Below are 268,681 nucleotides of genomic sequence, written 5' to 3'. Positions count from 1 at the left end.
CAGATTGGCAGAAAGCCTAGACTTAGTGACTGAAGATAGCGCACACACCAGATCTCCTTTTCAGCTGAACATGGTGTGACGACCAAGAACAGGCATGGCAGGATTCTACGATGACGGACAGACAACAGAGCCAATGCCGGATGACTACACCCCAGCCTGATCCAATCCGAAGATCCGATCTCCTAGATATCAACCTACTTTCTGTTCTGTATATGAAGCTTGTACCCATTGTTAGCTAGTGCCTTTTTGCTAGTCTCTGATGAGCTAACAGAGGGGCCCATATATACGCCGTACCAGATATCTTCACTCATAATAAACCTGTCGCTTGTCGTACAATCTACCACCTTGTCTGCATCGATCCTTGACCGACTCACCCTCTATCATATCCCATTATTAACAGAAATGGTAGCAGAGGATGGTTTAATAACGATCCATCAAAGTGAGTTGATTTGGGTGTGAGAGGGAGAGAGGGTGAAAGGACGATTCACGGAGGACAGAGGTGAAGGAATTCGGGGGCGGACAACAATTCTGCTCAACTCGGTAAACTGATCACAAGGCGCACCACAAACAAGGTAAGCAAAACCTGTTAAATCAAACTTTGCATATTTTCGTATAGTCTTGTCTAAATTTGGATCAGTATTACCGAGTGAGTATGAATTCTTGTGTAAATTTATAATTTGCTGACAAGTTTAAAGTACAGTGAAGTGAATATATGTGGTGACAAACCGGTGACGACCGGGTGATTTAAATCATTGATGAGATATCAGTAGGGGGTCAGCACAGTCTGATAGCTTTCAATTGATGAGAGATCACTTTAAGGCCTAGGATAGTCTCGATAGGGATCAGGAATAGAGATCAGTAGGGGATAGTTAACTACTATTCATTAAACCTGGCGCCGAGGGGGACAAATTGTAATTTTGTCCTGTGGCCCGGTCTAGGCCAGTCTGATAAGAGATTCTCTGATAAGGATCGGACATGTGTAATAAACTCTGATAGGGGTCAGCTCGATATGGATCAGGAATAGAGATCAGTAGGGGATAGTTAACTACTATTCATTAAACCTGGCGCCGAGGGGGACAAATTGTAATTTTGTCCTGTGGCCCGGTCTAGGCCAGTCTGATAAGAGATTCTCTGATAAGGATCGGCTTTCAGGGGTCAGAGATATAACGTGTTGTTTTGTCTTGTTTTGTCTATTTGTAACTGTTTATATTAAAATGCAATGTGCTTGTAATTGTTTCCATTAAGATTGTTGGTGGTTAGATAGAGAGAGAGAATTCAATAAGGGTTATTTGATAAATCCGAAACTTCTATGTTGTATGTACCTATGACTTCTGTGTTAAATGTATAATCAGGAACAAAATGACTGATGTATAATTGAAATAAGATCTGAGCACAATATTCAATATCGAGACTAAATAGTCGAATTGATCTCTATACAAACCCATGCGTTTTTTCTCAAACTGAATATACGAGGGAGCAGCTCTGAGATAAGGCAGAGTACGTGGCTCCAGGAATTCATCACGGGTATTTACCAGTGACGGGCTAAGTATACTCAGATAGTCTGAATATATATTTCAATTGGTCAAAATATACATATATATTTACTAAAATATACAATACATGACAAATGGTGACCCCGACGTGGTCTGGTAAAAGGACATCGCTGGACATTGGTGTGCCAGCCGATTGGCCAGTACTGTCGTCGGACGGTGTGTCCCACAAATCCTGACCGGTCAAATAAAAAGGGTAAGCAGACACCTGTTGTGAAAAACTAAAGTTCTGCACATTGGAGTTATCCAAATGTAGTTTTGTGAGATACCTGTTTGATGTAAGTTACTAAATTTAAACTACAATGATGTGTGAGATTGGAAAATAGTTGAGAAAGTAATATCTCCATTGGCAACTGCAATTTTATTATTGATCAACCATACTTAATGGTGCATTGTGTATGGGATGTACTAGTATGCCTGGCTGGTAGGTGGTAACAGAGAACACTTACTACATGTATGAATGATGGGTAACGGGTGGCCACCAAAGCTTGAATGGATAGTCTGGGACTACATGTATGAGTGGTGGGTAACGAGTGATCACCAACTAATTGGGGGCCGATTTAGCCGTAGGGAAAGGGTATCACTTGGGTTTCAGTAAAGGCATGGGTTGTTGGCAGTATTGTAGTGCACATGGAATGTCGTTGGAAATGGAAAAGGTGTTGAGAGCGCTGAAGTCCACTCTAGGATTAAATAAAGGCAGAGGGCAAGGAGTGGAGGAGACGGGGTGAGAAGCTGTACAGAGAATGGACAGAAGGTGGGGCTATTGCATCTCCTACTGGTCTGCTTGCTGGGGAGAATGAAGATTTGTATGTGTCTGGTGTAAATTGAAGTTTACGGGCGTAAATGAAGATTTGTGGAGCTGGTAACGGTGAGAATGTTGAAAAAGTCGCAGGCTTGCTGATGAGAGTTATATCATAGAATATTGGGGGGTGTGCATGACTGTTGGAAAAGGTGTTCAACTCTATTAACGTAAAATTCTGTGTGTAGAGTTATATTATGAGGTTTGAACTATACTAATATTGTAGAATTACATAATCAACATCTGAACATACTTACGATAAACATTAATTGAGACCCTGAGTAATAGATAAGATATACACTAGGTACGGGGCGACGGGTGTGGTCGATGTAAGACGGGAGTGGTGTTCTAACCAAGTGCTGAGAAATAAGGTAGATTTATTTTGTTCTTTTAATTAATTTACACAAGTACTTCCCGGTTATTGATTTTGGTTTGATTGTTCAGATAACACCACTGAAATTAAACAGGAGGTTAAGGTATACTAACATTAGAATCTGTTTTCATTATGGGGAACAATGGAAGGCCCGCAGAGGGGATTGCAGGCTGGGGTTTTTATGTTAAAGGGACAGTGCACGTTTATCACAGTTGTTTGTGTGTCTAATGGCTGGGTATCTAAGAAGTATTTTTGGGGAGACAATTTGGAGAAACACGAATAAAACATGAAACACCGAGACAAATTATTTGAGTTTGAGGGGATTATCATAATTATTAGGTTTTGTTTTTGTAGTAAACGTTTGGGTTAAGGGGATTTTCACGTTCCCAGAGACATGGTATTTTACAGATAGGGGAAAAGGCAGACGGAGGGGCCCTCCGCCCGCACTGCAGAGACCTTGAAAGTTGGAGAGAGCAGAGGAGAGGTTTTGGAAAGGGGGGGCAGGACAGGCAAAGATAACAGTTGCTGAGTGGAGACAGGGGAGAGAGTTGGACATGTGGAAAATGATGGGGCGCTCCTTCATGATGATGTCAGACATAAGGATAATATACTAATCTTACCTAAGTCATGATTTAGAGTAGGTAAGGTTGTTACCTGGGCAGAGCCAGGTATCAAAAGGGGGATGGGTAAATGTGGACTAGGATAGGATGGGGCCGATTGGATAAGAAACTAATAATTAAATATGTAAGCTAACAATTGGGCATAGAAGTTAAAGATATAATCAGATAAAACATATGAGAAATTGTTTGTTAACCAAGCCTGTATGTCCAGGATTTTATGCATTACAGGTGAACTACAGGTGAAGTCACTCAATCCAGTCCCAGAGGCTTGGGGACCATAGATGACCCCTGGTGACAGCTAGCTGAAAGAGCTACCCAGATTCATATCGCACGGCGGAAGGGTAAGACACTTTTTCACTGTCGGACATTAAAACAGTGTTCGAGAGAAGAACTTGAATTAACAGAATTCCGGGGGCCAACTCTCGAATATAGTAACCCTACCTGTCCTATCACCCCTGTTTTTGTTCATAGAAGTGAGGATGTGTCTGGCTCTGGCTGTGATGTGTATTTTGTTCCAAAATAAGCATAAGAGATCCCTAGATCTGGGTATTTGTAAGTCGCTCTGGATAAGAGCGTCTGCTAAATGACTTAAATGTAAATGTAAATATAGACAAGAAGTTAGAGTAGAGATTACATGATAACCGACTTCGGACAGTTCTAGATTGGAGAAGAGGGTATCCTTATAGCATGGGGGATCCCACAAGGGTGGATAGGTTTTCCATGATATGGGGAAACCTGGGAGCAATGTTGAACTTTGTAAAGTGATGAAATCCTACTAACCATCAAAACTATTAAGCTCTCTGATGCAGGCACTCACACCCTCGGACTACAAAGGACGAGGACAGACATGATGGGTGTGTTTTCTATTAAGGTACTGCCAAGACCAGAGGTAACCGGACACACTCCTCTACCACCACTGTTAAAAATACCATTCAGGTAATTAATGTTAGAGACTATTCGGCTATTGATCAATTAGGAACTGAGACTGGTTTTGATAGTAGGGACAATTTGTGGCTGTCTTATATGAGGTACACAGCTAAAACCCTGAGAGGAAAGGACTGCATTATTTGTAGTCATGCTAGACCTGTTCTGGCTACACACCCATTTGCTGTAGGAGAAGGAGAGGGGTGGTTGTGTGTTCTGAGAAGTTTTTACCAGGTTAAGCCCAATTCAGCCCTCTGTTCCTCTTTGAGCCTTGTGTTTCCTGCAGTACCTCCTCATCGGGCCATTTGGGGTGTTGAGGCATGGGGGGGGAAATTGCAGTTGCATCACGGGTACAGGTAATGGCATTGATTATGGGAGATTGCCTGAAGCTGATTGCAGTAGTAACATAACCATTAATTCCACTTGGCCAGTTACAGGCTGATGTGAGGTGGATGAGTGGAGCCAAGAGTGCTGAGACCCATTCTTAGAGGAGAATGGCAAGGTATGTGTGCTCTGACCAGTTTGATAATTCCACTGACCATTGTTGATGTTACTGCTGAACAGCTGTTGGGTTCTGTATCCAAGGGACCTGAAAACATTCCATCCCATGGGAGACATAGATGTAGTACTCCATGGACAGAGAATGTAGTTGACATAAACACTAACCTGTTGGGTGTGCCAGTGGGGGTTCCTCATGAGTTTCAGGCCTTGGGTAGGAATGATGGACTCTGGCACTTACTACCTACTATGGGTCCAGCCATGGTGGATGCTAGACAGACTGCATTGATTAATTATGTCTACTATAATCAACTCCCGTGATGCACTCACTGGTATGTCTGAACAGCTTGAGGCCACATTTGGGGTTTCCAGACAGAATAGACTTGCCTTGGATATGCTTCTTGCCAGTCAGGGGGACGTTTGCAAGATGTTCGGTAAACAATGTTGCACGTATATTCCTAATAATACCAGTCCAGATGATATCTAGGGCGGGCTTGATGCACTATCTGATAAGATGAGGTCCACGGGGGGGGGTGGAGGAGTCTGTTCTCTTGGCCTGGTTTGGTAAGTACACTGATATGATGGTTACTGGATTTCTGACCCTAATTCTTGTATTATTTGTTATTGATGTGATGTGCTGCTTGCATCATACCGTGTTCTAAGAAATATGTTACAGATATGGTGAAGGCTTCAGGCATGTTGCCTTTGCTTGATGCTCCAGTTGGAGATGCCGATACGGAAGCATGCTTTCAGGAGAGGATGGGACTGACTGAGGATGACCCATGGTATGCTGTGGGTGAGGTAGTAGAATAATTTTACACCACCACAGTTCCTTGTTATAAATTTTTATGATAGGTTTTCTTTCCAGTATGTTTGTTCTCCCTGTTGTAAAGGTTTAGAGTCCCTGGGTGGCAAGGAGCCCACCTGGTACAGGATAGGAGTAGCTGAGAGGAACAGATGGTTTCTAATAATTCTTTCCTCTGTTTTCCATGACCAAAGTTTTATCCTACATCTTACATGTCAATAACAATAAAGTTTTATCCTGTTTTTGATAAGTGACACCCTTGTGGGTGTCAAAAGGGGGAAACGCATATAACAATAGACATATATCACTTGTTATTAATAATAAACTTTTTATTATTTTCATGAAATGCTATGACTGCTGAAATAAAGGATAATGAGTGTCAAAAGGGGGACTTAAATTTCACACCCTTGGGGTTATTTTACATTATAGCCATTACCATATATATGATTGAATATTATCTGCTGTTGCCTTGGGTGGATGTGTGTATGTGTTATGTTCTCTAGCTGATTTGAAACATTGTTAAAAGTATCAGGGCCATGGAACTTTCTCATGCTGGGAAAATACAGAAGGGAGGGCACATTCAGAGCGTGGGGTTGCGAGAACAAGCGGTCTTTTGTTAGATAACAGGAGCCAGGTGCGAGATAACGGTATGGAGCATGAGACCCATCTTTTAGTTTTTGCAGCCATTTTAGTGTTGTGCGGCTGCGGTTGCATTCCATGTATCCGGTCCCTTACTGCTAGAGTTATCTCCAGAGCTATTGACCCTTCTTCCCTTCCCAGATGTATCCTCTGCTTGCTAATGACCTGCCAGAGTTTGAGGATGAGGTGGAGAATACCCATTAGAGTGTGTCACATCTCTTTGGAGATGTGAAGAGAGGGTATCACAACTTTTTCCTGCTGGAAAAGGTTGGCTTATGTGGACAAACATTTTACTTATAGCTTAGAGCTGTTGTTCTCCGCAATTGTTAAATGAGGGTTGTAAGTTCCTAGGTGGCTGGTAGCCAACTTAGTACATAGTGGGATTGAGTGGAGAACTTGGTGGTAATACATATACATCCATTTCTTTTTAATGTTGTGCCTTTTTCATAGCCCCTTTGGGAAAAGTTTTCTTTTGTATCAGAATCTAGTTAGGTTGTGTCACGTCTCTGGGGAGACGTGAAGAGAGGGATTTGTAGAGGACTGCTAATTCCTATGTAGGTGACATTACATTACTGCTAATTCCTATGTAGGTGACATTACACTACTATAGCTGAGACACATAGTAAAACAGGTCGGGCCCCATACAGGATATTTCTCACACACACACTCACTGTAATCATCCAGAACACTGTCACAACAGGATACTCCTAGCCACAGGTGCTAGCCGGCAGTTCGGCCACAACTCCCCTGAAGATAGGGACGCACACACTTTACACACTGACCCCAGAAGACAGGGACGACGCACATACAGTACACACATAGCTGCCGAGGACACCCAGATAAGACACCCACAGATTGGCAGAAAGCCTAGACTTAGTGACTGAAGATATCAAATCAAATCAAATCAAATCAAATCAAATTTATTTATATAGCCCTTCGTACATCAGCTGATATCTCAAAGTGCTGTACAGAAACCCAGCCTAAAACCCCAAACAGCAAACAATGCAGGTGTAAAAGCACGGTGGCTAGGAAAAACTCCCTAGAAAGGCCAAAACCTAGGAAGAAACCTAGAGAGGAACCAGGCTATGTGGGGTGGCCAGTCCTCTTCTGGCTGTGCCGGGTAGAGATTATAACAGAACATGACCAAGATGTTCAAATGTTCATAAATGACCAGCATGGTCGAATAATAATAAGGCAGAACAGTTGAAACTGGAGCAGCAGCACAGTCAGGTGGACTGGGGACAGCAAGGAGTCATCATGTCAGGTAGTCCTGGGGCACGGTCCTAGGGCTCAGGTCCTCCGAGAGAGAGAAAAGAAAGAGAGAATTAGAGAGAGCATATGTGGGGTGGCCAGTCCTCTTCTGGCTGTGCCGGGTGGAGATTATAACAGAACGTGGCCAAGATGTTCAAATGTTCATAAATGACCAGCATGGTTGAATAATAGTAAGGCAGAACAGTTGAAACTGGAGCAGCAGCATGGCCAGGTGGACTGGGGACAGCAAGGAGTCATCATGTCAGGTAGTCCTGGGACATGGTCCTAGGGCCCAGGCCAGTTGAAACTGGAGCAGCAGCATGGCCAGGTGGACTGGGGACAGCAAGGAGTCATCATGTCAGGTAGTCCTGGGGCATGGTCCTAGGGCTCAGGTCCTCCGAGAGAGAGAAAGAAAGAGAGAAGGAGAGAATTAGAGAACGCACACTTAGATTCACACAGGACACCGAATAGGACAGGAGAAGTACTCCAGATATAACAAACTGACCCTAGCCCCCGACACATAAACTAATGCAGCATAAATACTGGAGGCTGAGACAGGAGGGGTCAGGAGACACTGTGGCCCCATCCGAGGACACCCCCGGACAGGGCCAAACAGGAAGGATATAACCCCACCCACTTTGCCAAAGCACAGCCCCCACACCACTAGAGGGATATCTTCAACCACCAACTTACCATCCTGAGACAAGGCCGAGTATAGCCCACAAAGATCTCCGCCACGGCACAACCCAAGGGGGGGGCGCCAACCCAGACAGGCCGACCACAACAGTGAATCAACCCACCCAGGTGACGCCCCCCCCCAGGGACGGCATGAGAGAGCCCCAGTAAGCCAGTGACTCAGCCCCCGTAACAGGGTAGAGGCAGAGAATCCCAGTGGAAAGAGGGGAATCGGCCAGGCAGAGACAGCAAAGATAGCGCACACACCAGATCTCCTTTTCAGCTGAACATGGTGTGACGACCAAGAACAGGCATGGCAGGATTCTACGATGACGGACAGACAACAGAGCCAATGCCGGATGACTACACCCCAGCCTGATCCAATCCGAAGATCCGATCTCCTAGATATCAACCTACTTTCTGTTCTGTATATGAAGCTTGTACCCATTGTTAGCTAGTGCCTTTTTGCTAGTCTCTGATGAGCTAACAGAGGGGCCCATATATACGCCGTACCAGATATCTTCACTCATAATAAACCTGTCGCTTGTCGTACAATCTACCACCTTGTCTGCATCGATCCTTGACCGACTCACCCTCTATCATATCCCATTATTAACACTCTTGGCTATTTCATCAGCAAAACGTGTAAATTAACTCCACGTGCTCTCTATGAGCCCTATCTGCATACGATGGAAGACAGGCGACCTTGGCGTGACTTTATGGCCCAACCAGCCTTTTTGCCTAAGGTTTTATCACTCCTTGACATCAATCAAGCCATCAAACTGGCAGCCTACTGCCCCCCTCCTTTCCAGAATGTGGTGGAGCGAACAAATCTTCTGCCATTTTTCCAGTGGCACTGGTGCATTAATCAGAGATTAGTGGTGCTATTCCTCGTGACCTTGTTGGTACTGTATGATTCATCCAAAGATTAAACCGCAGTGAAAGTGTGAAGTAACTATGGGTCTACAAAGACCGTCAGTACTTTCCTGTCACTCGGAATCTTTAGGGCAAGAAGCAGTGTTGCCAACTCCTCAGTAAGGAAAGTAGCTATTGGCTGTCCTAAAAGTCGCTAAATGATGTCATCACCTAATTTGCATAACTGGGCATGTAATTGTGATGGATGCTGTAGGAGAGTGTAATAACGTCGTGGGAGAGACAAACAAAAAGTGAGTAAAAAACACCCTAAATATGTTTAGAACTACAAATGAACTTTCTTCTGTCGATTCTTTAAAAAAAAAAAATTATGTCACAATTCCAACCCTCCTCCTTTATCCAGGCTTGGGACCGGCAAGCGTGACCCAAAAGAGACACTCTGGAGGAGTTACATAGTTTAATATTTTCTTAATTTGGTTTGGTTTTTAACCTTATGGCCCACTTAGGAGCCTACAACAAGTCACAGTAAAACATGAACAAACATAAAAAATAAAAAAAATGGTATACAATCGAAATGGACCAAAAAGAGAAAATAGAAAAAACTGTCAATGGCAATGTGAGAAAATTATGGTAACTAGTCTGGCCCTAATTCAGGTTAATAGTTTTTTTCTTCCAGACCCCCCTCCACACACGCACAGGCTGTGCTGGCTCACAGAAAGAGTGGGTGTTCGTCATTTTGGTAAAGGCTCTCTATGGCAGGTTCAGCAACTGGGGGAGCTGACTTAAATGAGTAAGCAGCTGATGTGCCAAAAAGCTGCAAAACATTATCAGGCAGCTGGTGCTCATAGCAAGCCTCACCAGACAGCTTCAGTCCATATCGAATGTACAGGATGGAGTTAAGGGTCTGCAAGGACATCCAATTTCTACCAGCCATGGCAAGTTCTTGAAACGGGTTGATATCAGCTGCATCCCTGAACTTCCAAATCTCACTCCAGATTCCCAGTGTGTTTTTTGTCTCATTCCATTTACTAAGATGGATGGCACGCCATTGCTGGACAGTCTTGTCTATCTCTGCAGGGGAGTAGCCAAGGAGCTTGGCTATTTTTTTCTATTCCTCCAGGGCTCTTATTGTGCTTTAGAGTTTCCTCCACATTGAAAACTGACATGTACTGCAATGCTTCGATGTTGTCTGGCAGTCTCACCCTCAACTCATTAGTGAGGGAGATAGTGAAGGCTACACACCGCTTTCGGACATTGTTTTCATCCTCAGGCGCAAGGTGGAGCTCAGCTGCCCTTGACTCAAAGAGGTAACCAAGGTACGGTTTGGGACTGATGTATCCATCTATTGGCCCTTTGAGTACATCAATATTTGCCAGTGGATTCAGCACCCTGCTGCTCACAGACTTGATCAGACTAACCAAGCTGTCAAGTAGCTTAAGAGGATCTACTTGCTCTCCCTCAAAAGCCTTGATGACCAACTGTACCTCACCCAGCACTGACTTCAAAAAAATGCAGCCTAAGCTCTTCCCACTGGTCCAAAATGGTTCAATGGAGAGCCAGCGTGTGGCACACACCTTGGCATTCTGTAAAGGTTTCTCCCCACAGTTGATGGTCTCATATATGGCCTTGTAGGCCTCCCTGCGCTTTGGAGACACTGAAAACCAGTTTTAGTCTCTCGTACCCTGGTACTCCACACTACGGGGGATGGTGTCATTGGAAGCATGACTTACAGAAAGCTGCAGAAAGTGGCACACACAGCGAATAAGAACCAGATATTTGAGGCCATTACTCCTCCTTCAGCACTTTATGGACCCCATTGTTAATCCCCGTCATAACAGAGGCATTGTCAGTCCCTATCCCCAGGAGTTTCTCCTTTTTAAGACAACACTTTGAGGAAAGCCACAACAGCACGGGCTATAGATTTGACATCTCCTCCCTCCAACTCAACAAGCCCCAGAAATGTTGATACAATTGTCTGCTTGGTGTCACTAAAGTACCTTATCACAACCCCCAGGTACTTAGAAACACTTACATCCGTGGACCCATCGAGGAGGAGGCTGAAACGCTGGTCACCCACATCTGCGACCAACTTTTTCAGAAAGTATGGTGCTAGAACACCATTAATAATTTCTGTGCACTTTGTCCTGTGCATTTTGAAGTGGGTAGGAGCAGTGGAGTCTGAGAAAGCAGCTCTACATGCTTCTCCAATGTGATCACATGCCAGCATGGAAGTGTTCAGCGATAGCTAATGCCATGGTGGCCTCAGCCTTTTTTGCAGAGTCAATGTTTTTAACCATAAATGGCAGCTTGTTTTGAGTGGAACTGTTATAAGGCTTTGCCTTTTGAGTATGTTTTTGAGTTTTTGAGTCATGTTTGTTTACATCACTAAGTTTGGCGTAGAAATCAGCCTTACAATACAGGCAGGATGCCCATGTATCATCTGCAAAAAACATCTTCAACCAGCCTTTGAATTCAGGGTTTGATTCCTACTCCTTTCTGTATTTTTGAGTGTACAGTTTAGACTGAGACATGATGAGCTAGCCAGCTAGATGTTTTGCTTATGTCACAGAGAGGCACACACAGAGTGGACAAGGTGAGAGTAAGTGACTGAGGCTGTGTGAGTCAAATGCAGTGATTTATTTTAGACAAAGAACATTTTACATTTACATCCCTGAATGTAAGCCAGGGCGGGATCAGCCAGCGGCGGCTTCCCGCATGCGCGATTCATTTGTGGTCTGGACGTGGAGGGGTGAACATCCTGCTCTGATGCAGCTGGGAGAGACTGCTGCGTGAGGACTGAGTGCTTTGGGACGGGGGTGGGGCCCACGGCAGCACCCGCTGCTCGTTGAGAAGAGTAAGAATGATACCTGCTTTCATGTCAGAGTCTCAAAATCTCCAATAACACCAGAGAAAGTCGCTAGATTTGACGCTAGTCAACCTTCTTTTTTTTAAATGTGTCACTAGAATAGAATAGTGACTAAGTTGGCAACACTGACAAGAAGGTTCTCTGAGACAGTGCGTGGTCTGACGTACGGTTTTATATGAACCGCGGGCACATCCTCGCATGCTGTCACGTCACCTGCGTTCCTTTGTTGTTATTATTACTCGAACTGCGTGGATCGAGGGATATAATCTGCACTTTCAACCGTACTGACGGTCTTCCAGGAATTCGTAGAACCATAGTTGCAGTCCATTCGGAAAGTATTCAGACCCCTTGACTTTTTCCACGTTTTGTTACATTACAGCCTTATTCTAAAATGAATTAAATTATTTTGTTCCCTTATCTACACACAATACTCCATAATGACAAAGAGAAAACAGGTTTCTAGACATTTCTGCTGATTTATTAAACTAAAAAAAGAAATAACTTATTTACCTAAGTATTCAGACCATTTGCTGTGAGACTCGAAATTGAGCTCAGGTGCATCCTGCTTCCATTGATCATCCTTGAGATGTTTATAAAACTTGATTGGAGTCCACCTGTGGTAAATTCAATTGATTGGACATGATTTTGAAAGGCACACAAAATAACTTGGCACAGTTTGACAGTACATGTCAGAGCAAAAACCGAGCCATGAGATCGAAGGAATTGTCCGTAGAGCTCCGAGACAGGATTGTGTCGAGGCACAGATCTGGGGAAGAGTACCAAGAAATTTCTGCAGCATTGAAGGTCCTCAAGAATACAGTGGCCTCCATTCTTAAATGGAAGATTTGAACAACCAAAAGTCTTCCTAGAGCTGGCCACCCGGCCAAACTGACCAATTGGGGGAGAAGGGCCTTGGTCACTCAGACAGAGCTCCAGAGTTCCTCTGTGGAGATGGGAGAACCTTCCAGAAGGACAACCATCTCGACAGCACTCCACCAATCAGGCCTTTAGGCTAGAGTGTCCAGACAGAAGGCACTCCTCAGTAAAAGGCACATGACAGTTTGCCAAAAGGCACCTAAAAGACTCTCAGACCATGAGAAACAAGATTCTCTGGTCGGATGAAACCAAGATTGAACTCTTTGACCTGAATGCCAAGCTTCATGTCTGGAGGAAACCTGGGATTATCCCTACATTCAAGTATTGTGGTTGCAGCATTATGCTGTGGGGGTGTTTTTCAGCGGGGACTGGGAGACAGTGTTGGTGTTTCATACTGGAGAGGGAATGCAAAACAACGACGCTGGACAGAGTGGAATCAGGTGTATCAAAAAGGCAATTTATTGGTCAAAGATATCTTGTCCTGCCGTTTATCGTGCACGGACCTAAGCAATGCGACTCTGTGAAGAGTCAGAATAATTAGGCTGCTCAGCCAGAGTTTACAGCAGAATGTATACACAGAATAATGTAGGTGGAGTTTCGTCGTGTTGGTCTTCTGACTGGTCCTGAAGAGTTGGAGGCGGGCCTTGCTCTAGCCAGAGCGGGCCCCATTGGTGCACAGCAAAGTCCTTTGCTCTTGGCACCCGACCAGTAGGGGGGGGGGGGGGGGGTAGAGTGTGAGTGTACAGTGCTTCATGAGATGTATGTGTGTCAAGGAAGCGTGGATATTGGTAATGTCTGCTTTAGGCTCAGGTGTTTCCTGTCTTTGCAGGAGTGCATGCAAGGGTCAATGTCAGTGAGATAGCTTGGCACTTCTAAGCTCGTTCGTGTTGCAGGCTGCTCTTTGTAGTTTACAGGGGAGTATATTTGCGTGATGGCAGCTGTGTGTCCTTCGGATAATCATGTTATTGCACACAGGCTCTAGACTTGACTGAGGACACTGGGCCCAGAGTTATCTGAGGGCATCCGGTTTAACCAGAGCTTTGGTCTGCTAGTAACGCTTTATATTAGATTATTTATATAACAAATCCCCCTCTTCACATCTTATTAGACGTGAACAATAGAAATAAAATATGAAGCAACCAAACAATTTGGTAGGAACCAAATTTTTGAGTCCCCCTCTTCACGTCTTTTAAGACGTGAAAACTATAGCATAATGGTGGCGGTTGCATTCGTGGGTATACATAAGGTAGTGCTCCTAACCTTGTCTGGTGTGCATGGTGGGTCTGTAGGTGTAGTGCTGCGTTTTGGGACGGGAGTGATTGGAGTGAGTGACATCAGGAACGGAGTTAGGGACATGGGTAGGGGTAAGTGTACGTGATGTGGCAGGGTGAGATAGTTGTTCAATTAACCATGTGAGAGTCCTAGGGTTACTCCAAATATCAGTAGGAATATCACAAATAAGGGACCAGATATCCCCAGCCTCACCCAGAGAGGGAGAAATGTCCCTCTAACTGGGCGAGGTTCCTTTTTCAGGGGAGGCGGAGTTTGATTCCGCATCAAACATTCATTTGGAATCGAATTTAGGCTGCTCAAATCAGCTCTGATTTCAGTCAGTGTTCTAGAAGGAATTGGGGCTGGGGTGCAATGTGTAAGGTGGTGCCAAGGTGCGCCTGATTTACCTTTGACCTGGACTGAGTGTGAAGTAACCTCCTTCACTTCGTACGGTCCAGTCCACCTGGGTTCCAGCCACTTTCTCTTGTGGACTTTAACCCTCACCCAGTCACCAACCTTTACCTTCAGTGGTGGCGTGTCCCCCGGCAGCTCCCCCTCCTGGACCTTGTGAACCTGGGTAGAGAGTGCTGCAGAGAGAACCGTCAGTTTTTTCACATAATTAGACATTACAATTTGTTGTACATCAAGAGCGGGCATATGACCTCCCTCCCTTGGTGGACCAGGCATGACTCTTACCAGTCACTTGCTATCTTAGCTTTCAAAATCTGATTTAGCGTTCCACCAGACCTTGGGACCGGGGGGTGGTACACAGAACCGGATCTGTGTGTTATGCCAAATCTTTCTTCCACCTGTCTCAGGTGTTTGTTATTGAAATGTGAGCCATTTGTCAAATTTGATTTTTCTTTGGATGCCATACCTGGGTATTAGTTTGGTTTGTTAGCCACTTAACGACTGACCTAGCATCCCCCCTTCGCTGTTGGTATTGCTTCTACCCATTTGGAGAACCTATCTATCATAACTAGGAGATAGCGTTTATCTTTAGAATACATTGTCGGGGCCCATGTCGGTGTAATCTATACTAATATCCTGAAAACATGCATTAGGTAATGGGTATGAGCCCATTGGTGTTTGATATGGTTTCTTTGGGTTGTGGCTGCCACATATGTTGCATTCGTTACAAAATAAATCATTGTCATAAAATAAGTCAGTCATATTTTTTATGTGAGGGTGCCACCAGATGTGCGAGGCCTTTTGGAGGGTCTTTAGTTTGCCTTCGTGTGTGGGGCCATGTGCTTCTCGTAAAAGTTCTGGGTCCATCGGTGTGGACTGCTTCATGGGCATAGGCTGAGTCTGTATAGATATTCACAGTCTTTCCTTTTCCTCTGATGAGGGCCTGCGTCAATCCGATGATTTCAGCTAATTGGGCAGGTGCTGGTTGAGGGATGATGGCTGATTCAAGGGTAACGTGTGAGCCGTCTGGGAGTTGCTGCACCATCGCATAGGCTGCTATGTTTCCTCCTTTTCCTTTGTAGCAGCAGCCATCAGTGTACAGCCATTGGTCGGGATTGGTCAGTGGTTCATTCTTCAGGTCTGGTCTCAGTTTGACCTTGTAGCCCTTGGTGGCTAGGAAGTCTGGCAGTGTTTTTGTTATTTGTAGGCAGAGGTCAGATGTAGGAGCGCCTAGTAGTAGATCGTCAACGTATATGGAAACAGATGACAGCATTTGGGGGAACTTGATAGCAGATTAGGTGCATCCTGTGTCTACCAGGAACTGATGGGGGACACCCTCAACTTCGCACATCATTGTTGGTTCAGTGTGCTGTTGAAAGTGTTGTCTCTCTTCTCCTGCCGTGGGTGGTGGGCATTTTTATGGCCAGGGCATGGTGTTCCCTGCCATACTTTGGAACTGTGGCTGGTTGTAATCTTGCTGTTGCTGCTGCATGTGATTAGGAAAGGGTCCTCCTCTTCCTCTGCCACTTCCTGGTGCTCCTCCTCCTCTTTCACTCCATTGCTGTTGCTGCGGGGAGAGTGGTTTCCTGCAATCTCTGGCAAAGTGACCTGGAATTCCGCAGTTATAACACTGGTAGTTTCCCCCTCTGTATGGTCCAGTGTAGGGGCCTCGTTGAGCCCGTTGCTGTTGCAGGATATACCGCTGTGGGGGAGGGTATTGGGGTGGTGGGGCTGCCTGCTGTTGGATCATCTGAGAGACAGTCTGTGCTACGATCTGAGTGTTATCTGGCTGCTCCCCTTGTTCTTGAGTTTCTACTGCAATCATTTGTTTGGGCGTGGTGGCTGCAGACATTTTATCTAAGTCGTCTGATAATGTGTATAATGCGTTTATCTAAGTTTTAGTCAGTCCTTTGTGTGGTGTTTATTTCTATCTTTGTATACCCAGCCCGTACTGTGGTGTTAGCTCAGACTCCTCGCATGCGCCCCCACCCTCGCACACAAAAGATTTATCAGTGTGTGGTGACAGCTACGTGTGTGTTTCTCCGGTAGTAATTTGAAATTGTTCAGCGATTTATTTAGGTATTTTCTAGAAATGATTGAGCAATCCCCTCTTGGGACAATATGTTAGCAAATTCAAGCGGTTCTATAACATTTGTCAGAATAATTCTATCTCTTTAGGAAATATCGAAAAATAGAAGAACCTAAAAAAATTGTTCTGCGAATTATTTAAATACTTTCTGTAAATAATTCAGTAACTTCCTTTATGAACTTATATCAGTAAATTCGAGCGATTCTATAGCAATTGTCAGAATAATTCTATCTCTTTAGGAAATATGGATCAGTGTATAGCTCGGCGGCTTGTCAATCAAAGGCAGTGCTTAGCTCGGCGGCTTATTTAAGTACTTTCTAGAAATAATTCAGTAATTTCCTTTTGGAACAATATATCAGTAAATTCGAGCGGTTCTATAACAATTGTCAGATTAATTTTATCTCCTGGGGAATACCAACAGCGAAAGAGGGAAAAAAGAAACCATCAATATTTTAGCACGGCGGCTGGGTTAATTTAGCACGGCGGCTGGGTTAATGGCTGGGTTAATCCGACCATTTCGAATCTCACCATACCTTCTCTGCTATGCAATCTGGTTTCAGAGCTGGTCATGGGTGCACCTCAGCCACGCTCAAGGTCCTAAACGATATCTTAACCGCCATCGATAAGAAACATTACTGTGCAGCCGTATTCATTGATCTGGCCAAGGCTTTCGACTCTGTCAACCACCACATCCTCATCGGCAGACTTGACAGCCTTGGTTTCTCAAATGATTGCCTCGCCTGGTTCACCAACTACTTCTCTGATAGAGTTCAGTGTGTCAAATCGGAGGGTCTGCTGTCCGGACCTCTGGCAGTCTCTATGGGGGTGCCACAGGGTTCAATTCTTGGACCGACTCTCTTCTCTGTATACATCAATGAGGTCGCTCTTGCTGCTGGTGAGTCTCTGATCCACCTCTACGCAGACGACACCATTCTGTACACTTCCGGCCCTTCTTTGGACACTGTGTTAACAACCCTCCAGGCAAGCTTCAATGCCATACAACTCTCCTTTCGTGGCCTCCAATTGCTCTTAAATACAAGTAAAACTAAATGCATGCTCTTCAACCGATCGCTACCTGCACCTACCCGCCTGTCCAACATCACTACTCTGGACGGCTCTGACTTAGAATACGTGGACAACTACAAATACTTAGGTGTCTGGTTAGACTGTAAACTCTCCTTCCAGACCCATATCAAACATCTCCAATCCAAAGTTAAATCTAGAATTGGCTTCCTATTTCGCAACAAAGCATCCTTCACTCATGCTGCCAAACATACCCTTGTAAAATTGACCATCCTACCAATCCTCGACTTTGGCGATGTCATTTACAAAATAGCCTCCAATACCCTACTCAACAAATTGGATGCAGTCTATCACAGTGCTATCCGTTTTGTCACCAAAGCCCCATATACTACCCACCATTGCGACCTGTACGCTCTCGTTGGCTGGCCCTCGCTTCATACTCGTCGCCAAACCCACTGGCTCCATGTCATCTACAAGACCCTGCTAGGTAAAGTCCCCCTTATCTCAGCTCGCTGGTCACCATAGCATCTCCCACCTGTAGCACACGCTCCAGCAGGTATATCTCTCTAGTCACCCCCAAAACCAATTCTTTCTTTGGCCGCCTCTCCTTCCAGTTCTCTGCTGCCAATGACTGGAACGAACTACAAAAATCTCTTAAATTGGAAACACTTATCTCCCTCACTAGCTTTAAGCACCAACTGTCAGAGCATCTTACAGATTACTGCACCTGTACATAGCCCACCTATAATTTAGCCCAAACAACTACCTCTTTCCCAACTGTATTTAATTTATTTATTTATTTTGCTCCTTTGCACCCCATTATTTTTATTTCTACTTTGCACATTCTTCCATTGCAATACTACCATTCCAGTGTTTTACTTGCTATATTGTATTTACTTTGCCACCATGGCCTTTTTTGCCTTTACCTCCCTTCTCACCTAATTTGCTCACATTGTATATAGACTTGTTTTTTTTTTATTTTATTTTTTTACTGTATTATTGACTGTATGTTTGTTTTACTCCATGTGTAACTCTGTGTCGTTGTATGTGTCGAACTGCTTTGCTTTATCTTGGCCAGGTCGCAATTGTAAATGAGAACTTGTTCTCAACTTGCTTACCTGGTTAAATAAAGGTGAAATAAAAAAATAAAAAAATAAAAAATTCACCGCTCGGCGACTGATCAGTATTTTGGCTCACCGACCGTCAATATTACACCGTTTATGTATTCAGAGTATGGCAATCATTCCCCAACAAAAGTTTTCTCTGAATTGGGCACAACAAAATCGCGGAACGTCAAAACTGGTTATATTATGTTATAGTGTGATGTGCAATGGGCACATCATTCCCGATCTCTGTCTTGTGGAACGCTAAACTTACATATACTATGTCTATTCAACTACACCTCTAACATAACCAATTAAACAGTCTACAACTTATTTAATAGGATCTTTTACATGCATTAACTACACCTCTAAACACAACCAATTAAACAGTATAGCGCTTATTTAATAGGATATTTTACATGCATTAACTACACCTCTAAACACAACCAATTAAACAGTATAGCACTTATTTAATAGGATCTTTTACATGCATTAACTACACCTCTAAACACAACCAATTAAACAGTGTGACAAGAGATGAAAAGAATCTGCCCACTCCATCAAGCAATGGGGACCACAACACAGGACATTCACGGGACCTCATGGAACCACGAACCGCACCTGCAGAAACTGGACAACGGGGGGAAGCAGAGGAGATACCTATCATAGACTTCTCCCAGCTGACGCTTGACATACCTCTTACGCCACCTCCAGTGGTAGAAACAACCAGCTGGTATGATTGAGTAGAATCAGCCAACAGTAACACGGAAGCAGCAATGTGAGTGTCAGTAGTGCATGACCTTAAAGGGTAATAATAGGAAGCTTCCGTTTAACACACAGGCCTAAGATTACGTAGGTCTACAGCCCCAGTGGGAACTTCCCTTTTAAATATATATATAAAGAGAACAGAGATCATAAGACAGTATGATCCTCGTTAACATATGAGACAGACTTCATATGGAGAATCATTACAGGTAAATTTACTATTGCACTATACTCTTTTTGTTAGACTATAACAATATTAGAAAATTGGATTATTTTGTCTATGTACTTATTGGATCACTATCTGAATATACTTGGTTGAATTTGGTGACCCCGAGACTGAGTCTACGAAAAACAGAGGTCTAAACAAATACAGATGTCTGTCTGAATACAGACAAAGTGGCGGTCACTCAGTGAGACATCAGGTACAGATGTGATTGGCAATACAAGGAAACAGCAAAATACCAGTTACAATATATTGAGTCCATACACAGAGTTGTAAGTGTATTAAGATATTAGAATTCGGAATCTAGCGCCGTAGCTGTGAGAATACCGATTACGGGAAAGAGACCAAAGGGCTGAGCATTTAAGGTAATTGAACTATTTTTGCTACTTAGTCAATATTGTTAGAAGTGTTAAAAGCATTTAAAGTTTTGCAATATTATCTGGCATAGCTTAAAGCATTAAGGATTGATTGAGCATTATTGTTGTATTTAGAAACTGTATAACCATTGAATTGTAATGATGTGTATAAGACAAAAAACAGAGTGACTTAATAAAAGCTTGAAACTTTGACAACTAGGCCAGATTAACGATCTGGAGAGCAAACGCCTTTGACACTCTCACTGAACAGAAAGTGACCCTGGTTATAGGTTAAAGTAATTGCACTAAAGAATATTTCATTGTGTGGACAATAATATATTTTTAAGAAAGTCAAAACATATACCAATACTAGTTTCCGAGTGACTACTAGCTGACGAGCATAATAACTACTAGGAGTTGTTATTAGGTATTGATATATACATAGGTAAAGATAACTTGAGGGTAAGGAAATATAGGAGGAATCCATAACGCTTAAGAATATTTAAATAGGAGTATATCTATCCAAGGCCTCATACTAGACCGGAAAATAAGGGAGTGACAACGTGAACGAAGGAACAAACCCAACTCACGCGAAGGGCCATTACGAAGAAATAGAAGGGTTGGTAGGGCCGCACGGCAAGGCCCTTGTTACACCGAAGTAACTAAAGTCCCAAAGTACTCTGCCCAGCCAGAGGACGGGGTAGAGGCTTTTGCTGCAGGCATTGGGCAAAAGTCAGCACCGTGACAACAGTATAGCACTTATTTAATAGGATATTTTACATGCAGATTCAGTCGATCTCACAATTAACTACACCTCTAACACAACCAATTAAACAGTCTACTACTATTTAATAGGATCTTTTACATGCAGATTCAGTCGATCTCATAATTGACTACACCTCTAACACAACCAATTAAACAGTCTACTACTATTTAATAGGATATTTTACATGCAGATTCAATCGATCTCACAATAGGCCAACTAATAAAAAATAAAAATATATATATATTTTTTAAACGAGCAAAACAAGTTCTCCTCGACCAATGCCTTAGGTTCCATGTAAAAAAATGTTTGGCAACGATTCATACTCACGTCAGTACTTTCTGATCAAAATTTGGTTTAGACTATAATACAATATGCATATTTCGATTTAACAGGCTCTGCTCACCTTTTAAGTAGAGCGCTCCGATCAGATTTCCTGAGGCAAGACGAATGGTCACACTTCCGTCTGATTTTGAGCCGTCATCAGTTTCGTCCTCTCACACCAATTTATCATAGATCGAATTCAGGAAGAACCATCCTCATGCTACCATTTTGTTGGTGTTTCATACTGGAGAGGGAATGCAAAACAACGACGCTGGACAGAGTGGAATCAGGTGTATCAAAAAGGCAATTTATTGGTCAAAGATATCTTGTCCTGCGGTTTATTGTGCACGGACCTAAGCAATGCGACTCTGTGAAGAGTCAGAATAATTAGGCTGCTCAGCCAGAGTTTACAGCAGAATGTATACACAGAATAATGTAGGTGGAGTCTCGTCGTGTTGGTCTTCTGACTGGTCCTGAAGAGTTGGAGGCGGGCCTTGCTCTAGCCAGAGCGGGCCCCATTGGTGCACAGCAAAGACCTTTGCTCTTGGCACCCGACCAGTAGGGGGGGGTAGAGTGTGAGTGTACAGTGCTTCATGAGATGTATGTGTGTCAAGGAAGCGTGGATATTGGTAATGTCTGCTTTAGGCTCAGGTGTTTCCTGTCTTTGCAGGAGTGCATGCAAGGGTCAATGTCAGTGAGATAGCTTGCACTTCTAAGCTCGTTAGTGTTGCAGGCTGCTCTTTGTAGTTTACAGGGGAGTATATTTGCGTGATGGCAGCTGTGTGTCCTTCGGATAATCATGTTATTGCACACAGGCTCTAGACTTGACTGAGGACACTGGGCCCAGAGTTATCTGAGGGCATCCGGTTTAACCAGAGCTTTGGTCTGCTAGTAACGCTTTATATTAGATTATTTATATAACACTAGTCAGGATCGAGGGAAAGAAGAACGGAGCAAAGCACAGAGATGCCTGATGAAAATCTGCTCCAGAGCGCTCAGGTTCTCAGACTGGGCCGAAGGTTCACCTTCCAACAGGACAATGACCCTGAGCTTCAGGACAACTCTGAATGTCCTTGAGTGGTCCAGCCAGAGCACGGACTTCAATCCAATCTAACATTTCTGGAGAGACCTGAAAATAGCTGTGCAACCTGACAGAACTTGAGTGGCTCTGCAGAGAAGAATGGGAGAAACTCTGCAAATACAGGTTTGCCAAGCTTGTAGCGTCATACCCAGGAAGACTCGAGGCTGTAATTGCTACCAAAGGTTCTTCAACAAAGTACTGAGTAAAGGGTCTGAATACTTACAGTTGAAGTCGGAAGTTTACATACACCTTAGCCAAATTAATTTAAAACCTTTTTTCACAATTCCTGACATTTAATCCTAGTAAAATTCCCTGTCAGTTAGGATCACCACTTTATTTTAAGAATGTAAAATGTCAGAATAATAGTAGAGTGATTTATTTCAGCTTTTATTTCGTTCCTCGCATTCTCAGTGGGTCAGAAGTTTACATACACTCAATTAGTATTTGGTAGCATTGCCTTTAAATTGTTTAACTTGGGTCAAACGTTTTGGGTAGCCTTCCACAAGCTTCCCACAATAAGTTGGGTGAATTTTGGCCCATTCCTCCTGACAGAGCTGGTGTAACTGAGTCAGGTTTGTAGGCCTCCTTGCTCACACACGCTTTTTCAGTTCTGCCCACAAATTTTCTATAGGGTTGAGGTCAGGGCTTTGTGATGGCCACTCCAATACCTTGACTTTATTGTCCTTAAGCCATTTTGCCACAACTTCGGAAGTATGCTTGGGGTCATTGTCCATTTGGAAGACCCATTTGCGACCAAGCTTTAACTTCCTGACTGATGCCTTGAGATGTTGATTCAATATATCCACCTAAATTTTCCTGCCTCATGATGCCATTTATTTTGTGAAGTGCACCAGTCCATCCTGCAGCAATACACTCGCTGTACATGATGCAGCCACCCCCATGCTTCACGGTTGGGATGGTGTTCTTCGGCTTGTAAGAATCCCCCCTTTTCCTCAAAACATAACGATGGTCATTATGGCCAAACAGCTATATTTTTTTATTCATCAGACGAGGACATTTCTCCAAAAAATACAATCTTTGTCCCCATGTGCAGTTGCAAACCGTAGTCAGGCTTTTTTATGGTGGTTTTGGACCAGTGACTTCTTCCTTGCAGAGCGGCCTTCCAGGTTATTTCGATATAGGACTCGTATTACTGTGGATATAGATACTTTTGTACCGGTTTCCTCCAGCACCTTCACATCTTCACTTTGCTGTTGTTCTGGGATTGATTTGCACTTTTCGCGCCAAAGTACGTTCAACACTAGGAGACAGAATGCGTCTCCTTTTTGAGCGGTATGATGGCTGCATGGTCCCATGGAGATTATACTTGTTCATCTATACAAACAATAGTACACGTGGTACCTTCAGGCTTTTGAAATTGCTTCCAAGGATGAACCAGACTTGTGGAGGTCTACAATTTTTTTTCTGAGGTCTTGGCTGATTTCTTTTGATTTTCCGATGATGTCAAGCATAGAGGCACTGAGTTTGAAGGTAGGCCTTGAAATACATCCACAGGCACACCTCCAATTTATCAAATGATGTCAGTTTGCCTATCAGAAGCTTCTAAAGCCATGACACAATTTTCTGGAACTTCTGGAAGCTGTTTAAAGTAGAGGTCGACTGATTTTATGATTTTTCAACGCCAATACCGATACCGATTATTGGAGGACCAAAAAAAGCTGATACCGATTTATTTATAAATGTATTTATTTGTAATAATGACAATTACAACAATACTGAATGAACACTTATTTTAACTTAATATAATACATCAATAAAATCAATTTAGCCTCAAATAATGAAACATGTTCAATTTGGTTTAAATAATGCAAAAACAAAGTGTTGGAGAAGAAAGTAAAAGTGCAATATGTGCCATGTAAAAAAAGCTAACGTTTAGTTCCTTGCTCAGAACATGAGAACATGTGAAAGCTGGTGGTTCCTTTTAACATGAGTCTTCAATATTCCCAGGTAAGAAGTTTTAGGTTGAGGTTATTATAGGAATTATAGGACCAGTTCTCTCTCTACCATTTGTATTTCATATACCGTTGACTATTGGATGTTCTGATAGGCACTTTAGTATTGCCAGTGTAACAGTATAGCTTCCGTCCCTCTCCTCGCCCCGAACCAGGAACACATCGACAACAGCCACCCTCGAAGCAGTGTTACCCATGCAGAGCAAGGGGAACAACTACTCCAAGTCTCAGAGCGGGTGACGTTTGAAATGCTATTAGCACGAACCCCGCTAACTAGTTAGCCATTTCACATCGGTTACACCAGCCTAATCTCGGGAGTTGATAGGCTTTAAGTCATAAACAGAGCAATGCTTAAAGCATTGCGAAGAGCTGCTGGCAAACGCACAAAAGTGCTGTTTGAATGAATGCTTACGAGATTGCTGCTGCCTACCATCCCTCAGTAAGACTGCTCTATCAAATATCAAATCATAGACTTAATTGCAATAAATGTAAGAGATGTGACAATTTCCTTCGTTTGATATTGCCTGCTAACATGAATTTCTTTTAACTAAATATGCAGGTTTAAAATTATATACTTCTGTGTATTAATTTTAAGAAAGGCATTGATGTTTATGGTTAGGTACATTCGTGCAACAATTATGCTTTTTTCGCAAATACACTTTTGTTAAATCATCCCCCGTTTGGTAAAGTTGGCTGTCTTTGTTAGGAAGAAATAGTCTTCACAGTTCGCAACGAGCCAGGCGGCCCAAACTGCTGCATATACCCCGACTCTTGCACAGAACGCAAGAGAAGTGACACAATTTCCCTAGTTAAAAGAAATTCAGGCAATATTAACTAAATATGCAGGTTTAAAAATATATACTTGTGTATTGATTTTAAGAAAGGCATTGATGTTTATGGTTAGGTACACATTGGTGCAACGACAGTGCTTTTTTTCTCGAATGCGCTTGTTAAATCACCCGTTTGGTGAAGTAGGCTGTTATTCAATGATAAATTAACCGGCACTGCATCGATTATATGCAACGCAGGACAAGCTAGATAAACTAGTAATATCATCAACCATGTGTAGTTAACTAGTGATTATGTTAAGATTAATAGTTTTTTATGAGATATGTTTAATGCTAGCTAGCACCTTACCTTGGCTCCTTGCTGCACTCGCATAACAGGTAGTCAGCCTGCCACGCAGTCTCCTCGTGAAGTGCAATGTGATCGGTGTCAAAATGCAGATTACCGATTGTTATGAAAACTTAAAATCGGCCCTAATTAAATCGCATTTTTCTGAGTTCCCAGTTATTTTGAACGCGGCATTAGCTAGCCAACCTCGCCATGCCATTGGCTACAAGTGTGATCGGGGATTTCTATTGGAGAAGCAGTTTCTGCCTCTATCTACTGTACATACTGTACTGTCCTTCCAGAAAGTAAACAGCAGAATGGGTAAATTTCCACAACAACTAAGAACGTTGATGTGCGAAACTCAACTTCTCTGCTGTTTCAGTTCCGTGGCTACCACGCTCTAACAGCGTGAAGCAAACACGTGCACATGTGCAGATACTGTGTGTGACTGTGTGAAAAAGAAGTCTTGCATCTTGAAATTTCGCTGAGTCCACCTTTAACCTCTCTGGGATATGTGGGAAGGTAGCGTCCCACCTCACCAACAGCCAGTGAAATTGCATGGCGCCAAATTCAAAACAGAAATCCCATAATTAAAATTCCTCAAACATACAAGTATTTTACACCATTTTAAAGAAACTTCTTATAAATCCAGCCAGTGTCCGATTTCAAATAGGCTTTACGGCGAAAGCACACCAAACGATTATGTTAGGTCAGCACCTAGTCACAGAAAACCATATAGCCATTTTTTACAGCCATTTTCCAGCCAAGGAGAGGGCTCACAGAAATAGCGATTAAATTAATCACTAACCTTTGATCTTCATCAGATGGCACTCACAGGACTTCATGTTACACAATAAATGTGTGTTTTGTTCGATAAAGTTAATCTTTGTCCAAAAACCTCATTTGAAATTGGTGTGTTTTGATCAGAAATGCATCGTCTCAAACAAACATCTGGTGAAAGTGCAGAGAGCCACATCAAATTACAGAAATACTCATAATAAACATTGATAAAAGATACAAGTGTTATGCATTGAAATATAGAAACTTCTCCTTAATGCAACCGCTGTGTCAGATTTCAAAAACGCTTTATGGTGAAGGCACACCTTGCGATTATGTTAGGTCAGCGCCAAGTCAAAGAAAAACATACAGCCATTTTCCAAAGAAGGAGAGGTGTCAGAAAAGTCAGAAATAGAGTAATAAATATTCACTTACCTTTGATGATCTTGATCGGAATGCACTCCCAGGAATCCCAGTTCCACAATAAATGTTTGTTTTGTTCGATAAAGTCCATCCTTTATGTCCAAATACGTCCTTTTTGTTTGCGCATTTAGCCCAGTAATCCAAATGCATAATGCGCAATCACTTGTTCAGACGAAATGTCAAGAAAGTTCTATTACAGTTCGTAGAAACATGTCAAACGATGTATAGAATCAATCTTTAGGATGTTTTTATCATAAATCTGCAATAATGTTCCAACCGGAGAATTCCTATGTCTTTAGAAATGCAATGGAACGCAGCTACCTCTCACGGGCACACGCGCGATCAGCTCATGGCACTCTGCCAGACCTGTGACTCATTCAGCTCCCATTCCCCCCTCCTTCACAGTAGAAGCATCAAACAAGGTTCTAAAGACTGTTGACATCAGTGGAAGCCTTAGGAAGTGCAATATGACCCCATAGACACTTTATATTCGTTAGGCAATGACTTGAAAAACTACAAACCTCAGTTTTCCCACTTCCTGGTTGGATTTTTTCTCAGGTTTTTGCCTGCCATATGAGTTCTGTTATACTCACAGACATAATTCAAACCGTTTTAGAAACTTCAGAGTGTTTTCTATCCAAATCTACAAATGATATGCATATTCTAGCTTTTGGGGCCGGGTAGCAGGCAGTTTACTCTGGGCACCTTATTATCCAAGCTACTCAATACTGCCCCCTAGTCCCAAAGACGTTAACCCAATTGCAGCCAACAGTATTTTCCAGCGACAACACGTTTGTGGCATCACTCTTCCGTTTACGCACAGCTGTTCGGAGACGCTGACACGGAACCCAAACCGGCTGCTTACGTGTGCCATCGTGCATAAATGTATTTTGTTCCCTCACACCAAACGCGATCACGACACGCAGGTTAAAATATCAAGACAAACTCTGAACCAATTACATTCATTTGGGGACAGGTCGAAAAGCATTAAACATTTATGGAAATTAAGCTAGCTAGCTTGCACTTGCTAGCTAATTTGTCATATTTAGCTAGCTTGCTTTTGCTAGCTAATTTGTCCTGGAATATAAACATTGAGTTATTTTACCTGAAATGCACAAGGTCCTCTACTCCGCCAATTAATCCACACATAAAACGGTCAACCGACTCATTTCTAGTCATCACTCCTCCTTCCAGGCTTTTTCCTTCTCTTGACTTTATATTGCGATTGGCAACTTTCATAAATTAGGTGCATTACCGCCACTGACCTCGTTCGTCTTTCAGTCACCCACATGGATATAACCAATGAGGAGATGGCATGTGGGTACCTGCTTCTATAAACCAATGAGGAGATGGCAGGACTTGCAGCGCAATCTGCTTCACAAATAGAACTGACTTCTATTTTAGCCCTTGGAAATGCAGATGCTCATTGGCCCACGCAAGCAGTGTGGGGGCAATGATTGAATAATATAGATTTCTACATTTATTTTGCGACGCGAGTGGTGTAGTCAGCCTGTGAGAGATAGCCAGGGATGTAGTGCTGCAGTAGTGCAGTGCTCCCTAACTTTTTTCAATTTGAGAATACACAAAGCTGGTAGAAATATTTCAAATCAATTATATTTATTTACCACAAAAATTCTGTGAAAACAATAGAATGGCAATCTAAATAAATATGTAGGCTATAGCAGCCTATGGGTAGATAAATGGGGGTTTCTTCCCAGTCTTCTGTTTCCCTGGCGGTGGTGCGAATTATTAATAACTGTTGGTGTGTGTGCAGAGGCCTGTTAGTCGGAGGCTTGACCACTTTGAGAGATCCAAATCCGACGTAACAAGAACAGCCACAGAAAGAAAACTCTACCAGGGTTTGCTAAAACGGCTGTCCTCAAAACCGATTGTATTGGACTTGGGGCTCATGTAGGCCTACAACGCACTTGAACTCATCCTACTGTCTGACTGCTGAGATCCTTAGAAGGAGTCAATTCAGATAGCCAACCTTGCTTTACCCTCATGTTGGTGCTAGCAAGCAGGCTAGTTAGTGCCAAGTATCAATATCCAATCCCAGTAGGGTCTGTAAACCAGTGAACTTCAATTGGTCAATAGCAACACGATATCTCAAAGTATTTTTTATTTAATTATTTTAATTAGGGGGTAGATCAGCTTTAATATTGCAGAATGTGACTATTATCCATGTCTGAGGCAAAAAAAATGACCTTGTCTGAGAGATTTACACGGTTATCAAAACATAACGCCAGGGTAAGCTTACACAAAACACTACCATTTAAAAAAAAAAAGTGTTTCTAAAATCCCCTATTGGAAAAATGAATGGTAGAAAAACTATTGGAACCATTTCCCTGTTTGACCACTAGGTTTTATGGGTATTATGACTCATACTGTGGTACTCTATCAGTGCTATCTGGAATCCTTGGGACATCTCTAACCTAAGCCCTAAACTTTAACCATTTTCAATTTCAACTTCAATGGGGTAGTGACATCCCAAGGATAGTGGACAGAACGGACCGATTCTGTCTTCTGTCTGTTTTCCATAAACAAGCACTGTAACATGAAAATATGGCTGTGTGGGAACCCTACAAAGATGTATAGCTAGTCATTTTACCTTTTTTAAAATTAATATTATTTCTCGCTAATAAATATGTAAGATACATTCCTTATGTTTCCAAAACTGTACCGCAAGCGATGCGTGTTAACATTTAGAGCAAGCGTCAGGGCTCTTAATAAAAATCCCCCAGCCAAAAGATACTATCATCAATAGGCGCTAAAGGTAGTTAGTGTCTATGAATGGGGTAGCAGCCAGCTAGTCACCCTAACAGAATGGCACTGCGTTCCCTTTTCCCATTATATTTGTTAGTTAGCTAGCTATGTAACTCAAACCCCATGTTACCTGGCTGAGTAGTTAGTTGATTCATATTAGCACAGAGATAAGTCAATGGTAATGGTACTCACTGTCAGTGAGTTGCTAGTCATCAAAGAATAACCGCGTGCAACAGTGCTTTGTGAGCCAATTCATCTCACTGTTCTTGCTTTCTCAGACCACCATGGGTTCCGATGACATTGCCCTGGTGGCCGATGCATTGTCCAAGACCCATGTAGGAGATGAAGAGTTGAGCTACGAGGGCCGGGGACTGAAGATGGACAACGCAGAGTCTGGTGAGAGCACTGACTGCAAACACACATTCATCTTTAAATCACTTTCAAACTGTTCAACAATAGGAGACTTCAATATGGCATTGTTCTCTATCAATGCCAACACAGTTAACGGCTTTGCTAATAATTTGTCTTGAGTTGGTGAATCTGGTTCTCTCTGCAGTGAAGGAGTTGGTGCAGGAAATAGAGGAGTACCAGGGACTACGGGCCCTGTGGTTGGAGGGAAACACAGTGGGAGTGGAAGCAGCGCAGGCTATCGCCAAAGCCTGGGAGAGCAAAGACCAGCTTCAGGTACTAGGAAGAGAGAGCCTTGAGATCAAGTGCCTGTCAGTCTGAGCAAAGAAAACTGACTTGCGCTAACTGCTGAAAATAGTGAAGTCACAAATTCACACCACAACATGATCCTTTGGAGGGTATTAGCATTTTACTCTTGCATGTATTTCTTCAAATCTAGCATTCACTGTATATTTTTCAGAGTTGCAATTGGAGTGATATGTTCACGGGTCACCTGCATCTGAAATCCCAACTGCCCTTGGTGAGTAATCACTAACAACCTCCCCTTGCACGTGATAAATTATCATTGGGCTTATACATATACTGATATATGTTTTAAAGTCGTTAGCTCTTCATGTGTCTCTCTTCATCCTCAGAGATCCCTGGGCAGAGCATTGATGATAGCAGGGACCAACCAGACAGAGAGCTTGACCTGAGTGATAACGCCTTTGGACCAAAGGGCATTGAAACTCTACTGAAGAGCTCTGCGTGTCACTCTCTACAGGAGCTGAGACTCAACAACTGTGGCATGAGCATCGGAGGGGGCAAGGTGAGAGTTTGGAAACACTAACTGTGTGACTAAGGTCTTTCATAAGGACTTACTTAGGCCCATCACTCCTTCGGGAGCATAGGCCATTAACAACTTTTCTCCATCATTTTCTGGTCTACTGTTAGGATGTACCAAAGTAACTGTCTGTTAAATCCTGGCGACAGCGTTGACTGAGTGTCAGAAACAGTCCAGTGCTCTGGGTGTCCCCCTGAAATTGAAAGTGTTCATCGCAGTCAGAAACCGCTTGGAGAACGAAGGAGCCACAACCCTTGCCCTGGCATTTCAGGTACAGACAAACTGACACAAATTGCCACTTTGTCATTCAATGTAAAACAGACATTTCCCTTAATCACTCACCAAGCTTGGTCTAATATCTTTCCCTCTTTCTCCTCAGATCTCTTTTGTGCTCTCTCCCTCCCCCCATTTCTCTCATACTCTCTCCCAACCCCCCTCTCTTTATCAGTTAATAGAAACCTAGAGGTGCACATGCCCCAGAATGGGATCAACTATACTGGGATGATCAAATCAAATATATTTATAAAGCCCTTTGTACATCAGCAGGTTACAAAGCAAAGTGCTTATACAGAAACAAAGACTAAAACCCAAAACAGCAAGCAATGCAGATGTAGAAGCACGGTGGCTAGGAAAAACTTCCTAGAATGGCAGGAACGTAGGAAGAAACTAGGCTCTGATGGGTGGTCAGTCCTCTTCTGGCTGTGCCAGGTACATGGCCATTAACCCTTTGACACGTACGAACACACGGTTGTGATCGTTCTACAGTGGTCCCTGCAGATGTGATTAGAACACTTATTTAGAACGTCCAGTTTCGATTGACGCAACAGTCGGCATTTGAGCTGGCTTCTGTGTTTGTGCAAAAAAATTCTGTGAAAAAACAGTCTTTGCAACGTTATGTGAGCATTTTATTTTTGGATGCAATGTTCAGACATTCACAGAAGTAGCGACAATATAACACATTTCTCATCCAAACCAGAAAATGTAGGCCACATTAGTCGTAGCGCTAACTGAGGAAAGAGTGACCTAATACTAGCGGCCATATTTAGCTGACTCTCGGCTGACAGAAATCATCATATGAATTAGCTAATAGCAATTACAATTCATCACATCACGGATGACCTCACCAGTGATCAAAATAATTGAGTAAAACACTTTCTAAAAATGCACTCTGCCATGTTTGTTTTTTTGCGACAACCAAAGATAAGAGGTTACAAGATGAGTTGAGTCCGTTTGTAGTATGCATATTGAAAGGGGTATGTCGTCTACCATCATTTACTTCCGGAGGTTTACTTGAAAGACGAGTGAACCATCCCTTCACCTCGTTTTGTTATAACATCTTTTGTCTGACAGACGTTTACGTGACAACCAGAATGCATTGTATGATGTCAACAAACATGGCACAACACATTGCTGGCAATTAGCTTAGCATTATGTCATCATAATCAGTACAACCTTCAAAAAAAGTATTTTACAAACATCATGTGTGTCCATGAGGAGGTGGAACACACCTCCTTTTAGAAAATAAATCCTGTTCGAAAATCATTTGAAATTGAAACATTGCCTTCTAATTATCTATAGGCTGTGTGCCTTGGTTTGAGGTCAGCGTGGGTTAACTGTCTTGGTGCGTAACAATCACATTTTGGAACAGTAAGTGCGTTCTGACATCAAACTCAAAAAAACTCAGCTGGGGTGACATAAGAGATATTTGGAACTCACATGTGAAAATTTTACATTAGGCATGCCTGTTATTGGTGAAGTACACAGCCAACACTTCCTATTCTTTACAAAGTAGGAGTTCACTCTTCTTACTTCATTCTATTAATCTATGATCTATTAATGAATATATTAATAGCTGCCCATACCGTGCCAAGAAAGTAGTATTTCTCTATTTCTGCATACCATTTAGTGTATTGACTTAATTAACTGCTGTTACTGTAAATGGTTAGCTGACTGATATATCCATTTCAACATCATCAAATCACCTATACTTAGTCTAATACAGTGGCAACTAAAAAAATACAAAAAACATGGCAATGGTACTGATTTCTGTGTGTGTGTGTAAAAGTATTTTTTTAAAAACATGTTGACTCACCCTACTTGTCCTTCTGTATTTTATGTTTCCGAAACGGTCTTTGACTCTGTTATACAGTAAACACTTGTAGTTTGTTGTCCTAGCCGACTTGGCTTGCTCGTTAGTCTTACTTCCTTTCATAGGCAACGATGAGCCAGCTAGTTAATGTTAGCCTACTACATCTAGCTACATATTGAACTTCCATACTCTCAGGCAATGTATGCATTTATGGTTGGATCAGAATCAACGTTATAATCATTGGCCAGTATGGATAATTAAGTAAATCCACGAGTCCAAATCCTGTTCTCCATCCATGGCTAATTTAGGAAAGGGCTAGCTAGCCACCGGAGGACATTTACATCATTTACATTTAAGTCATTTAGCAGACGCTCTTATCCAGAGCGACTTACAAATTGGTGCGTTCACCTTAAGACATCCAGTGGAACAGCCACTTTACAATAGTGCATCTAAATCTTTTAAGGGGGGGGGGGGGGTGAGAAGGATTACTTTATCCTATCCTAGGTATTCCTGAAAGAGGAATACAAGGACAACACCAAACGTTTTTTCTGTCAATGACGTTTGGTTTTTGAAGTGATGGGATTGGTGTGAAGCCAAATAAACTTTTTTTGGTGCGTCAGGACCATTCACAGTTGAGCTCGCTCAGTTTCTCAATGCTGATTGGCTATTAATATTATAATATCAAGGGAGGCCAAATGCTCACGGGCTTTCCTTGCATTCAATGCTACGGGCGCCAACAATATCATACTATTTTTGACGAGACAGGATCAGATAGTGATTTCAGAAAGTATTTATACCCCTTGACTTATTTCACATTTTGTTGTGTTACAGCCTGAATTCAAAATGGATTAAATAAATAAAAAAATCTCAGCAATCTACACACAATACCCCATAATGACAAAGTGAAAACATGTGTTTCGAAGTTCTGGCAAATCTATTTAAAAAGAAATACAGAAATAGCTAATGTACCAAGGTATTCACACCCCTGAGTCAATACTTGTAAGAAGCATCTTTGGCAGCAATTACAGCTATGAGTCTTACGGGCGATGACTAAAATGTAAAAGATTCAACCAAAGGCCTGGGGGTTTTCCAATGCCTCTCAAAAAAGTGCAACTATGTGTAAAAAGAAAAGAAAAGTCACCGAATATCCCTTTCAGCATGGTGAAGTTATTAATGACATTTTGGACAGTGTATCAATACACCCAGTCACGACAAAGATACAGGCGTCCTTCCTAACTCAGTTGCCGGTGAGGAAGGAAACTGCTCAGGGATTTCACCATGAGGCCAATGGTGACTTTAAAACAGTTACAATGGCTGTGATAGGACAAAACTGAGGATGGATCAACAACATTGTAGTTACTCCACAATGCTAACCGAATTGACAAAGTAAAAAATAATACAAATAATCCAAAACATGCATCCTGGTTGCCATAAGGCACTAAAGTAAAACTGCAAAAAATGTGGCAAAGAAATTAACTTTACTGCACATCCTGAATAGGAAGCACTATGTTTGGTGCAAATTCAACACAACACATCACCGAGTACCACCTTCATATTTTCAAGAATGGTGGTGGCTGCATCATGTTATGGGCATGCTTGTGATCCGCAAGGAATAGGGAGTTTTTTAGGATACAAATAAACTGAAGAGAGCTAAGCAAAGGCAAAATCCAAAAACCTGGTTCAGTCTGCTTTCCAACAGGCACTGGGAGACAAATTAACCTTTCAGCAGGACAATAACTTAAAACACAATGCCAAATATACACTGGACTTGCTTACCAAGACGACATTGAATGTTCCTGAGTGGGCTAGTTACAGTTGTGACTTAAATTGTCTTAAATCTATGGCAAGACTTAAATGGCTGTCTAGCCATGATCAACAACCAACTTGACAGAGCTTGAAGATTTTGTTTTCATGTGCAAACGTTGTACAATCCAGGTGTGCACAGCTCTTAAGAGACATACCCAGAAAGACTCACAGCTGGAACCACTGACAAAGGTGATTCTAACATGTACCGACTCAACTGTATGAATACTTTTGAAAATGAGATGGATGGACATTCCTTGCATGAGTTACTTTACACTGGACAGAAGACAGGGACAAAAACCAATCTACACTCCATACATACCTGTGTGTTTTAGATGCATGAAACTCCCCCAATGAAGAATACTATTTATTTAGACAGGATTTCCTCCTCTGATTTAAATCGTTTTACTGGTTCTTGCTACTACTATTTTTATACAAAGGGACATTTTCATTAAGTATTTAAAGGCATAAAAGGACAAAGTTATTTGAACATGAAGAAATACTGAAGTAAATTTGATGGATGCACAAACAAGTTATAGATGTACCCTACATATATGTTTCTACTGAGAACCTAGTTGGCCACATTTGTACTGCTGAAACATAATATTATCAGACCATAATATTCCCGAGTTCAACCAGGTCGGATCCATTACTATGCATCAGATTCGAGGTTGCGGTAGAATGAAACGTCAACTTTGTGCGCATGTCGGGAATGAGAGCTTTCGATATGTACAATATACATAAAATACTGCCTGACCTTTTTCTAACTTCTGGGAAGATGGGACAGCAGGGCTTAGCCAGAATTGTTTTGTTTGTTGATAGGCCTAGACAAATTTGGATAGGAATTTTTTCTACTTGTTTATTACATTTATTTTGCGATGTGCACCGTATAATATTTAATAATACAATCGTTTTATACTAGTGCATAGTACATAGAGCAACCTCGTCATATATACAAATAATTACCTATCCCAGCATATTAAAATATTACTTTACACCAGTTGCCAATAACATAAAACCCATCTTTAGGCGCACTTTAATCTCGATGGGCAAACAAGCCTATATTTGATGTTACAATTTATACCACGGCGGGAAGTAGTACTATAAAAAGGTACCTTACCTCACTCTTGATGCTGGATGTTTTCCCTAATGAAATTGTGACTACAGTGTCTGCCACTTTTACAGGCAGTTTTCACTGCCGTGATACGCTCACATCCCAATTACTAATATCATGCTTAAGCATCATCTCTTCATTTAGCTTGAGAACTTTATCAACGTCTCCCCATGAGTTCTCTGAACGTAGAAAAGTTTCTTTTGAGGATTTCAATTAAACTAACACAGTCCGTCACAGATAATGTAGAGCTTTGTAAATCCTTCGAAGCAAAATCTATAAATCGAACATGTCTGTGGGATCCACTCAAATGTGTGTAGCTGGTTTACGGTGTCCCCCAAAAATACTGACATTTCCCAATACTTTTGCCGCGGTGCACAGAAGTAGTAGTAACTACGCCGCTGTGGGACAGTGTCATATTTTCTGTCAGCAAACACAGACGTGGGTCATGTTTCGTGGATTAGCCAGATAACGGTAGGAAACCACTACAGGGAACTGTGTTCCAGCATTCCTCCTGGTTTATTTACTGGAGACAATCGGCAGCCATGAGTCCGGCAATGGTGCCCAGGCGTGAATACACTTTGTGCGCAGCCGGCGTTCCTGCTAAACTGCAGTCTGAACGATTGATCCCCGGGGGGACATTGACACACACAGGCTTTGCCCTAGGAAATTATGCGGTCTCTTATTTCTCCCCCTAGCTTACAAATCTCTCTTTCTCTAACTCAAAATTCACAACGTCTGTGATCATTGTAGATGGACACATCTTTGGAAAAATGTGTTAAAACATCGTTTTTCAATTGCTAAATAGGAACAAGTAGGCTATTGGTAAACAAAGATGACATAGTTTTGGTTTGGTTGGATTTATCTGGAAACTTTCCTCGGTTCAGGCAGAGCAAGTCATTTCCCAAACCCCATTGACCTATTTCCATAAGCAGTGGTGTATTGTTTTGGTTCAGGTAGACTGCACCTTCAGACTACACGGTGATAACCGTTTCACAAGTGTGATGAAATAGCGTACATACACACTTTTTAAGCTCTCTTTGAAATACCATGGCAGATATGGAACTGTCTTTTCCTTTTTATAAAACAAGTAATTTATTGAAATGTGGATAAACGCCTTCAAGTAGTTGTAGTCTACAATCAGTTAGGCTACTTCAGCATATAGGTAGGCCTACATAACTCTCTTATGTAGACTATTGAAAACATATGTATCGTTACTACGCATGTATTAACGGAATTAACCGAATGCGTAATTTAAGTTGTTGGGATCACATTTAAAAACATGCCTGTGGATAATTTTGACGCTGGGAGGTGTGAAACGGCGACTCACCGAGATGATCATTAAGTCGTGGAATGTAGCCTGATCGAAATCCGACGCATACCAGCAAAGATTTGAGAAAGCAAATAGTTCAAATGACTCTTCGAAAAACAGACGGGATGAGAAAGTATATTAATTCGATTCAAGGCCAGGACATTTGAGACTCTAAGACCTGTAGGCTATAGAATAGGCCCCCAACAGGTGGAATGGCTGTAAACTTTGTTTATGTTCTAGTAGAATTTCTGCTCAGCCAAATGAATCGCCTTTGATTTTCCAGATGTATTCCATGGTCTGTCACGTAGCCTTATGGACTCTGCTGGTATTGCTCTTGGCCATCTCTGGGTGCACCTTGGCAAGTGCCTAAAAGAGTGTGTGTGAACAAATCTCACTCATTGTTACCTGCATCAACAAAAACCTGACAGTCTCACAATGAGGTAAGCAACTGAATTACATTTCAAGGAGAAACCTGTTTGAATACAAGACGAAAATAAAATATGTATCAAACAAATCTCAAACCTTATCAATCCATTCCCCATCAGATCACAGTGAAGCTGGATCTGATAGGCAACAACATCCAGGAGCTGCCATCAGGTGCATTCAAACACATGCCATACCTGATGCACCTGTCCATGCAGCGCAGCAACATCCACACCATAAAGGAGGGGGCGTTCCGTGCTCTGGGCCGCCTCGTCTTCCTCAACCTGGCCAACAACAACATTGAGATCCACTATCAGGTGAGATAGATCGAGACAGTGTTATATGTGACTGTTTCTTTGCTGCGGTTTGACTATGTTGCTGGGAGAAGTTGGTATTGCAAATTAAAAGCTCCACACTCTCTTCCTCTACGTCTGCAGGAGGCGGCCTCTCCTCTTCGACGGCCTCTCCTTGCTGAAGCAGCTACTGATTGACCATAACCCGGTGGAGGAGATCCAGCCAGAGATCTTCTCTCAGCTGGGCTCCCTCAACTTGCTTTCCCTTGCCCACAACCAGCTCACCTACACCCTCAACATGGCTGATGGGGGCCTGCGGGGGACCGGCCCACTTCTCTGAGGAGATCCTGGAGACCATCCACTTCCGGGACTTGCGCTGCCAGAGCCAGGAGGCCATGCTAAAGGCTGAGTTTGAGGAGCAGACAAGGGGGATTCCAACCCCCACCAACAATGTCAAGTGTCCTGCCAACTGTGCCTGCAAGGTGAGAGATGGAGATGCTGAGAGTTTGATATGGTCTTGCCAGCTTTAAAATGGATTTACCTCACCAAACCCTCTCTCTTCTATGTTATCCTCCTCTCCCACATCCCTCATCCACTTTTTCCCCATAGGTTGAGACACCACTCCTCCTCTGAGAACTGCGGCCACACCAAAGTCCCCTACGGCTTCTCCCCCAACACGTGCCTCCTCGACCTGCGAGGCCTCCGGTTCAAGCTGCTACCTGGCCTGCTGGCCCTTCACATGGAGAACAATTCCATCACCAAGCTGTAGCCAGGGATTCTGACTGGGGCTGAGAAGTTGAACGGGCTCTATCCGAGGTGGTGCCCAGTGATGCGTTCGCAAAGACGGGCAACCTGGGATCATTACAGCTGTCGGGGAATCCCATTAGCTGGAGTTGGCCGCATGTTTTCCAGCTATTGGCTAGGGCACTGAAGGATCTGTTTCTGGATGGCAGGGGATTGGAGGTTTTCCTGTCACTCCTCTACTTTCTATTCTCATATCTCCCTTACTTTCCTCTTTTTACCCTCTTGCAATCTCTTATGCTCCTCTTTCTCTTTTCTCCTCTCCTATTCCCCCTCTGTGTTGTGGTTCTCCTGTAGATGTCTAAGGACTCTCTGGCAGGGCTGGGTGCTGGTCAGTCTCTACCTGGAGAGGATCCAGCTGGAGGAGGTGCCTGACTTCAACCCTCTGATCGGCCTGGATGTCATCAGCCTGGCAGAGAACCCTCTTCTGCCCCTTGCTGCCGCTACGCATGTACAACATACACACGTTATGCTCTCTTTCTTTCTTTCTTTCTTTCTTACATACACTCACTCTCAGACAGACACTGATACATGCTTGCAAACTCCCCGTCTCTCATGTATACACTCAGATACACGCTCTAACCAACTCATGTTCACACTTTCATACAAACATGTATTAATTGGCTACAGTACCAGTCTATAGTTTGGAAACACCTACTAATTCCAGTCAAAAAAATTATATTTTTTAGACATTGTAGAATATTGAAGGCTATGAAAAAAATTGAAATAACACATATGGAATCATGTAGTAACCAAAAAAAAGTGTCAAACAAATCAAAGTATATTTTAGATTCTTTAAAGTAGCCACCCTTTGCCATGATGACAGCTTTGCACAGTCTTGACATTCTCTCAACCAGCTTCATCCAGGCTGCACCACATCCGGCTGTGATTGGGAGTCCCATAGGGCGACGCACAATTGGCCCAGCATCTTCCGGGTTTGGCCGTCATTGTAAATAATAATTTGTTCTTAACTGACTAGCCTAGTTAAATAATGAATTAGGTAGTCACCTGGAATGCATTTCAATTAACAGGTGTCCCTTGTTAAAAGTTCATTTGTGGAATTTCTTTTCTCCTTAATGCTTTTGAGCCAATCCGTTGTGTTGTGACAAGATAGGGGTGGTATACAGAAGATAGCCCTATTTGGTAAAAGACCAAGTCCATATTATGGCAAGAACAGCTCAAATAAGCAAAGAGAAATGACAGTCCATCATTACTTGAAGACATGAAGGTCAGTCAATATGGAAAATTAAGAACTTTGAAAGTTTCTTCAAGTGCAGTCACAAAAACCATCAAGCACTATGATGAAACTGGCTCTCATTAGGACCGCCACAGGAAAGAAAGACCCCGAGTTACCTCTGATGCAGAGGATAAGTTCATTAGAGTTACCAGCCTCAGAAATTGCAGCCCAAATAAATGCTTCAGAGTTCAAGTAACATACACATCTCAACATCACCTCTTCAGAGGAGACTGTGTGAATCAGGCCTTCATGGTCAAATTCATGCAAAGAAACCACTACTAAAGGACACCAATAAGAAGAAGCCACTTGCTTTTGCCAAGAAACATGAGCAATGTACATTAGACTGCTGGAAATCTGTCCTTTGGTCTGATGATACCAAATGAGAGATTTTTGGTTCCAACTGCCGGGTCTTTGTGAGACGCAGAGTAGGTGAACAGATGATCTCCGCACGTGTGGTTCCCACCGTGAAGCATGGAGGAGGTGGTGTGGGGGTGCTTTGCTGGTGACACCGTCCGTGATTCATTTAGAATCCAAGGCACACTTAACCAGCATGGTTACCACAGCATTCTGCAGCGATACGCCATCCCATCTGGTTTGCGCTTAGTGGGACCATCATTAGTATTTTCAACAGGACAATGACCCAAAACAGACCTCCAGGCTTTGTAAGGGCTATTTGACCAAGGAGAGTGATGGAGTGCTGCATCAGATGACCTGGCCTCCACAATCACCCGACATCAACCCAATTGAGATGGTTTGGGATGTGTTGGACCGCAGAGTGAAGGAAAATCGGCCAACATGTGCTCAAGACTGTTGGAAAAGCATTCCTCATGAAACTGGTTGAGAAAGCTGTCATCAAGGCAAAGGGTGGATACTTTGAAGAATCTCAAATACACACTTTTTTTGGTTACTACATTATTTCATGTGTGTTATTTTATAGTTAAAGTCTTCACTATTATTCTACAATGTAGATAATAGAAAAAAAATAAAGAAACCCTTGAATGAGTAGGTGTGTCCACACTTTTGACTGGTACTGTACAACAAAGAAAGGAATATGGATATAAAACAAAGAACATAAAAATATCTACTGGGGGTTCTTTTACAATCAGTGGATGAACAAATGTCCTTAACTCGTGTCACAGCAACTGGCCTTTCTGTTAAACTGTCACACACAGAGACACTGGAGAACAGCTCAACATTTAAGAGATGCTGAAATCCATAAATCCAAGTATGGGTTAGGTAAAACCATCTGATCTTCAGGTTGAGGTGATCAGTAGTGTAGTGATCTCAGGCTGTGATGGTGGGTTAGGGTCGCCATCTCCACCTCACTGCTATGACGACAGAGAGAGAGACAGAGAGAGAGAGAGAGAGAGAGAGAACACAAACACTGAGAGCAATTAATAAAAGTGACAGGCATTCAATAATAATCTGTATCTCCCCAATCTTCCAAGTTATCAACTTCATCTTGTATGGACTGTAACTGAAAGGGTATGCGTCTACTCACTCTCCTGCTTCTCAGGCTCAGCCTTAATCTACTGTATTAGAGTTGTGGGGTCTGACTGTTCTGGTGTTCCGGCCTCTGGTTCAGACAGTTTGCTCGGCTGGCTGGGGGGGGGGGTTCTTGGAGATAAGGTTTGCCAGTTTCTTCTTAACCATCCCTTTCTCTGGAACGGGAAAAGAGAGGGTTATGACAGAGGAATAAGTATTGAGTTGCATGGTTGAATCTAAAAGCGGGTTATCTGGTTTAGATAGTATCTGTGGTGCGGAATGGTTTTGGAAGAACTTACTATTTTTCCCCATGGGCTTGTGTTTCTTGCGACAGGATCTACGAAAAGGAGAACACAAACAACACATGCCAATCAAACGACACTCAAAGCTTGCATCAATATAACAGCAAATAGTGGGGGCCTGTGTGTGCTCGTGCATGTGCACATGTGCTCGTGTGCGTCTCTCCACACATCCCTCCGAGTCCTCAGTTCTTACCTGGTCCAATGGGTGGCTGGAGCTGGTATCCTGTGACCTCACACCAGCCCACAGGGTTGATATCTGGTAGTCCACCCACTTGTCAAAGTCTGGCTCCCAGCCATCAAGGTCAAGGTGCAGCAGCAGCCGGCCCACACAGCGCCTCACGGTGGCCACGCACACCAGCCGAGGCTCCATCAGGTCCACTGCCTTCAACTTAATGTTCTGAGCGAAGCCGTTACTCAAGCCGTCCTGTAAGACACACACACGCATACACACCATAGATGCAGAATTCCCAAACCTCGTACGAATAGCATCTCATAAGCCCATATACTGTAAGCTGGTCACCTGTATGATACTTGGTAGATAAAAGCGTGTTGAAGAGCCATACTGGTGCAGCTATGGTTCCCTTCTCCTCCAGGTATTTGGCCCAGTTGAAGGTTTTCCAGTCATAGCCTGATGGAAAAGATGAATATCCCACTTGTGTAAGGGATATGACATAGCATAGGGAACCACTGACTTCATTCTTATCATAGATTCACTGAGCAGGTGGCGTTTGCCCAGAAAAGTAAACCAGAGCAACAAGAAATAGGAAGAGCGAGAAAGTAGGGGAGAGAGTAGGGAGGAGAGAATAGGATATTACCAGGGGGTGGTGTGAGCTGTATGTTGTGCTTTTGGCAGTATCCCTTGGGTAGGATCGCATGGAAGATAGTGTGGTAGCAGAACCAGTCAGATCAGTCACCTGTGCCATCAATGTCCACCATGAGGTAGCCATCCAACAGCACCAGAGACAGAAAGATACCTTTTTCATCAGGTTGAATCACTAGTCTGCTAGCTAGAAGTAGCCATTATAGCAAACTCCTGTTCATCTTCTGTTACCTTGTGTATAGTGGCCACACAGATGTTGCCCAGGTTTAGAGGGTTGATGGCCTCTATTTTTATCCCCACCTCAAAGAAGCCTCCATGTACACTGTCCTGGGCTATGGGTGGGGGGGTCATAGTTAAGCATAGCGGTGCTATAAAAGGTTCAGTCATGAAACAAGCAGTTGTGGCATGCAGAGACACTGCGCTCTATTTGTGCTTCTTTAGCCGCTGACTCTGGTATAAAAGTGTGTTGCTATGCCAAAGTGCCATCTATAGATAGATATTGATTCATCTGATCAGTCTATACACTGACCTTCTTAAACAGCATGGGGACGCTGTCACAGTACACCTTACGGAATGTTGGGTGGTCAATGTTTGGGGGAAAAAAAGTTAAATATCATCAACGTTCAACTTTATCAAAAAAAAGAGGGGAAAAAAAGAAGTGTACCGTTTGATATAATCACGTAGCAGGTGGTTTGATGACATGGCCCACTTTGCTGGACCAGACCACTTGGTGCAGTAGGGGATTCCACATATTGCACCAGAAGTCAGAGAGGGGCTCCCCATGGGCCTCCTGCTCCCCGTCATCATAGACAAGTCTGAGGTGGCCCCCGGTTAGTGTCCACCACCGCCAGTCGCGTCCAGGCTCACCAGAGTCCTGTCCACCACATGCATCCCAGTACGTAACAGACCCTTCATACACCCTGCCAGCTGTATGTCTGAGAGAAGGAAGGGTCATTAGAGGAAAAAAGGGATCCAGATTTTGCAGCTCTTTCAGATCAGCTATCTGATGGGTGAAGGAGAAATGGTGGGGGCTTGGGCGGGTTGCTGTGGAGGGTGCCGGGCAGTTGACCGAGGTAGGGGTAGCTAGGTGGAAAGCATGGCCAGCCGTAGAAAAATGCTTATTGAAATGATCAATTATAGTGGATTTGTCGGTTGTAACAGTGTTTCCTAGCCTCAGAGCAGGTGCTCTTATTCTCCATGGACTTTAGTGTCCCAGAACTTTTTTGAGTTTGTACTGCAGGATGCAAATTTCTGTTTAAAAAAAGCTAGCCACAGCTTTCCTAACTGCCTGTGTATATTGGTTCCTAACTTCCCTGAAAAGTTGCATATCACGGGGGCTATTCGATGCTAATGCAGAACGCCACAGGATGTTTTTGAGCTGGTCAAGGGCAGACAGGTCTGGAGTGAACCAAGGGCTATATCTATTCCTGGTTCTACATTTTTTGAATGGGGCATGCCTATTTAAGATGGTGAGGAAGGCACTTTTAAAGAATAACCAGGCATCCTCTACTGTCGGGATGAGGTCAATGTCATTCCAGGATACCCCGGCCAGGTCGATTAGAAAGGCCTGCTCGCAGAAGTGTTTTAGGGAGCGTTTGACAGTGATTAGGGGTGGTCGTTTGCTTGCAGACCCATTACGGATGCAGGCAATGAGGCAGTGATTGCTGAGATCTTGGTTGAAAACAGCAGAGGTGTATTTGGAGGGTGAGTTAGTTAGGATGATATCTATGAGGGTGCCCGTGTTTACGGATTTGGGGTTATATCTGGTAGGTTCATTGTTAAATTGTGTGAGATTCAGGGCATCAAGCTTAGATTGTAGGATGGCCGGGGTGTTAAGCATGTCCCAGTTTAGGTCACCTAGCAGCACGAGCTCCGAAGATAGATGGGGGGGGCAATCAAATCACATATGGTGTCCAGGGCACAGCAGAGGGTGGTCTATAGCAAGCGGCAACGGTGAGAGACTTGTTTCTGGAAAGGTTCATTTTTAGAAGTAAAATGAAACTATTTGCAAAATGATGTAATGTGAACTTTTAAAATGAGAAAATCTTCCCTGTGAAGTTTAACTAAGTCAGTAGCCACACCCAAGTGAATAGGCATTGGTTGGAAATTATGAACCAACCCCTAATCTACATTTCTATAAAAGCCCCCGTGACCCAAAGTCACCTAAGTTCCAAATAACGGGAGGACTTGTCCGTTTTTAAAAGGGCTAATTCTAATGTCAACCTACAGGCCAGGAAACTATTGATCACTCAAGAAGAACAGAGTCCTAGATGACAGCCTAACAGACTGTAGCTGGAAAGGTAGCAAATCTAGTACGAGAACACTGACCGACGTGGACCAATCTCCAGAGTAAGATAAACCTCTCAGACCACACAACAACCCGGAAGATTCCACCAAGGACAGGGAAAACCAGAGCCTCACGTCACCAGCTTCACGTAAATACAATACATTGCTTTTCCAAATGAGCGATCATTAGTGGCATATGTATTTGTGAGAATAGCTTCCCAGGTCCGATAAAGACCAAAGTCCCTTAGTCTTCCTTCAAAAACCCCCTTCTTTTCTCTCTGAATCTATTGTGTTATAACCCAATTGTTTCGGTTTAGTCCACTAGGGACGATATGTTATTATGTATTGTATATTCTGTAATTGGTTAGTAAATAAATAATTGAGCCAATTGGTGTATGGATGATTCATAGTTTAGGCTGGGTTTGTGCAGAACCAAGTATTCTACGATGCTTGAAATGAGACTGGCGTAAGGGTAAAGAATAATTAATTGATAGACTAATTGATCAAATATTAAAATATCTATGCAAAATTATAACTTTGTAATCTGAAGATTTTCCGTGGTTCCCCGACTTCCCAGTTGTACATGATTAGTTCATCAGTAATAATAATTACAGAGAAAGAATTTGATAAAATAACAGTCACCATTAAATGACACGACCAATATTGATAAATTAAGAGCAATTCAATTTCCCTCATGTTCTTCTAATTACAGTGGGGCAAAAAATTATTTAGTCAGCCACCAATTGTGCAAGTTCTCCCACTTAAAAAGATGAGAGGCCTGTAATTTTCATCATAGGTACACTTCAACTATGACAGACAATGAGAAAAAAAAATCTAAATCACATTGTAGAATTTTTATGAATTTATTTGCAAATTATGGTGGAAAATAAGTATTTGGTCACCTACAAACAAGCAAGATTTCTGGCTCTCACGGACCTGTAACTTCTTCTTTAAGAGGTTCCTCTGTCCTCCACTCGTTACCTGTATTAATGGCACCTTTTTGAACTTGTTATCAGTATAAAAGACACCTGTCCACAACCTCAAACAGTCACACTCCAAACTCCACTATGGCCAAGACCAAAGAGCTGTCAAAGGACACCAGAAACAAAATTGTAGACCTGCACCAGGCTGGGAAGACTGAATCTGCAATAGGTAAGCAGCTTGGTTTGAAGAAATCAACTGTGGGAGAAGAAGATTGGGAGAATGTCATATGGTCAGATGAAACCAAAATATAACTTTTTGGTAAAAACTCAACTCGTCGTGTTTGGAGGACAAAGAATGCTGAGTTGCATCCAAAGAACACCATACCTACTGTGAAGCATGGGGGTGGAAACATCATGCTTTGGGGCTGTTTTTCTGCAAAGGGACCAGGACGACTGATCCGTGTAAAGGAAAGAATGAATGTGGCCAGGTATCGTGAGATTTTGAGTGAAAACCTCCTTCCATCAGCAAGGGCATTGAAGATGAAACATGGCTGAAGTTGGTGGCTGACTAAATACTTTTTTGCCCCACTGTATAACGCCCCTTCAGATACTGCTTAAAAAAAGCTTGCTCTTCCCCACATTTTTATTTGTAGAGTACTATATAATACACTGCTCAAAAAAATAAAGGGAACACTAAAATAACACATCCTAGATCTGAATGAATGAAATATTCTTACTAAATACTTTTTTCTTTACATAGTTGAATGTCCTGACAACATAAGCACACAAAAATGATACATGGAAATCAAATGTATCAACCCATGGAGGTCTGGATTTGGAGTAACACTCAAAATTAAAGTGGAAAACCACACTACAGGCTGATCCAACTTTGATGTAATGTCCTTAAAACAAGTCAAAATGAGGCTCAGTAGTGTGTGTGGCCTCCACCTGCCTGTATGACCTCCCTACAACGCCTGGGCATGCTCCTGAGGTGGCGGCGGATGGTCTCCTGAGGGATCTCCTCCCAGACCTGGACTAAAGCATCCGCCAACTCCTGGACAGTCTGTGGTGCAACATGGCGTTGGTGGATGGAGCAAGACATGATGTCCCAGATGTGCTCAATTGGATTCAGGTCTGGGGGACGGGCGGGCCAGTCCATAGCATCAATTCCTTCCTCTTGCAGGAACTGCTGACACACTCCAGCCACATGAGGTCTAGCATTGTCTTGCATTAGGAGGAACCCAGGGCCAACCGCACCAGCATATGGTCTCACAAGGGGTCTGAGGATCTCATCTCGGTACCTAATGGCAGTCAGGCTACCTCTGGCGAGCACATGGAGGGCTGTGCGGCCCCCCAAAGACATGCCACCCCACACCATGACTGACCCACCGCCAAACCGGTCATGCTGGAGGATGTTGCAGGCAGCAGAACGTTCTCCATGGCGTCTCCAGACTGTAACGTCTGTCACATGTGCTCAGTGTGAACCTGCTTTCATCTGTGAAGAGCACAGGGCGCCAGTGGCGAAAATGCCAAACATCCTGCACGGTGTTGGGCTGTAAGCACAACCCCCACCTGTGGACGTTGGGCCCTCATACCATCCTCTTGGAGTCTGTTTCTGACCGTTTGAGCAGACGCATGCACATTTGTGGCCTGCTGGAAGTCATTTTGCAGGGCTCTGGCAGTGCTCCTCCTTGCACAAAGGCGGAGGTAGCGGTCCTGCTGCTGGGTTGTTGCCCTCCAACGGCCTCCTCCACGTCTCCTGATGTACTGGCCTGTCTCCTGGTAGCGCCACTTGTGTGGGTTGTAGACTCCGTCTCATGCTACCACTAGAGTGAAAGCACCGCCAGCATTCAAAAGTGACCAAAACATCAGCCAGGAAGCATAGGAACTGAGAAGTGGTCTGTGGTCCCCACCTCCAGAACCACTCCTTTATTGGGGTTGTCTTGCTAATTGCCTATAATTTCCACCTGTTGTCTATTCCATTTGCACAACAGCATGTGAAATTTATTGTCAGTGTTGCTTCCTAAGTGGACAGTTTGATTTCACAGAAGTGTGATTGACTTGGATTTCCATTGTGTTGTTTAAGTGTTCCCTTTATTTTTTTGAGCAGTGTATAGCTATATCTCAGCAAAAAAGAAACATCCCTTTTTCAGGACCCTGTCTTTCAAAGATCATTCGTAAAAACGTCATGGTCTGGAGCGGTGTCACCGCATCATCGGACTGAGCTTGTTGTCATTGCAGGCAATCTCAATGCTGTGCGTTACAGGGAAGACATCCTCCCTCATGTGGTACCCTTCCTGCAGGCTCATCCTGACATGACCCTCCAGCATGACAATGCCACCAACCGTACTGCTCGTTCTGTGTGTGATTTCCTGCAAGACAGGAATGTCAGTGTTCTGCCAGAGAAGAGCCCGGATCTCAATCCCATTGAACACGTCTGCGACATGTTGGATCGGAGGTTGAGGGCTGGGGCCATTCCCCTCATAAATGTCCGGGAACTTGCAGGTGCCTTGGTGGAAGAGTGGGCTAACATAGCACAGCAAGAACTGGCAAATCTGGTGCAGTCCATGAGGAGGAGATGCACTGCAGTACATAATGCAGCTGGTGGCCACACCAGATACTGACTAACTTTTGATTTTGAACCTCCCCTTTTTTTCAGGGACACATTTTTCAATTTCTGTTAGTCACACGTCTGTGGAACTTGTTCAGTTTATGTCTCCGTTATTGAATCTTGCTATTTGAAAATTAATGCAGTTGACAGCGAGAGGATATTTCTTTTTTTGCTGAGATAAATACACATAGTTGAAGTCAGAAGTTTAGTCATTAAAACTCGTTTTTCAACCACTCCACAAATTTCTTGTTAACCAACTATAGTTTTGGCAAGTTGGTTAGGACATCTACTTTGTGCATGACAAGTAATTTCTCCAACAATTGTTTACAGACAGATTACTTCACTTATAATTCACGGTATCACAATTCCAGTGGGTCAGATGTTTACATACACTAAGATGACTGTGCCTTTTAACAGCTTGGAAAATTCCAGAAAATGATGTCATGGCGTTAGAAGCGTCTGATAAATCATGTCAGTTAGCCAATTTAAGGTGTGCCTGTGGATGTATTTCAAGGCATACCTTCAAACTCAGTGCCTCTTTGTTTGACATCATGGGAAAATCAAAAGAAATCAGCAAAGACCTCAGAAAACAAATTGTAGACCTCCACAAGTCTAGTTCATCCTTGGGAGCAATTTCAAAAGCCTGAAGGTACCACATTCATCTATATAAACAATAGTACGCAAGTATAAACTCCATGGGACCACTCAGCCATCATTCCGCTCGGGAAGGAGACGCGTTCTGTCTCCTAGAGATTAATGTACTTTGGTGCGAAAAGTGCAAATCAATCTCAGAACAGCAGCAAAAGGACCTTGTGAAGATGCTGGAGGAACAGGTACCAAAGTATCTATATCCACAGTAAAACGAGTCCTATATCAAAATAACCTGAAAGGCCGTTCTGCAAGGAAGAAGCCACTGCCCCAAATAACCCATAAAAAAACAGACGACGGTTTGCAACTGCACATGGGGACAAAGATCGTACTTTTTGGAGAAATGTTCTCTGGTCTGATGAAACAAAAATAGAACCGTTTGGCCATGATGACCGTTGTTATGTTTGGAGGGAAAAGGGGGAGGCTTGCAAGCCGAAGAACACCATCCCAACCTTGAAGCACGGGGGTGGCAGCATCATGTTGTGGGGGTGCTTTGCTGCAGGAGAGACTGTTGCACTTCACAAAATAGATGGCATCATGAGGGAGGAAAATTATGTGGATATATTGAAGCAACATCTCAAGACATCAGTCAGAAAGTTAAAGCTTGGTCACAAATGGGTCTTCCAAATGGGCAATGACCCAAGCATACTTCCAAAGTTGTGGCAAAATAGCTTAAGGACAACAAAGTCAAGGTATTGGAGTGGCCATCACAAAGCCCTGACCTCAATCTTACAGAAAATCTGTGGGCAGAACTGAAAAAGCGTGTGTGAGCAAGGAGGCCTTCAAACCTGACTCCGTTACACCAGCTCTGTCAGGAGGAACGGGCCAAAATTCACCCAACTTATTGTGGGAAGTCTGTGGAAGGCTACCCAAAACATTTGACCAAAGATTCAATTATTTAAGGCAATACACTGAATTAGTATTTGGTTGCATGTAAAGAAATAAAAGCTGAAATAAAATCAATCATTCTGACGTTTGATATGACAGGACATTTTTACAAAGATTAAATGTCAGGAATTGTGAAAAACTGAGTTTAAATGTATTTGGCTAAGGTGTATTTAAACTTCCGACTTCAAATGTGTGTGTGTGTGTGTGTGTGAGATATATACACACCCACGTTTGTTTTTAACTGACATTTCACCTAAAATGTTAATACCTATAATACTCTTTATTGTGGCGGTCACACACCCTGTGGTGGCACCTGCAGCTTGCCGGTCATGGCACACCATCCGATGGGGTACATGTCTCCAGAGCCCAGGCTGCTGTCCTCCTCAAAGCCCTCATACCTCAACCGAGCTTTGTAGCCTGGAAAACAGAGGGAGGAAGAGCTAGACCACAGAGAGGTAAACTAACATACAGTACTTGACAAGAAACATCAAGTGTGAGGACTCAGTATGATTCATAAGTGGAACATTGCTCCCTGTGTAATGCACTCAAAAGTTGTACACTTCTAGGGAAAGGGTGCCATTTCAGATCAGTCAGTTTCAGTGTATTTGGCTGATGCAGTAAACCTTATTAGGCAGGGTGGCACTGGTATTCAGGACCTCCACCTTTAACCTCACTGTGATGTCATCCCATTGGGCACATAGTTGCGCCTGCAGGGTTGGGATCAGGGTGGGAAATTTACTTACTTTTTGGTCCACCAGCCACCGTGACAGGTAGATTATATATATATATATATATATATATATATATATATATTTATTTTTAACTAGCCTAAATGTTTCCACCATAATTGCAAAAAAAAGTTTTTAAATGGATGAGCATGCTTTGTAATGTTTCTAAAAACAATAAATGTATTACTAGTATGAAGTATTGTGGTATATTGCTGAATTTCATTTAATTTTTGTGACCTGCATCTTTTAAACAATGCATGTTCAAATCAATAATTTAGATGCATGATGCAATAGTAAAAACAGATCAACAGTTCTACAACTAGATCAATAATCAGCAAAGTGCCTGCCCTGTCACAAAATGCTGAGTGATACGGCTTATTTATTATTATAGTTCAGGCAGGGCCGTAACCAGGGTCTTAGTGTGGTCTGGAGATAATTTAATACGTATAAAGAGGGATCTGTTAGCAGAAAAAAATATTTATAAACAAAGTAGACAAATTAGTTTGCTTTACAGAACACATTTTGCAATTTTACAGCTAATTTCCTGCAATTTTACACTTTTGCCATGGAGTTGGGAGACATTTATGCAGTTTTAAAGCAACGGCATAAGTCATTTTGATTTATGCAATGTTAATATGATATGTGTGACTACTAAAATAATTGACCTATCTACATTTGTTTTACTGACATGAGCAAATTGAGTGACTGTTAGTGACATATAACAAGAGGAAAACTACTGATGCACAACTAAGTTTAAAAATTTGACCTTTTGTATTCTACTATTCTAACTCTCACCAGTAAGGTGAGACCCCGACGGAGTTCCAAAATTATACATAGAAAAAATGACGGAGGTCCGGACCTCGTTGTCCTCATACGTAGTTCAAGTCATGGATCCCCCCGGTACTGTTGCACATTCGGTTCACCAGCTCAGGAGGTCTACGTCACCGGCCTTCTAGGCGTCACTGAAATGGATTCATTACCACCAACCCCGGACTGTCTTGTCTCATTACGCACACCTGGTTCCCATTCCCCCTGATTAGTATGTGTCTATATGTGCCCTCTGTTCCTCATTGTCCTTGTTACCATGTCCGTTGGTCATGTGAGTACCTGTGCTATTGTATCGGCTTCCATGCTACGTGTTATTGTGCCCTTGTTTTACGGGTCTTGTCCCGTGCATTATTTAGAGATTTACACCTCGCTCTTCTGTTTGGGTAGAGAAAATAAAAAACCCTATTACGTATTTTTGCGCCTGTCTCCAATAATTATACAACATGACAGTTCAGGGCTCTACGCTGACATTTTATTTTTTATTTTTACATGAGTACATGATGTGCTCCGAAGTAGAAATACACAAATCTAGGAGCACAATTAAAGCAGGCAAGGTGATCCCATTTCACCTCTGCTATTTTTTGTCTATGGAGCCCCTGGCAATTCGACAATCGAAAGAAATTACACCAACATCTCTCAATTCTACGGATTATGTCACCTCATTATTACGCCAGTAATATCTTACATTGTCCAGATAAAGTATCTCAATCCCTCAAACGCTTTTAAGATCAAATTCAGCGCCATCTCAAGTTCTAAAATAAATCTAACCAAATCTGGCTCAAGACCCCGATAAGATCTACATCCCTATTTATGGTATCCCAAACATTTCCGATACACACATACATGCATACATACATATATATTCACACATACACACACACAGTTGAAGTCAGAGGTGTAAAAATGTCCGTCTTAGGTCAGTTTATCACCACTTTATTTTAAGAATGTGAAATGTCAGAACAGTGATTTCAGCTTTTATTTATTTCATCACATTCCCAGTGGGTCAGAAGTTTACATACACTCAATTAGTATTTGGTAGCATTGCCTTTAAATTGTTTAATTTGGGTCAAATGTTTCAGGTATCCTTCCACAACCTTCCCGCAATAAGTTGGGTGAATTTTGGCCCATTTTTCCTGACAGAGCGGTTGTAACTGAGTCAGGTTTGTAGGCCTCCTTGCTCACACACACTTTTTCAGTTCTGCCCACAAATTTTCTATGGGATTGAGGTCAGGGCTTTATGATGGCCACTTCAATACCTAGACTTTATTGTCCTTAAGCCATTTTTCCACAACTTTGGAAGTATGCTTGGGGTCATTGTCCATTTGGAAGACCCATTTGCGACCAAGCTTTAACTTCCTGACTGATGTCTTGAGATTTTGCCTCAATATATCCACATCATTTTCCTACCTCATGATGTCATCTCTTTTGTGAAGTGCACCAGTCCCTCCTGCAGCAAAGCACCCCTATCTTCACGGTTGGGATGGTGTTCGTCAGCTTTCAAACATCCCCCTTTTTTCTCCAAACATAACGATGGTCATTATGGCCAAACAGTTCTATTTTTGTTTCATCAGACCAGAGGACATTTCTCCAAAAAGTATATTTGTCCCCATGCGCAGTTGCAAACCGTAGTCTGGCTTTTTTTAATGGTGGTTTTAGAGCAGTGGCTTCTTCCTTGCTAAGTGGCCTTCCAGGTTATTTCGATATAGGACTCGTTTTACTGTGGATATAGCTACTTTTGTACCGGTTTCCTCCAGCATCTTCACAAGGTCCTTTGCTGTTGTTCTAGGATTGATTTGCACTTTTCGCACCAAAGTACATTCATCTCTGGGAGACAGAACGTGTCTCCTTCCTGAGCGGTATGACGGCTGAGTGGTCCCATGGTGTTTATACTTGCGTACTATTGTTTGTAAAGATGGATGTGGTAACTTCAGGCGTTTGGAAATTGCTCCCAAGAATGAACCAGACTTGTGGAGGTCTACAAAAATTTTTTTTATGTCTTGGCTGATTTTTCCAATGATGTCACGCAAAGAAGCACTGAGTTTGAAGGTAGGCCTTGAAATACATCCACAGGTACACCTCCAATTGACTCAAATGATTTCAATTAGCCTATCAGAAGCTTCTATAGCCATAAAATAATTTTCTGGAATTTTCCATGTTGTTTAAAGGCACAGTCTGACCCACTGGAATTGTGATACAGTGAATTAGAAGTGAATTAATCTGTCTGTAAACAATTGTTGGAAAAATGACTTGTCATGCACAAAGATGTTCTAACCGACTTGCCAAAACTATAGTTTATTAGCAAGAAATGTGTGGAGCCGTTGAAAAACGAGTTTAAAATTCTCCAACCTAAGTCTATGTACACACACACACAGTCAGTTTTAGTACACCTAATCATTCAAGGGTTCTTTAAAAAAGAAATCTCTACATTGTAGAAAAATAGTGAAGACATTAACATCATGAAATAACACATGAAATCTTGTAGTAACCCATTTTTAAAAAATTGCCACCCTTTGCCTTGATGACAGCTTCACACTCTTGGCATTCTCTCAACCAGCTTCATATATTTGGATTTGTTTCACACTTTTTTGGTTACTACATTATTCCACGTGTTAATCCATAGTTTTGGCGTCTTCAGTATTATTCTACAATGTAGAAAATAGTCAAAAGCAAGAAAAACATTTGAATGAGTAGGTGTTCTAAAACTTTTGACTGTTAGTCTATACATTTCCTTCCTTAGATAAACCCATTTCCAGAAACTTTAACACAGCGCTCAAATCAATTCAATCCGACCTCAATAGATAACATCTAGATTTGGCCGGTATCCAGATTTTCAATATCTTCATTCCTTCCTTCTCTCATAACGGGATTTAGGGTATTACCGGCATAGCACACAAGGGGCGCCATAAAAGCAAGAAAAGACCATTGGGTCTCGATTACCAGAATGCTAGCAAAATTAGCACAAACTAATATCGAATTCACAGACGCTGTTAGCTAAATGATTTACAAGCGGAAAAATAGCAAATTGCTAATACTGTCAATTCCAGCTCATAAAGTTATACAAGCATTGTTAATAGCTAACGAATGTAATTTTCGGTGAGTATGGAAGCCCTTATAAGATATCTGATTTCAGTAAAAAATGTTTGCATTGCATATACCTCATGTGCGCCACACAACAGGGACTTGCTGATAGATAAAGAATGCTATGGACTCACCTGCTGCTTTCTCGCGTTGTGCTATTTACAAACGAACACTTGACACTGACTCAACTGTTCTGGGAAACTATGGTAATCTTCATAAGGTTAAATAATGTGACAGGTGAAATGAAGAACGCAATCTGCGTTATCTCCTAAAGCGGGGGTTCCAAAACCTTTTCCCTTCCAGCATTTGGGAACGTCCCGCGCGTCTATTTATATGGGCAAATTGTTCACAGCTCTCGTTGGTAGAGAGAATCTTGCATGTTTAAAGCACATTTTCTGCATTTCTACACATTTTGTCATGGAGTGCAAAGAAAATGTTGCCGTTCTAAAGCAAAAATTGACTACAAAATTACAACAATATCTATGGGCTAAGAAACCTAAATAAAAAAAATGTTAGCTAACATTGGCTAGTTGATCTGGACATTCCTGACAAGTTATAAATAGCTTTCTAAGGTATGCAATGACTGACATGACAAGAGGAACTGCTGATGCACTAAACAATTTAGAAATTCTAATATCACAACTTTCAAGAGTAAGTTTAAAGCTGGCTGAGTTCCTCAATAAAAAACTGTGCACCCCACAGTCTGGGAACCACTGTGCAAAAGAATTGCACAAGTTGACTGCAGGTAATTCAAATGGATTTAAAAACGTCAAAGAAATAGTTGACTGTATTGAAAACCCATCCCGTGGCTTTTTCCAAATACACCGATATACAAGTTAAACCGCCCAAGCCTACTAACATCCCAGTTGTTTTAACCGGCAGCAGATCTATTGTCAAAATTAATATATTGCCACGGTTGAATTTATGTAGTTAAATCCTTCCCTTGTCGCCCCCTTCTTACTATTGAGAAAAAAATCCATATTGTGGTTTCAAAATGTATATTGCAAGGTAAGCGATCCCGGGTAAAATGACAAAATGGGAAAGACGTAGGGGGACTATCCGTACCAAACTTTAAAATTGTAATTCCAGGCACTAGAATTTTGTCCGATCCTAAATTGGTTTAGACATGATTCTTCCACCAACTGGGTGAGTATAGAGAGAAATACAGTGTCTCCTATTGCCCTGGAAGAGGTGGTCTTCACTGATATATCTGTTAAACAATGTAAACTATGCTTTGGTCCCATTTCTGCTCACACAATCTCTATTTGCTGCAAAAACTTCAAACAATGTAAAGGAATCAAAATGGCATGCCCATACTCCAATATTTCACAATAATGCCTTGTGATCTGAAGGGCAGCCTTTTTCATACCCTCAATGGCACAAATGCGGAATCCATATCCTTGCCGATATCTTGGACAGTAATGGCTTGAGAACCTTCCGAGATTTGAAAGACACACACATTACCATGCAACTCCTTTTTTTATATTTACAACTTAGGTCAGCTATGCTGGCCTATGGAGTCCCTTGCCAAACGCAAGTCACGAACCACCCAATGATGGGATTTATAAATCAATTATCTGGGCTCCCAAAAAGATTGATTTCAATAATACAGTGCAATTGGAAAGTATTCAGACCCATTCCCTTTTTCCACATTTTGTTAAGTGGCAGCCTTATTCTAAAATGACTAATAAAAACTGTTCCTCATCAATCTACACACAATACTCCATAATGAGAAAGCGAACAGTTATTGAATAAAAAATATCAGAAATACCGTGTTTACATAAGTGTTTATTATTTACAGACCCTTTAATATGAGACTCAATATTGAGAGCAGATGCATTATGTTTCCATTGATCATCCTTGAAATGTTCCTACAACTTGATTGGAGTCCACCTGTGGTAAATTCAAATGATTGGACATGTTTTGGAAAGGCACACACCTGTCTATCTAAGGTCCCACAGTTGACAGTGCATGTCAGAGCAAAAACCAAGCCACGAGGTCAAAGGAATTGTCCGTAGAGCTCCGAGACAGGATTGTGTCGGGGCACATATCTGGAGAAGGGTACCAAAAAAACTTCTGCAGCATTTAAGGTCCCCAAGAACGCAGTGGCCTCCATCATTCTTAGATGGAAGACGTTTGGAACCACCAAGACTCTTCCTAGAGCTGGCTGCCCGGCCAAGCTGAGCAATCGGGGGAGAAGGGCCTTGGTCAGGGAAGTGAACAGGAACCCGATGGTCATTCTGACAGAGCTCCAGAGTTTCTCTGTGGATATTGGAGGACCTTGCAGAAGGACAACCATCTCTGCAGCACTCCACCAATCAGGCCTTTATGGTAGTGGCCAGACGGAAGCCACTCCTCAGAAAAAGGCACATGACAGCCCGCTTGGAGTTTCATTTTTATAACTGGTACCGGGCAACTGACTCTTTGCAAACTGGAATCCATTTATCCGGAGGCTGCATTCATTGTAGCTGGGGATTTTAACAAGGCTAATCTGAAAACAAGACTCCCTAAATTTTATCAGCATATCGATTGCGCAACCAGGGGTGGAAAAACCTTGGATCATTGTTACTCTAACTTCCGCAACGCATATAAGGCCCTGCCCCGCCCTCCTTTCGGAAAAGCTGACCACGACTCCATTTTGTTGATCCCTGCCTACAGACAGAAACTAAAACAAGAAGCTCCCACGCTGAGGTCTGTCCAACGCTGGTCCGACCAAGCTGACTCCACACTCCAAGACTGCTTCCATCACGTGGACTGGGATATGTTTCGTATTGCGTCAGATAACAACATTGACGAATACGCTGATTCGGTGTGCGAGTTCATTAGAATGTGCGTGGAAGATGTCGTTCCCATAGCAACGATTAAAACATTCCCAAACCAGAAACCGTGGATTGATGGCAGCATTCGCATGAAACTGAAAGCGCGAACCACTGCTTTTAATCAGGGCAAGGTGACTGGTAACATGACCGAATACAAACAGTGCAGCTATTCCCTCCGCAAGGCTATCAAACAAGCTAAGCGTCAGTATAGAGACAAAGTAGAATCTCAATTCAACGGCTCAGACACAAGAGGTATGTGGCAGGGTCTACAGTCAATCGCGGACTACAAGAAGAAAACCAGCCCAGTCACGGACCAGGATGTCTTGCTCCCAGGCAGACTAAATAACTTTTTTGCCCGCTTTGAGGACAATACAGTGCCACTGACACGGCCTGCAACGAAAACATGCGGACTCTCCTTCACTGCAGCCGAGGTGAGTAAAACATTTAAACGTGTTAACCCTCGCAAGGCTGCAGGCCCAGACGGCATCCCCAGCCGCGCCCTCAGAGCATGCGCAGACCAGCTGGCCGATGTGTTTACGGACATATTCAATCAATCCCTATACCAGTCTGCTGTTCCCACATGCTTCAAGAGGGCCACCATTGTTCCTGTTCCCAAGAAAGCAAAGGTAACTGAGCTAAACGACTACCGCCCCGTAGCCCTCACTTCCGTCATCATGAAGTGCTTTGAGAGACTAGTCAAGGACCATATCACCTCCACCCTACCTGACACCCTAGACCCACTCCAATTTGCTTACCGCCCAAATAGGTCCACAGACGATGCAATCTCAACCACACTGCACACTGCCCTAACCCATCTGGACAAGAGGAATACCTATGTGAGAATGCTGTTCATCGACTACAGCTCGGCATTCAACACCATAGTACCCTCCAAGCTCGTCATCAAGCTCGAGACCCTGGGTCTCGACCCCGCCCTGTGCAACTGGGTACTGGACTTCCTGACGGGCCGCCCCCAGGTGGTGAGGGTAGGCAACCACATCTCCACCCCGCTGATCCTCAACACTGGGGCCCCACAAGGGTGCGTTCTGAGCCCTCTCCTGTACTCCCTGTTCACCCACGACTGCGTGGCCACGCACGCCTCCAACTCAATCATCAAGTTTGCGGACGACACAACAGTGGTAGGCTTGATTACCAACAACGACGAGACGGCCTACAGGGAGGAGGTGAGGGCCCTCGGAGTGTGGTGTCAGGAAAATAACCTCACACTCAACGTCAACAAAACTAAGGAGATGATTGTGGACTTCAGGAAACAGCGGAGGGAACACCCCCCTATCCACATCGATGGAACAGTAGTGGAGAGGGTAGTAAGTTTTAAGTTCCTCGGCATACACATCACAGACAAACTGAATTGGTCCACTCACACAGACAGCATCGCGAAGAAGGCGCAGCAGCGCCTCTTCAACCTCAGGAGGCTGAAGAAATTTGGCTTGTCACCAAAAGCACTCACAAACTTCTACAGATGCACAATCGAGAGCATCCTGGCGGGCTGTATCACCGCCTGGTACGGCAACTGCTCCGCTCTCAACCGTAAGGCTCTCCAGAGGGTAGTGAGGTCTGCACAACGTATCACCGGGGGCAAACTACCTGCCCTCCAGGACACCTACACCACCCGATGTTACAGGAAGGCCATAAAGATCATCAAGGACATCAACCACCCGAGCCACTGCCTGTTCACCCCGCTATCATCCAGAAGGCGAGGTCAGTACAGGTGCATCAAAGCTGGGACCGAGAGACTGAAAAACAGCTTCTATCTCAAGGCCATCAGACTGTTAAACAGCCACCACTAACATTGAGTGGCTGCTGCCAACACACTGACACTGACACTGACTCAACTCCAGCCACTTTAAATAATGGGAATTGATGGGAAATGATGTAAATATATCACTAGCCACTTTAAACAATGCTACCTTATATAATGTTACTTACCCTACATTATTCATCTCATATGCATACGTATATACTGTACTCTACATCATCGACTGCATCTTTATGTAATACATGTATCACTAGCCACTTTAACTATGCCACTTTGTTTACATACTCATCTCATATGTATATACTGTACTCGATACCATCTACTGTATCTTGCCTATGCTGCTCTGTACCATCACTCATTCATATATCCTTATGTACATATTCTTTATCCCCTTACACTGTGTATAAGACAGTAGTTTTGCAATTGTTAGTTAGATTACTTGTTGGTTATTACTGCATTATCGGAACTAGAAGCACAAGCATTTCGCTACACTCGCATTAACATCTGCTAACCATGTGTATGTGACAAATAAAATTTTATTTGAAAATCATGGGCATTAATATGGAGTTGGTTACCCGATTGCTGCTATAACAGCCTCCACTCTTCTGGGAATGCTTTCCACTAGATATTGGAACATTTCTGCGGGGACTTGCTTGCGTTCAGCCACAAGAGCATTAATGAGTTCGGGCACTGATGTTGAGCGATTAGGCTTGGCTCACCGTCAGAGATCCAATTCAACCCAAAGGTGTTTGATGAGGTGGAAGTCAGCGCTCTGTGCAGGCCAGTCAAGTTCTTCCACACCAATCTCAACAAACCATTTCTGTATGGATCTCACTTTGTGCACAGGGGCATTGTCTTGCTGAAACAGGAAAAAGGCCTTCCCCAAACTGTTGCCACAAAGTTGGAAGCACAGAATCGGCTATAATGTCATTGTATGCTGTAGTGTTAAGATTTCCCTTCATTGGTACTAAATGATATAGTCCAAACCGTGATAAACGGCCCCAGACCATTATTCCTCCTCCACCAACCTTTAAGGCTGGCACTATGCATTGTGGCAGGTAGCGTTCTCCTGGCATCCGCCAAACTCAGATTTGACAGATGGTGAAGCATGGTGATCTTAAGTTTATCTGCAGCTGCTCGGTCATGGAAGCCCATTTCATGAAGCTCCAGACGAACAGTGCTTGTGCTGATGTTGCTTCCAGAGGCAGTTTGGAACTTGGTAGTAAGTGCTGCAACCTAGGACAGACGATTTTTACGTGCTACAGCACTCTGTGGTCCCGTTCTGTAAGCTTGTGTGGCCTACAACGGCTGAACCGTTGTTGCTCCTAGACATTTCCACTTCCCACTACCAGCAGTTACAGTTGCCCGGGGCAGTTCTAGCAGGGCAGATATTTGACCGAACTGACTTGTTGGAAAAGTGGCATCCTATGACTGTGCTACATTGACATTCACTGGGCTGAAATTGCCAACTCCACTAATTTGAATGGGTGTCCACCTACTTTCGTATATATAGTGTAAGTTGTATGGTGCAAACAGAGATCCTATTAAAGTATTCTAATTCCTAATTATATGGTTGCAACATGGTATTTCAGATTTGGTAGCATATCCATCGTTTACCACCATGCATGCAGTTGCAATTCTGATTTAACCAGATACATTGTCATATTTGTGTTGCATTGCAACATATAGGCTATTGAAATACAATATTCATCAATTGCATTTTACCAGACCCTGTCGATAATAGGCTATTATATTCCCCAAAAATTGCAGCTGCGCTGGTATATTTTTTCGCATCACCTCTTCGCCCGCGACCACAACACGAACAACAAGGGTTTGCTACCCGACATTTATGTTCACCTTATGGTAAGGGTGGCAGAAATGACGGTCGCGTATAATCATGGAAGATAAACATTGGGACAATTTTCTCGCATCAAATGAGGCTAACGTTATATGAGTTTAGAGGAGAGCCGCTACGTGTGTCTCAAATACCGACCCCCTCCTCCTCCGCTGGCAATTTATAAAGAACAAAAAATCAGACTAGGGAGGGGGTTGATACTCCGAAGCTGAAATCGAGAGGCGAACCCAGTTAAGGAGTATTTTTTTACACGGGACTTCCCCAAAAGGAGGGGGAAAAGTCACAATTGTGGAATCTAAAAGAAAATTAAGGTTCAAAATACGTGAGAACGTCTCCCGTTGTGGATTCCGTATATATTTTTAATTCGAAAAAATATGGCCGAGAACGTTCTGGACTCTGGCCCGCCTTCAGCCAAGAGGCCTAAACTATCCTCTCCGGCACTTTCTGCCTCCGCCAGCGATGGAAACGGTAAATATTGTTACATCTTTTTTTGTTAGGGGTATTATTTTTTTTGTTTATTTTGTAGTATTTTCAATTATTGTGGTATGATTCGGAAGGAAAAGGGTCCGTGTAATTGCCCACTGTTTTTTGTCGCGCTAGCTAGCGAATGTGTGTCGGAGTTGCATAGCAGTAGGCTAGTAGTAATTTCAGCACTACGATGAACGCTGGCTAGCGAGTTACGAATACGGGGCTTGCTGCATGGGTAGTTCGCTACATTATTTGTACTTAGCATTTAGTTAAAAAATACTGTCAAATGAAGATGTTATGCCAACACGGCAAACATTAATTTAAATTATTATCCCCGAGATTGACATGGACGCTTTCCTTTAAGCGACACAGAACTCGCTAGCTAACGTTAGCTAGCTACTGTAGTGATCGGTGTGGCAAATGGTTTTAAAAACATGTTTTATACTAAATGAGGTAGCTAATTCAGCTGAGAGGCAATCCATGAAACACAAATCGTTCAACTCGTTTACAAGTTAATTCGCCCAGCCAATTAGCTTACTTTGCTAACTAGTTATTTTTCAGGTTGCTAGTGAGCTCTCTAGTCAGTTCGCTAGCCAACTTTCAAAGGGAGTTGTGACAAAGCTCTCATCGCCATTCGGTGCTAACGTGCTAGCTAGCCCGCAAGCACACCAACTAAGGTTAACAGTTCACTGCAACACTTGACGTTTTTACCCTTTCAAATATAGTATTTAATTAAGTTAGGTAATTAACTTTAACTATAAGCAATTCGTACAAACGATAACGTTAGCTAGCAAACTAATTGGTGAAGTTTCGTTCACCTGGATACTTGGTAACGTTACATGTTTCCAACTAACTTAGCTAGCTAGTCATCGTTTATAAAACTAACGATGTCAATTACATAGCTAGCTACTACTGCAGCAGGCCCATGTAGCTAGCTTGCTGGGTGAGTGATTATGTTCAAATTGCCATTAACTAGTTTTTCTGAAGATGTGTGGCAGAGACTGGAGGACTAAGGCTAACAACCTATACAAAAACGTCAAATTGCAGTGGTAAAACATAGAATTGGGCCACAGTATTTACCACTGTGATATGTTTAGATGGCCTTCTGCAGATGCTAAATAGCTAGCGAGTAGTAAGTAGTTTGAAATTGGACTTGGAACTGTTAGTTAATTTTGTCATTGCATAGCTAGCTAGCTACTGCCTCCCATTGCCCATATATTAGCAAACAGTACATGCTAAAGTCAGCCACTTGACACAAAATACTTTGACGGCCCAAGGTACTTAATAACAGAAAAATTCCGTGCCTGTACTGCACTTTTGATATATTTTTCTCTCGTAGTGCTAAGAGAATGCTGTGGCTGTCCAATTTCTCCAGGGAAGGTGCTGTAGGTCTATAGCAATTCGTAAATTCTTTAGTTATTTTTTATTATTTTTAATTGTTGCAACTCGCTTTAGTTATTTTTTTTTATTGTTGCAAAAGGCAATTCTGTATGTTACCCCAATATTCAGTGCATATCAAAACTAGGCCTGAATTTGCAAATTGAATGGACACTACAGAAACTTCAGTGACTTATGTCTTCAGGTGAGACACAATGTACTGCTTTCTGTTTGAGAGCATCTCAAGGATTCAGCAGTTGACAATGTGTCAGTGTGGGGGGGGTCCTTTTTTTTGTTAGAAGGAATGGAATCCCTGAATATAGCACAACAAAGAAGAAAAGCTATTTCTTGACAATTGGTATAATTTTGTGACGCTCTGTCTTACCCCTGGGTTGTGTTCAATACTCTGGCACAGCTTTGCAAAATGTTTTGAAATGGAGAACTACCCGTTGCCCCCCTGTTTTTCTCAGTTTCAAGAGGGTTTTCTCCCATTTGTTACCTACTGAACATGACACTGGAGGTGGACCTGTGTCCAGAGGGTCTCTATGAACCTGGCTCTCTGTGTGGTGTTAACTCAGTGTTGAGACCCATCTGTCACTGTGTGTAAAGCTCTGTCTGCGCCGTGTTAAATCACACTCGCGGTCCGGCACAGATCGTCCGAGGCCAGCCACTGTGTGTGTGGGAGAGCGTCTGTTTGAACGGCCACCTTAATTTCAAAGCATTGGTTCTCCTCATTATACAAATGTAGTTCTCAGGCTATGCCAATTGGCCACCACATTTGATGCAACCATGTATGACTGTTTGAATACAGTGCACTGGAATTGGTTTTGTTAGTCATTTATTGTTATGCCAGAAAGGTACCCTGGCACACCTCTATTTCTCTCCCTTTCACTTCTTTCTCTTTCCTCTTGTTCACAATCCCCCTCTTGCTCTCTTTCTACGTACTCATGTTTTCTCCCTCCCTGCACAGATTTCGGCTCATTGTTCGACCTGGAGCATGACCTCCCTGACGAGCTCATCAATTCCTCGGAGTTGGGCCTGGTCAACGGAGGGGACCTCAGCCAGTTGCACACCAGTCTGGGGGGAGGCGGTGGAATGGGCCTGGGCCTGGGAGGGGGGGGTGGCCAGGATGCAGTGGCCAAGCACAAGCAGCTTTCAGAGCTCCTTCGATCAGGCGCTCCACATGCCTCCACACAGCAGGGCCAGGGTGTGGTGGGCAGCCCAGGCGGGGCCAGCATGGGCCACCTGGGGAACATGAAGGTATCCCCTGGGCCCCAGGGCATGGGCCAGCAGCAACACCTCTCACCCCAGCAGCAGGCCAGCATGATGCAGCAGCAGGTGGGGATGGTGGGTGCCATGAACAGGGGCATGATTGGGGCCCAGAAGGGCAACGGACAGCAGCAGCAAGCCATGATGGGGGGGCCGGTGATGAACGGATCCCCAGGATGAGCTTCTCGAACCAGGGGATGGTGGGGAACAGTAACATGTTGGCTGAGACTCTGCAGCAGCAGGGCGCCGGGGGACAGGCTGGACTCAGAGTACAGCAACCTGGAGCACTGAATAAGGTTTGTATGAACCCTTCAGACGAGAGGAGAGATGTTTTTAATTTACGTATTCTTTAGTTTTAGGACATTGAGATGGGCATCTTTAAGCCACCCTGACCAAGAAAGATGCTTGTGTGTATTTTTGCCCACACAATGTTAAAATTCAACAGTTGATTCACAAAAACAGGTTAAAAGAGCAGTTGTCATTATTCAAATATTAAGGATGTTTTAATCAAGGTTTAAAAGTGTACAATTCAAATGATTGGAGTTTAAGAGATCTAACGCTGTGTAATTAAAGGCTCTGTCAGGGAGGAGGAAGACTAGTAGAGGGCATGGCTGGCATGTGGAGGGAGGGAGGGAGGGAGGGAGGCGGGCGGGAGGAAGGTGGGGAGGGAGAATGTATGCAAAATGATGAAAGCATTCGATTAGCCCCTAGCGAGCAACCAGACATTACTACAAATTGGGAGCCACGTGGAAGCCCTTGATTAATTAAGCACATCAGTGGTCGTCTTATTCCAACATGTCAACATGAAATGTGGGGCAACCGTGGCATGGCGGATTGATAATTGGTCTGCCTGTTCTGAGCCATCATTAATGATTTAATTGAACCCACCAACGTTACCTGCTGCTAATTGATTAGAAAATAAGTACGTCGTTGCTCTTTAGAAGTAGTTGATTTTAATTGGTGTGCAAACGGCGTGGCAGAGAAGTTGATTTGTGGTGCAAGGGAGATGGTTGTTCTTTTAGCTTTAATGGTCTTCACTGGGGCTGCGAATTTCCAGAGACTTGGCGATACGATATTATCATGATACTTTGGTGCCGATATGTCTTTTGAATCTCACGATTCTATATGTATTGCGATTCAATGTTCCAACCACTGCTGCAGAGTGTCAAGCGAGAGTCATGAGAACAAGTTTTGATCAGTCATGGAAATAAGTGCCCAAAAACAAATTGGCTCCCTATTTAAAAGACAGAACAAACTATGAAGGAAAAATACTGGGTTTTTGGTGCAGGTATAGCAAACTGGCACAAATAATATTGCGTTGTCAGAACAATACGATATACCATAAAATAATATCTCCTTATGTAACTCTAGATTTACGTTTTTCTCCCATTACTATTTTTCACACGGTTAGTGATTAATATCCCCAGGGTTGTGCTCATTTAACAGGACTACTCTCGGTCTGAAGAAATACCATTCAAGTGATTTAAACGCTTACATTTTCTAACACATTGCATATAAAAACTGTAAAAATGTATGTCAATTTATTTCACTATTTTTCTCAATCCAGTATGCTTTGTTAAAACCACAAGTGGCATACTCATTCCACGGAGGGCCAAGTGTCTGCATGTTTTCGATCCTCCATTGTACTTGATTAAGGTAATTCGTTAGTAAGGAACTATCCACACCTGGTTTTCTAGGGCATAAAAAACAAAAACCTGTGGACACTCGGCCCTCCATGGAATGATTTTGACACCCCTGATTTAAACCATGCCATCTCTAACCCTCCCTCCGGTCTTCCATTTCTGTCTCTCCTTATCTTCTATACATTTCCCTGCCCATCCTCTTCTCAGATGGGTATGGTGGGTAACCCAGGCCCCTATGGAGTCCCCTATGGTGAGCAGCAGGCAGGCCAGGGCCTGGGGGGAGCAGGGCTGGGCCCTCCGCTCCAGAACAAAGGCTCCATGCCCAACAGCCTGGCCCAGTTCAGCATGGACAAGAAGAGCCAGCCCATGCAGGGCATGGCTGCCATGGTAAGGAAGTTAGCTAGCTAGTCTCATACCTATCATTTCAAACTTCTGTCATGGATGCTACCTTTTTGTGTACCAGTCAACCACACTGACCAACCCTGAACAAACTATCACAGTTGCAGTAACTTGTATATTTTCAATTATTTTATTTCCTCTTCCTCCCCTCTATCCTCAGGCCACACAGCAGTCTGCCACAGGTGTGGGCGGTGGAGCCGGAGGCACTGCAGGGTTGGTCCCCAACGCCCAGGGAGGCCTGGGGCCCGCCGTGTCTGCAGCAGCTGGGGCGCCCCCTACAGCCGACCCTGAGAAGCGCAAGCTGATCCAGCAGCAGCTGGTACTCCTGCTCCATGCACACAAGTGCCAGCGGCGGGAACAAGCCAACGGGGAGGTGCGCCAGTGCAACTTGCCACACTGCCGCACCATGAAGAACGTCCTCAACCACATGACCCACTGCCAGGCCGGCAAGTCCTGCCAGGGTGAGCTGATAAGACCCAGAATAGATAGACCTGCAAGATGGTTCCATGTCACACCTTTACCTAAGATGTGTATGATATTCATCAAGAGCTCTCTGAAGTAATCACCACAATCTTTTTCTCACCCTTTTTCTTTTGCTTGTCTCTGCCCCTTTGTTCTCTCCTACCTTAGTGGCTCACTGTGCGTCATCCAGACAGATCATCTCTCACTGGAAGAACTGTACGCGGCACGACTGTCCTGTCTGCCTGCCGCTCAAGAATGCCGGGGACAAGAGGAACCAGCAGTGTGAGTGTATCTGCCTATCAAACAATACTTTTTTCACTACCCCGCTCTCCCTCAGTCTGTTAGCTGGCTCGTGTAATAGTAGTACGCGTCTAGTCTTAGGTTTAGAGAGCCGTCAAGTCTCAACTCATTAAAGTAATGTCTATGGATGTACAGTGTGTTCAGACCCCTTGACTATTTCCACATGTTATGTTACCACCTTATTCTAAAATGGATGAAATAAAACATTTTCCTCTTTAATCTACACACAATACCCCATAATGACAAAGCAAAATGTTTTTGCAAATGTATGAAAAAAATAAACAAACCGATACAATATTTACATAAGTATTCAGACCCTTTGCTATGAGACTTGAAATTGTCCACCTGTGGTAAATTCAATTGATTGGACATGATTTGCAAAGGCACATACCTGTCTATATAGGTTTGCACAGTTTACAGTGCATGTTAGAGCAAAAACCAAGCCATGAGGTCGAAGGAATTGTCCGTAGAGCTCCGAGACAGGATTGTGTCGGCACCAATCTGGGGAAGGGTACCAGAAGAAGTTTGTAACCACCAAGACTTTTCTTAGAGCTGGCTGCATGGCCAAACTGGGCAATCTGGGGAGAAGGGCCTTGGTCAGGGAGGTGACCAACATCCCGATGGTCTCTGACAGCTCCAGAGTTCCTCTGTGGAGATGGGAGAACCTTCCTGAAGGACAACCATCTCTGCAGCACTCCACCAATCAGGCCTTTATTGTAGAGTGGCCAAACGGAAGACACTTCTCAGCGGCAGGGACTGGGAGACTAGTCAGGATCGAGGGAAAGATGAATGGAGCAAAGTACAGAGATCCTTGATGAAAATCTTAGGAGTGCTCAAGACCTCTGACGGGGGCGAATGTTCACCTTCCAACAGGACAACAACCCTAAGCACACAGCCAAGACAACGCAGGAGTGGCATCGGGACAAGTCTCTGAATGTCCTTGAGAGGCCCAGCCAGAGCCCGGACTTGCACCCGATCGAACATCTCCGGAGAGACCTGAAAATAGCTGTGCAGCAACGATCCCCATCCATCTTGACTGAGCTTGTGAGGATCTGCAGAGAAGAATGGGAGAAACTCTCCAAATACAGGTGTGCCAAGCCTGTAGCGTCATACCGAAGACGACTCGAGGCTGTAATCGCTGTCATAGGTGCTTCAACAAAGTACTAATAAAGGGTCTGAACACTTATTATTAATAATCCTGTCTCTACAGCTCTGCTAGGAGGTGCTGGTGTAGGTCTGGGTAGTTCCCTGGGCTCGGTGCCCGGAGGCCAGCCCAGCTCCGCCAATCTCAACCCCCCCAGCCAGATCGACCCCAGCTCAATTGAAAGGGCCTACGCCGCCCTGGGCCTCACTTACCAGGGCACCCAGATCCAGAGCCAGCCCAACCAGGCTTCTCTGCCCTCACAGGGTCTGCAGGGACAGCCGGGCATGAGGCCGCTCAACCCTATGGGTAAGCTGTTAGTTGTCTAAAAGATAATCAGGTCTACTGTGTTTTTTACCCCCATTTCAAAGTCTGTGCCTTTAAACATCTGGCCTTTTTAATTATGTTGAATATTATTTGTGGAAAACCCGTGTGTGTGAATGTTTATTTCACCATGTTAGGGGGTAACCCAATGGGGGTGAATGGAGGAATGGGTGTTTCACCCCAGAACCAGCAGGCCAGCCTGCTGCAGGATACCATGCTCCACCTCAACATGAACTCCCAGGGGTGAGTAGCAGACCTGCCTTAAAATATAATTATTTACTCTCTTAAATACATTTAAGTCATTTAGCAGACGCTCTTATACTTCTACCTGCACTTGATTGAGCATGCCTGGTGCAATATAATTGTCCCAGAACTGGTAATCTCATCCACCCATCTGACACTTCAGTCAGGCAAACTTTGTTCTCTCTGTGTGTTCTAGTCTGATGAATGATGCGGGTGGGACGGGTAACATGGGCTCCATGCCCATGGCGACCCCACCCTCTGCAGCGGGTATGAGGAAGAGTTGGCATGAGGACATCACCCAGGACCTGAGGAACCACCTGGTGCACAAACTGTAAGTGGCCGGGAGGGACAATACAGCCTCTGGATGGGACCTAAAAACACCTTGTCTCCGGGGACCCATGCGCCTGTCATCGATGGGGGGGGAAATGGTTCTGCATTTAATACATTTTGACAACAACCTTCAATAAAGTATTTCATAAACCTTTTTAATTTCCAAATGTAGTAGGAAGCTAAGTGTTTGTTTCTTGGGCTTCAGGAATGTGACTGATTTGAAAGTTTAAGGCATATCCGTGAACAAATGCCGTGGTCAAGGCTACTAGTGGAGTTTACCCGGGTTTTCAAAAGCGCATAGCAGACCGAGAGCCTAATGCTTCTTAGGTAAATCAAATGTTATAGGTCACATACATATATTTAGCGGGTGTTGCGAACTGCTTGTGTTCCTTGCTCCAACAGTGCAGTAGTATCCAACCATTCACAATGCACACAAATCTAAAATAATGGAATTAAGAGCTATACTATAACGAGCAATGTCGGAGTGGCATTGACTAAAATACAGTAGAAAAGAATACAGTATATACAGTTGAAATCTGAAGTTTACATACACCATAGCCAAATACATTTAAACTCAGTTTTTCATAATTCCTGACATTTAATCCTAGTAAAAAATGCCTCGTTTTAGGTCAGTTAGGATCACCACTTCATTTTAAGAATGTGAAATGTCAGAAAAATAGTAGAGAATGATTTATTTCAGCTTTATTTCTTTCATCACATTCCCAGTGGGTCAGAAGTTTACATAATTAGTATTTGGTAGCATTGCCTTTAAATTGCTTAACTTAGGTCAAATGTTTTGGGTAGCCTTCCACAAGCTTCCCACAATAAGTTGGGTGAATTCTGGTCCATTCCTCCTGACAGCTGGTGTAACTGAGTCAGGTTTGTAGGCCTCCTTGCTCACACACGCTTTTTCAGTTCTACCCACACATTTTCTATAAGATTGAGGTCAGGGCTTTGTGATGGCCACTTCAATACCTTTACTTTATTGTCCTTAAGCCATTTGGCCACAACTTTGGAAGTATGCTTGGGTCATTGTCCATTTGGAAGACCCATTTGCGACCAAGATTTAACTTCCTGACTGATGTCTTGAGATGTTGCTTCAATATATCCACATCATTTTTTCCCCCCTCATGATGCCATCTCTTTGAAGTGCACCTGTCCCTCCTGCAACAAAGCACCCCCACAACATGATGCTGCCACCCCCTTGATTCATGTTTGGGATGGTGTTCTTCGGCTTGCAAGCCTCCCTTTTTCCTCCAAACATAACGATGGTCATCATGACCAGAGGACATTTCTCCAAAAAGTACAATATTTTTCCCCCATGTGCAGTTGCAAACCGTAGTCTGGCTTTTTTTATGGTGGTTTTGGAGCAATGGCTTCTTCCTTGCTGAACGGCCTTTCAGGTCATATTGATATAGGACTCGTTTTACTGTGGCTATATACTTTTGTACCTGTTTCCTCCAGCAGCTTCCAAAGGTCCTTTGCTGTTGTTCTGGGATTGATTTGCACTTTTCGCAGTAAAGTACTTTCATCTCTAGGAGACAGAATGCGACTCCTTCCTGAGCGGTATGACGGCTGCGTGGTCCCATGGTGTTAATACTTGCGTACTATTGTTTGTACAGATGAACATGGTACCTTTTCAGGCATTTGGTAATTGCTCCCAAGGATGAACCAGACTTGTGGAGGTATACAAACATTTTTTTTCTGAGGTCTTGGCTGATTTCTTCTGATTTTCCCATGATGTCAAGCAAAGAGGCACTGCTTTTGAAAGGTAGGCCTTGAAATACATCCACAGTTGCACCTTAAATTGACTCCGGCTAACTGACATCATTTATCAGAAGCTTCTAAAGCCATGACATAATTTTCTGGAATTTTCCAAGCTGTTAAAAGGCACAGTCATCTTAGTGTATGTAAACTTCTGACCCACTGGAATTGTGATACCGTGAAGTAATCTGTCTAAACAATTGTTGGAGAAATTACTTGTCATGCACAAGTAGATGTCCTAACCGACTTGCCAAAACTATCATTTGTTAACAAGAAATTTGTGGAATGGTTGAAAAACGAGCTTTAATGACTCCAACCTATTTAAACTTCCGACTTCAAATGTACATATGAAATGCGTAAAGCTTTATGTAAACATTATTAAAGGGTGATTCTATGTATGTAGGGCAGCAGCCTCTAATGTGCAGAGTTGAGTAACAGGGTGGTAGCCAGCTAGGGATGGCTAATTAACAGTCTGATGGCCAGTTGAGAGAGAAACTGTTTTTCAGTCTCTCGGTCCAAGCTTTGATGCACCTGTACTGATCTCGCCTTCTGAATGATGACATGTCGAACAGGCCGTGGCTCGGGTGGTTAATGTACTTTTTGGCCTTCCTGTGGCATCAGGTGTTGTAGATGTCCTGGAGGGCAGGTAGTTTGCCCCTGGTGATACGTTGTGCAGACTGTACCACGCACTGGAGAGCCTTGCGGTTACGGGCGGTGCAGTTGCCGTACCAGGCGGTGATACAGGATGCTTTCTATTGTGCATCTGTGAAAGTTTCTGAGGGTCTTTGGGGCCAAGCCAAATTTCTTCAGCCTCTTGGGGTTGCAGAGGGGCTGTTGCACCGCCTTCATTCTCTGTGGGTGGACCATTTCAGAATGTCAGTGACGTGTTATCCGAGGAACTTGAAGCTTTTCAACTTCTCCACCGCGGTCCGGTCGATATGAATAGTGGCGTGCTCCCTCTGTTTCCTGAAGTCCACCATCTGCTCCTTTTGTTGACGTTGAGTGAGGGGTTATTTTCGTCGTCATTGTTGGTCATCAGGCCTACTACTGTTGTCTGCAAAGTTGATGATTGAGGTGGAGGTGTGCATGGTCATGGGTGAACAGGGAGTACAGGAGGGGGCTGAGCACGCATCCTTGTGGGGCCCCGGTGTTGAGGATCAGCAAAATGGTGTTTCATACCTTCACCAGCTAGGGGTGACCCATCAGGAAGTCCAGGACGCAGTTGCACAGGGCGGGGTTCAGAACCAAGGCCCAAGCTTAATGATGAGCTATAGTCAATGAACAGCTTTCCTACATGGGTATTCCTCTTGTCCAGATGGGATAGGGCGGTGCGATGGCGATTGCATCGTCTGTGGATCTATTGGGGTGGTATGCAAATTGTAGTTGGTCTAGGGTGAAGGTGATATAATCCTTAACTAGCCTCTCAAAGCACTTCATGATGACAGAAGTGAGTGCTACAGGGCGATAATAATTTAGTTCAGTTACCTTTTTGCTTTCTTTTGTAGAGGACATCTTGAAGCAAATGAGGACAGCAGACTGGGATAGGGATGCAGCCTTGCAAGGTTTAACATGCTTAAATGTCTTACTCATGTCGGCCACGGAGAACTAGAGCCCACAGTCCTTGGGAGCGTGCCGCGTCGGTGACTCTGTTATCCTCAAAGCGGACGAAGGTGTTTAGCTTATCCGGGAGCAAGATGTCGGTGTCCGACGATGCTGACTTTCCCTTTTTCTAATCATTGATTGTTTGTAGACCCTGCCACATCTCTAGGGATGCAACGGTGCACCATATGTTATCGAACTGTTCGGTACACCTCCTAAGGTTCAATGCGCACACATGAACTGCGGAATTACGGTATACCTGTCATTTTCCTATAATGTCCAAAACTTGCTTATTGCGGAGCAGACTACACGCACGTCATACATTCTGATCCACAGAACCAGATGCGCGGCTTGTGGATGTTAGGGGGCTCCTGAGGGCTGACAAACTTTACTCCACAGCGACGTCTCAATTTAGTGACCGCAAACCGCCCCTCTTAAACAACTAATGGATGATTTGCAATGACATTTCAGTAGGAAACATCCCTGAAGGGGCCCCATGAAGAATGGGGAAACTAAAAACAAATACTCTCTCAGCTCCATGACAATTGCTAACGAGAGAGGGAAGCCAATTTGAAGAGGCACCAACATCTTTTAAATCCTCTGTGTTGGAACATTTTAGATTCAGCGTTCAATACGATGACGAGAATAAGAAGACTTAACAAAGTACAGTCTGCAAGCATTGCTTTGCCACTGTTGGCTACTCAAGTGTAAACACTTCTAACGTGTCGCCGCCATCACCTGGCCGTATCCCTTGCAGGTGGAGCTGGAGCAAGCAGAGTCCACTCGTTAGCGAAAACAACACAATCTCACAACACAACAATGTATTCCATCAACAATTTGTGACAAATTCAGAAAAACAAAGAAATTATGAAAACAGTGGGGGTATTCGTAGCCAAAGACTTGCAGTTCTAGTCGGTGGTTACTGACTTGGGATTTCATCACCTGATCTTTAAAAATGTAACCGCGTTACGATGTCCCCTCCCGCACACATTTCAGCAGCATAGTAATTCCCAAACTCTGAAACATCACAGAGAAATTGAAAAAGGATGTCTGTCAATTCAATCTATCTCTCTCCACTGATAGTTGGACCTCCAGAGCAACTCAAAGCTACTTCGCTGTGACGGATCACTATGCTCTGGATTGGGAGATGACGAGCTACAGGTTGTCAAAGCTTAGAATAGTTGTTAGTTTTTCTATGCTTGATTTCATACAGTAGAGACAGAAACCAGGCCTAGTCAGTCATGCTGCCATTTTTCTGAATGGAAAGTAATTTTTTTTGTCTGAGTTTATTATAAAGATACCGAAACGTACCATTACCGTGGCCCACAAACTGATACATACCGAAGCGTATGTCCACTTTACCATTGCATCCCTTTGTCTGAGCTGTTGAATTGCGACTCCACTGACTCTGTATTGAGGTTTGCTGTCAATCCACGTTTTTTGTTTTGAGTATGTTTTAATAGGCAGTGGGAGCAACATCGCCTATTCACTTCCTGATGAACGGAGTCACTGTCCGTGTATACGTCAATGTTATTCTGAGGCATCCCGGAACATATCCCAGTCCGTGTAATCAAAACTATCTTTAACTTCTTATGGCTGCCATCCCGTTAAAAGATAATTGTCATCAACAACCGCTGAATTGCATAGCGCCACATTCAAATAATATTACTAAAAATATTTATATTCATGAAATCACAAGTGCAATATAGCGAAACAGCGTAGACTTTTGTTAATCCACCTGTCGTGTCAGATTTTTGAAAATATGCCTTACAGCGAAAGCAATCCAAGCGTTTAAATTTACCGATCGCTCGACAAAACATTATGTACACCTAGCATCAAGTAGCTTGGTCACAAATCAGAAAAGCAATCAAATTAATAGTTTACCTTTTGATCTTCGGATGTTTTCACTCACGAGACTCCCAGTTACACAATAAATGTCTTTTTGTTCCATAAAGATTATTTTTATATCCAAAATACCTCAGTTTGTTTGGAGCGTTATGTTCAGAAATCCACAGGAAAGAGCGGTCACGACAACGCAGACAAATTCCAAATGGTATCCGTAATGTCCACAGAAACATTTTTAAAATGTATATAATTGGTGATACATCAACCCCAACTGTCTTTTTCTGTCGGAGAAGGGAAAGGCAATGGCTGCCCAAACTTTGTTACGCATACAAATGCTGCTGGCGCCCGGCCATACAATGACGCGATGTTATCTTTCTCGCTCATTTTTTCAAAATAAAAGCCTGAAACTATGTCTAAAGACTGACACCTTGAGGAAGCGATAGGAAAAGGCATCTGGTTGATATCCCTTTTAAATGGAGCAAAGGCCAGCTATGGAACATGGAGTTTTCAAAATAGAAGCCACTTCCTGGTTTGATTTTCCTCAGGGTTTCGCCTGCAATATCAGTTCTGTTCTACTCACAGACAATATTTTGACAGTTTTGGAAACTTTAGAGTTTTCTATCCAATACTACTAATAATATGCATATATTAGCAACTGAGACTGAAGAGCAGGCCATTTAGTTTGGGCAATAGACTTCCTGTTTGAGTTTCTGCCTATAGGAAGGGAGGAGCAAAATGGAGTTGCGATCTGATTTGCCGAACGGAGGACGGGGATGGCCTTATAGCCATTCCGGAAGTGGGAGTAACAGTGGTCAAGCATTTTTTCAGCACGAGTACTACAGGCAATGTGTTGTTTTGGTAGCCTTTTCCAGCTACAATAATATAACAATTTTCCTGTCTGCGCAATGTACTGAGAACCCAGCTAGCTGTTTGGAAGTGGACAGTATATCCCAGAGAGCCATGATTCAGTTAAACCGAGTATGTTACATTTCCTAATGTCTCTTTGGAAGAGGTCCTCGCCATGAGCTTGTCTACTTTATTATCCAGAGTCTGAACATTAGCAAGTAATATACTCGGAAGTGGTGGATGGTGTAAACCTCTTCTCCGCCAGAAGCATCTTGGAGCAGCCTCGGGAATAATTTCAATTGGGGGGGTATGAACATAGGCTCCAACTCGGGAAAGTCGTAATGCTGGTGAGTTACTGCCGCTCTGATATCCAAAAGTTATTTCCGGCTGTATGTATTAACCCCAAAAATGTTCTGTGCTAATAATGTAAGAAATAGCCAAACCCCCCAAAATAATACTGCAGTTGTTTAGAAGCAGAGCTGCCATGACACGTTCTTTGAGTTTTAATTTACAAATGATCTATACACCGACTCGTCCGTTACCAGGATGGTAAAACGGTTTGATCGCCGTAGCAACATCAGGGGAACTGGGCTGAAGGGTTTGGTGCTTCAAATACAGCAGTTCTGCAACATCTTTAATTGAGCCTCTCATTCTCCTTAATTGCCGGCCTCAACACGTTACAGATAGATGAACTGTATAGGAAACTCTGGGGACATGTTGTCTGGATGCATGCAGATATCATATTTAGCTGACAACTGCTCTTGAGGGGTTGAACAAAACAAGCAGTTTGCGATTTCGTTCATACTGGTGAATCTGCATTTGAGGTGTGGTTGCAATATCAACAGTCCCTTATCTCTGGTATACAGTGCATTCGGAAAGTATTCAGTCCCCTAGACTCTTTACATATTTTGTTACGTTACAGCCTTAATCAAATTGATTAAATAAAAATGTTCCTCATCAATCTACACACAATCCCCAGAATGACAAAGCAAAAACAGTTTTTTAGAATTGTATGCAAATTTATACCTAAAATAACTTTTTTATTCAGACCCGAAGTGATGAGACTCGAAATTGAGCTCCGGTGCAATCGGGGGAGAAGGGCCTTGGCCAGGGAGGTGACCAAGGACCCGATGATAACTCTGACAGAGCTCCAGAGTTCCTCAGAGATGGGAGAACCTTCCAGAAGGACAACCATCTCTGCAGCACTCCACCAATCAGGCCTTTATGGTAGAGTGGCCAGACGAAGCCACTCTTCAGTAAAAGGCACATGACAGACTGCTTGGAGTTTGCCCAAAGAACTCTGACCATGAGAAACAAGATTCTTTGGTCTGATGAAACCAAGATTGAACTCTTTAGGCTGAATGCAAAGTGCCACGACTGGAGGAAACCTGGCACCATCCCTACAGTGAAGAATGGTGGTGGCAGCATCATGCTGTGGGAATGTTTTTCAGCAGCAGGGACTGGGAGACTAGTCAGGATTCAGGGAAAGATGAACGGCGCAAAGTACAGGTTTCCTTGATGAAAACCTGCTGCGGAGCACTCAGGACCTCAGACTGGGGCGACGGTTCACCTTCCAGCAGGACAACGAAATCCAAGACAACGCAGGAGTGTCTTCGGGACAAGTCTCTGAATATCCTTGAGGGGTCCAGCCAAAGCCCGGAGTTGAACCCCATCGGACATCTTTGGAGAGACTTTAAAATAGCTGTGCTGCATTCAACCTGACAGAGCTTGAGAGGATCTGCTGAAAATAATGTATTTGGGGAGATAATACCAGAGTCTGTAAATGCTGTATAAGGTGCTTCAACCAAGTAGTGAGTGAAATTTGAATATTTGTGTAAATGCGATTTAGATTTTTTTTATATATATAAATTTGCAAACATTTCTAAAACCCTGTGTTGCTTTGTCATTATGGGCTATTGGGTTGTAGATTAATAAGTTTAAAAAAAAATCTGTTTCAGGATAAGGCTGTAACGAAACGATGTGGAAAAGGTCAAGGGGTCATAGTTTCCGAATTCACTGTATCTTGGCATGCATCATTCAAGACAGTTAGTGTGCGTTGTGTCAATTGCGCTACACACAATCTCAGGAAAGACTGTCTGGGTTGCCAATAAGCAGTATAGAAAACAGTTTGGCAGTGGACCTGGACCTACAGGCTGTGGTGAAAACAGTTCAAAAAAGGACTTCATGAGATCATGGTAGTCTCAAGTTGAATTTAATATACTTTAAATATTGCAGCCCTTTTGTGTGGGCTATTAGCCAGGCAACCTGTTGAGTTCAATGTAGATTGTGCCTGAGACTAATTTTTCCTAATTGATAGGCTATTTGATTTGTATTTTTTTTTACAAGGTTTATAAATGGTAGCTAAATATATTATATACAGTTGAAGTTGGAAGTGTACATACTGGAGTCATTAACTTGTTTTTCAACCATTCCGCAAACTTCTTGTGAACAAACTATAGTTTTGGCAAGTCGGTTAGGACATCTACTTTGCGCATGACACAAGTAATTTTTCCAACAATTGTTTACAGACAGATTATTTCACTTATAATTCACCGTGTCACAGTTCCAGTGGGTCAGAAGTTTACATACACTAAGATGACTGCCTTTAAACAGCTTGGAAAATTACAGAAAATCATGTCATGGCTTTTGATAAGCTAATTGACATAATTGGAGGTGTGGATGTATTTCAAGGCCTACCTTGAAACTTGGTGCCTCTTTTGCTTGACATCCATGGGAAATTCAAATCAGCCAAGACCCCAGAAAAAAAATTGCAGACCTCCAGAAGTCTGGTTCATCCTTGGAAGCAATTTCCAAATGCCGGAAGGTACCATGTTCATCTGTACAAACAATAGTACACAAGTATAAACACCATGGGACCACTCAGCCGTCATACCGCTCAGGAAGGAGCCGCGTTCTGTCTCCTTGAGACGAACGCACTTTGGTGCAAAAAGTGCAAATCAATCCCAGAAGCACGGGGGAAAAGGGGAGTTTGCAAGCCAAAGAACACCATCTCAACCGTGAAGCACGGGTTGGCAGCATCATGTGTGGGTGCTTTGCTGCAGGAGGGACTGGTACACTTCACAAAATAGATGGCATCTTGAAGGAAATTAATGGATATATTGAAGCAACATCTCAAGACATCAGTCAGGAATTTAAAGCTTGGTCGCAAATGGGTCTTCCAAATGGACAATGACCCCAAGCATACTTCCAAACTTGTGGACAAATGGCTTAAGGACAACGAAGTCCAGGTATTGGCGTTGCCATCACAAAGTCCTGACCTCAATCCTATAGAACATTTGTGGGCAGAACTGAAAAGCGTGTGCGTGCAAGGAGGCCTACAAACCTGACTCTGTTACACCAGCTCTGTCAGGAGGAATGGGCCAAAATTCATCCAACTTATTGTGGGAAGCTTGTGGAAGGCCACCCAAAACATTTGACCCAAGTAAAACAATTTTAAAGGCAATGCTACCAAATACTAATTGAGTGTATGGAAACTTCTGACCCACTGGGAATGTGATGAAAGAAATAAAAGCTGAAATAAATCATTCTCTCTCTTATTCTGACATTTCACATTCTTAAAATAAAGCGGTGATCCTAAGACGGACATTTTTACAAGGATTAAATGTCAGGAATTGTGAAACTGAGTTTAAATGCATTTGGCTAAGGTGTATGTAGACTTCAACTGTAGCAATAGATTGTACACTCACTGCAGAATGAAACAGCCCCTAGTATTGTAGTGTTTTGAGGGTGGACTGTCTGTATTTGCCATTTAATAGACGCCACCAAGCTGGGAGAGAGCTTGCCTGGAAACCTGACTTTGAATTGCATTGTATTCTACACCGGCAGACCACTACAAGCCAAAATGTTGAATAAAATTATATTTTAACATACTTCACTGGTTGTCTGTGCGGTTGGTCCTTTTGGCGCTAGGAATGTGCGCTGGTAGTGCTTTTTGTTTTCTATCACCTGACGCCTGCTCAGAACCATGGAACATGTGCACGAGCTCGGCAAGGATGTCTTGAGTCTTGTGCAGGTGTTAACTTGTGCACATGCTTCAGGTGATAGAAATCTGAATTCACTACCAGCACTTTGGAAAGTTTGTAATTGTACTTTCCTGTGGAAATATTGTCATATTCCTACTGCCAAAAGGACCAACCACACGGACAAACCTGTAAGGTACTGGGGGTTACAGGGAAACTGCGTTACGCCAGTGGTCAAATTTTTTAAATAAATTAAATATAATACTTTTTAGAACGGTAACCTTATCGGTGTCCTTTAAATAAATAAAAAAAAGACTTAAACCAGATATAAAGTATGTAGAAAAGATAAAGGAGATGTTTGTTATCTTAGAACTAACAATCACCTAAATAAAAACTAGACTCGGGGAGAACCTAAAACAAAATGTCATGGCATGGGGACCCCATTGATTTTTATAATATTTGAGTCACTCAGATGGCTCATGCCATGTATAAGGACATGGCGAAATGTGAAGAATTGCAGGAAAAAAAAGCTTTAAACTGCAACAGTGTCTCTGCGGCCAAGAGGGCCTATATTTTTTGGGGTCAGAAATTCGTGCCATTGGCCATGCCCAATGCTTTGCCACCACTGTAAGAATATTGGAAAATTTAGTTGCTAGACAAATAGTCAATACACTGAACAAAAATTTCAACGCAACATGTTATGCCTTGGTTCCATCTGGACAAGTAGAATACCTATGTAAGAATTATGTTTATTGACTATAAGGGTGCATGGCTCAGCCCCCTCCTGTACTCCCTGTTCACCCATGACTGCGTGGCCATGTACGCCTCCAACTTGATCATCAAGTTTGCAGACTACGCAACAGTAGTAGGCTTGATTAACAACGATGACGAGACCGGCTACAGAGAGATTGGGTGACGGCTCTGGGAGTGTGGTGCTGGGAAAATGACCTCTCACTCAACTTCAACAAAACAAGGGAGATGATCATGGACTTCAGGAAACAGCAGAGGGAACTGCTAATTATCCGAATGTGACCAATAAAATTGTATTTGTTTCATGAGCTGAAATTGAAGATCCCACACTCACAAAGCATATTCCTCAACTTTTGTGCTAAAATTAGTTTACATCTCTGTTAGTGAGAATTTCTCCTTTGCCGAGATTATCTAGCCACTTGACAGGTGTGGCATATCAAGAAGCTGATTTAAACAGCACAATCATTACACAGGTGCACCTAGTGCTGGGGACCAAAGGTCACTATAAAATGTGCCGTTTTGTCTCAACACAATTCCACAGATGTCTCAAGTTTTGAGGGAGTGGCAATTGGCATGAACAGGCCACAGTTTCACAGTAAACTCACATCCTCTGATCCATGCAGCGTACAACTATAGAAAAGAGACTGACAAACACTCATCACGTTCACCACTGTCAACCAGCTCAGACACAGCAAGCTGTGATTCAGTCCGCTTACAACACACTTCGCTGCTCTATCTCCTCTAACTTTCCTCTAGAAGGATTATCTCAGTGGAACAAAATAAAAGTTAAAAAGGGTTTGTTTTACTGAAATTTGCTTTACATCGTACTCTCGTTCACATATCCACCCCCAGTTTCCATAATGTCTGTTTCTCTGTGTAGGGTGCAAGCCATCTTCCCGACCCCGGACCCCGCTGCTCTAAAAGACCGGCGGATGGAGAACCTGGTGGCGTACGCTAGGAAGGTGGAGGGGGACATGTATGAGTCAGCCAACAGCAGGGTAAGCTGCTACACTGAGTAAAGATGCTCTTTTACTGAATTTCTGAGTGTGGGACCAACTTCAGACCATACTGCCTGGAATAAAAAATAAACTACTCTATTGTTTTGTATTTTCCTATGTTCTAATTTTCCCCCTCTCCTTTACACAATTTCCCTTTCTCAAAATGATCCCTCTTCTCATTCTCTCTCTAACCTTCATTTACCTCACTGTCTCCTTCACGCTTTCTTAATTTCTGATTCCTTTTCCCAGGCGGAGTACTACCACCTGTTGGCTGAGAAGATCTATAAGATCCAAAAGGAATTGGAGGAGAAGAGGCGAACGCGGCTCCAAAAGCAGGGTATGTTGATGTCTACATCAGGGCACACATGTAATTTTACAGAACAGTTTTGGGACATAAAAATACTAAATCGCCAAGAATTCAGCAAAATTAGATTAATTCAGGAAATATGTTTGAAGTATTTCTACAAATAAAGAGGTGATCGTGTCTCAATGTAATCAAGGTATGATGTTATTTTCAAATACGTTTTAGTTTGGGACTTGTGGTCATTTTGCTGGGTACAAATTTGTATAATTATGTTCTGGCCACCTGACCATCTGCTCGGACATAACTCGTCCCATTGCTGAGTCTAGTTGCCTTTATAGTGCGATAACAGCAAGACATCCTCTCTTCCTTATCTCCATCTTCTCACCTCTGCACTCCTACAGATGGTCCCCTCCCTGACCCCTCTCTGGTGCGGCCCGGTGGACCCAACCAGATGGTGACTAGGATGCAGAATCCGGCAGGTGAGTCCATGGGGCCAGGAGAGGGGTGTTGCCACACAGAGACATAAAATTACTGGGCTGGTTTGTGTTTTAAGCTGGCACTGTATGGTTGCTGTCTTGCGAGCTCCGAAACAACTGCTATTTTGTGATTCCTTTTGGTGTTTATCTTCTTTACGGAATGTATCCCCTATCAGTTCTTATAATCGACAAGAACTTTTGGACATCAGATCGTCAGTTTCTGACTTCAATTCTGACATCGACTCATCTGCTTTGGGTTCTTTGTGTACCTCCAACCCAGTCTTCAGGCTACCCAAGAGGAAATGTGGGTTAAAAAGAGGCAGAAGAGCAGCGTCCTGGTGAGACTAATGCTAAGGAAAAACCAGCCACCACTTCCCTCCATTCTGTTGAAGTCTGTTTTCTGAAACATGGGTTTCGGACAAGATTCCCCCGTGGCTTTCCAACTTGATGGATTATCCATTCCCCGAGTGAACAGGACATTGGATTAAAGGAAATCCAGAGGAGGAGGGGTATGTCTCTTCATCAACAACAAATGGTGTGCAGAATCTAGCGCAGTGCAAGTCTCAACCTATTGTTCACCCGTCTTGGAATACCTCATGGTCAAATGTTGACCCTTCTACCATCCGAGAGTTTTCATCTGTTATCGTGATTGCTGTATATGGGTATTTCTATAAATAAAGGGGCCAATGTGTGACATCGGTGTCTAAATTTCAAAATGGTTTGATGTACAGTACCAGTCAAGTTTGGACACCTACTCATTCAGGAGTTTTTATTTTTTACTACATTGTAGAATAATAGTGAAGACATCAAAACTATGAAATAACACAATCATGTAACCAAAAATGGGTTAGACAAAAATATATTTGAGATTCTTCAAAGTAGCCACTCTTTGCCTTGACAGCTTTGCACACTCTTGGTGTTCTCTCAACTGGCTTCATGAAGTAGTCACCTGGAATGCATTTCAATTAACAGGTGTACCTTAACTTCTTACGGCTAGGGTTTCCGTTTTCAGCGACAACATTCCACTGAAAAGGCAGAGCGCGAAATTCAAAAGTATTTTTTACAAATGTAACTTCCATACATTCACAAGTGCAATACACCAAATTAAAGCTTTACTTCTTGTTAATCTACCCATCATGACCGATTTCAAAAAGGCTTTACAGCTAAAGCACACCATATGATTATGTTAGGTCAGAGCCTAGTCACAAACACATCCAGCCAAAGAGAGGAGTCACAAAAAGCAGACATAGAGAGAATGAATCACTAACCTTTGATTATCATCAGATGACACTCATAGGACTTCATGTTAACCAATACATGTTTGTTTTGTTCGATAAAGTTCATATTTATATCCAAAAATCTGTTTTATATTGGTGCTTTATGGTCAGTAATGTTGTGCCTCGAAAACATCCGGCAAATTTTCAGAGCTACATGAATTTACAGAAATAGCAATAAACATTGCTAAAAGATACAAGTATTATGCACAGAATTATAGATATACTTCTCAATGCAACCGCTGTGTCAGATTTGAAAAAAGGAACGGAAAAAAACGGAAACCATGCAATAATCTGAGTTCGGCACTAAGACACAAACAAGCCATGTTGTGGAGTCAACAAAAGTCAGAAATAGCGTTATAAATATTCACTTACCTTTGATGATCTTCATCGGAATGCACTCCCAGGAATCCCAGTTCCACAATAAAAGTTTGTTTTGTTCGATTAAGTCCATTTATGTCCAAATACCTTTTTTTGTTAGCGCGTTTAGTAAACAAGTCCAAGCGAAAGTTCAGATGAAAAGTTCAAAAAGTTATATTACAGTTCATAGAAACATGTCAAAAGATGTATAGAATCAATTTTTAGGGTATTTTTATTATAAATCTTCAATGTTCCAACCGGAGAATTCCTTTGTCTTTAGAATTGCAATGGAACGCAGGTCGCTCTCACGTGTACGCGCGTGATCAGCTCCTGCCACTCTGGCAGACCTCTGGTTGAATCAGCTCTCATTCGCCCCCACTTCACTGTAGAAGCCTCAAACAGGGTTCTAAAGACTGTTGCCATCTAGTGGAAGCATTAGGAAGTGCAATATGACCCCATAGACACTGTATATTCGATAGGCAATGAGTTGAAAACCTACAAACCTCAGATTTCCCACTTCCTGGTTGGATTTTTTTCTCAGGTTTTCACCTGCCATACGAGTTCTGTTATACTCAGACATCATTCAAACAGTTTTTTTCCTATCCAATACTACTAATAATATGCATATATTAGCTTCTGGGCCTGAGTTGCAGGAAGTTTACTCTGGGCACGCTTTTCATCCAAATGTGAAAATGCTGCCCCCTATTCCAAACAGATTAAAAGTTCATTTGTGGAATTTCTTTCCTCAACTTCTTATGGTATAGGAGACAGTTGCGTCCCACCTGGGGGAAAAAAAATGGGAAAATGCAGCGTGGCAAATTCCAAAAATGATATAAAAATCAAACTTTCATTAAATCACACATATAAGATACTCAATTAAAGCTACACTCGTTGTGAATCCAGCCAACATGTCAGATTTTAAAAAGGCTTTTCGGCGAAATCATAAGAAGCTATTATCTGATGACAGCACAATGTCAACAAAGAGTAGCATATTTCAACCCTGCAGGCGCTACACAAAACGCTGAAATAAAATATAAAAAAATGCATTACCTTTGACGGGCTTCTTTTGTTGGCACTCCAATATGTCGCATAAACATCACAATTGGTCCTTTTGTTTGATTAATTCCATCCATATATATCCAAATGTCCATTTATTTGACGTGTTTGAACCAGAAAAAAACAGCTTCCAAAAAACGCAAAATATTTCAAAAGTTGCCTATAAACTTTGCCAAAATATTTCAAGCTACTTTTGTAATACAACTTTAGGTATTTTTAAACGTTAATAATCGATCAAATTGTAGATGGCGCAATCTGTTTTCAATACAGGAAGTAAACAAACCATGCTCCTTTTTACGTCTTGCGCAACTCTCAATAGTGTAACGTTGTTCATGGATGTGCTTCTTCTTCATTGCACAAATTAATAACCTCAACCAAATTCCAAAGACTGGTGACATCCAATGGAAGCGGTGGGAACTGAAAACAGGTTTCTAAGAAATATCCCATGGCAATGACAACTCAGGGAACAGTCGGAGGCAAAAAAAAAAAGATCTGAACAGTTAGTCCTCGGGGTTTTGCCTGCTACATAAGTTCTGTTACTCACAGACATGATTCAAACAGTTTTAGAAACGTCAGTGTTTTCTATCCAAATCTATGAATAATATGCATATCTTATATTCCTGGCATGAGTAGCAGGAAATTGAAATTGGGCACGCTATTTATCCAAAACTGAAAATGCTGCCCCCTATACCTTAACCTCTTGCCTCTACTTGGGACGCTTGCGTCCCAACTAGAGCTCTGGAAATGCAAATGCGCTACGCTAAATGCTAATAGTATTAGTTAAAACTCAAAAGTTCATTAAAATACACATGCAGGGTATCAAATTAAAGCTACACTCGTTGTGAATCCAGGCAACAAGTCCGATTTTTAAAATGCTTTTCGGCGACAGCATGAGAAGCTATTATCTGATAGCATGCATCAATACACTACAACAGAAAAGCACAGCAGGGGGACGTAAACAAAATAATTAGCATTTCGGCGTTACACAAACCGCACAATAAAATAGAAAACAGTCATTACCTTTCACCATCTTCTTTGTTGGCACTCCTAGATGTCCCATAAACACTATTGGGTCTTTATTTCGATTAAATCGGGCCATATAAAGCCAAGATATCGTTATATGTAGACTGTGTGATAAACGAAAAAAACAGCGATTTCACAACGTAACGTCATTTTTAAAATTCAAAAAGTAGACGATAAACTTTCACAAAACACTTCAAATACGTTTGTAATGCTACTTTAGGTATTAGTAAACGTTAATAAGCGATAAAAATCATCCGTAGGCGATGTAAATATCATTAGCTGTCGTCTTGGAAAAAATTTCAGGAGAGAGCTCTTCCGGAATGATCTGGGCGGAGACCGGAGGTAAGCGGTGCCCCTGTTTCGGTTCAACCAAGAATCAAAGATGATTCAATTCACAAGACTCTAGACAACATGGGGATGCTGTGGGAGTTGAATGCTCGGTCTTATCTAATTCGGCTCACTGTTAACAATTGCTGGAAGTGGCGCAAGGATATTTATTTCCATTTTCTGTGATCAGGTTTTCCTGCGCTTTCCGATGTAACGCACGTTATGTAATAGCCACAGTCGTGATTTAACCAGTTTTAAAAACGTCCGAGGGTTTCCTATCCACACATTCTAACCATATGAACGTACTATATTCCTGGCATGAGTAGCAGGGCGCTGAAATGTTGCGCGATTTTTAACAAAATGTTCAAAAAAGTAGAGGGTCGACTGAAGAGGTTAACAGGTTAATGCATTTGAGCCAATCGGATGTGTAGTGACAAGGTAGGGGTGGTATACAGAAGATCGCCCTGTTTGGTAAAAGACCAAGTCCATATTATGGCAAGAACAGCTCAAATGAGAAATTTCAAGAACTTTTAAAAAGTATAAGTGCAGTGTCAAATAAGGACCGCCACAGAAAAGATGACCCAGGGTTCCCGAGTGGCGCAGTGGTCTAAGGCACTGCATCTCAGTGCAAGAGGTGTCACTACAGTCCCTGTTTAGAATCCAGGCTGTATCCCTTCCGGCCGTGATTGGGAGTTCCATAGGGCGGCGCACAATTGTCCCAGCGTCGTCTGGGGTAGGATGTCATTGTCAATAAGAATTTGATTTTAACTGACTTGCTTAGTTAAAGGTTAAGTAAAAAAGTTCTGTTGCAGAGGATTAGTTCATTAGTTACCAGCATCAGAAAATGCAGCCCAAAATAAATGCTTCAGAGTTCAAGTAACAGACACATCTCAATATCAACTGTTCAGAGGAGACTGCGTGAATCAGGCCTTCATGGTCGAATTGCTGCAAAGATACCGCTAACCTGACCAACATCCAGTGAAAGTGCAGGGCGCCAAATTCAAACAAATCTCATAATTCAAATTCCTCAAACATGCATGTATTATACACCATTTTAAAGAAACTTGTTAATCCCACCACATTGTCCGATTTTCAAAAAGGCTTTACGACAAAAGCATACCATGCGATTATGTTAGGTCAGTACATAGTCACAAAAAAACACAGCCATTTTTCCAGCCAAAGAGAGGAGTCACTAAAAGCAGAAATGGAGAGAATGAATCACTAACCTTTGATCTTCATCAGATGGCACTCATAGGACTTCATGTTACACAATACATAATTGTTTGTTCGATAAAGTGAATATTTATATCCAAAAATCTCAGTTTACTTCGGCGTGTTATGTTTTGCCTCCAAAACATCCGGTGAAAGTGCAGAGAGCCACGTCAATTTACAGAAATACTCATCATAAATGTTGATGAAAATACAACTTATGCATGGAATTAAAGATATACTTCTCCGTAATGCAACCGCTGTGTCAGATTTACAGAAAAAGCACACCATGGAATAATCTGAGTACAGCGCTCAGAGACCAAAACAAGCAATACAGATACCCGCCATGTTATGGAGTCAACAAAAGTCAGAAATATAATTTGTAATTATTCACTTACCTTTGATAATCTTCATCAGAATGCACTCCCAGGAATCCCAGTTCCACAATAAATGATAGTTTTGTTTGATTAAATTCCTAAATTTAGGTCCAAATATCTCCTTTTTGTTCGCATTTAGTACAGTAGTCCAAATGCGCAGGCACTAGGTCAAAAAAGTTATATTTCAGTTCGTAGAAACATGTCAAACGATGTACATAATCAATCTTCAGGATGTTTTTATCATAAATCTTCAATAATGTTTCAACTGGAGAATTCCTTTGTCTTTAGGAACAGAGCTAACGCTCACGGACTGAGCACATGGCCTTCTGGCAGACCCATGACTCAATCAGCTCTCATTCTCCCCCACTTCACAGTAGAAGCCTGAAACAAGGTTCTAAAGACTGTTGACATCTAGTGGAAGCCGTAGGAAGTGCAATATGACCCCACAGACACTATATATTGGATAGGCTAAGACTCAAACCTACAAACCTCAGATTTCCCACTTCCTGGTTGGATTTTTTTCTCAGGTTTTCACCTGCCATATGAGTTCTGTTTTACTCAGACCTCATTCAAACATTTTTAGAAACTTCAGTGTTTTCTATCCAATACTACTAATAATATGCATATATTAGCTTCTGGGCCTGAGTAGCAGGAAGTTTACTCTGGGCATGCTTTTCATCCGAATGTGAAAATCCTACCCCAAAGAAGTTAAAGGACACCAATAAGATGATGAGACTTGCTTGGGCCAAGAAACACGAGCAATGGACATGGTGGAAATCTGTCCTTTGGTCAGATGAGTCCAAATTAGAGATTTTTGGTTCTAACCTGCGTGTCTGATACGCAGAGTAGGTGAACAGATCTCCTCATGTGTGGTTCCCACCGTGAAGCATGGAGGAGGTGGTTTGATGGTGTGGGGGTGCTTTTCTGGTGACACTGTCTGTGATTTATTTAGAATTCAATGCACACTTAACCAGCATGGCTACCACAGCATTCTGCAGTGATACGCCATCCCATCTGGTTTGCGCTTAGTGGGACTATCATTTTTTGTTTTTCAACAGGACAATAACCCAACATACCTCCAGGGTGTGAAGGGCTATTTGACCAAGAAGGAGAGTGATGGAGTACTGCATCAGATGACCTGGCCTCCACAATCACCCGACCTCAACCCAATTGAGATGGTTTGGGATGAGTTGGACCGCAGAGTGAAGGAAAAGCAGCCAACAAGTGCGTAGCATATGTGGTAACTCCTTCAAGACTGTTGGAAAATCATTCCAGGTGAAGCTGGTTGAGAGAATGCCAAGAGTGTGCAAAGCTGTCATCAAGTCAAAGGGTGGCTACTTTGAAGAATCTCAAATATAAAATCTATTTGAATGTTTACTTTTTTTGGTTACTACATGATTCTATGTTTCATAGTTTTTATGTCTTCACTATTATTCCACAATGTCAAAAATAGTAAATATAAATAAAAACCCTTGAATGAGTAGGTGTCAACCTTTTACTGGTGCTGTATGTTTAAATGTGATTTTCTTGCAGTTTCACATGTATAGTTACAGGAATAAGAGTTTAGATGGGCACAATGAGACCATAATGCCTAGCAACAACAACAACATATACGTGTAATTTCTTTGTTATGCCTAGTAGTTGGGTCTGTTTGCTTTAGTCAACTTCTCTATCATTTATAGCCATGCTAAACCTTCCAGAAGAATGAAAAAGATCATCAGCAGCTTTTTAAAAATAGTTCATAAAATAATTTCTTACAATATTATAATACATTGGGTTCCGTCAAAGCATTAACAATAATGAAATCACTCATCAGTCAATATGCTTTGAGCGGGAGGTGAGGAATGGATGAAACGAGGAGAATCTCTATTGCGTTTCCTTCATTTCTCATGTCCTCTCGCCGCCTCAATTAAAAGGGGGGGACCTCTGACCTTCTCATGCAATGGGTTTTGAGAAGGAGACGAGGATGCAACAAATTGTATTTTACCTTTATTTATCTAGGTAAGTCGGTTAAGAACAAATTCTTATTTTCAATCAAAGAAATGCAATCCCAAGGACATAGGAAGCAAGTATTTGACAGCAAATTTCTGACACGGGATGGGCATTTGACTGAAGGCGGCACTGGGAGAAAAACTGCATTTCTTTATGGCAACTGTGTAACAATGCCTAATTTATCAACCATTACAGATAACCTATCCTAATTGCTAAATTGCCTCAATAATCAATTTAACTAGGCAAGTCAGTTAAGAACAAATTCTTATTTACAATGATGTCCTAGGAACAGTGGGTTCAGGGGCAGAACGACAGATTTGTACCTTGTCAGCTCGGGGATTCGATCCGCAACCTGCTGCCCCCAGTATATATTCAGTCAAATGTATTGAAACTTATTAGCTGGCTTATATTATATAAGCTTTAAAAAAGTAGTAATCTCAGCAGTGTGGGGCTTGCTTGCCTGTGGTTGTGCAATGGCATAGCCTTGTTTTGTTAATTTAGCAGACAATTATTTCCTGACCCATATCACAGTCCAGACACCCTTTTTTATAGTAAAAGAAAACAACAACCCCAGGATATAATAAATGAAATAGGACATAATAGTGCGAAGTGATTTGCATCTCTCATCTGGAACAGTTATTCTTAGTGATTATTTGAAACGTGGCTCAATTTGGCAAGTTGAAAAACACTTTTCAGGGTTACAAACCCAAATCTGTCTTTTTCATATACAGACTTAATTGAAGGAACCTGAGTAATAAACTTTCTGTATGGATTAGCAATTCTGCATTGAACACTGCATGGGGATATCTGTTTGGCGAGTCGGCCTAAGCTTAATGATTCTGATAAATACTTTGTTTTACAAAGACATGTTATTGTATATTTTCAGTGGAACCTGTATGTTTCGGGGGGTAATAGCCTAGGCTAACCAATTCTAAATACCACTAGCAGTTTGTAAAGTTGTCACTAACGTTAGTTGCCACAGAGTCATAAACCCTGTCTGATTTAAAACCTAACCCTAACCACACTGTTAACCTTAAGACCAAAATGCAATACATGTATGAATATTTATGATCTAGCCAATTTTGACTGGCTGTGGTAAGTAGTGATTACTGCGAAGTAGAGTAAGCGGATAATGACGCAATTATTCCAAAACTACAGCTCATTGTTGCAACACCCACAGTTCCCTACTTCAGTCAACCAGTCCATTTAGAATTTGTGATTAAACTGTTGTCATTTGGCAAGGACTATAGCTTGTGTATCCCATCTGTTCTATATGTTTTTATAGGCATTTATTTATTTAGGCGCACACTGTGTGGAGGGAGCAGTCGTAACTCAATTGCATGAGACAGGGAAAAGGGAATTTGGGGAGCAGAAGTGTGATGCTTGGTACATTCATGTATATATATATTTTTTTTTGTGTCCCTCAAATGCCAAAATGGAATACTAGTGTCAAAGCAAGTTAATGTAGACTTAAGGCAATTTCTTACAAATAGTTTTACAGTATTTGAAAAAGATGTTAAACATCGACCGTTCAAGTACTCGATTTCTCAATCCCATTCCTATGACCGACTGAGCTACCATAATTCCCATGGCCTGTCAAGAAGCAGCCCCTAGTCCCTACTACCCAGAGTATAGACACTTGTTGAGATCTGAGAGGGATTGATGGGTGGTAACATAGTGAGAGCTACCCTCTGATAGGCTTGGTGGAATTTTTGTGATATTGGTTACACCTGTCCAATTCTCTCAGATCTCCACAAGTGTCTATGGGTTGTTTCTGGACCCTACAACCCTTCGGAGTGTGGTGGACCTACACCTCCACACTTAAGGCATTCGTTGGATGTTTAATTCTATTGCTATACACACAGATTTGCACCGGTGTAAGCTGGACACACCCACTACACCCTATCAGACTGATGTGACGGTTCTGAGTAGCTGGAGACCTGTTGTAAATAGATCTTTTGTTTTTATTTTATTTTAATTATACATATTTGCTTTACACACCTTGCTTCGTTCCAGCTAGTTATATGTGCAACCACTGACTAGGGCAAGTCTCTAGTCTAGCAATGGATGCTGGTTTTGGCTGTATAGCATTTTGTTTAAAAAATATATATTTTATTTAACTATCCAAGTCATTTAAGAACATTCTTATTTACAATGACGGCCTAGGAACAGTGGGTTAACTGCCTTGTTCAGGGGCAGAACGATAGATTTTTACCTTGTCAGTTCGGGGATTCGATCTAGCAACCTTTCGGTTACTGGCCCAATGCTCGAACCACTAAGCTACCTGCCACCCCAAATTTAATAAGATTAACAGTGGATGGATAGGATATCAGTCAGTTAACCATTTAGAGTACTAACAGTTCATTAATAAGTCAATACACACTATCTTATGCAGAAAACATACCTTATCAATGCACGGTAAGGCAGTTATTAATTAACAGATCTATAGAAGGGAGCTAGAAGAATGCCCTTCTACTTTGAAAGGACGGGAAGTGTTGGCTATGCGCTTGACCAGGCAATTAACCCCACCCACATTTGAACATTGAAATATCACGTTTTTTGGGTTTATATAAAAAAATGAAAAACAAGCCATTTAAAACATTTTGATTCCTGTTAAACAAAACAAGTTCACATTCTCAATTGCTCTGTATAACCTCGGATAACAAACGAGCAAAATGTACACTAATCTTACTTCAGGAATTTTGATTTGTCGTCCACGAAGTAGGCTAATTATCTTGACCGCCGTAACAACATAGACGTCGATCCTCGAGATCACCATTAATTGCTGCACCTGGCTGTTAAATCGTATGCAGTATCACACAAGCTCTTTATGACTTGACTGTCATTCAGAAAATCTTGATGTTGTGTGATAGTGTCCCCGTGTAACTAAACAGCTAGACATCAAATGCACATCAAATCACTATTATGCTTAATTATTGAAGAACCCTGTTAATGGTGGTAGGGATTTTTAAACTTTAAAAAAATGTAATCATAAAATGTACCCTTTTCTGTTTGAAGCATTTTTGCATTCACATACATTGTTTTGGATATGTGTGCCAATAAACTGTTTTCACACCGTAACATAGGGAGATATGAAATGTTAAGAGGTATCCATACAAAAAGAGTGACAGAAATATCTAGGCATTTCACAGGATCAAGGTCGAAGTGTAATTCAATTGTTAAATGCTTAGTAAATGATATTACAAACAGCAGTATAGGAAAGTGTTTTGTCACATGATTTATGCCAAATCTGTGAAGACTCCAAGCATGAGAAAGGGTTTAAACAGAGGTTTTGATTCCACTCATGAATTATATTGAATGTATCTATGTTCCCAGTTTCTTATTGTATTCACATGGGGGAAAATTCATTTATTATTAACTTGGAAACCGCTCCAAACAGTTATCCACTACAAGAAATGCTCATTGGTACTGTATGAGGCTATAAACGAGCAAAGAAACCATGCACCCGGAGGCTGCTTTTCTTGTTGCCAGTGATTTTGATTCCGTGTCACTAAAGCCTTGTTCACATTGACCGTTTTGAAATGACTCATATGTCCAATTTTAGAAACATGGAATCTGATTGTGGTAGGTGGTTTAAAGTCGATACAAGTCTGTTTCCTAGCCATGTGACTTGTCTGAAGGGTCAAATGATTTATTTGCCATCAAGTGTTTTTTTTAGACTTATTTGGCATTTCTTGTTGCTTGCTATCTACTCTGACAGTTTAACAAGAACATGTGGTAGCCAACTAGCTTGTTAATTGTTTACAAACAATTTAGTGAATGTGCTAAATGGCTACCTAGCTAGCTAGTTGACTGATGTGGCTAGCCAAAAATGACTAAGCAACTGGAAAATGTCCATGGCAGGTGTTGTCACCTTGGCTTGCTGCATAACTTCTGAGTGATTGGAAACACGAGCACCACCACCAATCGGCCTACGCCACTGAGCAAACACCCGTCGTTACTATGACAAATATTGTAGCCATGTTAGCAAATGACTGCTGTCTGAACACACATCCGATTTGGTCACTTGTAATTTTCTCTTTTGGACTCTCAGTATTTCAAAACGGATTTGAAAAACAAAACAAAACATTAGGGCCTGCAGTGTGAACAAGGCTTTAGACGTGATGCCCAACTTCTATCAACACGTCTCCTTCGCCACTAGGGGTGATGACGCCCTAGACCACTATTACTCAACCCACAAGCTAGCATACAAGGCCCTCCCTTGTCCCCTCTTGGGCAAATCAGTTCATGGTTCTATACTCCTGCTTCCTGTTTACAAACCGATGCTTTAACAGGAAGTACCCATGATGCGCTCTGTAGAGAAATGCTCCATCGAAGTGGAGGCTATGCTGCAGGACTGCTTTGTTAGCGCTGACTGGAATATGTTCTGCGACTCTGCCGATGGCATCGACGAGCTAATCCCCTCCTTTGCCGGCTTCATCAGGAAATGCATCGTCGACGTTGTCCCCACAGTGAAGGTTTGCTGCTTCCCCAATCAAAAGTACATACACCATTTAGACCGACTGCATTCAGCCACGGCCCAATTTCTTGAGAGGATGGTCGGGGGGCCGGAACATAATAGCAAGTCATTTGTGGACTGCAAGAAGCCTAAACAGATATATTATTTGACTGAAACATAATAATTTCAAACCTTGCATACATTTGTATACGATCACGTCTCCATGTGTGGGAATACTGGGGAACAGATTTCCAACATTAAAATAACTTGGAGCTGATTTCCTGTTTTTTACAATCTTATGTCCAACAATAAAAACAAAACTAATTGCTCAACTTGGGAGCCCAAATGAAACCATTGGGCTTGCCAGTTGGGGAACCCTGATTCACACAGAAGTCAGTGTAGACCGATCCAGCTTTGAGGACCAGCTCATGAGCTAAATCATTAGCAGATTTTAATTTGGAATGAAAAATTAATGTGTTTATGCAACATGCGAGTGCATTGACTCGTTCTCTAATCAAACCGAATCGCACCGACTCGTTTCAAACTAAAACGTATCATATCCCATGTATCCTCAAAGGGAAATATGCATATCCCTAATTGCTACACTAGCGGTGTTCTCTGTATGCTCCTCACGGCTGTTTTTCTTCAGGTATGAACCAGTTCAACCAGATGGGGATGCAGTCTATGGGCCAGAGGTCCACCCCTCCTCTCCCCCTCACACCCATCAACCAGGTCAGTGTGCTCATCAGGCTTTACATGCACTTATTGGGCATAATCTTTTCATTTGAAAATAAACCATTATACCCAAATATAAAAGTCTTCAATATATCTTATAGACCTATTCCATTGCAAGAGGAACCATATGTCATAGCACTAATGTATACATTGATGCCACATACAGCGTAATCCCCAGTATCCAAAGTGTCAAAGGACTAATATAAGTTCTATTCTAAACCATGTCTGTTGTCTCCTGCAGATGGGCATGGGGAACCCCAGGATGGGCCAGCCCAACGTGGGCCAGAACCAGTACCTTCCCCAGGGACAGTTCCCAGGCTCCAGCCCAGGACCAGGCCTCGGCACGGGGCAGCCCGGCATGGCACAGCCTGGTATGAACCAGCAAGGCAACCAGGGAGGCATGGCACAGGTGAGAGAGGTGGAAGTATGTGGTTTATGTCGATGGACAGATTGGGTACGCAAAAAGTATTGGTGCTTGACCATACGAGGGCTTCAATGCTGTTTGTTTTAATTAGGGTTATTAACTACCCAAAGTTTACTAAAGTTGCTTGAGTTTTGTCATTTTTGTAATTGCCCAGTCCAATGGGATTTAACAGTAAAAAAATATATATATATATATATATATTTCCACACTCCGTTTGGAATAATACTGTGCCATTGTGAAAATTATAATGCACTTTTAGTGTAAGAGCTCTACAAGAGCTAGTTTTCAGTTTACCTATCCCAGACACTCCTAGCTAAATTCTTGCTTGAGAAATTGCTCTTTGCTAAGCTATTTTAATTTATTTGACCATTGTTTTCAATTAAAAATCACATTAAGGTATTTAATTGTTACCCAGAAATTATTTATTCATGAAAGGCTGTTATCAACAATGACATACTTTCCAATGAACTCTGCAACTCTTCCAACTATTAACTTTTTTTCACAACTGCCACCAATTTGGTTTCAAAACATTTACAACACATATTGTTGACAGGGTCAAATGTGTGTAAACAATATAAAGGATATTTCATGCTGAAATCCTCATTTCGTAACACCAACTGTATTTGATGGGTTCTATATAGGATGTTTTACAGCTTTGTCATTTTATTTATATTACAATCGTCTTAATTTATGATTTTATATATTTTACGTTATGAAAATACTTATGGAAAGTTTCAAATTCCTGTAGTTTACTGGTGAACTTCGGAAGTTGCAACCATAGTTTTTAATTGAATCATATTAACTAAACCAACTAAATGTAATCACTAATACGTTCCCACACATCTGTATATGCACCAGTCAAACCCTCCTGCCTGCACTAGTGTGTCCTCATGTAGAGGTTTATTGGAGGATGTCCCTGTTGAACATGGTTTATGTTAACCTCTGAATAATGTATGAATGCTAAATGCCTCATCTGTTTTCTCCGTTTCCCTCTCTCTCCCTACAGACTCCAATGCCCATTCCTTCCCCTCTCCCCGCCAACAGCCCTCTAGCCGGGCCCGGTTCGGTCGGAGGGGGTAGCGGTGTCCCCTCGGTGGGGCCCATGGGTCCCCAGAGTGTGGGTGGAGGCCCCTCGTCCAACAACCCCCAGCAGCCCAACTCAATAACCCACCTCTCGGCCATGCGCCAGAGCTCGCCCTCCCCCGCCCGCAGCATCACCCCCACACCCCACCAAACACCACCCAGGCTAGCAGGCTCACAGACCCCCCAGCCCCACACCCCTAACCCGCCCCAGCTGCCCCCCCCAGGCCCCCAGCAGCAACTAGGGCCCGGCAGCCAGGGGCCAGGCTCCAATAAGCCCATGCAGCAGGGAATGGGAGCAGGGGCCACCACGCCATCTCACCCTGGTCACCCCTCCACAACACCCAACCCCCATGGGGCCCAGCTCCCTCGCACGCCTCGCACTCCGGTGAGATTAATTTACTTGATTTATTTGATCATTTAGAAAAAAAACATACTGCTATAATCGTCCATTTTCAACACATGGTATAAATAGGACATTGGTTTACAGAAGTGATCACAACATTGACTCCACCATGATACATACAGCTGCAAAATGGAGCAGTTAATGGTCAATGTAGTAAACAATTATTTAGGAATTTCCTCTGACCTCTCGCCTGACTCTCTCCTTCACTGTAACACCCATGGGGGTTGTTGTTGCATTCTCTTGTAGTATCAATCTTTTTCTAACTTTTAGCTTTTGCTCTCTCTCGATCCCTCCTCACAGATGTCCCAGAAGGGTGGCTTCCAGTCGCAGGACTGTCAGGCTCTGACCCCAGCGTCAGTCAGCAGTGTGGACACGGCCTCCCAGCAGGCTTCCCAGTCGGACGCCTCGGCCTCCGTGGACCCAAAGGCGGAGGTCAAGCAGCAGCAGGACGAGGAGGACGACTGGGAGGAAGGCTGCTCCAAGGGGGGGAAGCTATCCAACATCAAGACGGAGAACAAACCCATCAAAATGGAGGGGGTGAAGAAAGAGGAGTGTGGAGGCCAAGGGGGCAAAGGTGTTCCCATGGAAACGTTGTCATCGTCGGGGGTTAAGAGTGAGGAAAGGGTGAAGATGGAAGACCGGAAACTGGAGGTGAAGAAGGAGCCGAAAGAGGAGGAGAAGGGATCAGATTCCCCTGGTATTCCGTCTGGTGCCCAGAGCAAGAAGAAGAGTAAGGACTGCTTTATTCTGTTGATGATTCTGTGACGGCATATATACTATGTGCAAGTTGTACGTCTCTATACACTATCTGTGGTTATGTTCTTGCGGAGTTATAGTCTGTTTCTGAATCCAACTTCAACCCTAACCTCTCTACCCCTTCCCCTCTTCTCCTCCCACCTATCTCAGTCTTCAAGCCAGAGGAGCTGCGCCAGGCGTTGATGCCTACCCTGGAGTCTCTGTATCGCCAGGACCCAGAGTCTCTGCCCTTCAGACAGCCTGTGGACCCTCATCTACTGGGCATACCTGTATGTACTGTATATTCACACTGTTTTAGTCTGGTTTTAATGTTCTATTAAAAAGATATGTACTTTTTACACAAATTTTCCACTTGTCAAATAATAAAGGAAACTTGACTTGACCATACCCCTCTCCAGGACTACTTTGACATAGTGAAGACCCCCATGGACCTGTCCACTATAAAGCGTAAGCTGGACACTGGTCAGTACCAGGAACCCTGGCAGTACGTGGACGACATCTGGGTCATGTTGAACAACGCCTGGCTGTACAACCGCAAGACGTCCCGCGTCTACAAGTACTGCTCCAAGCTGGCCGAGGTGTTTGAGGCTGAGATAGACCCCGTCATGGTCAGCCTGGGCTACTGCTGTGGCAGGAAGGTGAGATGGGTGTGTGTGTGTGTGTGTGTGTGTGTGTGTCTGGTTGGTATTCAGCTGTGTGTGTGTGACATATAGTTCCCAGCTAGATGTGGTTATTGCATTGCTAGTTTCACATCCAAAACGAGGGGTGGTTAATTTCAGCGTTGGCATAACATCGCCATATTACATTTCAACACTTAATATTGAACATAAACTTGCAGCTATTTATTACTTTGCTAAGTGGTCCACAGGGATGACCAGAGTGACTCCTTTTTATGAAAATGAGAGAAGTGGTGTGGATGTCAGGGTTAAGCCCCTCAGAAGGACCATAAGGCCGGACAGCTGTTGTCATGTACTATGAGCCTGAAGGGCCATGTGACCCAGGGCTGGCACATTCCTTTGGCCTAGCCAAATTGCCTCCATGAAAACGGATTGTTTTTGGCTGGTGAAGAAGCTCTAGATACTGATACAGTGATCGTCTTTGTCCTTTTGTGTCTATTGGTGTGTCATAATCATGAATTGGGCCCAGAGTTTTCCCTGGTTGGATGGTCCGGAAACAACTCCTGGCACTACTGAACATAAAGATGCTTTATTGTATGATTTTTAATTCGTAATCTTTGTTCATTGTCCTTCCCCCTGTCTTTGTTTGTACCGTTGTTATTTTATGTGAATCACTTTGTTACCTGTATTGAAAAGCGCTATACAAATAACTTGGGGATTTGGGGAGTAAAGAAGTGTTGATTTATCATCTAATTTTCTCTCTTTCCTGCATTTTTTTCCCCTCCCTTCAGTTGGAGTTCTCTCCCCAGACGTTGTGCTGCTATGGGAAGCAGCTGTGCACTATTCCCCGGGACGCTGCCTACTTCAGCTACCAGAACAGGTAGAGAGGGAGCCGAGTGTGTGTGTCTCTCTCACACACACACATACACACACACACCCATACACACGGTGATAAATGTCATAATGACAGTATGTTGAATTTTGTGTTTCTCTGGGAGTAAATGGTTTGCCACGTTTTTCCCCATTTTAATATCCATGTGCTTAACGCAATTACATTTTAAGTCGGTCCTTTTTTACTGCCTTTCTGGACATTTCTTCAAACTTCAATTTCTAACAAAAGCTGTAGGCTGTGATCGGGTACGAATATGTACATTCACAAATATTATTTGTGACAGCACTGATACCTGACTGAAGAAAGGACCCACTTTAAAATGAGCTCTATAATAGAACAATTGTCTGTGTCGCTGTTCATCTGTTCAGTATCTGCATTGACCCAGGCTTCCCCTCCAGTTGATTCTGTCACTGCTGTATATGTAGCTGTGATGGTTTTGCTCATCTTCTCCTGCCCAAAACGCTAATCTGTGCTTTGCCTTGGCCTTCTGCTCTGTTGTCCTGGATGTTGTCTTGTTCTCTCCTCACCATTCAAATCATTCCTCCATCCAACCCTTTCTGCCCTTTCCCTGTGTCATCAATGCTTGTGACATCTGCATTGGCTTGCTTTTGTCTGGTCCAATCATGCGCCTCCAAACCCCATCTATCCCCCCCTTTCCCTTCCATCCTGAATCATGATTGGCTGTTCTGACGACGACACCTGCCCTGCCTGCTCTGCGCTCCTCCTGTCTCCTGTGTGCCTGCGTGCTTGCTCCCACCCTGTCATGCCTTGATTGGTGGCTGCCTCTCCGTGCCTTCTCTGTGATTGGCTGTGCTGTTGGGGAACGGTGTAGTTCACCAAAATTTGGGCTTCTTGCTGGCAGGTACCACTTCTGTGAGAAGTGCTTCAACGAAATCCAGGGGGACAACGTGTCCCTGGGAGACGACCCCTCCCAGCCTCCGACGTGAGTAGAACGTTACCATCCACTAGCCTTCCCTCAACTTTTCTTTTGGTTTAATGTAAACTTTATTCTATACTTTTATCTATAGGCTTTTATTTGACTCCTCATATGCTAAGCTTCTCCCTCATATCAGCTTTAAAGTACCTCCATTTGCTGTTATTGTGAATGTCTTCCTTACATGTCTGTGGTATTCTCTCTCCTACAGTAGTTGATTTGGTTTTATTGTACATCTCTACTGTCGCAGTTATTGTTTGTCTCACCTCTCGTAGACTGTTGTTTTCCTCTATTGGCCTACATCTGTTCTGCAGCACCTCTTCAGTAAATCAAAATTGGGATGAAAACACTGCATATTTGAAAATCAGGCCAAATAAGTCTTAAACTTTATATGAAATGTTGGATGAGAGCCCTGCCAGAGAATCCAATGCTTTCACCTTGATTGTCATTTGGAGTTTATGAAGCTGTATTTTATTGGTTGGTTAGACTGTGGTTCATTTAAGAAGCTGTATTTTATTGGTTGGTTAGACTGTGGTTCATCCACCTTACCCTTTCAATGTATTTTTTTTTCATGAGGCATTTTAACTGGGGGTGGCCTGGTTGCTATTGTTGCGGTATGTGTGTTACATTTCTTCTTTCTAATTTCAGTTCCATCGGTAAAGATCAGTTTGAGAAGAAGAAGAATGACACACTGGATCCTGAATTGTAAGTCCACCGTCTTGTTGAGTAATTATATTTAGTTGTGGCGACGTAAGCAGTCTGATTTATTTCTCTCCTCTCATTCCTCTCTGCAGACTTGTGGAATGTATGGACTGCGGACGTAAGATGCACCAGATCTGTGTCCTGCACAACGACACTATCTGGCCGTTAGGGTAAGTCTGTCTGCATGCCTTGTTCCCTGTAACCAGAAGAGAGGAAGCAGTTAGTCTTATTAGAAGGTTCTGGCATCTTTACTGACGCTAATGAACTCTTTCGCCCACCAGTTTTAATTGTGATGGCTGCTTAAAGAAGTTGAATAAGACGCGGAGAGAGAACAAGTATGCTGCCAAAAGTAAGTACCGATGTCTTTTTTTATTTTTTAACCCCTTTTTAACCCTAAATATTACTTACCCGTCTCCATTTGAGGTAGTTCCTCCCTCCTTTACCTAGCTTATTTGTAATGAAGCTTATCTCCCTCTCTCCAGGGTTGCCCCACACTAAGCTGGGCTGTTATTTGGAGACTAGAGTGAATGACTACCTGAAGCGTCAGAGCCACCCTGAGTCGGGTGACGTCACCATCCGAGTGGTCCACGTCTCAGACAAGGTGGTGGAGGTCAAACCAGGCATGAAGTCCAGGTAAGGGACAGGCACCACTGGGGGAATAGTGAGCGTGTTTCCCTGAAGTAGAACAGGAGAAAGGGATAAGAGGCAGAACGAGTGGGGTTAATGTAGTAATTTGTTGAATCCCAAATCAACCCCTAGCCGCTACCCCTAGGCACTGTAAATCTGAGAGGATTGGATCACCTTTTTTTAATCTCAGAATTTGAGAGTTTTTTTTTTTCGTTTCAGAATTGCAAGGTAGAAAGCGTTTGAGACCAGAGCATAGTAGATGGAGAAGCAGTAACTCTGAATGATGAAAGATGGTGAATATATAAATATATTGGTATGCAGGGTTTGGGAGTAACTGATTACATGTAATCTGATTACCAAAACTAACTGTAGTTAGTTACGTTACCAATCAAAAACTTTGGATACTTTTGGAAAAACTAGATTTCTACTTCTTGGATTACTTTTAAATTCAGAAAGGATGTTTGTGGAAAAAAATACGTTATGTCACCTTTGAGAAAACAATGACATTCAATTTAGCATTGGAAAAAAGGTGCAAATTTAAATGTCCAGTGCAGTCAAAAATGTGATTTTCTTGTGTTTTTTAATATTTCCACACTATGAGATTTGAATAATACGGTAAAATTATTAATAGCCTTTTTGTATAAGAGTTGTTTTGAAAAGAGCCTGAAATGTCAGCCTTTTGTGGTGGGATGGCGTTTTGGCCTGCCTGGTGACATTACCAGGTGGTAAATTGGTTAATAGAGCAATAAGAAAGAGTTGCAAACCTCTGCCAATATCTAGTTTTCAGTTTTCCCCTCCCAACTCGGACCACTCCGACAGTCCTAGCTAAATTCTTGCTTGAGTAATTGCTCTTTCCAAGAAGTACATTTGGGTACTTAATTGTTACCTAGAAATGATTTAATATTGAGAACAGTTGCATTGGACTTAAGTTTGTTTCACCTGAGCAAGTCTGACCACAAGTCAGAGACCACTATGATGACACACCAAATGCGTTTGATGGATCCTTTTTGTCTTCTAATGCCTCTTAAGGGGAAAGTAATTGAAAAGTAAGTGAAAGTAATCAATTACATTACTGAGTTTGGGTAACCCAAAAGTTATGTGACTGATAATTATGCATAGGTACTGTAACTAGAAACTAACGGATTACATTTAGAAAGTAACCTACCAAACCTGTCATTCTAGCATCAGACGTCTCTTGTCTCTCTCCAGGTTTGTGGACACTGGGGAGATGTGTGAGTCATTCCCATACAGAACGAAAGCCCTGTTTGCGTTTGAGGACATCGATGGAGCTGATGTCTGCTTCTTCGGCATGCATGTACAGGAGTACGGCTCGGACTGCCCTCCTCCCAATCAGAGGTGATAGTTATTGGAAGGGTACATTTTCTCAACTCCGTGGGGAGCAGTTTTATGTTAATGTTAAGGACTGGACCTCATCCTTGCTCTCTCCTGCCCTCTCTCCTCTCTTCATCTCTCCCCAGACGCGTGTACATCTCGTACCTGGACAGTGTTCACTTCTTCCAGCCTCGTTCTCTGAGGACAGGCGTCTACCATGAGATTCTCATTGGCTATCTGGAGTATGTCAAGAAGCTGGGGTACACGACGGGTCACATCTGGGCGTGCCCACCTAGTGAAGGGGACGACTACATCTTCCACTGCCACCCTATGGACCAGAAGATCCCCAAGCCCAAGAGGCTTCAGGAGTGGTATAGGAAGATGCTGGACAAGGCTGTGGCAGAGCGTATTGTGCATGACTTCAAGGTAAAGAGGCTTGAGGGGTCCTTGCGGGGTCAAAGTTAGAATTTTATTAAATTGTCTTCTTCGGCAAGTGGAGGGTTGAGCATACAAGGACAGTCATGAATTGGCCTCTGAGAAGCACCATTTTATCACCGTTCATGTTGTGACAACTTGAAGAGGTGTTACTCATTTGTTACATAAAGCAGGACGAGTGGAGTGTTAAATCTTTAATCTTTAATATATTTCTGTCCCTCGCTCAGGACATCTTCAAGCAGGCCACGGAGGACCGTCTGACAAGTGCCAAGGAGCTGCCGTACTTTGAGGGGGACTTCTGGCCCAACGTGCTGGAGGAGAGCATCAAGGAGCTGGAGCAGGAGGAGGAGGAGAGGAAGAGAGAGGAAAACAGCACTTCCAACGAGAGCATAGATGTAAGTGGGATGGACATTTACCACAAGGTACATTGCAGTGTGTTCATATGGATCTTTGGGTTTGTTTTGATGTGATTTCATTTGATCTCTTTCAATCAGTGTGATAATTTGATTCTGTTTTTATGTTTCACTTAATACAAAATGTTGAATAGATTTTTGTATGAATTGCATTTCTACATTGGTTGTAAATTTTAAAAAATGGTTACTACTGTGGTGTGTGTAATTCACCTCCAGGCCACGAAGGGCGACAGCAAGAACGCCAAGAAGAAGAACACCAAGAAGACTTCTAAGAATAAGAGCAGCATGAGCCGAGCCAATAAGAAGAAGCCAGGCTTGCCCAACGTGTCCAATGACCTCTCTCAGAAACTCTACGCCAGCATGGAGAAGCACAAAGAGGTAGGAGGGAGTGACTGTTGCATGTTTTTATTGTATTTCTGAACATAAGTTGCGAACATTATGTAGTAAATCAGCCTCGCTTGGAGTAAATTGGTGAGAATCCGGTTTAAGATCTGAACGAGTCACTTTCACAACCTAAACACTTTCCACTAAGACCGATGTAGTGGCGATTTCCTATAAAAAGCTAATGGCACAGGAGAGAGCCGAAATTGTTTTCCAAACATGAACTCTTTTCGGGTGAAGTTCCCATTTATTGAGCATACAAATGATAAATGGTTTAGTTCCAATACAAATATTTGCATAGAAAAGGCGTAGAGGTGAAATCTATGAGCATGTTCTGTGATATGGTAAGAACTGTATGCCCTCTCTCACCTGTGCTAACCTTTCATGTGCTATCTATATACAGTTGAAGTCTGAAGTTTACATACACTTAGGTTGGAGTCATTAAAACTCATTTTCAACCACTCCACAAATTTCTTGTTAACAAACTATAGTTTTGGCAAGTCGATTAGGACATCTACTTTGTGCATGACACAAGTAATTTTTTGTTTACAGACAGATTATTTCACTTATAATTCACTGTATCACAATTCCAGTGGGTCAGAAGTTTACATACGCTAAGTTGACTGCCTTTAAACAGCTTGGAAAATTCTAGAAAATTGTCATTGCTTTAGAAGCTTCTGATAGGCTAATTGACATCATTTGAGTTGGACTACCTTCAAACTCAGTGCCTCTTTGCTTGACATCATGGGAAAATCTGAAGAAATCAGCCAAGACCTCAGAAAAAAAAATTGTAGACCTCCACAAGTCTGGTTCATCCTTGGGAGCAATTTCCAAACGCCATGTTCATCTGTACAAACAATAGTATGCAAGTATAAACACTATGGGACCACGCAGCCGTCATACCGCTCAGGAAAGAGACGTGTTCCGTCTCCTAGAGATTAATGTACTTTGTAGCGAGAAGTGCAAATCAATCCCAGAACCTCAGCAAAGGACCTTGTGAAGATGCTGGAAGAAACAGGTACAAAAGTATCTATATCCACAGTAAAACAAGTCCTATATCGACATAACCTGAAAGGCCGTTTAGCAAGGAAGAAGCCACTGCTCTAAAACTGCCATAAAGCCAGACTATGGTTTGCAACTGCACATGGGGACAAAGATCGTATTTTTTGGAGAAATGTCCTCTGGTCTGATTAAACAAAAATAGAACTGTTTGGCCATAATGACCATCATTATGTTTGGAGGAAAAAGGGGGAGGCTTGCAAGCCGAAGAACAACATCCCAACCGTGAAGCACGGGTTTGGCAGCATGATGTGGTAGGGGTGCTTTGCTGCAGGAGGGACTGGTGCACTTCACAAAATAAATGGCGTCATGAGCCAGGAAAATTGTTGCTTCAAAATATCCACATCTCAAGACATCAGTCAGGAAGTTGAAGCTTGGTCGCAAATGGGTCTTCCAAATGGACAATGACCCCAAGCATACTTCCAAAGTTGTGGCAAAATGGCCAAAGGACAACAAAGTCCAGGTATTGGAGTGGCCATCACAAAGCCCTCACCTCAGTCCTATAGAAAATGTGTGGGCAGAACTGAAAAAGCGTGTGCGAGCAAGGAGGCCTACAAACCTGACTCCGTTACACCAGCTCTGTCAGGAGGAACGGGCCAAAATTCACCCAACTTATTGTGGGAAGCCTGTAAACTTCTGACCCAATGGTAATCTGATGAAATAAATAAAAGATTAAATCTACCATTCTCTCTACTATTATTCAGACCCTTACTGACCTAAGACGAGGCAATTTTACTAGGATTAAATGTCAGGAATTATGAAAAACTGAGTTTAAATGTATTTGGCTAAGGTGTATGTAAACTTCCGACTTCAACTGTACATGTGACCCATGACCCCAACATATAGTGCCCTCTATTGTACAATCAAGTTAAAATGACCCTTGACAAACAACATAAAAATAAAACCGGTCTAAATGTCTTCTCCATTAACTCTGTTCTGTTCTCTCCTCGCCAGGTATTCTTTGTGATCCGTCTGATAGCGGCGCCTATGTCCAACACGCTGGGCCCCATCACGGACCCCGACGGCCTAATGGCCTGCGACCTGATGGATGGGCGCGACGCCTTTCTCACCCTGGCCCGCGACAAACACCTGGAGTTCAGCTCGCTGCGCAGGTCCAAGTGGAGCTCCATGTGCATGCTGGTGGAGCTCCACAACCAGAGCCAGGACCGCTTCGTTTACACCTGCAATGAGTGCAAGGGCCACGTGGAGACACGCTACCACTGCACCGTCTGCGAGGTGAGGGTTAGGGTTCAGGTTAGAGGGGTGGAGGAAGAGGAGAGGAAGGGTAGAGCTGGGACGATAAACAGAAAATTAAACGCCAACATTGCCTTCCTCTTACGACACAATTTTGTTTGTCTGTGGCGCGAGGCTAATATGGTTTTGAGACGATGCACCTGTGGAGCGTAGCATGCCATTCACATTGAATACATCAAGTAGCCTAGGCATACAGATGGAAAGTTTTTTTTTTTTTTGTAGGACATGAAAGTAATCGAGCTAATGTATTTTGAGTTCCCACCTCCTCAGGTGGTGTAGTATGTAGCTTACAGGGAAAGCTAACTGGCCTCACTGTGTGCGGGAGAGTTGCATAGTAACGAGTACGTTATTCAATTATTGCATCCAAACTGCTCGCTTTCGTCAACGAGCAAATGTGTTGCCGAACGCTAAAATAGGACTATTTGAGACATTAGACACACTGCTAGTCCTGCCTCTCCCATCTACTCATTGCAGGGCTGCCCGCTGGCCCTGGGAGGTTTTGTTATCCCCTCTGGGCCATTCATTCATCCACGTCAGTGAAAACCATCCACTGGGCCCGTGAAAACAATGTTGTAATAATGCTATTTTCAATCTAGGCTATGTAATTGATGGGGGGAAAAAGATGAATTCCCAAAGCTGTCAGTTCGTTATGTAGATAAATTATTACACTCGCCATACACAGCTTAGTTTGAGCAAAATATCAACTGTCAGGCAGCAAGAGCGCGCAGCTCACAACTGGTTGTAGCGTGGAGCAGCTCACAGAAGAGACTGCGTTAGGTAGGAAAGACGTTTACACTTATGATACAGTACCTGTTTATAAAAAGAAGATATTGTTATTGAGCAAAATGGATAAATGTTTCATCTAGCTCTGGGGAAGGGGATTGGATGGGGTTGGATGGGTATAGAGTGGGCTAGGAGGGAAAAGAAGAGGAACTGCCTGAAAAGTCAAACTAAGATTTGTTTTAGGGTAATTCTAATAAGGGGATGATAAGTAAAGTGTGGTGTAACCAACACCTATATGCTACTTTCTCCTCTCTCTGTCCCAGGACTATGACCTGTGCATCACCTGCTACAACTCTAAGGGGCACATTCACAAGATGGAGAAGCTGGGTCTGGGCCTGGATGACGAGAGCAACAACTCGGCCGCTTCGTCCATCGCCAACCCTGGAGACTCGCGCCGCCTCAGCATCCAGCGCTGCATCCAGTCTCTGGTCCACGCCTGCCAGTGTCGCAACGCCAACTGCAGCCTGCCGTCCTGCCAGAAGATGAAGCGTGTGGTGCAGCACACCAAAGGTTGCAAGCGCAAGACCAACGGCGGCTGCCCCATCTGCAAGCAGCTCATCGCCCTGTGCTGCTACCACGCCAAGCACTGCCAGGAGAACAAGTGTCCTGTACCGTTCTGTCTGAACATCAAGCACAAGCTGAGGCAGCAGCAGCTCCAGCACCGTCTCCAGCAGGCCCAGATGCTGCGGAGGAGGATGGCCAGCATGCAGAGGGTGGGTCAGCCACCTCCGGGACCGGGGGGCAACGGTGGGCTACCGTCCCCGGGAAACAACGGCACTACAGGGCCCAGTACCCCCATGTCCGTGGGCACGCAGCCCCCACGCCTCAGACCCCCACTCAGGGGAACATGCCCCTCGGACCCCAGCAGGGGATGGGTCAGGGCCCCCCAGGGCAACAGCAGCAGTTACAGCAGCAGGGCGGCATTCCCCAGCAGCACCACATGCACCACCAGTTCCAGCAGCAGATGCAGCATAGTGGAGGGGTAATGATGAACTCTCCTCAGCAGCAACAGATGGTCCAACAACAGCTCCAACAGCAGCAGCAGCAGGGCCAGTCTCCAAATGTCCAGCAGATGAAGCACCCAGGAGGTCTTCCCCCTTACACCCCCAGACCTCCAGGTGCCTCGCCCCTCCACCAGTCCCTGGGTAAACCCGGTCTGGGCCCAGCCACACCTCCACAGCAGCAGGCAAACCCTGGCCAGGGCTCCATGCCCCAGGGGCAGCAGCAGGGGCCTCCTCCGGCAGCGGTGGAGATAGCGTTGAAGATTCAGCGTGTGGCAGAGACACAGCGTCAGATGGCCCAGGCTCAAGCACAGATCCTCCAAAGGCAGCAGGCGGCCCAGGGTGGAGGCATGATGCCCCCTCACCCCCACCACCAGAACCCCCAGACCCAGATGCAAGGCATGGCCCACTCAGGAGCAGGCATTGCAGGGCCCCAGGGGATGGCTCCCCAGGGCCAGGGTGTGGCAGGGAGGACTCATATGGAGCAGCAGGGGATGGTGGTGGTGGGGCAAGGAGGCATGCAGCAGCAAGGCGGCCCCCAGTCGCAGCTCTCTCCCCAGGTTCAGCTCCAGCAGCAGGCCCAACTCCAGAATCCTAACCAACAGCAGTGGAGCGGCCCAGGTGGGATGGCACCCCAGCAGAGGCAAGGCATGATGGGACAGATGGGTCACCTGACACCGCAGCAACAACAACAGCTTGTCCAGCAACAGCAGCAACGGCAGCTCGTCCAGCAACAACAACAGCAAGGTCAGCAGCAACAGCAGGTAGGGCAAGGGGGGTTAATGGGGCTGATGGGGGGTCCAGGGGGCGTGGCCGGGGCGGCAGCAGCGATGGTGGGAACAGGGAACCTCCCCCAGGCAGCTCTACAGGACCTCCTGCGTACCCTCCGTTCCCCCAGCTCCCCCGGCCAGCATCAACAGGTCCTCAATATCCTCCGCTCCAACCCCCTCCTCATGGCTGCCTTCATCAAGCAGCGAGCTGCCCGATACCAGGGAGGTCCAGGGGTGCCGGGGGCCCCGGCAGGAGGGGGGCCCGGAGGCGTGCGGTTCCAGGGGGCCCCTGGTGGGGCAGGAATGGGCCCTGGGGGTAACCAGGTGGTCATGGATGGTCAGCAGGTGAACGTAAACCCCGGAGTAGCCCAGCCAGGGATGAACATGGGCCAGGCAGGCGGAGGAGTAAATATGTCCACTATGGCTCAGCTACAGCAGTTACAGCAGCAGCAACAGCAACAACAGCAACAGCAGCAACAGCAACAACAACAGCAGCAACAGCAACAACAACAGCAGCAACAGCAACAGCAGCAGCAGCAACAACAACAACAGCAGCAGCAACAACAGCAGCAACAACAACAGCAGCAGCAGCAACAACAGCAGCAGCAGCAACAGCAGCAGCAACAACAGCAGCAACAACAGCAGCAACAACAGCAACAACAGCAGCAACAACAACAGCAGCAGCAGCAACAACAACAGCAGCAGCAACAGCAGCAGCGCCCCCTCCTGCCTGGGAGTCTGCAGCAACAGCAGCAAATGGCAGCACTACAACAACAACAAGGCGGTATGCCAGGCCAAGGCACCCCCATGTCCAACATGACTCCCCAGTTCAGAGAAATTCTGATGAGAAGGCACCTCCAACAGCAGCAGCAGCAGCAACAGATGAGTAACAATGGTCAGTTCCAGCAGCCCCAGCCCCCCCAACAACAGCAGCAGGGTCAGGGCCAGCAGGGCTTCATACATCAGGGCCAGCCTGGTCAACCTGGCCAGACCCAGCCTGGTGGCGGGGGAGGGCCGCAGCAGGGTGGGGGAGGTCCCCAGGGGCCCCAGCCGGGTCCAGGGCAGGGCCAACAAGGACAGGGCTACCCTGGAACGATGTCCCAGCAGGTAGCCACAGCCCTGCAACAGAGGCTACAGCACCAGATGCAACAGCAGCAGCAGCAACAACAGCAACAGCAGGATGGGGGTGGGGGGCCTGGGCAGCTCCAACAGGGGCAGCAGGGTCCCCAGCAAGGCCAAGGTGGTCAGCCCCAGTCTTCCCATGCCATGCTCCAGCAGGCCCTCCACCAGAGACTACTCCAGCAGCAGCACCTAGGAGGGGGCTCGCCTGCCCAGCACGGCAGTCCTATGAGCCCCCAGCAGCAGATGGCCCAGTCCCCACACCCCCACCTCCAGGGCCAGGCTCTGGGCGGTCAGTCCCTCAGTAACCAGGTGCGTTCCCCTCAGCCCTCCCCTCGGCCACAGTCCCAGCCGCCTCACTCCAGCCCCTCGCCACGCATGCAGCCCCAGCCCTCCCCTCACCGCATCTCCCCCCAGACACAGACAGGCTCTCCGCACCCGGGTCATCTCTCCCAGCACCACCCTGGCATGGTGGCCCCCCAAAACCCACAACAATTGTCACAGCAACAACAGCAGCAGGCTAACTCTGGGGACCCGGGTACGTTTGGTTCAGACCCGAGTGCTATGATGTCCCAGATAAGTGGGATGGGAGGCTTGCATGGCCCAGGGCAGTCAGACATGTTGGGTAATAACCACCAGGACCTGGGGACAAACAACCACAACAGTTTAGACATTATGTAGCCTACTACTACATCTGTCTCAGTGCTCTGAAGAACTGTCCTCATGGGGTCTGGCTGGAAGGGGGATGGCAGTTTTTGAAGTTATTTTTATTTAATATTTTTCTGATGTATAAATGAAAAGAACTCAACTTCCTATGGGAGATGCAACGTTAAATCTACAAGTCAATAAATGAATAAATTGAACGAATGGTAAGTTATTGCTGTTAATATATATCTATATATTTTTGCCAATTGTGTACAAAATGTGTAAGGGGTTTCTGGACAGTAGAGATTTCTTCCTTAGTATATGACACAAGTAATATTTTTGGGGACTGAGAATTTTGCCTTTTTTACAAATATTTTTAAGATTTTAAATGTGGTGGACAATTGAGGTGAGTTAATACAATGGACCTTTCTATCGTTCGGTTTTCCTCCATAAAACCAGTCATGATTGTATCTGTTTTGCAGAGAAGTGTTTTTTTATTATAATTATCAATATTATTTTTGCTGGATCTACAAACAAATGTCATATCTTTTTTTTGGGGGGGGCAGATGTACTGCTACAATTCAAATAGAAGAATATATTTTTGTTAATGACTGTCCAAAAACCGAGAGGGTTGAAAGAAGGGCAAGTGTATTTTTTTTCTGATTTTGTTAGGGATCCAAGTGAAACCGAAACATTATTGCTGGGGAGATGAGCAGGGGGTGGCTGATCTCCCTCTAGGATTGTCTGAGCATCTCGGGTCGTTGGACGCCCAGATCTTCTACGCCAGGGTTTCCCCCCTCCCGGGTGCATGTTTTGGTTTTTGCCCTAGCACTAAACGGCTGATTCAAATAACCAACTCATCATCAAGCTTTGATTATTTGAAGCAACTGACGTGCTAGGGCAAAAGCCAAAATGTGCACCCGGTGGGGGCCCAGGACAGAGTTTGGGTAACCCTGTCCTACACTCCCCTTTAACCCTACACTTACAAACAGGACGATGGATGAGAAACTTACTACTGATGTTGCCAGCTGATTTGGAGGATTGATGGATGGCTCCATGTAGTGTGTATATACCCTCATGAACTGAAACTTGAAGGGGATATGGGGAAGGTGTGGCGGGCTTTCCTAGGAACTTTTGTCAACGATGCTACCCTTCCCCTCTCATCCTAGTCAAAAGCCCCTCTTCTTCCCCTCTCATCCTAGTCACACGCCCCTCTTCTTTTGCCCTGAACGTTGGGTTTAATTTAATGTTATTACTGTACAAAAACTGGACTTAATGAAATACTGTTTGTAATAAAATGAAAATCATACATTTGCGCTGTACAAACTTTCAGACCTATGATGAGCAGAGACTCTTTTTCTACTGCTGATTTTCTCGATTTGGTTTCCTAGCAACCTGGACTCCCAAACAATGTAAAAGTATTGATTTCTGAAAGGTACAGTATATGGGGTGTAGGTCATGAGCACCAATGAGCCTTTGTGTATATATATTTTTTTTTAAACTGGGGATATTGCAACATAACATCTTGATTGCTGTGAACACCAACACATTCACATGAACACATGCACAAAACGTGAGAAGGCTTATTACTGTGGTCAGAAAATGAATTCATTTTGCCTCATATTAAAGAATTACACAAGATTTCACAAGTTCACTTATTTTTCTCTAAAGGTTGAGATTTGGGGGAGGGGGAAAACAAGTGGCAATATATCTTGAGACTTATTTTATAAAAAAAAACAAGGAAAGCTTGTATTTTATATATAGATATTATTTAATTTTATTTTTTGAAAATAAAACTTGAAGCTACAGGAATTAATAGATTAAACTTTTTTTGTATTGAAGATGTAATGGTGATGTAAAATGACACTGCGGTCATTCATAGCCCTCTTTGGGGCTGTTTGAGTATATCATGCCATTTTGATGAAATGTACACTTGTATACATACTGAATCACTGTACAAACCATGGCAACTGAACAACTTTTGTTTTGCTTTTTTTTCTGCCTAAAGAAACTGGAATTAAGACTGTGTTTAGTGTTCAAATGGAATCTTTGACCACTTTTCTGTTAAAATACTTTGGTGCTTGCTGAGAGGAAGCAAAAAATAAACAACTGTTGCTCCATTTTCATTAATTTCTTATTTAAGTTATTTTGGTCTTTTTTTTGCCAATTTAATTGTACAATAAAGTATGTTTGTACCATTGGAAAAATAGCTGTATGTTGAAATGGCTTTTATTTCACTAGCTACATTTCCATCACATGGTGGAAATGGTTGGACAGATAACATCTATCTCGCCCATGATAGCCAATAATACACTGAACAAAAATATAAATGCAACATATAAAGCGCTGGTCCCATGAGCTGAAATAAGATCACAAATTGTCCATATGCAGAAATTTGTTTACTTCCTTGTGAGCATTTTCCCCTTTGTCAAGATAATCCATCCACCTATCACCTAACAGGTGTGGCATACCAAGATGCTGATTAAACAGCATAATCATGACACCTTGTGCTGCGGACAATAATAGGCCACTAAAATGTGCAGTTGTCCCAATACAATGCCACAGATGTCTCAAATTTTGAGGGAGCGTGCAATTGGCACGCTGGAATGCCCAGCAGAGGTGTTGCCAGATAATTGAATGTTCATTTCCCTACCATAAACCACCTTCTTTGTTTTAGAGAATTTTGCAGTACGTCCAACCGCAGACCATGTGTAACCACGCCAGCCCAGGACCTCCACATCCAGCTTCTTCACCTGCTGGGGAGTATTTCTTTCTGTAGTAAAGCCATTTTGTGGGGAAAAACTCATTTTGATTTGCCAGGCCTGGCTCCCCATTGTGTGGCCCTATTAGGGCGTGTAAAATTCATAGGTTAGGGACTGAGTTTATTTAAATGTATGATTTCCTTACAGTTCATAACTCGGCTAAATCTTTGAAATGGTTTATACATTTGTTCAGTATAATACAAAATCAATCACACATTAACAATTAAAAGAGACATTTATTTTGAGTACAATACAAATAATCTCAGACATTGACGGAGAATATAGATGATGGTTTTTGTAGATTTATTACATCACTTTTCTGATTAGACGAGCCATAATAAAGTGCAACAGTTCCTTTTGCTCAGCAGTGAATATTTAAGCAGCAGCAGAAGCAACAAACCACATTTGGCAATAATATAAAGTAAGAGCCTTGTCATGGCTACAGCGTGAGCACATAGTTTAGTCATCAGAACTACAGAGTATAAAAACATTTCAGTTCCCCTGTATTTACTAATGCACAAGGTTTCTCATTTAAAGAATAAATACATTGAATTACATTGTCAGATTGATATATAAAAATAACGACTAGTAATACACAATACCCTTCTGTCTGTCTCTCCTCTCCCTGGAATTAAGGTGTAAGAAGCATTCTCACTTCAAGCCCAAATGATAAGATGAATAAACATCCAAAAACGGGGCTGCTAGTGTTGCGTTGTGAAGGTGGGTGCGTGCTTGTACAAGCCGTAAAAGCTCTACAGAAACAATATCAGGCACTTCCATAATTCCTCGCTGCATTGTGGTCGCAGACGGAGATCATTTTACTGAGTCACGAGCAATTATCACTCTAAACTGCGTGCTCAACTGGGACTGCTGCACAGAAGAAATATCAACCTGCACAGAGAAGCACGAGATTGAATTTCACTCAACTTTCTAGTTTTCCCCTTTGGTTAACACTATCAACGGTTCCTTCTACTGTGTGAATTGTGATCAAATCAACGCAATATTAGCCCCTTTCAACGAAACATACCGAAACAAAACTAACTGTGTAAAATAGTTGATTGTAGGCAGCGCGCATTGGAGTAGGTTTATATTGCATTGACAGGCACGACTCAGGCCCATACTCTAATCTACACAGACCAGTGCGTCATAACAAATCAGAGCTGCAGTATCCCTATATGCAAATAGACCATTGCCATATGATCTGTGCCAAGGACTGTGTTTACAGCATGAGTGGTCCGGAGTAGATGCTTTGATCTCAAAACAAGCGCAAGAGCTGCATGTGGCCACGTGTGTACATTTGTTCATGTTCTTTGCTAGTAAGTGAGTTATTAGCCTAGTTAGAGCTAATTTCTCATCAGCAATGGTGGAGTGGTTGCTTCCTACAACGCGTGCGTGTCTAGACAATTTCTTTCTTAATTATTATAATATATATATTTTACCTTTATTTAACTAGGCAAGTCAGTTAAGAACTCATTCTTATGACGGCCTACACCGGTCAAACCCGGACGACGCTGGGCCAATTGTGCACTGCTCTATGGGACGCTCAATCACCCCCGGTTGTGATACAGCCTGGATTCAAACCAGAGTGTCTGTAGTGACGCCTCAAGCCCTGAGATGCAGTGCATTCGAACGCTGTACCACTCGGGTGGCAGTGTTATATATTGAGAAAGGCTTGAATAAGCTAAGTAGCCAATAGGCAGAGGGTAGCATAATTGTCCTTATTCTCTGTAATAATGGTATGGGAATAATAATGAATGTTATTTTCTAAAGCGGTTTCTTGCATCAAACAACAACATTTTCATTCACCTTGTCTGAAGGATAAACAGGTTCATTTCAATCCCTACATGCTTTTTTCAAAAGTGGAATGTAGGCCAACATTGAACACCACACATTGGCTGCTACTGTAGGCTGAATGATAGAACAGCTATTTGTTCAAATGTTATGGGATGCATTTTCCTTCATGGTAGGAAACTCTGGTAAGCCTACATTACGATCAAATAGCCACAGTTACCTACTTGGCCACTATTATAACTAACTTAAAGCGGCTACAGCCTCAGTGCGCGCCAGAAGTTGCACAGAATTTTCACAATGTTCAAGTTTGTGCTCAGCAGACCTGACATTTGCTCAGTGCCGAACTTTTTTTTTTAGGGAACATCGGTAACAAGACCCATCAGTCTAGGCTTGGGAGTGGGATAAACAGGCACTGACCAATGGGAGGCGACAAGGAAGATTCCACAAAGATGACACATCAACATCATGACGTAAATACAGTGCAATTCAGAAAAGAACAGACTGTTCCTAAGTCTGTTTTTTTTATATAGGTTTTTGGTTCCACTTTTAAGGTTAGTTTACACTGGATGTGTTGCGCAGGGCTTTAGTGGGTCACCAAAATGTCTTGAGTATCAGTATGTACCCAGAGAGAGGACAGGAGAAAGGCATGCAGGCTGATAAAGCCATCTTGCAGAGGATTTCTAAATCACCACAAGACTCTACTAAGCCACATGTTTATCTAATAACAGTCCAGAAAAATAACTGTTTTGTATAGAAGGGTATGGTATACAGTATACTGTGTATAGCTCAACGTAGGAGTGTATGCCCATCTCAATGTAGTCAGTATATACTGTACACTACAGTATGCCTATTGAATGAAATAGGAAGTTAGTGTGGAGAGGTCAATCACACAACCAGAAAGGGAAGAAGGGTAAAGGGATGAGGAGAACAAGCGGTCACACAGTCCAAACAGAGTGTAAAGATAACTCAAGAGCCACACTTTCCATCTCTCTCATTCTGTTCCCAGACCAGGTTTCGTCTGTTTGTGCAGCTGTGTGTTTCAGAACTCTAAGCCCCAGCCTCTGAAGAAGCCTTTGGCTGCCAGGGCTTCTTTGAAAGTCACTGTGAGAGAGTTTATGGTGACATCAGTCACGGTCACCTCCCCTGGGCCAATCACTGGGCTCCAAACAGCAGACCGCTCTGACGCGGTCACTTCGTCTGAGCCAATCACAGAACTCCAGTCCTCTGCCCTATCCTGCCCTGAGGGAGAAAGGGGTGGGGGAGGAGAGAAAGGGGTGGGGGAGGAGAGAAAGGGGGTGGGGTGGGGGAGGAGAGGAGAGAAAGGGGTGGGGTGGGGGAGGAGAGGAGAGAAAGGGGGTGGGGTGGGGGAGGAGAGGAGAGGGGGTGAGAGGAAAGGGAGGAGAGGAGAGGGGGTGAGAGGAAAGGGAAGAGAGGGAAAGAGAAAGGAAGAGGGTAAGATTGCATCAAGTCTGAAGTAACTGACCGAGATTGATAAGAGCACTGTACATAGTCTAGAATACAGTATATACAGGCAATCTATTGCATTTTTGCCTATGCCACACTGACATTGCTCATCCATATATTTATATATTCTTATTCCATTCCTTACTTAGATTTGTGTGTATAAGGTATTTGTTGTGGAATGGTTAGATATGACTTGTTAGATATTGCTGCACTGTCGGAACTAGAAGCACAAGCATTTCGCTACACTCGCAATAACATCTGCTCATGTGTATGTGACCAATAACATTTGATTTGAGTACATTGCCTGTAGACTATGCATAGACTATCTGTGTTGTACCAGAAAGTTTGGCATGTATTGTTCTGCGCCATACATTAAACCCCATTAAGTCAACCCTCTCCCTTGCCACTACTTGTCTGTTTGCTGTGCCAGTTGCCAGCCCTGGATGGGATGGCAGAACTTATGTTCCTGGTTGTCTGCCCAGGGGGCCTCCTGTACTGTACAGACTAACAAGTTGACACACACACAGTAATGTCCTGGTTTAAAATTAGGCCCATTTGGTGAATAGGCCGACTAACAAGTTGACACACACACAGTAATGTCCTGGTTTAAAATTAGGCCCATTTGATGAATAGGCTGACTAACAAGTTGACACACACAGTAATGTCCTGGTTTAAAATTAGGCCCATTTGATGAATAGGCTGACTAACACGCTTACCATTCAGAATGCCACTGCATATCTCTGTCTCTCGCTCCGACTGCTCCTGTCGAGTTTCCTCCTCTTCCTCCATGTCATCTTCCTCTTCTCTCCTTCCCCAATCATCATGTGTGGGGACCTTTGTGGGGTTAGGGGGGCCAGGGGGAGAGGCCAGGCACATGAACTGTGATCTTCTGGGTTTGTTCTTGCGATGGACCAGGCGGGGGTGCAGGCTCCGTCTACAGGCCCCATAGGTTGGGTCCTCTGCCTCAGACTCCAGTGAGCGAGTCAGGGAAAGACGTAGGCGAGCTGGAGGTTTCTCTAGGGCCTTATGGGCGCTCCGGAGATCCATGTTGTAAATAGTATTCTACAGAGGAGGGAATAATAAAGATTTCTTATACAGCAGTTGTGTTTCTCCAAGATCATTTCCCCTTTACTTAGTATGCCAACCTATTACGCTGTCTCATCTAGGATTGCAAAGTTAACGGAATCTTCAGTAATTTTGGTAATTAACAGAAAATCTATGGCAATCTACATAACTTTGGTCATTTATACTAGAATAACTCTACAAAAATGTATTCATATACAGTATGATTTTTTATTTTTTATTGTCCATTCATTTCTAGTAGATAGACAATATGGTTCAAGAAAAAATAGCCCAATTAATGAAATCAACAATGGCATTATTTTAAATGAACTATGCAACTCTTCCAACTATTTACTTTTTTCAGAACTATTTTTTAGATAAAAATCATCTTATTCAATGATTCATATATTTTACATGTGATAGTCACAGGTGTTTGTAATCATCTCTGGCCCTATCTGAAGTTCCCAAACAGGCCACTAGATGTATTATTTTTGATATCTTTCAAGGATTTGATGTAATCTAAAACTTCTAAAGTTTCCAGTAATATACCCTTCCTTTGCAACCCTAGTCTAATCAGACAGAGAAGTTATATAAAACATGAACCCATCCCACCTGTAGTAGAAGCCTTTTAGCTTTGGGTCCTCTCTTCCGGTACCCCAGGGCTCTGTCCTTCTGCTCTCTGGTGGAATGGTAAGATCAGTCAGTACAAACAGGTATAGTTTACTATGATAGTACTGTGTACTACTACAGTGCAGTTATCAGTACTATGATATTCGTTAGCTAGGTAAGGCCTCTACATAATGCGCTCTATAGAATGCAGGGTCTCTTGAACTTACTTCTCATCATAGGTCTGCACCAGACGCTGGTCCAAGATGTGCTCCTCTGGTTCCCATGTACTGTATCTGTACAGATAGACATCGCCGTGGTTACTCATCCATCCGATAATACTCTGCATGACTCATTGTCTTAAATTACTGGATATGATGATGATATCATAGTGATACTACTCACTTGGGTGGCCATCCCTTCCACTTCAACAGATATTCCACGTTTCCCTGTGACACAAAGTTGGAGACAAGCACCAGTATGGGAGAGAGTAGACAGTGTGTGGGGGAGGATGTTGATTGTGATGTTGCTATGCTTACAGTCTCCCCTCCAAGAACAGAGATAGGTATCCTATAATAACCTTTGAAAATCCAGGAAATGTATGTCTTCTCATCTAAACTATGTCATCATGTCAATACCGGGAACTCATTCCAGATGACGTTATCATATAGCTTCTCGACTTTGACAGCTCCTAGATATCATGACGTTACCGCACATGAGCGCACTAGTGAATGGAGAGAATTGGGATCCTCACAAGAACCCCCCCCCCCCTACACACACAAAGAATATTACATAAAATGATGTGCGGGTAGGACAGATTATTCAAATACAACAATATTAGACAGCATGCAACGTTTTCCCCTATGTAACGGGACTGCATGGCTATAATAACGGTTGATGCGCGCCTGCACCGACAATGACTCATGCACTTACGGTATCGAGTTCACTTTTAATGCAGTGCGAAATACGATATTAAAAGACCCAACACTTACAAGGACTTAGTAGCATACATTCATTCACGTCTATGGAAGCGCGTCAAAATGGGGCCGCGTTTTGCGCCCTAATAACCCACAAACCTGTATTTTTAATTTCCTCCGCGAAACTGCGTAGCTCTTCACAAATCCACAATAGCCTACTAGCGTAACTGTATAACCCGCGGGCTATTATTCTGGCAACGTACAGGATTGAAGGCAAGGTTTCGGTTCCGATATGATTATTCTGTTTCACATTATCTTAGGATAGACAGCTGGCACCCTGACTATACTGTAACGCAATGGCAACACGCTCAACTTTATGTTAAAGAGATACACTCCCCCCCACTCACGCCCCCTTATACGTTTATATTCAGTGGATACTGGATATAAATAGGCTACTGGTAAGTGCTTTTCAATATAGTAGGCTGTGTTCCTTGTTGTATCTAGGCTACCCTAGAATGGATATTCTCCCAATTGCGTACTTGTCATTATGCAATTATGTTACATGCGTTTTATTTCCAATATGAATACCTTACCTTTCTAACTCTTTTCTTGATTATTGATTCCACAGCAAACACTTGTTCACCAATCGCTGACAGCTCCATTGGTCCAGCACAGAACGTTCTGCCTGCTCTTTGAAATAGATTGATCCAGTACAAACGAGAATAAGTGATGTTAGTTTAGCTCTCCGCTATAAAGTGACTGTATACAGGCAATGACAAGTCTCTACGCGTCGCGTTTCTCCTCCCCCAACCCGCCCTCTACAAACTGAGCATTGTTTTCGTTTAAGTTGGAGCGGAATTTCTCCCTTCCACTTCCTTGTACCAGATATTTCCGTATGTACAGTGACTTCTCAAATCTGCGACACATCTGCACTGCTTGGCGCGTCCCCGTGCTTCCAAAAGCTCGTCCTAGGCGCGCTCTTCGTTCCACAGCGCCAAAGCAACGCTGTCAGCTCGAGCCTGGAGCTAACGCTGGAACATGGGTCCGCGCACGCAGATGACACACAAGCAGTAGCAGGAAAATAAAGTAGTCAACCCTTGGCCCATTTCTTATACATGTGCTCGATTCTCCATCCAAATTCCAACAGCAATTTCACTCAAGAAATTAAGCCACATCCTCTACTAAGGAGTGTACATAAAGTGCCATTACAAGCATTTTATTTTTGTGAAAAACAAGAGAAAAATAACACAACCAGGACCCTTCAATAGAGGGGAGAAGGTGGGTGGGATTGTCATGGCAAAAACAAAATCCTCTGTCACCACTGTTTTTTCACACAAATACCCTGGTTTAAAGTAGTGAGGGGATTTTCTACCTGTGAGTTTGGTTGCCCAACCTGCATTCCCCTAGGGGAAGCCTCAGTCCAACAACCTCATTGATTTGTCTCATGATTAGTGATAGTCGCAAATTATTAAATTATCAGTTTAATGAACCAGTGATTGGATGCTCAGATGAATAGGAAAAGTGTTGGGATTGAGCCAATGAGGAGCAAAATTCAACAACCCCTCTTTAGGTAGAGAATAATGCCTGCTTCCTCTGTAAACACATTAAAGCTCTGATCAAGACTTCAATAATACACAATATGTTGTTGTGATGATAAAGACCCATCAACCAACACAAATTCCTCAAATGGCTGATTTCAAAACTAACATGGTCTGGCTGGACTCATGCCGTTCTTTCACTTTTTCCTTCTACACATGGATCACTTTCTCTTTCTTCGCTCAACTGGCAACCTTTTCCCCTCTTACTCCACTTCTCACAACTCACTCAGCATTCTGGACATTTCAGCCATGGCATCTACAGATAGATTTTGATCTAACAGTGCATTTTCAGTGAACAATTCTAAACCTTGGGTATAATAACAATTTCTACTGATTCCACAATTCTGTATATTTGGCAGGTGGATTTTTGCAAATAACTATTTAGCCATGGTCAATTGCTCAGGAGTTTTTCTTTACTACAAAACAGAAAATAACTCCCCCTGGGCTGTGACTTGCAGATAACACAGGTTGGTGGATTTTCCTGGTCAGATCACATTGAAACCCTCCTGGCTCTACCTTGTTACAGTATCCAGCCATTTGTCAATACCTGGGCCTAACACAACCTTAGCTTAGAATTCTAGTTTGAAGACAGGAACTAGCAAGGATTTCTACTAACAGACAGATGGTCTCAGCAGTAACTGAGAGGATAAAACAGCTGCATACACTGGGGGGGATTTAATGTTGGCCGAGTGAAAAACTAATTGTGAGTGGTGACAGAGGAAGACACTGAGGTAAAGAAGAGATGTACAGTCGTAGTAGAGCAGAGAAGGACAAATAGAGATACACAAAGAAAAAGAGAGAAACATAAAGACACATCAGTGAATATACAGTACAGGGGTAAACAGGAGGGGGGGAGGGAGAGAGCGAGAGATTACACAGTCACACGCCTCCCATACTTGGAAACAGTAATATACAACAAAAAATAAACATTGAAAAATAATCAATATATAAACACAGAATCCCAAACAGTATGTTCATAAATCTAAGTGTTGTGTAGTGTGAATTCTTCGTGACCTCCCTGTATGCGTCCATTTCCTTCATCACTTCAGGTTTCAGCCAGAGTCCAGCAATGGGTGAGGAAGCAAAAAAAGTACATCCGGCCAGTGCGCATCTGTGTGATTGGCTGAGCACAACCCCACCTGCTTTTCAATCTATACCCTGCTTGGACCACGCCTGTTATCCTGAGCAGCAACTGGGAAAAGTCTAATCCGGTAGAGAAAAGGTTGGCAGGCACATTCAATCAACAGCCATCTGACCTCCATGTTTGGTGGACCTCCACCTCCTCAGACACCACCAATAAGAGCTCACAGTTTTTCCCTCTCAGCTGGTGACGCAGGAACTTCCTGTTGTGTGGATGGAATTAAAAGAACAGAAGAATAAAGATATCAGCTTGTTATTCATTATGCGTTAGACAAAGATCGATCACCATTGTGGATGGTGGCCGTGGAATGATCTATTATTTAGCAAAGGGAATGAGACTCAATGAACCTCTTATGTATTACTATGAGGCATCATCTAGTGGATACATGACTATAACTTGTTACTTTGGATGCTCCACAATACACAGTGCATTCGGAAAATATTCAGACCCCTTGACTATTTTGTTACAACCTTATTCTAAAATCGATTAAATGTTTTTCTCCCCTCAATATAAACACAATATCCCATAATAACAAAGCAAAAACAGGTTTAGATTATTTTGCAACTGTATTAAAAATAAATATCAAATTTCCATAAGTATTCAGACCCTTTATTCAGTACTTTTTTGAAGCACCATTGGCAGCGATTACAGACTCGAGTCTTCTTGGGTATGACGCTACAAGCCTGGCACACCTGTATTTTGAAGTTTCTACCATTCTTCTCTGCAGATCCTCTCAAGCTCTGTCAGGTTAGATCGGGAGCGTCACTGCGATGTTTGAGCGGGTTCAAGTCCGGGCTCTGGCTGGGCCACTTCAGGACATTCAGACACTTGTCCCAAAGACAATCCTGCGTTGTCTTGGCTGTGTGCTTAGGGTTGTTGTCCTGTTGGAAGGTGAACCTTTGCCCCAGACTGAGGTCCTGGGCGCTCTGGAGCAGGTTTTCATCAAGGATCTCTGTATTTTGCTCCGTTCATCGTTCCCTTGATCCTGACTAGTCTCCCAGTCCCTGCCGCAGAAAAACATCCCCACAGCATGATGCTGCCACCATGCTTCACCGTAGAGATGGTGCCAGGCTTCTTCCAGACGTGACACTTGGCATTCATGCCAAAGAGTTTAATCTTGGTTTCATCAGACCAGAGAACATTGTTCTCATGGTCAGAGTCCTTTAGCTGCCTTTTGGCAGACTCCAAGCGGGCGGTCATGTGCCTTTTACTTAGGAGTGGCTTCTGTCTGGCCACTCTACCATAAAGGCCTGATTGGTGGAGTGCTGCAGAGATGGTTGTCCGACCGGAAGTTTCTCCCATATGCACAGAGGAACTCTAGAGCTCTGTCAGAGTGACCATCGGGTTCTTGATCACCTCCCTAACCAAGGCCCTTCTCCCACAATTTCTCAGTTTGGACGAGCGGCCAGCTTTAGGAAGTCTTGGTGGATCCACACTTCTTCCAGTTAAGAATGATTGAGGCCGGGCCTCCCAAGTGGCGCAGTGGTCTAAGGCACTACATTGGAGTGCTAGCTGTGCCACTAGAGATCCTGATTTGAGTCAAGGCTCTGTCACAGCCGGCCGCGACCGGGAGACCCATGGGGCGGCGCACAATAGGTCCAGCTTTGTCGGAGTTAGGTGAGGGTTTGGCCGGCAGGGTTGTTCTTGTCCAACAGCACACTAGTGACTCCTGTGGCGGGCCGGGCGCGGTGCACACTGACAGGGTCGCCAGGTGTACGGTGTTTCCTCCGACACCTTGGTGCGGTTGGCCTCCATGTTAAGCGGGCATTGTGTCAAGAAGCAGTGCGGCTTGGATGGGTTGTGTTTCGGCTCTCGACCTTCGCCGAAGGGACAAGACTGTAAACTATCACGAAATTGGGGAGAAAGAGGCATTGAAAATATATATACACACACACACTTGAAGTCAGAAGTTACATACACCTTAGCCAAATACATTTAAACTCAGTTTTTCACAATTCCGGACATTTAATCATAGTAAAAATTCCCTGTCTTAGGTCAGTTAGGATCACCACTATTTTAATAATGTGAAATGTCAGAATAATAGTAATGAGAATGGTTCCAGCTTTTATTTCATCACATTCCTAGTGGGTCAGAAGTTCACATACACTCAATTAGTATTTGGTAGCATTGCCTTTAAATTGTTTAACTTGGGTCAAACGTTTTGGGTAGCCTTTCAAAAGCTTCCCACAATAAGTTGGGTGAATTTTGGTCCATTCCTCCTGACAAAGCTGGTGTAACTGAGTCAGGTTTGTAGGCCTCCTTGCTCGCACACGCTTTTTCAGTTCTGCCCACAAATTGTCTATAGGATTGAGGTCAGGGCTTTGTGATGCCCACTCAAATACCTTGACTTTGTTGTCCCTTAGCCATTTTGCCACACCTTTGGAAGTATGCTTGGGGTCATTGTCCATTTGGAAGACCCATTTGCGACCAAGCTTTAACTTCCTGACTGATGTCTTGAGATGTTGCTTCAATATATCCACAATTTTCTTTCCTCATGATGCCATCTATTTGGTTTAGTGCACCAGTCGCTCCTACAGCAAAGCACCCCCACAACATGATGCTGCTTCCCCCGTGCTTCACGTTTGGGATGGTGTTCTTCGGCTTGCAAGGCTCCCCCCTTTTCTCCAAACATAACGATGGTCATTATGACCCAACAGCTCTATTTTTGTTTCATCAGACCAGAGGACATTTCTCCAACAAGTACGATCTTTGTCCCCATGTGCAGTTGCAAACCGTAGTCTGGCTTTAATGTTTTTTTTTGGAGCAGTGGCTTCTTCTTTGCTGAGCGGCCTTTCAGGTTATGTCGATATAGGACTCATTTTACTGTGGATATAGATACTTTTGTACCCGTGTCATCCAGCATCTTCACAAGGTCCTTTGCTGTTGTTCTGGGATTGATTTGCACCGAAGTACTTTCATCTCTAGGAGACAGAATGCGTCTCCTCCCTGAGCGGAATGACGACTGTGTGGTCCCATGGTGTTTATACTTGCATACTATTGTTTGTACAGATCAACGTGGTACCTTCAGGCGTTTGGAAATTGCTCCCAAGGATGAACCAGACTTGGGGAGGACCATCATTTTTTTTTCTAGATGTCTTGGCTGATTTCCTTTGATTTTCCCATGATGTCAAGCAAAGAGGCACTGAGTTTGAAGGTAGGCTTTGAAATACATCCACAGGTACACCTCCAATTGACTCAAATGATGTCAATTAGACTATCAAAAGCTTCTAAAGGCATGACATGTTCTGGAATTTTCCAAACTGTTTAAAGGCACTTAGTGTATGTAAACTTCTGACCCACTGGAATTGTGATACGGTGAATTATAAGTGAAACAATCTGCCTGTAAACAATTGTTGTAAAAATTACTTGTGTCATGCAAAGTAGATGTTCTAACCGACTTGCCAAAACTATAGTTTAACAAGAAATTTGTGGAGTGGTTGAAACTAATTTTAATGACTCCAACCTAAGTGTATGTAAACTTCCGACTTCAACTGTATATATATAAATTTCAATGCAATGCTGCAGACATTTTTTGGAACTCTTCTCCAGATCTGTGCCTCGACACAATCTTGTCTCGGACCTCTACGGACAATTCCGTCAATCTTATGGCTTGTTTTTTTCTCTGACATGCACCGTCAACTGTGGGACCTTATATAGACAGGTGTGTGGCTTTCCAAATCAAGTCCAATCAATTGAATTTACCACAGGTGGACTCCAATCAAGCTCAATTTTGAGTCTCATAGCAAAGGGTCTGAATACTTATTCAAATTAGGTATCAGTTTTAAAATTTTCATACATTTCTAAACCTGTTTTCGCTTCGTCATGATGGGGTATTGTGTGTAGAGTGATACACATATACACACATATTTTAGAATGAGGCTGTAATGTAACAAAATGTGGGAAAAGGGAAGGGGTTTGAATGCACTATGTAAAATGAGCAATGCAAATTATGATGGGCTTAATTCAATGGTCAGGACAACATAATTGGGATGACACACCCACACACGCTGTACCTGAGCTCATCCGGGTTTCCGATGGTGTGTGGACTGCGTAGTTTGGAATCGAGGTTGTAATAGACTCCGTCCACCTCCCGCACCCCTATCCAGTGCTGCCGTTTGAGTGGCAGGCGCAGTGGACCCCATCGCAGATTGGACGGGACGTTCAGGATGAAGCCTGTTACGTTGGACAGAGCTATACTGCCCACATCCCTGCAGGAATACAATACACAAGTCAATCACGCAGTCCATTGGTCTTGCAGGAGTGGATTTTCAGTAGCTACTTGAATGTTGTAAAATCCATGATGATGTCTGTAGGTCAGAGTGGGGTAAGTTGAGCCAAGGGGTTAGTTGATCCACCCCTTGTTTCTACGAAACCATACACAAAATGAATCATTTGACCAAATATTTAGGAAGAGAGAAAAAGGTCCCAAAAAGTTAGGTCCCCCCAAAAACAGGATTTTAACAAAGTCAAATACATTTGTGTTATAGGTTTCATGATGTTTGTATATAACCGAAAGTATAAATCAAAGTAGATCATTTTACACATTAGGGTCTCTATAAGCTACAATATGAGGTCCTAAACCTGGCATGAAAGTGCATCCTTGTAGCTGTGTGGGCTAATATAGTCAAAAAGTTTGACTAGGTGTAAATTGAGTCAATGGCCACCATACCCCATACAAATGATCATTACATTGTCAGTTTTATGCACCGTATATGTGCATGAACTCATACCCTGAGTGTATACATCATGCCTTGTGTATACAAAACATAAAACAAGCAGGGGTCTAGCCCCCCCTTGAGGTTCTTGAGAGAGCAGCCATGGAAGTGAGACGAGGGAAGATTCGAGCAGCAGCAATGAATGAAAAAATAGAATGACACTGAAGGAAATTACCAAAGTTACGATAGATTGGTAATTAACAGAACATTTATGGCAAAATGACTGAAGATTTCGGTAACTTATATAATGATATGGAGTCTGAGCTTGCTAAACGTATCAAGTCTCAGTTTCATTGGCTAGTAGCCTCAAAACGCAGAGAACTTGACAACGAATTTGAGCCCACTTACCCTGTCCCTATGCTCAACCTACCCCATTCCTGGTGTAAGTTGTGCCAAGAGACCCCTTATTTTCTGACAAGCTGTGTTTTCAAAAATGTTAAGAATTCTGTTTACTTCCATGGATACACAACATCCTGAAATATATGTAGATATCATTGTTAGAAAGAAAACAAATATTTCCCGTGACGGCGTGATGCTGAATGTAAAAAAATAGCTCAACTTGTTTTGATTTTCAGAATCTGTTTGGGTAATCATGAGTAGCCTGCCTATTCCTTGTTTTACTACCTTGTGCTCAACAGGGATTCACAATGAAGAGGATATGGAAATAAGCCTTCATCTTTCCTCTATTGCTGGTGTACAGCCAGTGATTGAAGTTACCTAAATTGAGCAGGGCTGAGCTGACTGAAATAGTTGCTGACAACAGCACATGCACCAAACCGGAGAGCAGTAAACAAGATGGAGAGTATGAACAAGCATAGCACTGTGGCTCAGTGGGTTGAATGTGGCTCACTGTGGCTCAGTGGGTTGAATGGTGTTTGCAACACCAGTGTTGTGGCTTTTGATTTTCCTGCATGGGCCAAATGCATTACTTTGGATAAAAATGCATGAAAACTCTTTGCGTTTTTCAATTTAAAATTACCACCAACAGAATGTTATATATAAAGGGGCATACAACCATCTCTGAAGATTTGCTGCGAAGAGAGAATTACTAATGTATTCTGGTATTAACCCTACAAATAGCATTGTTGGGAGATATGGAAATCTATAGTCAACAATATAATAAGACTATCATATTATCATTAAGTTTATTTTCTCATGTCCAATCAATGGAAAAATGTACTCCGAGAAAGGCTTCAATTGAAGATTTGCTGATAATACACTGCTCAAAAAAATAAAGGGAACACTTAAACAACACAATGTAACTCCAAGTCAATCACACTTCTGTGAAATCAAACTGTCCACTTAGGAAGCAACACTGTTTGACAAATTTCACATGCTGTTGTGCAAATGGAATAGACAACAGGTGGAAATTATAGGCAATTAGCAAGACACCCCCAATAAAGGAGTGGTTCTGCAGGTGGTGACCACAGACCACTTCTCAGTTCCTATGCTTCCTGGCTGATGTTTTGGTCACTTTTGAATGCTGGTGGTGCTTTCACTCTAGTGGTAGCATGAGACGGAGTCTACAACCCACGCAAGTGGCTCAGGTAGTGCAGCTCATCCAGGATGGCACATCAATGCGAGCTGTGGCAAGAAGGTTTGATGTGTCTGTCAGCGTAGTGTCCAGAGCATGGAGGCACTACCAGGAGACAGGCCAGTACATCAGGAGACGTGGAGGAGGCCGTAGGAGGGCAACAACCCAGCAGCAGGACCGCTACCTCCGCCTTTGTGCAAGGATGAGCACTGCCAGAGCCCTGCAAAATGACCTCCAGCAGGCCACAAATGTGCATGTGTCTGCTCAAACGGTCAGAAACAGACCCCATGAGGGTGGTATGAGGGCCCGATGTCCACAGGTGGGGGTTGTGCTTACAGCCCAACACCGTGCAGGACGTTTGGCATTTGCCAGAGAACACCAAGATTGGCAAATTCGCCACTGGCGCCCTGTGCTCTTCACAGATGAAAGCAGATTCACACTGAACACGTGACAGAGTCTGGAGACGCCGTGGAGAACGTTCTGCTGCCTGCAACATCCTCCAGCATGACCGGTTTGGCGGTGGGTCAGTCATGGTGTGGGGTGGCATTTCATTGAGGGGCCGCACAGCCCTCCATGTGCTCGCCAGAGGTAGCCTGACTGCCATTAGGTACCGAGATGAGATCCTCAGACCCCTTGTGAGACCATATGCTGGTGCGGTTGGCCCTGGGTTCCTCCTAATGCAAGACAATGCTAGACCTCATGTGGCTGGAGTGTGTCAGCAGTTCCTGCAAGAGGAAGGCATTGATGCTATGGACTGGCCCGCCCGTTCCCCAGACCTGAATCCAATTGAGCACATCTGGGACATCATGTCTCGCGCCATCCACCACAGACTTTCCAGGAGTTGGCGGATGCTTTAGTCCAGGTCTGGGAGGAGATCCCTCAGGAGACCATCCGCCACCTCATCAGGAGCATGCCCAGGCATTGCAGGGAGATCATACAGGCATGTGGAGGCCACACACACTACCGAGCCTCATTTTGACTTGTTTTAAGGACATTACATCAAAGTTGGATCAGTCTGTAGTGTGGTTTTCCACTTTAATTTTGAGTGCGACTCCAAATCCAGACCTCCATGAGTTGATCAATTTGATTTCCATTGATAATTTGTGTGATTTTGTTGTCAGCACATTCAACTATGTAAAGAAAAAAGTATTTAATAAGAATATTTCATTCATTCAGATCTAGGATGTGTTATTTTAGTGTTCCCTTTATTTTTTTGAGCAGTGTACAATAGTCTTATTATATTGTTGACTACAGCAAGAGGAAAATCAGGGAATCCTGCGTCTTTGCTTTTACAGAGACATGGCTTACGGACAGTTCACCCGACTCTGCTATTCAAGCAGGCGGTGTATGCTATCCTCATCAACAATTCCTGATGTAACAAAGTTGAAAACATCTTGAGCTCCTGCTCACCCCACCATGAGTTTCTGATGGTAAAATAACACCCCTATATGTAGAGGGAATTCACGTGTTTTATTATCCCAGCTGTGTACATACTTCTACAAGCAAACATCAAGGCGGCACTCAGTGAACTGCACAAGAACATTAGCTAGCAAGAATCCGCTCACCTGGAAGCAGTATTTAATGTCGCGGGAGATTTTAACCAAGCAAGTTTAAAACAAATTATTCAAAAGTATCACCAACATGTATCCTACAAAGAGGAAACAAAGTACTGGATCATGAGCGTACAAAGCACTTCCCGCCCCCACTTCATGTCTCTGTTTCTACTCCCCCATACAAGCAGCAACTCAAGAGGCCACCAAGACAATAGTGAGGTGCTGGACAGAGGAAGACAATGATGTTTTGAGGATACTGATTGGAATTTGTTCAAGATTCATCCACTCAGGATTCATCCATCAACATTGAGGAATATACATTGTCATTCACAGGCTTCATTGGGAAATGTGTTGACGTTGTATCCACAATAACAATCCGGACATATCCCAACCAAAAACCCTGGATGAAGGAGAAATCCATACCATTCTGAGAGTACTGCAGTCAATCTCAGCAGAACAAACCCAGAAGAATCAATGACGCGCAACACATACAAGCAAGTGGGTACAAGCGCCACAAATCCATTAGGGACGCGAAGAGATATTACAAACTCAAACTTGAATCTACGTTTGACAATTCAGACTCGCGATGCCTTGAGATGACTTCAGGCTATCACAAACTACAAAGGAAAATCCAGCTGTGTGGTGACCACTGAAGCCTCCCTCCCAGCTGAAGATAGTGTGCTCGCTGCAAGGCAGACAATGCCGAGGAATCTAGGAAGGCTCTCGTTGCTCCAGACGACCAGGTGCTTTCATGCTCCGAGGCTGATGTGAGGAAAACTCTCAAAAGAGTGAATACTCACAAAGCCGCCTGCCCAGATGGCTTCCCTGGCCGCATCCTCAGAGTGTGCGATGACCAGCTGGCGGGCGTCTTCTCGGACATCTTCAACCTGTCCCTTTCCCAAGCTGTAGTCCCCACATGCCTCAAGGAGACAACTATCGTCCCAGTGCCCAAGAAAACCAAGGTGCCCAAATGACTACCGCCGCGTCACCCTCACCCATCATCATTGAAGTGCTCCGAGAGGCTGGTCATGGCCCACATCAAGGCCAGCATGTCAAACACACTGGACCCACTCTAATTTGCTTACCGCTCCAACAGATCCATTCAAGATGCCATTTCCATCGCTATTCACTCGACTCCAACACATCTGGACAAGAGGAACACCTATGTGAGAATACCGGGTGGCGCAGTGGTCTAAGGCACTGCATCGCAGTGCTAGCTGTGCCACCAGAGATTCTGGGTTTGAGCCCAGGCTCTGTCGCAGCCGGCCGCGACCGGGAGGTCCATGGGGCGACGCACAATTGGCCCAGCGTCGTCCGGGTTAGGGTTAGGCCGGCTTGTACTTGTCTCATCGCGCACTAGCAACTCCTGTGGCGGGCCGGGCGCAGTGCACGACCAGGTCGCCAGATGTATGGTGTTTCTTCCGACACATTGGTGCAGCTGGCTTCCGGGTTGGATGTGCATTGTGTCAAGAAGCAGTGCGGCTTGGTTGGGTTGTGTTTCGGAAGACACATGGCTCTCAACCTTCGCCTCTCCCGAGTCCGTACGGGAGTTGCAGCGATGAGACAAGGCTGTATGTAACTACTACCAATTGGATACCACGAAATTGGGGAGAAAAAAGGGGTAAAAGATATTGAAATAAAAAAAGAGAATGCTGTTCATTGACCACAGTTCAGCTCCCTTACTGACGGGCAGACGGTATCTGAGCATGAAGTCTGATACCAACAGGGCATCTGCAAGCCATCAGACTGCTGAACACTTGAACTGGACACCTGCACCGACTCTCCGCACCTTGGCACACATGCACTCACTCCCCACAATTGCTGCTACCAGACTCTTATTTACTATTACTGGACAAGTTAAACATTTGACCCCTTTCTCTGATATGTGTAAATACCGCACTATAAAATTGTGCCTTTGATGTTTGATGGATGTTATACTTACTCTAAAAAGTTTATATTCTACTGAGACATTTACTTTATGTTCATCTTCTTATCTTTTATTATCTCTTATTGTTGTTGCATTGTCCAGAAGGACCCTGCAACTAAGCATTTTGTTGGACGTTGAAACTTGAATATTCATCTTTAACTTACAATATGTGAATACTAAGCTATTAGAAAGATTCTAAAATGTATTTAAAATATTTGTCAAATGTATGTTACAAAAAAGCTGTATAAACAAAAACAAAAATGTAAGTTACTTTTGTCCTCCAAAGAGGGAGACTGGTAAATAAAAAATAAACAAAAATGTTAAATAACTAGATAGTGTAGACCATATAGCTTTAATAAGAACAGAGGTGTACCTTCTTTTATCCCACCAGACAGCCTCGAACCCTCGGGTCTGCAGGGCAGCCATTATGACATTCACATCATAGTTCCCATTTCCCAGCACGCTCTTCTTGTGGGGGGTTACCAGAGTGCCGGGAGAGAGTCTGTGGAGAGAGGGACGAGATAGTGAGGACAGAATAAACGAGAGAGTGTAAAAAAGGGAGAGAGATGCAGAGGGGGGAGAAAGAAAGAAGAATATGAGTGAGAGAGAATGGAGAAGATAAATCCCTCCCCTAGAGCAGTGTTTCCTAACTCCAGTCCTCGAGTACCCCCAGAAGCACACATTTATGTTGCAGCCCCAGACAAGCACACCTGATTCAATTCGTCAACAAATCACCACACCCTCAATGAGTTGATTCAGGTGAGTTTGTCTGGGGTTACAACAAAAATGTGTTCAGTTGGGGGGTACTCAAGGACGAGTTGGGAAACACTGCCCTAGAAGACACAACCTTAACCGCTCACCTCTGGTAGATGTCCTGGAGTGTATCCCTGCTGAAAGCCGCCCCGTCCTGGAAGACGTTATTGAGCGCATGCAGAGCACACAGCTCTCGCCGTTGCTTCTCGTGATAGATGGGGGTTGGAGGCGGTGCCGGAGGGGTCAAGATATCATGCTCTCTCAGGTCCGACCTCTCCTCCCCCCCTCCCGTCCCTCCCCCCACCATCCCTTTCTGCTTGCTCAGCTTCCATGGCATACAGCCCAGGTCCTGCAGCCCTCCTCCCCCCCTCCCCTTACCAGAAAATGGAGTACTCCCCATCACGGTCACCCTGTCGCTACGCCGACACAACTACCATCGCCATGGCAACCGCTCAGCTGCTGGAGGGGCGTGCATGTGGCAAGGGAAGGGGGGTTACTGGGTGACACTGAGGTGGGCCAGGCCACTTCAGCTAGCCTGCTGTTTCAAAGGTGCTGACTGGTAGAAAATGTAAAAAACTGCTGGAAAACAAAATGTTCCAAGTGTGGAGTAAGGTCCAGATTTAATTATGAGAGCAAAAAGGAGGGTATGAACATTTATGCAGCTACTTCAGAGTAAAAAGATAACGAAGCCCCAAGGTCACATCTATAGCTAAACAAATACTAGGCAGAGAAGCAAGAGCATGCATCTCTTTTTTTAACTTCCTCCATTTTGACGTCTGTCCTCGTGACTTTTTTTTTTTTTTTCACCTCAACTGTCAGACTAAAGTTTACTAGTTCTTTCCATTTCTAGAGAACCCAAAGAGTACCACGGTTCCACCATGAGGAGTCAGTTCCAGTGGAAAAGATGAGGGACTTTGTGATGTGATGTGTAGACAGACAGGACTCTTTAGGAATACACCTGAGGTAGGAAGACGAGAGGCAGAAATGCATGTTAAATAAAGTTGTCACTACCCAAATCAAGTGTTTGTCATGTTGAAAGAAAAAGATAGGAATTACCAGGTGTTTTTCTAAAGCGTTCTGTCAGCAGTGGTCAGAAGGAAGGAACAAGAGGGTAAACATTTATACTAGAAGCTGACTGGATAAGAGAAGCAGGGCTTGTGGAATAGGCAACATTACACTAAACTGATATAGCTTGACAACAGGCGCAAGAGTCTAGGCATTCTTCACTATTATGTGACACAAGTGATATTTACGGATGAACGAAATATGTTTAAAATCTACATGATATTCAAATGAATCGCTCTAGCTAAAAATCCAGTGCAACGACTAGATTATACTATGAGCAGCTAGCTGTACACGCCACTCTTGATAGCGTAAACATGCATGTGAAACCTTTCATATTTCGTAGATGTTTCTGTTGCCACATACCTTTCTCTTTATGCGATACTACTGTAGTAGACATGTCATAATCCTGGTGAAATTAATCATTTAGCCTCTTTTCCTGGGTTGTTTAGTCCTTTGTCTTTTGCACTTCCCCCCCCCCATCTAGCTCCGTAGATCTCTATGAGCATGCGCAAAACGTCATTCGCTTGTCATAGCCTGCGTCAGACCTATCTGCGTAATGTAGTCCCTCCCGTGAGACTTCGAAACCCGAGATTTCAGTTTATTTTCATATAAAAAAGGGCGTGACCAAAAATGTTCCACAATGTATCTTTTGAAAAAAACATCCGATCTCTCCAAACCTAAAAACGGACACAATTAATGGAAGTGCTCTTTTGATTTAGAGTTACACTACCAGAAAATACAGTCAGTGCATTTATTTTCTGAGGCATTTTTTTTAAAGCTTCAAATAAATGATGATACCATGGAAAAAGAGGAAACAAGATATTGACATTGTTTTTACATAACAAGCTGTTACCCAACAAGCCCAGGCCAAGTTTTACATACTTAACAATAATCCATGCAGAGACAAGGAACTCATGCAGATCAATTCCCCAAACAAGATAACAAACCTAGAATCCAAGTGACAAAATTGCACATACACTACACTCCCGTACATATTTATTTGGACAGTGAAGCTAAACCTTTTACACTTAACAAAAATATAAAAGCAACATGTAAAGTGTTGGTCTCAAGTTTCATGACCTGAAATAAAAGATAACAGAAATGTTCAATTCTCACAAAAAGAGTATTTCCCTAAAATGTTTGGTTTACATCCCATTAGTGAGCATTTCTCATTTGCAGAGATAATCCATCCACCTGACAGGTGTGGCATATCAAGAAGCTGATTAAACAGCATTAACATTACACAGGTGCACCTGGTGCTGGGGACAATAAAAGACCACTAAAATGTGCAGTTTTGTCACACAACACCACAGATGTCTCAACTTTTGAGGGAGTGTGCAATTGGCATGCTGACTGCAGGAATGTACACCAGAGCTGTTGCCAGATAGAGAAATTAACATTCAATTAACGCAAGACACCTCCGTTGTTTTAGAGAATTTGGCAGTACGTCCAAACGGCCTCACAACTGCAGACCACGTGTATGGCATCATACGAGCGAGTGGGTTGCTGATGTTAACGTTGTGAACAGAGTGACACGTGGTGTTGGTGGGGTTATGGTATGGACAGGCATAAACTATAGACAATGAACACAATTGCATTTTATAAATGGCAATTTGAATGCACAGAGATACCGTGACGAGATCCTGAGGCCCATTATCATGCCATTCATCAGCCGCCATCACTTTGCTTTGTCATTATGGGGTATTGTGTGTAGATTGATGAGGGAAAAAAACAATTTAATACATTTTTGAATAAGGCTATAATGCAACAATAGGTGGAAAAAGTCAAAGGGTCTGAATACTTTTGCAGAATGCACTGTATGACACTTTCAAATTGGGGACCAGATACATAAAGTGCAACATTCATTTCTAAACGGTAAAATATATGTATGAAAATACCCTTAAATAAAAAGGTGACATTCTGTACTGTCACATAAAACATTTGATCTTAAACCCAAAATGCTGGAGTATAGAGCCAAATTAAAAGTTTTAGCTTCACTGTCAAAATAAATATGTAGGAGAGAGTAAAGAGAGTACTGGCTACAGAGGCTAGGAAATATGTGAAAAAACTGCAGACAAACTAAACTTGAAGCAATTACCCTTTATTTTTTTATTACAAAGATTAAAACATGTAAAAATAAGCAACATAAATGAAAAACTTGATATCTCTGGCTAGAACCCTTAAAATGGAACCCCAAAGCAAAAATGAATCAATAATCCTGCTACCAAGCACTTCTGACCAGAAAAATCGACAGAAACATATATTAACATCTATGCCTCATTTTGTGAGCTGTGCCTTCAAGGCATCTATAAGCTCCCGTTTCTTGGTCCCTGTGACCTTCACCCCAAACTGCTTACATGCGTCCTTTAGCGCGGGCGCCGTCAGCTTACCCAGGGTGTCTTTCTGTACATGAGCCCTCAACTCGTCCTCAGACATCTCCACCTTAGGCTTCTTCTCTGCTCCGCCTGCTTCCTCAGCTGAACACACACAGGGCCAGGATGTTACAATATTTGTTGCAGTATATCGACAGTGAGACAGCTCCTGCTGCCAGCAACTATACTGTTCTTTACCCAATTTGCCAGACGCAAGTGTAAATCTCTCCAATGGAACACATAGCAAGTGAACAATATCTCAGAAATAGATTATATAGATTATAGATTTCTCACCTGGTTTGCGTTTGGGTGCCCTCTAGGTCAGCAGGGTACACCAGATCTTTGAACTCCTGAGCCAGGGAACCAAGACACTGGTCAATCATCTTCACCTTGGGCACTGAAGGAGAGGGAGGTAGTGAGAGAGGATAAAGAATGGACAAGAAAAAGTGACTATGAACAGTGCCAAAAGATTTTGTCTTCAGTATTTTTGTGTATAGGTAGCACCAAAGGCACATACAGTGCCTTCGGAAAGTATTCAGATCCCGTTTATTTTTCCACATTTTGTAAAGTTACAGAATTATTCTAACATTTATTGAATTGTTTTTTCCCCTCATCAAAGTACAAACAATACCCCATAATCACAAAGCAAAAACTTAATTTATAAATACATTTAATACATTTACACAAGTATTCAGACACTTTTACTCAGTACTTTGTTGTAGCACCTTTTGAACGATTACAGCCACGAGTCTTCTTGGGTATGACGCTACAAGCTTGGCACACCTGTATTTGGAGAGTTTCTCCTTTACTTCTCTGCAGATCCTCTGAGGCTCTATTAGGTTGGATGGGGAGTGTTGCTGCATAGCTATTTTCAGGTGTTTCCAGAGATGTCTGATCCGGTTCAAGTCCGGGCTCTGGCTGGGCCACTCAAGGACATTCAGAAACTTGTCATGTAGACAATCCTGCGTTGTCTTGGCCGTGTGCTTAGGGTCATTGTCCTGTTGGAAGGTGAACCTTTGCCCCAGTCTGAGGTCCTGAGCGCTCTGTAGCAGGTTTCATCAAGGATTTCTCTGTACTTTGCTCCGTTCATCTTTTCCTCGATCCCAACTATTTTCCCAGTCCCTTCCTCTGAAAAACATCCCCACAGCGTGATGCCGCCACCACCATGCTTCACTGTATGGATGGTACCAGGTTTCCTCCAGTCATGAGTTCTTGTTTCTCATAGTCTGCGAGTCCTTAAAGTGTCTTTTGGCAAACTCCAAGCGGCTGTTTGGTGCCTTTTACTGAAGAGTGACTTATGTCTGGCCACTACCATAAAGGCCTGATTTGTGGAGTGCTGCAGAGATGGTTGTCCTTCTGGAAGGTTCTTCCATCTCCACAGAGGAACTCTGGAGCTCTATCAGTGACCCATCGGGTTCTTGGTCACCTCCCTAACCAAGGCCCTTCTACTGCTCAGTTTGGCCGGGCGGCCAGCTCTAGGGAGAGTCTTGGTGGTTCCAAACTTCGTCCATTTAAGAATGAAGGACGCCAGTGTTCTTGGGGACCTTCAATGATGCAGAAATATTTTGGTACCCTTCCCCAGATCGGTGCCTCGACACAATCCTGTATCGGAACACTACGGACAATTCCTTTGAGCTCATGGATTGGTTTTGGCTCCGACATGCACTGTCAATTGTGGGACCTTATAGACAGGTATGTGCCTTTCCAAATCATGTCCAATCAATTGAATTTACCACAGGTGGACTCCAATCAAGTTGTAGAAACATCTCAAGGATGATCATTGGAAACAGCATGCAACTGAGTTCAATTTCGAGTCTCATAGCAAAGGGTGTGAATACTTATTTACATAAGGTATGTCGGTTTCATCACAGCGCTTGATGGTTTTTGTGACTGCACATTTTCTGGACTGACCTTCATGTCTTAAAGTAATGGACTGTCATTTCTCTTTGCTTGTTTGAGCCGTTCTTGCCATAACATGGACTTGGTCTTTTGCCAAATAGGGCTATCTTCTGTATACCACCCCTACCTTGTCACAACACAACTCATTGGCTCTAACGCATAAAGGAGGAAAGAAATTCCACAAATTAACAAGGCACACCTGTTCATTGAAATGTATTCCAGGTGACTACTTCATGAAGCTGGTTAAGAGAATTCAAGAGTGTGCAAAGTTGTCATCAAGGCAAAGGGTGGCTGCTTTGAAGAATCTCAAATATTTTTTGATTTGTTTAACACTTTTTTGGTTACTCCAGGATTCCATTATTGTTACTTAATAGTTTGTCTTCACAATGATTCTACAATGTAGAAAATAGTAAAAATAAAGAAAAACCCTGGAATGAGTAGGTGTGTCCAAACTTTTGACTGGTACTGTATAGATGGTGAGTGAGAGATGGGCCAATGCCGTTTCTTTTTTAACAATCCGAGAGTGCCACTATCTCCTTCATACCGGTTACTGTGTTGTTACGTTGTGCTGTTTATTTCTGAGTTTTCAAAACCTACGAAGATAACAAATTGCATATCTGCACTGGACGACACCACAACTAAGGTGGCAAAATTTACCAAACTTACCGGAATCTTCAGTAATTATCAGAAAATCTATGGCAATCTATCGTAACTTTGGTAATTTATACTTAAATAACTGTTACAAAATGTATTCATATACACAGTGTACAAAACACTCGGAACAGCTTCAGTTCGTCGAGACATGGACTCTACAAGGTGTTGAAAGCATTCCACAGGGATGCTGGCACATGTTGATTCCAATGCTTCCCACAGTTGTGTCAAATTGGCTGGACGTCCAGCAGCGTTGCAGTTCTTGACACAAACCGGTGCGCCTGGTACCTATTACCATACCACATTCAAAGCACTTAAACATCTCGTCTCGCCCATTCACACTGAATGGCACACATACCCAATCCATGTCTCAAGGCTTAAAAATGATTCTTTACCACCTCCCGGGTGGCACAGTGGTCTTGGGCACTGCATCGCAGCCACCAGAGACTCTGGGTTCGCGCCCAGGAGGTCCGTGGGGCGCCTAGCATCGTCCGGGTTAGGCCTGTAGGGATATCCTTGTCTCATCATGCACCAATGACTCCTGTGGCAGGCAGGGCGCAGTGCACACTAACCAAGGTCGCCAGGTGCACGGTTTCCTCCTCTGAGGCTGGCTTCCGGGTTGGATGCGCGCTGTGTTAAGAAGCAGTACGGCTTGTTTGGGTTGTGTTTCGGAGGATGCATGATTTCGACATTCGTCTCTCCCGAGCCCGTACGGGAGTTGTAGCGATGAGACAAGATTGTTAGTAATTACTATTGGATACCACAAAATTGGGGAGAAAAGGGGGTCAAATTAAAAAATAAAAATACATTTTTTAATTAAAAAAAATTAAAAATCTTTAACCCGTTTCCTCCCCTTCATCTACACTGATTGAAGTGGATTGACTAGGTGAATCTAGGTGAAAGCTATTGTGACATCAATAAGGGACAATAGCTTTCAACCTAGTCAGTCCATGTCATGGAAAGAGCAGGTGTTCATAATGTTTTTTACACTCTGTGTATAGTGTTAATTTATTATATCGGAGTCCATATTGTCCATCCAGACAGCGAGTATGGTGTAGTGTGGGCGAGAGGTTTGCTGATGTCAACATTGTGACCAGAGTGCCCCATGGTGGCGGTGGGGTTATGGTATGGGAAGGCATAAGCTACGGACAACAAATTCAATTCCATTTAATTGAATGCACAGAGACACCGTGACAAGATGCCGAGGCCCATTGTTGTGCCATTCCTCCGCCACCATCACCTCATGTTTCAGCATGATAATGCACGACCCCATGTCGCAAGGATCTGTATACAATTCCTGGAAGCTGAAAGTGTCCTAGTTCTAGTGCAGCATCCCACAATGAGTATGGCCTGCATACTCACCAGACATGTCAACCACTGAACATGTGTGGGATGCTCTGGATCGACGTCTACGACAGCGTGTTCCAGTTCCCACCAATATCTAGCAACTCTGCACAACCATTGAAGAGGAGTGGGACAACATTCCAAAGGCCACAATCAACAGCCTGATCAACTCTATGCAAAGGAGATCTGTTGCGCTGCATGAGACAAATGGTGGTCACCATTTGGGTATTACCGGTGTGGTCCTCTATGTGTTCCGGGGCCATGGGATCTAGTGCCAAGGCTTCCAGGTTCCTGTAGTGCTGCTGGAGGACTGGGTTCTCAAAGGCATCACTCCTGCAGCACAGGAAGAGCAATACAGTGTTTTTGGAAAGTATTCAGACCCCTTCCCCATTTCCACATTTTGTTACATTACAGCCTTATTATCTAAAATGGATTAAAGAATTTACCCCCCCTCATCAATATACATACAATACCCCATAATGACAAAGTAAAAACAGGTTTTTAGAAATGTATGCAAGTAAAATAAAATAAAAAAATAGAAATACCGTATTGACATAAGTATTCAGACCCTTTGCTATGGGATTTGAAATTGAGCTCAGGTGCATCCTGTTTCCATTGATCATCCTTGAGATGTTTAAAAATATATATATATATATATATATATATTTTAGGGGTAGATCAGCTTTAATATTGCAGATAATATATACAGCACCAGTAAAAGGTTTTTACACACCTACTCATTCAAGGGTTTCTTTTACTATTTTCTACATTGTAGAATAATAGTAAAGACAAAACTATGAAATAACACATATGGAATCATGTCGTAACCAAAAAAAAAAAGTTAAATCAAATTATATTTTATATTTGAGATTCTTCAAAGTAAACACACATTCTTGGCATTCTCTCAACCAGCTTCACCTGTCCCACTCCCCTTTTCGGATGACTGCCTTGCCTGGTTCACCAATTACTTTGCAGACAGAGTTCAGTGTGTCAAATCGGAGGGCATGCTGTCCGGTCCTCTGGAAGTCTCTGAGGGTGCCACAGGGTTCAATCCTCGGGCCGACTCTTTTTTCTGTATATATCAATGATGTTGCTCTTGCTGCGGGCGATTCCCTGATCCACCTCTACGCAGACGACACCATTCTATATACTTCCGGCCCGTCATTGGACACTGTGCTATCTAACCTCCAAACGAGCTTCAATGCCATACAACACTCCTTCCATGGCCTCCAACTGCTCTTAAACGCTAGTAAAACCAAATGCATGCTTTTCAACCGTTCGCTGCCTGCTCCCGCACGCCTGACCAGCATCACCACCCTGGATGGTTCCAACCTTGAATATGTGGACATCTATAAGTACCTAGGTGTCTGGCTAGACTGTAAACTCTCCTTCCAGACTCATATCAAACATCTCCAATCGAAAATCAAATCAAGAGTCGGCTTTCTATTCCGCAACAAAGCCTCCTTCACTCACGCCGCCAAACTTACCCTAGTAAAACTGACTATCCTACCGATCCTCGACTTCGGCGATGTCATCTACAAAATTGCTTCCAACACTCTATTCAGCAAACTGGATGCAGTTTATCACAGTGCCATCCGTGTTGTCACTAAAGCACCTTATACCACCCACCACTGCGACTTGTATGCTCTAGTCGGCTGGCCCTCGCTACATATTCGTCGCCAGACCCACTGGCTCCAGGTCATCTACAAGTCCATGCTAGGTAAAGCTCCGCCTTATCTCAGTTCACTGGTCACCCATCCGTAGCACGCGCTCCAGCAGGTGTATCTCACTGATCATCCCTAAAGCCAACACCTCATTTGGTCGCCTTTCGTTCCAGTTCTCTGCTGCCTGTGACTGGAACGAATTGCAAAAATCGCTGAAGTTGGAGACTTTCATCTCCCTCACCAACTTCAAACATCTGCTATCTGAGCAGCTAACCGATCGCTGCAGCTGTACATAGTCTATCGGTAAATAGCCCACCCATTTTTACCTACCTCATCCCCATACTGTTTTTATTTATTTACTTTTCTGCTCTTTTGCACATGACCATCTGATCATTTATCACTCCAGTGTTAATCTGCAAAATTGTAATTATTCGCCTACCTCATGCCTTTTGCACACAATGTATATAGACTCCCCCTTTTTTTCCCTACTGTGTTATTGACTTGTTAATTGTTTACTCCATGTGTAACTCTGTGTTGTCTGTTCACACTGCTATGCTTTCTTGGCCAGGTCGCAGTTGCAAATGAGAACTTGTTCTCAACTAGCCTACCTGGTTAAATAAAGGTGAAATAAAAAAAATAAAAAATGCTTTTCCAACAGTCTTGAAGGAGTTCCCACATATGCTGAGCACTTGTTGGCTGCTTTCTCTTCACTCCGCGGTCCAACTCATCGCAAACCATCTCAATTGGGTTGAGGTCAGATGATTGTGGAGGCCAGGTCATCTGATGCAGCATTCCATCACTCTCCTTCTTGGAGTGTTGGGTCATTGTCCTGTTAAAAAAACAAATGATAGTCCCACTAAGCGTAAACCAGATGGGAGGCATATCGCTGCAGAATGCTGTGGTAGCCATACTGGTTAAGCAAAGTACCCCCAAACCATCAAACCTGCTCCTTCATGCTTCACGGTGGGAACCACATGCGGAGATCACCCGTTCACCTACTCTGCGTCTCACAAAGACATGGTGGTTGGAACCAAAAATCTCAAATTTGGACTCCGATGTCCACCGGTCTAAAGTCCATTGCTTGTTTTTCTTGGCCCACGCAAGTCTCTTATTATTGGCAGTCCTTTGGAGAGCCCGTTTCATGGTTTATACGACTGCACTTGAAGAAACTTTCAAAGTTCTTGAAATTGTTAATGTCTTCAAGTAATGATGGACTGTCATTTCTCTTTGCTTGTTTGAGCTGTTCTTGCCATAATATGGACTTGGTCTTTTACCAAATAGGGCTATCTTCTGAATACCACCGCTGCCTTGTCACAACACAACTGATTGGCTCAAACACATTAATAAGGAAAGACATTCCACAAATTAACAAGGTACCCCCTGTTCATTGAAATGCATTCCAGGTAACTACCTCATGAAGCTGGTTGAGAGAATGCCAAGAGTGTGCAAAGCTGTCAAGGCAAAGGGTGGCTATTTTGAAGAATCTCAAATATTAAATATGTTTAACATTTTTTTTGGTTACTATATGATTCCATATGTGTTATTTCATAGTTTTGATGTCTTCAATGTAGAAAATAGTAAAAAATAAATCGTTAAAATAAAGTAAAATCCTAGAATGAGTAGGTGTCTCCAAACTTTTGACTGGTACGGTGTATCCCATATCTGCACAAAATTGAAAGCTCTCTCACAACCCCTGCTTACAAACACACATGGGCTCTAGGATTTGCAACCATTATCCTTTTTCACCCACTTAACTCCACACACACAACCCCACCTTCCATCACAATACATCCGCACATACTGTGTCCTCTGTGTTTTATCTCTAAGATGTTGATTGAGTACTTTTGTGTTCATTCTTAGATAGAAGTAGTTTGGAACCACCAAGACTCTTCCTAAAGATGGCCGCCCTGCTAAACTGAGCAATCAGGGGAGAAGGGCCTTGGTCAGGGAGGTGACCAAGAACCTGACGGTCACTCTGACAGAGCTCCAGAGTTCCTCTGTGGAGATGGGAGAAACTTCCAGAGGATCAACCACCTCTGCAGCACTCCACCAATCAGGCCTTTATGGTAGAGTGGCCAGACGGAAGCCACTCTTCAGTAAAAGGCACATGACAGCCCGCTTGGAGTTTTGCCAAAAGGCACCCAAAGGACTCTGACCATGAGAAACAAGATTCTCTGGTCTGATGAAACCAAGATTGAACTCTTTGGCCTGAATGCTAAGCGTCACATCTGGGGGAAATCTGGTACCATACCTATGGTGAAGCATGGTGGTGGCAGCATCATTCTGTGGGGATGTTCTTCAGCGGCAGGGCCAGGGAGACTAGTCAGGATCACGGGAAAGATGAACGGAGCTAAGTAGAGAGAGATCCTTACTGAAGTCCTGAGCGCTCTGGAGCAGGTTCTCAGACTGTGGCAAAGGTTCACCTTCCAACAGAACGACCCTAAGCACACAGCCAAGACAATGGAGTGGCTTCAGGACAAGTCTCTGAATGTCCTTGAGTGGCCCAGCCAGAGCCCGGACTTGAAACCCAATCGAACATATCTGGAGAGACCTGAAAATAGATGTGCAGCGACACTCACCATCCAACCTAACAGAGCTTTAGAGGATCTGCAGAGAAGAATGGGAGAAACTCCCCAAATACAGTTGTGCCAAGATTGTAGCGTCATACCCAAGAAGACTCGAGGTTGTAATCGCTGCCAAAGGTGCTTCAACAAAGTACTGTGTAGAGGGTCAGAATACTTATGTTAATAACCATACATTTGCAAACATAAAAATAAAATAAAACGGTTTTCACAGTATTGTGTGTAGATTGATGAGAAAAAAAACAATTTAATCAATTTTAGAAAAGCTGTGAGGTAACAATGTGGGAAAAGTCAAGGGGTCTGAATACTTTTTGAATGCACTGTACACAGACAACACAGGAGTAAGTGGGAATTGTTTTATTGCTTTTACTTTTTTCAAAATGCAAATCCTGGTATGGAAACAATCTGTGCAGACAGCTGTGATGTTTATATTTTCACTGTAATGAAAGAGCCAAACCTGTATTTGAAGGGTAACTTGTGTACCATCTCCTTCATCTTGTCCACCTGGAGGTCGGAGGCGGTGGGGAGCTGAGGAGCGTCCAGGTTACGGATGTCATCCGCGTAGGGCAGGAAGATGCCATGGAAGCCTGAGAATACACATCACTATAATTAGTCTGAAAGTTTAAAATGATATTAATTGTGCGATATTCTTTGGGGTGGGACCCAATGACTGTACCTGGAGCCTCAATCTGGGCCTGGCCCTCATCTAGCTCCTCTCTCTGGGGCACCAGGGCTAAGAAGCGTGGGGAAGAGTTACGGATCCGTGTGTATTTACACAGAGCGAACACGTTCCTCTCACTACACCTGCGCAGCAACGCTGTAAACACACAGGCACTCCCTGGGATGGAAAAACAGGTCAGAGTGAGAAAGGGGTTAAAGTTGGAACTCAAAAGATAATGGAACTCAAGAGGGCAAACATGGGTTGACAATCCCCAGATAACATTTTGACAGGCAGTTATGTATTAAATTGTCACAGTCTCTCTTCCCATCATAATGACAGGTTCAGTGTTTAAGGACGGACGCACACAAACACACCTGTGACCTTCTCCTCCTCTGGGTAGATGAAGAGAGCAGATCTGAGGTGGTGGTGCAGTTTGAGACGCTCCATGGGCTTGAACCCAATCAGCTCCAGACCCGGGTCAGAAAACTTCTTTATCACATCCACCTCATCTTTCTCCATCACTATCTGCCTGCCTGCATACACCTACACAGACAAACACACAACCACTTCTAGACTGAAATGACCCTAACAGCATGAGAAGTATGAATTTATACTTTCTTTGATACACTTTCAATAATTGCTATACTTTGAGATTCCAACAAGTTACCTGAGCCCTCTTGGTGTCACTGGGGAGCAGCAGTCTGCCTGTCTGTGTGTGGTAAAGGCGTGTCTTGGTGTGGACCGGCTCGTTGTTGTCGCTGTAGAGCTTGATGGCATTAGGCTTCTTGGTCTGTCGGACCGTGATGTACACACCCACCGCCACGTTCATCCCTTCCCCCAGACACAGATTCAACCTGAGACTCAGAGGAGGAGAGAAGACTCATCAGCAACCAGGGCCCTATTCAGTAGGCATGTGACATATGTAAAAATGTTCTTACCATTTACATTTTTATTTGATTTTTTTATAACAAAAAATTATAAAACGACTTGTGAATTCACAATGCAGATATGGTCCTGCGTGTGACCGCTAGTGGGCGATGCTGTTCAATCTACAGCAGTACTGGCTACCAGATGGCGCTCGCTTTACTGCTGTCCCCCAATCACTCAGCAACTATGGTAGTTAATTACCTTTTTAGGTTCTCTGCCGTGTGCCTCTCCTCCATGTTCTCCGAGGCCAGTACATCGGAATTAATGTGCCACTTCTCGTCATTGTGATGGCTCGTTGAAATTATGTATGACAGCGTGTTCATAGAAGTCTGGTATGGTGAGAGCTCGAGCTCTGTACTCGCAGAGGAATCATTGTACAATTTCTCCATCCGGGCCGTCAATGGTTTTTCGGCATGACATCTTGTAGACTGGTCCTAGAAATACCATCAGGACACTGAAGCCGACATCCTCTACCATTGACAATGGCTGCATATCAACTGCAATCATTTCTGTAATCAGCGCTGTGAGTTTCTCACGCCGTCCCATGTCGCACTTCTTTCACGTGAAGAGCCAATCTGTGTTGTTGGATATCTGCGCTGCTGCAGAGGTTAGGGAGGAACCGTGAGACCCATTCAGATGGCTAAGCGTTGAACCTGTACTGCTACTGTAGCGCAATTCCACCTCACAGTTCGCATTTCACCACCTTCTCATTTAACTTTTCAAAGTATTGCCATACAGGACTTCGCTGCTGTCACTTCCCTGTCTCACTGACATTTTTCCAACTGACAATTTATTTGTTATTTTACCAGGTAAGTTGACTGAGAACATGTTCTCATTTGCAGCAACGACCTGGGGAATAGTTACAGGGGAGAGGGGGATGAATGAGCCAATTGTAAACTGGGGATTATTAGGTGACCGTGATGGTTTGAGGGACAGATTGGGAATTTAGCCAGGACACCGGGGTTAACACACCTACTCTTACGATAAGTGCCATGGGATCTTTAATGACCTCATGGAGTCAGGACACCCATCCGAAAGACGGCACCCTACACAGGGCATTGTCCCCAATCACAGCCCTGGGGCATTGGGATATTTTTTTAGACCAGAGGAAAGAGTGCCTCCTACGGGCCCTCCAACACCACTTCCAGCAGCATCTGGTCTCCCATCCAGGAACTGACCAGTACCAACCCTGCTTAGCTTCAGAAGCAAGCCAGCAGTGGTATGCAGGGTGATATGCTGCTGACAATTACGTGCGGAGCGCTTTATATCTATGGCAAATCATTCTCCCCCCTAGAAATGTTAAAGCATTGTTGCATTAGGTATTTGTTTCATTTTTCCCTTTATGATGATCGGGAGCTGTTAGTGGTAGTTTTGTGTTAACTGCACTGCAAATGTAATTGTGTGATTTTTATTCTACAGTGTTTTCCGGTTAGAGATTTTATTTTAACGATCCCAATTTCCGTTAAACGTTCACACCCTTAGTAGAGAGAAATGTTAAACGTTTGAAACTTCTAAACATGTCCTATAAGAACAGTGCCCCGCCTATACAATGGTGGGGGAAACTAGCTAGCCTGTGCTTGTCACCTTGCCATGGATCTCTTCTTCATCTCCTTGGCTCGAACCCTCTTCCGGAGGTCCTCCAGTTTCCCACAAGGCTCCATCTGCAGGCCCAGCTCAGAATCATCCTCGGGGGGGCTCACCACGTCGCAGAAGAAAAGCGAGACATCAAACCCACCTGGCTTCATCAGCTCTATCACCACACCTGTGAGTGAGTGAGAAAATGTATCACACACTTCTAGTGATAAACTATACATTTGCAGGACCAAGATGTATTTCAGGCCATTTTTCAAAACCCTCCACCTACAACCCAGTTACATCGAGGATGCCAAATGCCATAGAGGTACAACTATGAGTGTTCTATCTTTGAGAATTGCCCGTCCCCTTTCTCCAGACCCACCAGTCTCTAAGGTCACCGGCCTTGGTGCGGGCTTGGCGGTCACGCTCGCAGTCGCCCCTGTGTGGCGTGTCTCGGCAGGTAAAGATCATGAGGCGCTTGTAGGAGAGCCGCAACTTGACGTCGCTGTAGAGGTTGGAGCAGCACCACAGGGCCTCACCCAGGTTAGTCTTCCCACTACCCATGGTCTCATCTGCCACCTGGGCACCGTTATCCCCACGCAGCCCGTCCACATCCTTCACCCGACAGGCACCTAGAGGAGGGAAGGAGGGAGATGGATGAAGGAATACAGAACAGGACAGAGGACAAAAGAGGAATGAGAGTGATGGGTGGGGGAGATAAGAGGTGGATAGACAGAGAGAGGTAAAGAAGACGAGTAAAGGCAAGTAGATTGGAAATGGAGATACACAGAGCATAATAACAAAAGTTAATTTGGCTTCCAGAAGACTCCAAAACCCTTTCAGAACATACACAGAAACTGCCAGCCAGGGAGACATACCAGGTGAGTCCAGGTCATGGTAAACATAGACATGCTTGAAAGTGTTCCTGGGGTTCTTGCTCTGTTCCGTCCCATAGAACACTAGAGCCACCAGGTCCTTGTCACTGCTGATAATCTTACTGGTATACACACTGCGGACACACTGGGGAGGGAGAGTAACAAGATACAATACAACACTGTCAGGAGGCTAAGCAGGACAACAGAGAGATAAAGAGAGGGTGGGTGGGAAAGAGCCATGTCACTTTATGATTCTGAGAGTTCAGTAATATTGATCATGTCTGAGATAGTGAGAGAAAGAGAGAGTGGCAGGGAAGGTGGTGAAGAAAAAACAGGAAACTGTAAGGGAAAGTAGAGAGTTCAAGACGACTCAAGAGAAACAGATCTACCTGCATGGTCATGTCAAATGGTGAGGGCTCTCCATCCTCCCCCCTGATGAACATCTCCTTGGAAGCATCCACCAGAAACACCAGGCTGTCACACCCTGTGCACTTATAGTCCACTGGGGAGAGTGATTGCAATTACATCACAACATATACTAAACTCCATTACAATTCAGTAGTGATCCAATCAATCGCCATCAATGTTTGTCCTACCTTCAAACTCTTCCCCTTCTACATATTCATCCTGGTAGTAGGCTTTCCACTCTGCCATTGTCCCAAACTAGGCTACACTGGAAGGCTCTGGTGGAGCCCTGAAAATGGCATGACACGACACACAGGAGGAGAGGTCATTAAAGTTTGTGAATTTTTTTTTGAAAATTGTGATTGCTATAAAACTCTGATTAGTTAGCTAATAGCATATGTATTGTTTGAAGACGGATTTGTTTTGGAAGGAAGGTCATGATGACTTCGGGGAATCAATGCTCAACTTCTTCCTGGCGGGTAAATGTATTTTGGCTAGCTAGTTTAGCAGACATTTATCGCCATAAAATAACAATACATTTTCCTTTAACCTTTGCAGCAAAAATAAAGCAGACCTTGCGACCGAGTGTGTGGAGTTACGAATGTGTTTCGGATTAGAATGGCTAACGACACGCTTTGTCTTGATGCAGGTTGTAACGCTCAATGAGTGAATGGGTGTGGAGTCAGGCGCAGAGAGCAAAGGATGCAGGGAAAAAAACACGCTTTAATGTCCAAAATCAAAAAGAACAAAATAGTTATACCCAACACAGGCGTAAATATTACTACAATAAGTACCCTTAGGTTAAAAAAAAATACCAGGACAGCACGAAAACCCAACAAACCACTAACACCTCTCACAAATACAGAAGAACAAGCCCGCACAAACAGAAGCGGGCTAAACGAACATAAATAACACCACCCTAACAACCAAACAATGAACAGGTGAAAACAATTAGACAAAACCAAACGAACACGGAACAAAGGATCGGTGGCAGCTATTAGACCGGCGACGACGACCGCCGAGCGTCACCCGAACAAGAAGGGGAGCCACCTTCGGTAATATTCGTGACACAGGTGTTGATATCATACCATATCTGCGTGCTCTGTTGTCACTTGAACGTGCAGTACTTTTTCTGTTGAAAAATATTTTGGTGTGTTCATGTAAAACTAAAATTGCATAGCGCCACCTACTGTGTGATTGAAGTGGAGACGCATTGATAGCGCATTTATGAAACATACTGTATATTGTCTAAATAATTGTCATATCAATTGTAAAAGCTCAGTTGAATAAACACAAGATTTCTCAATTGTATGGATTTTTTCTTGTGTGACTCATTTAATAATATTTTATCAGCTGATAATGTACAGTAGGTCCCAGTCCCACTATATCCATTAATTGTCTGGTTTCTAAACTGTATGTAGAAATATGTATAGGCCATAGAAATATAATGAACTGAACAGGCTTGGAACCTCTAACCCTGGCAATTTGACTGGTAAACTCATGTGTAAACTCACAATGGCTCCTGGTATTGTGATACAATAATTTCCATGGTAATGTAGAATGTTCATTCAAATGATGCTACCTGATGTGACTCATGCAATGGAATGTACTTTGTGTAATGTCAGTTGTTATAATTTTGGGAAAACCTTGCAAAATACTTATTTACTATTATGAACACTACCCATGTTTTTGACATGAAAGATATAATATGTTACTATTGCAATGAAATTATTGTGATTTTTTAAATTCTTGTTGCCAATAACTTTATACACAAACAAAATTCCAAAATTCTTTACCAAAATGACAATGTTTTATGGATTGAATTTAACAATTTTATTAAAACATTAACCCTTGTGAACAATAACAAGAATAACATTTTCCTAAATCATTACAATAAGATTTTTTCAGTGATTACAATTGCACTAGTATTGTTTTTTGTTTGTTTCAGTATTTTCTCGTTAATACCTGCGTTCTGTTTTGTATGATGTAGGAATGTAAATTGTTGATCTGTATTTTGAATTTAAAAAATATATATATACAGTGGGGTAAAAAAGTATTTAGTCAGCCACCAATTGTGCAAGTTCTCCCACTTAAAAAGATGAGAGAGGCCTGTAATTTTCATCATAGGTACACTTCAACTATGACAGACAAAATGAGAAAAAAAATCCAGAAAATCACATTGTATGATTTTTTATGAATTTATTTGCAAATTATGGTGGAAAATAAGTATTTGGTCACCTACAAACAAGCAAGATTTCTGGCTCTCACAGACCTGTAACTTCTTCTTTAAGAGGCTCCTCTGTCCTCCACTCGTTACCTGTATTAATGGCACCTGTATGAACTTGTTATCGGTATAAAAGACACCTGTCCACAACCTCAAACAGTCACACTCCAAACTCCACTATGGCCAAGACCAAAGAGCTGTCAAAGGACACCAGAAACCAAATTGTACACCTGCACCAGGCTGGGAAGACTGAATCTGCAATAGGTAAGCAGCTTGGTTTGAAGAAATCAACTGTGGGAGCAATTATTAGGAAATGGAAGACATACAAGACCACTGATAATCTCCCTCGATCTGGGGCTCCACGCAAGACCTCACCCTGTGGGGTCAAAATGATCACAAGAACAGTGAGCAAAAATCCCAGGACCACACGGGGGGACCTAGTGAATGACCTGCAGAGAGCTGGGACCAAAGTAACAAAGCCTACCATCAGCAAGGGCATTGAAGATGAAACGTGGCTGGGTCTTTCAGCATGACAATGATCCCAAACACACCGCCCGGGGAACGAAGGAGTGGCTTCGTAAGAAGCATTTCAAGGTCCTGGAGTGGCCTAGCCAGTCTCCAGATCTCAACCCCATAGAAAATATTTGGAGGGAGTTTAAAGTCCGTGTTGCCCAGCAACAGCCCCAAAACATCACTGCTCTAGAGGAGCTCTGTATGGAGGAATGGGCCAAAATACCAGCAACAGTGTGTGAAAACCTTGTGAAGACTTACAGAAAACGCTTGACCTCTGTCATTGCCAACAAAGGGTATATAACAAAGTATTGAGATAAACTTTTGTTATTGACCAAATACTTATTTTCCACCATAATTTGCAAATAAATTCATAAAAAATCCTACAATGTGATTTGAGTTGAAGTGAAGTGTACCTATGATGAAAATTACAGGCCTCTCATCTTTTTAAGTGGGAGAACTTGCACAATTGGTGGCTGACTAAATACTTTTTCGCCCCACTGTATATATATATATATTTCAATTACAATATGTCAGTTGAGTCAACAAATCACAGCACAGATTGATGGGTACACGTCTTGCATTTACTTCTTGCTTTGCTGTTTATGGGTACGCTCATAATCACCGCTTGTCCACCCGTTCTGCCATCATTGACTTGAGTGGGGACCACTGTTTTATTCAGTATATTTCTATGGCATTTTATTTATTTTTTATTTATTTTTTATTATACATTTATTTGATTCATAATACAAAAATCAACTTACATTGCTACATCAAACATGTCTAGCAAACCAAACACAGGTATTAACAATGCTCAAACATACAAAAATATATATATAAAAAGGAAATATAAAAAAAAAAGGAAATATAAATGAATATAATGATTCATGAAGATGTTATTCTTGTTGTTATTCACTAGGGTTAGTGTTTTAATAAGATAATTAAATTCAATAAAAAAATGTCTAATTTTGGTATAGAATTTTGGAATTTTTGTTTGTGTATAAAGTATTTGGCAACAAGAATTAAAAAAAAATTACAATCATTTCAGTGGTTTTGTTATCATTGCAATAGTAACATATGATATATTTTATGTTAAAATTAGAAGCAGTGTTCATAATGGTAAATAAGTACTTTGCAAGGTTTTCCCAAAATTCTGACACAAATTTACATTCAAAGAACAAGTGAGACAGATTCTCACCTTCTTTTTCACAGAAAACGCAGATATCATCAATAGCCACAAATTTGGAAATGTTACATGGATTACATGGATATATCTTATGTAAAATGTTGAAGTGCACTTCCTTAACTTTGTTTGGTATACAGTATTTGTAAGGCCTTAACCATGCATTTTTCCAGACTTTCCTCTGGTGTAAGTTGGTTTTGTGAATGAAGAATTTGTCTTGTATATTTATTACAACAAGATTTCTCAAGTAAACCCACGCCTTCCAATCTGAATTCTGGATAAACTTTGTGATCATTCCCAAAATTAAGATGACTTTTCATAAGTGTAGTTATGTAACGGTTGTGAAACGGCTAGCTTCACTTGCTCTGAGACCTTGAAGTAGTGGATCCCCTTCCTCCATTCTTCGTGGGTGACTGTTGTTGATGTGTGCAGAGGGTCCCTGGTTCGTGCCCGGGTATGGGCGAAGGGACGGTCTAAAGTTATACTGTTACATTGATGCTGTTGACCCGGATCACTGGTTGCTGCGGAAAAGGAGAAGGTCAAAAGGGGGGTGAGTGAAACGGCTAGCTAGTTAGCGGTGGTGCTCGCTAAATATGACGTCACTTGCTCTGAGACCTTGAAGTAGTGGTTCCCCTTGCTCCGCTGCTTTTGTGGAGCGATGGGTAACGATGCTTCATGGGTGACTGTTGTTGATGTGTGCAGAGGGTCCCTGGTTCGCGCGAGGGGACGGTCTAAAGTTATGCTGTTACAGTTAGACCACTGGGAACGGCTTTGATCACAGAAATAAACTCTCTGAAAGGTATTGGAAACTATTTCAATGATATAAATTGTTCATATGTGAGAATATTACCCTTGTTGTCGAAAATATCAAGAACAAAGTCAATATTCCTCTCATGCCACCTCCGTCACTCGGTCGCGTCATGCCATTGTTTTGAATGTTCTCAAGCCGCCCTCTATCGGCGGCGCCATAGTGGTAGTAAACGACAGGGACAGAAACATCTGATTAGCTTGCTAGCTGTTAGGTGATGTCTTACTATGGTCGTGAATTTGTCTTAATTATTAGATAGTTGTAATTCAGCTGCCTTTTTATTTTGCCCAACATACGCCATTTCGGGACGATTTGTGTTTTGCCATTTTAGGCCAAGCGGAACCAGAAGGAGCCAACGTTACTGTAGCCAGCTCGTAAACATTGGAGACAAAACAACACAAAAAAACCTGATTTAACATCGAGCTGAATAATGGATCAAAAGTACACCTTGTATCCTGTTAAACTGTACGTTTACGACCTGTCTAACGGAATGGCTCGCCAGCTGAGCCCCCTCATGCTAGGTAAGATGCAAGCTAAGTTATATTTGGTTGTACTATTTTGTAAATGTTTCTTTTTTTATTAACAATAATAAATCAATACAAATGTACACGGGGAACACAAGTACGCTTAAGCAATAAGGCATGAGGGGGTGTGGTATATGGCCAATATATTACAGACCCCCGAGGTACCTTATTGCTATTATAAACTAGTTACCAATGTAATTAGAGAAGTAAAAATACATGTTTTGTCATACCCGTGGTATACGTTCTGATATACCACGGCTGTCAGCCAATCAGCATTCAGGGCTCAAACCACCCAGTTTATAAATAAAGAATATACCAAGGATTTTGGGCTAGGGGGTACAATAACACATTACACAAAGACCTTAAGGGACCAATGGCGACCTGTAATTCATGGCAGGTGGGACAGAACCCTAAAAAACTATATAAACTCAGCAAAAAAAGAAACGTCCTCTCACTGTCAACTGCGTTTATTTTCAGCAAACGTAACATGTGTAAATATTTGTATGAACATAACTAGATTCAACAACTGAGACATAAACTGAACAAGTTCCACAGACGTGTGACTTACATAAATGTGTCCCTGAACAAAGGGAGGGGGGGGTCAAAATCAAAAGTAACAGTCAGTATCTGGTGTGGCCACAAGCTGCATTAAGTACTGCAGTGCATCTCCTCCTCGTAGACTGCACCAGATTTGCCAGTTCTTGCTGTGAGATGTTACCCCACTCTTCTACCAAGGCACCTGCAAGTTCCTGAACATTTCTGGGGGGACTGGCCCTAGCCCTCACCCTCCGATCCAACAGGTCCCAGACGTGCTCAATGGGATTGAGATCCGGGCTCTTCGCTGGCCATGGCAAAACACTGACATTCCTGTCTTGCAGGAAATCACGCACAGAACAAGCAGTATGGCTGGTGGCATTGTCATGCTGGAGGGTCATGTCAAGATGAGCCTTTTTTGTCAGTCCTGTCTGGTCCAGCGACGGTGGATTTGTGCCCATAGGTGACGTTGTTGCCGGTGATGTCTGGTGAGGACCTGCCTTACAACAGGCCTACAAACCCTAAGTCCAGCTTTTCTCAGCCTATTGCGGACAATCTGAGCACTGATGGAGGGATTGTGAATTCCTGGTGTAACTTGGGCAGTTGTTGTTGCCATCCTGTACCTGTCCCGCAGGTGTGATGTTCGGATGTACCGATCCTGTGCAGGTCTAGGTATTGTTACACGTGGTCTGCCACTGCGATGACGATCAGCTGGCCGCTCTTTCTCCCTCTAGCGCTGTCTTAGGCGTCTCACAGTATGGACATTGCAATTTATTGCCCTGGCCACATCTGCAGTCCTCATGCCTCCTTGCAGCATGCATAAGGCACATTCGCGTAGATGAGCAGGGACCCTGGGCATCTTTCTTTTGGTGTTTTTCAGAGTCAGTAGAAAGGCCTCTTTTTTTTAGTGTCCTACGTTTTCATAACTGTGACCTTAATTGCCTACCGTCTGTAAGCAGTAAGTGTCTTAATGACCGTTCCACAGGTGCATGTTCATTAATTGCTTATGGTTCCTTGAACATGCATGGGAAACAGTGTTTAAACCCTTTACAATGAAGATCTGTGAAGTTATTTGGATTTTTACTAAATATCTTTGAAAGAAAGGATCCTGAAAAGGGATGTTTATTTTTTTTAACTGAGTTTAGATATATATATAAAAAATTGCCTGTTTTGGATGTTATTTTGGCATTAATACGTGTCGCATATCAGTTTGCAAACAATGTAAAAAATAAATAAAATTGAGTTAATAAAGCCGCATACAAACATGTTCTCTTTTTTGCTTTCTAGAGTAAGGCAGCTCAGCCTAGCTCAGTGCTTTCTGTGGTGGTGGGGGAGTCAGTGGAATATACGGAGCGTAGGGGTTGGTAATGTTCTCTAGTTGCACGTGGTCTGAGCTGCCTGGCTCAGTGTTCTGTCACTCATGGGGACACTACGTCACCACAAAATCTACAGGGAGCGATTGAAAATTCAAGCCCCTTGGGTGCTGCCATAGAGTTACGTTAGAAGTGCCCACCCAAGAAGGCTTGGTCATTGGCCACAGATAAAATTATGTCAAATCACGTTATACCCTACCTTTTAATTGGACTGATCATGTCAATATCATACTTTCAAAATCTTAGCTAGCAAGCGTCATCATCATGAATCAAGTCGGCAATCTACTGGCAAATTTTATTTTATTTATTTTACCAGGCAAGTCAGTTAAGAACACATTCTTATTTTCAATGACGGCCTGGGAACAGTGGGTTAACTGCCTGTTCAGGGGCAGAACGACAGATTTGTACCTTGTCAGCTCGGGGGTTTGAACTCGCAACCTTCCGGTTACTAGTCCAACGCTCTAACCACTAGGCTACGCTGCCGCCCCAAAATATTTTTCAATCCTTGTCAAATGAAGAGAAATTATAGATAAAACATATCGATGTTCATTGGACATAAACATTACACAACAAGTTGAAAATCACAAATTCAGCAATGAGTGGTTTGGAAGGAATCAGTGCTTAACTGCAAGTATTGCAAAGCAATCACTAGCCTGTTATTCAATGGAGTGGTTGTGTGGTACAGGTCTGGGTTTAAGGGTCTCTTTTCCAAGCTTAAAAGGATTAACATTCAACATTGGCCATGCTGTCAATCCAGCATGATTTCTGACACATTCAAAACAATTGGAACTGGGAAATCTCAGACTTCGGTGAGTTCAAGACATCTGGGAACTCGGAAAAAACTAACTCTGACTAGGGAAAGTCAGTTTTGAACGGTCATTTAGCTTATAGACTGTTTTTGAGAAATGTCATCATCGAATATTGTAAGAGCTTTCATTGTCTGCTTATTTGGCCACTTTATTTATCATACAGTTCTGACTTCGTGTGCAGGGAGAATACTGTAAGAATGGCTCATGTTCTGAATTCTGTCAAATCACAACTAATTATTTTGGGTCACATTCGCCGAATACAACCTTAATGTGAAATGCTTACTTACAAGGCCTTAACCAACAATGCAGTTCGGGGCACTTCTGGGGATAGCATTAATTTTTGGGGGGACTAAATAAGCCAAAGTAAAACATAATAACGAGGCTGTATACAAGGGGCACTGGTACGGAGTCAATGTGTGGGAGTACAGGTTAGTCGAGATAATTAGTACATGTATGTAGGGGAAAAGTAATTATGCATAGATAATAAACAGCGAGTAGCAGCAGTGTAAAAACAGGGGGGTGTCAATGTAAATAGTCCAGGTGGCCATTTGATTAATTGTTCAGCTGTCTCATGGCTTGGGGGTTAAAGGCTGTTAAGGAGGCTTAGACTTGGCGATCTGATACCGCTTGCCATGCGGTAGCAGAGAGAACAGTCTATGACTTGGGTGACTAGAATCTTGGACAATTTGTTTGGGCCTTCTTCTGACATGCATAGTATATAGGTTCTGGATGGCAGGAAAGCTTTTTGAGGATCTGGGGACCCCTTTTCCTGAGGCGGAAAAGGTTTTGTTGTGCCCTCTTCACAACTGTCTTGGTGTGTTGGGACCATGCTAGTTTTTTGGTGATGTGGACACCAATGAACTTAACTCTTGACCCACTCCACTACAGCCCCATTGTGAATGGGGGCGTGTTCGGCCCTTCTTTTCCTGTAGTTCATGATCAGCTCCAGTTGTCTTGCTCACGTTAAGGGACTGACCCCCTCCCTATAGGCTGTCTTGTCGGTAATCAGGCCTACCACTGCTTGGCCACGCAGTCATGGGTGAACAGGGAGTACAGGAGGGGACTAAGCACGCACCCCTGAGGGGCCCCCGTGTTGAAGATCAGCGTGGCAGATGTGTTGTTGCCTACCCTTACCACCTGAGGGTGGCCCGTCAGGAAGTCCAGGTTCCAGTTGCAGAGGGAGGTGTTTAGTCCCAGGGTTCTTATCTTAGTGATGAGCTTTGTGGGCACTATGGTGTTGAACACTGTTCTGTAGTCAATGAACAGCATTATCACATAGGGGTTCCTTTGTCCTGGTGGGAAAGGGCAGTGTGGAGTGCGATTGAGATTGCGCCATCTGTGGATCTGTTGGGGTGGTACGTGAATTCGAGTGGGTCTAGGGTTTCCGGGATGATGGTGTTGTGAGCCATGACCAGCCTTTCAAAGCACTTCATGGCTACCGACGTGAGTGCTACGGGGCGGTGGTCATTTAGGCAGGTTACCTTTGCTTTCTTGGGTACCGGGACTATGGTGGTCTGCTTGAAACATGTAGTTATTACAGATTTGGTCTGGGAAAGGTTGAAAATGTCAGTGAAGACACTTGCCAATTGGTCCATGCATGGTCTGAGTACACCTCCTGATAATCCGTCTGGCCCTGCGGTCTTGTGAATGTTGACCTGTTTCAAGGTCATACTCACATCGACTACAGAGAGAGGAACACCTGGTGCTGTCATGCATGCTTCAGTGTTGCTTGCCTCAATACGAGCATGAAAGGCATTTCGTTTGTCTGGTATGTACACGTCATTGGGCAGCTCGCGGCTGGGTTTACCTTTGTAGTCCGTAATAGTTTGTAAGCCCTGCCACATCCGACGAGCGTCAGAAGCGGTGTAGTAGGATTCAATCTCAGTCCTGTATTGATGCTTTGCCTGTTTGATGGTTCGTCTGAGGGAATAGCGGGATTTCTTATAAGTAAAAAAGTGTTTAAAAAAATATAAATATATTTTATATTTAAGATTCTTCAAAGTAGCCACCCTTTGCCTTGATGACAGCTTTGCATTCTCAAAACCAGCTTCACCTGGAATTTTTATTTTACCTTTATTTAACTAGGCAAGTCAGTTAAGAACAAATTCTTATTTTCAATGACGGCCTAGGAACAGTGGGTTAACTGCCTGTTCAGGGGCAGAACGACAGATTTCGGGGATATGAACTTGCAACCTTTCGGTTACTAGTCCAACGCTCTAACCACTAGGCTACCCTGCTGCCCCGAATGCTTTTCCAACAGTCTTGAAGGAGTTCCCACATATGCTGAGCACTTGTTGGCTGCTTTTCCTTCACTCTGCGGGTCAAGTCATCCCCAGAAAAGTAGGGACGTGGATCAGAAAACCATTAAGTATCTAGTGTGACCACCATTTGTCTCATGCAGCACGACAGATCTCCTTTGCATAGAGTTGATCAGGCTGTTGATCAGGCTGCCTATTCAATGGCTGTGTGAAGTTGCTGGATATTTGCAGGAACTGGAACACGCTGTCGTACACGTCTATCCAGAGCATCCTACACATGCTCAATGGGCGACTTCTGGTGAGAATGCAGGCCATGGAAGAACTGGTACATTTTCAGCTTCCAGGAATTGTGTACAGATCCTTGCGACATGAGGCCGTACATTATCATGCTGAAACATGAGGTGATGGCAGTGGATTAATGGCATGACAATGGGCCTCAGCATCTTGTCACGGTATCTCTGTGCATTCAAATTGTCATCGATAAAATACAATTGTGTTTGTTGTAGCTTATACCTGCCCATACCATAACCCCACAACTACCATGGGGCACTCTGTTCACATTAACATCAGCAAACCGCTCGCCCACACATCTGCCATCTGCCCGGTACAGTTGAAACCCGAAATCATCTGTGAAGAGCACACTTCTCCAGCGTGCCAATGGCCATCGAAGTTGAGCACTTGCCTGCTGAAGTCAGTTACGATGCAGAACTTCAGACAGGTCAAGACCCTGGTGAAGACAACTAGCATGCAAATGAGAATCCCTGAGACAGTTTCTGACAGTTAATGCTGAAATTCTTTGGTTGTGCAAACCTACAGTTTTATCAGCTGTCCGGGTGGCTGATCTTTAACGATCCTGCAGGTGAAGAAGCCAGATGTGGAGGTCCTGGGCTTGCGTGGTTACACATGGTCTGCGGTTCTGAGGCCGTTTGGACGTACTGCCAAATTCTCTAAAACGTCTTTGGAGGCGGCTTATAGTAGAGGAATTTAAATGTAATTCTCTGGAAACAGCTCTGGTGGACATACCGACAGTCATCATGCCAATTGCACGTTCCCTCAACTTTAGACATCTGTGGCATTGTGTTGTGGGACAACTGCACATTTTAGAGTGGCCTTTTATTGTCCCCAGCACAAGGTGCACCTGTGTAATGATCATGCTGTTTAATCAGTTTCTTGATATGCCACACCTGTCAGGCGGATGGATTATCTTGGCAAAGGAGAAATGCTCACTAACATGGATGTAAAACAAATTTGTGCACCAAATTTGAGAGACATAAGCTTTTTGTGAGTATGGTAAATGTGTATGACCTTTTATTTCAGCTCATGAAACATGGTACCAACACCTTACATGTTGCATTTATATTTTTGTTCCTTGTATATACAAGCTTTGGTTGGAATAGAAGTTGTATTATCCGCGGAAATTGATGCCACACGGAACAAGGAGCAAATATCTTTGGTGATGCGAGAGCTGGGACTCTCTAAAAACACGGCACTTCGATACAAGTGACTATTTGTAGTAGGGATGAGGAGAGACTGAGGATGCAATTTAGGCTTATTATTTACTTCTAGCTCTCATTCACAAAATGCACATATAAACTATTTTCTTCTATTCACAGGGAAACAGCTTGATGGAATATGGTGAGTAAATTATGTATTCTTTGGTTCTTATTTTTTGTGAGGACAAAGGTCAAGTTTATGTTCACCTATCACTTCATAACTGGATGTTGTAAAATATTTTGAGTATTCTCTACATGAATGTCATGATAGGGATATTTCTTCCCCAGTGTTTTTAAGTCTGTAAATTGAGAATCCCTCTCTATGTGAAACGAAACAGTAACATATTCCTCTCAGGCACACTGCTATTGTTGTCCATGGAGAGGAGTTCTTCTATGGGGGAGAGGGCATCGCAAACTGCCCACCTGTAAGACAACGTTTTATTCTATTCCTTCCTACAATAAACTAGACCTGAGTTATCCACAGAAGTCTAAGTTAGAGTTGCACCAAACATAGATGTTGTGATCCTCAACAAATCCTGGGGCTAAGTAAAAGCTGCAAATACAGGGCCATTGGAGGACATCTGAGCAAGCAGGGGACATGACTAAGCTGTTTGTGTTTGTTGAGTGTTTCAGGGTGGGACGTCCCTGGGAGAACCCAACTCCATAATAGACCTGGGCATCACAGAAGTGACTGAGGAAATCTTTATGGAGTACCTGTCTTCACTGGGAGAGTCCACGTACAGGTGAGGCTGAGGCACCTGGTGTATCTTAACTCCACTGGGATATGTGTGTGTATGTATGTACAGTGCCTTTGGAAAGTATTCAGACCCCTTGACTTTATCCACATTTTGTTACGTTACAGCCTTATTCTAAAATGGATTAAACCCTTCTTTTTTTCTCTCAGCAAACTACACACAATACCCCATGATGACAAAGCGAAAACAGGTTTAAATAAATATTTGCTAATTTATTAAAAATAAAAACTGAAATACCTTATTTACATAAGGGAAAGGGGGATACATAGTCAGTTGTCCAACTGAATGTATTCAACTGAAATGTCTTCCACACTTAACCCAACCCCTCTGAATAAGTATTCAGACCCTTCGCTATGAGACTCGCAGTTGAGCTCAGATGCATCCTGTTTCCATTGATCATCCTTGAGATGTTTCTACAACTTGATTGAAGTCCACCTGTGGTAAATTTGATTGATTGGAAATTATTTGGAAAGGCACACACCTGTCTATATAAGGTCCCACAGTTCACAGTGCATATCAGCTCAAAAACCAAGCCATGAGGTCGAAGGAATTGTCCGTAGAGGTCCGAGACAGGATTGTGTCGAGGCACAGATCTGGGGAAGGGTACCAAAAAATGTCTGCAGTGTTGAAGGTCCCCAAGAACAGAGTGACCTCCATCATTCTTAAATGGAAGAAGTTTGGAACCACCAAGAATCTTCCTAGAGCTGGCCGCCCGGCCAAACTGAGCAATCGGGGGAGAAGGGCCTTGGTCATGAAGGTGACCAAGAACTCGCTGGTCACTCTGACAGAGCTCTAGAGTTCCTGTGTAAAGATGGGAGAACCTTCCAGAAGCACAACTATCTCTGCAGAACTCCACCAATCAGGCCTTTATGGTAGAGTGGCCAGACATAAGCAACTCCTCAGTAAAAGGAGGAGTTACTAGCCTGTACTAGCCCTATTACTAGCCTGTTCAACCTCTCTTTCGTGTCGTCTGAGATTCCCAAAGATTGGAAAGCAGCTGCGGTCATCCCCCTCTTCAAAGGGGGGGACACTCTTGACCCAAACTGCTACAGACCTATATCTATCCTACCATGCCTTTCTAAGGTCTTCGAAAGCCAAGTCAACAAACAGATTACCGACCATTTCGAATCTCACCATACCTTCTCTGCTATGCAATCTGGTTTCAGAGCTGGTCATGGGTGCACCTCAGCCACGCTCAAGGTCCTAAACGACATCTTAACCGCCATCGATAAGAAACATTACTGTGCAGCCGTATTCATTGATCTGGCCAAGGCTTTCGACTCTGTCAATCACCACATCCTCATCGGCAGACTCGACAGCCTTGGTTTCTCAAATGATTGCCTCGCCTGGTTCACCAACTACTTCTCTGATAGAGTTCAGTGTGTCAAATCGGAGGGTCTGCTGTCCGGACCTCTGGCAGTCTCTATGGGGGTGCCACAGGGTTCAATTCTTGGACCGACTCTCTTCTCTGTATACATCAATGAGGTCGCTCTTGCTGCTGGTGAGTCTCTGATCCACCTCTACGCAGACGACACCATTCTGTATACTTCCGGCCCTTCTTTGGACACTGTGTTAACAACCCTCCAGGCAAGCTTCAATGCCATACAACTCTCCTTCCGTGGCCTCCAATTGCTCTTAAATACAAGTAAAACTAAATGCATGCTCTTCAACCGATCGCTACCTGCACCTACCCGCCTGACCAACATCACTACTCTGGACGGCTCTGACTTAGAATACGTGGACAACTACAAATACTTAGGTGTCTGGTTAGACTGTAAACTCTCCTTCCAGACCCATATCAAACATCTCAAATCCAAAGTTAAATCTAGAATTGGCTTCCTATTTCGCAACAAAGCATCCTTCACTCATGCTGCCAAACATACCCTTGTAAAACTGACCATCCTACCAATCCTCGACTTTGGCGATGTCATTTACAAAATAGCCTCCAATACCCTACTCAACCAATTGGATGCAGTCTATCACAGTGCAATCCGTTTTGTCACCAAAGCCCCATATACTACACACCATTGCGACCTGTACGCTCTCGTTGGCTGGCCCTCGCTTCATTCTCGTCGCCAAACCCACTGGCTCCATGTCATCTACAAGACCCTGCTAGGTAAAGTCCCCCCTTATCTCAGCTCGCTGGTCACCATAGCATCTCCTACCTGTAGCACACGCTCCAGCAGGTATATCTCTCTAGTCACCCCCAAAACCAATTCTTTCTTTGGCCGCCTCTCCTTCCAGTTCTCTGCTGCCAATGACTGGAACGAACTTCAAAAATCTCTGAAACTGGAAACACTTATCTCCCTCACTAGCTTTAAGCACCAACTGTCAGAGCATCTTACAGATTACTGCACCTGTACATAGCCCACCTATAATTTAGCCCAAACAACTACCTCTTTCCCAACTGTATTTTATTTATTTATTTATTTTGCTCCTTTGCACCCCATTATTTTTATTTCTACTTTGCACATTCTTCCATTGCAAAACTACCATTCCAGTGTTTTATTGTGCTATATTGTATTTACTTTGCCACCATGGCCTTTTTTGCCTTTACCTCCCTTCTCACCTCATTTGCTCACATTGTATATAGACTTGTTTATACTGTATTATTGACTGTATGTTTGTTTTACTCCATGTGTAACTCTGTGTCGTTGTATCTGTCGAACTGCTTTGCTTTATCTTGGCCAGGTCGCAATTGTAAATGAGAACTTGTTCTCAACTTGCCTACCTGGTTAAATAAAGGTGAAATAAAATTAAAAATTAAAAAATTAAAAAAGGCACATGACAGCCCACTTGGTGTTTTCCAAAAGTCACCTAAAGGACTCAGACCATGAGAAACACGATTATCTGGTCAAATGAAACCAAGATTGAACTCTTTGGCTTGAATGCCAAGTGTCACGTCTGGAGGAAACCTGGCACCATCCCTACGGTGAAGCATGGTGGTGTTAGCATCATGCTGTGTGGATGTTTTTCAGCAGAAGGGACTGAGAGACTAGTCAGAATCTAGGCAAAGATGAATGGCGCAAAGTACAGAGAGATTCTTGATGAAAACCTGCTCCAGAGTGCTCAGGATATCAGACTGGGGCGAAGGTTCATCTTCCAACATGACAACAACCCTAAGCGCACAGCCAAGACAACGCAGGAGTGACTTCTGGAAAGTTTCTGAATGTCCTTGAGTGGCCCAGCCAGAGCTCGGACTTGAGTCCGATCTAACATATCTGGAGAAAGCTGAAAATAGCTGTGCAGAAATACTTGAGAGGATATGCAGAGAAGAATGGGAAAAACTTCCCAAATACAGGGGTGCCAAGCTTGTAGCGTCATACCCAAGAAGACTCGAGGCTGTAATAGCTGCCAAAGGTGCTTCAACAAAGTACTGAGTAAAGAGCCTGAATACTTAGATAAATGTGATATTTTATTTGTATATTTTTAATACATTTGCAAAATAAATTAACCTGTTTTTGCTTTGTCATTATGGGGTATTGTGTGTAGATTGAGAGAAAACAACAAACAATTTAATCAATTTTTGAATAAGGCTGTAATGTAACGATGTGGAAAAAGTCAAGGGGTCTGAATACTTTCTGAATGCACTGTGTGTATGTACTGTAGGTATGTATAGATGGAGATGTGTAGTTGGATACTGACGAGATCTTTTTAGCTCTCTCTCTCGCACTCTCCCTCACTGTATCCACTCTCTATTTACTCTGTCCCTATCTTTGCTTCTTTCTCTCATTCACTGCCTTTCTCCCCACTCACCCCCTTTCTCTCACACACTGTAGGGGGAATCAGTACCATCTGTTTGAGTGGAACTGTAACACGTTCAGTAACGAAGTGGCCCAGTTCCTCACCGGCAGCAAGATCCCTGCCCACATCACAGACCTGCCGGCTGAAGTGCTGTCCACGTGAGTTACCCCTCTCTTCCCTCCCTCGTCTCTCTAGAAACAAGAACCTATTGTCAAACATAATGAGTGTAGTGTGAGAGCGTGGCACAACGACAGTGCTGCAGTCTTCCAAGCACATATTGTCCATGAGCGACATTGGTATGAATTCCAGCCCTGACACCTTTGTGCGGGTTCTCCTCTACCTGTCCCCCTATATCTCCTCTACCTGTCCCGCTATATCTACTCTACCTGTCCCCCTATATCTACTCTACCTGTCCCCCTATATCTCCTCTACCTGTCCCCCTATATCTCCTCTACCTGTCCCCCTATATCTACTCTACCTGTCCCCCTATATCTACTCTACCTGTCCCCCTATATCTCCTCTACCTGTCCCCCTATATCTACTCTACCTGTCCCCCTATATCTACTCTACCTGTCCCCCTATATCTACTCTACCTGTCCCCCCCTATATCTACTCTACCTGTCCCCCTATATCTACTCTACCTGTCCCCCTATATCTCCTCTACCTGTCCCCCTATATCTCCTCTACCTGTCCCCCTATATCTACTCTACCTGTCCCCCTATATCTCCTCTACCTGTCCCCCTATATCTACTCTACCTGTCCCCCTATATCTACTCTACCTGTCCCCCTATAGCTCCTCTACCTGTCCCCCTATAGCTCCTCTACCTGTCCCCCTATAGCTCCTCTACCTGTCCCCCTATAGCTCCTCTACCTGTCCCCCTATATCTCCTCTACCTGTCCCCCTATATCTACTCTACCTGTCCCCCTATATCTACTCTACCTGTCCCCCTATATCTACGTTCAATGCTGTCTGAATAAAGAATACATAAGAATGACAAGTCTCCATTCACATATTGAGTCAACACCAGGGCTCTCCAACCCTGTTCCTGGAAAAACACTAATACAGTTGATGTCGGAAGTTTACATACACATTAGCCAAATACATTTAAACTCAGTTTTCCACATTCCTGACATTTAATCCTAGTAAAAAATTCCCTGTCTTAGGTCAGTTAGGATCACCACTTTATTTTAATAATGTGATATGTCAGAATAATAGTTGAATGATTTATTTAATCTTTTATTTATTTCATCACATTCCCCGTGTGTCAGAAGTTTACATACACTCAATTAGTATTTGGTAGCATTGCCTTTAAATTGTTTAACTTGGGTCAAACGTTTCGGGTAGCCTTCCACAAGCTTCCCACAATAAGTTGGGTGAATTTTGGCCCATTCTTCCTGACAGAGCTGGTGTAACTGAGTCAGGTTTGTAGGCCTCCTTGCTCGCACATGCTTTTTCAGTTCTGCCCACACATTTTCTATGGGATTGAGGTCAGGGCTTTGTGATGGCCACTCCAATACATTGACTTTGTTATCCTTAAGCCATTTGGCTTAAGCCAGTCTGCTTGGGGTCATTGTCCATTTGGAAGACCCATTTGCGACCAAGCTTTAACTTCCTGACTGATGACTTGAGATGTTGCCTCAATATATGCACATAATTTTCTCACCTCATGATGCAATCTATTTTGTGAAGTGCACCAGTCCTTCCTGCAGCAAAGCACCCCCACAACATGATGCTGCCACCCCCGTGCTTCACGGTTGGGATGGTGTGCTTCACGGTTGGGATGGTGTTCTTCGGCTTGCAAGGCTCCCCCTTTTTCCTCCAAACATAACGACAGTCATTATGGCCAAACAGTTCTATTTTTGTTTCATCAGACCAGAGGACATTTCTCCAAAAAGTACTATTTTTGTCCCCATGTGCAGTTGCAAACCATAGTCTGGCTTTTTTATGGCGGTTTTGGAGCAGTGGCTTCTTTCTTGCTGAGCGGTCTTTCAGGTTATTTCGATATAGGACTCGTTTTACTGTGGATATAGATACTTTTGTACCTGTTTCCTCCAGCATCTTCACAAGGTCCTTTGCTGTGGTTCTGGGATTGATTTGCACTTTTCACACCAAAGTACATTCATCTCTAGGAGACAGAACGCGTCTCCTTCCTGAGCGGTTTGACGGCTGCGTGGTCCCATGGTGTTTATACTTGCATACTATTGTTTGTACAGACGAACGTGGTACCTTCAGGCGTTTGGAAATTGCTCCCAAGGATGAACCAGACTTGTGGAGGTCTGCAATTTTTTTCTGAGGTCTTGGCTGATTTCTTTTGATTTTCCCATGATGTCAAGCAAAGAGGCACTGAGTGTGAAGGTAGGCCTTGAAATACATCCACAGGTGCACCTCCAATTGACTCAGGCTAATTGACATCGTTTATCAGAAGCTTCTAAAGCCATGACATCATTTTCTGGAATTTTCCAAGCTGTTTAAAGGCACAGTCATCTTAGTGTATGTAAACTTCTGACCCACTGGAATTGTGATACAGTGAATTAATTATAAGTGAAATAATGTCTGTAAACAATTGTTGGAAAAATTACTTGTCATGCACAAAGTAGATGTCCTAACCGAACTGTAGTTCGTCAACAAGAAATTTCCCCTCATCAATCTACACACAATACCCCATAATGACAAAGTAAAAACAGGTTTTTAGATATTTTTGCAAATGTATAAACAATCAACACATTTACACATTACTCAGTACTTTGTTGAAGCACTTTTGGCAGCGATTACAGCCTCCAGTCTTATTCTGTATGACACTACAAGCGTGGCACTCCTGTATTTGGGGAGTTTCTCCCATTCTTCTCTGCAGATCATCTCAAGCTCTGTCAGGTTGGATGGGGAGCGTCGTTGCACAGATATTTTCAGGTTTCTCCAGATATGTTCGATCGGGTTCAAGTCCGGGCTCTGGCTGGGCCACTCAAGGACATTCAGAGACTTTTCCTGAAGCCACTCCTGCATTGTCTTGGCTGTGTGCTTAGGGTTGTTGTCCTGTTGGAAGGTCACCCTTCGCCCCAGTCTGGGGTCCTTAGTGCTCTGGAGCAGGTTTTCATCAAGGATCTCTGTACTTAGCTCTGTTCATGCTAACACCACCATGCTTCACCGTAGGGATGGTGCCAGGTTTCTTCCAGACGTGACGCTTGGCATTCAGCCTAAAGAGTTCAATCTTGGTTTCATCAGACCAGAGAATTTTATTTCTCATTGTCTGAGAGTTCTTTAGGTGCCTTCTGGCAAACTCCAAGAGGGCTGTCATGTGCCTTTTTACTGAGGAGTGGCTTCCGTCTGGCCACTACCATAAAGGCCTGATTAGTGTAGTGCTGCAGAGATGGTTGTCCTTCTGGAAGATTCTCCCCTCTCCACAGAGGAACTCTGGATCTCTGTCAAAGTGACCATCGGGTTCTTGGTCACCTCCCTGACCAAGGCCCTTCTCTCTCGATTGGTCAGTTTGGCCAGGCGGCCAGCCCTTGGAAGAGTCTTGGTGGTTCCAAACTTCTTCCATTTAAGAATGATGGAGGTCACTGTGTTCTCAGGGACCTTCAATGCTGCAGAAATCTTTTGCCACCCTTCCCCAGATCTGTGCCTCAACACAATTCTGTATCTGAGCTCTACGGACAATTCCTTCGACCTCATTGCTTGGTTTTTGCTCTGACATGCATTGTCAACTGTGGGACCTTTATATAGACAGGCATGTGCCTTTCTAGATCATGTCCAATCAATCAAATTTACCACAGGTGGACTCCCAAGTTGTAGAAACATCTTAATGATGATCAATGGAAACAGGATGCACCAGAGCTCAATTTCGAGTCTCATAGCAAAGAATCTGAATACCTATGTAAATAAGGTATTTCAGTTTTTTTTTTAATGAATTTACCCAAAATTCTAAAAACCTGTTTTCACTTTGTCATTATGGGGTATTGTATGTAGATTGATGAGATTTTAGAATAAGGCTGTAACATAACAAAATGTGGAAAAAGTTAAGGGGTCTGAATACTTTCCGAATGCACTGCATGTGCCAAATTTAACACTTAATCGGTGCTTAATTTGCCGGAACAGAATCCGACACCTCTCCGTGTTGTTCCGGTACCTCTTGTGGCATTGAAAAATAATTTTAACTTTTTGCAACGTAAAAATTATAATAAAAGCGATCAGAGTTCATTCCAGTTGCCTCTTCGTTAATTATCCTGCCAGCACAAAAAAACGTTACGTGAAAAAGTAGATTTTCAGCCCGGGCCTAATATTCTAAGAGTTGATTTGGGGTGACCCAGGCTTATAGTTTGCGCAACACTGAGATCAACATTTGGCCATGGCTGTATGTGAAGCACACCAGTATCTCTCACATAACTAGAATGAGATTCACTTTCTAGGATCTCTCTCCCTCTCTGCTCTGATACACATGAGCTTGCATCTCTCCAGCCTTGCACTTCATAATTTATTGCCTTTATAGAATCATAGCCACACAAAGGGTTCTGAAGGAACTGCAGCCGCCCCTGATAAATTGAAATACATAGGCCAAAATTATAGGATTACTTCTCTGTTCGGAAGTAAAATAAACTATTCAGAATAGCCTACTACACCACGAGAAGCCCTATAATTTAGCCACAGAGGATCAATAGCTTCTACTTTTTTTTCAAAATAGCGTAGCTGTGGATTGTAGCCCAATAACCAGGAATAGCCTACAGTTGGGAACGCAAGGCAAATCTGTTGGTGAAAAAACAGCATGCAGATAAAACTGTCCTTTCGCAATATTTCAAATACAATCGAGGGAAAACACAGGTTGGAAAACAAATTACTCCTGCTGAAGAGTGAAGACTCTATGCTATAAGGCTACCAAAATATTAGATCAACTTCCAAATATTGTTTTACAAAAAGAGAGAGAGAGGCTTTTGGCACGAGCGCATCGGCCATCACCAGTGAGTGAGCTGCTCATCATTGGGTGAGTCAGTGAAACTGGAAAGCATTTTTAGGATGATAATTTCTTCATATTGTAGCCTACATAATGTGTCTCCACACACCTAGGCCTAGGCTGTTGATGGATTCAGGTCAAGGTCATTTTTATTGATCTCAGTTCGTCAGTGTCAAAGTAGCCTGACATGTTGATCATTTGTGTGGTATAAAAAAATATATATTCTGCCAAAGTCTCCAGTCATGTAAAATGATGTAGAATTGCATGAAATTGGTTTATAAAAGGCACATTTTCTCCCCGGACCGTAGGCTATTAAAACATGTCCCCATGTGTGCTACTAATGTAAGTGACTCTACTCTACTGCTCTATGCCACATAACTTCCCAGGTCACCTCACACTCACTGCACTTACTGTATGTTTCAAGTTCAATTGAGTTTGTTGGAATGTATGATATAAATAAGGAAAGCTTGTTCAAAACATAACTCACTGTGTGGATTCTAATTTGTGCTGTGTTCCACTCTGTCACCCGCAGACCTTTCGGCCAGGCACTACGCCCGCTTCTGGACTCCATCAATATTGCACCTCAGGGGGGCAACACCTTCAATGGACATTATGGCCAGAGATAGACCGATAACACAGGTGCACAGAGTAATATATTAAACGATCAGTCAGTCTGTGTGGGGGGGGTGGGAGATCTGCAGCTCTGGACCTTTGTAAGTCCCTTACTGATGTACAGTAGTCAGTCAGTGGGCCAGGCAGCAACCTAACCCAACCTGACCTCTTTAATACCTTAAAGGCCCAGTGCAGTCAAAAAAGTGATTTTCCTGTTTGTTTTTTTAATATATATATATTTTCCACACTATGAGATGTCAATAATACAGTGAAATTGTGAAAATTATAATGCTCTTTTAGTGTAGGAGCTGTTTGAAAAGACGGCTGGAAATTTCAGCATATTTTGGTGGGATGGCGTTTTGGCCTTTCATGTTGACATCACCACGTGGTAAATTAGTTAATAGACCAATAAGAAAGAGTTCCAAAACTCTCTGCCAATATCAGCACATTTTCAGTTTTCCCCTCCCCACTCAGACCACTCCCAGACAGTCCTAGCAAAATTATTTATTGAGAAATTCTCTTTGCTAAGAAATTCTCTTTACTATTTCTTGACTCATTTAAAATAATCACACTAAGGTACTTAATTGTTCCCCAGAAATGATTTGATATTGAGATAAAAACATCTGCATCTGACCTTTTACCCCAGACCAGCCTGACACTCCCCAGACTTAACATGATCCTACCTAACTTACCCCTTTTCCACTATAAACTTAAGTAAGTGTATGATAAGATAGATATTTCTTCTACTCTCCATAGGAGCCCATGATCAGCTGAATGTAAAACTAAGGAGCTGCAAGGTTTCTATCTAGAGCCAGAGCTGCAGCTCTTTCCTGCACAGGGGTGGGTAAGGGTGTCCTTTTACCTTCCTGTTATAAGTAATTAAGTAAGCTATTTTAGTGTTTTCATTGTTCTTTTTTAATTACCATGACATGACTGCATTGACACTCCAGAGAGGTAGAGAGAAGGGATAGAGAAGATGAAAAGAGAAACAAACCACGTTTGAGATTTTAGCTGGAGACGTGATAAAAATTCTGACTTGCACTTGTCTTGATATTGTGAACTTGCGTATTCACTTATCTTCGTATCAACTTCCAACTGTCTGGTGTCAAGGTTTATCCCTTGAAAACATTGTTACACAAAAGCACACACACACACTCAAGATCATCAAGCTATGACCTCGTGTGACCTGTACAGACGTGCTCAAATTTGTTGGTACCCCTCCACAAATGCACAATTTTCTCTGAAATAACTTAACTGACAAAAGTAATTGGCATCCACTGTTGCTTATTCCATATTTAATAGAAATCAGACTTTGCTTTAGATTTTTTATTAAACATAATATTTTAAATAATAAAACAAATGAAAATAGCATGGACAAAAATGATGGGACCCTTAACCTAATATTTTGTTGCACAACCTTTAGAGGCAATCACTGCAATCAAATGTTTTCTGTAGCTCTCAATGAGACTTCTGCACCTGTTAACAGGTAGTTTGGCCCATTCTTCCTGAGCCAACTGCTCCAGCTGTCTCAGGTTTGATGGGTGCCTTCTCCAGACTGTAAGTCTCAGCTCTTTCCATAGTTGTTCGATAGGATTCCGATCAGGACTCATAGAAGATCACTTCAGAATAGTCCAATGTTTTGTTCTTATCCATTCTTAGGTGCGTTTAGCTGTGTGTTTTGGGTCATTATCCTGTTGGAGGACCTATGACCTGCAACTGAGACAGAGCTTTCTGACACTGGGCAGTATGTTTCGCTCCAGAATGCCTTGATAGTCTTGATTTCATTGTGCCCTGCACAGATTCAAGGCACCCTGTGCCAGGCGCAGCAAAGCAGCCCCAAAACAGAACCGAGCCTCCTCCATGTTTCGCTGTAGGTATGTCGTTCTTTTCTTTGAAAGCTTCATGTTTTCGTCTGTGAACATAGAGCTGATGTGACTTGGCAAAAAGCTCCAGTTTTGGAGGACATTCTCTCAGGATTGTGGCTTGTCATTATACATTTTAGAAAATTCCAGTCTGGCGTTTTTTGTGTTTTTCTTTCAAAAGTGGAGTCCTCCTGGGTCTACTTCCATGGAGCCCATTTTCTCTCAAAAAGCGACGGATGGTGCGATCAGAAACTGACGTACCGTCACCTTGGAGTTCAGCTTGTATCTCTTTGGCAGTTATTCTTGGTTCTTTTTCTACCATTCGCACTCTCCTTCTGTTCAATCTGGGGTCGATTGTCCTCTTCTGGACGCGCCCAGTGAGGTTGGCTACAGATCCATGGACCTTAAACTTAATAAAATTTGCGACTGTTGTCACAGGAACATCAAGCTGCTTGGAGATGGTCTTGTAGCCTTGACCTTTACCATGCTTGTCTATTATTTTCTTTCTGATCTCATCAGACAAATCTCTCCTTTGCTTTACTCTGGTCCATGTTCAGTGTGGTGACCACAATGATACCAAACAGCACAGTGACCACTTTACTCTGGTCCATGTTCAGTGTGGTGACCACAATGATACCAAACAGCACAGTGACTACTTTTCTCCATTTAAATAGGCTGGACGACTGCTTACAAGATTGGAGATACTAATTAAAGAAACAAATTACTTTGAAATATCACTATAATGAAATGATTTATTCTATTTTCTAAGGGGTACCAACATGTGTCCAGGCCATTTTAGAATATCTTTGTAGAATAAGCAATAATTAATCTCTTTTCACAGCTTCTTTGCTTTATTCTATGACATACCAACGGCATGCAAGTATACCGCTTTTAATTTACTCACTTTTCATGAGGAATGAAGCATTATTTCAATGAGCTGTAAGGGCACCAACAAATTTGAGCACGTCTGTATGTAGGATTTTACAGTAATACACTGAACAACTGCATCTTTCCAGAATTGGTATACTTATACCTTTCAAATTAGCAGGAATGCACCATATCTAGGCATTTTCAAAGATTGGAATGTTGTTGAGTCTCTGTACTGTTTTCCTGCAATCAGTGTGCAGCCTAATGTTGTTCCAGCATAGGAAATCACTCTCCATATTGAGAGTTATGCCAACCGCCATTCACTTTTTTCCTGATATCAAGTGTCTGTGATTTTGATGCCATTATTTGTTTGTTTTGATCTGTTTATTTATTGTAATATTATATACACAAGACTGTCTTTGTAAGTTACATACTTTAATTTATTACCTAATGTCATTATGAGCATACATATCGTTATTATTATTGTATTATCAAGATTTAATATATTCGGTAATTCACATTTAGTATTAAGTCAAAGTTGTGATACCCCCAAAATGTCCATCCTTACTCTGTCCACTATTGTGATGTAAAGATCCTGTTTATATTTAACGAAACTCTTGCCTCTGCTTGATAAAGACAACTTTTCTCTAAGTATGGTTGTCTATGTGTCTTTTTGTGTTAACACTCTTAAGGTAGATGGAGGATGTTCCACGGTGAAATACATGGTTATTTTTGTACAGGTAGTTTATTCACCCAGAAATATCTATTCAGCCAGTGATTAGTGGGAGACCATACTACATTATATGATGGTGTGTAACAGGTATTCCCAAACTGGGGTACAATGCGTCTTGGGTACGCCAAATAAAAATGAGATTTTTATTTTTTATTTAACCAGCTAGGCCAGTTGAGAACAAGTTCTCATTTACAACTGCAACCTTGCCAATATAAAGCAGTGTGACAAAAACAACACAGAGTTACACGTGGGATAAACAAAAGTACAGTCAATAACACAATAGAAAAATCTATATACAGTGTGTGCAAATGGAGTAAGGCAATAAATAGGCCATATTAGCAGAGTAATTACAATTGAGCAAATTAACACTGGAATTATAGATGTGCAGATGATGATGTTGTACTGGTGTGCAAAAGAGCCCAAAAAAAGTAAATAAAAACAATACGGGGATGAGGTAGGTAGTTGGATGGGCTATTTAGAGATGGGCTGTGTACAGCTGCAGCGATCGGTAAGCTGCTCAGATAGCTGATGCTTAAAGTTAGTGAGGGAGATATGTCTCCAACTTCAGCGATTTTTGCAATTCGTTCCAGTCATTAGCAGCAGAGAACTGAAAGGAAAGGTGGCCAAAGATGTGTTGGCTTTGGGGATGACCGGTGAGATATACCTGCTGGTGCGCGTGCTACCGATGGGTGTTATGGTGACCAGTGAGCTGAGATAAAGTGGAGCTTTACCTAGCAAAGACTTATAGATGACCTGGAGCCAGTGGGACTGGCGACGAATATGTAACGAGGGCCAGCCGACGAGAGCATACAGGTCGCAGTGGTGGGTGGTATATGGGGCTTTGGTGACAAAACGGATTATGTTGGTATAACGATGAGTTTCTCACACAACTGGCCTATTTGGGTAATGTTTTTTCCCGCCTGAGTGATCTGAATCTAGGATTACAGAGACTCTCAGCAACTATATTCAATGTGCGGGACAAAGTTGAGGCTATGATTAAGAAGTTGGAGCTCTTCTCTGTCTGCATTAACAAGGACAATACACAGGTCTTTCCATTATTGTATGATTTTTTGTGCGCAAATTAACTCAAGCTTACGGACAATGTCAAATGTGATGTAGCGAAGCACCTGAGTGAGTTGGGTGCGCAATTACACAGGTACTTTCCTGAAACAGATGACACAAACAGCTGGATTCATTATCCCTTTCATGCCCTGCCTCCAGTCCACTTACCGATATCTGAACAAGAGAGCCTCATCAAAATTGCAACAAGCGGTTCTGTGAAAATTGAATTTAATCAGAAGCCATTTATAGATTTCTGGATTGGGCTGCGCTTCGAGTATCCTGCCTTGGCAAATCGTGCTGTTAAGACACTGATGCCCTTTGCAACCACGTACCTATGTGAGAGTGGATTCTCGGCCCTCACTAGCATGAAAACTAAATACAAACACAGACTGTGTGTGGAAAATTATTTAAGACAGACTCTAATACAACCCAACATTGCAGAGTTATGTGCATCCTTTCAAGCACACCCTTTTCATTAACCTGTGGTGAGTTATTCACAATTTTCGATGAACAAATAAGGTTTTATATGTAAGATGGTTAAATAAAGAACAAAATGATTGATTATTATTATATCATTATTTCTGCCCTGGTCCTATAAGAGCTCTTTGTCACTTCCCACAAGCCGGGTTGTGACGACAACTTGCACTCATTTTTATGTTTAATAAATGTATCGTATAGTGTGTGTGTGTGGCAGGCTTACAATGATGGCAAAAAAACAACATTTGTGAGTGTGGTGACCCTGGTGCTAGAGGGGGTACGCAGCTGGAGGTTGAATATTTGAAGGGGTATGGGACTAGAAAAAGTTTGGGAACCACTGGTGTGTAAGATACTTATTGAGTGATACTGGTAAGTGCTTTTGATGAATAATACCCAGAATGTCCACATGGTGGGGATGTTGGTTTTCTAGTTTCAGATTTTCTCATTTCCTGTCTCGAGTCCACTCTGGACAACACTTTACCAACGATTTGTTATACCCAAGATAGACCAAAGCCTCTTTCCAATGCAAGCAAATTAATCATAGTGGTCAGAACTAGCAAGGAGGTGGGTAGAGCCAAGCACAAGCTAGCGAGATCCTATTGGTGCATTCTAGCATGTATTTGCATATTTCCTTTAGGGAACGCCTAGTATGTGAAATGCACGTGTGCAATAACTCAATTCGCCCTTGCACTCCAAAACATGCAATGTTTTTGAAACTGACAAAGGGTAAAGTCTAAAAAATGTATTCCACTCTGCTCGCTAAAAAAAATCAATCTTCTCCAACTGCCGGCCACTGGACTGCCTCTCATCACCATATTTGGTGGTGAGAGGAAATACCAACCGGATGCTTCAGATTTCGGTCAAACATCTGGCTCATTGTTCTGTGACATTACTCTACACACACACACACACGTCAGGGAACACAGAATTGAGGGGGAAAAAACAATAACCTGTGTGAAAAATGTCAGCAGCTTGAGGGTGTGTAGACTCCTCTTGGCTTTTGTGAGCAAGGAGTCTTAGGAGCAATGCTTTATTTTCTTCCCTCCCTCTTTCTTTTGTCAGCTGTGACAAATGAATAGAGCTATAAACATGAAACACACCCGTGTTTAAAAAAAAAAGTTTTATCAAGTTATACAAATAACACTTAAGAAGGTCTCTTTTGAGAGAGACATTTAAACCTTTGTTCCATAATATTTCATCTGAAAAGTCAATGTTAACGAAAACTTAAACAGTCCTCAACAAAGAACATTTCCATATACAGTATGTACAGACACAAATAAGTAGTTTGGTCTTATTCAGCACATAATAGCGTACACATATCACACTTATATCAGATAATTATGTTTGGTCATAGTATATTGTACATTTAATACTGCACTGTATACGTTTGACTGAAGTAGGTATATTCATATAAGGAGTTATGCATTGGTCTAGTTGTCTTTTTGTGTACCAAACTAGGCTGTTGATTCAGTCTTCAGCTGGTCACAGCTTTGCTACTACAAGCACTGCAGTAAGAGCCAGCCTTGGATTTACAACTAAGCATCACAGTCCTAGACATCACAGTCCTAAAGGGGAACTGTATCATCTGTATGTGGAAGTATTATGTCTCCTATTACCAAACCCACATTGTCAACAAGACAGATCTTACTTTAGAAAATAATGGATACTAATGTAGCTCCCATTCCCAGATCTGCATACAGTATGATGCCCATACAACAGTACAGTGAGACTCATATTTGAATGGAAATACATGTTTTTAGTGGCCTACTCTGGGTTCAATGTTATGTACAGCTTATATGCTTATATGCAGTGAATAGATGGATTGAAATTCACATGGGTTAAATTGGTTGTTATTCCATTATGGTAATTCCCAATAGAAACAGGAAATTCATTCCACTGCGTTCTGTCACAATTTACCCCTGGTAACCCTGGGTTTACTCATCAGAAATATATCTACCTTTCACACTTTTTTATGAGCATAGATTTCAATGGCCTCCATTTTATCAGAGTGACATTCTATGTGGAAAATCCAGCTGATTTGGTCACATCACAGTGGACTAGTCTGAGAGATCAACTGCAATTCAATAAACTATCAAATGAAATATATATATTTTCTCAGATCATAAAGCCCTTGTGCAAACCAAATATTAAAACTCCATCACATCTCATAACATATACATAAAAATCATATTATTGACATTTACAGCTGAACACATGATTTTCAGATTTCTTCTCACTATAAAACCTATAATTTGGTATGATCTGTAAGTCATGTATTGCCCATCAAATATAATTTACGCGTACAAGAATACATACATTTATACAGTGAGCTACAAAAGTAGCAGCACTTTGGAATTGAAATTATACATTGACTAAAATGTTCAAATGCAGACTGTCAGCTTTAATTTGAGGGTATTTTCATCCATATCAGGTGAAATGAAATCACAGCACTTTTTGTACATAGTCCCCCCATTTTAGGGGACCAAAAGTATTTGGACTAATTCACTTGTGCATATTAAAGTAGAAAAAGTTAGGTATTTGGTCCCATATTCATAGCACACACTGACTACATCAAGCTTGTGACTCTACAAATTCATGAATAATAATGAGTGATCATGGTAGCGTGCACATTAATGTAGAATTGTTTAGAAACTTTCTATTATTATTTACAATAAAAGTGACTCCAAAATGACTACATTATTTATTTATAAAATCAAATTTTATTTGTCACATACACGTGTTTAGCAGATGTTATTGCGGCTGTAGTGAAAATTATTGTGTTTCTAGCTCCAACACTGCAGTAATAGCTAACAAGTAATATCTAAAAATTTCACAACAATACACACAAATCTAAAGTAAAGGAATGGAATTAAGAATACATAAATATTTGGGCAAGCAGTGTCAGAGCGGCATAGACTAAGATACAGTAGAATAGTATACAATACAGTATTTACATATGAGATAAGTAATGCAAAATATGTAAACATTATTAAAGTGACTAATGTTCCATTATTAAAGTGGCCAGTGATTTCAAATCTATGTATATAGGGCAGCAGCCTCTAATGTGCTAGTGATGGCTATTTAACAGTCTGATGGCCTTGAGATAGATGTCTCTCGGTCCCAGCTTTGATGCACCTGTTTGTGAGGGTTTTAGGTGTCAAGCCAAATTTCTTCAGCCTTCTGAGGTTGAAGAGGTTCGTTGCGCCTTCTTCACCACACTGTCTGTGTGAGTGAACCATTTCAGTTTGTCAGTGATGTGTACGCAGAGGAACTTGAAGCTTTCCACCTTCTCCACTGCGGCCCCATCAATGTGGATGAGGGGGTGCTCCCTCTGCTGTTTCCTGAAGTCAACGATCATCTCCTTTGTTTTATTGACGTTGAGGGAGAGGTTATTTTCCTGGCACCACACTCCCGGGGCCCTCACCTCCTCCCTGTAGGCTCTCGTCATTGTTGGTAATCAGGCTGTTATGTCGTCTGTAAAGTTGATGATTGAGTTGGAGGCGTGCATGGCCACGCAGTCATGGGTAAACGACGAGTATAGGAGTGGGCTGAGCACACATCCTTGTGGGGCCCCAGTGTTGAGGATCAGCGAAGTGGAGGTGTTGTTTCCTACCTTCACCACCTGGGGGCGGCCCGTCAGGAAGTCCAGGACTTCAACACTGTTTGTATTCACCAATATTCCCAGTCACCTTTTTTCATTGTTAAATGCGATGGTTCGCGCTTTCAGTTAGGTATATTCATTTCTATTGGATACAAAATAATCTGAAACAACCAAACAAACAGCCAATTCGTCCAACAAATTTGTAGAGTCACAAGCTTGATGTAGTCATTGCGTGCGATGAAAATGGGACCAAATACTTCACTTTTCACTACTTTTAGTCCCCTAAAATGAAGGGACTATATACAGAAAGTGCTGTAATTTCTAAACGGTTCACCCGATATGGATGTATTAAACCCTCAAATTAAAGCTGACAGTCTGCACTTTAACCTTATAGTCATAGTATCATTTCACAACCAAAGTGCTAGAGTACTAAGCCAAGATAACCAAATATTTGTTGTCCCAATACTTTTGGAGCTCACTGTGTGTCATACATTTATCCCAACATAACATAAAGCAAAGTATTTCCTGTACGTTCTTATTTTTTTTCCCAGGTAAGTTGCCTGAGAAGACATTCTCATTCATAGCAACGACCTGGGGAATAGTTACAGGGGAGTGAAGGGGGATGGATGAGCAAATTGAAAGCTGGGGATCATTAGGTGGCATGAGGGTCAGATTGGTAATTTAGCCAGGACACCGGGGTTAACACCCCTACTCTTACGGTAAGTACAAGGTTTGGAAAAATGCATGGTGTCATAATAGAAAAGGTTGGAAGCACTTCATTCAACGGTAAAAACATTGATTTAAATGCTGAAATATGAATAATTATTTATATTGCTTCAACCTTTCTAGTCCCTATTGACCACCGTCACCAGTGTGTGCTGCGTGCACAGTTTTTGCCTCACTCATGTTGTGTTATGTTGCATGGTAACAGCTTTCAAATTGAAACAGCCTCATTACACAGTCATAACCATGTCATAATGTCATAACGTTTGACATAACCTGTCATAATATGATCATAACACTGTCATGACACATGTTTAAACCTGTTGTGACATTGCATTATTTTATGGCTGGTTATGACACCTACATAAGAGTGTGAAAACCCACAAAACCTACCACGGTAGTTATTTTATGGCTGGTTATGACACCTACATAAGAGTGTGAAAACCCACAAAACCTACCACGGTAGTAATTTTATGGCTGGTTATGACACATACATAAGAGTGTGAAAACCCACAAAACCTACCACGGTAGTTATTTTATGGCTGGTTATGACTCGTACAGAAGTGTCAAAACCCACAAAACCTACCACGGTAGTTATTTTATGGCTGGTTATGACACCTACATAAGAGTGTGAAAACCCACAAAATCTACCACGGTAGTAATTTTATGGCTGGTTATGACACATACATAAGAGTGTGAAAACCCACAAAACCTACCACGGTAGTTATTTTATGGCTGGTTATGACTCGTACAGAAGTGTCAAAACCCACAAAACCTACACACAAAGCAAAATATTCCATTACTTCATAGCCTACGTATCAACAGTAGGTTTATGTTATATACAGTTGAAGTCGGAAGTTAACATACACCTCAGCCAACTACATTTAAACTCAGTTTTTCACAATTCCTGACATTTAATCCTTGTAAAAATTCCCTGTCTTAGGTCACCACTTTATTTGAAAAATAAAGAATAATAGTTGAGAGAATGATTTATTTAATCTTTTATTTCTTTCATCACATTCCCAGTGGGTCAGAAGTTTACATACACTCAAATAGTATTTGGTAGCATTGCCTTTAAATTCTTTAACTTGGGTCAAACGTTTAGGGTAGCCTTCCACAACCTTCCCACAATAAGTTGGGTGAATTTTGGCCCATTCCTCCTGACAGAGATGATGTAACTCAGACAGGTTTGTAGGCCTCCTTGCTCGCACACGCTTTTTCAGTTCTGCCCACAAATTTTCTATAGGATTGAGGTCAGGGCTTTGTGATGGCCACTCCAATACCTTGACTTTGTTGTTCTTAAGCCATTTTGCCACAACTTTGGAAGTATGCTTGGGGTCATTGTCCATTTGGAAGACCCATTTGCGACCAAGCTTCAACTTCCTGACTGATGTCTTGAGATATTGCTTCAATATATCCACATAATTTTCTTTCCTCATGATGCCATCTATTTTGTGAATTGCACCAGTCCCTCCTGCAGCAATGCACCCCCACAACATGATGCTGCTACCCCCGTGCTTCACGGTTGGGATGGTGTTCTTCGGCTTGCAAGGCTCCCCCTTTTTCCTCCAAACATGACGACGATCATTATGACCAAACAGTTCTATTTTTGTTTCATCAGACCAGAGGACATTTCTCCAAAAAGTACGATCTTTGTCCCCATGTGCAGTTGCAAACCGTAGTCTGGCTTTTTTATAGCGGTTTTAGAGCAGTGGCTTCTTCCTTGCTGAGCGGCCTTTCAGGTTATGTCGATATATGATGTATTTTATTTTACTGTTTCCCTCCAGCATTCCTCCAGCATCTTCAAGTTCCTTTGCTGTTGTTCTGGGATTGTTTTGCACTTTTCGCACCAAAGTACGTTCATCTCTAGGAGACAGAACGTGTCTCCTTCCTGAGCAGTATGACAGCTGCGTGGTCCCATGGTGTTTATACTTGCATTCTATTGTTTGTACAGACGAACGTGGTACCTTCAGGCATTTGGAAATTGCTCCCAAGGATGAACCAGACTTGTGGAGGTCTACAATTTATTTTCTGAGGTCTTGGCTGATTTCTTTTGAATTTCCCATGATGTCAAGCAAAGAGGCACTGAGTGTGAAGGTAGGCCTTGAAATACATCCACAGGTACACCTCCAATTAGCCTATCAGAGGCTTCTAAAGCCATGACATCATTTTCTGGAATTTTCCAAACTGTTTGAAGGCACAGTCAACTTAGTGTATGTAAACTTCTGACCCACTGGAATTGTGATACAGTGAATTATAAGTGAAATAATCTGTCTGTAAACAATTGCTGGAAAAGTTACTTGTGTCATGCACAAAGTAGATGTACTAACCGACTTGCCAAAACTATAGTTTGTTCACAAGAAATTTGTGGAGTGGTTGAAAAATGACTCCAACCTAAGTGTATGTAAACTTCCGACTTCAACTGTATATATACAGTACCAGTCAAAAGTTTGGACACACCTACCCATTCCTGGGTTTTTCTTTATTTGTACTATTTTCTACATTCTAGAATAATAGTGAAGACATCAAAACTAAGAAATAACACATATGGAATCATGTAGTAACCAAAAAAGTGTTAAACAAATCAAAATTTGTTTTATATTTGAGATTCTTCAAAGTAGCCACCCTTTGTCTTGATGACATCTTTGCACTCTTCACTCTTTGTATTTTCTTAGTCCAAGTAAAGTGACACAGGGTGGCCAGAATGCTTCATGACACAAAGTGTATTTTCTACAAGTTATTTAAAATATATATTTTTTAAACATGACTTTAATGAATACATTACAACAACAAAGGATTTTAAAACGCATTTTAAGAAATTGAAAAAAATGTGGGTTTCGTATGTAGGTGTCATAACCAGCCATAAAATAACACAATATATATCACAACAGGTGAAAATAGATGGGTCATGACAGTGTTATGACCATTATGACATGTTATGGCAAGTTATGTCAGCTGTTATGACATGGTTATGACCAGTTGCGGTAGTCATTGTGGTGGTGGTATCTTACAATTTGTTGTGAGGGTGTAATGCTAGCGTGTTGATGTTGATACAGTGTTACAGGTTTGGCATTGCATAGGCTATGTTCGGTTTTCAGTTGAGGACAGGAAGCATTCAGTGGAAAACTTAGCTGAAAATGGGTCTGTTTTCTGTTCTTGTCGTCAAAACATTTGTTTTAAAAGCTGCTATTGGCGCGAGAGTCATTTAAACAGTGTCTGGTAGTTTCAATCATGTTCATGTGAGAGTACACATGCCCTTGTCTCAGCCCACTGCCCTGAAACACATACATACACACGCAAGCAAACCTGCATTCTGGGGCTGTGGGACGTGGGGTGATGGGACTGGGAAACAGAGCAGGGGTCCAAAGGACTATCAGTTACACCGCCTAGAGCCAGAGAACAGATGGAACATGAGCGAGTGATTGGGAGGGAATGAGAAAGAAAATAGCTCTCCAAAAGATGGGGTGAATAGAGACTTGATGAGAGAGCCGAGAGAGGGAAGAGATGAAAGAAGGCTACGGTTACAACTGGAGAGGAGCTGATTAGAAAATGGTAGAGGAGGAATAGAGAGAAGATGAGGAGGAATAGAGAGAAGATTACATGTTAGTCATTTATTCAGAGTGACTTACAGGCACAATTAGGGTTAAGTGCCTTGCTCAAGGGCACATTGACATATTTTTCATCTAGTCGGCTTGGGGATTTGAACCAGTGACCTTTCGGTTACTGGCGCACACACTCTTAAACGTTAGACTACTTGTCGAAAAGGAGGAAGGGTAGGGATGTGCGAGGTAAGGGGTAGTAATGCATCATGATCATGACTCATGTAAAGAGTTTAGTTGTATTCATTGCCTTCATTAGCATTAGCACTTCTGGAAGTGGTTTAATCTGAAGTGTGCAGCTAGTACATTGGCCATGTGTGTTAGCCTCGTATGGCCATCCTGATCTTGCTAGATCGCAGGATGGTCCTACAAGACTACATGTGTGTACCTCTTTAGGGTGAGTTTGTGCTCAACCCAATACCTTCCGAGAGACCGTAGCGTCGATTAGACTTCATTGGTCCTTACACATTTCTGCACCATTGTCTGGGTTTTAGAACTACTGCACCTGACCAAAGATGCTGCTATCACTAGTCCCCTGCCTGTTATGTGTCATTTAGTCATGTACAAGTATCCTACTTTTCAACAATAGTTTTGTTTCTTTATTCTACCTCAGTGGTTAATCATAGTCCTGGTAAACAAATAGATGCACCACTTGTAGAATAGGGTACATCCATTGCCATTTAAAGAGAGTCTGGTAGCCTTAGCAACACCTCTAGAGCTCTTGTCTGTGCCCTTTACTGTCCGTGCATCAGGGGAAAACACGGAAGACCTCCTCTGGGGTCTGAGATGCCGCAGCGAATTCACTTACACTGACAGCCCAGTGTGTCCTCACATACTCACACGCACTCATAAACATTCCACCAAGACCCAGTCTCTAGCCTGGTCCCAGATCTGTTTGTGCCATTGCCTACTCCATTGTCATTGTCAAGCCATGACAATTCCATAAGGAGTTGGCAAGAGAGCAGAAACAGACTGGCACCCAGGCTATACAGTCTCCAGATCCACAATGACTCCTTCATTTCACCCCCAGGGAAGAAAAATCTGTACATATATACTTTGTCCACTCCTGTCATCCGGCTTTCCTCTAAAGATCCCTAGAGTGATTTCCCACTATCTCCCTACCTGTCTCTCTCCCTCTCTCTCTCTCTGTCTTGCGCTGGGGCGGAGGCTGATTGGAGCTGACGTGAGGATGGCATTGTCCCTGTCGAGTTAATGTGGCCCCGGGGGTGCCATCATCCCTCTAAAGGCCTGAACACAGCGCTTCTAAGGGCTGAGAGAGGGGGGAGCTGTGGGAGTGGGAAATAGAGGATATAGGCGAAAGAACAAGATCAGAGAAGAATGCAAGGAGAGATGTGGTAGAGTTAAAGAAAGGTTCCGAGCAACAAGGAGTTGTGGTAGACATAGAGACCGAGAGGCTCAGAGGTGTTCCGAGAGCGACAGTGTTTCTCTTGCATTATCAATGTCTTGGGGATCTTTGTGGTTCAGTTATTGTACTTGAGTCATGGTGGTGGACGGCGATGCTGATGCATTGTTGCCCTATCTTTTAACCCCCCTTCATCCAGTATCTTTTAAACACTTTTAGACACTCCTCTCTATCCTGTACATTTTTGTATCTGTTTCTGTATCATTGTAGGTACAGAGGAACTCAGAGCTCCATTCTCAGACAGTGACCTCTGTCTTGCTGTTGGTGGAATAGCTCTTATGCCTGGTGTGGTGGTAGGAGGATGGGTGGCCGTATGACACAGGGTGGTTGAACATCTCCGGGAAATTCTCTACGCTGTGCAGTCTCCTGGTGGAATAGGCATGCTGATGGGCTGAGATGTGCCCAGGCTGGGAGGCCTGCCTCTGGACGTAGTGTCCACTGGTGTCCCAGGCTTTCAAGGCCGAGCTAGAGAACAGGGGGTGGCTGGTGGTCTTGGACAGGCGGGACCTCTCCGGGTGGCTCTGGGGGATGGAGATGGAGAGGGGGGCGTGGAGGTTGTGGTGGGTGGGGAGCTGGTGGTGGTCCTGGTGAAGGTAGGACTTGTCCTTGGGGTGCAGGGAGATGGGCTGGAAGGCTGGAGCTGCCTGGTACTGGGAGAAGTCCATCAAAGGGTAGCTCTTATAGTATCCCCTAGAGGCAGTGTCCGCTGCAGCAGACAAGAGAGAAGAGAGTTAGTGGCCTGTAGTTAACTGTCAACTGTCTAAGAAGAGGCCCTGATTTCAGAAAAAAAACTAAAATACTTGACTGTAATAATCCTGGAAGTTTGTGTTATAAATAGGGTGGCCACTGGGAGGCCAGTGTGTCAGGTAGCTTCAGCTCAGGGGGACGGGGACAGCCTCGGTCAGCTCAGGGGGACGGGGACAGCCTCGGTCTTAGCAGTGAGGTCAGTGCTTCCAGAACCCCGATCCCTCAGGCATACACACTCCTAACCCTGTCCTGCTCACTTTGTGTGTGTGCTCTCGTGAATGTATTGTTCTGTCTCTCTCCATGAACACGTCAATGACGTTCTGTTCTCTCTGAGCTGTGGGTTGAAGTCATGATGCCCCTTTCACACAGATGATGCTTTTGGTTTTGAATGAAGCACCAGAGTTGGTGTCAATTCCATTTCAATTCAGGAAGGATTTTCATAAAAATATATAATAATCAAGTGTCTGCCTGTACATATGTACAGTATGTGTGTTCCTACATACGTTTATATACGTGTGTGTGTGTGTCTATGTGTGTACGTGTGACCTCTGTCAGGTCGGATCAGCATTATCTGCCAGGCAATATGTATGTGTGTAATGCCTGGATACTCATTAGAGAGAGAGAGAAATCTAAGAGAGAAAGAGCGAATGTTTCTGAGAGGAATTCAGAGTGCAATACTTTCCATTCCACTCTAGTCAGTGAATCATCCCTTTATGCCTGAAAAGTAGATTGTGGAGTGACAGAGATTCTGTTCCCTGTCCATTGCTGTATTTCTCTTCAGTCTGTCGGTGTGAATGGTGTGTTCTGTCCCAACACACTGCCATAATGTTGTTTCAGACACAAAATAATACATTACTGTGAATAGTATAGAGTGTGCGACTTTAATATTTCTATCTCCCAAGTTCATGATCTGCCAGTCTGTACCACAACATCACTGTAGCTCCTGGGTGCATGTTTTGGTTTTTGCCCAACACAGCTGATTCAAATAACTTACTCAACATCAAGCTTTGATTATTTGAATCAGCTGTGTAGTCCTAAGGAAATTAACAAAACGTGCACCCAGGGTTTGGGAAACCCTGGTTTACATGACCTTCACCAGAACCATACACTGTGTATATACATTCAGTGGCCAGTTTATTGGGTACACCCATCTACTACCGGGCTGGACCCCTTTTTTGCCTCCAGAACAACCTGAATTATTCGAGGCATGGATTCTACAAGGTGTGGCATTCAAATGTTGCTCAATTGGTATCAAGGGAACAAACGTGCCAGGGAAAAATGTCCCACACCATTACACCAGCACCACCAGCCTGTAACCATTGACACCAGGCAGGATGGGGCCATGGACTCATGCTGCCTATGCCAAATCCTGACTGGCATCAGCATGACGCAACAGGAACCGAGATTCGTCAGACCAGATTATGTTTTTCCACTCAATTGTCCAGTGTTGGTGATCGCATGCCCACTGGAGCCGCTTCTTGTTTTTAGCTGATAGGAGTGGAACCCGGTGTGGTCGTCTGCTATAATAGTCCAAGTTGTGCTTTCCGAGATGCTGTTCTGCACACCACTGTTGCACTGCGCCATTATTTGTCTGTTTGTGGCCCGCCTGTTAGCTTACACGATTCTTGCCATTCTACTTCGACCATTCTCATAAACAAGATGTTTTCGCCCACAGGACTTCACTGACTAGTTGTTTTTTGTTTGTCGCACCGTTCTATGTAACCTTTAGACACAGTGATGTAAAGTACTTAAATAAAAATTCTTTAAAGTACTACTTAAGTAGTTTTTTGGGGCATCTGTACTATTTCTATTTTTGACAACTTTTACTTCACTACATTCTTGAAGAAAATAATGTACTTTTTACTCCATACATTTTCCCTGACACTCAAAAGTACTCGTTACATTTGAATGCTTAGCAGGACAGGAAAATGGTCCAATTCACGCACTTATCAAGAGAACATCCCTGGTCATCCCTACTGCCTCTGATCTGGTGGACTCACTAAACACAGATGCTTCCTTTGTAAATGATGGTGTTGGAGTGTTGGAGTGTTTTGTCTGGTTAGCTTAATGTAAGGAATATGAAATTATTTATACTTTTACCTTTGATAATTCAGTATATATTAGCAATCACATGTACTTTTGATACTTAAGTATATATAAAACCAGTAATATTTTATTGGGTGACATTTATTGAGTAATTTTATATTAAAGAGTATCATCTTTACTTTAACTTTTTCCACCACTGCCTAGACACTGTCACGCGTGAAAAGACCAGGGGGCTGGACGTTTGAGATACTGGAACCAGTGCGCCTGGCACCGCCGATCATGCCACGCGCAGTCGCTAAGGTCACTCGTTTTGCCCATTCTAACGTGCAATCGATGTCACGTTGTATAATGATAGGAGACAGGAGCAGGAATATGAAATAGGGGCTTTTATTTCTCTACCCATAATAGCTTATGTCATGAACATTAAATAGACGAAGCCCAAAACAAATACGTATACATATAACACTGGGCTGTAACCCAAACAAAGAGCAAGGTGTAAACCTCTAATAAATACACGGGACGAGACCCATAATGTCACGACTCCCACCGAAGTCGTCGCCGGTCTACTATCCGCCACCAATCCCTTTTTCCTTTTCTGTTCGTTTGATCTTATTGGTTGCACCTGTCCCTTTTGTTTCTTGATTTATGTCTATTTAAGCCTGTTAGGCCCACTTAGGTTTGTGCGGGATTGTACCTCTGTTAGAGTGTGGATGTGTATTTGTATTTTATTTTCTCCGGACTGTTTGGGTCCTGTGTTGGGCCGATCAGTTTTATGCGCCCAGTATTTTGGCGTGACCGTTTGTAACGGAATAAAATACGGGTTTCCGAACCCTCTGCTCTCTCGCCTGACTCCAACCCCACTACTCCTCGAAGACTGTGACACATAATAACAAGTGCACACTAACATGGTAACACGCAAGCGAATACAACACAGCACAGGTACTCACAAGACCAACGGACACGGAAACAATAATCAACAAGGACAAAGGGGAACAGAGGACACATATGTACACATACTAATCAGGGAGAAATGGAACCAGGTGTGCGTAATGAAACAAGACAGTCCGGGGTTGGTGGTAATGAATCCAGTTCAGTGACGCCTAGAAGGCCGGTGATGTAGACCTCCGGAGCTGGTGAACGGAATGAGCGGCAGTACCTCGAACAGTAACTGAATGCCTTGATGCCTGTCTGCCTGCTTGATGCCTGTCTGCCTGTAGGAGCAAACCATTTTTGTGAACCTAATAAACTGCCACTGAGTGTATATGGATCTGACCTACACTTTCCAGAAAAGCGCTGAGACTGTATTGCCAGTAGGATATCTCCTTTCATTCATGATATGTCTTTTCCATGAAGGGAGCCGAAACCACATCAGATGCCAGCTTGAAAAGGTTACAGTGCCAGTCTGGATTATGATCAGCATGTCCTGGAGTGCACAGTGTGTGTGTGTGTGTGTGTGTGTGTGTGTGTGTGTGTGTGTGTGTGTGTGTGTGTGTGTGTGTGTGTGTGTGTGTGTGTGTGTGTGTGTGTGTGTGTGTGTGTGTGTGTGTGTGAGAATGCATGTGTGTCCGCATGTGTGTGTCCATATGTTTATATGTGTGTTAATGTGTGTTTATGCATGTGTGTGTGCGCGCATGTTTGTGTCCATTATGCTTATGCATGTGCGTGTGAGTGTGTGTGTGGCCTTACCCACAGCCCTGAGGGAGTTGTACTTGTTGAGGCCCAGTCCACTGAGGTTGCTATGAGGGTGTGGCATTCCTGGGTATAAGGATGAATTGTTCAGGTGGTAGTGCTCTGTAGGGAGAAAGAAGAATAGAGAGTAAGAGAGAGCGAGATGGAGAGAAAAAAAGAGAATAAAGTTAGTAATAAGATTAATACCACTTTATTTGTCAATTGTACAGACAGCATACTATGTAAATGCTCCTAACATTTGTGATGGGATTGAGAATTATTCTTCCCTATCTGTCACAGATCTATCACAGCCCAACACTGCCTGTTGCAAAGTGCTGTTTTGCCAAGGGAGGATGTGGCCCCTAGTGCTAAATGAGGTGTGACTAATTAACAATGGAACAAACAAACTAAGTAGAAAAAAACTGCATCAATGACCGTTGCTGGCCCAGCATCTGTCATGCTGTCAGGGGGAACAAGAAAAGTGGGACACAGGGGTTGCATAGGGGCAGAGCCATCTCACACCCTGCATGGCCAGTGGTCATAGAACTGGGGTCCGTTAGTAGCCTATATGAGCACAGACAGTAGGCTCACATGATCATTCCTACATACCGGTACATCACCATAAAAATCCCCAAGTGTTTTTCACTATGATGTACTGTTACACCAACATTGCCAAGGCATGCCAGCGCAGTTTGCAATATATACAGTGCCTTCGGAAAGTATTCAGACCCCTTGAATTTCTTCACATTTTGTGACGTTATAGTGTTATTTCTAAAATAGATTAAATACAAAAAACTCCTTAGCAATCTACACACAATACCCCATAACAACAAAGCGTAACAGGTTTTTAGAAAATTTTGCAAATGTCCGAAAAATAAAAAAACAGAAATACCTTATTTATATAAGTATTCAGACTCTTTGCAATGAGACTCGAAATTGAGCTGAGGTGCATCCTGTTTCCATTGATCATCCTTGAGATGTTTCTACAACTTGATTGGAGTCCAACGGTGGTAAATTCAATTGATTGGACATGATCAGGAAAGGCACACATCTGTCTATATAAGGTCCCACAGTTGACAGTGCATGTCAGAGCAAAAACCAAGCCAAGAGGTCGAAGGAATTGTCCGTAGAGTTTCGAGACAGGACTGTGTCGATGCACAGATCTGGGAAAGGGTACCAAAAAATGTCTGCAGCATTGAAGGTCCCCAAGAACACAGTGTCCTCCATCATTCTTAAATGGAAGAAGTTTGGAACCAGTGGTGTAAAGTACTTAAGTAAAAATACTTCAAAGTACTACTTAAGTAGTTTTTGGGGTATTGGTACTTTACCTTACTATTTATAATTTTGACAACTTTTACTTTTACTTACTACATTCCTAAAGAGAATGATGTACTTTGTACTCCATACATTTTCCCTGACACCCAAAAGTACTCGCTGAATGCAGGACACGGAAATTGTCTAATTCACACACTTATCAAGAGAACATCCCTGGTCATCCCTACTGCCTCTGATCTGGCAGACTCACTAAACACATGCTTTGTTTGTAAATTATGTCTGAGTGTTGGAGCATGTGCCTGGCTATCAGTACATTTAAAAACAAAAAAAGGATCCCACCTGCTTTGCTTTATTATTTATAATTTTCCTTTAACATTTGATACTTAAGTATATTTAAAACCAAATACTTATAAACTTTCACTCAAGTAGTATTTTACTGGGTGACATTCACTTTTACTTGAGTAATTTTCTTTTAAGGTATCTTTACTTTGACTCAAGAATGACAATTGGCTACTTTTTCCAAACACTGTTTGGAACCACCAAGACTCTTCCTAGAGCTGCCCACCCAGTCAAACCGAGCAATTGGGGGAGAACGGCCTTGGTCAGGGAGGTGACCAAGAATTCCAGAGTTCCTCTATGGAGATGGGAGAACCTGTCAGAAGGACAACCATCTCTGCAGCACTCCACCAATCAGCTTTTTGTGGTAGACTGGCCAGACGGAAGCCACTCCTCAGTAAAAGGCACATGACAGCCCGCTTGGAGTTTGCCAAACAGCACCTAAAGGTCTCTCAGACCATGAGAAAGGAGATTCTCTGGTCTGAGGAAACCAAGATCGAATGCCAAGCGTCACGTCTGGAGGAAACCTGGCACCATGTTCACGGTGAAGCATGGCGGTGGCAGCTGTGGAGATGCTTTTCAGAGACAGGGACTGGTAGCCTAGTCAGGATCGAATCAAAGATTAACGGAGCAAAGTACAGAGAGATCCTTGATGCAGAGCGCTCAGGACCTCAGACTGTGGCAAAGGTTCACCTTCCAACATGACAATGACCCTAAGCACACAGCCAAGACAACGCAGGAGTAGCTTCGGGACAAGTCTCTGAATGTCCTTGAGTGGCCCAGCCAGAGCCCGGAATTGAACCCAATCAAATCTCTGGAGAGTACTGAAAATAGCTGTGCAGCGATGCTCAACCCTCCAACCTGGCAGAGCTTGAAAGGATCTGCAGAGAAGAATGGGAGAAACTCCCCATATACAGGTGTGCCAAGCTTGTAGAGTCATACCCAAGAAGACTCAAGGCTGTAATCGCTGCATATGTGCTTCAACAAAGTACTGAGTAAAAGGTCTGAATACTGATTTAAATGTGATATTGAAGGTTTTTGCTGTTTTTGCTTTGTCATTATGTGGTATTGTGTGTAGATGTAAAAATATATACACTGCTCAAAAAAATAAAGGGAACATTTAAACAACACAATGTAACTCCAAGTCAATCACACTTCTGTGAAATCAAACTGTCCACTTAGGAAGCAACACTGATTGACAATAAATTTCACATGCTGTTGTGCAAATGAAATAGACAACAGGTGGAAATTAAAGGCAATTAGCAAGACACCCCCAATAAAGGAGTGGTTCTGCAGGTGGTAACCACAGACCACTTCTCAGTTCCTATGCTTCCTGGCTGATGTTTTGGTCACTTTTGAATGCTGGCGGTGTTTTCACTCCAGTGGTAGCATGAGACGGAGTCTACAACCCACACAAGTGGCTCAGATAGTGCAGCTCATCCAGGATGGCACATCAATGCGAGCTGTGGCAAGAAGGTTTGATGTGTCTGTCAGCGTAGTGTCCAGAGCATGGAGGCGCTACCAGGAGACAGGCCAGTACATCAGAAGACGTGGAGGAGGCCGTAGGAGGGCAACAACCCAGCAGCAGGACCGCTACCTCCTCCTTTGTGCAAGGAGGAGCAGGAGCAGCACTGCCAGAGCCCTGCAAAATGACCTCCAGCAGGCCCCAAATGTGCATGTGTCTGCTCAAACGGTCAGAAACAGACTTCATGAGGGTGGTATGAGGGCCCAACGTCCACAGGTGGGGGTTGTGCTTACAGCCCAACACCGTGCAGGACGTTTGGCATTTGCCAGAGAACACCAAGATTGGGCACCAGTGGCAAATTCGCCACTGGCGCCCTGTGCTCTTCACAGATGAAAGCAGGTTCACACTGAGCACATGTGACATACGTGACAGAGTCTGGAGACGCCGTGGAGAACGTTCTGCTGCCTGCAACATCCTCCAGCATGACCGGTTTGGCGGTGGGTCAGTCATGGTGTGGGGTGGCATTTCTTTGGGGGGCCGCACAGCCCTCCATGTGCTCACCAGAGGTAGCCTGACTGCCATTAGGTACCGAGATGAGATCCTCAGACCCCTTGTGAGACCATATGCTGGTGCGGTTGGCCCTGGGTTCCTCCTAATGCAAGACAATGCTAGACCTCATATGGCTGGAGTGTGTCAGCAGTTCCTGCAAGAGGAGGGCATTGATGCTATGGACTGGCCTGCCAGTTTCCCAGACCTGAATCCAATTGAGCACATCTGGGACATCATGTCTCGCTCAATACACTGTTGTACCACAGACTGTCTAGGAGTTGGCGGATGCTTTAGTCCAGGTATGGGAGGAAATCCCTCAGGAGACCATCCGCCACCTCATCAGGAGCATGCCCAGGCGTTGTAGGGAGGTCATACAGGCACGCGGAGGCCACACACACTACTGAGCCTCCTTTTGACTTGCTTTAAGGACATTACATCAAAGTTGGATCAGCCTGTAGTGTGGTTTTCCACTTTAATTTTGAGTGTGACTCCAAATCCAGACCTCCATGGGTTGATCAATTTGATTTCCATTGATAATTTTTGTGTGATTTTGTTGTCAGCACATTCAACTATGTAAAGAAAAAAGTATTTAATAAGAATATTTCATTCATTCAGATCTAGGATGTGTTATTTTAGTGTTCCCTTTATTTTTTTGAGCAGTGTATATATTTAACCTTTATTTAACCATGTATTCAAGTTGAGAACAAGTTCTCATTTACAACTGCGACCTGGCTAAGATTAAGCAAAGCAGTGAGACACAAACAACACAGAGTTACACATGTAATAACCAAACGTACAGTCAATAACACAATAGAAAAGTATATGTACAGTGTGTGCAAATGAAGTAAGATTAGGGAGGTAAGGTAATAAATAGGCCATAGTGGTGAAATAATTACAATTTAGTAATTAAACACTGGAGTGATAGATGTGCAGAAGATGAATGCGCAAGTAGAGATACTGGGGTGCAAAGGAGCATAATAAATTATAACAAATGGGGATGAGGTAGTTGGGTGAGCTATTTACAGATGGGCTATGTACAGGTGCAATGATCTGTAAGCTGCTCTGACAGCTGATGTTAAAGTTAGTGAGGGGATTTGTGAGAGGATTTGTTCCAGTCATTGGCAGAAGAGAACTGTAAGGAAAGGCGGCCAAAGGCTTTGGGTGTGACCAGTGAAATATACCTGCTGGAGCTCAGGGGGATGGGGACAGCCTCGGCCTCAGCAGTGAGGCCAGTGTGTGAGATAGCTTCAGCTCAGGGGGACTGGGACAGCCTCGGTCTCAGCAGTGAGGTCAGTGTGTCAGTGTGTCAGATAGCTTCAGCTCAGGGGGATGGGGACAGCCTCTGTCAGCTCAGGGGTATGGGGACAGCCTCGGTCTTAGCAGTGAGGTCAGTGCTTCCAGAACCCCGATCCCTCAGGCACACATACTCCTAACCCTGTCCTTCTCGCTTTGTGTGTGTGCTCTCGTGAATGTATTGTTCTGTCTCTCTCCATGAACACGTCAATGACGTTCTGTTCTCTCTGAGCTGTGGGTTGAAGTCATAATGACCCTTTCACACAGATGATGCTTTTGGTTTTGAATAAAGCACCAGAGGAGGTGTCAATTCCATTTCAATTCAGGAAGGATTTTCATAAAAATATATAATAATCAAAATCTTACTTCAATTCACTTCCTGAATTTAGAGAATTTAAATGGAATTGATCCCAACCCAACATGAGAAACACATTTGCTGCTGTGTGTGTCTGCCTGTATGTACAGTATGTGTGTTCCTACATACGTTTATATACGTGTTTGTGTGTGTGTACATATGTGTGTGTGTGTGTGTGTGTGTGTCTTCATGTGTGTGTATGTGTAAGTCGTCTCCAGGTCTCTGTCAGGTCGGATCAGGATTGTCTGCCAGGCGACATTTATGTGTGTGATGCCTGGATATTCATTAGAGAGAGAGACAAATCTAAGAGAGAAAGAGCGAATGTTTCTGAGAGGAATTCAGATTGTAATACTTTCCATTCCAGTCTAGTCAGGCGGGGCTTTACCTAGCAAAGACTTATAAATAACCTGGAGCCAGTGGGTTTGGCGAGGAATATGAAGCGAGGGCCAGCCAACGTAAGCATACAGGTCGCAGTGGGGGGTAGTATATGGGGCTTTGGTGACAGAACGAATGGCACTGTGATAGACTGCATCCAATTTGTTGAGTAGAGTGTTGGAGGCTGTTTTGTAAATGACATCGCCGAAGTCAAGGATCGGTAGGATAGTCAGTTTTACGAGGGTATGTTTGGCAGAATGAGTGAAGGATGCTTTGTTGCAAAATAGGAAGCCGATTCTAGATTTAATATTGGATTGGAGATGCTTAATGTGAGTCTGGAAGGAGAGTTTACAGTCTAACCAGACACCTAGGTATTTGTAGTTGTCCACATATTCTAAGTCAGAACCGTCCAGAGTAGTGATGCTAGACAGGCGGGCAGGTGCAGGCAGCGATCGGTTGAAGAGCATGCATTTAGTTTCATTTTCCTAATATTGAGTTGCCACAAAGTGGATTTAACAAGTGACATCAATAAGGGATCATAGCTTTCACCTGGTCAGTCTGTCATGGAAAGAGCACGTGATCCATACAGTTGAAGTTGGAAGTTTACATACACCTTAGCCAAATACACTTAAACTCAGTTTGTCACAATTCCTGACATTTACTCCTAGTAAAAATTCCCTGTCTTAGATCAGTTAGTTTATTTTAAGTGTGGAATGTGAAATGTCAGAATAATAGTAGAGAGAATAATTTATTTCAGCTTTTATTTCTTTCATCACATTCCCAGGGGGTCAGAAGTTCACATACACTCAATTAGTATTTGGTAGCATTGCCTTTAACTTGTCTAACTTGGGTCAAATGGTTCGGGTAGTCTTCCACAAGCTTCCCACAATAAGTTGGGTGAATTTTGGCCCATTCCTCCTGACAGAGCTGGTGTAACTGAGTCAGGTTTGTAGGCCTCCTTGCTCGCACACGCTTTTTCAGTTCTGGCCACAAATTTTCTATAGGATTGAGGTCAAGGCTTTGTGATGGCCACTCCAATACCTTGACTTTGTTGTCCTTAAGCCATTTGGCCACAACTTTGGAAGTATGCTTGGGGTCATTGTCCATTTGGAAGACCCATTTGCGACCAAGCTTCAACTTCCTGACTGATGTCTTGAGATATTGCTTCAGTATATCCACATAATTTTCTTTCCTCATGATGCCATCTTATTTTGTGAAGTGCATGATGCTGCCACCCCCGTGCTTCACGGTTGGGATGGTGTTCTTCGGCTTGCAAGGCTCCCCCTTTTTCCTCCAAACATAACGATTGTCATTACGGCCAAACAGTTCTATTTTTGTTTCATCAGACCAGAGGAAATTTCTCCAAAAAGTATGATATTTTCTCCATGTGCAGTTGCAAACCGTAGTCTGGCTTTTTATGACGGATTTGGAGCAGTGGCTTCTTCCTTGCTGAGCGGCCTTTCAGGTTATGTCGATATAGGACTCGTTTTACTGTGGATATAGACACTTTTGTACCTGTTTCCTCCAGCGTCTTCACAAGGTCCTTTGCTGTTGTTCTGGAATTGATTTGCACTTTTCGCACCAAAGTACGTTCATCTCTAGGATACAGAATGCGTCTCCTTCCTGAGCAGTATGACGGCTGCGTGGTCCCATGGTGTTTATACTTGCATACTATTGTTTGTACAGATGAACGTGGTACCTTCAAGCATTTGGAAATTGCTCCCAAGGATGAACCAGACTTGTGGAGGTCTACAATTTATTTCTAAGGTCTTGGCTGATTTCTTTTGATTTTCCCATGATGTCAAGCAAAGAGGCACTGTGTTTTGAAGGTAGGCCTTGAAATGCATCCACAGGTACACCTCCAATTGATTCAAATTATGTCAATTAGCCTAACAGAAGCTTCTAAAGCCATGACATAATTTCTGGAAATTTCCAAGCTGTTTAAAGGCACAGTCAACTTAGTGTATGTAAACTTCTGACCCACTGGAATTATGATACAGTGAATTATAAATGAAATAATCTGTCTGTAAACAATTGTTAGAATAATTACTTGTGTCATGCACAAAGTAGATTTCCTATCCGACTTGCCAAAACTATAGTTTGTTAACTTCTTTGGGACTGGGGGCAGTATTGAGTAGCTTAGATAATAAGGTGCCCAGAGTAAACTGCCTGCTACTCAGGCCCAAAAGCTAGAATATGCATATAATTAGTAGATTTGGATAGAAAATACTCAGAAGTTTCTAAAACTGTTTGAATGATGTCTGTGAGTATAACAGAACTCATATGGCAGGCAAAAACCTGAGAAGAAATGCACCAGGAAGTGGGAAAACTGAGGTTTGTAGTTTTTCAAGTCATTGCCTATCGAATATACAGTGTCTATGGGGCCATATTGCAATTCCCAAGGCTTCCACTAGATGTTAACAGTCTTTAGAACCTTGTATCAGGCTTCAACTGTAAAAGGGGAGAGAATGAGAGCTGTTTGAGTCAGGTGTCTTGCAGAATGCCATGCGCTAAATCATGTGCGCGGCTATGAGAGGTAGCTGCGTTCAGACAAAGGATTTGTCCGGTTGAAACATTATTGAAGATTTATGATAAAAACATCCTAAATATAGATTCTATACATCGTTTGACATGTTTCTACGAACTGAAATATAACATTTTTGACTCTCCGTCTGGACTTTCGCCTGGACTTGCCCGCGCCTCGTGAGTTTGGATTTGTGAACTAAACACGCAAACAAAAAGGAGGTATTTGGACATAAATGGTGGACTTTATTGAACAAAACAAACATGTATTGTTTCTGATGAAGATCATCAAAGGTAAGTGAATATTTATAATGCTATTTCTGAGTTTTGTGACACACCTCCTTGGTTGGAAATGGCTGTATGTTTTTCTGTGGCTAGTTGCTGACCTAACATAATCGCAAGGTGTGCTTTCGCCGTAAAGCCTTTTTGAAATCTGACACAGCGATTGCATTAAGGAGATGTTTATCTATGATTCCATGCATAACACTTGTATCTTTTATCAATGTTTATTATGAGTATTTCTGTGATTTGATGTGGCTCTCTGCACATTCACCGGATGTTTGTTGAGACAATGCATTTCTGATCATAACACACCAATTTCAAATTAGGTTTTTGGACATAAAGATTAACTTTATCGAACAAAACACACATTTATTGTCTAACATGAAGTCCTGTGAGTTCCATCTGATGAAGATCATCAAAGGTTAGTGATTAATTTAATTGCTATTTCTGACTTTTGTGAGCCCTCTCCTTGGCTGGAAAATGGCTGTATGGTTTTCTGTGACTAGGTGCTGACCTAACATAATCGTTTGGTGTGGTTTCACTGTAAAGCCTATTTGAAATTGGACACTGTGGCTGGATTTACACAAAGTTTATCTTTAAAATGGTGTGTGTACTTGTATGTTTGAGGAATTTTAATTATGGGGTTTTTGTTGTTTTGAATTTGGCGCCTGCTAGCGTCCCACATATCCCAGAGAAGTTAACAAGAAATAGAATAACATCAAATTGATCAGCCATTTCCAGCTACAATAGTCATTTACAACATTAACAATGTCTACACTGTATTTCTGAACAATTTTATGTTATTTTAATGGACAAAAAAAATGCTTTTCTTTCAAAAACAAGGATATTTCTAAGTGACCCCAACTTTTGAATAGTAGTGTACATACAGTACCAGTCAAGAGTCCTCATGAGAGCTGGTTTCATCATAGCGCTTGATAGTTTTTGCTGCACTTGAATAAACGTTAAAAGTTCTTTAAATTTTCCAGATTGACTGGCCTTCATGTCTTAAAGTAAAGATGGACTGTTGTTTCTCTCTGCTTATTTGAGCTGTCCTTGCCATAATATATACTTGGTATTTGACCAAATAGGGCTACCTTCTGTATAGCACCCCTACCATGTCACAACAATTGATATTTTGATTTGTTTAACACTTTTTTGGTTACTACATGGAGAACCTCCTGGGGACAAACAGCCTTGCCCACAGGTTTTACTGAGTAAAACATGTACTACATACATTTTAGGGCGGCTGTAGAAAACCCTCATGACCAGGTTGTCAGGGGGTGTGTGACTTGTTCAGCCAATCAGAGGCCCACCTCTTTTGCTAGTTTTCGACTTCATTAAGGGTTTTTTCGGCTGTTCGGGAACATCATTTTTTTTCTCGAGGCAAGCCGACGTCGATAGCCGAAGTCTATTCTCCTTCGTCGGTGATTGGTCAACAGTATGGATATCTTCAATAAAGCCTTTGTTGTCATTCAATGAGAGACAACTTGTTTTCATGCCCATTTCTTTATTGATAAATACATCCTAGTTAGATGTACAATTGCATAACTAAGATCTCCTCTGCAAAAACATCAAAATTAATGACAGACTTCTTGAGTTATCTTAGATAAATTCTGACTATTTTGAGGAAGTGTATACTGGCTATGGAGTCTAAAAATGGACAAATGGTATTATTGCCATTTTTTTCTAGTTTTTCAAGTGAAGGACTTTTAAGGGAGTATGCGAGCACACTTGTTCGGTTCATCTGGCTGGGTTCGGCTAGGCACCAGCTGAACTGAAGGCGAAGGGAAAACTGGCCACCACTTCCCTCCATTCTATTGACTAATAATTAGATGGATAGAACTGTTCACAGATTTGTTTTAATCAACGGGACTCGTAACTGCAATACTCTCTGTTTTTCTGAAACAATGCTTTCGGACAAGATACACATGCACAGGATGCTGCTGAGGGGAGGACAGCTCATAATAATGGCTGGATATATATTCAATCTTATATCATGATTGCTGTATATATATTCCACTTCAGGACGACAACAACTACAACAAGCAGGCACTTTACGAACTGTACGAGGCTATTAACAAGCAGGAAACCATGCACCCGGAGGTTGCTTTTCTTGTTGCTGGTGATTTTAATTCACATCACTAAGACACGTGACCCCCAACTTTTACCAACACGTATTTTTCGCCACTAGGGGCAATAAAGTCCTAGACTGCTGTTACTCAACTTACAAGCATGCATTACAAGGCCCTTGCTCGTCCCTCCTTCAGCAAATCCGATCATGACTTGTTTGTGTTTATTTATTTATTTATTTATTTATTATAGTGTCACTCATCTTCATGATCACATGGGCTTATAAGACATTGTATTTGTTGTATAGAAATAACATTTCATACTTATACACTGAGTGTACAAAACATTAGGAACAACTGCTCTTTCGTTGACATAGACTTACCAGGTGAAAGCTATGATCCCTTATTGATGTCACCTGTTAAATCCACTTCAATCAGTGTCGCTTAAGGGGAGGAGACAGGTTAAAGAGCTTTAAGCTTTGAGACAATTGAGAAATGAATTATATATGTGTGCCATTCAGAGGGTGAATGGGCAAGACAAATGCCTTTGAACGGTAGCAAGTGCCAAGCGCACCAGTTTGAGTGTGTTAAGATCTGCAACGCTGCTGGGTTTTTCATGCTCAGTTTCCCATGTGTATACAATACTACTTTATTAATCCCCAAGGGGCAATTCATTCCTGGCTGACATGGTGCTTCAGACAGGACAAACACACACATTGTGCAATTTAAGAAACTTAAAGTTAATGGTATTTACAGTTCTTAATTCATTGCAGGGCTAAACTATTTCTAGAATAGTCCCTAGGTCTTCCTTAATTGTCCTCGATGGCCTCGGGCACAAACGAGGCCCTGTGCCTATTGGTGGAGCACTTGAGACAGCGCAGGCGGTGTCCAAGGGGGAGCAGTTGAAACTGTGTGTTGAGGACATGAGTGCTGAGGATGTTATAGACCTTCCTCCTGGCCTGCTGCTCAAAGAATGAAGCCAGACTTATGAGAGGCACCCCGGGGATCTTACAACAGGTGTTCACAATGGCTTGGAGGTGCTTCCTGTTCTTGACAGAAAGGGATGTGAACCAGCATACGAAGGAAAAACAGCATGCTCTCGGTTTGCGATATCGATTTGTGGACAATTAATTAATTCAGTTTCATGAGGAAGTATTGTCTCTGGTGAGCTTTTTCAAACTTCAGGGTGTTATCAAAGATGGTACCAAGATATTTATGCTGGTCCACAATGTCCACCTCTTCACCATGGATGATCACCTGGCCCATCCTGGGGGGCTTCCTCCTGAATTCAACTACCATTTTCTTCATCTTGGAGACATTCAACTCCAGCAGCGCACTGTCACACCACTCAATGAAGTCCTGTAGGGCTGGTTCATGGTCCTACTCAGACCCTGGGTAGGATGGCAGTGGTCGTGAGCACTCTGACAGTCATGGGTATAGAACAAGTATTTCCAAACCGGGGTACAATGTACCCCCAGGGGTACGCGCAATGCCGTCGGGGGTAGCCAAATAAAAATGTGACTCACATATAAAATACAATTATTTAAAAAATTGGAAAAAAATTATTCACATTTTCAAACAGTCAATTTATATTTTCCAACGGGGCTATACATTTGGGTGAGGTTTTTTTTCTCGCCTGAGTAGCCTCGTTTCACTGCCAAAAATAAAATTAAACCATCCAGTGTTCAGCAAAATAACAACACAATGTCAAATACAGGTAGCCTAGTCAAATAATTAACATCCAATCACATTAACCGTTATTCTCTCGCGGGAATTTCACTAACGGTCCATATGTAGCCAAATGTAGCCGTTGCTCATTCTCTTTGCTCTAAAATTGATAAATGGTTAAAGAAAGTAAGGCCCGTGTCCATAGAGACACATACCAGCTCTACTGGTAGTACTGCTACTACCAGCAGTACTACACCGGCACCTGTCGACAACACAAGTTGTTCTGCCTCCACGAGCACATCCAATGCTAGCATCAGTAATTCTACATTTGTTGTTAGCCCAGCTAGCACGGACACTGACAGTTGTGAAGAGCTACTGCCCCCTTACCCAGGAAAGCACCGAACAACAGACAGGGACGTTGGACCATGGAAGAGGCACAAATATGATGAGAACTACAATGATTTGGGGTTCACTTATATTGGGAGTAGTGCCTTTCCTCAGCCACAGTGTGTTATATGTGCAAAAGTACTCTCTCACAACTCGATGAAACCTTCACTCTTGCGCAGAGCAGACATTTAGAAACAAAACATGCCAATTTGAAAAATAAGCCACAGGAGTTTTTTGAGCAAGAATTAAGACAACTTTTGAGTAGTGAGACATGTATAAAAGCAACAGATACCATTAATAAGAAGGGTCTAGAAGCTTCTTATAGGGTGAGCTACCAAGTGGCTAAGACAGGCAAGTCCCATACTATTGTGGAGGACTTCATTTTTGCCGCTCCCGCGGATCTGGCTGGGACAATGCTGGGGGAAAGGCCAAAACAACTATACAGACAATGACTTCATCAAACAACACTGTTTCACGACGCATCAGTGACATGGCAGGAGATGTTTTGAAACAATTACTGCTTTGCATACATGCCAGTAAATTCTATGCGTTACAGCTGGATGAGTCAACAGACGTGGCGGGCCTGGCACAGTTCCTGGTATATGTCCGTTACGTTTATGGGGGGTCAATTAAGGAAGACATCCTCTTCTGCAAACCACTGGAAACCAGGACAACAGGATAGTATATTTTTAAAGTACTGGACAACTTTGTGACATCAAATGGACTTTGGTAGTCAATATTTGATTTGAGACGTAAGATAGTGGCTGGGCCACTCAAGGACATTCAGAGATTTGTCCCGAAGCCACTCCTGCGTTGTCTTGGCTGTGTTCTTAGGGTTGTTGTCCTGTTGGAAGGTGAACCTTCGCCCCAGTCTGAGGTCCTGAGCGCTCTGGAGCAGGTTTTCATCAAGGATCTCTGTACTTTGCTCCGTTCATCTTTCCCTTGATCCTGACTCGTCTCCCAGTCACTTCTGCTGAAAAACATCCACACGGCAGGATGTCACCACCACCACGCTTCCCCGTAGGGAGGGTGCCAGGTTTCCTCCAGACGTGACACTTGGCATTCAGGCCAAAGAGTTCAATCTTGGTTTCATCAGACCAGAGAATCTTGTTTCTCATGGTCTGAGGGTCCTTTGGGTGCCTTTTGGCAAACTTCAAGCGGGCTGTCATGTGCCTTTAACTGAGGAGTGGTTTCCGTCTGGTCACTCTACCATAATGGCCTGATTGGTGGAGTGCTGCTGTCACAACTTCTGCCGAAGTCGATCCCTCTCCTTGTTCAGGCGGTGCTCGGCGATTGACGTCACCGGTCTTCTAGCCATCATTGATCTATGTTTCACTTTCCATTGTTTTGTCTGGTCTTCTTACACACCTGGTTCCAATCCCATTCATTATATGTTGTGTATTTAACCCTCTGTTTCCCCTCATGTCCTTGTCAGAGATTGTTTATTGTTATGTTCATGTTTTATGGATTAGTGTGTGCCGGGTTCTTGTACCCACATTTATTTTATTATGGACTTTGGTATTGGTGTTTGTGTTTTAAGTTATTAAAATACTCCATTTATACCAAGTTTGATTCTCCTGCACTTGACTTCCCTGCCACCTACATACACGATGTGACAGCTGCAGAGATGGTTGTCCCATCTCCACAGAGGAACTCTGGAGCTCCGTCAGAGTGACTATCAAATTCTTGGTCACCTCCATGACCAACGCCCTTCTCCCCTGATTGTTCAGTTTAGACGGGCGGCCAGCTCTAGAAAGAGTCTTGGTGGTTCCAAACTTCTTCCATTTAAGAATGATGGAGGCCACTGTGTTCTTGGGGAACTTCAATGCTGCAGAAAGTTTTTGTTACCCTTCCTCAGATCTGTGCCTCGACATAATCCTGTCTCAAAGCTCTACGGACATTTCCTTCGGACCTCATGGATTGTTTTTTTCTCTGACATACACTGTCAACTGTGGGACCTTATAGAGACAGATGTGTGCCTTTAAATCATGTCCAATCAATTGAATTTACCACAGGTGGACTCCAATCAAGTTGTAGAAACATCTCAAAGATGATCGATGGAAACAGGATGCACCTGAGCTCAATTTTGAGCCTCATAGCAAAGGGTCTGAATACTTATGTAAATAAGGTATTTCTGTGTTTTAGTTTTTATAAATTTGCAATCACTTTTAAAAAACTGTTTTCTCTTTGTCATTATGGGTTTGGAGTAACAAAATGTGGAAAAAGGGAAGGGGCCTGGCTACTTTCCGAATGCACTGTATGTGTGTATGCCTACATCAAATGAGTGGTATGTGATCTAGCAAAGAAGAAGCTGGGAGATGGGGAGTTGGAGTTATGCCTTGCATATTATGAAAAATTCTCCATTAAATTATGACCAAGTAAGACCTTCGGCGTGGTGACCCACTGAAGAAAGAACAAGAGGGCAGGAGCGGCCCATTATGGTTATGTAATGTCATGTCTTCCCAGTCTGGTCTGGCTGGGTGATGTACTTTAGACTGCAGACCAGGCCATAGATGATAGATAGTGTAGATATGTGTCCATAGCTGTCTGTTCCAGTTGGTCCTGGGCTACTCTCTCTGTCTGAACAGTGGAGGGTTGTTGAGACATGATGCAGTCATTTGAGGGACAGAGGGAACGGGCTGGAGTTATGCAGCAGTGAAGCAGCAGTACTATTACTAATATAATTAAAGAAAAAGACTAGGGTGGACTGTATCTTAGGCTAGGTTGAAGAGTGATATTGCCACTATGGCGCATCAGTAAGAATGCAGGAACGAAGGTTCAAGACAAGGTTTCCAGTTCTCGTTATTTATTCACTAACTAAAAGGGCACAGCAGAAGGTCACAGGAGCACATGGGTGGTAAGATGGAGATTTGATGGCTCGTAAGGCCGGAAGATAAGTTTGTGACAAGTTATGATAGGAGGTTGTGGTCTGAAGGGAATACAAAGAGGAGATAGATAAAATACATTAGTATACAAGACAAAGTGCCATAAGTAAGGAGAAATATTTAAGTATATCAACAATGCTAACCAAACAAAGGACATTACCAATAAAATTGGTAACATTACACTCCATGCAGTTTGGCTTCAGAGCGAAACACTCCACAGAAACGGCCAACTGCTTTCTTCTGGAAAATGTGAAGTCCAAGATGGACAAAGGAGGTGCTGTTGGGGCTGTGTTTCTGGACCTAAGGAAGGCTTTTGATACTGTTAACCATGAGATTCTCATCACAAAATTGTCCAAGTTCAACTTTTCCCCTGATGCCTTGAGATGGATGAAATCATACCTTGAAGGCAGAACTCAGTGTGTCAGAGTGAGCAATGAGCTGTCGCCCACTCGTAGCTATGATGTGGGCGTGCCCCAAGGGTCAATACTGGGGCCCCTCCTGTTCAGCCTGTACATTAATGATCTGCCTTCTGTCTGTACTGGGTCTGAAGTTCAAATGTATGCAGATGATACAGTGATATATGTGCATGCAAAGAGCAAACAACAAGCTGCACAAGAACTCACTACTGTAATGGTCCAGGTGACAAAGTGGCTCAGTGACTCGTGTTTGCATCTCAATGTGAAAAAAACTGTTTGCATGTTCTTCACAAAGAGGGCAACAGATGCTACTGAGCTAGATGTCTATGTGTCAGGGGAGAAGCTCCAGGTGGTATCCGATTTTAAGTACCTTGGCATCATACTTGATTCCAACCTCTCTTTTAAAAAGCATGTGAAAAAGGTAATTCAAATAACTAAATTCAATCTAGCTAATTTCCGATTTATACGAAATTGTTTGACTACAGAGGTAGCAAAACTGTACTTCAAATCTATGATACTCCCCCACTTAACATACTGCTTGACTAGTTGGGCCCAAGCTTGCTGTACAACATTAAAACCTATTCGGTCTGTCTACAAACAGGCTCTCAAAGTGCTTGATAGGAAGCCCAATAGCCATCATCATTGTCACATCCTTAGAAAGCATGAGCTCTTGAGTTGGGAAAATCTTGTGCAATACACCGACGCATGTCTTGTATTCAAGATCCTTAATGGCCTGGCTCCCCCTCCACTCAATATTTTTGTTAAACAGAAAACCCAGACATATGGCAGCAGATCCACAAGGTCTGCCATGAGAGGTGACTGTATAGTTCCCCTAAGGAAAATCACCTTTAGTAAATCTGCATTCTCTGTGAGAGCTTCCCATGTCTGGAATACACTGCCATCAGACACACATAACTGCACCACATATCACACTTTCACAAAATGCTTGAAGACCTGGCTGAAGGTCAATCAGATTTGTGAACATGGTCCCTAGCTGTGTGTTGCCGCTTTCCATATTGTCTGTTGTCTGTAGCTTGTGAGGTGTGGAAACACTTTGTTGCTTTTATGAATTTTGTCTTGCTGCTTTTTGTTCTATGTTGCTCTGTCTGTATGCTATGTCTTGCTTGTCCTATGTTGCTATGTCTTGCTTGTTCTATGGTGCTATTGTCTATATTGTAATTGTTTTTAATAACCTGCCCAGGGACTGCGGTTGAAAATTAGCCGGCTGGCTAAAACCGGCACTTTTACTGAAACGTTGATTAATGTGCACTGTCCCTGTAAAAATAAAATGAACTAAACTAAACTAAACTAAAAAAACTAAACTAAAATTAAATAAAATCAAATGTTATTTGTCACATACGCCTAATACAACAGGTGCAGACATTCCAGTGAAATGCTTACTTACAAGCCCTTAACCAACAATGCAGTTTTTAGAAAATACCCCCAAAAAAGTAAGAGATAAGAAAAACAAATAATTAAAGAGCAGCAGTAAATAACAATAGCGTGGCTATATACAGGGGGTACCGGTTCAGAGTGAATGTGTCAATGAGCGGGGGCACCGGTGTCGATGTAATTGAGGTAATTATGTACATGCAGGTAGGGTTACTAAAGTGGCAATGCATAGACAATAACAGAGAGTAGCAGCGGGGTGGGGGTGCAAATAGTCTGGGTAGCCATTTCATTGGCTGTTCAGGAGTCTTATGGCTTAGGGGTAGAAGCTGTTTAAAAGCCTCTTGGACCTAGACTTGGCGCTACAATACTTCTTGCCGTGCGGTAGCAGAGTGAACAGCCTATGACTTGGGTGGCTGGAGTTTTTGACAAATTTTAGGGCCTTCCTCTGACAATGCCTGGTAAAGAGGTTCTGAATGGCAGGAAGCTTAGCCCCGGTGATGTACTGGGCCATACGCACTACCCACTGTAGTGCCTTGCGGTCGGAGGCTGAGCAGTTGCCATACCAGGTGGTGATGCAACCCATCAGGATGCTCTCGATGGTGCAGTTGTAAAACCTTTTGAAGATCTGAGAACCCATGCCAAATCTTTTCAGACTCCTGAGGGGAATAGGTTGAGTTGTGCCCTCTTCACAACTGTCTTGATGTGCTTGGACCATGTTAGTTTGTTGGTGATGTGGACGCCAAGGAACTTGAAGCTCTCAACCTGCTCCACTACAGCCCCGACGGTGAGAATGGGGGCGTGCTTGGTCCTCTTTTTCCTGTAGTCCACTATCTTCTCCTTTGTCTTGATCACGTTGAGGGAGAGGTTGTTGTCCTGGGCACAGGGACTATGGTGGTCTGCTTGAAACATGTTGGTATTACAGACTCAGACATGGAAAGGTTGAAAATGTCAGTGAAGACACTTGCCAGTTGGTCAGCGCATTCTCGGTATACACGTCCTGGTAATCCGTCTGGCCCAGTGGCCTTGTGAATGTTGACCTGTCACATCGGCTGCGGAGGACGTGATCACACAGTCCACCGGAACAGCTGATGCTCTCATGCATGTTTCAGTGTTACTTGCCTCAAAGCGAGCATAGAACATTTTTAGCTCGTCTGGTAGACTTGTGTCACTGGGCAGCTCTCGGTTGTGCTTCCCTGGCACGTTCTGACCTTAGTTCTTTTGTTATGTCTTTGTTTTAGGTTGGTTTTAGGCTGGGTAGCCTTTTCCCACCTGTGTTTCGTGGGTGATTGTTTCTGTCTTTGTGTATGTCACCAGACAGGACTGTTTCGTTTCGTGTCATTCTCTTTGTTATTTTTGTTTGAGTGTTCTGAGTTATAATAAATATCACCATGAACATGTACCACGCTGCGCATTGGTCCGATCCTTGCTACTCCTCCTCAGAAGAGGAGGAAGACGAGCGTTACATTCCCTTTGTATTCTGTAAAAGTTTGCAAGCCCTGCCAGATCCGACAAGCGTCGGAGCCGGTGTAGGACAATTAGATCTTAGTAAAGTATTGACGCTTGCCTGTTTGATGGTTTGTCGGCAGGCATAGCAGGATTTCTTATAAGCTTCCGGGTTAGAGTAGCCTAGGGGTTAGAGCGTTGGACTATTAACCGAAACGTTGCAAGATCGAATCCACAAGCTGACAAGGTAAAAATCTGTCGTTCTGCCCCTGAACTAGGCAGTTAACCCACTGTTCCTAGGCCGTCATTGAAAACAAGAATTTGTTCTTAACTGACTTAGTTAAATGAAGGTAAGAAAAAAGTCCCGCGACAGCTTTAGCTTGGTGCGAATGTTTCCTGTAATCCTTGACTTCTGCTTGGAGTAATATCTATGGAACTCAGGATATATAAGACAAAGGAAGGAAGGAATACTTTCTAAGGAATGTATAGCACCATAAACTGATTGGCAACAAACATACCGGCTAGAAAGTTAGCATTATACAATTCTCTATATACATAAAAGGCACTTACTTTAGAGTCCGGTAAGCACAACGAAGGAAATCGAATAAGGACTTGGGCCGCCCCATGCCACTAGAAACACTGATATAAAACTAGCTGCTTATATAGGTGAGGAAAGGAGAGGAATGGTGATTATCAGAGTGAGTTCAGGTGTGGTGAGTTTGCCAGAGAGCCGGCGTGTCCTAAGGGTGATTAGGGAATTGGTGAGATGGCATGATCCTTCAGAACAGTAATAGGACTCATAATACATAGGATATTACATGGTTATTACACAAGAGGCCCAGAGGTGTGCTTGTGCCTCATTCTGAACACACTTACCCATAGTACAACCTGCTCCCAATACCCAGCTATTGTGTGTGTTCATAGCCGTGAAACACTAAGAGACTGCTGAGACGAGCAAGCAAGCACATGTGTGTGTGTGTGTTTGTAATGTTACATTAAAGAGTATTTTGTGCCTTAGGGAGGGTGATAAAGAGGAGAGTGCATAACGGGACGTCTGACGTCTGTCTATAAGACACGAGAGAATGTGTGTGTGGCTGGCCCTAATGCGTCTGTACTACTTTGAGAGCAGTGTAGTTTCACATGGGCCATTTGAGCTTCACTAGTGTGACAGGCATAGCGACACACACACACACACACACACACACACACACACACACACACACACACACACACACACACACACACACACACACACACACACACACACACACACACACACACACACACACACCTTGCTACCACCTCCTATTACCGCCCTGTATATAGAGCCGTGCTACTCCCCATCACCCCTCTGTGCTTGAAGACTCACACTTGATCAGTCCCTATGAGAGACTGGTTTTTATATATTTAACTGGAGTGCTTCCCTTAGGGCTGGAGGGAGGGGGGCTACAAATCGCTCCCTGCTAAAATCTGTCATTTATAAGAATAACAAGCTGTTTGTCTTTTTTGGAGCCTGGAGATGGAGATGGAAGGTTATCAGCCAATATGATGATACTAAGAAAGAGAGGGAAGGTAAATGTGGGTGAAATATAAGTGTTGCAGAGAGAGAGAAAGAGACAAAGAGAAAGATGGACAGAATAGAAAGGGAAAGAGATATTGCGTGATAGAGGAAGTGAGAGGTGAGTGTCGTGAGAAAATGCTTATCCCAAGGTAGTTTCCTGTTTGATAACTAGTTCATTTGGTCCTTTTCTTCTCTGGCCTCTCTTAACAATCAATTTCTTACGTTAACCAACGTTCTATGTGTTTTAATGTTGTCTTTGGACTGAGAGAGGTTCATAAACATACACAAAAGCATCATGAGCTGCTCTACACTTAAATGAAAACTAAGCGTTTGGGCCAAACTTAAGCATTTGCACCAGGTGCAAAGTTTACACCAGTAGACACACGTTTTTTAAGTGAATTAAATATTGAGGGCAGACCAAAAAGTCTAAATAAAGGTTAAGAGGAAGTATAATAAGCTTTGTTTTTTGAGTTTTTATCCCCTATTGAAAAAGCTGGTGCAAACTTTACACCCAGAGCAAAATGCTTCGTAAATCTGACTCTTTGGTCAGTGAGCAGGCAGCATTACTTTTCCCGAAGCATCTCTTTCTTTTCCCAAATCATATCTTTCTTTAATCAAAGCATCTCTTTCTTTTCCCAAATCATCTATTTCTTTAATCAAAGCATCTCTTTCTTTAATCAAAGCATCTCTTTCTTTTATCAAAGCATCTATTTCTTTTATCAAAGCATCTCTTTCTTTTCCCAAAGCATCTCTTTCTTTTATCAAAGCATCTCTTTCTTTTATCAAAGCATCTCTTTCTTTTCCCAAAGCATCTCTTTCTTTTATCAAAGCATCTCTTTCTTTTCCCAAAGCATCTCTTTCTTTTATCAAAGCATCTCTTTCTTTTCCCAAAGCATCTCTTTCTTTTATCAAAGCATCTCTTTCTTTTATCAAAGCATCTCTTTCTTTAATCAAAGCATCTCTTTCTTTTATCAAAGCATCTCGTTCCCTCCCCACTGGAAAAGCCAATACTGTTTAGCGCCATAATGTGCTATAATGTCCCACTCAACTAAGTGAGAAACAGAAAGGGATGACCCTTAACAGTCAATTGAGAGGACAGAGGTTATTCAAACCACAGCATTTTAACAACATCACCTTCAGAGCCAGACCTTTTAAACTGTGCCAATCCCACACTCTGAGACAGAGTGAGATTAGAGCAGTGACAGAACTATAAACCAGAAGCACTGGTGTGTCAAACTGAAATCCTTTAGAAAGAAGAAAGGAGGGAAAAGAGGAGTAAAAAGAGGATTGGTGAGCCTAGCGGAGTCTACAGTTCTCACCGTAAATAATACATCACCGACGGCCCAAATCCTCAAGACTGGAGGAGTGCTGTGCCGTGTGTGTGCGTGTAATCCACTAAACTGCATTTGCGCAGATGATCCAAGTCCAATCTCTAGTGCTACAGCCAAGGCCTCCATCAACACACAGTAATACAGATCCTTGATGTGTGTATGTGTTTGTGTGTGTGTTTTGAGTGGGGATCACAGAAAATACTGTGGCTGGTCTGAGATCCAAAGGTTTTTTGGGGATTGAGCAGACCAGTGTGTGTGATGTGTGTACGCATTAGTGCGTGTGTGATGTGTGTGTTCTCTCTAACCTAGGTCTATGGATGCACAGTCAGCTGGAGGGGTGAGGGAAAAGGTAGGGGGCCTCTTAGATCAAACACTTCCCACCACCCCTCTCTCTCACACACCCCTCTCTGTCTCTTGCGTCATTATTATTTAGTAATTATTAGTCATAAGTCATTATTATTCTATGGTAGCTACACACACATACATGCATATTGTGATGCATACACAGCCGGAAACTAGTGAAGTATGTACAAATACATGTCATTTCTTTTGTCATTAAAAGAAGTCTCCAGAAATCATGTGGTACATCAACAGACACATGTCTGAGTTGAGTTGCGCTCCGCTCTGAATTCCTCAAATAAGTCATAGTGTGTTTGGGTGCAGGGCTATAAGTGCCCCCTAGATCCTCATCCTGTAACTACACTAATGAGACAGCTAGGTTTTACTCAGCACTGAAACTGCAGTGTTTGGTCTGGCTGCTTTAGGGGTGCAAGAGAAGAGAAGGGGCTGTTTGGTCAAGTTTTTCCATCAAGCAAAAGTACAGTGAGAGAATTTGTTAGCCTGTGCCTGTGCAGTGGTGGAAAACTGTCATACTTGAGTAAAAATAAAGATACCTTCATAGAAAATGACTCAAGTAAATGTAAAAGTCTCCCAGTAAAATTCTACTTGAGTAAAAGTCTAAAGGTATTTGGTTTAAAATATACTTAAGTATCAAAAAATAAATAATTTCGAATTCCCTATATTAAGCAAACCAGATGGCGCCATTTTCTGTTTTTTCTCATTTACAGAAAGCCAGGGGCACTCTTCAACACTCAGACATCATTTACAGAAAGCCAGGGGCACTCTTCAACACTCAGACATCATTTACAGAAAGCCAGGGGCACTCTTCAACACTCAGACATCATTTACAAACAAAGCATGTCGGTTTAGTGAGTCTGTCAGATCAGAGGCAGTAGGGATGACTAGGGATGTTCTCTTGATAACTATGTGAATTTGACTATTTTCCTGTCCTGCTAAGCATTCAAAATGTAACGAGTACTTTTGGGTGTAAAGGAAAATGTATGGAGTAAAAAGTACAATATTTCCTTAAGGAATGTGGTGGAGTAAAAGTAAAAGTAGTCAAAAATATAAATAATAAAGTAAAGTACAAATACCCAAAAAAACTACTTAAGTAAAAATACTTTAAAGTACTACTTAAGTGCTTTACACCACTGTGCGTGTGTGCTGAGTAGCTGTGCTTACCGCTGCGGCTGCGTAGCATCCTAGCTGAGATGTAGTTGGTTTCGATAGGGGGGTTGGTGATTGTGCTGTCCACTGAGCTAACCTCTCCTCTGGGCTGCTTCAGAAGCTCTGTCAGGGTCCTGTGAATGGACAGACACACATATTACAGTTAGACTTTAGAATGACTCTCTACATGTGTGGTGATTGAGTAGGAACAGTGAGCGGGGATTGAACAAGATGATCCCGTGGTTATAGGCAATCGACCCAAGCCCTAACCCTAAACTCCTGGGCAAATAACTCCCCATAGCTGGCCACTGTGTGTGACTGTAGGCTTAGTCAAAGCCAAAAATAAGAACAGCAGCACTGCAGGGGAACATGGGAGAAAGTGACAGGAGCCAGAGAATTGGGCTGAGTGTGTGAGAATATAATCTTGAGAGAGAGAGAGGGAAATAGACGGTGAGAGAGGGCGAGAGAGGGGGGGAGAGAGAGAGAGCGAGAGAGAGAGAGAGGGGAATAGACGGGGAGAGAGGAAGAGAGAGGGGGGGGAGAAATGGGCCATTTTAATTGAGTGTAATCTTATCAGGCACACAGTGTCACACTCATAAATACCCTAAAACACACTGTCAAGTCATTGAGCTGTGTGTAAGGGAACACACTGCTGTACTGAAAGACATCATCTCTCTTTCTCTGTGTGTTTGTTTCCCACGGAACCAGACCTCAGGAAGGATGGGGAGCCAGGGCTTTCCTCTCCTCTCTTCTCCTGGGAGGACTTTCCTGAACAGATTGACCTTCCCCTGGGCTGTGGTTATCTGTGCAGTACATTATGTGCCAGGAATGTGTATAAATGTAGGAAGGGTACTACGGTGAATTTGCCCTCCTTAGCTGGACAGAGCAGAACTCCATAGGGGTGAGCTGAGGGAGAGGTGACAATGTGACATATATCAACTGGGAGAGATTAATAGAATGAACAACTCTCTTGCTCTACAAACTCTGTTTCTATACAAAACAGACATTGCAGAAACTTGCACGCACACTTGCGCACACACAAAAACTCCCAAACCCCTTTTTCTAATGACAAACAGAATAAACTAATCCACCTCCCCAGCAATCTCATTCATCACTTTTGACAAACATGTTTTCTCTCTTTGAGTTTACTGAATTTACAGAGTTGACATTGATCAATTATTCACACACTGGTGCCTCTGTTCTGCTCAGTGTATCTCCCCGCTGCCGAATAGTGCTCCTCCACCCTGCACATCAGGGACTGCGACTACACGGTAAGTGAACCAGCCAGAGATGCCAAAAAGTGAGCCCCGGCCCATTGGGACTGCTGAGTGGAACAGTGTGTAGGTGTGATATGTGTGTGGGACTGCCAAATTCTGCCCTTAAGGGGAGTGCTGTGGTGGCATGCTGAGAGGGAAGCAATGTTGATGTCAGACATGATAGCTGGCTGTTTTCAGATGGAAAAAATGTCTCGTCTACAGGGACTCCTTCCCAGTGGTGGAAAAAGTACGCAATTGTCATACACCCAGTAAAAAACTACTTGAGTAAAAGTCTAAAAGTATTTGGTTTTAAATATACTTAAGTATCAAAAGTAAATGTGATTGCTAAAATATACTTAAGTATTTAAAGTAAAAGTATAAATAATTTCAAATTCTCTATATTAAGCCAACCAGACGGCACCATTTTCTTTTTTCAATTTACGGATAGCCAGGGGAATGTTCCAACACTCAGACATCATTTACAAACAAAGCATTTGTGTTTAGTGAGTCTGCCAGGTCAGTGGCAATAGGGATGACCAGGGATCTTGATAAGTGCGTGAATTTGACCATTTTTCCTGTCCTACTATTCAAAAAGTACTTTGGGTGTAAGAGAAAATGTACATTAGTAAAAAGTACATTATTTTATTTTGGAATGTATTGAAGTAAAAGTAAAAGTTGTCAAAAATATAAATAGTAATGTAAAGTACAGATACCCCAAAAAACGACTAAAGTTGTACCAATTGCTGATGACTTTGATTTGTACAACACCACTCGTGCCCCTCGTCACGACAAATGACTTCAACGCTGGCAGTCTCAGCCTAAAGTATGTAGTGAAAGACAGAGCAGCAGAAGAATTTACTGTATTCTAGGCTAGATAACTGGTGAATCGCCTGGGGGACTTTGCAGAGGTGTAGAGCTTCAAGAGGGTTCTGTGTACAGTGGATAAAGACAGGGGCTTGGTTTTAAGTTTTTGGTTTCGGTAAAATTAAGAAAAGATTGTCCTCAAATTATGTAACTACTGGGCCAATAAAGGTTTTTTTTTAATTAAAAAATGTCTCACTTTCAAGCAACCTAAATCTCTAAATATTCCATTCTCTCTTTCTCTCTCAATTTTTTAAAACTTTATTTCTCTTTCTAAACCTACGTTACTGTCGTTCCCTCGCTACCTCATGTTGTCTCTTACTCACTAGCTGAGACTGCCTAGGGCTTGGTTCTCTCTTCTTTTGGCTCGCTACTAAACAACTTGCTGATTAAGGCTTTTAATCTGCAACAAAACTGCCTTTATCTCTGGGCATTTATAGAGGCTAAATTGAACTTCCATTTCAGGCTCTATCTATGTGCAAGTTTTACCCTAAATGTACACTAATCAAATCAAATCAAAGTTTGTGTCACGTGCGCTGAATACAACAGGTGTAGTAGACCTTACAGTGAAATGTTTACTTACAGGCTCTAACCAACAGTGCAAAAAAGGTATTAGGTGAACAATAGGTAAATAAAGAAATAAAACAACAGTAAAAAGACAGGCTATATACAGTAGCGAGGCTACATACAGTAGCGAGGCTATATACAGTAGCGAGGCTATATACAGTAGCGAGGCTATAACAGTAGCGAGGCTATAACAGTAGCGAGGCTATATACAGTAGCGAGGCTATAACAGTAGCGAGGCTATATACAGTAGCGAGGCTATAACAGTAGCGAGGCTACAACAGTAGCGAGGCTATATACAGTAGCGAGGCTATAACAGTAGCGAGGCTATATACAGTAGCGAGGCTATAACAGTAGCAAGGCTATATACAGTAGCGAGGCTATAACAGTAGAGAGGCTATATACAGTAGTGAGGCTATATACAGTAGCGAGGCTATAACAGTAGCGAGTCTATATACATATACAGTAGCAAGGCTATATACAGGCACCGATTAGTCGGGCTGATTGAGGTAGTATGTACATGTAGATATGATTAAAGTGACTATGCATATATGATAAACAGAGAGTAGCAGTAGCGTAAAAGAGGGGTTGGCGGGTGGTGGGTGGCGGGTGGCGGGTGGCGGGACACAATGCAGATAGCCCGGTTAGCCAATGTGCGGGAGCACCGGTTGGCCGGGCCAATTGAGGTAGTATGTACATGAATGTATAGTTAAAGTGACTGTGCATATATGATAAACAGAGAGTAACAGCAGTGTAAAGGAGGGGTTGGGGGTGCGGGGGAGGCACACAATGCAAATAGTCTGGGTAGCCATTTGATTACCTGTTCAGGAGTCTTATGGCTTGGAGGTAAAAACTGTTGAGAAGCCTTTTTGTCCTAGACTTGGCACTCTGGTACCGCTTGCCATGCGGTAGTAGAGAGAACAGTCTATGACAGGGGTGGCTAGGGTCTTTGACAATTCTTAGGGCCTTCCTCTGACACCACCTGGTGTTGAGGTCCTGGATGGCAGGCAGCTTAGCCCCAGTGATGTACTGGGCCGTACACATAACCCTGTGTACTGCCTTGCGGTCGGAGGCCGAGCAATTGCCGTACCAGGCAGTGATGCAACCTGCCAGGATGCTCTCGATGTTGCAGCTGTAGAACCTTTTGAGGATCTCAGGACCCATGACAAATCTTTTTAGTTTCCTGAGGGGGAATAGGCTTTTGTCGTGCCCTCTTCACGACTGTCTTGGTGGGCTTGGACCATATAAGTTTGTTGGTGATATGGATGCCAAGGAACTTGAAGCTCTCAACCTACTCCCCTACAGCGCCGTCGATGAGAATGTGGGCATGCTCGGTCATCCTTTTCCTACTAGCCCAATGTGTGTTTGATGTAAATTAGGATGGAATTATAATTAAAGGACTACGGTAAGGTAGATGCTGGCCATCAGTACGGGATTTTTAAAAAAAGTTAATCAATTCAAACAGGGGATGTTAATCATTACTGCCCACTCATTTGGGACTCAGCCTGCAATGCGTTCGTCTATCAAATCAAAACAATACAGTATCTTTAAGATCATGGAGGTGAGAAACAAAACACAGGGTATAATCCTCCATTCCACTTGAATCCCAGTAACTTCATGATAACATCACAAGAGTCATTCAGCTATTAAAGACATGACCGCCTTGCTGTCAATGAGAAACAATAGGATTATGTCTTTCTCCTGGAGCGCAGGGAAGGTCACAGCATTGAGCATCTCTGAGGACACGTAGCCCAGCCTACATACAGTACAGTCGCTGTATGCGTGCCAAATGGCACCCTATTCCCTATATAGTGCATTGCTTTTTTATCAAACCCTGTGGTCAAAAGTAGTGCACTGTATAGGGAATAGCGTGCCGTTTGGGACGTAACCTCTGTATCTATAGCCTCTTATATCTGACTTCCTGCGTCAGAGCTTTCGTGATATCATCATCGCTAATCCTTTGTGGTGAAAGTGCATCATATCGAATTACAAGGAGAGTCTCCTAATGCCGTGTAACAATCAATTATCCCTCCTCTCATATCAGGAAGGATGATGGCTAATTAGCAACATTCAGTCCCACTCTTTGTCATTCACCACCACAGATTCCAGCCCAGCACAGTCCCCACTCTAATGATAAGGGAATCCACAGCTTCCAGCCAAGCACAGTCCCCACTCTAATGATAAGGGAATCCACAGCTTCCAGCCCAGCACAGTCCCCACTCTAATGATAAGGGAATCCACAGCTTCCAACCCAGCACAGTCCCCACTCTAATGATAAGGGAATCCACAGCTTCCAGCCCAGCACAGTCCCCACTCTAATGATAAGGGAATCCACAGCTTCCAGCCCAGCACAGTCCCCACTCTAATGATAAGGGAATCCACAGCTTCCAGCCAAGCACAGTCCCCACTCTAATGATAAGGGAATCCACAGCTTCCAACCCAGCACAGTCCCCACTCTAATGATAAGGGAATCCACAGCTTCCAGCCCAGCACAGTCCCCACTCTAATGATAAGGGAATCCACAGCTTCCAACCCAGCACAGTCCCCACTCTAATGATAAGGGAATCCACAGCTTCCAACCCAGCACAGTCCCCACTCTAATGATAAGGGAATCCACAGCTTCCAACCCAGCACAGTCCCCACTCTAATGATAAGGGAATCCACAGCTTCCAGCCCAGCACAGTCCCCACTCTAATGATAAGGGAATCCACAGCTTCCAGCCCAGCACAGTCCCCACTCTAATGATAAGGGAATCCACAGCTTCAGCCCAGCACAGTCCCCAGATAAGGGAATCTTCCAGCCCAGCACAGTTCCCACTCTAATGATAAGGGAATCCACAGCTTCCAACCCAGCACAGTCCCCACTCTAATGATAAGATAATCCAGCCCTGTAAACTAATGTACTAGCATATCATAAATAGGACTTGTGGAGTCATGTCACACATGCAGCTAACAAAAATATATGGAAATGTCTGCTCTATCCAAAATTACAACCAACTAATTGCAGCATTACAGCAAAAATGGAAGTGGCAAGTGGAAGGGGGAGAAAGTAAAGAACTTGTCTGTCGGCCAAAATTGGTTAAATAAAATTGAGATGTTCAATGATTATAAAAAAATGATTGCAACTAATAGAATGTTATATACAGTGCCTTGCGAAAGTATTCGGCCCCCTTGAACTTTGCAACCTTTTGCCACATTTCAGGCTTCAAACATAAAGATATAAAACTGTATTTTTTTGTGAAGAATCAACAACAAGTGGGACACAATCATGAAGTGGAACGACATTTATTGGATATTTCAAACTTTTTTAACAAATCAAAAACTGAAAAATTGGGCGTGCAAAATTATTCAGCCCCCTTAAGTTAATACTTTGTAGCGCCACCTTTTGCTGCGATTACAGCTGTAAGTCGCTTGGGGTATGTCTCTATCAGGTTTGCACATCGAGAGACTGAATTTTTTTTCCCATTCCTCCTTGCAAAACAGCTCGAGCTCAGTGAGGTTGGATGGAGAGCATTTGTGAACAGCAGTTTTCAGTTCTTTCCACAGATTCTCAATTGGATTCAGGTCTGGACTTTGACTTGGCCATTCTAACACCTGGATATGTTTATTTTTGAACCATTCCATTGTAGATTTTGCTTTATGTTTTGGATCATTGTCTTGTTGGAAGACAAATCTCCGTCCCAGTCTCAGGTCTTTTGCAGACTCCATCAGGTTTTATTCCAGAATGGTCCTGTATTTGGCTCCATCCATCTTCCCATCAATTTTAACCGTCTTCCCTGTCCCTGCTGAAGAAAAGCAGGCCCAAACCATGATGCTGCCACCACCATGTTTGACAGTGGGGATGGTGTGTTCAGGGTGATGAGCTGTGTTGCTTTTACACCAAACATAACGTTTTGCATTGTTGCCAAAAAGTTCAATTTTGGTTTCATCTGACCAGAGCACTTTCTTCCACATGTTTGGTGTGTCTCCCAGGTGGCTTGTGGCAAACTTTAAACAACACTTTTTATGGATATCTTTAAGAAATGGCTTTCTTCTTGCCACTCTTCCATAAAGGCCAGATTTGTGCAATATACGACTGATTGTTGTCCTATGGACAGAGTCTCCCACCTCAGCTGTAGATCTCTGCAGTTCATCCAGAGTGATCATGGGCCTCTTGGCTGCATCTCTGATCAGTCTTCTCCTTGTATGAGGTGAAAGTTTAGAGGGACGGCCAGGTCTTGGTAGATTTGCAGTGGTCTGATACTCCTTCCATGTCAATATTATCGCTTGCACAGTGCTCCTTGGGATGTTTAAAGCTTGGGAAATCTTTTTGTATCCAAATCCGGCTTTAAACTTCTTCACAACAGTATCTCGGACCTGCCTGGTGTGTTCCTTGTTCTTCATGATGCTCTCTGTGCTTTTAACTGACCTCTGAGACTATCACAGTGCAGGTGCATTTATACGGAGACTTGATTACACACAGGTGGATTGTATTTATCATCATTAGTCATTTAGGTCAACATTGGATCATTCAGAGATCCTCACTGAACTTCCGGAGAGAGTTTGCTGCACTGAAAGTAAAGGGGCTGAATAATTTTGCACGCCCAATTTTTCAGTTTTTGATTTGTTAAAAAAGTTTGAAATATCCAATAAATGTCGTTCCACTTCATGATTGTGTCCCACTTGTTGTTGATTCTTCACAAAAAAATACAGTTTTATATCTTTATGTTTGAAGCCTGAAATGTGGCAAAAGGTAGAAAAGTTCAAGGGGGCCGAATACTTTCGCAAGGCACTGTATATATGGGAGACACAACCATCCCGGCTCTGAAGATTTTGCTGCGAAGAGCCAGAATCATTAGATCATTTGTTTCGGTACTGCCCATATGGGTTGTTTCTTGTTTTTGGTCACAGGTTCAGGAATGGCTGAAGAATTGAAACATTTACCTGAAGCTAACTCTGCAAATAGCACTACTGGGTGATTTGAAAAGCAATAATATTGATCAATAATGTAATAAAATTCGTAGCAAAAATGTTTATCTTTAATTTACAATCTGTAGGAACTATGAGAATAGAAAGGTTAAAATCTTTGGTGAAACATCACAGCACAGGTGAAAAATATATGGCAAATAGAAATCGAAACTGAATGGTGTTAAAAGATAGATGGAAGGAGTTGAGTGGAGCTGAAGGGTGGGACTAATAACAAGATAACTAATTAACTAAATATACTGTGTCCGTAAAATGTACATAGGTTCAGAATTTTTGTAAAACTGCACAGTTGGAAAACATATTGCAAATAGAAATCAAAACTGGATGGTCTTCAGAGATGTATAAAACAATACAATAATAAACAAAGCATAGCCACAGGAAGTAGGGGTGCTGAGGGTGCTGCAGTACCCCTGATAAATCACAAGAATGTTTAAAAAATAATAATTACCGCCCCATGTACTAATGTAATTTCTCATTTTATTAACTCTGTGTGCAGTTTCAAAAGCAGAGATGTCCGTGTACTATCTGACAATGTTTTCTCCTTGACTTCATGAACCATATTCTCAATACCCCATACCCTGACCTGGATTTGGAATCGGTGTGAATAATGTCATTTGAATTGTTGAAATTGGCGTGCTTGTGATGGTGATGAGCACAGAGTAACGAGAGAACAACAGACAGGAAGGAGACTGCAGCAAACAAAGTAGGCCTTGATGAATTGTGATGGAGTGTGTATGTGTGTTGTCTCGTTTGTATGTTTCTGGATGTGTGTCACCTCAGCTGACCTTTCCCCAAAACAATGCATAACCTCTCTTTCTGTGTCAGCTCCAATGCTTTGTGATGTCACTCTCACTCTGCCGCTCTCTCCCTTTCGCTCAGTACATCGCAGCCTTTCTCCCTTTCTCTTTCCCTCTCCATATTTCTCCCTCTCTCCCTTTCCCAATCTTTCGATCTCTTACCCTCCCTTTATCTCTTTCTCCCTTTATCTCCCTCTTCCTTTTCCACGAGCACTCTCTTAATTTCCCCCTCTCCATCCCTCTATCAACATTGCAGCTAAATCTCACTCAGAATGCTCTGTCAGTTTGGATTATGGTTACAGCGCTCACATACACCCAGTGGCACTCTACGGCCATATGGGAACATGTACACCCATTCAGAGAAACATTGGGAACACCAATAACCAATTACAAATCGACCCCTATCTATCATTTCTATAGCCTTCATTTAAAAATAATAGATTGGTTTTAGCATTTGTAATACCATATTGGGCACGCTGCCCAATGCTACCGCCTAATGGTACGCAGATCTAAACAAGTGCTCAGAAGGTAGAAGCTACGGTTCCATATGGAATTGATCATTAAAAACATTCAGTGTCATTCAGAAACACACAGGATTCCAGGAAATACTGTTTAAACCTGTATATTATCTATCCAATCTTTTCAGATCCAAACAAGTGCTGAGGTGGCAGAGGTTAAAAATCGATGTGGAATTGGGCATAAAACATGCAGTGGCATCCAGGCAGAACCACACAGGAAGCCGTCTTTAAAACTCACAAGCACACTAACCTGTCCTTTATGGACAGACAAACACAGGATACATGGTCACTATATGCTATAACTAGAGGCAGGTCTGGGCACAGATGATTCATTAATACTACCTCAACACTTTCTCTCTTTCTTGCCTCACAACAAAGTCCCCTGGTGTTGGTTTCCCTGAGAGCGTGGTATCTAGCTTGCCGTACATCCAATTCTGCTCCATGTTGTGATATTCAGAAAAAAGGGTTAACATGAGAATTCAACCCCTTGGAGCTGAGTCAATGAGCAGTGACCCTCATGTGTGTCTGTCCAGGGGTGAGAGGTAGAGCCCGAGGAGGAGGTCAGGGGAAGGTAAATGTCACAAAGTATCCATCACAGCTGGACTAGGATGAATAGATGGAGAGGGGGGTATAAAATCAGAGAGCACTCATAGCAAACATAAACCAACCCTGAAGGAAAGCTGACTGATAGAGGGACAGGATAGAGGAAGAAGGAGAGGAGGGTATAAAATCAGAGAGCACTCATAGCAAACATAAACCAACCCTGAAGGAAAGCTGACTGGTAGAGGGACAGGATAGAGGAAGAAGGAGAGGAGGGGTATAAAATCAGAGAGCACTCATAGCAAACATAAACCAACCCTGAAGGAAAGCTGACTGGTAGAGGGACAGGATAGAGGAAGAAGGAGAGGAGGGGTATAAAATCAGAGAGCACTCATAGCAAACATAAACCAACCCTGAAGGAAAGCTGACTGGTAGAGGGACAGGATAGAGGAAGAAGGAGAGGAGGGGTATAACATCAGAGAGCACTCATAGCAAACATAAACCAACCCCGAAGGAAAGCTGACTGATAGAGGGACAGGATAGAGGAAGAAGGAGAGGAGGGGTATAACATCAGAGAGCACTCATAGCAAACATAAACCAACCCCGAAGGAAAGCTGACTGATAGAGGGACAGGATAGAGGAAGAAGGAGAGGAGGGGTATAAAATCAGAGAGCACTCATAGCAAACATAAACCAACCCTGAAGGAAAGCTGACTGATAGAGGGACAGGATAGAGGAAGAAGGAGAGGAGGGGTATAACATCAGAGAGCACTCATAGCAAACATAAACCAACCCTGAAGGAAAGCTGACTGATAGAGGGACAGGATAGAGGAAGAAGGAGAGGAGAGAGTATAACAAACATCCAGAAGGAAAGCACTCATAGAGGAAGAAGGAGAGGAGGGGTATAAAATCAAACATAAACCAACCCTGAAGGAAAGCTGACTGATAGAGGGACAGGATAGAGGAAGAAGGAGAGGAGGGGTATAAAATCAGAGAGCACTCATAGCAAACATAAACCAACCCTGAAGGAAAGCTGACTGATAGAGGGACAGGATAGAGGAAGAAGGAGAGGAGGGGTATAAAATCAGAGAGCACTCATAGCAAACATAAACCAACCCTGAAGGAAAGCTGACTGATAGAGGGACAGGATAGAGGAAGAAGGAGAGGAGGGATGTGCTGCGTCGTGGAAGTTCATACTGAGAGAGACTTTATCATTTCTTCAAACAATCGTCTTTATTTAATATTGATTAATTATTGCAATAATGAGACTAGTCAACACAACACTCTTGACTGTTGGGCCGAGCAGCCTAACTAATAATGAAAAAACAGGTAGCCTAGTGGTTAGAGTGTTGGGCCAGTAACCGAAAGGTACAAATCTGTCGTTTTGCCCCTGAACAAGGCAGTTAACCCACTGTTCATAGGCCGTCATTGTAAGTAAGAATGTGTTCTTAACTGACTTGCCTAGTTAAATAAAGGACAAATACATATATTTTTTTAAATATAGGAGACCTAAAAATGCTTAGTCAGGGCTAGTTCCACCCCTCCCATGCGGATCGGGGGACATCATAAACCACCTTGGTTCATCTCCTGGTTATCCGCACGGATGTTGTTTTACCCCCAACCCGGCTTAGTTTCCTAGATGCCAGGAAGATGAGACAATGTGGGATTGTTCAAAACTCTTCCAGGCTATCTCTATCTCGGGTCACACACCACATCTTGTCTATGGAATGCCAGCTTTAGGTTTTTATAACCAAGTCATTGTCAGCTTAAGGTATCTCTAGGAAAAGCCATTTACTTGACCATACGCCCAGACTAACTGCAAGAAGCTCGAGTGTAAACCATCATTTTACAGAAACACAGCATTAATGTCAAGGAGAAATGTCAAGGATATAATCGTTAACTATTAATATCAAACAAATCAGGTAAATACATCATTTTTCTATCACAATTGCTCGCAGTGTAAACACGTTTTTTTACACGGTGGCAGGTGACTCTCATCTTTTAACCTTTTACTGCAGTGGCCTAAATCAGGGTCACACACAGTGTTTCTTGGTAGTCTTAAGCAAATCTACTTTGAAACAAAAGTATACACCTCACACACATGGTTCTGGGCTTAAAACAAAGAAGACACCTGTACTATGTCAGATATTACACTGTATATACTGTACATGACAGAAGACTGAAATATTACAAAAAAGTTTGACATAGAAACACTTAAGTTTCGACAGGTTTTTTGAAACAATGTTTATCAATTATGAAATTATGAAAAATATTTGTAACATTCCACCCTTGAGGTCACTAGATGGCAATTTGGTCATTTGACTGCAGGAAAGGGGTGTTTTACGATTTGTTTTTGTTTTTTTGTCACACACACTTAGATCAGATCAATGGACCACCCCACCAGGCTTCTCTCTTCCCCATGTTAATTCTCACCCTTGGTGGTCTAAAGTGGATACTGTTAGCCATGCTATCATGCCTGGGGCCCGTGTCCTCTGAATGTTGTGATCTGAACCATGCACTACCACAACCTAAACGTCAGTATCATCATTCTTGTTGTTAATTGAACTATAAATCACTATACAGTATGTCAGGCATAATGCCTTTCAGGATGAATGTCATTGTTTGTTTTAAGTCCCTTCCAGTTGATGTCTTCCATTAGATTCGACATGCATCACCTGGGGGCTTGTAGAGTGGCACATTCTGTCCTTTGGGAATCAAGAATTGGAGCAGTGTGTGATGGACCGTACACTGCTAACTGCTGTGAGGTTTTAGAGGGGGATTGAGAGGAGTAATGACCTAACACCTGCCCTGGTAGAAGCTGACTACCAGATGTGAGAGACAGACACCCCATGCTGGTCTAATAGGGGCCCTATAGAGCAGCACTGCAGGGGGCATGTTGCCGAAAGAGGGAGAAAGAAAGGGAGAGAGAGAGAGAGAGAGAGATGGACAAAATGGTCTGTGTAGAAATGAGTTGGCCTCTAGAGCATGAACACAGCTAGACCAGCCAGGAGTAATAGCTGGGCAGCAGAGGAGTAGCGAATTCCAGTAATTATTTCATCTGTGCGAGTCTAATCTGGCCAGGGCAGTTCATCTGTTATGAAGTGTTAATCAGCCGAGGAGTGTATAGAGTCGGGGAGCATTCTATTTTTGAGAGGTGTTAACCTCTGAAAAATATTAAATCCTGGGAATACTTATCCAAACTGAAGATGTAGACAGCCTCGTACGAGAGCAACTGTTCACTCCTGTGGGATAACTACTGCATATAAGTATATAAGTGGATTTCATCGAGAAATAAAAACATTCCTTTGGGCTTTTTATTTATTAATTAAATGTATTTAAATCACGTTTTTATGACAGGGGGATCATTGAGGTCATTAGAAGATTTCCATAACTCAATTTTGGCTAGGTGGAGTTATATGAAACCATGGCAGAGTTATTAACTATTGGCTAATATAGACATTACTGTAAAATCGGCAACATAAGTCAGCAGTCGTGAGAAGGGAGAGATAGAGGGGAAGTGGAGGAGAGCGGGAAAACGACAAAGGGAGAGAAAGGTGGGAAAGAACAACACAAAGAAAGGGAGTTTGAAAGGGAGAGGGAGAGAGAGAGAGAGGAGGGAGAGAGAGAGAGAGAGAGGGGGAGAGAGAGAGAGAGAGGGAGGGAGCGAGAGAGAGGGAGAGAGAGAGAGAAAGGAAGAGAGAGAGAAAGATTCTGATGGGGCAAAATCTCTTCTCCCCTGCAGCCCTGCCTCTGTTGATTACCTCAAAAACCCAAGGGCTGCCGGAAGAGAGGAGGAGAGAAAGGTGTAATACAAAAGAAAGAGAGATGAAGAGGAGGAAAGACAACAGGAAAACGGATTAAAGGAGGGAGAGTTGACACCATGTAGCATAGCAGTGTTTCAGTAATGATGTCCTAGGGGTTCTGCTCCAACATTGAACCAGATATTGAACCTGACTGACGCTGGCTAAAACGCTGTACAGTGAGATGAAGCCTGAATGAGAAGTCATGTGATGTACATACTGTAGCTATTGGGGAATATGATACATGGTTTAGAATACTTGAAACCTCCCCTCAATGTTTTGTTTTGCTAAGTATATGCAGAATCTTTGGCTTGTGCTGTAAACAGATTTAGCTTGATATCTATAGATTACTATACTGTACCTCTGGCCATATTGTGATCTCCTTCCTCTCTTTGTCTCTTTTCCTTTGTGCCTTTCTTCTCCTCGCTCTCTCTCTCTCCCTCTCACTTTCTGGAGCAGGTCATATTCCCTAAGGATTGTTGGTAAACACAACATCACCCTGCAGTTACCTTCAATATTCAACATGAATGTAATTACAATACTGGCTAAAGTGATCAGGTAGCATTCTGAACAAGTTTGTGAAATTTTGTTGAAATACACAAATCATATCATGTCTTGTCAGTGGGTATGAAAACATTTATTTGTTTCCCCTGACAACACAACACACATATTTCTTTAAAATTTGCCAAAAGAGAATGATGTAGTGGAATTTTCCTGGTTCAGTTGAGGGTTGCAGCCACATGTATACACACACACACACACACACACACACACACACACACACACACACACACACACACACACACACACACACACACACACACACACACACACACACACACACACACACACACACACACACACACACACTCTCCCTCACCTGGAGTTGCTGAGGTCGTTCTGTGCCCCTGCCGATCCCCTGCTCTTCTCCAGGCCCAGCTTGGTGAAGATGCCCACCAGCACCATGATGGCCACCACTCCACAGATGATGTAGACAATCATATGGGTGCGGTCTCTCTCCTGGTTCCCATGGCCCTCGGTCACCGTGGTGATGGGCTTGCCCGTGTTGGCCCAGATGGGTGTGTCATAGTTCGAGCAGATACTCTGGTCGAGCCGCTGCCCTCTGAACTGGCAGCAGAAGCGGTAGAAGCAGGTACCACAGCAGTACACGAAAACACCCATATTGCAGTTGAAAGGTGGGTCCCACTGGCCCATCACATCGTAGTAACCTTGGCAACGGGTGCCTTTGGTAGGGATGGCATCCTCATCATCCACGATGTCGCCGCTGGGCGTCGACATGCCGCTGAACTCTGTGGTTACTAGCGTGGTGACGGGCTCCGTCGTGGTGGGGGTCATCGGAGCTGTCTGATTGTCTGTCTGGGTTTGGACAGTGTCCGGGCCAGCGGTGGTGGAGCTGGTGAGGTCCTGGGCCAGGCTGGGCCCCGTCAGGATGAAGGATAGGATGAGGAGGAGGCAGGACAGGGGGCACGCTGCCATGGTACACCCCATCCTCAGTGCCAAGCTGAGGCTTTAGAACAGTTCTCTATGGTGGGTCAGACCAGAGATCAGAGCAGGGCTTGTAGTCAGAGACAGACCAACACGTTTGGGGAGAAACAACAAAGAAAAATCTAAAGTCCAAAAATCTAAAGTATGTGGTTCCTGTCTCCCAAACAGACGAATACTAACTGACGTTCCATAATTGAAAGGTTCACCCACAGTTCAATCACTCACATATGCGATATATGAATAATGGGAACAGACAGAAAGTGTTTGTAGATTTTACATTTTTGTTTTGGTACAAGCATGCCGGTTACTCAGAACAGTGCAAAATAGCTCAAATATCTGATGCTCTGGACTAAAATCCTCTGAACCATCGTAGTAGGTTTGTCTTACCTTTGTCTTTTGAAATTGCCTTTAGAGAAAGCAGCAGTTTCAATATACCAGGGTATATTCCATGAACAATTAACCACAAACTTTACTCAGCATTTTTATCTATAGGGTAAAGGAGTTTGTATTTTTCCTTTTCCTGTTTTTTCCATTCTCCAAGTAGTTTTGTAGCAGCTTTGTCCACCACAGGCGACCTCTCCTCTCGTTAAAGCAGTGTTTCCCTGTTCCTCCTCCTAGCTCAGTGTTTGAGGGTGGCTTGGAGGTCCAGACCAGACCAGTCCACTTGTGCTTGCAATCCCAAAGAGCACCACGCTGCGCTTGCTGACAATCCTGCCTGTGTGCGCGTGTGTGTGTGTGCAAGTGGGTGGGTGTGTGTGAGAGTGTGTGTGTGCTGTTGAATGCGACTCGCTCTGAGCTCCGTGAAAACGTAACAGTTCAGGAGCCAAATTCAATCCCCTCTGCTCAACACAATGAATGCGAGAGAGAAAGAGAGAGGGAGAGAGAGATAGAGGAAGAGCAAGACATTGTGAGAGTAGAGGGAGAGAGAGAGAGAGAGAGAGAGAGAGAGAAAAGGAGAAAGGGAGAGAGAGTGAGGGAGGGTAGGCAATCCTATACAGCTGCTGCTCACATCATCCCCTGAGAAGGAAGGAGGGTAGTAGAAGACATAAAAAGAGAGCACAACTGAGATGTTCTATACTTTCTGTCACAAATTACCCTGTTTTTAAGTAAGTACTGCATGTAAGTGTGTGTGTGTTTGTTCTGCTCTGTCTAAAGGTATGTAGCTATAAGTCAGACAGTGGACAGCAAACACCTGTTTTCATCCGTCCTGTTGTTTAGTTGCGGGAGCTTTTGTTATCTCTCAGTCTGCTTATCATTTGTCCAACACTCATTCAATTTCTTTCCACCCTCTCACATGAATGAGTGTGTGCATGTTCGTATGCGTGTCTCTCTCTCTCTGTGTGTGTGTGTGTGTGTGTGTGTGTGTGTGTGTGTGTGTGTGTGTGTGTGTGTGTGTGTGTGTGTGTGTGTGTGTGTGTGTGTGTGTGTGTGTGTGTGTGTGTGTGTGTGTGTGTGTAAAAGAGAGAGAGTCTGCCAGATTAAGTCCAGAGTTCCAACTCTGGAATCCTCCATGTGTTTGGTTTGTTTCCAATTCCATCCTGGAGCGAGACCACAACGATACCCTCTGCCTGTCAGCCAAAACCACAGCAGCTGGAATCCAACGACAAGAGCCTGGACGGCAGCTGATGCACTGGTGTTCCTCTCCGTATATCTGCACACACACTGACGCCAGCTCAGATTAGAACAATTTCTCCCCGTGTGGATTATAGAAAACCTAAATGGTTTGAAATTATAAACAGGTACAGATTGACAAAGGTTTTTGCTCTCCCTCAACCGTTGCTCTACTCTTCTTTACTCTCCTTTACTTTCCCTTTCACCATCCTCCCTTTCCTCTCCTTTCTCAACACTTTCACTTCCACCAAAGCAGTTCAGTGACTGTGTGTATGTTTACCTCTTCCTTTGTATGGTTTTTCTTGGTCAGTGAGAGAGATAAAGAGAGAGAGAGAGAGAGAGAGAGAGAGAGAGAGAGAGAGAGAGGAGGGAATAGGGGACAACAGGGGTTGTATAGTAAGTACAACATGAGAGTGGGGGAGGAAAAGCAGGAGAAAATAGGACTGGAGACTTGAAAGTGAAAGAGAGAGAGATACTGGGCCAATGGGGAAAGCAAGAGAGAGAGGCAGCGGAATGACAGGGTTATGGAAGCAAGGGATTATGAGCAAAGGAGAACAGAGGAATGAAGCTGTAGGAAAGACAGATACAGGGCCTTCAGAAAGTATTCATTCCCTTTGACTAACTCCACATTTTGTTGTGTTACAGCCTGAATACTAAACTGATTAAATATATTTTTCTCTCTCACCCATCTACACACAATACCCCATAATAAAGTGAAAACATATATTTTTTTAAATTGTGGCAAATTTATTGAAAATTAAATACAGAAACATCTAATTTACATAAGAACTCACACCCTTAAGTCAATACATGTTAGAATCCCCTCTGACGGTGATTACATCTGTGAGTCTTTCTGGGTCTCTAAGTCTCTAAGAGCTTTCTTTGCACGTTGTTCTTTTTTAAATTCTTCAAGCTTTGTCAAGTTGGTTGTTGATCATTGCTAAACAGGCATTTTCATGTCCTGCCATAGATTTTCAAGATGATTTAAGTCTGTAACTAGGCCACCAAGGAGTATTCAACGTCATCTTGTTAAGTAACTCCAGTGTATATTTGACCTTGTGTTTCAGGTTTTTGTCCTGCTGAAAGGTGAATTTGTCTCCCAGTGTCTGTTGGAAAGCAGACTGAACCAGGTTTTCCTCTAGGATTTTGACTGGTTAGCTGTATTTAATTTATTTTTATCAAAAGAAACTCCCTAGTCCTTGCCGATGGCAAAAATACCCATAACATGATGCAGCCACCACCATGCTTGAAAATATTGTAACGGCTGTTGGAAGGAGAGGACCAAGGTGCAGTGTGGTACGTGTTCATGATCTTTATTAACTGAACACTGAAATAACAAAAATAACAAAGAGAATGAACGAAAACCGAAACAGTCCTGTCAGGTGCAGAAAGACACAAAACAGAAAACAACTAACCACAAAAACCCTGTGGGGAAAAGCTACCTAAGTATGGTTCTCAATCAGAGACAATGATCGACAGCTGTCCCTGATTGAGAACCATACCCGGCCAAAACAAAGAAATACAAACACATAGAAAAAGAACACCCACCCAAATCACACCCTGACCAACCCAAAATTAGAGACATAAAAAGCTCTCTACGGTCAAGGCGTGACAAATATAAAGAGTGGTACTCATTTACATTTTGTGTTGAATTTGCCCCAAATATAATACTTTGTATTCAGGACATAAAGTACATTTCTTCGCCACATTTTTTTGGTGTTTTACTTTAATGCCTTTTTGCAAACAGGATGCATGTTTTGGAATATTTTTATTTTGTACAGACTTCTGTCTTTTCACTCTGACAATTGGGTTAGTATTGTGGAGTAACTACAATGTTGTTGATCCATCCCCAGCCTTCACCTATCAAAGCCATTAAACTATGTAACTAAATCCCTTGGCGTTTACTTTCCTCTTCGGAAACTGAGTTAGGAAGGATGCCTGTATCTTTGTAGTGACTGGGTGTATTGATACACTGTCCAAAGTGTAATTGATAACTTCATCATGCTCAAAGGGATATTAACTGTCTGATTTTTATTTGTTTTACCCATCTACTAATAGGTGCCCTTCTTTGCTAGGCATTGGAAAACCTCCCTGGTCTTTGTGGTTGAATCTGGGTTTGGAGATGCACTGCTCGACTGAGGGACGTTACAGATCATTTTATGTGGGGTACAGAGATGAGATAGTCATAAAATAATGTTAAACACTATTATAGCACAGAGTGAGTCCATGCCATGTATTATGTGACTTGTTAAGCACATTTTTTCTCCTGAACTTATTTCAGCTTGCCAATACAAAGGGGTGGAATACTTATTGACTCAAGACATTTCCATTTTTAATTAATTTGTAAAAATTTAGAAAAACATAATTCCACTTTGACATTATGTGGGGTATTGTGTGTAGGCCAGTGAAACAAAATCTCAATTTAATCCATTTTAAATTAAGGCTGCAACACAACAAAATGTGTAAAAAGTCAAGGAGTGGGAATACTTTTTGAAGGCATTGTAGGCGACAAATATGCATAGCCGCGTGAAGTAGGGATCCTGAGGGTGCTGCAGAACCCCCTGATAAATCACACAAAAATATATATATATATGGTTGATAGAGTGCTGCACCAAGGGCAGTTGAGTCACGGTGACAGAGCAGCACATACGCACATCGTGACAACTTTTTGGTAGGTTGTTTAGATTGTTCATTATGGAGACACCCTTTTCCATAAAACATATTAACGCGCTAGAACTGGAATAACGTCAACAAAGCATTGGAAAACGAATTTAGGCGCACTAGAGCTCTTTAGTCAAATTCGCGCAGAGGTGATTTAAAGTAAACTGCATTCTAATGTCAACTTTTCTTATGGATAACAGCATCGCGCTAAGGGGTTTGACTCGTGCTCAGTTCTAGGGTCTGGAGCACTGCGCGAGTGGACATTTGAAATCAATTTGTGCCACTGGAGCTGGCAAACGGATTTAACAAAAAGCCTGTAACTGTTGTTGTAGCCTTGTGTTATAATTAAAGTATTAAAGGCCATGTTTAGCTCATTAAATTGGAAGTTATCAATTGTGAACATGGTCATCTCTCTATCGCAAATGAATCATTCTCCACATTTAATGTCAGTTTCCTTGTGGACCTTTCCCTGAAATTAGATGTTGACATGTTGGCATATCAGGGCCTATAGGCTACCTGCATCTAGCTCAGCAAACCATGGCAAAGGAATTGCAATTATAAACCCAGATTTTAGTCAGTATCCTATGAAATGCCTACTGAAATAACAAGTACATCTCGCAAATAGGCCATTTGTAACGGTTTGTAGCCTCAACATCTGGCACATAATAACAGCACATTCGTTTTTGGAAGTTCTTGCACAGAGATTTCGAGATCCTCTGTCCAACTTTCATCACTCAAACTCTCCTGTCATATTTATCTATAGTTATGCACTTGCGCAAACACAACTTATTTAAAATGATAAACTGGGTTGTTCAAGCCCATAATGCTGATTATGAGACCATATAACACGGGAATACACTCCGCATTGTTGTGCCTAAGAACAGCCCTTCGCCGTGGTATATTGGCCATATACCCCACCCTTTGGGCCTTAATTCTTAAATACAAACGGGGTGGTTTGAGCCCTGAATGCTGATTGCTGATGTACCACAGGAATGACAAATAGTTTTTACTGTTCTAATTATGTTGGTAACCAGTTTATAATAGCAATAAGGCACCTCAGGGGTGTGTGGTATATGGACAATTTCCCACGGCTAAGGGCTGTTATTTGTGGTATATCAAATCAAATCAAATGTTATTGGTCACATATACTTGGTTAGCAGATGTTATTGCGGGTGTAGTGAAATGCTTGTGTTTCTAGCTCTGACAGTGCAGTAATATCTAACATAGGCCTGGGCAACTCCAGTCCTCGGGGGCCTGATTGGTGTCAGACTTTTGTCCCAGACCCAGCTAACACACCTGGCTCCAATAATCAACTAAGCATGATCTTCAGTCAAAAATGCAATTTGTTTAAATCAGGTGTGTTTGCTGGGGATGGGGAAAAGTGTGACACCAATCAGGCTCCCGAGGACTGGAGTTGCAAGTAATATCTAACAATTTCACAACATATACCCAATACACACAAATCTAAGTAAAGGAATGGAATTAAGAATATATAAATATATGGACGAGCAATGTCCGAGCGACATAGACTGAGATACATTAGAATAGAATACAGTATGTACAGTTGAAGTTGGAAGTTTACATACACCTTAGCCAAATACATTTCAACTCAGTTTTTCACAATTCCTGACATTTAATCCTAGTAAAAATTCCCTGTTTTAGGTCAGTTAGGATCACCACTTTATTTTAAGAATGCGAAATGTCAGAATAATCGTAGAGATAATTATTTATTTAAACTTTTATTTCTTTCATCACATTCATCACACTAGCTTTAAGCACCAACTGTCAGAGCAGCTCACAGATTACTGCACCTGTACATAGCCCACCTATAATTTAGCCCAAACAACTACCTCTTTCCCAACTGTATTTAATTTATTTATTTATTTTGCTCCTTTGCACCCCATTATTTGTATTTCTACTTTGCACATTCTTCCATTGCAAAACTACCATTCCAGTAGCCTTCCACAAGCTTCCCACAATAAGTTAGATTCATTTTGGCCCATTCCTCCTGACGGAGCTGGTGTAACTGAGTCAGGTTTGAAGGCCTCCTTGCTTGCACACACTTTTTCAGTTCTGCCCACAAATGTTCTATAGGATTGAGGTCAGGGCTTTGTGATGGCCACTCCAATACCTTCACTTTGTTGTCCTTAAGCCATTTTGCCACAACTTTGGAAGTATGCTTATGGTCATTGTCCATTTGGAAGACCCATCTGCGACCAAGCTTTAACTTCCTGACTGATGTCTTGAGATGTTGTCTCAATATATCCACATAATTTTCCTACCTCATGATGTCATCTATTTTGTGAAGTGCACCAGTCCCTCCTGCAGCAAAGCACCCCCACAATATGATGCTGCCACCCCCATGCTTCACGGTTGGGATGGTGTTCTTCGGCTTGCAAGCATCCCCCTTTTTCCTCCAAACATAACGATGGTCATTATAGCCAAACAGTTGTATTTTTGTTTTGTCAGACGAGAGGACATTTCTCCAAAAAGTACAATCTTTTTCCCCATGTGCAGTTGCAAACCATAGTCTGGATTTTTTATGGTGGTTTTGGAGCAGTGGCTTCTTCCTTGCTGAGCGGCCTTTCAGGTTATGTTGATATAGGACTTATTCTACTGTGGCTATAGATACTTTTGTACCTGTTTCCTCCAGCATCTTCACAAGGTCCTTTGCTGTTGTTCTGGGATTGATTCTCACTTTTTGCACCAAAGTACGTTCGTCTCTAGGAGACAGAACGCGTCTCCTTCCTGAGCAGTATGAGGGCTGCGTGGTCCCATGGTGTTTATATTTACGTACTATTGTTTGTACAGATGAACATGATACCTTTAGTCATTTGGAAATTGCTCCCAAGGATGAACCAGACTTGTGGCTGATTTCTTTTGATTTTTACATGATGTCAAGCAAAGAGGCACTGAGTTTGAAGGTAGGCCTTGATTCAGGAACACCTCCAATTGACTCAAAATGATGTCAATTACCTATCAGAAGCTTCTAAAGCCATGACATCATTTCTGGAATTTTCCAAGCTGTTTAAAGGCACAGTCATCTTAGTGTATGTACACTTCTGACCCACTGGAATTGTGATACAGTGAATTATAAGTGAAATCATCTCTCTGTAAACAATTGTTTGAAAAATGATTTGTGTCATACACAAAGTAGAGGTCCTAACCGTCTTGCCAAAACTATAGTTTGTTAACAAGAAATTTATGGAGTGGTTGAAAAACTAGTTTTAATGACTCTAACCTAAGTGTATGTGAACTTCCGACTTCAACTGTACATATGAGAAGAGTAATGCAAAATATGTAAACATGATTAAAGTGCTTAGTGTTCCATTTATTAAAGTGGCCAGTGATTTCAATATAGGCAGCAGCCTCTAATGTGCTAGTGATGGCTGTTTAACAGTCTGATGGCCTTGAGATAGAAGCTGTTTTTTAGTCTCTTGTTCCATGCTTTGATGCACCTGTACTGACCTCGCCTTCTTGATGATAACGTGGTGAACAGGCAGTGGCTCGGGTGGTGGTTGTCCTTGACTATATTTTTGGCCTCTGACATCGGGTGGTGTAGATGTCCTGGAGGGCAGGTAGTTTGCCCCCGGTGATGTGTTGGGCAGACCGCACCACCCTCTGGAGAGCCCTGCGGTTGTGGACGGTGCAGGTGCCATACCAGGCGGTGATACAGCCTGATAGGATGCACTCAATTGTGCATCTGTAAAAGTTTGTGCGGGTTTTTGGTGCCAAGCCAAATTTCTTCCACCTCCTGAGCGTGAAGAGGCACTGTTGCGCCTTCGTCACTACACTGTCTGTGTGGGTGGACCATTTCAGTTTGTCAGTGATGTGTACACCAAGGACCTTAAAGCTTCCCACCTTCTCCACAGTGGTCCCGTCGATTTTGGATAGGGAGGTGCTCCCTCTGCTGTTTCCTGAAGTCCACGATCATCTCCTTGGTTTTGTTGACATTGAGTGAGAGGTTATATTCCCAGAGCCCTCACCTCCTCCCTGTAGGCTGTCTCGTCATTGTTGGTAATCAAGCCTACTACTGTTGTGTCGTCTGCAAACTTGATGATTGAGTTGAAGGTGTGCGTGGCCACGCAGTCATGGATGAACAGGGAGTACAGGAGGGGCTGAGCACACACCCTTGTGGGTCCCCAGTGTTGAGAATCGTCAAGGTGGAGGTGTTGTTTTCTATCTTCACTACCTGGGGGCGGCCCGTCAGGGAGTCCAGGACCCAGTTGCACAAGGCAGGGTTCAGACCCAGGGCTTTGAAGGTACTATGGTGTTGAATGCTGAGCTATAATCAATGAACAGCATTCTTACATAGGTATTCCTTTTGTCCAGATGGGATAGGGCAGTGTGCAGTGCGATGGCGATTGCATTGTCTGTGGATTGATTGGGGCGGTAAGCAAATTGAAGTGGGTCTAGGGTGATAGGTAAGGTAGAGGTGATACGATCCTTGACTAGTCTCTCAAAGTACTTCATGATGACAGAAGTGAGTACTACGGGGCGAAAGTCATTTAGTTCAGTTACCTTTGCTTTCTTGGGTTCAGGAACAATGGTGGCCAACTTGAAGCATGTGGGGACAGCAGAATGGGATAGGGAGATATTGAATATGTCTGTAAACACACCAGCCAGCTGGTCTGTGGATGCTCTGAGGATGCGGCGAGGGATGCTGTTTGGGCTGGCAGCCTTGCGAGGGTTAACACGCTTAAATGTCTTACTCACGTCGGCCACGGAGAAGGAGAGCCCACAGTCCTTGGTAGTGGGCCGTGTTGGTGGCACTGTGTTATCCTCAAAGCGGGCAAAGAAGGTGTTTAGCTTGTCCAGAAGCAAGACATCAGTGTCCGTGACGTGACTGGTTTTCCTTTTGTAGTCCGTGATTGTCTGTAGACCCTGCCACATACGTCTCGTGTCTGAGCCGTTGAATTTCGACTCCACTTTGTCTCTGTACTGACGTTTTGCCTGTTTGATTGCCTTACGGAGGGAATAAATACACTGTTTGTATTCTGCCATATTCCCAGTCACCTTGCCATGGTTAAATGCAGTGTTTCACGCTTTCAGTTTTGCGTGAATACTGCCATTTATCCACGGTTTCTGGTTAGGGTAGGTTTTAATAGGTTTTAATAATCACAGTGGGTCCAAGAAATGGTCTGAAGAGTTTAATAGGAGTGATTTATCTTTTCTCTTGCGACTTTCTTAAACTCGCAATAATTATTATTTTGATGGAAAACAGAATTGTGCTTCTTAGCCTACCTTTTTAAGAATGACGTCGATATTCATTCTTAATTTTCTCAATAAAGTTATGAAAAAAGGGTTTTTGGATAAATGTGGCAACTCTTCTCTTGCTGTGAAACATTTTTTGGGATAGTTTTCAGCCCTTGTGGGCGGGTTTTCAGAGATCATTGAGCTATACATTTTAGCTAGACCTGGCAAACCTGTCTGAAATCCTCCTTGTGTTTGGTTTGTTTCCAATTCTAACCTGTGCTGAGACCACAACGATACCCTCTGCCTGTCAGTCAAAACCACAGCAGCTGGAATCCAACGACAAGAGCCTGGACGGCAGCTGATGCACTGGTGTTCCTCTCTGCATATTTGCACACACACTGACGCCAGCTCAGATAAGAACAATTTCTCCCCGTGTGGATTATAGAAAACCTAAATGGTTTGAAATTATAAACAGGTACAGATTGACAAGGGTTTTTGCTCTCCCTCAACCGTTGCTCTACTCTTCTTTACTCTCCTTTACTTTCCCTTTCCCCATCCTCCCTTTCCTCTCCTTTCTCAACACTTTCACTTCCACCAAAGCAGTTCAGTGACTGTGTGTGTATGTTTACCTCTTCCTTTGTATGGTCTTTCTTGGTCAGTGAGAGAGATAAAGAGAGAGAGAGAGAGAGAGAGAGAGAGAGAGAGAGAGAGAGAGAGAGAGAGAGAGAGAGAGAGAGAGAGAGAGAGAGGAGGGAATAGGGGACAACAGGGGTTGTATAGTAAGTACAACATGAGAGTGGGGGAGGAAAAGCAGAAGAAAATAGGACTGGAGACTTGAAAGTGAAAGAGAGAGAGATACTGGGCCAATGGGGAAAGCGAGAGAGAGAGGCAGCGGAATGACAGGGTTATGGAAGCAAGGGATTATGAGCAAAGGAGAACAGAGGAATGAAGTTATGGGGAAGACAGATAGGTGACAAGGGGGATGGAGTCACAGACAGGTTTGGAGGAGAGAGAGAGAGAGAGAGAGAGAGAGAGAGAGAGAGAGGCAGCGGAATGACAGGGTTATGGAAGCAAGGGATTATGAACAAGGGAGAACAGAGGAATGAAGTTGTGGGGAAGACAGATAGGTGACAAGGGGGATAGAGTCACAGACAGGTTTGGACGGAGAGAGAGAGACAGAGAGAGAGAGAGAGAGAGAGAGAGAGAGGTAGACGACAAGGTAAGGATGGACGGATAGACAGATAGATTACAGCAGGGGTTCCCTAACTTTTTCACTCGGGGCCACATTTTCAGCATTGGAGAACGCCCCCCCACCACCACGTCTATTTATATGGACACAAGCACTGTTCATGACAAATTGTTCACGCCCCTCTTGTTGGTGGAGAGAATTTTGCAGGTTTAAATCGTATTTCCTGCAATTCTACTCATTTGTGACGCATTTTAAAAAACTATGCATATGTCGCACGTAGGACCGTGGCGATCATGATATTTTTTGTCAGCCCGTGATTGTCAAATAACGGCCGGTCTCATGGTAATTGACCGTTAATTAACATAAACACATTTAGCATCTTCTGGCTTCTATGCATAGCCTAATGCCTCACTGATGCAGACCTTTGGAACATCTACATTTGAAAAAGGATAATAAATCAATGTAATATAGCCTACACCATCACAATAAGTCCATGATTTATTTTAGACCGGTCTAAAGAAACATGATATGAAGAAAATGTAGTGTATTTCAGAAGAACAGAATAGCATACTCTGAATTGTCCTCATGTTAGACCCTGATCTGGCTATGCCATATGGCTGTGGGATACACTAGTTCATTTAGCAGACAAGATTTGCTTAGAATTCCTTGGCATTATTTTATAGTATGAAGAATACAATTGAACATAACTGAATAAATTAGAAAGGACATTTTCTGTGTTATGCGGTTAACAATGAAACAGGTACTCCTATATTCTTAATTTAGAGTTATTTATGTAACTTTAGTTGAAGTACACATTTTAGGCTATATGTTTTGATTTTTAATACATTCTAAGGCTGCATGATGCGACTCTAGTGATTTTTTTTTTAAGTTGCACGATAGAAATGAGCTCTGCTTTGTTTTTTTGCGCAGGCTGTTCACACTTCATCAGTCTCTCATTCACAATTTGACTAGCATTTCATAGTGCCTCAAATTTCCCAGCTGCATCCCCTTTGTCTGGCCATAATGTCCCCTGAAAAAATCCATGTATTTTGCGTGGAAAGCTCCTTCTGGCCTCCTACCACTTCCTGTCCCATATTTATCTGGATTTTGTCACTGGGCTTAGTCAGATGGCAACACCACCATCTCCAAGGCCGCCCATTTCATCCCTCTTCCTAAGTTACTTTCAGCCAAGGAGACGGCCCAGCTTATGGTGCAGCACGTCTTCCATATCCATAGTCAGGTTTGTAGGCCTCCTTGCTCGCACACGCCTTTTCAGTTCTGCGCACACATTTTCTATAGGATTGAGGCCAGGGCTTTGTGATGGCCACTCCAATACCTTGACTTTGTTGTCCTTAAGCCATTTTGCCACAACTTTGGAAGTATGCTTGTGGTCATTGTCCATTTGGAAGACCCAAGCTTTAGCTTCCTGACTGATGTCTTGAGATGTTGCTTCAATATATCCACATAATTTTCTTTCCTCATGATGCCATCTATTTTGTGAAGTGCACCAGACCCTCCTGCAGCAAAGCACCCCCACAACATGATGCTGCCAACCCCATGTTTCACGGTTGGGATGTTGTTCTTTGTCTTGCAAGGCTCCCCCTTTTTCCTCCAAACATAACAATGGTCATTATGGCCAAACAGTTGTATTTTTGACCAGACCAGAGGACATTTCTCCAAAAAGTGCCTGTCTGTTAACAATTGTCTGTCTGTAAACCATTGTTGGAAAAATTACTTGTGTCATGCACTGACTTGCCAAAACTATAGTTTGTTAACAAGACATTTGTGGAGTGGTTAAAAGACAACCAAAGACAACCAACCTAAGTAACTTCCGCCAACCCCTCGCGCCCTCTACAGTTTGGGAACCACTGGATGACAGGAATAGGATTGAAGAAACATCAAAGTGACAGGAGGAAGCAAGAAAGAAGCAAACATCTGGAGGGTGAAACACTTAGAGAAGAGCAGAGAGAAAAGGTGAGTGAGTGTGTGTCAGAGAGAGACAGAGATAATGAGCGCGTCTGTATGTGTGTGCGTACGTATGTGTGTGTGTATGAGTGTGTGTCTGTGTGTGTGTGAAAGGAGGCGAGGGGGCTCTTGTAGTTGTTGTGAATTCTGAATAGTCCCATAGAATTAATGTTATGCTTGAACTAGATTCAGTAACAGAAATGCCAATGGGTCTCCACGCACAAGCTGAATGCGCTCTCATCAGAATACATGGCAAGGCTGTGAAGTGATGCTCCTGAATATTCTATCCTGTTTCTTATTCATAGCCTAATGTCAATCTTTGAATATTCATTGTTTTGCTGTGTTTTCTTCTTAAGCATTTTGAAACAAAGATTGCATCCATTTCTTCCCTTTGTGTCTACCTCTGTCTGTCTTCTGTCTATCCTTTTATTTGTTCTATTTCCCCTTATATCCCTCGTTCCTTTATGTCCATGATCCTTCTTCAGGACCCCCTCATCCGTCTTCTCATTCATGCTTAAAAGAGAACCTAGATACAAATAGTAGGAAAACGTGTCATCAGTTGCTAGGTCTCCTACAAAGTTGGCGTAGTGTGAAATATTGTGTGTTTAGTAGGGTTGGAGAGGTATAATATACTCCACAAACCCAGATTAGGTTTAATATGAGAAAGGGAGCGAGGTCACAGTTTGATGAAAGAAGACAGGGCTATCGGAATGAGGTGGAAGAGGTGGAGAAGAACACAGGAATTCTCTCTATTATAATAGACATTCTGATGAGAGTTGGGGTGATACTGTCATATCATTATGAATAGGATCTATATGAATCAATATTTGATTAAACATAAATTACACCATAATATTCAAACAGTACTTTTCAGATCTCCTAAATTACAGTACCTCCACCACTAGATTGTATTGTTGTACTAATCACATTGCAACTTACAACTTTTGCAAAGAGCTTAACCGTTCCTCTCTAGTACAGTATAGTAATACTCTGGGCAGGCTGGGGCAGGGTGGTTCAGTGTGGTGGGCTGTGATCATAGGATCACTCTTAATGCGTAGATTCAGGCTCTGCTTTGATGCGCTGATGCTGCAGGGGGTTCTGGGAGACAATACATTACCTTTGACCCCTCTGATATGGAGGTAAAGCCCAGTTCTCAAGTGCTACTTTTGGTCCCTTGTACTGCTGGCAGTAAACTTGTCCAGACGTTCATTGACAGTGGAGGACAGATAAGAGCAAACTCAGTAGTTTCCAGTCATGGGATTGTGTGTATGTGGCTGTAAGAAGCATAGATCGACTTTATTACAGTAATTTCTTTATTAATTTCTAGAATAACCACACAGACTTTCCTCAGAGGCGGCATCATAATTTGTTATTTCAACAAGCAGCCATAGGCCATTCTCAGACGTATGTGACTATGGCCATAGACATCACTGCTGCTGGCATGTCCTTAATGCTGTGAGTGAACACAACAAAGTCCTGGGTATGTGTTTATTTTCCTGTAAACCTGAAGGGATGGTAATTTCATGTACAGTCGTGGCCAAAAGTGTTGAGAATGACACAAATATTAATTTTCACAAAGTTTGCTGCTTCGGTGTCTTTAGATATTTTTTGTCAGATGTTACTATGGAAGTACAAAGGCTTTTATTGACAATTACATGAAGTTGATGCAAAGAGTCAATATTTACAGTGTTGACCTTTCTTTTTCAAGACCTCTGCAATTCGCTCTGGCATGCTGTCAATTAACTTCTGGGCCACATCCTGACTGATGGCAGCACATTCTTGCATAATCAATGCTTGGAGTTTGTCAGAATTTGTGGGTTTTTGTTTGTCCACCCGCCTCTTGAGGATTGACCACAAGTTCCCAATGGGATTAAAGGTCTGGGGAGTTTCCTGGCCATGGAACCAAAATATCTATGTTTTGTTCCCCAAGCCACTTAGTTTTCCCTTTTGCCTTATGGCAAGGTGCTCCATCATGTTTGAAAAGGCATTGTTTGTCACCAAACTGTTCCTGGATGGTTGGAAGAAGTTGCTCTTGGAGAATGTGTTCATGGCTGTGTTCTTAGGCAAAATTATGAGTGAGCCCACTCCCTTGGCTGAGAAGCAACCCCACACATGAATGGCCTCAGGATGCTTTACTGTTGGCATGACAGGACTGATGGTAGCGCTCACCTTGTCTTCTCCGGACAATCTTTTTTCCGGATGCCCCAAACAATCGGAAAGGGGATTCATCAGAGACGATGACTTTACCCCAGTCCTCAGCAGTCCAATCCCTGTACCTTTTGCAGAATATCAGTCTGTCCCTGATATTGTTCCTGGAGAGAAGTGGCTTCTTTGCTGCCCTTCTTGACACCAGGCCATCATCCAAAAGTCTTCGCCTCACTGTGCGTGCAGATGCACTCACACCTGCCAGCTGCCATTCCTGAGCAAGCTCTGTACTGGTGGTGCCCCGATCCCGCAGCTGAATCAACTTTAGGAGATGGTCCTGGCGCTTGCTGGACTTTCTCGGGCGCCCTGAAGCCTTCTTCACAACAATTGAACCGCTCTCCTTGAAGTTCTTGATGATCCAATAAATGGTTGATTCAGGTTCAATCTTACTGGCAGCAATATCCTTGCCTGTGAAGCCCTTTTTGTGCAAAGCAATGATGATGGCATGTGTTTCCTTGCAGGTAACCATGGTTGACAAAGGAAGAACAATGATTCCATGCACCACCCTCCTTTTGAAGCTTCCATTCTGTTATTCGAACTCAATCAGCATGACAGAGTGATCTCCAGCCTTGTCCTCGTCAACACTCACACCCTGACATGATGTCCGCTGGTCCTTTTGTGGCAGGGCTGAAATGCAGTGGACATATTTTGGGGGGATTCAGTTCATTTGCATGGCAAAGAGGGACTTTGCAATTAATTGCAATTCATCTGACCACTCTTCATAACATTCTGGAGTATATGCAAATTGCCATCATACAAACTGAGGCAGTAGACATTGTGAAAATTTATATTTGTGTCATTCTCAAAACTTTTGGCCATGACTGTATCTGTAATAATATAGGTATGGTTCCCAGAATGTACACAGCTAAAAGGTTATCCTGAGAGTTGGTCAATAAGGTGCCATGGCGTCTCGTAGTGATCACACACCACTGTTTGAAGCTTCAGGTCACAGGGTTATGAGTTCAAGTTCTTTGGGATCTACTCTCTCCCAGGAGAATCATGAGATCAAACCAAATCTAAGTGATCACATTGATCTCATCTAAGAGGGTGTGATGTCAACACAAATTTAGACCAAATACGAGATAATGGACCAATTAGGAGAGATTCATGAAATGTGAAGGTCCAAGAATGAGAAATGGTTTCACTTCATTGCACTTAGATCTAAATGACTCACCAGCACTCACATTACATCCCTCCAAAAATGTGTCATTTCAGTTCACAAATAAAAATGGTTCCAAACCAGACGTAGGATCTTAATTTGAGCCAGTTTTCTAAAGCAGAAAAATTATCCTCCAACAACAGGAAATGTGGAATTATTATGTGGATTATAATTAGGCTTGGGTGGTATACTGTATACCGGTTATTTGGGAAAAACCAGGGGATGGTTTTTCAATAGTGTCAAAACTATTTATTTGACGTTTTTCAATAAATGGAATATTTGTGGCTACTTTTTAAGTTAGTACCCACAGTCAAATGAGATATTTCTGTATTTAATTTTCTATACATTTTCAAAAATGTCTAAACATGTTTCACTTTCCCTTATGGGGTATTGTGTATGGATGGGTGAAAGAGAATGTCTAGTTTAATCCATTTTGAATTCAGGCTGTAACACAAAAAAATGTGGAATACCTCAATACTTTCTGAAGGCACTGTAAATTAGTGTACTTTGAGTCTTTAAACCTGTGAGGATAATCTCCGACAGTGACAGTGACAGACTAACACTACTGACACATCGGTTTGACTAACTGTAGTAAATAATGCAGCTGTTTTGACTGGGACATCAACAGAGATTTCACAGCACAGTTCTAGTATACGCAGAATTACGCAGAATTGATAGCAGATCTGTTCTGTCTCTAAATTTCTTCTTCTCTGAATGTATCTTCTAAAGAGCTCTCAAGGTAAGAATTTCACTGTACTGGTTTACACAAGCTTTGAAACTTGAACTGTTTATTTCATTTAACACTTGAATCCTTCTCTCTCATTCTCCCTCTCCGCCATCTCTGTCCTCTGTCCTTGCTTTCCAAACAGGAAACAAGTGCTAATGCACACATTGCAGTATTGATACAGGCAGTCATTCGTAATGTTTAAACCGGTGAAGCTTATTTTCATCTCTATAGCCCTGTGTGTTAATGTGTGTTAATGTCAACCTATATAGTACAGTCAGGATGTCCCAATATACTGACCCTGCGTTGACCCAGCCTGTCACTCTGTCATCGATTATTGTTACCATAGAGATCCTATAGTTCAGTGAATCTCTATGGTTGTCACAGAGTAGTTGAGTGCCGTAGCGTCATAGGTGTATGGACTCAGAGGTCATATTCAGCACATGTATGGAGGGGAGGGAGAAGTAAGAGGAACGAGGGGAGGTAAGGACACAGAGAGGGAGAGAAAAAGGATGAGAGAGAGAGAGTCAAAGAGACAAAGAGAAGAACAGGGAGAAAGAAGGAGAGTGAGCAATCCTGATGGTGCGCAGTAAAGAGGTAGAGTGGAATGATTATGTGAAGGATTATTACCCAGCTATGCCCGTTGCCTCTGCCCAATGTGATTAAAAGACAAAAGTAGGATGATACACCGAATGAACACACCACCAAAACTCCTGCCCGTCATTAATTCACTGTGAATAGTAATCTTAAAGAGATTAAATAACGTCGCTAATATAATGATTTAATCTCTTTTTCTAATGCAAATAAAGATCATGTGACAGAGGGGGGCAGATTTGTTTTAAAGGTGGAGGGTAGTACACTGTACATTAGGCCTAAAGGTGTTGTTGTTAATGTGGATATTACTTTGTCTTTTAAGTCTTTTTAATGAGGGTCATTCCAATTCATGACATGGTAATTGGTTTGTGTTGGGGGAAACAATCAAAACCTTTCAGAGCCTCATTCGAGGATCAGAAGATACAATTATAAAAGTGAAACAGAGATGAAACACTGACTTCCAAATGACACTCTATTTCCTATAGTGCACTTCTGACCCCAGCCCGTACGTAATGTGGAAGGACCACCAGAGGGCAGGCTGGGCTCATGGATAGTAGCCCAACAAGGCATGGGAGACAAGGTAACCAGAGGCAATTAAGCACAGAAAACCTACTCCTGACTCGTTTATTCCACCTTCCCGCTTTAGAGTGACGCCCAATTACTTGGTCCGCTCACAGTAAGGAACAGGGATAAATATCATCCCAGCTCCTGTATGGACCAGACCTTGGTTTGATTCTTGCAGTGTGTTTCAGTCCATTTTGTTGAGCTTGATGTCTCTTCTCTCTCACACAATGGGTTTACTCACTTCCTGGAGGATAATCCTGCTTCTCAGGACAGAACAACACACTCCTGCTGACTGGCGGCAGAGAGAGAGAAAGAGAGAGAGAGAGGGAGGAGAGAGAGAGACAATGAGAGAGCGAGAAAGAGAGAGAGAGGGAGGAGAGAGAGAGACAATGAGAGAGCGAGAAAGAGAGAGAGAGGGAGGAGAGAGAGAGACAATGAGAGAGAGAGAAAAGGGAAGAGAGAGATGCACACACACACACAGAACCTGGCTGGTGGACGCACAGATCACCATTATGGAGGGAGAGAGAGATTAGGGGAGACGAACACGCAATTTGGAGGAACAAAATTGTGATGTGAGACAGCGAGAGCGGAGGAGAGGAACAAGACGAGATACAAACGGAGGAAAGGAGGACTCATTTAAAAAACAGTGTGACTGAAATATGTACAGACTAGTGGGAATAAAAGAAAGAGGGAGAGAAAACAGAATGTAAATATACAAACTACAAAGAAAGAAGAGAATGAGTCTGACAAAATAAGGAGCTGATTATCAAAGCAGTCAGTTTCTCCCCTGATTAGAAGAAAGACCCAAGATAGGCCTTCAGTGTGGCTAACCCATACCACTAGGACTTACCACTAGGACTTACCACTAGGACTTACCACTAGGCAGAACAGGCAATTAGATCAGGCCTCACATAATCAAAGGGCTACATGAGCTGGGCATAAAAAAATAATTGTAAAAAAAATATTCCGCTTGAGCCTCTTCAGTCTACACACAATAACCCATAATGACCAAGCAAAAAATGTTTTTAGAAATGTTTGCAAATGTATTAAAAATACAAAACTGAAATATCACATTTACATAAGTATTCAGACCCATTACTCAGTACTTTGTTGAAGCACCTTTTGGCAGCGATTACAGCCTAGAATCTTCTTGGGTATGACGCTACAAGCTTGGCACACCTGTATTTGTGGAGTTTCTCCCATTCTTCTTTACAGATCCTCTCAAACTCTGTCAGGTTGGATGGGGAGCGTCGCTGCACAGCTATTTTCAGATCTCTCAAGAGATGTTAGATCGGGTTCGGGCTCTGACTGGGCCACTCAAGAACATTCAGAGACATGTCCCGAAGCCACTCCTGCGTTGTCCTGGCTGTGTGTTTAGGGTCATGGTCCTGTTGGAAGGTGAACCTTCGCCCCAGTCAGAGGTCCTGAGCGCTCTGGAGCAGGTTTTCATCAAGGATCTCACTGTACTTTGCTCCGTTCATTTTCCTTCGATCCTGACTAGTCTCCCAGTCCCTGCTGCTGAAAAACATCCCCACAGCATGATGCTGCCACCACCATGCTTCACCGTAGGGATGATACCAGGTTTCCTCCAGACATGAAGCTTGGCATTCAGATCAAAGAGCTCAATCTTGGTTTCATCTAACCAGAGAATCTTGTTTCTCATGGTCTGAGGGTCCTTTGGGTGCCTTTTGGCAAACTTCAAGCGGGCTGTCATGTGCCTTTTACTGAGGAGTGGCTTCCGTCTGGCCACTCTACCATAAAGGCCTGATTGGTGGAGTGCTGCAGAGATGGTTGTCCTGACAGAGTGACCATCGGGTTCTTGGTCACCTCTGGTACCGTTACCCAGTTCTTTCGTTCTCATGGCTTGGTTTTTGCTCTGACATATACTGTCAACTGTGGGACCTTATATAGATAAATGTGTGCCTTTCCAAATCATATCCAATCAATTGAATTTACCACATGTAGGCTCCAATCAAGTTGTAGAAACATCTCTAGGATGATCAATGGAAACAGGATGCACCTGAGCACAATTTCGAGTCTCAAAGCAAAGGGTCTGAAAAATAAACTAGCATTCAAAAGTTTGGGGTCACTTAGAAATGTCCTTGTTTTTGAAAGATTTTTTTTTGTACATTAAAATAACATCAAATTGATCAGAAACACTGTGTACTACTACCTTCACAGAACAGCGCAAACCGGCTCTAACCAGAATAGAAAGAGTGGGAGGCCCTGGTGCACAACTGAGCAAGAGGACAAGTACATTAGTGTCTAGTTTGAGAAACAGACGCCTCACAAGTCCTCAACTGGCAACTTCATTAAATAGTACCCGCAAAACACCAGTCTCAACATCAACAGTAAAGAGGCGATTCCGAGATGCTGGCCTTCTAGGCAGAGTTCCCCTGTACAGTGTCTGTGTTCTTTTGCCCCTCTTAATCTTCTCTTTTTATTGGACAGTCTGAGATATGGCCTTTTCTTTGCAACTCGGCCTTTTTGGGGTCAAGTTTAAGGAGCTCCTTTAGCACCTCTGACTCAGTGACTGCCTGCAGGGAGAAACTTCGTAGTGGGGCAAGGGAAAAAGTGATAAGCATCGAGGACAGTCACATTGGACGGGGTGGAGATGCGGAAATGTTGAACGGGCAAGGAGGCATGGCTGAGTCAAATAGGAATCCTGACTTAATGAAGTGGTGATTAAAGAGCTCAGCCATGTGCTTCTTGTCAGTAACAACCACATCATCAACATTAAGGGACATGGGCAGCTGTGAAGAGGAGGGTTTATTCTCCAGGTCTTTAACCGTTTTCCAGAACTTCTTGGGGTTAGACTCACAGAGAGAGAACTGCTCCTTAATTAACCTCTGGGATATGTGGGACCGTAGCGTCCCACCTCGACAACAGCCAGTGAAATTGCAGGACACCCAAATTCAAAACAACAGAAATCCCATAATTAAAATTCCTCAAACATACAAGTATTTTACACCATTTTAAAGGTAAACTTGTTGTAAATCCAGCCACAGTGTCCGATTTCAAAAAGGCTTTACGAAGAAAGCACACCAAACGATTATGTTAGGTCTGCACCTAGTCACAGAAAAACGCAGCCATTTTTCCAGGCAAAGAGAGGAGTCACAAAAAGCAGAAATAGAGATAAAATGAATCACTAAAACGATAAAGTTGAATTTTATATCCAAAAATCTGAGTTTACATTGGCGTGTTATGTTCAGTAGTTCCAAAACCTCCGGTGGTTTTGCAGAGAGCCACATCAATTTACAGAAATACTCATAATAAACATTGCTAAAAGATACAAGTGTTATGCATGGAATTATAGATCCAATTCTCCTTAATGCAACCGCTGTGGAGGTTTCAAAAAAGCTTTACGGAAAAAGCAAACCATGCAATAATCTGAGTATGGTACTCAGACATAAAAACAAGCCATGCAGATACCCGCCATGTTGTGGAGTCAACAGAAGTCAGAAATAACATTATACATATTCACTTACCTTTGATGATCTTCATCAGAATGCACTCCCAGGAGTCCCAGTTCCAAAATAAATGTTTGTTTTGTTCGAAAAAGTCCATCATTTATGTCCAAATACCTCATTTTTGTTTGCGCGCGTTTAGTACACAAATCCAAACTCACGAGGCACGGGCAAGTCCAGGGGAAAGTTCAGATGAAAAGTCATATTACAGTTCGTAGAAACATGTCAAACGAAGTATAGAATCAATCTTTAGGATGGTTTTTTCATAAATCTTCAATAATGTTTCAACCGGAGAATTCCTTTGTCTGTAGAAATGCAACGGGAGCTTGCGAGACTGAGCTCATGGCACTCTGCCAGACACCTGACTCAATCAGCTCTCATTACCCCCTCCTTCACAGTAGAAGCCTCAAACATGGTTATAAAGACTGTTGACATCTAGTGGAAGCATTAGGAAGTGCAATATGACCCCATAGACACTGTATATTCGACTTGAAAAACTACAAACCTCAGATTTCCCACTTCCTGGTTGGATTTTTTCTCAGGCTTTTACCTGCCATATGAGTTCTGTTATACCCACAGACATAATTCAAACAGTTTTAGAAACTTCGGAGAAAACACTCTGAAGTTTCTAAAACTGTTTGAATCATGTCTGTGAGTATAACAGAACTTATGTAGCAGGCAAAACCCTGAGGACTAACCGTTCAGAATTTTTTGTTTTTGAGGTAGGTCTCTGTCTGTTTACTGATTTCTCATTGGCAAACAATATTTCTCAAGAACTTGTTTTCAGTTCCTACCACTTCCACTGGATGTCATCAGTCTTTGGAATTTGGTTGAGGTTATTCATTTGTTCAATGAAGAAGTAGGGCTATCCTGGAAAAGGGTAACGCTGTTGAGAGTTGGCCAAGACTTGAAAAGTAGCATTAGTTTCCTCTCGTCCTCTATTGAAAACAGATAGACCTGTCTTCAATTTGATCGATTATCAACGTTTAAAGATACCTAAAGTTGTATTACAAAAGTAGTTTGAAATATTTTGGCAAAGTTTATAGGCAACTTTTGAAATATTTTGTAGTGACGTTGCGCATTTTGGAAGCTGTTTGTTTCTGGATCAAACGCGCCAAATAAATGGACATTTCGGATATATATGGACGGAATTAATCGAACAAAAGGACCAATTTTGATGTTTATGGGACATATTGGAGTGCCAACAAAAGAAGCTCGTCAAAGGTAAGGCATGTTTTATCATTTATTTCTGCGTTTTGTGTAGCGCCTGCAGGGTTAAAATATGCTACCCTCTTTGTTTACTGTTGTGCTATCATCAGATAATAGCTTCTTATGCTTTCGCCGAAAAGCCTTTTTAAAATCTGACATGTTGGCTGGATTCACAACGAGTGTAGCTTTAATTGAATATCTTACATGTGTCATTTAAGTTAGATTTTTATTTAAATTTATTTGAATTTGGCGTGCTGCATTTTCCCTGGTTTTTGGCCAAGTGGGACGCAAGCCTCCCCTATACCATAAGAAGTTAATGGGCACACAAATTACATTTTCTGAAGTATCTATTGTCCGAATGTTGGTTGCACCCATGTAAATTCTCCTGATAAGAAAGGTTCTGAAAAACCCAATGTAAACTGGGTACGCAGAATAATGGAAATGTTTGACATTTTCTTAAATAAGTAGTCTGAAGTACAGGGAAAGAAAATAGTTAATGGTGTTGAATGACCTTTGTCCTGACTTTCTGGTGAGGCCTGATCAACCTTACTAGAAAGGATAGAGGCATTGGGTGAGATTTAAATATAATATGAAGAAGTGTATAGCTGTTATTGTTTTTCTTCTTGTTTTTGTTTTTGTTTTGATGCAAATCTCACCAGATTGGGTCTGCTCTATGGTCGGGATTTCTCCCTAAGGGTTAACTCTCTAACTCCCTGACCCTATAACTCTGCGATGAGGTCGATAGTATGATAAGGGAGTATAAAGCCAATATGCAAAATGCTTTCAACATTGTGTTGTTATGCTCTGCGACATTTGTCTTAGAAATGTTAGGGTTAAGACAATTTGGGAATGTAATAATTTGTCATATGGTGAATAGTTTGTCTGGATTTCCAGAATCAGAAATGTCTTAAACTGTTGTTTTGGCCTGTCCTCTCTCGAAGTTATGGCGATAGTGGCAACAGATGGTATCTAGATGCACGGAAGAAACAATTCGACCGCGAAAAGTGTGAGCTTCAGCCCCTCTAACCGGCTGAAGTAATGGCGACAAAGGCGTTCACTACAACCTTGTCTTTCACCACTTCTACTGAGACCTGAGTCCAAGACAGCAACCTGTGAACGAGAGACAGGAGTGTGGCATGGGTCCTGAGACTGTGCATGTGGAGTGAGCATGGAGAGGGATCGCGTGTAGACTCCTCTCATGCTGCTGGTGCACTGGTGGGAAAATAGACAAGACAGAATGGATCATACAGAATGGTGGTGGAGGCTCAGTTGAGAGATTTGTTGCTTGGGAAAATCAGATTATTTTCCAGATATTGAAATCGGGACATTATCAAGGGCCATCCATGCCATCCACTCAGGCATGAGTTACATATGTGCCATTGTGAGGATGAACTGTAACGTTATCTGAAGAAGAAAATGCAGAGACGGCAGAAGAAGAGTGCCGGGGAGGAGGTGGGTGGTCAACTGTGCCCGTAAATTGATTTAGGGTTGCCCTAAACTGTTTATTTGGGGTATCAGGTTGATTTTGGAGGTCTGCACACTAGGAAGTTTATTGTAATTTAGATTGAAATGCATTGAGATAGCGATCTATCATTAATATGCCACTCGTAACAGTGTAAGACAGGGATAAACGAAGGCTATGAAGAGAACAGTTAATACTGGTAATAGAAGTATTACGTACTGTCTATATATTTTACCTGTCTGTAAATATACATTCAAACAGTGTTGGTGTGTGCTAAGTTGAGGGTCTTGAATTTGAGTGATCGACTCAATGTTATGCACTAAGGACTGTTATTCTAAATGTGGGTTGTTTAAGTTATCAATAGTTCTAATGATGATTTGTAAAGAGGAGAGAGCGAGCACAAAGAGAGGGGATGGTGCGCTGCTTCAATCTATTGAGTCTAGGGAGGGTTTCCTCCCAGGAAACCTTATCTTTTCGTGTGCTCCGGGAGGGAAGTTATTAAAGAACCCACTAGATGGTAGCTTGGGCTAACCATGATGGGGACATTGACATTGCATAACTTCACACATTATTAATACTTGTTATATTCTGTGTTGCTTTTTGCTTTTCAAGTCTTGTGCTAGCACCCTCTTAGGAACCCGAAGGAGGAAATGGAAAATGGAAAAAGCTCCAGCTGAAATGGAGGAAGTCAAAAGTTCCAGCTGAAATGTCATTATCAGTTGTATGAGTGTGCATAGTGTGTTTATAGATCAGCATCGGAGGTGTAAATATACAATGTTAATCATGTTTTATTTTTTGTTCATGTATAAGTAATTTCCAAGTTGATATTTATTTGGAACCAAATGAGGGATTGTTCTGATGGCATTGAGGAGTACACCACATCAGTCACTGGCTTTATCAATAAGTGCATCGAGGACGTCGTCCCCACAGTGACTGTACGTACATACCCTAATCAGAAGCCATGGATTACAGGAAACATTCGCACTGAGCTAAAGGGCTGAGCTGCCGCTTTCAAGATGCAGGACTCTAACCTGGAAGCTTACAAGAAATCCTGCTACACCTTCCGACGAACCATGAAACAGGCAAAGCGTCAATACAGGACTAAGATTGAATCATACTACACCGGCTCCGACGCTCGTCTTATGTGGCAGGGCTTGCAAACTATTACAGACTACAAAGGGAAGCACAGCTGCGAGCTGCCCAGTGACACGAGCCTACCAGACGAGCTAAATCCCTTCTATGCTCGCTTCGAGGCAAGCAACACTGAGGCATGCATGAGAGCATCAGCTGTTCCGGACGACTGTGTGATCACGCTCTCTGTAGCCGACGTGAGTAAGACAAGTCAACATACACAAGGCTGCGGGGCCAGACGGATTACCAGGACATGTGCTCCGGGCATCTGCTGACCAACTGGCAGGTGTCTTCACTGATATTTTCAACATGTCCCTGATTGAGTCTGTAATACCAACATGTTTCAAGCAGAACACAAAGGCAACCTGCCTAAATGACTACAGGCCCGTAGCACTCACGTCCATAGCCATGAAGTGCTTTGAAAGGCTGGTAATGGCTCACATCAACACCATTATCCCAGAAACCCTAGACCAACTCCAATTTGCATATCACCCAAACAGATCCACAGATGATGCAATCTCTAATGCACTCCACACTGCCCTTTCCCACCTGGACAAAAGGAACACTTATGTGAGAACGCTATTCATTGACTACAGCTCAGCGTTCAACACCATAGTACCCTCAAAGCTCATCACTAAGCTAAGGATCCTGGGACTAAACACCTCCCTCTGCAACTGGATCCTGGACTTCCTGATGGGCCGCCCCCAGGTGGTGAGGGTAGGTAGCAACACATCTGCCACGCTAATCCTCAAAACTGGAGCCCCCATGGGGTGAGTTCTCACTCCCCTCCTGTACTCCCTCTTCACCCACAACTGCATGGCCAGGCACGACTCCAACACTGTCATTAAGTTTGCAGATGACACAACAGTGGTAGGCCTGATCACCGACAACGACGAGACAGCCTATAGGGAGGAGGTCAGAGACCTGGCCCGGGTGGTGCCAGAATAACAACCTATCCCTCAACGTAACCAAGACTAAGGAGATTATTCTGGACTACAGGAAAAGGAGGACCGACTACGCCCACATTCTCATCGACGCGGCAGTAATCGAGCAGGTTGAGAGCTTCAAGTTCCTTGGTGTCCACATCACCAACAAACTATCATGGTCCAAATACACCAAGACAGTCGTGAAGAGGGCATGACAAAGCCTATTCCCCCTCAGGAAACTAAAAAGATTTGTCATGGGTCCTGAGATCCTCAAAAGGTTCTACAGCTGCAACATCGAGAGCATCCTGGCAGGTTGCATCACTGCCTGGTACGGCAATTGCTCGGCCTCCGACCGCAAGGCAGTACACAGGGTTATGTGTACGGCCCAGTACATCACTGGGGCTAAGCTGCCTGCCATCCAGGACCTCAACACCAGGTGGTGTCAGAGGAAGGCCCTAAAAATTGTCAAAGACCCCAGCCACCCCAGTCATAGACTGTTCTCTCTACTACCGCATGGCAAGCGGTACCGGAGTGCCAAGTCTAGGACAAAAAGGCTTCTCAACAGTTTTTACCCCCAAGCCATAAGACTCCTGAACAGGTAATCAAATGGCTACCCAAACTATTTGCATTGTGTGCCTCCCCCCACCCCTCTTTTACACTGCTGCTACTCTCTGTTTATCATATATGCACATTCACTTTAACTATACATTCATGTAGATGTGTACATACTACCTCAATTGGTCCAACCAACCAGTGCTCCCGCACATTGGCTCACCGGGCTATCTGCATTGCGTCCCGCCACCATCCGCCAAACCCCTCTTTACGTTACTGCTACTCTCTGTTCATCATATATGCATAGTCACTTTAACCATACCTACATGTACATACTACCTCAATCAGCCTGACTAACCGCTACTGTATATAGCCTCGCTACTGTTTTTCACTGTCTTTTTACTGTTGTTTTTATTATTTCTTTACATACCTATTGTTCACCTAATACCTTTTTGCACTATTGGTTAGAGCCTGTAAGTAAGCATTTCACTGTAAGGTCTACAGCTGTTGTATTCAGCGCACATGACAAATAAACTTTGATTTGATTTGATATATAATTTTCAACAGTATGGAGTTACTGTTCGAAGGGGGGGGGACTGTTGGGTTCTAACATGAAATAACTTGAAATATCCTTATTCATGTTAACATATTAGAACTGGGTGTATGGAAATAGTGAGTGAGAAAGTGGAAAGCAGAACGTTTACATTCTGTCAGAGCATGTTATTGTTACATCTCATGTATCCTATGGAGAGGAGAAGGGCAACAGTCTGGTTTCAGTCACTGATAAAGTTTGGATAGCCGTGAGTTGGGGAGGAGTGAGGAATGCGGGCCGAGGTCAGGTCAGATGAAATGAGAAGGAACAGTTGCCACGTGAGTTCCTGCCTCGCTACAGAGATGTATTGGCTGTCCAGATGTGCAAGGAGGACCATCCGCCTAGAAAGAGGGTATAAATATATGTTTTTGTGTAAACATGCCTTTGTCTTATGCAGCTGTTTGACCCAGTGGGTGAATAACCTTGGTCTGAGCTTTTTCGTAGTTGTCCGTTTGAGTTTTTAGGACACTGTTTAATTAGCTTCTTGATATGCCACACCTGTCATATGCAAGGATTATCTTGGAAAAGGAGAAATGCTCACTAACAGGGATGTCAACTAATTTGTGCACAAAATTTGAGAGAAATAAGCTTTTTGTGCGTATGGAAAATTTCTGGGTTCTTTTCTTTCAGCTCATGAAACATGGGACCAACACTTTATATTTATATTTTTTATTCAGTATGCATGGTCTATATATAGTAAGATTGTAGGGTGCTGTTTCTCTCGATCAAATGTTTTCTCCTGTGAGATAGTTTCAGCCTCTTGCGAATTGAAGGAAAGTTAGCAGGTGCACAGTGCACTGTTTGGATGCTGGAATTATTTTGGATGAACGTGCGGAGGTAACCTAATTTTAGAAGTGATTTGTTTGACAGTCAGATGAAAACATCATGACTGGTTGTGTTCATGGCACATTAAAATGTAATAATTAGGGCGGTGGCTGTCATGAAATTTTGTCAGCTGGTGATTGTCAAGCAAATAACTGCCGGGCTCACAGTAATTGACCATAACTTAACATAAACACATTTAGCGACTCCTGGCTTCCAAACATAGCTTACAAGCCACTGATGCAGACCTTTTGAACATCTACAATGTAGAAAGTCTAATAAATCCATGTAATATAGCCCACACTATCACAATAAATCCATTATTTATTTTAGACAGTTCTAAATATGAAGAAAAATATGAAGAAAATGTAGCCTAGAAGAAGAACAGAATAGCATACTCTGAGTTGTCCTTATGTTAGGCCCTGATCTGTCTATGCCATATGGCTGTGGGATACACTAGTTCATTAAGCAGACAAGGTTTCAAATCACATTTATTTGTCACATACACATGGTTAGCAGATGTTAATGCAAGTGTAGCGAAATGCTTGTGCTTCTAGTTCCGACCATGCAGTAATATCTAACAAGTAATATAACCTAACAATTTAACAACAGCTACCTTATACACACAAGTGTAAAGGAATGAATACGAATATGTACATTAAAGTTACTAAATGAGTGATGGCTGAACGGCATAGGCAAGATGCAGTAGATGGTATCGAGTACAGTATATACATATGAGATGAGTAATGTAGGGTATGAAAACATTATATGAAGTGGCATTGTTTAAAGTGGCTAGTGATACATTACATCAAGATGACAAGATGCAGTAGATTTGCTTATAATTCTGTGGCATTATTATATATTTTTTTATAGTATGAAGAATACAATTGAACATAGCTGAATAAAAGAGAAAATATGTTTTCTCCAATGGATTTGAGGGAGTTTTGAGCGGTTAACAAAGAAACAGGTATTCCTGTTTGCTTCATTTAGAGTTATTGATGTAACTTTAGTTGTGATACAAATGTTGGGCCATATGTTTTCATGTTTAATGATGATTTGAAAAAAGTCTCATGAAAGGCATGAGCACTGCTTAGTTTTTTGGGCAGTACACACTTCATCAGTCTCTCATTCACAATTTTACAAGCACTTGATAATGCCTCAAATTTCCCAGCTGCATCCCTTTCTGAAGCCGTAATCCATGCCTTTTGCAGCCAGTGGCCATTGTGCCCTTGGGCTGAATATAATAATTATAATTCCCTTCTCCCGGCTGCATGCTGATGCACCTCTCACACATGGCTTTCTGTCATGTGATCGGGTCTTTCTCACAGGCTACAAGTGAAGACAGACACATTGGGGATGCAACTGTGCACCTCCTTATCCAATTCCGAGGCGCATATTGACGATATTGGAATAACTGTCCACATTTACTTTTCATCAGTCAACAAGATGAGTAGGCTTAACAAACAGCAAAACCACTAGCCCCATAGTACAAACGTTGACCTATTCTATTCTGTGCGAGAAATAAATATTCCAAACATAGTCTGGGACAGTTGTGGGATGCGATAGATCCTAAATTAGCACAACCACTAGCATCAAAAAAACAGTTTTTAGCAATGAGCCTGAAGCAACTGATGAAAACATTTAGCTTAAAATATTGATAAAGGATAAGGCTATTTCTTCACATTATGAGCGCAGCAATGCACACCCGGCAGTAGGCTATATACGCAAATGTTCCATTAGCAGGAAAACTCCATTCTCAAAAGGGACCACAAATGTGATTATGCATGTAATGCTTTTATTATAAAGGTTCATTTTTACAGTGACAATGATCTTCCCTAATCTCTCGTGCTGCATATGTATTCCATTTAGGCTCGACGCTGTTGTAAACCAGATTAATTCATGTGCTTCATTTTAAGATGTTATATGGCCACTTTAGTTGTGATACAAACCTTATCAAAACATATAGGCCTTTGGGCTAGCTTACATGAGGTTTGCGACTATGATTTGGAAAAAGTGGCAAAAAAAAGTATGTGCAACAGCTGGGCATCGTTCACAAGTGATAATATATCATTCACAAGTGATCGGCTAATATTGTCACCCATCACACTATTCTTGATTTAATCTTGTCTTTACATATACTAAATAATATATGTGTGAAATTTGTTTTGATTTAGAATGGAATATTATCATGCACCTGTCATGAAAAAGGGGCAGCGGAAAAAAATACATGTTATCAATACACGTAAATAACGAATGGAAGACGCTTTTACGATGGTTTATTTTCATGCCAGCCAGGTAGGCTTTACTCCTGTTGTGAAGAGAAGCACTGTGCTTAATATTAGGAGAGTTGATAAATAAAAAATAGTAGGTCTAGTCTAAAGAAAGCTGATGGGATCCTCCTCTTTTTTAATAGAGGCCATCATTCTGTTTTCTCACACAATTGCATAGCCGATAGAAATGTTGCTCAACATGAGCTCATGAGCTCTGATGAAGTGTTTCATTACATTTTCGATTACATTTCCATTGACGTCAGGGTTATTAGAGGGACAATAGAGTGCTGAGTACCAGGCAGGTAGCAGGTTTGGTAGGATACTAATGACCATCAGCAGCATCAGAGCTTGGAGAAGCCTAATTACCGTGACTCAACGGTCACGTGGAATTTTACTGCCATCATGTCTCGTGACCACCAGTGTGAAGGTAATATGGTCACCGTAACAGCCCTAGTAATAATACATTTTTACAGTTGAATTACATGTACACACACATATACACACGTTACACTGCGTGTCTGGTTACTCTGTGGACCTCTTGTCAGACCTGACCTTTTGTAAATGAAAGATGCAAATAACCAGCTCATATTCTTCCATTTAACTGGACAGAATGATTTATAGAAGTGAATAAGCTTCACCAGGCTCCATTGAGAATACCTGTCACTCTCCTTAGCCAGGTTTGATTAGCAATTTATACAGCCGCCTTCCCCAATGCCTGAATCAACGGAACAGATACAAATCAACCATGACACTGTTCTTTTTTTTTTACTATTCAAATTTGGAAGAGATCCTGATGATAGATATGATGATTCTCCCTCCTCAATATCCCTTCCACCTATCTCTCTCTCTCCCTCTTTCTCTCTCCCTCTTTCTCTCTCTCTCTCTCCCTCTCCCCCCTCTATCCTGTCTGTTAGGTGTGAAAGCTGGGTAATGTTGTTTTAGGGATTGATCTGTAGCCTGGTGATTACATGGTGGTATAAAGGGACTGTGACCTACACTGTAGAACCTACAGCAGCCACAGTCACCATGGGATGGTTCAGACCAACAGGAAAGGGAAATGCATGCTGGGTCAAGGAATAATGCCTGACCTGAGCTAGGCTGGGCAGGATCCAACATAAACAAACATCAGATAAATGTTGGAGCTGTTAATGCTGACCTTTATGTGATGATTATGATGTTACGATATCAGGACAGAGTCACAGACAGACTTACTTCATCGGGACTAAATCACATGTTAAATAGTTGCATAGGACAAATCAAATCAAATTGTTAAATGCTTTGTAAACAACAGGTGTAGACTAACAGTGAAATGTGTACTTATGGGTCTCCTTTTCCAACAATATAAAGTTAAAGATACAAAATTAAAAGTAGAAATGGTGACACGAGAAATAAATACACAGTGAATAACACGAGTAAAAAATATGTATATACAGCTAGTACCAGTATCGAGGTGCAGGGTTACGAGGTAATTGAGGTGGTTACGAGGTCATTGAGGTAGCTACAGTGCCTTATGAAAGTATTCACACCCCTTGACCTTTTCCACATTTTGTTGTGTTACAGCCTATGACCTACATATGTCCCCCCATGTCAAAGTGGTCGTTTTTAGAGGCTTGTTATGTCAAGCCTCTATATATACATGAGTTCAAATGTGCTTAACGAGTCACATAATATGTTGCATGGACTGCAATAATAGTGATTAACATGATTTTTGACTACTCCATCTCTGTACCACACACATACAATGATCTGTAAGCAGTGGTGTGTATTCATGCACGCCAAGCCAGGCTTCTCCAAAAAAATGTTCTCATCATTTTTCTTCATTTCGCATGAGGCTGAATGTATCTCACAGGAGAAAGCATCCGAGATAGTGAAACAGTGCCCCTCTGTCTCTCTACGTGTAAGTCCATCTATCTGATGCTGTCTGTATGACATTGTTGCCGCCTGTAACATTGAAGTTAAGGGAAGCCAGCAAGCATCTGGCTTCCCTTGACAACATTTACATTACATTAAAGTCATTTAGCAGACGCTCTTATCCAGAGCGACTTACAAATTGGTGAATTCACCTTATGACATCCAGTGGAGCAGCCACTTTACAATAGTGCATCTAAATCTTTTAAGGGGGGTGAGAAGGATTACTTTATCCTATCCTAGGTATTCCTTAAAGAGGTGGGGTTTCAGGTGTCTCCGGAAGGTGGTGATTGACTCCGCTGTCCTGGCGTCGTGAGGGAGTTTGTTCCACCATTGGGGGGCCAGAGAAGCGAACAGTTTTGACTGGGCTGAGCGGGAACTGTACTTCCTCAGTGGTAGGGAGGCGAGCAGGCCAGAGGTGGATGAACGCAGTGCCCTTGTTTGGGTGTAGGGCCTGATCAGAGCCTGGAGGTACTGAGGTGCCGTTCCCCTCACAGCTCCGTAGGCAAGCACCATGGTCTTGTAGCGGATGCGAGCTTCAACTGGAAGCCAGTGGAGAGAGCGGAGGAGCGGGGTGACGTGAGAGAACTTGGGAAGGTTGAACACCAGACGGGCTGCGGCGTTCTGGATGAGTTGTAGGGGTTTAATGGCACAGGCAGGGAGCCCAGCCAACAGCGAGTTGCAGTAATTCAGACGGGAGATGACAAGTGCCTGGATTAGGACCTGCGCCGCTTCCTGTGTGAGGCAGGGTCGTACTCTGCGGATGTTGTAGAGCATGAACCTACAGGAACGGGCCACCGCCTTGATGTTAGTTGAGAACGACAGGGTGTTGTCCAGGATCACGCCAAGGTTCTTAGCGCTCTGGGAGGAGGACACAGTGGAGTTGTCAACCGTGATGGCGAGATCATGGAACGGGCAGTCCTTCCCGGGAGGAAGAGCAGCTCCGTCTTGCCGAGGTTCAGCTTGAGGTGGTGATCCGTCATCCACACTGATATGTCTGCCAGACATGCAGAGATGCGATTCGCCACCTGGTCATCAGAAGGGGGAAAGGAGAAGATTAATTGTGTGTCGTCTGCATAGCAATGATAGGAGAGACCATGTGAGGTTATGACAGAGCCAAGTGACTTGGTGTATAGCGAGAATAGGAGAGGGCCTAGAACAGAGCCCTGGGGGACACCAGTGGTGAGAGCACGTGGTGAGGAGACGGATTCTCGCCACGCCACCTGGTAGGAGCGACCTGTCAGGTAGGACACAATCCAAGCGTGGGCCGTGCCGGAGATGCCCAACTCGGAGAGGGTGGAGAGGAGGATCTGATGGTTCACAGTATCGAAGGCAGCCGATAGGTCTAGAAGGATGAGAGCAGAGGAGAGAGAGTTAGCTTTAGCAGTGCGGAGCGCCTCCGTGATACAGAGAAGAGCAGTCTCAGTTGAATGACTAGTCTTGAAACCTGACTGATTTGGATCAAGAAGGTCATTCTGAGAGAGATAGCGGGAGAGCTGGCCAAGGACGGCACGTTCAAGAGTTTTGGAGAGAAAAGAAAGAAGGGATACTGGTCTGTAGTTGTTGACATCGGAGGGATCGAGTGTAGGTTTTTTCAGAAGGGGTGCAACTCTCGCTCTCTTGAAGACGGAAGGGACGTAGCCAGCGGTCAGGGATGAGTTGATGAGCGAGGTGAGGTAAGGGAGAAGGTCTCCGGAAATGGTCTGGAGAAGAGAGGAGGGGATAGGGTCAAGCGGGCAGGTTGTTGGGTGGCCGGCCGTCACAAGACGCGAGATTTCGTCTGGAGAGAGAGGGAGAAAGAGGTCAGAGCACAGGGTAGGGCAGTGTGAGCAGAACCAGCGGTGTCGTTTGACTTAGCAAACGAGGATCGGATGTCGTCGACCTTCTTTTCAAAATGGTTGACGAAGTCATCTGCAGAGAGGGAGGAGGGGGGGGAGGAGGGATTCAGGAGGGAGGAGAAGGTGGCAAAGAGCTTCCTAGGGTTAGAGGCAGATGCTTGGAATTTAGAGTGGTAGAAAGTGGCTTTAGCAGCAGCGACAGAAGAGGAAAATGTAGAGAGGAGGGAGTGAAAGGATGCCAGGTCCGCAGGGAGGCGAGTTTTCCTCCATTTCCGCTCGGCTGCCCGGAGCCCTGTTCTGTGAGCTCGCAATGAGTCGTCGAGCCACGGAGCGGGAGGGGAGGACCGAGCCGGCCTGGAGGATAGGGGACATAGAGAGTCAAAGGATGCAGAAAGGGAGGAGAGGAGGGTTGAGGAGGCAGAATCAGGAGATAGGTTGGAGAAGGTTTGAGCAGAGGGAAGAGATGATAGGATGGAAGAGGAGAGAGTAGCGGGGAGAGAGAGCGAAGGTTGGGACGGCGCGATACCATCCGAGTAGGGGCAGTGTAGGAAGTGTTGGATGAGAGCGAGAGGGAAAAGGATACAAGGTAGTGGTCGGAGACTTGGAGGGGAGTTGCAATGAGGTTAGTGGAAGAACAGCATCTAGTAAAGATGAGGTCGAGCGTATTGCCTGCCTTGTGAGTAGGGGGAAGGTGAGAGGGAGAGGTCAAAAGAGGAGAGGAGTGGAAAGAAGGAGGCAGAGAGGAATGAGTCAAAGGTAGACGTGGGGAGGTTAAAGTCGCCCAGAACTGTGAGAGGTGAGCCGTCCTCAGGAAAGGAGCTTATCAAGGCATCAAGCTCATTGATGAACTCTCCGAGGGAACCTGGAGGGCGATAAATGATAAGGATGTTAAGCTTGAAAGGGCTGGTAACTGTGACAGCATGGAATTCAAAGGAGGCGATAGACAGATGGGTAAGGGGAGAAAGAGAGAATGACCACTTGGGAGAGATGAGGATCCCGGTGCCACCACCCCGCTGACCAGAAGCTCTCGGGGTGTGCGAGAACACGTGGGCGGACGAAGAGAGAGCAGACAAAAAAAGTGTAAACATTTTAGAAGTTAGGCTAGCGAAGAAGCATTTTAGCCAGGTAGTCTAGGACAACAAAAAATGTAAGCATGTACTGCATTACAGAGTGATAGACCGTTTCGTCAACATATAAGAGAGGAGGATGGCATTGGCGTTTCTCTTCAAGTAGGCTAACATATTTTTCTACTTGCACGAACGCGCACGCATGCACACACACACACAGAAATCAGAACCATGGAGAGCCATATCATATTTAGCTTACGTTGATTGGACTAAAATGTTTTTGGTATCTTTTAGTTGTCACTATATTAGACTAAGCAGAGGGGATTTTATGATGTTGAACATTTGAAGTTGAAATGGTGCTGGAATAGTAGAGGCAGCTCCTGTTTTCTTTGCGACTTGCGGTAACTCTGTAACTCTCAGTTATTTAGTGGTCGAAAAATGAGGGCTTGTAAACATTCAAATATTTAATGGCTATGATTTGGCTCCCGAGTGGCGCAGCGGTCTAAAGCGCTGCATCTCAGTGCTTGAGATGTCACTCTAGACACCCTGGTTAGATTCCAGGCTGTATCACAACCGGCCGTGATTGGGAGTCCCATAGGACGGCGCACAATTGACCCAGCGTCATCTGGGTTTGGCCGGTGTAGGCCGTCATTGTAAATAAGAATTTGTTCTTAACTGACTTGCCTAGTTAAATATAGGTTAAATTTAAAAATACATAAAAAATTAAAGGAGAAAATTGAGGATGGATCAACAACATTGTAGTTACTCCACAATACTAAAGTAAGTGACAGAGTGAAATGAAGGAAGCCTTGTACAGAATAAAAATATTCCAAAACACGCATCCTGTTTGCAATAAGGTACTAAAGTAAAACTGTAAAAAACTGTGGCGAAGAAATGTACTTTGTGTCCTGAATACAAAGCATTATGTTTGGGGAAAATCCAACACAACACATCACTGAGTACCACTCTTCATATTTTCAAGCATGGTGGTGGCTGCATCATGTTATGGGTATGCTTGTCATCTGCAATAATTAGGGAGTTATTTATGATAAAATTAAACGTAATAGAGAAGCACAGGCAAAATCCTAAATGAAAAGCCTTATACCTTATTTACATGAGTATTCAGACCCTTTGCTATGAGACTCTAAATTGAGCTCAGGTGCATCCTGTTTCCATTGATCATCCTTGAAATGTTTCTACAACTTGATTGGAGTACACCTGTGGTAAATTCAACTGATTGGACATGATTTGGAAAGGGACACACCTGTCTACATAACGGTCCCACAGTTGATAGTGCATGTCAGAGCCAAAACCAAGCCATGAGGTCGAAGGAATACCCATAGAGCTCCGAGACACAGATCTGGGGAAGGGTACCAAAACATTTCTGCAGTGTTGAAGGTCCCAAAGAACACAGTGGCCTCAATCATTCTTAAATTGAAGAAGTTTGGAACCACCAAGACTCTTCCTAAAGCTGGCCGCCCGGCCAATCTGAGCAATCGGGGGAGAAGGGCCTTGGTCAGGGATGTGACCAAGAACCCGATAGTCACTCTGACAGAGCTCTAGAGTTCTTCTGTGTATATGGGAGAACCTTCCAGAAGGACAACAATCTCTACAGCACTCCACCAATCAGTGGCATTATTTTATAGTATGAATACTACAAGTGAACATAGCTGAATAAAATAGAAAATACAATGGATTTGAGGGAGTACGCACATGCAGCTATTTTGTGTTGAGCAATTAACAAAGAAACAAGTATGCTTATATATTTAATTTAGAGTTATTTATGTAACTTTAGTTGTGATACAAATGTTGGGCTATATGTATTGATCATTAATAATCTCAACAATAAAAGAAACGTCCTCTTACTGTCAACTGCGTTTATTTTCAGCAAACTTAAAGTGTGTAAATATTTGTATGAACATAACAAGATTCAACAACTGAGACATGAACTGAACAAGTTCCACAGACATGTGACTAACAGAATTGGAATAATGTGTCCCTGAACAAAGGGGGGGGGTCAAAATCAAAAGTAACAGTCAGTATTCGGTGTGGCCACCGGTGCACTGGTGTAACTCGGGCAGTTGTTGTTGCCATCCTGTACCTGTCCTGCAGGTGTGATGTTTGGATGTACCGATCCTGTGCAGGTGTTGTTACATGTGGTCTGCCACTGCGAGGACAATCAGCTGTCCGTCCTGTCTCCCTGTAGCATTGTCTTAGGCGTCTCACAGTACGGACATGGCAATTTATTGCACTGGCCACATCTGCAGTCCTCATGCCTCCTTGCAGCATGCCTAAGGCACATTCACACAGATGAGCAGGGACTCTGGGCATCTTTCTTTTGGTATTTTTCAGAGTCAGTAGAAAGGCCTCTTTAGTGTCCTAAGTTTTTATAACTGTGACCTTAATTGCCTACCGACTGTAAGCTGTTAGTGTCTTAACAACCGTTCCACAGGTGCATGTGTAACGGCCCTGGGTTTATAAGCGTGGAAATCGACCCTGCCACAACGAGCATGCTTTTGCGGCACAGTCGATAGCGCACCGGAACTCGGGCTAGAAGGTTGAGGGTTCGAGACCTGCTCCCTGCTGTTTCATTACACATGTTCATTAATTGTTCATGGTTCATTGAACAAGCATGGGAGACAGTTCAGCAGAGTTCAAGTTAAGGTCAAGCAAATCATAGAGAAAGCAGACTGTATTGCAATGGGTGGATGGGTGGATGAATGTTCGTGGGCAAGGAATAATTAACTACCTCATCTCCACCCCTCAACTAGTATTCTACAAGAGCACCGACACAAGGGACAACAGACACACCGGTCTCCACATTGCAGATAAGCTGAAGGCAGTCATCAATGGCCTTGGACCACAGAAGGTATTTGCACTGGTGACAGACAATGCTGCGAACATGAAGGCTGCTTGGTCTAAAGTGGAGGAGTCCTACCCCTCACATCACACCCATTGGCTGTGCTACTCATGCATTGAATCTGCTCCTCAAGGACATCATGGCACTGAAAACAATGGATACACTCTACAAGAGAGCCAAGGAAACAGTTAGGTAGCTGAAGAGTCATCAAGTTATAGCAGCAATCTACCTCACCAAGCAGTGAGAAGAATAAGAGCACCACATTGAAGCTACCCAGCAACACCTGTTGGGGTGGTGTTGTCATCATGTTTGACAGTTTCCTGAAGGGGAAGGAGTCTCCAAGAAATGGCCATATCACAGTCTGCCGATATGGACAGCCCCATCAAGAGGATCCTCCTGGATGACATATTTTGGGAAAAAGTTGTAAGCAGCCTGAAACTCCTGAAACCTATAGCAGTAGCCATTGCACTGATTGAGGGAGACAATGCCACCCTGTCTGATGTTCAGACTGCTTGCAGATGTAAGAGAAGAAATCCGTACTGCCCTGCCCACTTCACTGTTGCTCCAAGCAGAGGAAACTGCAGTTCTGAAATTCATCAAAAAGCGTGAAGACTTCTGCCTGAAGCCCATACATGCCACAGCGTACATGTTGGACACCAAGTATGCTGGCAAGAGCATCCTGTCTGGTGCAGAGATCAACAAGGCCTATGGTGTCATCACTACCGTGTCTCGCCACCTTGGCTTGTATGAGGGCAAGGTTATTGGCAGTCTGGTGAAGTACACATCCAGCAAAGGCTTTGGAATGGAGATGCAATATGGCAGTCGTGCAAACATATCTCATCAGCCACCTGGTGGAAGGGACTTTGTGGATCTGAGGCTCTTTCCCCTGTTGCCTCCATCATCCTCCAAATCCCAACAACATCAGCCAACTCAGAGCGCAACTGGTCCTTGTTTGGGAACACACACACCAAAGCACGCAACAGGCTGACCAATACAAGGGTTGAACAATTTGTGGCCATCTGGGCAAATTTTAGGCTTTTTGAGCATGACAACGAGCCATCCTCAACAAGGTTGGAAAGTGACAGTGAAGATGAGGCTTCATAGTCTGATGTTCAAGAGGTGGACATTGAGGAGGTCCAGGGAGAAGACTTGGAAGCCTGAGAGGAAGACAACCAAAGCTTTGGTTTCTAGACTATCATTTTACAGATGTATGTTGAAAACATTTTTGGGAGATGCGATGGATTATTGGGAATCATTCAATATTCCCTTTCTTTTCTTGTTCAGTGAAATCATCCCATGTGAAGTCAACTCATTTAATGAAATTTAAATTCGTAACTAAACATTTTTTTTTTTCTATTGGGAAAATTGAATCATTTGTTATTATGTATACTTATGGTAAGTTAAAAGGTTTATGTTTCTGTCTCCATATGATATGGTAAATATATCCAATGCAAAAAAACATCTACATTTAAATGGTATTAATATTAATTTGCATATATTTCCGTTAATTCCCATATATTCCTGTTAATTCCCACTGAAAATTTCCACCTCTGAATATTCCCTATTCCCCAAAATGTGCACCCATCACACTATTCTTGATTTAATCTTGTCTTTAAATATACTAAATAATATATGTGTGAAATTGGTTTTGATTTAGAATGGAATATTATCAAGCACATGTCACGAAAAAAATACATGTGCTTAATATTAGGAAAGTTGATAAATAAAAAGAGCAGGTCTAGTCTATAGAAAGCTGATGGGATCCTCCTCTTTTTAATAGAGGCCATCACTCTGTTTGCTCACACAATTGCATAGCCGATAGAAATGTTGCTCAACATGAGCTCATATGAAGTGTTTGATTCGATTTTCGATTACATTTACAATGTCAGAGTGATTAGAGGAACAATAGAGTGCTGAGTACCAGGCAGTTAGCAAGTATGGTAGGATACTAATGACCATCAGCAGCATCAGAGCTTGGAGAAGCCTAATTACCGTGACTCAATGGTCGCGTGAAATTTGACTGCCATCATGACTCGTGACCGCCAGTGTGGAGGTAATATGGTCACCGTTACAGCCCTAGTAATAATACATTTTTACAGTTGAATTACATGTACACACACATACACACACACATGCACACACGTTACACTGCATGTCTGGTTACTCTGTGGACCTCCTGTCAGACCTGACCTTTTGTAAATGAAAGAAGATGCAAATAACCAGCTCATATTCCTCCATTTAACTGGACAGCATGATTTATAGAAGTGAATAAGCTTCACCAGGCTCCATTGAGAATACCTGTCACTCTCCTTAGCCGGGTTTGATTAGCAATTTATACAGCTGCCTTCCCCAATGCCTGAATCAACGGAACAGATACAAATCAACCATGACACTGTTCTTTTTTTTACTATTCAAATTTGGAAGAGATCCTGATGATAGATATGATGACTCTCCCTCCTCAATATCCCTTCCACCTCTCTCTCTCTCTCTCTCTCTCTCTCTCTCTCTCTCTCTCTCTCTCTCTCTCTCTCTCTCTCTCTCTCTCTCTCTCTCTCTCTCTCTCTCTCTCCTCCCCCCTCCCCCCCTCTATCCTGTCCGTTAGGTGTGAAAACCGATTTAGGGATTGAAAACCGATTCAGGGATTGTTTTAGGGATTGATCAGCCCACATCATTGTCACCATATTAGCTAAATTAACGTCATAGTCAGCATAACTAATAGAACTAATGCGTTGGTAAACCCACCACAATCATGCAGTAACGTTAGTGTACAGTCAGTAAGCAGTTGCACCGGCGGGCCCCAGTGTTGTGTTGGAAAGTCATAGCCAGCTTGCTAACATAGCATCCCTCTGTTTGATAAGGGTGTTAAATTGGCTAAACTAGATAGATGCATTTGATAGGTAAGTACTGTAAGTGAAAAATAATCTCTATTTCTCTCTGGCTTCTCCTTCATTTTGTAAGAAATTAATTTGTTCAAATCTGTTCAACTACTGTCTTTCTCTTTCTTTGAGTCAACTACTCAACACATTGTATACACTGCAGTGCTAGCTAGCAGTAGCTTGTGCTTTCAGTATTAGATTAATTCTCTGATCCTTTGATTTGGTGGACAACATGTCAGTTCATGCAGCAAGAGCTCTGATAAGCTGGAGGAAGTCCTCCGGAAGTTGTCATAATTACTGTATAAGTCTATGGAAAGGGGTGAGAACCATGAGCCTCCTTGGTTTTGTATTGAAGTCAATGTACCCAGAGGAGGACAGAAGCTAGCTGTACAACATGGTGCTACAACATTGTGCTGTTGGGGCTACTGTAGACCTTTGTAAAATAGTGTTTTAATCAGTTATTTGGTGACATGTGGTTATATTTAGTATAGTTTTATCTAAAAAGTATAACTTTTTAAATGTTTTACAAAATTCACTAAGGAGGATGGTCCTCCCCTTACTCCTTTGACGAGCCTCCACTGTCATACCCAATGAAACTCAAGGCTGTAATCGCTGCCGAAGGTGCTTCAACAAAGTAGTGAGTAAAGGGTCTGAATACTTATATATGTGACATTCCCCCCCCCCACAAAAATTACACATTTCTAAAAACCTGTTTTTGCTTTGTCATTATGGGGCATTGTGTGTAGATTGATGAGGGAAAAAAACGATTTAATCGTTTTTAGAATAAGGCTGTAACATAACACAATGTGGATAAAGTCAAGGGGTCTGAATATTTTCCGAATGCACTCCAGGTCCTCGTTCAGCCATGACTCTGAGGATACTACAGTTTTTCAGGTCCCATTGATAGGATAGTCTTGAACTGAGCTCTGCCAGTTTGTTCTCCAGTGATGACACGTTCGCCAATAGAACAGAGGGCAATGGCGGTCTATTTGCTCGTGTCACGTCTGCTCCCGCTCTTCCCTTCCCCTGGTGCTTGAGGGCGCCAGATTACCCTGCATCAAGCACTCCTGCCATCCGTCACGCACACCTGCCTTCCCCCATCACTCGCATCAGCGTTATTGGACTCACCTGGACTCACTTATCACATGTTCTTCTCCTCCCCTATATTTGTCTGTTCCCTTGCTCTGTTCCCTTGCTCTGTTCCCTCTGTTCCCTTGCTCTGTTCCCTTGCTCTGTTCCCTGCTGCTGCACTGATTGTTTTTTGTCTTAGTTTCTGTTTGCTGACGCTGTACTTGTCTCGTCTATGTCAGTTGTTTATTAAACGTTTACTCCCCGTACCTGCTTCGTCTCTCCAGCATCATTCCGCGTGACAGCTCGCCGACGTAGTCTTGTGAGGCTGCTGGCTCTCATGCCTATTTTTCACAGTGGCTTCCTCTTTCAAATTAGGGCCTGGTCCGGAGTAAGCAGAATGTCAAGTGCTGGCAACTCGTTGAAGTAGACATTTTTGTCCAAATTCGGGGTTAGTGATCGCTGTTCTGATGTCCAGAAGCTGTTTTCGGTCATAGGAAATGATGGAGGAGACATTATATACCAAAAAAGTTAAGATAAGCTTAAAAAAATAGCAGAATTGGTCAGGAGCCCAGAAGACGTCTGCTATCCACTGCAGTGGAGTTTTATGGGTTCAAATAGCACTTTGAATAATGCGAATTAAACAGTTTTTTATTTGCATTACTTATCTGAATCGAGAAAGACTTTAAAATGGAAAATAATAATAAAATAAACATTGCAAGGCATAAAATCTATTTTAAAGTTCAATATGTCCGTGTCCAGGACTTCTATAAACCAACCAATCATATCTCTTCCTGGCTCCGGTACCAACACATCATACAGTATATCTGTGTGTATCACCTCTCTGCACCAAGGGACATCGAGCCATGTGAAACCAGACTGTTGGGGGAATGGTGAGGTGGACAGTGAGGC

General features: G+C 43.1%; 6 protein-coding genes and 1 pseudogene across 10 annotated transcripts; 3 read left to right on the top strand and 4 right to left on the bottom strand.

Moving 5' to 3' along the window:
- Positions 1-19,511: 19,511 nt before the first annotated feature.
- LOC115144586 (ran GTPase-activating protein 1-like) lies at positions 19,512-32,534 on the top strand. The gene is made up of 6 exons (XM_065002494.1): positions 19,512-20,000; positions 29,490-29,607; positions 29,768-29,895; positions 30,080-30,139; positions 30,255-30,713; positions 30,822-32,534. Exons 2-5 carry the CDS (start codon positions 29,496-29,498, stop codon positions 30,312-30,314), a joined length of 360 nt encoding a protein of 119 aa, XP_064858566.1. The 5' UTR covers positions 19,512-20,000; positions 29,490-29,495; the 3' UTR covers positions 30,315-30,713; positions 30,822-32,534.
- A 27,969-nt stretch (positions 32,535-60,503) lies between these two features.
- Positions 60,504-111,725, top strand: LOC115144480 (histone acetyltransferase p300-like). The gene is given in 31 exon segments (XM_065002493.1): positions 60,504-61,024; positions 63,372-63,836; positions 63,839-63,966; positions 65,521-65,700; positions 65,873-66,173; positions 66,343-66,456; positions 67,685-67,924; positions 68,077-68,182; positions 68,379-68,513; positions 80,177-80,294; positions 80,544-80,631; positions 81,000-81,077; positions 93,801-93,883; positions 94,128-94,295; positions 95,317-95,778; positions 96,097-96,526; positions 96,703-96,821; positions 96,951-97,190; positions 97,961-98,049; positions 98,924-99,004; positions 99,644-99,700; positions 99,790-99,867; positions 99,979-100,046; positions 100,180-100,330; positions 101,534-101,680; positions 101,803-102,082; positions 102,319-102,513; positions 102,721-102,882; positions 104,899-105,180; positions 106,245-106,800; positions 106,803-111,725. Coding segments are annotated over 31 exon segments (8,445 nt in total). The 5' UTR covers positions 60,504-60,930; the 3' UTR covers positions 109,553-111,725.
- A 769-nt stretch (positions 111,726-112,494) lies between these two features.
- On the bottom strand, positions 112,495-119,119 carry LOC115144173 (chromobox protein homolog 7-like). The gene is made up of 6 exons (XM_029684993.2): positions 118,712-119,119; positions 117,607-117,650; positions 117,432-117,497; positions 117,208-117,274; positions 116,250-116,595; positions 112,495-115,308 (listed from the first exon to the last, which is right to left on the bottom strand). Exons 1-6 carry the CDS (start codon positions 118,778-118,780, stop codon positions 115,109-115,111), a joined length of 792 nt encoding a protein of 263 aa, XP_029540853.1. The 5' UTR covers positions 118,781-119,119; the 3' UTR covers positions 112,495-115,108.
- A 188-nt stretch (positions 119,120-119,307) lies between these two features.
- On the bottom strand, positions 119,308-132,912 carry LOC115144175 (josephin-1-like). 2 transcript variants are annotated; one of them, XM_029684995.2, is made up of 6 exons: positions 132,768-132,912; positions 132,396-132,416; positions 131,447-132,297; positions 130,960-131,088; positions 124,871-125,065; positions 119,308-121,059 (listed from the first exon to the last, which is right to left on the bottom strand). In XM_029684995.2, the coding sequence occupies exons 3-6, from the start codon at positions 131,737-131,739 to the stop codon at positions 120,957-120,959; spliced, it is 720 nt and encodes a 239-aa protein (XP_029540855.1). In that variant the 5' UTR covers positions 131,740-132,297; positions 132,396-132,416; positions 132,768-132,912; the 3' UTR covers positions 119,308-120,956. The 2 variants fall into 2 exon arrangements, with proteins under 2 accessions (XP_029540855.1, XP_029540854.1); XM_029684994.2 differs by lacking the exon at positions 132,396-132,416.
- Positions 132,913-134,508: 1,596 nt separating this feature from the next.
- Positions 134,509-148,346, bottom strand: LOC115144584 (X-ray repair cross-complementing protein 5-like; annotated as a pseudogene).
- A 3,320-nt stretch (positions 148,347-151,666) lies between these two features.
- On the top strand, positions 151,667-172,509 carry LOC115144172 (desumoylating isopeptidase 1-like). 4 transcript variants are annotated; one of them, XM_065002491.1, is made up of 7 exons: positions 151,667-151,826; positions 152,416-152,605; positions 159,196-159,217; positions 159,431-159,500; positions 159,709-159,818; positions 163,610-163,732; positions 169,050-172,509. In XM_065002491.1, the coding sequence occupies exons 2-7, from the start codon at positions 152,515-152,517 to the stop codon at positions 169,141-169,143; spliced, it is 510 nt and encodes a 169-aa protein (XP_064858563.1). In that variant the 5' UTR covers positions 151,667-151,826; positions 152,416-152,514; the 3' UTR covers positions 169,144-172,509. The 4 variants fall into 4 exon arrangements, with proteins under 4 accessions (XP_064858563.1, XP_029540852.1, XP_064858564.1 ...); XM_029684992.2 differs by lacking the exon at positions 151,667-151,826 and adding an exon at positions 151,985-152,075; XM_065002492.1 differs by lacking the exon at positions 151,667-151,826 and having other exon boundaries at positions 152,124-152,605; positions 169,050-169,156; positions 169,886-172,509.
- An 8,739-nt stretch (positions 172,510-181,248) lies between these two features.
- On the bottom strand, positions 181,249-225,868 carry LOC135561226 (protein shisa-9-like). The gene is made up of 5 exons (XM_065002489.1): positions 225,228-225,868; positions 224,709-224,816; positions 211,064-211,182; positions 187,956-188,060; positions 181,249-184,182 (listed from the first exon to the last, which is right to left on the bottom strand). The coding sequence occupies exons 1-5, from the start codon at positions 225,854-225,856 to the stop codon at positions 183,713-183,715; spliced, it is 1,431 nt and encodes a 476-aa protein (XP_064858561.1). The 5' UTR covers positions 225,857-225,868; the 3' UTR covers positions 181,249-183,712.
- Positions 225,869-268,681: the final 42,813 nt, after the last annotated feature.

This window comes from Oncorhynchus nerka, linkage group LG16 (assembly GCF_034236695.1).
Source record: "Oncorhynchus nerka isolate Pitt River linkage group LG16, Oner_Uvic_2.0, whole genome shotgun sequence".
In the NCBI taxonomy this organism is placed as follows: Eukaryota; Metazoa; Chordata; class Actinopteri; order Salmoniformes; family Salmonidae; genus Oncorhynchus; species Oncorhynchus nerka.
The sequence above is the reverse complement of the archived record's forward strand: the minus strand, read 5'-3'. Positions and strand labels throughout refer to the sequence as shown.

Excerpts from the sequence above, each read along its gene's own strand:
- LOC115144586 (XM_065002494.1), top strand. The coding sequence starts at position 29,496 with ATGGGTTCCGATGACATTGCCCTGGTGGCCGATGCATTGTCCAAGACC. Across the intron at positions 29,608-29,767 it reads GATGGACAACGCAGAGTCTG|TGAAGGAGTTGGTGCAGGAA; the intron begins GTGAGAGCACTG and ends TTCTCTCTGCAG. Across the intron at positions 30,140-30,254 it reads TGAAATCCCAACTGCCCTTG|AGATCCCTGGGCAGAGCATT; the intron begins GTGAGTAATCAC and ends CTTCATCCTCAG.
- LOC115144173 (XM_029684993.2), bottom strand. The coding sequence starts at position 118,780 with ATGGAGCTGTCAGCGATTGGTGAACAAGTGTTTGCTGTGGAATCAATA. Across the intron at positions 117,651-118,711 it reads TCAAGAAAAGAGTTAGAAAG|GGAAACGTGGAATATCTGTT; the intron begins GTAAGGTATTCA and ends TTTGTGTCACAG. Across the intron at positions 117,275-117,431 it reads GTGCAGACCTATGATGAGAA|AGAGCAGAAGGACAGAGCCC; the intron begins GTAAGTTCAAGA and ends CCATTCCACCAG.
- LOC115144175 (XM_029684995.2), bottom strand. The coding sequence starts at position 131,739 with ATGGGGAGTACTCCATTTTCTGGTAAGGGGAGGGGGGGAGGAGGGCTG. Across the intron at positions 125,066-130,959 it reads GTCTGGTGGGATAAAAGAAG|GGATGTGGGCAGTATAGCTC; the intron begins GTACACCTCTGT and ends GTATTCCTGCAG. Across the intron at positions 121,060-124,870 it reads GGAAACCCGGATGAGCTCAG|GAAGTTCCTGCGTCACCAGC; the intron begins GTACAGCGTGTG and ends TCCACACAACAG.
- LOC115144172 (XM_065002491.1), top strand. The coding sequence starts at position 152,515 with ATGGATCAAAAGTACACCTTGTATCCTGTTAAACTGTACGTTTACGAC. Across the intron at positions 159,501-159,708 it reads GCATCGCAAACTGCCCACCT|GGTGGGACGTCCCTGGGAGA; the intron begins GTAAGACAACGT and ends TGAGTGTTTCAG. Across the intron at positions 159,819-163,609 it reads CTGGGAGAGTCCACGTACAG|GGGGAATCAGTACCATCTGT; the intron begins GTGAGGCTGAGG and ends CACACACTGTAG.
- LOC135561226 (XM_065002489.1), bottom strand. The coding sequence starts at position 225,856 with ATGGGGTGTACCATGGCAGCGTGCCCCCTGTCCTGCCTCCTCCTCATC. Across the intron at positions 224,817-225,227 it reads AACGACCTCAGCAACTCCAG|GGAATATGACCTGCTCCAGA; the intron begins GTGAGGGAGAGT and ends AACAATCCTTAG. Across the intron at positions 211,183-224,708 it reads AGATCACAATATGGCCAGAG|GACCCTGACAGAGCTTCTGA; the intron begins GTACAGTATAGT and ends GTCCATTCACAG.